Below are 271,043 nucleotides of genomic sequence, written 5' to 3' on the forward strand. Positions count from 1 at the left end.
AGAGGTGTAGAAGTTCCAATTGCTCTAGGGCAAATTTTAACTGTTTTCCCTTCCTTATTAGATTTCTCATTCATAAAAAAAAATTGTTAGCTGACTTAGCAGTCACCGTACCACAATGGGATTTTAGGTGCTCCTAACCATCTGTACATATTTTTCCATTTGTCCATTTCCATTTTTTTCCAATTAATTTGTCTAATTTTATCTCTGTCTAAATAATTATCTGGAACGTCGAGACAAATCTTTATCTCAGCACCACTATGGAGAGCCTATTTGCTTAGAAGCAGGGAATACAAGCTCCAGGCTCTCACAAAGTCCATTGCCACTCTCAGCTGGCAGTACTAATGGAAATCCTTGCTTGATCCTGACACTTTTTCCTAGGCTCAATCCCAAAGGTTTAATCCTTCCAAAAGGTGTCAGCAAAGTTTCCAGGCAGATTTGCTCTCTGAACACAACATATGCACATTCAAAGCAATAGCACTATGTTAATCAATATGAGCTCTACACTGACAATCTGCCAAGAATCTAAAGCCCATATATAAAGACTGTCCCCTGTAAGGCATCAAGTGCCCCAAATTTCCATAAATTCAATAGCTGTAGGATTAGAACGTGAACTTGTACAGAGTTGCACCTACCCATAACTTCAATATAGGAATGCAGTACTGGAAGGCTACATGACTAGGTCCGCAATTTCTCCATCCTACAGTCTTATCTCTTGGTGCCCAGCTAAGTCCTTTATCAATAGAAAACAGTTGTGAAGCTTCACACAGAAGTTATGATTCTGCAAGATTTAGAATATTATTTGCACGATAAACTGAGAAATTAGGTTTGAAGTCTCCTCTGTATTTAAGCTGAAAATGGAAAGCTCAGTAAGGTACAGAAATGGTAAGTTTGGTCTCTTTACACAACGTTAACAGTCCAGCTGGATCAATGCAGACTACTTTGCGCTGGCCTACAGAAGCTCTGTGGGTTCATCCCACAAAAAGCATGCAAAATGGCGGAATATGATATGGATTTATACCACCTTTCATTTTCAGTTCATATCCGAAAAAGCTTGATGACCAACAATGTCATTAATAATGTTTTATTTGAAACGTTCAGTCTAATCTACATGCATGTTCAGGAGTCACCTGCAATTTCCCCATATGAAATCTTTGTCATGCCTCCCTTCCCTATTTACTGTGCTAAGATCATTGACACTTCTGTTAGTTGAAAACAAAAATAAGTGGCATGGCTGACTGAAGAAACCTGAGAATCAAACACCTAATTCTTCCTCAGATTTGCAAGGCCATTTGCAGCAAGTCAATTCTCCCTTTCTCCTTCCCTAAAGTGGAAATGCACAATAGGACTTCTTTTGTTGGAGCTGTACATGGGGCCACATAAAGAGCTGTGTACTACAGGAGGAAACAGTCTACTGGATTATGTTTAGCACCAGAATCAGAAGGGCAGCTTTGTGGTGACCTACTGCGTGACCTACCTTAAGCACGTTTTTGCTCCATGTCTTTATTCCTTCTCATACCCACTATCAAAAGGAGCTGCCCATTTAAATTGCCTCTGTAAAGAGGATCTCTCCTCACTTGGCAGCAAAAGCAATGAGGTCCCTAGCAGGTCTGGCTCGAAAAAATTCAACAGAACTCTACTGTGCTGGAGCAGACAATTTCCACTGAAATTTACTTTACTTAATTTAGAAAGGAGTATAAATGCAGAGAGTGCCACCATTGTCAAAATAGTTTTAAAATATATTTTCAAAGTGAAACAAGACCATCTAATTCAAAATGTCCTAGTTTTAATCATGTCCTATTGTACACAATACAAAAGTCAAAGAACTCCAAAAGTTTTGAACAATTTTTTTAGTAGCTTTCTTTCACTTCAAGTTGGAATAAACTTGTGTTTCAAAATCCTTAAGCCAATTCAGCCTGTGAGCTACAGTTCTGACTAGTACCACCAGACAAATGTAAAATTATGTGTGGGGACAGAGTGCTTAGCTGGACTGGGTTCTTCAATAATTCTTTGTTTCGTATGAAGCCCACAAAGGGACTCTGCTTCAGCACACACATTCCTATGTTGAAATGCTACTTCACCTAGCTGAGCACACAGCTATGTAAGCAAAATGTGCCTTTGCATGTGTTTTTTCCTCTTCCAGCCTGACAGACATGCTACATATGAGACACGCTCAAAATAGATGAAATTCATTTCCTACACCGAACAGATACAAATCTACTGACGTCTATTCAAGCTGCACCTAATTACACAAGAAGCCAGTTTTGTCCACAGTAGCCTAAGAAATGCAAGTACAAATAGGTAGAGCCTATCCTCTGTTTGTCTTACAGTTTAAGCCTGCCATCACAGAATGGTTTGGGTTGGAAGGGACCTTAAAGATCATCTAACTCCAACCCCAAATCACTCCTTGAAATCAACCCACCGGCTCTGCTGTAACAAAGGAGGCCCAGTGAGCGCCTGCTGCCTTCTCTTCCTAGTCCAGCAAATTCTTTCAGCTAACCTGATAATCTGTCAGGTTGGCTCAACAACTTCGTGCAGATGCTTTGCCATTTTTGCCCATTGCTTTTCCTTACATCATTTATTAACAGGGCCCCTGAAATTCCTCTGGAGGTATGTCAGGCCACATGTCCTTTTCTCATTTCATTTTAGTTCTAGGAAAAGCAGGCAAGTAAAATTGCTTCTAAAAAAGATTCAGCTACTATTCCTGACTGTGTTTGCACAGCCATCTATCAATAACTGAGTAACTAGGTCTGCCTGCCTTGATCTCAGCGACGGGCTGAGATTGTTTGCTCTGGCCTCAGTCACCTGACTGAACAACTGTCCTGATCCTTACTAATGGATTCCATTGCTACATAGTTTAAGCAAACAGGAACACCACCAGTTTTTGCAACTTCAGAATGCTACTTGAAAGTACTTCACGTGCACTACACACACTTCCCCATACCTCCATGTTGCCCTCGTTTTCCAGTGCTATACATTGCAGCGTTGGCTTCCATGTGAAGTGCCCATGAAGCTGTCTAAACAAATACACGGGCAGAAAATCTGAAGCAGAGCCTTTCCACCTGTTGAATCTCTGCAAAACTGACACTGGTAATGATCATCACCTCCTAACGTGTGGAAGACAGTGCCAAGCAAACACTACAAGTGGAAATTAGAACACAACTCGGAAAGGCTCAGTGACAACTGCAGAGAAAAAGTTAAAGGCCAGTTAGGATCACTATTAGCATGCTAGGAGGAGAGGACAGGGAGGGAACTAGGACCAAATAAGCTGTGGTTTACTAGCAAGGGAGGTCATTTCTGAAAAAAGAACACGATCCCAGTGGGAAAAACAATACAGGAGATAAATCAGTAATAGGGCCAATCATTCATAGGGCCTGCAAATATTTCTTAGAAGAATGTAGTAGAAGGAGAGCTAAGGGGCAAAATTGCACTGGCATACTCGGAGTGCACGGTCTCTAGAAATGTAACAGTGGCTCAGGGCTGGTGGTGGTCAACTGATTCCAAGGGATTGCTGAACAGAATGCAAGGCAAACAATGGCACGCAGTTCACACGAAGTTATGCTTTGTGTTTATGTTCTCAGCAGCCGAGCACAGGAGGTTGATGCTCTCTAGCAAGTTGACGGTTGCCTGCGCTACCTTGTGAAAATCCCCCCAGATAACTGCACAGAGATCTGTGTTACTAAGCCTAAGATTGTCCTGTGGGATTGTTTCATAGCCTGTGGCCACAATACACGTCCACATCTTCAAGTTACCCACCTCTACAACAGAAAGGATGCATGCAAAATGCCTTGCAGGAAAGGGCTTTGCTCACAACAGCTCTTGAACTGTTTGGGAAAGCGTTAGTTGGCCCAGCTAAAAATGTGCAAGAGCTCTTTCAACAATATATAAATATACAGTGAAGTTCCAGAGCCCAGAAACCTTTCCTTAATCTATTAACTTGCCAACATACCTGCAGCCTGTGATTAGGAGTTGAACTCGATGACCCTTATGGGTCCCTTCCAACTTGGGATGTTCTACAATTCTGATTTCTTTCTTTACTGCTTGACGAAGTTTTAAGTTTGGAAGCCATTATGCATACTGACAGTTTCCTGTTGACACAAGTAGTCAGAAGAGGGGAAACATCTGTAGATGTTGCTGTAGCTTAAGGGCTATCACTACACAGCCTGGACAGGCAGAACTATTCCTCTAAGGGAAACCTTTGGTGCCAACCTGCTTGACGTGGCTTGGCTCGAAGCAGAGGACTGGGTCTTAAACCGTCACAGACATCTTACAGCATTCCACAAAACCTTTAAAGAAGTACTGGAAACAGGAAAAGTACCAATGTACTGGGAGAACAATGAAGTGGGTTCTGAGCATGGAAGGCAAGCTAGTGTATTTCCACTTCCAAGCACTGAGGTGATTTACCAGCTCAGCAAGGAAGCTCCTGGTAGAATACAATCTATAACCTCCATCTAAGAACTTCAGCAAATCCTCCAACAGGGTTTCACAGCACCTATAAAAGTTAAACTGTCCTGACAAACTGAGGCAAAAGAAAGAAACTAAGTAGTTCTACCAAAAGTATAGAAGGTCTGGATGGAAGCACAGATTTTCTGTGCTTTTAACCTGTCGAGAGCGCACTGCCTCATCAAGCCCACACATGAGATGGAAACCCATCAAGGAGTGTTGTGCAAGAAGGAAGATATGAGAATGGCAAGAAACATTCACCCAGCAACTCGCTTAAGCCACAACTCAGAACAGGAAGTTTCAGTCAAATTTTCAATTCCCACACCAGGTTAAATCAATCTAAATCAAATACACTTAAAAGAAAAAAGCCTTGAATGGAAAAAACAGTCTCTTTATGCCACCCACTACCAGCAAGTTTATTGTTCTTGCTCGAAAACTATTTCCCATTTAAAAGTTACGTGAATTTAGAAATCCAAGCAGTGGATTGTTTTCTCTTTTTGAATTTCAACACAGGAAAACAGAGTATTTTGTACAGTTAACTAACCTAAGAAAGGATTGAGATACCCAGTACTGGATTAAAATCAATTCATGGTGGTAGCATAATGCTCAAGAATCCCACACTTTTAAGCATTTTTAACATTTTCAAATGTCTTACATCAGGCTTTATATTCCTTTTTCTTTCTCTCTCAGAAATTCAGTTCTCTCTTCCACAATAACTTTGGGACCAGGCCTATGTGTCTTGACATCAAAGGTTTTTGCAGGTTTTTTCAGCACAGAAATGGATGGAGCGTACCACATATAGCATCCACTGTCCTGTTTCTGACGTTGGCCATGACTAGCTGCTTCATACAAAGGTTGAAGACACTTCTGGAGGTACTGATCCAACCTGCAAGTCCCTCCGTCACCAGCAAGAGTTAAAAAGGTTCCCTTGTTGCCTCTCAGATGTTGCTGCATTTTATTTTAAAGCGTTCCTATAACCAAGCTGGGTGTTCTTGCTAGCCATACAAACATTCCAGCCTTTTCTGAATCCTTCCACACTCTCAACTGTATACTCAGCAGTACAGAGTTTCATACATACATAAAAATAAAACTTTTAGATAGAGAGAGCACAAATATAGATTGATCTGAAAAAAAAAATAATTCATTACATATGTATTTGTGCTTTATATATTATCTATATAAAAAATGGTGGTTCGTGTTATAAGCTCAAGTCTGTGATTCCACACAGAAAGGGAGCTGGTATGGGATGGGTCCATTTCTCCATTCTCCTTTTCTGTGCACTTATTACCAATGAAGGATATCAGACATGACAGCCCTGGAGGTGGAAGCCCTTTGTCTACACAGCTGGTCCAGTTCTGTCAGTAAGAAAGCAGGACTTCACTTCAGCACTGTTTCAATCTACAATGCCTCAAGAAACTACCAAGAACCACCAGTAAAAATCAAGGGAATAAGAAATTAAGACTGACCAGTCAAAGTCCTTTATGAGAACACTTTCTGAGAGCTACCAAGGAAAACAATTAGGACCAATTGCATTCATTATTTAGGTGGAACACATCTGAGATTGTGGAACTGCTTATTTATGGGTTGCTTAAAAATAACCCTACAGAAAGCAACCATTAAATTGCCACTAATACACACTAGATTCAGAACAGCAATTAAAGTTTCTCATTTCATTTGCAAGGCACTGAGCACACCAGTCCTCACCAAAAGCAAGCTTACAAAAGCTCGGACAAGAAAAGAATTACTAACATATATATTAAAATGTCAACAAAGTATGTTGTGCACGCTGCACCCTAGAGTGATTTGATTTTAGTTTTTCCACTAGCAGGAATTCCACAAGTGTGTACGAGTCAGAAAAAGAAGTCAAATGGAAGTAGTTGTGAAACTGCTCCATCTACTTTTATTATCCACATGGAAAAATGCACAAAAAGAATAGTAGGCATACACTGTAAATATTAAGTCCTAAACTTGTCTGTTTTTCATAGTTTTTAAGGATGTGCACATTCAGAAGGTACTCCATTCTGTGGAAGTACTGTCTCTTTTAAAGTTGGAATGTGTTGGTTTTTTTTTTTTTTTTTTTTTTTTTAACCACAAGAAAAAGTACAGTTTCCCAGGTTTTTACTGGAAAAGTTTTCTTGGGAAAATATTCATTTCCAAAGCGTTGTTTTTACACTTTCGGTTCACTGGTCATATGACTCTTAAAATGCTTTAATAGTGTTTTTACTCCATGAATGTTTCCAATAATTTAATCCATTCTATTTCCTACAGTATCTCCTTTTAAGGACAAGTATATCAATAATGCTTCTGACTTTCTGTAATCCAAATAATTTCTTTTTTAGATTTTCTTCTCAGTTGGGACATTCAACACAAGACTAATTGTTTATTCCTTCATCTCAGAGTTTTCTGAAAATGGTGCTGCACAATAAAACCCAATCAATAACCCAGTAAACATTAGAGACACGGAGAATTTTGCACAACATTTTAAGTTCCTACAACTTTCTTTTCTAATGAGGTTAGTAATCATCTGCTACATTTTCCAAGACAAAAACCTTATACATATGTTTTGTGTACAACACCTGCCCTACAGAGATTTTTTTTGTATTTATTTTACTAAAATGGGAGTTCTGTGTTCTGTGACAGGTTGTAAAAGCATACCCATAATCAAATGTTATTACGTATGGCTCTCAATAAAGACCCTAAAAGTATCTATTTATAACAGTAAACTATTGAAAAACCTTAGCATTTTTAATAAGGTTGCAGAAATCTTTATCAAAAACTGCATGTGGTCTTCAATGCAGAGTAGATAAATTGTTCAGCTCAATTGTTCCAAAACTTCTGTGCTTTTTTGCTACAATCAGCCCTCTGTATTTTTCAACTACTATTGGAATTCAGGAGCTAATACACTTTATGGTTTTGCAGACTGCTTTGGGAACTACTAGTTCATCGCTTCAAAATTTAATTCCTCCTATCTACACAAAGACAAAAATCAGGCCTCCTTTGCTGTCTTTTCTGATGCTCCATTTATAGTATAAGCTACCAAAATAGCTTTAACATGTCTGTTGTACTTGGTCCTTATTTAGAACGTTCTGACTGTAAATTGTTGTCAATTGTTAAATTTAATAAGAGTGATATCTAGTCATGTCAAATAAGATCTGGTCTTTTTTGTGCAAGGTACAAGAGTGCCATTAAGCAGTCTTTCTGCTGATGAGTTCGCAAAGTGTGGGAGTGATGTAGAGATGCAGTGACTCATGTGATATCAGTCAAAAGGCCAGCTTCAGAACCAGCGACAAAAGCAAGTTTCTCGAAGCCAAGACCAGGCTCATTGTACTTTTCTGCTTCCACATCACATTGAAACACAACTGTAGTCTAACTAGAAACATCTGGCTTTAAAGCAGCATTTGCAATTATTGATACTTAAACTAAAGATACATTCTAAGATGGTCAAAGAAAATTTTGGTAGGCCTATCACCTATTGTCCTCACAAAGGTCCTTTGCTTAATACCGAGTGAGGGAAGTGGTGAAGCTGCTTCTTAGCTGTTTATAAAGGAAACCAGAAGATACTTTGATAAGATGCTATCTTCTTTCCTTCCTCTCACTGTATTCACTGTTCAACAGGGGAATTTTAGCTTTTGTTCCCTGTCCTATACAGTAGTCAAAGGCTCTAAAGGGGGGACCTCTCTAGCCCACAAGATGAGACCAACACTCCTTAATTCTCTTGTTCTTTGTAAGATTAGAGATACTTTAGTGACATATCCAATATCTATCTGATGAAAATTGTTACCAGAATGTTTCAATATCAATCTCCCTCTCTTTCTCTGTAAGTTACAGAAAGAAGCCAACTGACAGCACTTGACAACATGGAGCACTGTGCCAGAACACAAACCAATAAAGTTTCCTCTTGAATGTGACAAAACGCTTATTTTAAGCATACTGAGACAATGAAGTGCTGATTAATAAGTAGCATGTTCTTGTATGACACTTATGAGTGTGTAGTGTTCTGCTAAACATAGAAGATGCTGAAGGTATGCAATCGCAAGTACAAAACCTGCTCCACACAGCTGTACTGAAAGTTAGCTCTGAACACACATTAATTCCAGTAACAGTGTATCTTCAGCTATGTGCAGGATTGACCCACTGTCACTGACATATTCTTAAGAACTTATTAAGAATAAATACATGTGTAGGGTTTCTCAGACATACCTACATGGTCTGCAGTCATGTCTTTGACTGTTGCCTTATCTGGGTACAAATGAGTGTATTGATTATTCAGGGACTGCTGCTGAGTGATTACTTCAGATTTAGCTAGAAATTATGAGGCTCTATTAGCATCATATCACACGTAATTGCACGTTAATACAATGTTCTGTAGAAATTAACATGGAGAGAGCTGAAAATAATACTCACCCACAGAGTCTAAAAATAAGCAGCAAAACTTCCCCTCCTCGCTTCTTTCTGATGCTTGTTTCCCCTCAGGTGATAGCAAAATTCTCCTTTCCGGCTCTCCTGAAATGCATCATGTGCTCTGGGTCACAGACAGTTCTGAGAAACCTTGTTTATGCAGGCTTACACTTTTGGGATGTACTGTGTGATGCAAATTAAGGGTCTTTTTATTAGACCAAAATAACCAACAGAACACACCGCTGTAACATGACCTCCAAGAAACACATTTAAGTACACATAAATAAGAAGCATAGGCACAAGAGTGGTATGCACTAATTACAGTAAACGTGGTGTTTTCAGCTGCACTACCATGAAGAAATATACTACTTTAGAGTATTTTTGGTGTGACAGAGTCTGTTTAGTTCAGACCTACACCTCAGCCCATTTCAGACTTCTAAAAAAAAAAAAAAAAAAAACAATTAACGTACCAGAAGCTTATTGAATATTGATTGTTTCAGGCAATCCAATGTAATGATTTGTTTTATACAAACATAGTAATTTTGAGAGCAAAGGATTTTTAAAATCAGCAAAAAGGATACTCATTTTGGAGGAGCAGAAACTATTTGCAGTCCCTACTGAGTGGACAAGCTTTCCCACAGGATGACAAATGGAGAAGAGTCCAGATGAAAGTGTATGATGATGAGTAGTAAAAATCCTACAGAGTTTGGGGGTAATTGATACCTTTGTAGTATTGATATGTCCTCAGGCATATACTTTATGAACTACATTCTTCAAAAACACCTTATGAAGCAAATATAATGAGCTTCCATCCCACAAAAATAAAAAGTAGCGTCATAGGTGTAAGCACAGATGGAGCTGGTTCTAGAAGGGGGATGAAAAAGCTGAAGATCTGGGATCATGCTCCAGACTCGCTACTTCTGTGGTATTTAATTTAGAGCTTTTGCTGGAGGGAGGGGAGAAGAATCAATTTTTCATTACACATTATGCATATATGCATGCAGTCCCTGACATAAAGCTTTCCCAACCTGGTCTAAGACCTACCTCAGTGCACGCAGTAAAACTCCTCATGCCTACAGGACTGAAGCAGAACTCCATGGTGATGATTTTCTGCATGGAGGGCACACCGCACCCCATAGGAAGAATGTCACGCTGCCAGATGCATGCTCCATTACATTCTTCTAGTCCTGAAGGAAAAACACTTTACGTTCAGCATATATAATATTCCTGTTAATGTGAGACAGGAGACTGGCAATACGCCACTAACAGAGCCAAGAGATGGAAAAAACAGTGAGCTAGTAGAGCCTCCCAATCTGAAGCAGACAGACCTATTGTAAGTTGTCTCCATCCTAGGGGCTGGATGGTCCAGGCTGATTTATGAGCACAATATTTACAACTAACACACATGAAATACATTATGGGTAGAAATAAATCTCCTAACATGCAGAGAGAACAGTTAAGATAAAAGAATGCATATGGTAAACTAGGTGAATGTTTGTCATTAGAAGTGTGGTACTAAAGCCAGAGCACGTCTTTGGGGCAAAGGATACTGTACGTTTGCACTAATGTTTATCAATACTTGGGAAGACATGAGATGTTAGGCAGACTTCTCCTTTTTATTTTTTTTTTCCTGGTGAATTCAAAGCTGATGAAAGGCACTGTGTTGAAAGCCTCTAGGAGTAAAACGCTGCATTAAAGGAAGGTTAGCCTTCTGCCTAATCAAAGACCCAGAGAAAAACAGGCCAGAGTTCAGGTCCCAGGTCTTGTGTTATCTCAGGCAATATCCTTAATTTCTGTGCACCTGTTTTCCACCTCATAAACAGGTATAAGTACGAAAGAGGATAAGAATGGACTACTTTGAGACCAAAAGGGATCCCCGTAATTAAGTACTCTGGCTTACTGCATCACACTTGAGGCAGTAGAAATTCCTTGACTTAATTTCTAAATGAAATCATTATTGATGTGTAAGCTCGTCAGAAAAATGACCATCCCTTACTATATAATGCAACTATAAAATGGGGATGTCAATCCTAGTTTCATTATAACTATAAAAAAAAAAAAAAAACAACAACTCCCAAAAGAACTGATGACAATTTCCTGCTGATCTCTGCTGTCTTTTGAACCTTGTACAGCAGACTTCTTCAAGCAGGCTCCCTAAATCTTCCTTGGTTTTAGGAGGAATGTGAGACAGTTCTGTCACTTGAAGTCACCTATGTTTGGCATTTCTGCCTACAAAGCTCCATTTATGATAGATCTTACATCATCATGTCCAGCCAATCCAATTGGGCCCAAAGAGTTGCCTGTAATGCCCTGGATTCAGCTCTTTCTTTAACACTATGGCTTAACAGAGCCAAATTTTTTGCACCGCTTCATGATGTTGATTCTTGCCCAGTAGGGTTTCAGAGAAGCTAACCAGCTCACTTTATGCATGTTAGAGAACAGCCACAGAGAGCTGTGAAGCTGCTACTACTCTTCCTCACAATCAACCTTCAATGTTACCTTCTAATACAACAGCTAATTACAATACGGCAGGACTTATTAATGAAGAACAGGATAATAATGGAAGCACTTGTACAAAACAGTAGTTATTCTGCTAACTAAACACACCTCCTGTCCTAAAGCAGCATTGTGACCTGTTGTTGCACCTACTCCACATCCTCTTGCACAGAACTTTCCACTGATTAAAAAGAAGCTGTCAAATTTACACCAGATCAGCACAGATTAATTGAAGGAATGGCAAAGCAGATTTGGGGAGCAGGAGATGTCAGCTGGGGAAAATTCTCCAAAAGCAGCCTAACTCTAAGCTTACTCATGAAAGGAACAGTAGCATGAAGCTCTGGTTTGACAGCAACATTGCTTGGATGTGACAGGAATGCATCATCTTCTGCTGTTTTCTTTTTTCTTTTTTTACTGGAAGTAGTCTAAATGGTTTTGATTTACAGATGCTAGGAGCTGCAATGTGACAGCAAAGGCAAAAACCTACTTTAACATCTTTAACTAGGTGTCACAGTCCTGTTAGTACAAGATATAATCCAAGCAGAATGACCTTTCACATTGACAATGGCACAAGATAGTTTCAGTTCACTGGGCATAAAACAATGTAAATAACCCAAGCTCAGGTCAGCCTGAGTCTGATACAATTAAATAAGTGACATCTGGAAATGGGAAACTATAGCTCTACTGTATTGTCCTGTCAGGTCTTCTAAATGAGTCCCAGTTCGTATTTCTTTTATCGAGTCAAGCTCTAATGAAGGAGATGAGAACAAGTATGAAAAAGGACAGAATTTAGGAAGAGGAAGGGGGACATCCTATGTATTTCCAAGAGCTTTCTGTAATGCAGCATAATTACCACGACTCCAGATTGCAATCAAAGTACACTCTGCTCAGTGAGAATATTCATGGATTGCATTCTTGGTTTGGATTATACCTGCAGATTTAATAGATTCGCTTTCTAAAACACTACCTAGTACTTCAGAAAAAAAAAATAAATCACAGAACTAACTAAACCTATTATCCACATTTGTTTAAGCAAGAAATATTCTTCCGTTCAATTACACATTCTCTTTAAAGCTTATTTTATACACCATCCCAGTTATGGATACCAGCACACCACATTAACTAGCACTGGCATTTTTGCCCCACTGTTTTGTGGTTTCATGCCTGTAAAAGAAGACATGTGATCTTCTGTAATTACTACTGCTATTACTTATGGATTTTTTTTTTTGTGTGTGTGTGGAGCCCTTAAGTACATTGATTTCAGATGAAGGAATGATGCAGAGCAAACAGGAAGAATCCAAAGTGCTATAGGCTACAATACTGCGAGACACACTTAAAAAAGAAAGATAGAAATGCGAAGACCTCAAGCCATTTTTGATCCTAAATTCAGAGCCGAAGTCCTTTAAAGTGTGGGGTGATTATACAACTCCCTCAACAGAATTCGAGGCTGGGCCACAGAATCCAGGGCTTCATGCCATCAAACCTAATCTTTGTTTGAGATCTGAAACATTCTCTCCAACAGTTTTCAGTCACATTGCAAAATTGTAGAGGAAGATGAAAGGCAGATTCTCCCCGCCTCTCTTACACTAACCCCAGGGCCTAAAACATCAGGACTTGATTTAACCAGACACACACTGGGCCAGAAAAATGATGAGTGATACCAGGACATGACTGAGACACAGAAGACTTCATCTGATGCACAGTTTTCCAATACAGTCATTGGATCTTCTCAGAACCTTGGGCAGATTGTGCCCAAATTAGCCAGCCAAAAAGCATCCCCTCGCTGGCCAAAACAACAGCAGAGTCAGCAGTCTCCATCAGTCAAAAATATTTCTTCACAGGGGAGAAGCATGCTCGTTACTAAATAAACAGCAACTTCACAGCTTCAAAAGGGCAACAAACATCTCAAGAAGCTCAGCCCTCGTGGGCCTTCTCCCTCACCAAGCCACTATTGACAAAAAGGCCTCTGGGCTGCCAGCTCAGCAGCCAAACGCTCCCCAGAGTTTCTCCTCTACCAAATTTACTGTCCCACCGTGTACTGCATAAAAGCTGGGCCAGGTGAAGTCTGCTGGTTCCCAAACTGGCTTCTTAAACTTCTGTTGAACCAAGAGTAGGATAAATCTCCACAGGAAAATTAAGCGGGGAGATTATAACCCTTACAGCCTGACATCTGCCAACCATTCTCCATGAAGGAGGCATGCGTTCCAATGTCTGGAAATCAATACCTAATTAATTCTTTATCCAAGGTAGCACGGCACAGATTACAGCTGCTAGCTCCCTTGGTTTCTGTCTGCATAGGAAAAATAAGAGTTTTATTTCTGAGAAACAAGGAAGAGGATATAATGGTTTGTTCTAGTGACACCGTTCCTTTCCTGCTTTGTTCCTTCGTGTCAGTACGGCTCCTCAATAATTGGGTCTGATCTAAGGAAGAACTGAGTGTTTGAGCTATAGTCCAAGACATTTCTTCCCTGATCTCCCTCTGCTTCAATTCCCCAAACAAAAAATGAGGTCACCGAGTGACTTTTCCATATAAGCTGTGCAACCTGCCTTGTTCATAAACTCTTTGCATTCTACATGGTGTCTACATGTAAACTGCATTGCACTGAGGCAACAATCTCAGCCTGAGACACCCAATTTAATCTTAACACAAATTAAAGTGGTCATGTCACAGAATTATCTATTTGTTTACAACTGCAGTAGTGTAACAAGAGTGCCATTGTTACTTTGGGGGGTAGTTGTGCAAGCTTCTTGTCAATTTGGTTCAGGCTGTCTAAACCGAAGCCACACAACTCTTACCATCTTTAGCCGTGGACGGTAACGATGACTGCATGGACCATTTTCTGTATGTTTACTTTAGGCCATCAGCCAAGAGCAAAGCAGCCTTCCTTCAGCACACCTCCTGCAAAGAGGACACAGGAAGAAAAATGAACAAAGAAAAATAAAAGGGAAAAAAAACCCACAACATCATTTGCAACATCTTTTCGTGCAATAGTAACAGGCTTTTGGTGCCATCATCAGCCATGGCATTTCATTCACACAAAACACTTGTGGGCACATCACATATGCTTTTCCACTCAACGTATTTTTAAATGTTTCCCAGGCAACTGTTTCAATACAATATGCCTCCTTGGCAACCCGGTACCCACAAATGCCATGCCACTCTCCCTCTTTTTAGGTCTTCTCATCTTGGCATATAAAAATCCAGTGGCTCGATTTTCAATGTGCAGCCACGCAGCTACTGATCTGTCCTTACACGTGAAAAGGGAAGGCTGAATGGAAAAGATGAGCAGTGCTCTCGACTCTGGACATTATCATATGCAAGCCCTGGTAAGCTACCAGAGGAAGCGGGTTTCAAAGCTTCTAACTGAAAAGACTATGTCACCTACCACTAAAATTAGGGAGAGCTTACAAAACCATCTCCATTCATCTGACTTTCTCTGGAACACCACCGAGCCTTCTCAAAGTGAAACTGCGTGTCATCTTTGGTCTCCTGACCATGCCAGAGGAAGTATTACACAGCATTCGTAATTCTGTGGCTTGAATTGTAATATAACAATGAAAATAATCACATTTTCCCATTTCACTACAGCTAGAGAAATATGACTGAGTTACTCTTTCCAGTGCTACATTTGCTGCTGCTCAGCTGTATAGGATATAACCCTGGCAAGTCCTTTGGCTGCAGAAGCTTTCACCAATGCTCTACATACATACTTCAGTCTCCCTTATAATATCTTTAGGGACATTTTCATTTACAGCATTTGGCAGAATGGACACACTGATTCTTGAGTAAAGCCACAGAATATTTGACAAGAACAAAAAACTGCCAACATACACTCCTAAACCAAGCATGGGTTAGACATAGGAATCAGAACACAACAATGTTCAGTTTTCTAGCAAAGCACAATTTATCCTTAACATTCTCCTCTGATCCTGGAGCTATCACTACAGAACCAAAAATATTTTAGAAGGACCAAAACTATCTGATACCATCAGTCACTATAAAAAAGACTTTTAATAAAACTGCATATGCTTTAGCCTCAAAGTAGCACATTAAAAATACATATTTATATACATATATTTATATACAATTCACACATGCAATTACATCAGGCTCTGAGAGAAACCCAGCAGAAACTATGGCATCTCTTCTTCATTGATTACTCCATAACAACAGCTGAAAATTACAATTTTTCCAGGCTATAAAATGCCTAACACTCCAAATTCTACACCGGCAGCAAAAATCTCATCCCTGTCTGTGAGTTGTTGTATCTGTAATAGAGACCCTGCATTACCAGGCTTTCTAATTCTTCCCAAATGCAGGAGCTCTCATTCAATGTTGCAGCTGTTGGGTAGGAAATCAGAAATAGCAGAAGGCGGATTAGTTGATAATGTACCAGTTCTTCCCCAGCAAATGCTGCCACCTGCGTTTTACACTCTCCTCTTTCCCTCAACCCAGGAAAAGATCACTTGGTTTGTTTGGCAGGCAATTTATAGGCTTTAATGATTGTGGAATTGCAAAAGGATTAGAATTTGTTATAATAGCCCCTTCTTCCTGAGAGCAAAAGTTAAAACTGAGGCCCAATTTACAGCAAAAACCAGGGAACATGTAAGCAAAGATTAAGCGTGTGCAGCTTGATGAGACTCTACAGGGAGTAGATAACTACACATGCTGGCACTCCATTTACAAGGAAATCCCTAAAGATAATCTGCAGAAGCATTCTAGCCTCCAAAAGCTCAAATCCTTTGACCATTGGCTAAAATCCAGTCATGGCTGCTGATGATAAAGCCGACTCTTTGCATTTTTATGAGAAGTTTTTTCTAAGATTACAAAACATTAGCATTATTAAATTTAGCAATACCCAAAATCAAGTGAGAAGCAATAGGATTTCCATGTCAGCAGAGGAAACTATAGAAATGATCTTGTCCAACATGGCAGAACCAAGAACAGGTCCTATTCTACACTTCACCTTCCTGCTACAGTAAGTACATTTTTAATTCTGAAAAGATGCAGAGTAAAAATACTTAGTACAGATAATGGGTAGACATTTCTAGAATGCTAGTTTAAAATCTACAGTAGTTACATCAACAAACAGAACAAGAATGACAACGTTCACTAATGTGCTTGCCTTCAAAGGCTGCAATAGGTATGTATTAAACAGACAACAATTAAAAAATCTTACTGTACCACGGTTTTGATTAAATCCACCAATAATAAAAAACTACAAGCTACAGTTGCTACGGATGCAGGTTTGTTTTGTTTTGTTGGTGTTTTTTTTTTTGCTTTTGCTTTTACAGTCATGGGCTACAATAATAATTTTCACTGTTCTTTTTATGATATTCTTTCACTTGTGGCCCTTTTTGTACAATAACTGACTTTTTTAGTCTTTTCCATAATAGAGCTTTTGCAAATGTTATAATGCATGAGTCACAGTACTAACAGTAACACACTGCAACACCTTCAGCATGAAAAACAGACAACACTTCAGATGTCTCTTTTTGGAAAAGTCACATCTAACAGCACAAACCTGTTAGTACAACGTATGAGTTAGGAGCAGAGGCCATCAAACTAGCATGCACGGGGTCGTAAGATGTATAAAACACTAACACAAACATCTCAGGAGCAAAAGAAGAAACCCTGTGGCTTGAGCAATCCTTAACACAGATAAATACACCTAGAAATATGTACAAATGCCTGCACAAACTAGCTCAGTAAAAATAAATAAATAAATAAATAAAATTTAAAGCAAGGTTTCCATATTATTTGCTGCCGCCAAGTGGCGATTATCAGTGGTGTGACATAAATTACAACACAGTCACAAAGGCCAGCAAGTAAAAGCAAAACAAAACACTTCTTGTTTTGTCTTCTTCAATTAGCATCTGCTGTGGTGAAATCAGAGCTGAACTCTCCCTCTGGTATGGAAAAGGAACATGGCCTTATCTGGGCTTCAGAAGTTTTACAAAAAAAAGAGTGCTGTGTACCTGTTCCCCCCTACAAGGGCCTATTATCAGAGAAATTGGGATGTTTATTTCCTCATACAATTATTCTCATAACGATTATGAAGAATTTTATCAGCGGTTACTTTCTGACCCTTTTACCTGTTGGGGAATGGGGGAAGGCGCTGACAGACTACTCCCTGCCGGCTGCATTCCGAAAGGCTCCAGCCTGCTTAGTGCGTCTATCAGCTTCAAAAACTACCAGTTATGGCTCAGCTCTTACACGTGTTTTATTTCAAGTCATCCAGCGACATTCCTGCCAGGAAAGATAAGCAGCGTCACTTCTCCTGAGGGAACTAGACCAGAGACGCATTCCCAATCTACTTTACTTTTTGAATTAGCATATTTTGGCTTCAGCCACGTACCAACAGCTCTTTGGTGTCGGCACAACAATTATTTGCTGGTGAGGAGCACCGCCGATCCCACAGCCATTTTGTGGGGCTCGTCCCAAACCCCATTTTCCTCATCCCCGCCAGGCCTGAGCACGCTGCCTTCGCGGACTGGCCTCGTCCAGCACCCCCCATCTCCAAAACGCTACTCCCGTATAAAACTTAAGGACTAAACCCAACACTAAGGAGTCAGACAAGCACCTAGCAGCTACTAGGAGCCGAGCCGCCCGCTTGTCCCCTCAGGACGGGCCCCATGGCGGAGCGTGAGCGCTGCGAGGGGAGCGCTAAGGCGGTGCCTTCCCGCCCAGCACCGCCCCCTGACGGAGCGCGGAGGCCGGGCCGCGGCCATGGCTGAGGAAGGAGCCGCCAAACTGCGCCTGAAGCCCAGGAAGGCGCCGGCAGCCTGCAGCCGGGAGCCCAGCCCTGGCTTGGAGCCCCCCCGGCGGCGCCAGTGAGTCCGGGCGGGACGGGGAAAGGGCTCCTCAGGAGCGGGGGGGGCGGGGGGCGCGGAGCAGCGGGGCAGCGGGGCCGCCTCAGCCTCCCGTCCCCGGCCGAGGGTCGAGCACGGCCGCGCCCTCAGAGCACGCCGTGGTCGTGCCGCCAGCACGTTGCTGGGAGCGTAAAAAGTTACTTCGTAAAACGCCGTCCGAAGCGTCCTGAAGAAATTTAAGTCGATTGCACTTCGTTAAAGTGCGCTGGGGCCCTGCGCCTTCTGCACGTTTCTTGGCACCAAGCAGCACCCCCAAGTATGGAGCCTGCGAGGAATGCTTGCTTATAAAAAACAATTTATGTATTTTTTCTTCAGAATAAGACTCACAGGGACCAGAAATAAATTGTTTTATTTATTTATTTTCCAGCCCTCTAGTAACGGAGGGTTGAGAAAAGGAGTGAAGAGGTAGGGTTCAGGTCTTGTTCCAGCCTGTTAGGATGAGCAAGTGTTCAGTCAGCTTCACCCCTTCTAAAAACAGGCTTCAAAAGGCTGCTCTCTTCTCTCTTTGATGGCTTGTAATAATTGTCTGTGGTTTCTTCATTGTGCAGCATCATTCCTGGACTGTGACCCACGAAAATGCAGCGGTTGAAGTGAGAACACTGGAACTAGAATTCTCACATTGACAACCCATCCCTCTTTTCAGATTGGCTTTTATACAGCATTACTAACATAAAAACCCTTTTATTCTTGCTTTATAGTTAATCCTTTCTAATGCCTTCCTAGGAAGGATTAGATCAAGTTGTTTAGAAAGCTAATCAGTAATTTCAGAGTGCCACATGGGAATGACCAAGCACGCACAGGAACCGGCGCAGTTTCCTTCCTTACTGTGAACACTCCATGATTTCTGTGCTCAGCAGGTGTCAAGCTCAGTCTCTGAGAAGAAAACGCCATGCCTACGCTTAACTATTTCACTTGGAAGTAAAGACTAATAAATGCCTATATCTCCTTTGTTATAAGTAGAAAGCAAGATGTTCTTTTTAAAAACTGAGTGATTCTGAAAGCTGTAATGCTTATGTAAGTCATGGTAGACTATAAAATGAGTTGATGGGCTAAATTATTTGTGTTCTAGAAAAATCGTGCTGTAGGCTAGACAGAGGTTCCCTTGGTAAACAAATGGTATAATAAACAGCTTTTTTTTTCCTCTACAGGGAGCCTTGGCTCTCTTTTTGATTGAAAAGTCTGCATTTGTGCACTTACTCTTACTGACAAATACTTTTTATGCACCTCTTGGTGGTTTGACATGTTAAAGTTGTCAAATACAATACTCATTTTAGCACATATAGTGCTACTTGATCAAGAGAAAATAGGTAAGAATGGAAATGTGTTATGCAAATGGAAGAGTTACACCAATTTGCAGTCATAAAAACCCTAACATTGTGCTAAGCCATTAACAAAAGGGATCACCACACTTAGCCATTGAGTTGGGCTGGAACTGGTTAGTACACCAGCAGCTATTGGAAATGTAATTTTAAAACTTCTGCCTTGATAAAGCAATATTTAGGAATAGCTATATCTTAAGAAACCTCAGAGTTACTTGAGGGGTAAGTCAAAATAATTAAAAGGCAAACTAATAGCAATGAGAAGTATTTCCTTCTCTCTTTCTCACCCCCAAACTATTGGATTCTCACTCTTCACAGGGCATTGGCTGACAGAAGTTCCTGGTTTGAAAAAGATGATTTAAGTGAGTGTGAAAAAACATGGATTTTGCTTCTGAAGAACATAAGTCAAGATTTACAGTGCACAAGTTGGCAAGCAGTGTCCAGTTTTCCAGAGTTCTTTGGAAAGGCAGAGGTAGTGTGCTGTATCCTTCTTGTCCTCACTTCGTGTAGTGCTTAAAATGCCGGACAGTGAATGCTGTTAAGAGGGGAAACAACAACCTGAAATTGCCTTTAAATAGATGTTGGTTGACAGCTCTTTGGCCTCTACATATTGTAGTGTGACTGAGCCTTATGTGGCATGTAGCATAAGGACAACTTGCTGGGCTTTTTTTTTTTTTTTTTCCTACAGTATGGCAAAGTTTAGCACTTCAGAATGTTTTTCTGGAGAGGTTACCTGCGTAAGTATAAGCATTAGCACCTGCCTAAAGGAATGAAACTGGAAAAAGCAAACTGTAACAGAGAGGTTAATCATACCGTGATGACCTTTACAGTGCTCTGATATCGTTAGGCAGTATTATAACACAAAATACAGCCCTTCTGAAGTAGATTTTTTTTTCTCTGAACAACAGCAGGTGGTTGTTCTTGTTTTTTTTTTTTTTTTTAATATCCTTAGCCTCTGAAGGACATACTAAAAGTATGCTATTCATGTTTAATTGGTGGGAATAGTTCAGAAATGTTAAGGAAAGACACACATTGCATACATTTCAGAAAGTTAATTGTTTTGCAAGTGCTGAAGATGCATGTAAATAAGATGCTTATTGCTTCGATGTAGTTTAGCTTTCCCTGTAGTGTTTGTAATATGTCCAGCCTCGGTTTTAATCTATGGATTTAACTGCATTTGTTCTGAAGACATTCTGTTTATACATCACAGAGCTCTGAGCAAGAGAGTCTACAAAAAACAGAAGTCTTTAAAATTGGAATGAAAGACTTTGAATGGGTATCTTTTCCATCTTTTTGCAAAGAGGAATTTTTTAAAACCGGTCTTAGCTCCCCTCAGCTATCAGAAAGCCAAATTGACTGTTTACCTGATGAACGGGGCCAAGCAGATGAACTGAAAAGTCTACCTTCTACAGCTGAGAAAACAGGCTGTGTAACTGCTACAGATCAGGCCAAAAACACGGTTGGGGAGGACACACAAGGTACCTCAAAAATGGCTATAAATCTTAAATCAAGTAAAGTCACTCAGCATAATACTTCTGCGTGCCACTTGATGTTGTCGGAAAGCGCTGCAAAAGCTCTAAACTTTCAGCAGCACTGCAGAGGGAGTGTACAGAACAGCAAGGAAAACAGGAAACAGGATGAGAGACAGCATCAAGCACAAATGCATCAAAGCAGTATTTCATTTGGTAAGGCCAAGACTGTGCCCACAGAGAAGACGTCACCTCTTGTGAGCACACCTGGAACTGAAAGCTACAAGGAGAAGACTGCAAACCAGAGCGAAGGCTCTTTAACTCTCAGCAGCTGTCCAATGTGTCAGATTCAGTTTAGTGGAATGTAAGTCTGCTATTATTTTTGAGTAACTTAAGAGTATATGAAAAACAATGCTTTTGGTTGCATTCTCTCTATATAAAGTAATGAAAATAAAGTAGGTGAAACACTGAAATATTTTTGAATGGCAGAATTGCCTACTTCCAATTCAGTTTAGAAGTTCATGATTACTAAATTGTGTTGCTTCAAAAAGAAAGCTAAATTTGAGCTACACATTGCTAGTATATCTAAAATTAGGTATTTAAACTACTTAGTACAGAAAACCTTTTTTTGTGAAATTTGTATCCTAATCCATAAATTGTTCCAAAGCAGCATTCTTGTTACTTAAAAGTTGACTTCACAGCTAGATGGATTCACCTCTTCCAGGTAACAATCTCTTCAAGATCCAGGCTTCACTGTTACAGCTGCACTGGTACCTGTTCAGTAAGTACCTGGGTGCTTTTGGACGAGCAACTGTACTCTGAATTTTAGATGTAGCTTTCTAGGTCTGGGCAGGTTAGAAGAAATCTGATTTTCCTTATGGAAGCCCTGATTATTACAATGAAATGACTTCAGTCCTCCATTGCAGTCAGACTACCTCTGTTTAAAAAAATCCTCCCAGACATTGAACATGTATTCTATGATATGAATTACATTGTCTCTGGAAGTGATACCCCTTAGTAGTGTTTAGGTTGTCACAGTTGCTGAAAACTAACATGGTTTTTAAAAGAACCTTTAATACCGCTGAACAAGGAGACAATGATAGCTTCGTTAATATTTACAAAATTGTGATCATTGTGTCAAGAGATATAGGCAGAAAAGCTAAACTTAGTTCCTGTCTTCATATTGAGTTCTCTGCTACTGGCTACTCTGTACTGATCAGGATTACATTTTATACAATCCGCTTTACAAAAGGCTGTTGGCAGTGGGGCAGGTCACTTAGTCCCAAAAATAGCCCTCCAGAGGAAATAAGGCAGACAGGAGAAAGCATCCTGCCTCTTGCAGGAACCTCTGTTTGATGGCCTCGGGTTAGAAAATTAAGGACGGGTTTTCTCTCCTATATCAGTTGCCTAATGTTTTGTCTTAGATCATAAATGTCTACACCGACAACTGATACTGAGATCACCAAGAACAGGAAATTGCATGCAGATGCAACGATCCTTAAAATCAGTATGCACGTATAAGTCCCAGTGTACAGCACACCAAAAATAGACTTACTTGTCCCGAGCATAGCGTGCACGCATGGTCTTCTAGTAAATTCCATTAGCAAGCTATCTAGCAGCAGGTAATAGCAACTACAAGAGGCTGGGGCAGGCTGTAATGCTTCCAAGCATAGGAGTGATTTATCCACCAAGCTGGTAAAACGATGCTGTGACTACACAGGAAATGAGAGCAGAGGTGAGAAGTTGCATAAATAAAAGGATTTGACTTTGTGTCTCACTGCAGAAATCCTCTGTATCTGCAGGATGTCGCAACTGGACATTGACAGTCATCTCGCTAGATGCCTGTCTGAAAGTGCCGATGATATCATGTGGTAAAGCCAGAAGGATGAAGAGCAAATGCACAAGCTGAAGATGAACCGTTCTCAAAAGCAAAGGAAAAAAGTTTGTCAAGGAAACAGGTTCTTGTCTCAAACTTCTTGAAGGATCAGAAATTGGTAACTGAAAGGAAGGTCAAGTGCCACACAGCATGGGCCATGTATAGGGTGTGATTTTTTTCCTTTCTGGAGGAACACCACTAAATTTGTAACCTGACTTTGTAGGTTTCTAAGTCAGTATCCATGTGATTAACATAACTACAGCAGAGTAACCAGGCCCTACTAGTTTCATAGTAGTGAAATGCAGTTAGATTTTAACATACTCAGACAAGATGGCTGTTCCGGGAGGTCTCCCCCCACCTTATAACCTGTCATTGTTTCAGAATAAACAAGCTGAGAGTTTGTTAAGTCAAGAAGGTATCACAGAAGACTCATCCACTGTTTTGGTAACTTTCTCGTAGTAGCAGGTAAGCATTTTGTAAGCTTGAGAAGAAGTAACCTCTATGAAGGAGAATGACATTTAGTGACAGCTTCCTAACACCAAAGAGAAAAGGTTCCCGCAACTGAAGTTACCTGTTTACTGAACAGGGTAATTCATTAATTGTTCAGGCAGTATACCACAGCTCAAGTGACAGCCTTACAAGTTCAAATTAATTTCTTTTGACAAAGGGCTGTATGCAAGAATAGTACAGTTGTGCCTGTTTCAGAGATTTTGTTTACAACTTCATTCACAAAGTGAAGAAGAACACAACAAACTTCACTATTGAATGGGTTTTGTGTCTCAACAAATGCGAGTCTTGGACCTCAAAAGCCTGCGGTTCAGATGTAATCCAAATATGTAGAATAAACAGAATATAGTATCAACATACAGGAAGAATCCTAGAGCTGTTTTGTTTTTAATTTACAATAGGGTCTCATTAAAAAGTGAGAGTAGGACATAGCTCAGGTAGCTGATAAATAATAACAGTCTAGTAACTTTTCATTAAAGTCTTTAATAGATGTGCAATATAAATGATCTTAGCTGTTATGGATTAGAATACCATCTTCTGCACAAATAAAACTGGTCAGCAAAGATCCCAACTAATTAATCATACAAAACTACAAGAACATATTTACTGTTTTACAATCATTAAATTAGCTAGAATTTTCATTTACTATTTCAAATAAGACAACTATATATCATAACCAGATCCATTTGTAATATATTAGGATTTTTTTCAAACCACACATTTAATTACATCCTTCATTTTCTTTTATTTATAAAACAAGTACTTTATATAAAAAAATTTCCCCTTCATTATGAACAGAACATTATTCATACACTTGCACATGAGCAACCAAACTTGTATCCAGCAAACTATTTGGCAACACAGCAACATTGTAAATGCCTGTAAATTTTTAAATAAATCAAGTATTCTTTACAATGTTTGTTTAGCAAATGTGTCTGTTCTTCCTTCCCTCCCTACCAAAATGATCTGGCCAACTAGAAACAAGGTTTAAAAAAGAAAAATAAAAACAACCAAGCTGCATTTTTAATATTTCCATTTAAAGTTCTATGCTCCAGCACATCAAAGGACAGCTTAATCTGTCATATTTCCATTTATGAGCTGCCTGCAGTCACTCTAACTTCTTTTTTTTAATCAGTTGTATAATTAGGGGAGTTGAAACAAAGAAAAATTATTCAGGGTAAATAAAGCAGTTGCCATGGAGAAGGAGAAAATAATTTAAAAGTGTCAGATTACAATTAAAAGGTAAATATTGCCGTTTTTCTATTAATAAAGTATCTAAAGTTCAGGCATTTGAGGCAAGTTCTTCTCACTCGTAAATTATTTAATGCTGATTAAAGCACATCTTGCTTAATATAAAAAGCTACAGTCCAGTGGAGAGAAACCCACAACTTAGACCTGATGGGATTAATAAAACTAAATAACCACACTTCTGCATAACTGTGGCTAATGAGGGGATACAAAATGTAGATTGTTAATCAATGGTTAATTGAAAATTTTAAACAATGTTTTGGCAGTCTCGTCCTAGCACCTCATGACTTGGATGCGAATCCGAAAGATGTCATGTTCAGCACCTAATGCAATGCTGTACCCTGAGAAAACCATATGTTAATATAAAGAAAGTGAAAGTGTTGAAAGTGTTGCAACTTATCCTGCAAGTTACACCAAATTAGGTGAGATGACATGGCACAGGGTTTCTCATTTTTTGCTTTCCACATTTTTATCCTCTATCTACAACCCACAACATACAGGTAACCAAAAACCCAGCAAGAAGAAATACTGCCTCTGCTGTTACTACCTGCAGAGGCAGGTAAATCTTCACAAGCATCTGAAGTTTTAGATAGCAATGCGAACTTACTAGTCCTCAAATGTAGTGACATGAGTTTTTCCAAGCTGATAAATTAACCTTTTTGATGTAATGAACTCTTTATCCCTACCTCCCACACCCCACCACCCCTATGGTTTCCACAAGAAGGGGTTCGATAGTTATCTTTCACTTACCCAAGTTCTTAGGTATATACCTTTTTGTTCCATTAAAAAAGTTACTACTTTGATGCAAACCATTTTACCAAAACATCCCATTCTTTTATGTAGAATGATTAGTTATTAATATACACTGAGTAATTGTAAGCAGACAGTTTATCGTAAGTAGGAGGTGTGCTTTATCAGGAAATTGTATTTTTTATTATGGTTATTCTAGATTTACTATTTAACCTTTAAGGCTATGCTTCGTTATGCTTTTGCTCTATTTCTGAATATTTGTACTGTTGATAAAAACACTTTCCAAAAATCTAATATACAACCCAATATCACTGTAGGTGTAGGGACTGCTTTAAGTGTTTTCAGAAATCCTTTGTGTGCAAATGTAGTTTTCTTCAAATCCACACATTTTGGTAAATTTGGAGTTTCAAACAGATTGTGAAATTGATACTGGAAATTCTAAATTGGAATTAATATTGCTGAGTCACTGCGTTTCAAATTCTATAAAGAAGCAAAGGAACATTAGGTTGCAGCTGTGAACCGTATGTTTCATACGTAAATGGTTACTGGAATATTAACAAGCAGAACTTACCAGGTTTAAGAATGTTCCGAATATGTAACAATTCTTCAATGCAGTTTATCCATTTAGGCACTTAAATCTTGTACCCAAATTTACATTTTGATTGCTAATAAAACACAACTCCTTTTAAATACATCTGAGACGTTTAGACAGGTACCACTTGTGAAAAAAGGCATCAAAAATAAGCTTCAACACCACCGTAATATATTTTATTCTTCAGGATGTTACACTCTAATATTCTTCAATTGGTAGCTCATTGCATCAAATGTTTGTAGAAAGTTCGCAGTTCTCAAAGTTGTTCAGAATCTCCTCCCCAAGGGATGCAATGAATGTTTCAATCCTTCATGAAATAGGCACAAAATGCAAATTCCTTCATTAATGAAGCCAGTTGTGTCAGTGCCCAGAACATAAGAATAACTTAAGTGGCGGAAGACACCCACCAAAATCATTATTCTCTTCTTTGATTTTCAGCAGCAGTTTTTTTTTTAAATCATTGGTCTCCATCCAAAATCTTACAGTTCCCCAGCCTCGCATGCATATACTGTAGTTAAGGATAAAGTTAAAGGTCATTCATATTGTCTACAACGAAGATGGCATTCCTTCATACTGTTTCTTCTGTTGACAGCAACAATGGATTGATGTATTCAAACCCTTCAAATTCTGACTGATCTATTCGTTTTATTATATCTCTGAAAAACAAATAAAAATACCAATTTAGTTTAGTCTTGCTGCACCAATTTCAGAATCCTGAGGTCTTAGATTTCTAATAAATGCAAAATTTGCTTTAATTCATTTTACTTCTGTATCTAAATGGGCAGCAAAAAGTTTCATTGTACTTTTGACAGAATTGCACCACACACTAAATGCTTCACAGACAAATGACATCAACAAGAGTACTTTCTTTCTCAGTTTTCCCTGTACTGCACAGAGCTTTCCTTTGTTTTTCCAGCTCCAAACTTTCCAACCTTAAACACTTCAGTAACCCCCCAAAACTGTATGCAGTTATTCTACTGGAGTTGGAGTATATTCTACAGGGCAAGCGAAGTCTCCTGTCTAACTACCAAACCATAGTCTCTCATATTCCATCTGCTATCTGAAGCAACTTTCCTCCTGTGCACAGGAATGGCTCCTCAGCCTTCAAATTCCTTTAACAGAGCATACTTCTTCCTGGAAATTTTTTCCACACCACATTTCAACAGGACGTTTCTATAAGATTTTTCTGCTATCTCAGGTTCACTGAGACATGAGAAACTGTGTCAATTGTTTCTCTACTCAGGACAAATTTAAGCTGCCCAGGTTAGGAATCCAATTTTTGTGTCTTCATCCAGTGCCAAGCACACGCTCAACAAGAAATCAATACAGTGTTCTGATCACCTAATAGATTACGAGGCAGTCTAATATATAAAAAGTGTGGGAGGTTATGCAAGACACGTAGAATTCTTCAAGAATTTCGAAGTGAATTTGGTTCCTTTCACTTGACTGTGTTTCTAAATCTAGGTACGTATTTAGGAATTACAAAGAGGAAACTAATTTCATAACTTCTAAGTTCTTAATATACAATTGTATTTAGGGAAAAAAACATACTCATCATCTGGGGTTAGCTGCACAGGTTCGCTGGTAAACTGCGTATCAAAGTTGTCCAAACCATAATCATCTGTGATCTGAGGCTGAAATGGAGGGGTTGCTTGCTTCTTTTCCAGCTAAGAGAAAATATAATGAGGAAAGGAAAGAAAAATTTAAACGTTAAGCATTTAGTAGATCTAAAAACAGACATATACATTGGCACTAGAGTGCATGCACAGATAAGCCACTGAGGTTATTTTTAATATTGGTAGAAGATATAAACAAACTAGTAAGACTTAAGAGTAATAGATTTTGACACTATATGTTATATGCTTACCTGTTTACCCTATTGCTATATTTTAAATACAAAACAACCCTTGAAAAATAGTAAGAAATTAATAAAACTAAGACTACAGAAAAACTGTTTCCCAAGTCTTTCACCATATAAATTAAAAGAAGACATTGTTGCTACACAACTTCAGCTTCACACTTAAAATCAAAAATATATTCCAGAAGCTTTCCAGTCAAGCCAAGATGCCTTCCCAGAATATAATTAATTTTTCTCTTTTGTAAGCTCCTCTAAAGCTGCCTCTTGTAAAAGCAGCCTCTTAGATTAGAAGTTGCATTTAAATCAACCTGTCAAGTCAATATAACCAGGCCTAATGTTAGATGCAGCACTGAACAAAACCAGTAAGCAGAATTTACTAACATCACATCAACGGCTAGCCACGTGGCTAAGCAGTCATTAAAAGCAAGTCACACCAACCAACACAATAGCTTGAACAGCCCAGAGGCTTATTCTGCAATTAAAATATAACTATGAGGGTATTTACAGATAATATTTCCTGCTACAGGAACTAGAAACCAGTATTTATCTTCCATACCAGCAATAGTCAATTAAAAAAATGGTTCTGACTCAAATAATGCTGTTCTAATAATTAAGAACCTTTTCTCATTTGCTGTAACAGTAGCATGTTCAACAGTAGGTTTTTTTTGTTTGTTTGTTTTGTTTTGTTTTAGTAGTTTTCTAATTAAGGCAACCCCCTGCTATCCTCCACTTATCAGAATGCTCTTATCATGGGTTTGAGTGACACAGGAGCTGACGACAGTTTAAATGTCATTTGTTGAAATCTCGATACACAGCACTTCCAACAAAATAAATAAAAATGGAGGAAACAACTCCACCTGGTTTAGCTTTCTTTCAACCGGCCAGTGTTCCAGTGGAATACCACCACAGATTGGGGTTCTGACTTTGGGAAGCTGGCAGAAGCCCATGCAACTGATCCAGCTGAGATACTGATTCACAAAACCAGTCAGTAATCACATCCAGGATGTTGTATGACCAGATTCATTCTTGCCAGCTAAATCACGTTTTGCCTCAAATGCAAAGGAATACCACCATATTTTCTATGTTACTTCTATTGTATTGTAATATTTCAACTAGGAGACTTAGAGTATAAAGCATCTTGAATTACACTAAATAGCTTTTATAGGATTGCCTATGAATTATTCTAATAGATTTGTATACTTCTCAGGTTTTTCTTGAAGTTGTTACACAGCACTTACATTTGTGAGCAGAATTTTCTTCATCATGACTTGAAATTTCACACTGTGCTCTCTGAGCTACACTCTGAGCTTTATAGCTACATTCTTTGTGCTTTCAGAGTTGTTTGAAGTGATCCTATGAAACACTACAGGCTTCCCATGTACACCACAGTTAACAGTAGTTTTCCCATTTAATGTTACTGAATGAAATTTGAATTCTAAGAACAAGGGAAATCAATGGGTAAGTAAATTCAGGCTTCTGGTACTAACAGTTCTGTTTGCTGCTATTAAAAGGCTACCAGACTCGATCATTATTCTGATTTGCTAGGGCCTATGTGGTATATACACTTTGGGTTAGCTGGCCACTGGAGGTCACCGTTCCTCTAGTGAAATACCAGATAGAAAAAATCAACATTCGTAATTCCCTTTGGAAGAGACCTAATGACACTAATGGAAAATTGAAAAACCACAATTTGTTCTCATGCAACACATCCTCAGTGACAACAGTATTAAATGACAAAGTAAAAAGACTATCTTAATATATGGGTTTTTATGGAGATTGAAATTTAAGTTTGGTTTTCCTGTTTTCATGTATGTTTCACTAAACATACATTTAAAATTGGAATACTTCAGGCTATTAAGCCAACTAGGGCATGCCTTTTGTTGGAAAAGCAGCAGGTAGTCTTCCTTCCTATTTCACCATTTTTTTGAAATACTAAATGCTAGGAAGCATTTAGTAACAATTGCAACTCTTTCAATTGCAACTCTTTTTTTTTTTTTTTCCCCCAACAGCTTTTGGTGTCTGCTCATGCAAAAGCAATGCCCAACTTTCTGATATTAGTTACCGTGAATTTGCCAGAAAAATGGGATGGATGTTAAAGAAAGGGTGGGTCTGCAGTTTGTACTGTCTGCATGTGCCTGCACTGATTAAAGCTGAACTGCAGCTACACACTGAACATGCCTTTTTCTTCTGAGATTTGAAAAATTCAACACGCTTGAGTGTTCCATTCACTGTCTGGACTACAGCCAGTAATTTCCAGCCTTTTTCTACACTTGAGCCAAATATGGTAAAGTAAAGCAAAAACGTTCTTAAGTAAATGAGGAATTTCAACACAGACGTGGGTTAAAACTTCGTATTTGGATATCTGTGTCACTCAGTTACACTACTTGCTTCGGTATATCACAAGTACTGACTTTCTGCTGTGAGAAACATAATATTTTCATGGTGACATTTTCATCTTCTTTGGCCCCAGTAAGACAACACCACAACTCCACAAGTGACCTACAACAGTCTGTTCAGAGTACAGGAAATTCAGTAATGGATTTACAAGTCATGATGGTTGTTTGCTATCGTTGAGAATTAATAAGTTATGCAGCTAGATCAGTTGCTAGTTTCTGAGATGAGAAAGGAAATGTAGATACTATTTCCAAACAAGAAATACTTAAGTAAAGTAGAAGTCAGACAATGAACACCAATATAGTTGGTGCTCTGCATTTAAAAATAGAGGTCCATAAATAATTCAGCCATTTAAGCTTTCTTCTCTAGCTTAGTACAGTGTACTCAAGACTGAAATACTCCCACACAGATATTTAATGCTGCAGTACAAGGAGTTAGCACAATATATTTACTTTTCTTCCTGAGGAACAGCATTTGTGTGCAATTAGTAGGCTAATCTAACCAACCTAATATTGCTGATATCTCATAAATGAAAATGAGAATAGTAATTGGGTCCTTAAGACTTGCATCTTCTGCAACTCTGCAGAACATTAGACTAGAAATTTAAGACTAACAGGCAAAACTTGCGATTTAAAAATGTAAGTGTACAAGTATGGGAATGCTGTGGACTATATTGAGCAAGAAGGAAAACGTATGCCTGATGAAGTGCAACACATCTGCGAAGAGCAAATAATGAATTAACCTGGAAGTCTTACTATCTGAGCAGAGAATACATTTATCCTGTATTCAAATTTGTAGTAGCACAGATTTGAAACTAATTCTAAAATTTACATTCAATTAAAAAAAAAAAAAAAAAAAAAAAACACAAAAATCCAAAGCTATAATTTAACTTAAGAACAGATGAGCATGATGTAAGTGATAAGTAGATACCACTGACCAAAATAGGTCCTTATATTACTAACACGTTAGGAAGCACGGTTTTAGGCCAGGACATCTCATCATGCTTGGCACCAAATAAATAGCAAAAACGTGATCAAACAAAAATTCTAGCTCTTGTGTTTAAGACAACACTGGTGAGTACAAATGAGGATAGAAAAAAATTGTGAATCTATACCAGGCCATGAATCTCAGTACATTAGCATCCCATCCTGTATCAGGTCTTAGAAAGCATCATGAAACTAGTTTAAGACAGACAAAATCTGTTCCCTCCAAACAAGAATAGCAACATGAAAGAAAGAGCAAACTGATTTTCTAAAAATTGCTGTAAGGCATTAATACCGTCATTATGAGTCAGACGTAGGTACGTGTTAACATTTCAGCAGCAAGGCGCTCAACTAGATGTTAAACATCAAACTGTTTATTTGTTACACTTAGTAACCATGGCTTAGTAGTACTTTTTCCATTATGTAATCTATAAACAACATAAAAAAGGCACTAGGATAAGAACAGCCTGTGTACTGAAACAATCAGAAAGGTTGTTTTGGTGTTTCTCTGACTGCCATCAAGCCATCCTATACACAGAGTGAGTAATCTAAAATGTTCTTAGCTGTGTCACGTACATCTACATGACCAGCACCTAAAACAACATTTATGGTATATGGATTCACTTTACTATTCCTTATTTTTTTTCCGTGCAACTCAAGTTCCACTCAATTTTTTAAATCAATTTTAAGCTAATTTCCTTCTTCTTCACCTTATAAAGATACAAATAACTTTTAAAGTCAAGTCTTCTCTACTCATCATCTGCTTTTCAAAAAACAATTCTGATTTAAAATGTTATCCAAATATTTAGTTTTACCCTCAATACATTTCCCAACATTAGAAATTTAGCTTACGTTTTTTCTGACATTTTAGATCAACCTGAGCAACATTGTCATAATAATCTTGCAAAACAGTACAGACAACTACCTTTTTTTTTAGATACATACTTAATACCAAGGTTTTCTGCCAAAAAAAAGGTAAAAAAAAAAAAATCACAATTCAAGTTAAATTAGCATAAGTGTTGACCAAGCAGCAGTTTCAATTTAGAGGTTCTTACACAAATAAACAAAATAAAAATCCAAGTCTTCTATATTAAAAAAAAAAAACACCCTACAAAACAGAAACCCTGCAGCAGACGATGTTTATGCCTTACCACAAGCTATAGCAAGTTGCATTATACACCACTAGAAATAAAAATCAAGAGAAGTCTGATAGAATTAAAGACACCCTCATAAACATGGTAGAAATAGCTTTGGTTCCAAAAAATTCCAAAATTCCAAAAAAAAAAAGGCTCCTAATGTAGTGACTATCTTCTCTGAAGAGCGTTAACAATGAATGTCTGAACAGGCCTCAAAGTAAAAATGTAATCATGCAGTTCTCTCTCCTCTGAACTTCTTTCATGTTATTACAGGCACTGTTGCTTGCCTGTTTCTACATTTCCTGCAGACTTCCAAGGACCAGCAAACACCATACACATATATTTTCATTCTTCAGCTAGGTATTAAAAATGCAATGCTGGCAAGGAAGTATTCCTGGCTTGTTTTGCTTTGTTACTTTTATTGACATTTCAGCAATGTCATTTCCCTGGTGATTTTCTATGAAAACAGAAGTAGGCACAATTACAAAGAAACAGAAGTTTTTATAAAGCTAGTTTTAATATGTTTTTATGCCTGTAAAAGCACTGAAATGCACATCGTCTACTCCATCATAAGCTAAACACTTCTCTAACAACTGTACCAAAGAAAACCTGAAATTATCAGATAATCATTTTAAAGAGCCACAATGCTTTCAAACCACTTTTTTTTTTTTTTTTTAAATGTACATCAAGTAGGATACAAACGCTTTCCCTATGTGAAGTACCTCCTCTTCCACAGCTGCATACAGACTGGTTTCATGGCTCGGTTAAATACTATCCTTCCCTCCCTTCAAGGCTGTGGTTCCACCAATGCTTCAATGTTTTTTGAAGTATTCTCTAAAATTCATCATGTATTTTAAAAATGATACGAACAAGTTTTAACTATTCTTCAAGTTTGGAAAGAAGCCAAATCTCTAGTTGGGGAAAAAGAAAGCCAAAAAAAAAAAGCCAAAAAGCCTGTTTGCATTACCTTACATCACCTGAAGAAATGAAAATAGTTTTACATGTATCAATCTGAAATACTTCTTGATTAGTGCTTCTAATGGGGTTGCTACATATATAAAAAGAAACTACAGAAAGTGTTCCTTTTGAATATGTATAAGCAGAAGTAATTATTTTTACCAGATCCCAGTCTATGCTGCGGAAAAACGTATGAGACTTGATATCAGAAAATCCTGTTTGTGGCTGACAACCAAGCCTTTCTTTGGGATCCTGCAAAAACAAAAACAAAAACTAATGTTACATACTGAGTCAGTTACAGCCGTTTTTTTTTTGTCAAAAGCTCATCTACACAACTCAAGCATGTCCCAACAGTAAATAAAATAATGCAAGAAGACGCACATATTATGGCTACCAAGTAATTTCATTCTTTTTTCTTATTCTTTGATGATGTTTTATGACAGTTCATTTTAAACATGGTATTTTACAACTCAATATAACAAGATTTATTTAAGAATTCATAATTAATATCCTTCTCTCCTTTAAAATTATGCTTCTATGGATTTCAATCAATTTACTTAAATGAGTAATAAGCATTTCAGAGACAAGTTTATAAACATCTAGAACAGTTTTTAGCTAGGCGTGGGCTTTCAAAACAAGTCTATAATGTGAAATTTTTCAGTAATTTAGCAACTAAGATGTGGCATGTTGTTCTTTTAAACATACAGGATGCCAAGGTTTTATAGATTTTCTTAATAGTAAGCAGATTAACTTCTTAACCATATTCCTTTCAACAGGAAGCTCTGACTTCCAGATATTAGATGCTAAAAATAAGAGAATGTTATTTACCTTGTTTAAAAATCCTTTTAACACATGGGAGGCCTTGACAGAAAGAAACCTTGGAATCCGGATTGGCTTCTCAAGAATAACTGTTATAGATTTAAAAACAGCAATACTTTTTGTTTGTTTGTTTTATGATATTGACCATGATTTTAACACAAACATTATACTGTTTTAAAATGTTACCATTTGGAAAATGGGAAGATATCATAATTATTTAAAATAATGCAAAAAAAAGGAGCTACAATAACACAAGGACTATTGCACCAAAACTTCAAGATTTCCTAAAAGAAATGTTTTCTTATATTTTTTTCTGTTCTTTTTAGTACGAACAGGGAATAGAACATCTTTAGATTCACTAGCATATGACAAAGTATACTTCTAAACAATACTTCAGTTGATATTAAACTCATCAAGAAGACTGTAGTAGAGTGTTATGCAACTGCAACAGTAACTAGCTTAAAGAACAGTTCTGCATTTTAGGGGAATAGGCAACTCTACAGTTGTTAAGCTTTAGAAGTTTCAGTTGTAATAAGCATTACTAGTCTTGTTTAGAGAGCTTCATATCACTATTCCAGAAGGGTACAACTGATTAACAAACAGTTATACTAATTCCCTAAGAAGTAAAAGAAAAGTTATATGGATCCAAACTATAGCTTGGTAAGGTTCTTTCTCAAGAGATCCTCCTATCCTCTCACATAGCATTGAATTTTTATTCTTGGACTGTAGAGTGCCTTTGAACAAAGATGCCATTCCATGCAACTTCTGTTGGTTATTTCTACACTCTGAGCATTCTTTGTCTGCAGCAGGCTTCCTAATTCCAGGCTGCTTTATCTCAGTTCAACAAAATTAATTTCTGGAATGAAGAACTGAAAATATTGGAGCCCTTTACATATAGTAGGTCTGCAGGGAGCCATGACATAAGAGAAAAAGAAAACAAGACAGTTCTAAGTGTTTTACTGCAACTGATAACTTCCATTGTTCCTCCCCCAAGAGAATTCGTGGGGAAGGATAAAAGACTGTACCTTGGAAGAGGTAATCTTCAGTGTTCATGTCTGGATTGTCAGTAATGATATCAAATGGAGACCTTCCTGCCATCATTTCAAACATCAACACACCAAGAGCCCACCAATCCACACTGAACCCTGTAAATATTTAAAGAGAAGATTTTCAGCCAGGACTCCTTGAATTTCATTGTTCTCTCAATATGAAGATTAATGGCCTGTTTCTGCAGAGTACTGAAATTCTCTACTGTCACTGAAGCCACAGAAATACTGAACAGCATCACTGGATAAGACTTGACAGTTCTCAGAATTTGGACAGCAGAGGCAACCTGTATAGGATTTTGTAGGCATCTGCCAGAGAGCAGTCGTCCACTGTGTTTAAGCTGGAAATGTGTGTTTTATTTTTTTAAAGAAGGTTGAACATTCTCGAATTTTGTAACAGTACACAGCTCAACCTGCTGATTAGATCAGTTCACAACTAACACTGGTTAAAAGACTAGTTTTGATTCTGCATAAGCAATGAATTTTGACACAGCATTCTATAACTTCACCTGGGGGACAAGAGCAGCTGGGATGTAAACTACATCAAGGAATGGGCTTGGTTTTGATACAGTATCATTGAATTATTCTTTTCCAGGGAAAGTAGGATTAAAAGAAGCTGAAATGAATGACTACAGGAGAAAAAATACTTTTTCATTTCAAAAAAAATTAAACTGCGCAACATTCATATTTTCTCAAAATATACTAACAACAGTAGTATTTGAATCAACCTAGAACCAGAAATTAAATTTCTGCTCGATTATAACTCCAATGTCAAATTGTTCAGTCCTTGCTTACCATATTCTTCTCCTCTTAGGATCTCTGGTGCAATATAATTTGGTGTTCCACAGAAAGTGCTTGTAGTGTCACCAGGGCCCAATCCTTCCTACATACACAAAACAGTTAAAAAATAAATTAAAAGTTGACCTCTATTTGTCACATAGGAAACAAAATAGAAATTTAACTGAGCCAACAAGGTCAATTTATGTCCTCAAAAATGACCCACATAAAACATAAAAAGGAAAAATTACAAATGTGGTCCTATTATTCTTGTCATTTTTCAGAGTAAAGTTGCTATTGCACAACTAAATTCAGGCTTCAGTAACACTGGTGATAAGCAAAAGGTAATTTCTGCCAGTTTCTTTTAGTATCGTTGAGTACTGTATTGGACTTAGAAGCTTGAACAGAGATATACTGAATTACAGAGAGAGACGAGAAATGTAAGAAAAATCCTACCTTGCACATGCCATAATCTGTTAATTTGATATGACCCTCTGCATCCAGAAGAACATTGTCTAGTTTTAAGTCTCTGTAGATTATGCCTCTTTCGTGTAGAAAGTTCAGAGCAATACAAATTTCAGCAGCGTAAAACCTGAAGTTGAAAAGGAGAAAATCACATTAACAGAGATTGTACACACAGCAAGTGCAAAGAAAAAAAGATCTGCTCTTAAAACAAGAGCTTACAGCCAGCTTTTCTCTATGAACAGGATACTGAAAAGCAGCTACTTTTATTTGCAAGGCCATTGAACTCATTTAAAAATGTTCCTTACAATAAGGCAAATTATTTTAATTCTATTAATGAAGAAAATATTCTGTATCTCACATATTTTTCAGAAAAATCTGTAACGACACACAAGAACCATATTTTCAGCTTAAGACAAGACTTTACGCAGTGCATTATAGCAAGCCAGGTTTTTCTTCCTTCTATCACCAAATATATTAATTCAACATATGATCAAAAGAATTAAAATAGCTACATCATCTACCAACCTATCAAAGAAGTGTTAACTAGATATGAAGCAGTAAGCAAAAATAAATGGGAATAACTTGCTAATTATGAAATGCTTTCTTAACTTAAGAAGTATGTATCTTTTTTTTTTTTTTTTTTTTTTTAAAAAAAAAAAAAAGTTAACATTTCTCCCCATGGCACAACATTCTAAGCTTTAAAAACAACCTTTCATTCTTCCTTTGCTATTCATCCTCTTTTATAGAATAAAGTTTTGAAAGCATTTCATACAACATTAAACAACACAGGAAAACCACTACAGCTGGTTTAATAAAATACCTTGCATGTTCTTCAGGAAGTTTTCTTTGCCGTTGCATATGAAACATAAGATCTCCCCCATTTACATACTCTATGACAAGAAATAATCTGAAAGTATATAATACAGTTAATGGCTTCCAGTGAAATTCTCAATAGGAAAAAAAATATTTGTACTCTTCCAATTCAAGCCATTTTCAACTTCCACTCTTGAATTAGTCACTCATATTTCTCAGAAACTATTTAAGAAGGGAAAAATATTTATTTAATCCACGTTACGTAGGATCACATCCTTTATTTAAATGCAAATAAAAATGGTGAATTCAGACTAAATGGAAAGAGGCAGCTGCATTCAACAGTTTGGTGTTAACAGATATACACAAATTGTTCTCCTACTATAACTTGTTTTCTTTGGACCAACTAACACAATCTGACGTCGATGAGCTTATGCGCTTGAAAACAGTTTCTTGCTTCTCTGTTTCTTTAGTGTAGGACACGACAGCTATAACCAAACCAAATTCAAGACACTGCGAACCGATTCTGCCACCTTCCGTAGATTCGGGTATTATAAAACTCACATAGCAGCTGTTTTACCCATATATCAATGATCAAGGTTTATAAAACAAAATTTCATATCTTTCTTACCGACTTGTTGTTTGAAAGCATGAATGTAAACCAACTAGGAATGGGTTACTGGATGCCTGTTCAAACACATGTTTCTCTGTCTGTACCCAATCAATATCCTGAAATAGAATAATTGAACAATCAGAACTTCTGCTAGATAACCACTGTGGGTATTCCCAGAAATTGTGAACATCTATTCACCCTTATATAGTGTCAGTGCTATGATATTCTTAAGAAAGATAAAAATCCCTTGATCTGGAAGATAGGAAACAATTTAATTCAATTATATATTAAATTATATAAGTTCCTTAACCATTTAGAAAAGGCTCTGCACAAAATTCACCTAATTCCTGTCAAGAATAGTTTCACTGTAGTGAGATATTGTATGAAGGAAAGCAAAGTTCAACCACAGGACAAACAGCCTGGCTGAGCAACTGAAGTCTCAAAGGGAATCAAGAAGTGTCTCCATCAAAACCAGATCTAACTGGTTTTGTGCTGAGACACTCCTGAACATAGAGCACCGCAGAATGGTAAATACAAGTGCCAATATGAACCTCAAATTCAATTTTGAATAAAACAATGCGTCCACTTTGGTTTTAATGAATGAGCATCTCCTAAAGAGACTTCAAAGGAAACTCAGTTTTGTACATACGTGCAGTACACTAGTATGTGCTGCCTGCTCACTGCAGACCAGTTATCCCATCCCCTGCATATACCCACCATGGCATGTTCCAGGCCTATGGCACTGCAGGTGATTGAAGCCTTCCTTCTTTCTTTGCTGGGATTTGTTTATACCCATTCTATTCCACCCCCAACTGTTTTTGTTCTTTTTGTAACTTACGCATTTGAGTGTGCTGGTTTTTATAATCAACAGATTTTTGATGATAATCAAGATGTGCAGCACCGATTTGCATAGACTTGTTTTTTTTAAACAAGCCAGTTAAAACCTTACTGACCTTAAATGGTAGCAACATAACTTTTAAACCTACGGCAAAGAACACTCCAAAGTGCTGTGCACATACACACTGTAACTGTAAGAACAGTTTGAGCTCCCAGTCTGAAATACAAATACTTTGCACATAAATTATATAAATTTGTCTGCCTTTGAAAACATTTTTTTCATTCTAAATCAAGTGCCCGAATTCTACCCCATTCATCTCCTCTCACAGATTATCACACTCAAGTTGGCACATTCGTCATGTGCATTCTACTAAAATTAAGATTTTTTTTAATTAGAATAAGGGATATTTCTCTCAAATTTCATCCTGATGTTAGAGTTTATGCAGTTGATGATGCATTCAAAACCTACTAGAACTTCTATTGCACAAATGCCATCTAAAAACTTCAGCTTATTTTTTTTTTTAATAGTATTAAGCTTTTAAAATATGTAATGGAACACAATTAGCAGCCTTTTACCTCATCATCATGGACCAATTCTTTTTTCACTACTTTCATAGCATAAATTTGATCATTCTTTTTTAATCGAACTAAAAGAACTTTGGCATAGCTTCCGCGTCCAATAACTCTGATTAAATCAAAGTCCTGTAGTCCAAGCCCCTGAGAAATCTTAATTCCATCCATTCCATCAATGACTGGTTTGATATCCTGTATAAAAAAGGAAACAAATTGACGCTAGAAACAGATGCTTTTATAACAAGTAGCTATTACAGCAGAGGTCTTTAATCACTGGACAGAACACGCTAACTTCACATGCTGTTCTCACTGCCACACTGATTTTAATGGTCAATTATAACCGACTTATTTAGAAATGTTTTGTTGGTATTGCTTTTGCTCTTATTAGTAGCTACTGTGCTCTTCGAAGTTCTAATTTGTTCAATGAATTCTTCAAATATTCCCTACTGGAAAACAGAAGGCAATGCCTTTAGAAATGGGGTCTTAGTCATTCTTGATCTGTAAGCATGTAGAATTACACTTTCAACTGAGCAAAGAGCATCTTCCGTATTCTGACATGGATACTGCAGTACAAATTAATGAAAGCTAAAGAGAAGACATAAAACAGTAATTTGCTAAAGAATATACCCATCTTGGTTTCAGTTTAGAAAACTGTCTAAGATTTACTATGGTAATTTGAAAATTTTAAATAGGTGCCTGTGAACATACAGAAAGAAATACTAATTTCTCAAAAGTGAGGATTTGCAGAAAATATTCAATGATGAAGAACGTTGTTTTAAAATTCCTTATTGATTTTAAATGACAAATTTAATTCCAACAAATAGTTAAGATAATGTGAGCATGAGACTGAAAAGCAAGAAGTTCAATTAGACAAATACACTATGCATTTGCACTTTCCTTATTCTACCAGGGTATACAATGCTTTGACATACTTCTATGGCCTATTTTTATCTGACCTCAAACTACAGTACTTGTAGACAGATCAGCGTTCTGCTGAACTAAGGAAAGTATTTATATAAAGAATCTTGATCTAGGATTGACTGCTATTAGAAGAGATTGGTCTGAGCCTGAAGATTCCAGTCAACAAAGCTACCAGAATACCACATCCTCTTCGCAGGACACCTTAAATCATTTCAGCAAAGCTCAAAAGCAATATGTAAAAGTCAGAAGAGCATTCAGGTCAGCAGAATAAACAACACCTATCCATATTTAAACACTAACAGTATCTACCTGAGCGGAAGTCAGTAACTTCAGATAGCAATTAAAATTCTGATATATTTTAAATTTCTATCTGTCAATCCATGAATTTGAGACAAATCCTAAATGCACACGACTGAAAATAAGGCAGTCGCTTAACCAAGAGCAGGAACTATTCGAGTGTAAATTAATAATAGTGACAAGCATTGTATTGGAGGTAGAGACAAGGTGCAGGCTTGTTTAAGAGTAGGATAACTAAGTGCTAGCATTCTGCAGAATGCATTTATCTCAAATATGCCAGAAGCATTTTTAGAAGCAGCTTCTTGAAACCCTTTAGAATTTAAGTGTGTTGGAATCAAACTGCTCTAAAGGAATAATGCTCTTTGTATGCAGAGGTTGTGTCAGAACCTCTACAAAAGCTGAAAAACAGAGCTCAGGTCTGTTATTTTTCTTGTACTTCCAAAGGAGCTCTCCATAAATTATTAGAGACAGCTAGATAATTAAGGTACTATCAGATTGAACCAATTTTCATAATGTTAGCCTGCAGAAGTAGCCTTAGGGTGATAAGGGGTATACATCCATTAGAGAGGGCAGATAAGATGAAATGTCAATGCCACCATATGTTGCAAGAACCAATAAAGTCAAAAACCTGTTAAATCAATGTTGTTTCAGCATGAATGAAGAGAAAAAACATCTCTCACATTATGACTGAGATAAGAAGAGCTGTTTACAGAAAAAATCTGAAAATCCAAAAATACTTTAGAGATTATTTTCAGAAAAAAACAGGCCTCTCATGGTAGCAGAAAAAATAGGACAAATAACTAATTACTTCATAGAAGGTCTGTGACTAAGAGTGCGTAAAAGTGAATTACAAAAGTAATTTTAAAAACATACCTCAGAGTCATCTTTAATGCTGTCATGTTTCCTGTTTGAAGGAATGTAAGGAACTGCAAAATCAAACAAAAGTAGTGTAATTAAGGCCTTCATTAGAAGTCATTACAAAACTGTTAAATGGAAAGATGATTTAGTGGTTTGGGGTTAGCAGTTTGCTAGTCCAAAGTAAACTTTCAAAAAAAAATCAGGTAAATTGGAAACTGGGCCTCCTATACTAACTTTTTTGGTATAGGATCCAGTCCATCAGACCACACTTGCTAATAAAGAGAGCCCAGCCTAGATGAGAGTTTAACTCCTGCAATACTGAACATAAAAAAGGCAACTACAAACTCAAAGATCTCATCCTCTGAACTAATTACTTAAGGATGTCACAGGAGGCAAAGTTACCAACTTGATGAACTTGAATAGTGCTCCGATGTTGACAGATTTCTGGACTATGCTACCGTCACAGTACAAGTGAGGAAGCGCATGAATTCCATCTTTAAACATCCTTTTTACCAGGAAAATACTCACTTCCATCAGCTTCTTCTGAAGGGAGGTCAACTTCATCATTTTTATCATCTAACTGAGGTTCCTGGGAAGGCATGACCGAATCCTTGTAAAACATAAAGCATACAGGAAAAAATGTCAATTTACGCAGTCCCTTTTCAGTCATCACGTCTTATCACATAACTGCAATATAACAAGAACCTTACATTTGTAGCTTCTGAAAGCTGGATTTTGTAGGAAGTACTCCAGAATATTAACACTTTGTAACACATTATCAGACCCATCTACCAAAAAGCATAAATGTTATTTCAACTGTTCTTTGTAACTACTGGAGATGCTTAGCTGTCTTCTAAAAGTGAGATTAGTACATTTTATTGCAAACTTCAAACTTTAATTGTATTAAAGAATGTTTCATGGGGAACTGCAACAGAGTAAACATACTTCAATGATGTTACATACTCAATTTAGAGCACTAGCCACATTCCTTTCCTGTTTAAAAAAACAGGAATCGTTACTCATTGTGCAAAGGTATTGAATAACTTGGTAAATACAACAGTATCAAGCAATTTTATAATACGTTTGGATCCTGGTCTCATCCGCAACTCGTGATGAGTCATGTATGATTATTCCAGTAGGTGCAGCAACACGCATGAATTGTGAAGAATCCAGTAGTGTCAAGGCAAGTCATATATAAACCCAATTTTTTCTATACTGGTGTTAACTTCCAGTTAACAAAATGATGATGCAAGAATCAGTGAAATACTAGTTAAAGTCTGGGATGAGTACATAGAAGAGCTGAAGTTTAGGAACACAATTTAATATTTAAAATATGGGAAAGATACTGGAGTTGCTGCTATGACAGAGACGAAGAAAACAGGATTGGAGAAACAAATGGAAAAACATCAGAGGTGCAAAAACCACACGAGTGCCTTGGTGCTTAAAATACGGTAAAATAAGCTAAGAGAAGCAACCACTAAGATTGTCAATAACTCTTTATCTGTAAAATAAAATTTCCACTGGAGAAGTGAAGTCAAACTCAACCTTGCTCACAGTCATATCACAGGTTTTCTTCTCAGTTTGTCCATACTACTCACTAACTAAAGGCCTATACTTCACAGACACTTTGATAACTGAAAATCAAATACTGCCCAGCGTTATAAATCTTCAACTGTACAGGATATGTATCTGGAATAAGCAAAACAGAACACAACCAAACGTCTTAGTTTTAGACAGAAATCAAACTTACCATATGCCTCTTGCAGGTCAGTGGAACAAGTATATGACAACGTTTATGGACCAACAATTTGCAGTTGATACACTTGTAACCTTGCCTTCCGAGACCCCATATCCTTTCACTGCACTGGCCACAGTATGCTCTCTAAAAGCCAGAACACATATCATCAATTTCAGTTATCAATTCCCTTCTGTAGGCTGGTAGTTAGCTGGCAGAAAGAACCCACCCTACAACAATCCATCCTATTCACCCCCTAGAAATATTCAATAACAATTATTTTGGAATACCCAGGATTTCATAAATAACTGAAGATTACACCTCATGCTTAGAATTGAGCTAAATTACACTTTTTTTTTAACTGAATGTTAAGAAAACAAATGTCTCAAGCAGATGGAATACATCACAACCTAACATTTGCAAATCATTCTTAGACAATAAGTCTATTCTGAACTACAGATACTGACAGAGGTTACCCAAACAAAATCGACAGGAATTTGCACACGAGTACACAAAAAGCAGCCAAACTGACTACTTTCAAGAACACTAGCACAACACATGAGTCTCCGCAAATTAAATTATGAAGACTGTTCTACATATGCACCTATCCACTTTTGACAATGGTAGAACATCAGTAGAAACTTTGAAAAACATAAATTAAAAATCTTATCTATCAAGTCTGATTTAAAGCCTCTGCACACTGCATTATTTAATATCAGAAATATATGGCCCTTTTTCTTCGTGCAGGGAAATCGCATCTGAATAAATTAAACCAAAATGACGACAAAGGAAGAAGTCAGACATTCTGCTGTTGACTTTAACAAGGCACTTCTTGAAATCATTTTTCCAGTGTATGTGTGCTGTGGTCATTTTTTCTACGTTACCCAAACTGCCAAACAGATTCTTTTATGCCAAGAAGCCGCCTAGTCACAGTTCTCTTTCTACACACGGTGCACAGATTGCCAAAAGATGTGCTCAGTGTTCACTATCTGCAAATTTTCCCTGGTAGTTCTGACAGGCAAAGGAGGCTGCCTATCACTGCAAGCTGCACAAGCAGTCCTGCGCTCATCCCCCATGCCAGGCTTCAAGCTCTGCAACTGTCTGAAAGCCACAGAACAGTGAAAGTCTGTTCCTCCGAGCAAGCAGCAGTTAGTGTGGTTATTCAGATCCTCAGACTAATGAATCATACAGTGTCCTGCCCAAAAGTGTTCAACAGCTACGAATCCTTACTGGTAGTATTTTAAAAAATAATGCAAGATTGGACTTATTTTTTTGAAATGTTTTTTGTATTGCCTTTCTCATATTTTGATAGCTGTAGAAAACCAAACATAGCTACATTCCAGTCAGCTATACAGCTAGTTCTTGACAGGGAAAAATCCAAACTACGCTATCCAGGCCAAAACAAACATAAAAACCATACTGCGTACGAGAGAGCAAGCCTTGGGTATCTGTAGCCACTTCTTTCCATTTCAAAACTCCTGCTCCACAAGACTACCTTCAGTATTCTTACATACATTTGGCAGCAGTAACATGAAGGCTAAATAAAATGTTTAGGGCCTGGAGAAAGCATGCAAGACAATCTCATTTACTTCAGTCAAATGCAGGAAAGCAAGAAAAAAATGGACAAAGGGGCAGCGTTCAAATTCCATGAGTAATACAGGTACCCCTCGTGTCTCCCCAAAATGCATACAAACACAGAAGTAAGAGTTAACCCTTATGTTATGCTCAACAGGAATACACTGAACAATATCAAGGCTTAGATTCTTGAACGTGTTCATTTACCTGAATTAACCAAAGTGGTTTTAAAAAGTATTTTGAAAAAGGAACAAATCCATAATGTAATACTGCAGTCTTAAAAAAGTCAATGTGAAAATCTAGTGTCTAATTCAGTAATGCTTACATATATGACTAATTTATTATTAATCTATGCATTTTCATGTCGTGTCAGCTCATGTCAACTTTATTTCTAGCTTCAGTTGGATTTTGTTTGTATGGTTTTATGATTTCATTTCTACAGAGACAGTTACAAAGTCTTGTTTAGGGCTGTTAGCAAATAAGCATGCTAATGAGGTTTCAAAATCTTCACTTGTTTATTCACCATTAGCCTAATCCCCATAAAAACTTATTCATATTAATAACACTGGATTCTTAATGTGGCAGATATGTATTCACAATGCTTCAAGGAAATGTTTTATGAGCATCTTGAAGTATGGAATGTTTCATACAATAAATTAAAAAAATAGCCTGTACACCACATTACGTAACTGCTTGTTATAATTCAGATAAATAACTTGTTTTTCCACATATCCAGTGATACTGAAGGGGCTTTTCCTTCTTTTAAAATGCAGTTTTGGGATGGGGAGCATTAAAAAAAAATATATTCCATCCAGGCAGTAGTAAAGATTTCATAAAAGAAATGTTACTGCTGATTCAAAAAATTAACTCACCTCACTGTACTCAGTTTTGTACCGAATTCCCAAAAGTGTACATTACATTTGTATATGTGCTGCAATACTTTGACATAATGGGCTAAGCCAAGGAGGAGCCTCAGCCTTAAAGCTACATTCACTTGCTTATGTGGATTAAGTCAGATTCTTAATGCAGCTGTATTTTAGATCACACACAGGAAGTTTTTTCTTAATTAGATTACATAATACTTCAGATTCAAAACAGTTAAAGGCTACAGCTCTTAGCATTAATTTCAAGAATAAAAAAAGCACTGAAGGTAAAAGATTATGCTGCAATCAAGCAGCACGATCACAAAGGGTGGAGACGAGAAAAGCTGATCTAAGCACATCAGTTTAAAAATTCAAAAAAACAGTTATTAGAGACTTTAAATCTGATTAGCGGAAAATGTATTTAAAGACCAAGTTGTATGATTTTTATGACCCGAATAACACTGCACAGACCACAACTAACATTAATAACCATCCAGCTTTTCCTCTCTTTTCACCACTCAAACACAGAAGAGCACGGACTGAGAAAACAATTACCACAGAACACTACTGAAACCCAACATTTTATACAACAGTACTCACTCTGTTAAAACGTTTGGCTTGAAACAAATGCCCATTCACTCTGTACAGCTTCCTCCATCTTCTGGCTCCACGTCGGTAGATTGATTCTAAGAAAGAAATTAAAAAGGTATAAAGCAGCAGCATGGTTACACAGTGACAGCAGACACACTACATTAAGTAAGTTGTGACTAAAAACAATCTTGCTTTTCTAAATATCAACGCACAGCTAAAATCCCTGATTTATTTATTTTTTTTAATTTTTTTAAGGCAGCCTTAAATGAGAGCTCCTGCAGGATGTGCTTTCACCATTGCCTCTCCCTTTTCTCTATCCCTGTCTTTTTCCTCACATGATCGTAATCTTGTTAGTTTCTTGGCTGCTTGCTGTTCAAGCTCAGGTGAGAAGGACAGATAACAGATAGTTAAAGAAACAGCTTCCTCTGGTAAAATTAGTGTCAACACAAACACTAAGGGTGTTTGGTGCTAATTAGGCTTTAGCTATACAGTATTGAATATAATACTAATTTGGAGAGTTACATTACTTGACCTCAATTTCATCTTTGTTAGCAAACATTACCCCAAAATATTTCTTCTGTTATGGAAGCAGCACAAGTAGAAGACTGCAATTATTTCTAATATAGTCTAAACATGACAAGAAATCATTTAAGCTGTTGCAGACAGATTTTTCAGGAAGCCATGCAAGATGCATAGCATCTACTCCAAATGTATTTGTTGTCACTTTTCACATATATATGAGCAACATTTGAGTGGCTAATTAGAGAATTTGATATTAAATACTAAGTGTTGAAAAATTCATCATGCAGCACCAGTCCTGCATGCAGCTGTAATGGTGACACAGCCAGTCCCTGGCACACAACCAGCACCATGGCTTCCCATAGCAGGCAACCTCGGGGGTACTGGCTGCAGTGGGAACACGGGTAGGTAGAGGTGGGTGGTGAGCTAGGCAGAAGAGTCAGAAGTCATGTTAGAATGGGCAATACAGTCCTGCTACAAAAAATAGTAACAAAACTAAAGAAAAAAAGTCACATTCGGCATGATTTCCATTGCTGAATAATTAGTTCTAATGACACCTACTAAAGGATTCAAATTTATGAGCTTGAGGTTTACTGTAACACAAAGTTAAAAAGCTATTCTTGACAGTGGGACACTCACGACATCTTAAACATTTCCAAGAATATGCATCTCGCAGTGGTTTTACTGGTAATATCACATTGCTTGCAAAAGAAAAATGAAAAACTAGAATACTTCTTATTTAGCTATCATTATTTTCTCACTATCCTCAATAGCATGATGAGAAAGATTTTCCAACACAAAGGTTTAACTGTGTGCCTTTTAAAATGTGAATCATTTATACTAGTTATAATGCAACTTAAAACAGTTGGCAACTTGTACAAAATATATTTCATACACTTCATACAGAAAAATTAGGACGTAATACAGTTTCATAGGGAATGGAGAACTAAGCACCTTAGGAAGCATAACTCCCTCTGAGAAGGTAGCAGCAAAATGCACACTTTCATGACACCTTGTGAATGGCAACATACGTGCTGTATGTCCTACATAGGTCTGCTGGTTCTGCGGATGAAAACGATTCCGTTTCCTAATGTGGTTCTATTAGGATCATCTTACATTGACCTTATTTCTCCTGTCATCCTAACAAGGTCTATTAAATTGCCTTGTACTTCTCTTTAAGAAGTGTTGTAACTTCTCTGAAGGAATCTCCATCAGTTGAACAGTTTGTTTGTTTAACCTAGAGTCTAATACTTGTTCTTAAAGCTGTCCTTTAATCGGTCTCATACAAGTGAAACGATATTGAATACTCAACATGGCACATAGGGAAATATGCAATGTTAACTAAAATGCCCGACAATATAGCAAAGAACACGTAACAGGAAAGATTTGATAAGACCTCATTGGTAACACCTCAACACAGAGCAGCGTGTAAAGAATGAATTTATAACCCTCAGAAATTAACATAAAACCATCTTTAGCTCTCATGTGTTGTTTCTGCCTTTCAAGTTCTAAATACTTACATTTTAAATATTTTAACATTTGACTGTAAAAACTTAAGGGTAATGCAGGAGAAATTATTGATTAAAAGTTATTTTCACTTCATATTGAGCCAGCTACAGTCATAGGCTATGGACGTGCCATGTGTGAACATTGACTGTAACAGTGGTCAGAATTCAAATATTCCTTCATTGTCCTTCACAAGCAAGACACAGAAGTATGGAAGATTGTTATCCCCCAAATGTGGGAATGTTCATACATAACTATTCACATGTGCAAATGTTTACTTGGCAAGTTTGAAACAGACATTGCACTAATAAATTGATTGTTAACCATTTGAAAACAATGAGAAGATGAAAGGCTGCCTGACACAGCATTAGCAAACACATGGCTACTAGAATAGGGGTGTCTCGATTGATATGCTCATTTGACCCAGAAAGCTCTTCAGAATCTGCCAAATATAAACTTTCCTTAAAGCAAGCAAACATAACCCTGCTTTCACAAGTGCAACAAAAATTTAAGTGAGAGCCTTGCAACGCTATTGTGAAGTTTTTGCTTAAGCACATGCTTTGAAGAATAAACTCCACTCTCAGTAAAACAAAACAAACAAAAAAGCATAGGTGGAATTATTGCTAGCACATTTCAAACAAAACTTCGAAACTTTAGCTCCATTTATTCAGAAAAATCAAACCTAATTCAACAGTGCTTTGTGAAATACTACTTACTCTTCATATTTAATTACAAATCTTCCTGATTAAACTGTGAAATATGCCATACACAAACATCAATGAAAAACTGTTCCACCAGTTGTAGGATGACTTTTCACCAAAAGGTAGAAAACTTCAAAGATTTTTTTTCCCAAAATAGCTAATTGATTCATTAGACAAAGCACCATATGGAGACAACCTAATACATCTGTGTTCTGAACAGTAGCTTATCACTGACATGAGGAATACTAAGTGACTGGTAAGTTAACAAGCAGCTCACGCTGATGAAGTCTGTAAATAAAGGAGCAAGTCACCTCCTTAATTACTGCTAAATATTAAATCAAAGTCATGATTTTATAATATCCTTAGGAGGCAACAGTCTAACAGACGCTGAACTTAACACATCTTAGCTTTAAAAAGTAGGAACCAAAAAGGAGTGTTTCTTTACCGTACTTACATACTGAAGAGGACTACTTTTTTCATTTGTATTATATTATTGAATGCCTAAAACAATCAACCAGCTGCCTATATGTAAATACACAAAAATTGCAGATATAAATTGATGAGTGAATTAACAAGTCTATTGTTCAGACTTCAATGAAGACTAACTCATCTACGGAAGATACTCCCCTGTTCAAGAACAACCCCACCACAACTTACCAGAAAGGGTGTGAACCTTGCCTTTAAAAAATGGAACTTGGTAAAGAAGAGAAATAGAAGAGCAATTGTTTTTCAAGTGGCAATATACTTTCCCAGCACTGGAGAACAAAAAGAACTTAAAAGACGGGTCCAACCTCCCCCCAGGCCTGAAATATTATTTTTCCATCCAAAGAAGTTTGGCAAACCTTGTACTTTCCAGAATATGTGAGAATTCATCAGCTGTCTGAAAAGCGTGCTTTACAACAACGAATGGCAGTAAGACAACCACAAAAATTTTATTTCCTCTGCGTTTGGATTTTACAAATGCTTTCTGCAATTCCAGAGTCTGCTTTTATGTGAACAAACCATAATGAAATCTTTTACCATACTAAGCAAAGAGATAATTTGCTATTGCTGCAAATCACTTCTCAGAGATTAATGCAAGTTGTTTACAGGCCAATTACATTGCCTGCCAGCTGGACAGTATGAGAATGCCCAGTTTTTGTTTTGTTCTTTTAATGTTTTGCTGAGCAGACAAGTGAGCATTCTTTCAAAACCAACTCAGGAATTGCAACCAGGAAATGGATACTGGTATTTTGGAAGGTCTCTGAATTACATGAAAGGTTAACATACAGAGAAAATTACATATAAAGATAAGTACATTTTGGGAAAGCGAACTCTAGAGAACTTGGATAGTGCATTGCTCCAACATCTGTTACGTAGTATTTCCCAAGCAGTGGAACAAAACTGCTTTCTAAAGCACGTAACAGACATACATTGTAGGGTGTAGTAATAGGCCTTTCTTATTATTATGACTGAACTGCTACATACAATTGACATTCTTTTTCAGAAGCTAGAGAAGAAAATATCCATAACAATGCAAGCATCAACTGCTTTCACCTCTTGCAGTTATTAAAATGGTCAGAAGATGGCATTTTATTTATTTTATTTAAAACTGACTAGCATTTGGGAATCAACAGCATCCCCATTATACTTTTCAACAGACACAAAGATTAACCTTTATGGAGAGGAAAAAAACAAGCACAATTAGGACAGGAATAATGAGAAAGAAAAAAAGCAAGCGTGCTATGTGGAGCACGCTTCACAGAGCAGAGAACCAACGGGGGGGACCACAACCCACCTCAGACCTGCCATTTGTTGCAACACAGCCAGAACACTTTCTGAATACCCTACTCCCCACTGGCTTCAAAGAGGTCAGCCGACTCCCATTTCAGGATTGCTGGATGCAAAACCTGTCCTCCATACACACTGATTTGTCAGGCGTGAGCTCTTGGTTGCTCATATTCATACCCTTCTGTTAAAATGGCTCCGTGCCATCACAAGGTGATAAACCAGATTTAATAAGATATTGGCATCCAATAAAAGCAGAGCTAACATCTCATTTCTAAAAAGCTGCACTTCTGCTGTGTTCTCCTTTAGATCAATCACACCTGTTAATGCCTTATCCTCTTTCTTGGTCTAAGAAAAAGACCAACCTCATTTTAAAAGCTCATCTGAATGGTTATTAGAAAATCAGGATTGCCTCGTCACTAAAAAATACTGACTGTATTCAAAATATATGAGAAAATTAGGAATCTAAAAACTGTTTTCAAGAACACAGGTTTTCAATTTCAAACAAAAAAATAGAAATACCTTACATTCACAGAAATACCAGAAATAAAATGGTCATCGCATACAAAAGTTTCCCTTAAAAGGTCCCTTAACTTGTGACCGACAGAAGGACTGATCAACCAAAAATATCATGCCTGCGGCCTGAGACACACTTCAGAGGCACCCTGTATGGAAGGCAGTGACACATCCTGCCTGAAAAAGACAGCTGTCAAATGACCAGAAGACATCGAAGGAGTTGACTTGACTTTCTTTGCTCAAGAGATTCTATCAGCCTTCTAACTTGGGCACCTTATCTAATTTGGAGACATCTAAACATTCAGTAGAAAACAGTTTACAGCACGACTTCTTGAAAACTGTAACCCTACAACTATCACAGCCAACACGTATGTGAGATAGCTTGGCATGTTTCTGGAAATAGACAAAAATAAACTTTAAAATCCCATAGTCAGATATAACAAAAAAGACATTTTTAAATAGTCCAAACTGCCTTACCATCAAGTATAAGAACTGTAATTTTGGTTACGATGCTAAGTGCAATAAGAAGCATCACGGCTAAAGCAGCCTGGCTTAGGTATGATTTGGGCAATGCACAGAAACAGCTAATCACAGCTTGAACCTCATGCAAAACTCAACATCACCTTCAGCAAGGCACAACTGCACAATTTAGCATATCTACATAACATTCAAAAGTTTGATTCTTCTTATTAGAGACTGCTGGGCACTCAAGAGAATTCTTAAATACATCTGTAGTGTTACCAAAATGGATACATCTGGGATTAAAGAAGGATCAGAGTAGTATTCTCCTAATCACTGGCAGAGAAATTGTAGCAAGTTTGGGTGATCAACTTACTTCCACACTGAATTCTAGAACATCAACTGTGAAATCAATCACAGAACTTGCATACAGTTCTCTTTACTTGTGAGACTAACCATTTATTAACTAGTTGTTAAGAACTGTTACGAATCTAACTTGGTGGTTAACAGCCCAGTTTACTCATTAATATCTATTCAAAACAAAAATGTTTGACATTAACTTAAAAAAAAAAACTGGAAGAACACTGAACCAGTACTTAAATGATTTAATTTGCCTTAGTGTTGAATTACATCAAAATCCAGTTTGTTAAAGCGCAGCCAGCTAAGACTTGGTCAGATCAAACTTCCATCTAGTCTTCATTATCTTAAACAGCAAATTATAACATACCTATTGAAAGAGCTGAAGGGAAAAAACAAAGTTAACTGTTGATAAGCCTCCCAGACCACCTTTTACGAGATTTCATTTTTATAATCCTTACAGGTAATGGTTAATTGATTTCTCAGTGGAGTACCTGACTTTTAAATTACCTGTATTTCATTGGCTATCTTTTTCTAAGTTAATAGATGTTATTTCTTAAGTTTTCTTCTAATGTACATCAAATTACTCGATTTGACTTCAAGTGAGACATCCACACCTATTCAATTACATCATCAATGAAAAATGCAAGCCTACTCAAAAAACCCACCAGCTATTCAAAATGAATTTCACATTATTTCAAATCGATAAGGCTTGTATAAGGTAGCCTCCCCGATGCCCTTGAAGCCATTACTTGATTCCCACACTCAGTGTTAAGAAATACTTTGAGTTAGGCTGTTTTCCTTCACAGCATGATCCCATTACTTCAGCTTATGATCCATTCTAAACACAGCTCCATTTCCATTCCAAATGTTTACATTATTCCAGTATTAGCAGAATGGCAGCAGCTCAGTTTAGGTGTTACTTCATAAAGGTGTACTTTATCTCTTCTAATAAATCAGACTGAATGCATTTCTCTGGGCATAATATTAGCAGATTCAATTGGAAGGAATTCAGGAGCGTGCAGTATCTCAGTATGACAGGATACTATTACCTTGCAGCAGGATTAACATTCCATATCTATCACTTTCCAGCCCAATAGATACAACCCATCAGTATCTCAGAGCACCTCATTCTGCTTTGTGTTAGGAGGAAAGCTGAAATTAACAAGAATCCACATTTGTCCACTTATGTCATGAGTTCTGGAAGTTGTGCTCGATTCTTGTCATCCAACAGAAAAGTCTCACCTCAGAGATTCTCCCATCCATACTTGCGCTCCCCTTCTAAGCGTATTATTTAGTAACTAAATAAGAAAAACCTGAGTAATTTCAGAAGTTCAGCAGACCTGGTATACTCTAGATTAAATAATTATACACTAATAGCAAATTGAATCAGTCTACCAACATATTTTATGATGCAGAGAACTACCTTTTCCCAAGAAAGCAGCTATCCATCCCAGAGCTTCTCATAGTTACAGGGGAAAAAATGCAAATGATACCATCTTATGTACCTGTCCTCTCATCTGCTCTGTTAATGGAACGTTACAGCATTCTACATGTCAAAGAAAGCATGGTTAAATCTTTCAAGTTAATGATAGTATTTGTCTTTGAGCTTTCGGAAGGAGCCTTTCCATTCACCCCACAGAGGAAAGGAAGATAATTACACTAGATCTGCAAAGTTTACATGCTGCTTCCCACCTAAAACCCTTCTGATCTCTACTGTGTTCCCCATGATCTCTGTGTATACTATGAGAACTGCTGTGTAAAATCATTATAGTTATTTTTTCTAACAAGTTTGAAGTAACTTTGAGATAACCTGCAGTTCTATTGTTAAAATTGCACCTTGAAATTAATGGAGCAGGTCCAATGGTTCTATTCTGTAAGATCAGTTTTGGTTTCTGTAAGATCAGGTTTTTACTTCCGTAAGATCAGGTTTATCACTGCCTGGGTTTTCCCTTTCTTTGCAATCCCTATGGGTAAGAATGATTTTTATAAGAACCAAAAATCTAAAGTACAGGAAATCCTGTACCAGTCACGGGGTATCTGCACCTGCTTTACTTAAAGCAAGAGATGATAACCTGAATTACGGAGGAGTTGTATGACAGTATTATCATCATGTTATTGTAAAAGTACAGAACCATATTAAAATCAAGGTTTTGATTTCAAGTATTTTCTGGTTGACCTTTAAGTACATCCCCAGCTAATAAACAAAGGAAAGCACTTACAGGAGAATAAGTAGTGGAACTTCAGAACTACAGATCAGGTGCTTTCTGGTCACTATTGAGCATCCCAGTTTTTCCTTTTTCACTACCCAAGTCACTACCTTCCCCCTGTGGTTTAAGGACTGAACTGCACCGTCTGTTCAGCACTTAACTCTTGCACTGACAGCGATGATTAGGACTCTCTAATGTCTCTTCTGAAAACCACCCTTTCAGCAGGCCCTAAAGTAGTTGCTATCTCCTTATTTACTTCAGAAGACTTACACTCCACCTAGATTTGAACTGACAGCAAGTCTGCAGTGGTTAGCCAACCACTATCATTACTTATTCTTACAAAGCTTTACACCTGAAGTACTCTCCATTTCAAATCAGCAGGACCTGAAGTTTCCCCTCACAAAACCTTAGTTCTCACAAAACTCAAAATTCCAGAGAAATGCTGAAGAGCCCATTTATCTGCTGTGCAAGCCTCTGGGGCTATTTGTGGCTCAGTTAAAAAATGTTAAAAGACATAACTTGTATAGAGAATGTGATTTTAAAAAATATTAGAGAGCCCCAAGTAGAAAACCACCCTCCTAACCTTGAGCATATCCTGTAAGAAGGTTACACGTTAAATGGTTCTTTCACGCTACCAAAACAGAAGGGCCTAACAAAGGTTTAACAGTTTTGCCCATGTCCACTGATTGCAACAAGAAACACACAAAAACCCTTATCCCCTTTTCAATTTAGTTGCCCCAAATGCCTGTCCACCAAAAGCAGATTCTCCAGCTTATGAGAGAAGCATATAGATTGAGGTCTGAGAGGTAACCCTGGGGGCTGCAGCCAGACATCACATGTCAGGCAAGTTTTCTAAAAGCAAGTGACATCTCCCTTGTATGTCAACAACCTGAGAAACAGCTAATAGAGGAGGGGATGAAATAAATAAAAGGAATACAAGGTATTTGTTGCAACACCTTAAAGACTAGCTCACGTATTTGTTATTCTACTGTATAGTTTATGAAGTGGTATACAAACATCTGCTAAGGCGTCTGATATTTTCAAGTCAGGGAAGACATCAAAACCCACAAACTGATGCATGCTCTGTAATTTCTTACTTAAATTATCCAAAAGCAGGCCTATCTTTTTATTCATCATTGGACATTTCAGAACTGAGAAAGAGGTTGGAATTACTTTAGAATGAAAAATATTAAGTGATTCTAAACAATACAGATCATTAGCTACAACTCTGTATTCAGTGACTTACCCTGTCTCATGATCTGTACGTGTATTTTTCAAATACACCATATATGAAAAAAACAAGTGGCACACAGAGATGGAGGGAGAGATTTCAGGTATTCTTGAGAAACTATGACACAGCTATTTTCAATTCCTAGGCAATAATATAGCTTACATTAAAAATATTACAAAATTCTCCTCTGTCAGTTCAATTACTGAAAACCAGGAGGGGGTTACAAGCAGTTTCAAAATCGACTAATTACCCAGTGCAATCCAAGCTGTGTCTTCAGAATACTCTCTATGGTCGCTATAGTTCCTTTCTTCATTGGGGAATGAAATTGCTTCACGTGCTCTGAATAATCTAATCCCTGCTGCCAATACAGTAACAAATGAAGGGGAAAAACCTGCCTTATGAGCTAGAAAAATATTTACAGGCCACACTACTCTAGCAAGAAGCCTTTTGGAACTAGCTGTAGTGCTAGACAGAATATAAAGCAGAAAGCAAGTATCCATACTTAAAATAAAATAACTCAGGACAATAACTAGGTTAGTACAATACCTTTACTCAACCCTACAATGAAATTTTCAAGAAAGGTGGCATGGGAAAAACATGAAGTCCGAACACCTAATGCTAAAATATTATTCAGCTAAAGAGCATAAGAGACATTCACAACACAATGTAATCATTACAAAAAAGAAAGGCCAGCAAGATCAGCCAGGAGTATAAGATAACAACACTAGTCTACCGTCATACTAATGCTCTAAGTACTTGTACATTAAAACATTCGTTCTGTTTCATGAAATGATTTAAAGGTTCCGTACTCTGCATTCTTGTATTACATGAAAGCCACAACAAAACAATCATAACATTTAACACTAGCCACCCAAATCAAAGATATTTTCAGTATTAAATACCCACATTTTGTTCCAAAGTAAAAATACAGAGGTATACTAACACAGTATATTCTGGTTAAAATACTAGAGACTAAGTGAAGCCTTATTCAAAACAAGCATTTCACAATTAAAAAATCCACTAAATACAATTCAGCAAAAAGGCCTTAGCAAACGATGCTTCTAAAAGCATTCATCATTAGATCAGCAATCTTAAAATAAACAGGCCCTGAACACATACCATCAGGGTTTTTTGGATACATTTCTTTCATTAATCTCCCTTAGCAGCAGCAGCAGCAGCATCACTCACTCTTCTGTCCTTTTCCTCCCAAAATACACACCCCAGGAAGGAGGCTTTTCACTGCAATTTTATCAGCATTTCGGAGAGGTCTCGCCGCCACATCCCTACGCACAGGAGGCTGCAGGAATCTCTGCATTTGTAACATCTATGGCTGCAAAGGAGACTGGTAGGCAAAGCAACTATATCATACCCAAAACGCTGACTTCTATTATCTACCACACCACACGTACACACACACTGCATCAATGGCCTCAATTCACGACAACAATCACGATGATACACCAAATCTATGCACAAGGCATGCATTACTCACTGGGTTTTATTCTTCAGCTTCTTCAGCATGGAATTCTTTCTCCTCTACAATGCAGTAGGTATGAAATGAAACATTTTCCCTTTATTCCACTGATGCCGCTGTTTGAATACCATTAGATACCAAGGACAATAGGCAGGATCAGTTCGAACATTAAGCACAAATATTTAATGGAAGACTGGTTACCCTCGTCTCTCCCTTTCACATCTCTGCCTCATGTATCCAGGCACGGGTGGTACTGGCTCCCTTGGGAGGCTGTAGCTAGCAGCTGAGGCACAAACTAAAACATGGCATGGATGTCAAGGAGCTGATGTCACAAAAACAAGTATTTCTCTGATAAAATGGGCAATTCTGGCAGGGAAGTCTTACAAATCAATAGGAATTGTTCAGCTCAACATGCTTTGTTATACAACGCGCTGCAGCAGCGAGAGGAATACATCAGAGCAAGATCTGTCAGGGTAAATAAGCAGAGACAACAATAATTAACAAAACTGCCAATCAGGTATCACGCTTTGTATCAGGGTATCAGGAAGGCTCTCATTTAGGAGCACATACAAGAAACACAGAGACACTTCCCAACAGCCTTGTTTAATATTGATTCCAAATTAATTGCTCATCTACACTTAAAAAATAAAAATATTTTAATGCACTCAACTGGCCTAGAAGTCTCCCATCTTTATCAGGAAACATCGCGACAAAGTGCCTGAGGCTCCAAGCCAGCAGATGCAAGGCACACCTACAAGAGGTCAAATTCAGCATCTGGGAAGGAATGTGAGAGGTTTTGGAAAGCCTGCCACCTCACCCACACAGCAGGGCTGCCATGCCAGTTTGGGGTGTGTTAACTGCCCTGCTGAAGGTACAGGGACTGCTTCTCCAGCAGCAGCTGCACATCTATAGGAGGAGCTGAGTCTACAGGGGGAAAAGTGCAAAAATTCAGGAGCAGGAGGAATACAAAGATGATGTAAATCAGCCTGGAGAATCTGTGCAAGTTCGATTTTGCAGATGGCATTGCATTAATAAAAACTGAGCTTCTTCAAGTGCAAAAAGAACTTCTTACACCACATGACTAAAATTTAAATGCTATTTGCATTCCTTATTTTATTAATGATTCCGTGCATTTCTTTCAAGCTTCACTGGCTGGCACAATCTCAAAGCCACATCGGTTTCACAAAGTTCTTGGACAGATAGCAATTATATTATTAGATTTCAATATAAATGCAAAACACTCAGTACATATTTCTGCACTCTTACTCCAAAAGATTACTGTTCTGAAGACAGAGAGAAAAACCTTACAATTCCACAGAAATTCACCGCTAAATATTTCCAATTCAGAAGACTGCATGCAACTATAGTTACTCCATGACCTAATGTGAACAGGCCCGAGCAATATATTGCTAATTAAATAATTGAGCAGTTTGATAGTGCTGTTTAAAAATTTCATTTCAAACTGTCTGCAGTTCTGTAACAAACTGTAAGCCCATACTTACAGACTGCTAATTTAAGCAGAAGCCCGTTTGGGATAGAGTGACTAATTAACTGCTTAGTTGCCTCTGGAAGTAACTTGAGACCAACTTAGAAGCTCCTTGTATAGCAAAGGGAAGAAGCTCTAGAAAAGGATTTGTTATGAATGTAACTATAATGATAAAGCTGATAAAACAAGATTTAGAGAAATACTGGCGAATTTCTACACAAAGAACAGTATTTTAGTCCTGTTAACTTCATACTTTAGGCATACAACACAAACAATTAAGCTTCTGGGTATTTTTGGTGCACAAGAAGTTCTACTCAGTTAATCTGCTTGCCTTGCGTGTCCTTTAAGTAAGCAATATCCCCAATATCAGCAGCATCTCAATACAGTCTAAGTGTATGCATGCATGTGACAAGCAATAATGCTGAATGCATTAGTGTATGCTAAATTAGCACTGATGCAATTTAATAGCTCTGTTGTAAAGCAATTTGAAAATAGTAACAACCAGGCCACGGTACCAGATTTCCATCCAGGTTCCATGGATGCAAGCAGGCAATATGCACTGACTGAATTTATCTATTAAATGAAAAACCCAAATCACATATAGAGCACATCCTACTGAACAGGTGTTTTAAACAATCAAAGGATGAATCAACATGACCTGCAAAACCCTACAGACGGAACACTCAGGTCACCTGAACCACCTTCATCAATGTATTTCTGTGGTTCATCTGGTGGTTTGGGATAACTACAACATCTATAAAACAACATGAAAAACTTTTGTACTAGAATATCCACACCTGTAATGATACCATTAAATTGCAGAGAACTTCACATTGACACGATTTGCACAGATATCCCTTCAAGCAGCAGCTTTCCCCTTCCCACTCCTTTCCCTCCAGTTTGTATATTCTACCTGTCAGTATTTCACATGAGTTTTGTGTTTTTGCAAGTAATTCTACTTCGAACAAGCACCAGTCTAGAATGGTACAAGGTAAGTCTTTCCTCCTTCTGTCATTAACCAGCTGTAGTAACTGAAGCAGAGCTGGAATCAGCTGGTTCTTTCAGTTCTTATATTGGGAACATGGAATAGCATGGATGCCCACGAGCTCACTCCCTACTGTTTTCATCCAACAAAAGCAAATTAGAAAAATAAGACAAAATGAATGGGCTTAATACATTGGGAAACAGCCCTAAACACTGGGGTGATGTTGGTTTGTTCTATTCATAGCTGTGGAGTTTGGGTGGAAAAGGGGAAAGGACAGCACCCCAAAGTCAGAAATTTAAGTGAAATCAGCTCTTACATCTTCACTGAAAGGCAGCTGTTTCACAGAACACAGCATGGAGACTTACAATGGAATATTAATACTTGTCGTTACCTGTGGCATCAAAACCTGCCCAAGACCACAGGCATTCTAAGGCTACGTAATCTCTAAGTCTATTGCTTTGTTTTACTGTAACACTGACAGAAGTCAAAGGCACCCAAGGTATTGAATTACCCAAAGATCTGAAAACATCATTACCAAAATAGGATACAGGACAAGTAACAAAACACAGGGAGGGAAAACCTTACTACTGCTAACATTATCTTCTGTAGACAGAGCAGTTTGTTTTTTGCCTGCCTATGCAAATCTGTCACCTTTCCAGTCAAGACTGGGTTTATTCTGAGACCTGAAGGTGTGACAGTCTGAAGTAGTGCTCCTATTACAAAATTCACATCAAGAATGTATTTAAACCTACAGAGCTAAGACCGTACTTGACAGAATGATCATGAAGCTTAAGCCTGAAAATATTTCCCCATATTTTCAACCTGTTACTCTTAATTGGAAAGTGACAGCATGGTGAAACCTACACATTTTCAACATACAGTAAAATGTAACAAGTCCTCCTTTCAGTTTTAACTCATGAACCAACAAGTATTGAAATTAAGTTGTATTTGCCTGCTCACTCAGTAGAAATACATTATGTGATGTAACAAAGGGGACCAGTTACCAATTCTCTTGTTGAAACCTGAGCAAAATTAATAGAAAACCACTGAGCTACTATTTTGACAGGTACAAAAAAGTACACAAAAATATTAAACAATGCACTAACACCACAGATATATAGAAAACCATGTATTATAAACAGCTACACACATGCTTGGCAGGTTCACCCTAAAGACCGCTGGGAAGACCACAGATACCTTTTTTTCCTTCTGAAAAGAAATGAAATGTCTTTTAAAAAGTATTTCTTTAATATTTCTGACCAGTGTAAAAAAAGTCTATTTTCTCTGATTAGCTTAATAAGGATTCCAAATTTTGTATTGCACATTTACTCCTTTCTACCAGGTAAGACACCTATAATTATCTAGTCACAACTTGAAACTTTGATACATTAATAAGCCTTTTCTATAAAAGGCTGTAGTTCACTCTTCTTCAGTACATCACTTCCTTTTCCTGCAAGTAAAAAAAAAAAAATATATAGGCAAAAGCAAGGACCATATTCGAATCCTGACCTCTTTTCCTGCCAGTGTACCAGCAACCAGAAGCCATTATTAATCCTCAAGAATATTAAAATACTACAGTATTGATATACATCATTTCTCTATTGAGATACATATTAAATAATTGACTATTTTATATTCTACTGAAGCACAAAACTGATATACACGTACACAAAGCCAGTTTATGAAAATCTTTCAATGTATTTCTTTTCTATATGACTGCAAAAATGCAAGCTAGACATCGATAGCATTCTAGTACTCACTGTCTTCTCCTGGACAAGGCATGCCTGGTTTCTCCGGAATACTTGGGAAAACTAAAACAAAAAACACAATTCTTAATGAAAACTTAACAGTACTCAGTCATACTACCATTTCTTAGATTCTTGAATACATTTACTCAAAAACTGAAGTTTTCGGAAGCCATTAAATAATTCTGCTTGAGAAGAAGTAATCAAGACTAGTGCCCGCACTAACAAGATCTTATACTTGAGTACAGCATCAACAAGTCAGTGCAGTTTAGCACTGTATGCCCACTGCATTGTTTCAGCTTTGAACTCCACACCCAAAGTAACACTTCCATCTTACAACATCTAAGAACGGGGTACCAGCTACATACAGAAAAATGGGATTTGTCAGCCTAACAAGTCATTCCAAATTGACATTTACAAAACCATTAGTTTTATCAAGCAATGTACACAAGGTTCTCAAACTGGATAATACTTGCCATGAATTATCAGCCCTTCATCCCTGTTTTGACAATACAAACGGAAGGCTTCTTCCAGTTCCATCTGAGATGAGATAGTACATGGGTCACCTAAGGAAAAAAACAATCCATCAGTAAATTTATGACTGAAATATTGAGAATTTCAGTTAGTAAGACATGTATCAGCCTTCAAAGTTGTGGATGGGATACAGATATGCCAATGTTAATGTGGAAATAACAAAATTAATAGTCTCTAAACTTTTCATGGTTTGTGTGGACATTTTCAGGAAAATTGGTTTGTGGTTCTTAACTTGCATTTAGTAGAAAAGCTAATAGAAAAAAATCATGAGATCTGCTTAGCCACAACAAATCCTATCATCAAAAAAATACTTCATTTAAAGTAATATCTTCTTAGTGAGCTATGCAATTGAATGCATTTCATTATTTTTGAAAACTTTGGTATAATACTTTGTGAGCAAAGGTCTGGTTCTAAGCTTAGTTTATTTCAATTATTTCAATTGCTCTTATTTCAATTATTTCAACTGCTCTTAACGGCTGTCACAGCTGAAAAACCTCTAGGATCCATAGATCCAAGTGGAAGAAGTGCATAATTGGCTGCACTTACTAAATCATTCTTCAGTCCTATCCAGCACCTATGCAAAGGTTTTTGTTGAAGTTTCCATCTTCCCTGAAGTCAATCCTTGCGAACTTATCTGAAAGAGCTGCATTTTAAAATTCTTAACATATGTATTCAAAACCCACTGAAACTGTTTAGAGATTTTTAAACAGGTCAGAAAATTATGTTTACATGTACATAGGGAAAAGTGTAAACATTCGCAAATACCTGTTTTCAAAATATGCTCTCACTATCCCATAGTTTCTTCTGAAAAGCAGTCATAGGGATTAAGCATGGATATCTGTTTCTTTTCTTCCCCTCTTTTGAAATTATCTGGTAGGCATTGTCAGCACAGGAAAGCCCCACAGATTTGAAACATTTGTCTTTTTGTGGAAGAAAACATCTGTACTTCCATCCAACTGCATAGCAAACCTCCCATACTGCACCATTTGTTATAATACTTGCTTTTTCAAACCTCCAGCAATATCTTCTATGCATCTTCAGACAAAGGAATGCATGTTAGTTTGTCATCATAATGTTATGTATGCCAGCTATCTTTACCATGGCAAGAAGAACAAGTGTCTTCCCGACAGCGTATGGCTTTCTGACCAGCACTATTAAGTGAGAGCACTAGGTAGTGCATGTAAACTCATTTCAGATAGTCCTTTTGAAATTTTTTGATTTTTATTTTTTGGCTAACTTGTCATACCTGATTAGATACTCACTGCTTTTACGTCTTGAAGTGGCTGACAATGAGCTCATACTTTAGGAATAGGAGAAACATCAACACTGCCAGTTTGCTGGTGCTTACATCATTAACATCTTGTGATGCCTATTTTGATTAGAACTGGATGATAGAACTCGTAAATCCACTTAACCAGGCACACAAACCACAATATATCACATTGCACTGGAAGTGACCAAACAAATGAGGAGCACTACTGTGAACTCCAACACTGTGGAACACCCACTTCTCTCCTCAGCATACCTTGCCTACCCAAAGTGACACTGACCATCTGGCAAGCAAGGGCACCAGTGTTCATCTAGGTATTAAATACAAGTTAAGCTTATGTTTTTATCTTTAAGTATAAAAAGAAGTCCTATTATTTTCTTCCTGCATACCTATGGATCATACTAAACACCCCCAGGGTGTGTTCAGCCCACCCAGGAGACCACTGTACTTGGCAGTCTGAATACAGTAATAATGCAGGGTGACAGACAATAGAATGATTTGTGCTGCCAGTCAGCAATCCATATTCCTTACAAGTTTATGGGATATTATTATGGATGGCTTATTCCTAGTACAAACTTTTTTGATCTTGTCAAAAAAAAAAAAAAAAAAGTTCCTCACAAAACCAAAGATCCAAAAAAAAAAAAAAAAGAATTTAAGTTTTCTTTATCCATTAAGCCATCAGCAATTCTGTTTGCTTTAAGTTATTTCAAAGAGAACATCTGTTCCTGCAATCAGTCAAATGAATTTAAATTACACATGGCAGTAAGTATAAACACTCATTGATACACAAAAATAGGATTACTCTTAAAACCTGTGACAATTGAGGGCAGCCAAAACAGTAGATTGACTAAAACTTAACAGCCAAAATGAGAAGTTTGAGAGGGTTGCACAGGTACATATTTAACCAAGACTATAAGGAGATGATTACTGAACAGCAACTAAAAAAAGAAAATTTGTTGTTTTAATCTAAGTAAACCTCCAGAAGCAGACATTGAAACCAAGAAACAGTTACAGTAATCATGTCTCATTTCCCCAATTCAAGGCTTTAATTTTCTGTCCTACTTAAGTCTTCCTTTTATCATGCAGTTCAAATAGCTAATGCAATTTAATTACCAAGTGCATGCAATATAAGTACTCTGTGGGCACTTCTCAATCAGGTTACTTTTTATTAGACTACCATACACAGCAATGAAACAGTATTAGGAAACTGATAAGAATGGATGCCTCTTTATTGATGATTAGATGATGAAATTGAGAGTGAAGAACAAAATGAAAAATTTATACTTTTCCTTGGCATCTTAAAAGGACTGAATTTTCTTTGAGTACAGGCTTGCTGCTTCCTCATAATCATTATGAAATTCTGTTCACCCACCAGAATGCACTACTTAGCTAATAGCGCAGTATATGCTATTTTACTTCTGTTAATAAGAGTAATTTTAAAAAGCGTTAGCCAAATCAATTTAGTATTTTCTTTTTACCTTTCTTCACTCCAAGAGTTCTGCTGCAGACTGCAGCTTTGGTAAGTTGGAGCAGGAAAACAACCAAACACTAGCACACTTGTATAATTGTATGGTAAACGTTCACAACCCACAAATCAAAAGTTCTGCCCATCATGAATTACGGCTGAACCACACTTCTAGCAAACGATAAGCAGATAAGTCCTAAAGAAACTTATGAAGAAAGCAAAAAAAAAAAAGTAGCAAAGGCACACAATGTCAAGCATCTCCATGTCACTCCTACTCACAGCAACCAGAAGGCTCTAACTAACTTAAGGCTGTAGAGAAGTGCCACATTTTGCAGCAAGAAGAAATATTCAAAGTCATCATGATGACATTTCAGAGCCTACAGAAAGGTTAAAGAAAAAGTGTTTCTCACATACAGCTACTTGTGGAAGAAGACTAATGATAAACTGTGTTACACAGTAGGATAATTTGGAACAATAAGATCTGACATCAGCCTTTCCTTTCCTGCAGGAAGAGAGTAAGCAGCCAAGACTTACACAAATCATTTTTACAGGACTTTATGAACCCCCTGTTGCACAAAAATTCACTGTTTTTCCCCACACAAAATTCTCCCCCCAGTTTTCTTTTTCTGGACATGACTTACCTGAGATACACCAGACATTTTCTCCCCTCCACCAGTGGAAACAACTTGTTTCTGATAAATTCAAGTCCCTTTATTTCATGCTTAGTCATTGTGTTTAAATAAACAGGATATTAACAACCAATTGAATAGAACGCTCAACATCTATCTACTCTCTAATGCTCAAATAGGCTACATCAGACCATTAATATAATCAACACTACCATCAACACAACCCACAGAAAACGAAATCATGTCACCACTGGAATTCTTAACGCTTACCTTACCTCACACAAAATACAAAAATTCTGAGTATAAAACAGTCTCCTGATGTACCATCTGCAGTACTTCTCAAAAGCAACTTATTCTAGAGGCAAATCATAATTCAGAACGTACAAAAGCCTGTCATACTGAACGCTGACAGTTAAAGATACAAAAAAGTCAGCTTGCTGAACTGAGACTATTGAGGGGTACGAAGCCCATGAAATTCCAAATGAACACATACTGAATACATGCTGAATGCAATGTATGTACTAGTAAAATACTGAAGTTCTACAGAGCCTCCACTTTGTAGAGCTGAATTCAAATTGAATACAACCTTGATGTTTTGAGACTTTTATCCAAGATTCCTCCTTTATAAGACAGGGTTATGTCCCGTGGCATTTATAAATTAATTGACCACACAACAGGAATGGCTTTTAAGTTGTTTCAATGCCTCTCTGTACCATAACATTCAAAAAATGAGAATTATTAAAGATTTCAGTACAATACCTTCATCATCAATCCACTTCAGGGTGATTGGCTGCTCCTGTTGTAAATTACACATCTCATGCACTTCATCACAAAGTTCATCATAGCTGATCGATGCATCCAGGTTTGTTATCAGGATGTCCCTGCATGAGATGAAACCATAAGCTTCTGTCAGAAAAAGCCGCATACTTAATGTTCCATCTTTAATGCACGTTGACTTCAGCAAGTTCAGTTCCCTTATACTATAACTATCCACGTCTAAAGTATAGTAAGACACAGATTTCAAAAAAAAATAAAATTGATCTTGGCACTCATTCCATTCAGAAATAAAATTTCAATTACTGCAAATTTTTTTTAAAAATAAGTGAAACTCTGCAGCAAGACCCCACCACACCATCTACATTACAAACTTCAACTGAAGCTGAAATTATATTAATCAGCCTCAAACTATTAAGGTTGTGATAACAGAGAGCAGTCATTCTACATATAAATTAACAAACCCCAGATTGTACTAAGTAACAGCTAAAATATGCTAAACATCTATAGCTGATACGAATTACCAATGAGATTTATTCAAATGATTGATGATATCTGTGCATTCTTGAGACTGTTTAATCTTAATGCCTGTGTAGTCTCATGAGACAATCATGGCACAGATGAACAAAAATCATTCACTGTTTAGCTCTTAAAAAATCTCACAAGATGCTTTTGTTGTCAGGTAGCTGAAACTGGGCACTATAAAGTAACATGAAGAACTAATGACCAGCAAGCTGTATGTACAGGCAAGTTACATCAAGAGCATTCCTCATATTGTTTGATTGCACTACCATTTAGAACCAAGGTAATGCACATGAGATAGCACATGAGATACTGCGCTACTGCTGTTTAAATGAAGTGATTTCAAGTAAGTACAAACAAGCAAGACAAACCGAGTAACTGAAACAACACAGTGAGGAATACACAAGCTTACTTTCCTTTGCAATCTATTTATAGAGTAATTTATACTGTGCTGTGGTATGAAGTGCCACACCCAGAAACATGAATACCTGCAATCCTAGGACTCCACATGCCTTTTTTTTTTTTTTTTTTTTTTTTTTACAACTTCCTCATGCTTAGATTTTTAAGCTGGATTTCTAACTTACTACATACTGTCACTTACTAACAAGTCCTGTTTTACTTTTTGAAATGTGCCATTAACTCCTATTATAAATTCTTTTAGCAGCTACCAGAATAAACTTGTCCCCTATAACCTGAAATTGTCCAGCATCAGTGACATCTTGCAGTTTATCGAATTTGTTTCAAGATGTGCAGTATTTGAACAGAGATACTGTGACAACCAGTTTTACTGTGTGTTAACGCCAAAAACAGTGAGCTCTTACTGAGTCACAGACACTTGATCAATAGATTAAAGTCAACATTCAGTGGTTATGGAACCTTTGTTTTCTAGGTTCACAGAGTTACTCTGCCTCAAGAATAGCATTAAACAAGCAAACACCAGAGGGAGATGACTACAGTGACACCAAAAATGAATAAATAAATAAAAAGGAAACCACTGACTATAGTGGTTGCAGGAGGTACACTATTACAGTAGTTTATCCTAATAAACCTTGCAATTATTACACCTGAATTGCAATGAGACCAGTGTTATCACCTCCTCCATTTTTGAACAGACAAACTTTAAACAAACACCTTTCCCTTTATACAACCACTGTTTGTCACCAGCAAACTGTCTCAAATTGTTTATGCTAAGTTCTATTTATGTTTACAGTGCCTTCCCCTATAGAGCTAAGGCAACACTCCTCTTGTTGTTTCCCAGAAGCATGTATATCCATGCATCTCAGCAACATGTCACTTTTTAAAATGAAATTGCAAGTTTTTGCATTTTATTAAGACATGAGTTTTGACATGAATTCTCTCCACTAAAAGCTTACCTAATTTGTTTTTACTAAAAGATGACATGAAAATTCAACCTACACTTAAATGAATTGTAAATTAACAGACTGTTGGACTTTCAGTTTACTGGTGGCATACCAAAGACAAAAGTCAACTGACTAGACATAACGAAAGAACTTGTCAGTAGCACTGCCAGAAATTGAAGGCAGTGGAAATAATAAATGCATTATGCTTTTCCATACTACTATCATTATAGAACAAGTATTTACCAAGTGACTTGCATGTGTACATTGTTCCACTTTTGGCTTGACATAGAAGAGGCCAAAATCTATATTGAAAATTGCTATCGAATTCTAACCTCAGGACCCCACATTACTTGACACTGACCTGGTAAATTATTTTGTTTAATCAAGAAAGCACTTCGTTTTCAATGAAATTTGGTGGACTGACTTCCATAATTATATTTAATTATAGAGCTGTTTTCTATACCACAGCACTAAAAACCACAGTATCAACATTTGTTTAATAGGAAAGTATCAGAAAAGATTACTTAGGCTACTGCTATCATGTGCCAGTAATTTGAATCTAAATATTTCCAATCAAGTCTAAAGATTTTCTTAGGCCAAATATCTAACTCCTCAAATACCTTAAACTTTGGCTTTAGACTTAGACAGGCATCAAAGTAACATCAACTTAAAGTCCTCAGAGTGGCAGCAAATTAATTAGATAAAATTTGTCTTTCAGACATATTTAATGGTGAAATAATAAAAAAAAAGGCTTCCTGAGTCTGCCAGCAACTGACTGAAGTCATAAGAAGCAGGACTTATTTATTGCCTTAAATCAGAGTTGCCAAAATAAGCATTGTGAAGATAACGGAAGCAGATGTGTTAACATCTCACTGCCCTTCATGTAGCATTAGTCTAAACACTGCAAAGGAGGGGAAAACAGTTATTAAAAAAAAAAAAAAAGGAAGCCTAACAGAGTTCACAAGTTACAGATACAGGCTAACAGCTTACTTTGGGTATTTATTCATAGCAGAAAAGCAAAGGTTTTTTAATCTTTGGATTTTTAATTTATATTTTTTAATCACTTTTTATAACTGGAACTTCAAGCAGCTTGGATAGGTTCACCTGAATTTACTCAACATGAGATATAACAAGATTTCTTTAATTTCTCATTTACCTACATAATTCCAATAACCCTTCTTTTTAAAGTTTCTAAAGAAAAAAAAAGGAAAGATAAGCAAAATCAATAGCACCCACTTACTGTTTGAAGTATTACATCTTTACCCACAAAAAACCTCCTCTCATTTTCTAAGACAGGAACTGCTCTGAATTAAAAAAACATCTAGCAAACCCCACTGGAAAAGGAATCTGGTATTAAACACTCTACATTTTGACCCAAGGAGCTACTTTAGTCTCCACCGGCCTTCAGCAGTAAGCTGTAAATGTAGAAATTGTTACGTAACATGTATTACGTTCGATCACAGACAACTGCTCCACAATAAAGATAATAACTGCATCTGGATGCAAGAGATGGATACATCTGTGGCCACAAACATTGCAATGAAGCAGAAATCATTAACCTATCAGCCCACAATAACTGCATGCCATTCTTGCACATCTTCCCCCTTTTGAGACCGAAGAATAAACTACCAACCCTTTCCTAAGACAGTATGTTGCAGGAGTCCGAAGGATTTTTAGTGGTTGGGTTTACCTATCTGACATTAATTACAAATGCATCAACGCCCTGGTTACTTTACCACAAGATCAGACTATGGACTTGTCTCCTGTGTGTGTCAAAATCGGGCAGGACACAACACGCAGGCTTACCCACTGTAGTGCGTTTTCACTCTGATGAAGTCTTTGTTCAAATCAATTTTGGAGCCCATTTTGCTAGGCATGGTCTGTACCGAGCAGCCGAGGCGAAGTTAGGAGCGCAGAGAAGTGTAACTGCAATCCCGAAAAGCTTCAACACCAACTTCTCCCCCAGGTGATTCCCAGCCCAGCTGCAGGGGGAAGCAGGACACAAATGAGCACGCTCACCACCAAACCGGAGCACCGTGCCGAACTTTACAAACCCCAGCAGCTTTGGGTACAAAGCCAAAAAAGTAACATAAAACCCCACAAGACTCCCGATTTCCAGTTAAGTTCAACGAGACGAGTTAACAACGCAACGCGCGCTTAAGTTTTTAAGGAAACATCCCAAGCGTTTTAAACTTTTTTTTTTTTTTCCCTGAAGGATATTTTCAATCCAAGCATCCAACAGCTCGTGCCTGGTACGAGTCGCTCCCGTAAACCCCCAGGGTGCCCCCCTCAGCTCTGCCCCTTCCCCCTGCCTGCGCCGCCGGGGGTCCGTCCGTCTGTCCGTCTGTCTGTCGGTCTGTCTGTCCGTCCGTCCCTCCCCCTCCCCCCCCCCAAAAAAAAAAAAAAAAAAAAAAAAAGCTCCGGGGCTCCCCCAGGCCGAATCTGCTCCAAGTCCCGGCAGAAGTTCGGGCCGAGCTCCCTCCTCCCTCCCGCCCACCGTCCCCTCAGGATCGGGCCCCCCTCAGCCACGGCCCCGCCCCGCCGCCGCCACCGCTGGCAACGGCGCCCCCGCGCCGAACATGGCGGCATAGGCGGGCCGGTACACGCAGCCAATAAGAAACCTCCTGCTCCACCTGCCAGCCAATAGCAAGCCCCAACTCACGTGGAGCCAATCCCCGAAAGGATACAGTCTACCTGCGGCCAATCGCGGGCCGAGAGCCGTTACCTGGCGGAGCAGGAGCTTCCCGGCCAATCGAAAGCTAGAAAGGAAGCGGTAGGCAAACACCTGCAGCCAATCAGAGGAGCTAGCAGTAAGCGCACCCCTCCCGTGCGGGCGGCGGGCGAGCTGACAGGAGAGGCGGGAGGGCGGCTTTCGCTGTGCTCCGTTCCGCAGAGCTCCTCAGCGCTTCCGTTGACTCTCCTCACGGGGCAGCCCGACTCCTCTGGGACTCGCTCGACCCTTGCGGAGCTCTCCCGGGGGTTTCGTTCCCCGCCGGGCCTGTGGGAGGCTGGGCCGGCCCGGGGCGGTGCTGAGGAGAGGGGCGGCCGCGGGGAAGGACCGCCCAGGGGCGGCCGCAGCGCGCTGGAGCTCCGGGAACTGAAGTCTCTGAAATGGTTAATGTCCTCCCTAGCTCGGGTTTATGAAGTGTTTTTTTATTTTTATTTCTTAAACTATACCGCGTTGGTGTTCGAAGCCCAGCCGTCCCTCACATACAGCAGGAGATGGGACTGTTCAGGGGAAGACATGGGGGAGCTGAACCTGCAGAGTTCCCTCCTGGGCATGCTGATTGTGCCGGCGAAACAGTCGCTGTGTGCCTTAAAACAATCTTCCGAGCGATTATTTAAGGAAAAAGTTTGCTCTGGGGCCTTCGCTGGCCTATTTATACCTGTTACTGGGCAATAGTAACACACCAAACTTCCAAAATAAGACAAACTGAGGTGTCTGAATTTGTGTAACAGCTGTGAGACTTTTTGACCACCTTCAGTTGTGCAGTCATAATCTGGATTTTGAAAATACAAAATACAAACAACAACAACAAAAAAAAAACTGTTCTTAGTCTCCTGCCATTATTTTGTACTCACCTACATCAAGTTCCCTTTGAACACCACTTAGCACTTTCACAAGATATACGCGGGGTTTATGTGTGTGCATTTATATGAATGCTGCTTTCTGCTGTTGTTTCTACAGTCTTCCAAAATAAGCATAGTTCAGTGCTATTTTACTGCTTTAAGTAGCTGTAGAGTGGCAAAATTTATTCCCCTCAGTCTAGATGTATTCAGTGACACCAAGGAAATGCACCAGATGTCTTCATTTATCAATTTTTAACCTGAATGAATAGTGTATCCAGTGTTAATTTTAACTTAGTGGAAACTGTCAATGTGATTTCTTTTTTTCCTCTTTCTTGTTTCAGATTTCCTTTGCTTTAAATGGAAACTGATATGTACGATATGTCTACAAAGGTAATTTCAGAGCATGCTAGACTTTGATCTCCTTGTCATGTCAGTTTGATGACTTCAGCTTGTTGGACTGGGAGATAAAAGGTAGCAGAGTTCTTCAGAACTGCGATTTTGGCAGTTTGTGTGTTTTATTGTTTTTGTTTGTTTTTTTGTTTTTCTCTAGCACAGCTTACCCAGGTTAAAATACTAGGTGCATTTTCAGTGCTTAAAGAAAGTATTTACCATATTTTTTTACATCTTGCAGGGATTTTGTAGCTGATCAACCTAGTACTAATGTTAATTTAAAAATCTCTTCTAGTTGCAAGACTACTTAAACACTTCGATTTTTTAGTAGATGCTTTCCACTTCTGGGTAGATGGCATTTTTTGGAGAGGATATCAGCTTTCCTCTGTTCATTAGCTAACAAGGTTGTAACTGGTTTGAAAATGCAACCATTGTATGATCATTGTTTTAGGCATATTGCTTTTAAAACACCATCTTCAGTTGGCCTAGAACTGTAAATCCTGAACGTACTCCTGAGCTTGTTTGTTTGCTATTTCAGGTGGCAGATCATTGCATTTTTATCTCCTACTGAATCATCCTCTGCTTAATAAAAAGTCTTAGTGTTGCTGTCCACTACACCCGAACTTGAACACCTGGTGATATCCTTATTAACACCGCTATTTGAAGGGTCTTACAGGTAATTTCATTTTATTTTATATTTATTTTATTTTATATTCGTTATTTCATTGTGCCAGTATATCTGACAGTAAATTTGAAGCCTGTATTTAATTAAGCATGTATGTCTGGATATTTCCAGCAGATGGCAAGATATGCCCAGGCAACTTGTCTGGGAAACACAGTTGAATACACAGTGCTTATAAGTGGTAGTTCTTTATTTTAATGTTATAGACTTTTAAGAACTGTTCTTTTAAAAATTAGCTTAAGGTGAATACAAATTATTTGAAGTTAATTATAGCATTACTCTAAAGCACTGTTTCAGGCATAGATATTTGCATTAATGACTATAAATCTCGCTCCACTACAAGGTTTTCCTATCCGTATTCTCCTTTTTAAAGTTTTAAGAAACACTTGCTGTTTAATGGCTTTAGAAACTCTTAGGCTAGGCAGTACAGCTGTTTTAGTGCCTCTAACAAGAATGGAGTGAATTTCCTTATAATGATCCGTTTTTTTTTTTTTTTTTTACCTCAGTGTCTTGAAAGAAACAAGCTGCAGTTGCATAGGAAAGTTGTACAGCAGGGATATACACGTTCCTTTCTGTCTTGGGCCATTATTCAGAGAATATTTTGTCCTGCATATCTCTGCGTATATATATGCATAACTATATATGCAGATGTACATATATATATATATGTATATGTAATTCCCTTTATTTTTCTACTCATATACTTACAAAATGAAGCACGTATACACCTCACTGAATCCACAGAATTAAATTAATTTATTCCAGGGATCACATAAAGAAAGTAAGGCCTTTTAACCTTTCCTGTAAAAGTAATAATATTCTAAAATCTCTCAGAGCATTTTCTCTACATGCACCACTTAAAAGAAACAACTATTTGTCAAATAACATTTATATACACTATAACCAGGAGGAAATGAGAATATTTCTGGGTTTAAAAGTTAACTAGTTTAGTGAACTCTGTAAAAATAATTTAATCTCTCAGACTTTACCAGTATTCTGTCACAAATAGGTACAAAACCCGGAGGAAAAATTAAAAATCTGCTTTTTTGAATTGTTTTCAGCTCACAGAGAACTATTTTCTCATCAAGCTGGACTCTGCGTAACCAAGAGACAAACATGAGTTTTCTCATCTTCTTCATTCATCCTGCCTAAAATCTGTAAGTAACATGGTTTTAGAAGAAGTAATATGGTTTTGGAAGGTTGCTGTTGCATCTGAAATTTATTGCATATATTGAAAGTTATTGTTTTTTAGCTCTTGTGCTATTATTTCCACTGTGCATTTGTGTCTTCCTGATCTATCGATAGATGCATTTGTCTAATGAAAATGCAATTCAAGCTGTACAGATAGCTCCAACCTTTCTTCACAAATAATCTCAGCAGTCCTTTTTTCACATTTTGATGTATAGACCTGTTTGAGTGCTTGTACTTTGCATTAACCCCTTGTTATTCTGCCAGCTGTGGCTGCTGCAGAAAGAAAGGAAAAAAGGGAGCATCCTAGTGCCTACTCATTCATATTGTTTGCTTTCTCTTGTATAAGTTGGAATTGTGAACATAAGTACAGATCAAAAAAAAAAAAAAGTCTGTGAATCCAGACTACAACCAAAGGGGAAGAGATTTAAAGATGTTGGGTGTTCTGGCTGCATAAAAGAAAGTTTGGCCAATGTATAGCCATTAAAAGAATGTTTTTTCTTAGTAGAATGCATGCAGTAAGCCACGTTTCATAGTTCAGTAGGTGAAGGCTCATGCGGCTGGGCTAGTGAAGGAATACAGTGGCTTATTCTTGTGAGCACTACTTTTTGTCAACACAGGTAAAGAGATTTTCACGTTGAAATGATTTTTCTTCACTTTTAAGTCTTAACTATACATAAATTTAGAAAGTTTGTTTGATAACTGTTATCATTGTGTATCCCAGATCCTGAAGGGGAAAAAGCTCAGCTCTTGAACCCAGTGGGGACTCCTGAGTTGAATATTAAAGGAGAATTGCAGGTTTCTGAGAGAAACACTCCAGGTCTGCTGGATGCCTTGTGAGTGGGAGGCAAAGGCGCTGTTTAACTGGAAGCATAACATGAATTCATAATCCTGTGTTAGGAGGCTCTTGGTTTACTATTACTGCCAGTTGATCTACCTCATCTCCAGACCATTATCTCTGATTTACAGAAAGCTGCTTTTGAAAGAAATATATCAATTTAGAAATGAAGATCAAAGGATACATATTTGTTATGGTTCGTTTTATTTCACAGGTGATAAATTCAGGAGAGCCAAACACACTGTCTGTGTAGTTTGGGGGCTATTAGTGCTCTGTTGGTTTACATTTGCCATTTCTACTGGGTATAAGAAACAAGGAGAAGAAGCTGTCTGAGTTAATTCTGATAGTTAAATGAACACATAAAGTTGTGCAATTAATTAGCAAGTGACTCAGCTAGGTCCTTCAGTGCTTAAATGACTAAAACTATTGGGAATGATCCGACTATTAAATGTCCTTAAAGAATCATTGCTCTATGTGGACTCCTCATATATTAGACGATGTACAAAGTTCTTATAAATTTAGACAAAGACCCAGAGTTGTAGGGTTTTAAACCTGATGACTGGGTGGCAGGACTTGTGGCTTTTTCTACGTTAGCTTTGCTGAAATTAGTTTTTATTGTTTTTTGTTTGTTTTTTTTTTAATGGCTCCATCCACAAGTACTTGTATATTGCTCACAAGGTTGACAAAAAAAAATCCCTCTCCTTTTCTCTCCCATAAATATTTGAATGTAGACATAGTTATGATAAATAGTTCTTAAAGACAGTTATTGAAAAAAAGAATAGGCCAATTGATACGACTTTTACCTTAATAAAAGGAGAAGACAGTTGTCCCATTTTTACTTGAACTAGTGACTTAAGATCATCAGATATTTTAGGATCTGTCAGCTTTCCAAGGTTTTAAAGATTTATAGGGATTAGAACTGATGATTTCGGACTATGAACAAAACAACAGATAAAAGGAAAGGGAAAGCTATTATCTTCAAACATACGTGAAATGTGCGTAACCAGTTCTGTGTCACTCTAGAATGAAAATGCATCTCCACTGAATTTATTTGACAAATCAAACCAGCAGCATATGCAGACATGCGGATTTCTCTTCTGCCTACTTACTTTCTTTTTCCCAGGAAAGGGACAAGCTATTCTTTCTATTGAAATAATGGCATTGAAATCACTGAATCCACTGGGAGCAAGTATGGGCCAAATGCCTCTGAGTTTGGATTAAAAAATATATAAGGTGAATCATTAATATGTTTTAACATACTCTGGAGTAAAGAATATATCCTACATACCATCAGAAATCACCATGGTAGTTCCTTACTGATTTCCTTGCTGGGTTGCATATTAGTGGTTTTCTAGCCTATGCTAAAATAGAGAAAATGAATAATGTTTTAAGACTATTTTAAGACAACACATCCTTTATTTTTTATTTTTTTTTTTAATGGAAGATAGAAGCACCCAGAAGCTAATTTACTTTTGTTGGCACCACATTAGCCTGGAGGATAAAGGAGAATTCTATGGGTAGCCCAAGCTATGCACATTTAAAAACACAAAACTAAACCTCTATGCTTCTGTGTTTATTTTTCCAGGATATTTAAGCAACCTGTCCTGTGAAACCACATTTTTTTTCCCCATTTTCCTTTTGTGTATGTACATCAGCAGACAATACACTGGAAACCATAGAGAATCCTTTCTTCTTGCTGCATAACCTGATCCTAATCCTTTAGAAAGCAATGATTCCACTTCTGAAAGGTAACAGTGAAAGAAACTGGAGAAGAAAGGAAACAGATGTTTCTGCAACTGAAGACACATAACTGGCACTTCAGAGGATGGGAAAAAATGTGAAAATTTTAAACAAAAAAAGACAACCCCGGGGATCAAGTTTTCACCTTGGTTTCTCGAGTATCCTGATATTATTGCTTTCCCTGGACTGGACTTAATTACGCTTTTCTAAATTCTCATTATTCTCAGCTAGCATTGAGTTTGAATGAAACTCAGGCATTCTTAGTTCAAAATATTGCAAATCCTGAAAGCACCCGATGAGTCCTTCACTAAGCGTAAACAGAAACACCACTGGAGGCAATCTGAAAATACTCATAACCAACATATTAAATGTTTTTTTCTTTATAAATATAGGTTCCATTTTAAAATACTATGTGCACTGTAGTTTATAAACAATATGTAGAATCTTCCTGGCTTTTACATGTAGAATCTCATCTGTGTATGTATATTAGCTGCACACACACCCTGGAAAGATGAGGGTGGGATAACCCTAAATAGATGCCTATAAAAATGTGGTAAGTTTAAGAGGTACAGAAATAGATCTTTTGTGTTCAGCTAACTCTAAAAGAAATGTAACAATAAAGGAAGAGCAGCCTGGATGGAGTATGGTGCCAGATGTTTTACAGATTACTTTGTATTTCATCACTCAATCTTTATTTAATCTTAAAAGACTGTGGTAATTCTAATACTGGAACAGCCCAATGGCCTATATGTTGGCTTGCTATGCCTGTGTCTGTTCCACACATCTCCCCCTTAAAGCTGGTCACCTTTTTTTATAGTTTAAAGAAAAACATCCTCCTCGCCCCCATCTGGTAACCCAATGCATGAATATTAAGGGGTTTATGATATTTGTGGTAGCAAAGGTAATTCCCAGTGCTCTTGTTTTTTTTTCCAATTACTTATCCAGTAAGCAACTAACGCAAGCCTGTGATTGTTAGCAACTTACGTTACCCAGTGGCTATGTTAAAGGTGTTTGGGCCAAAATGATAATCTTTAGAAGAATTTATTTAGGAGCGTGGAGATTTTTTGAAGAATGCTGTAAACTGCCTTTTTGTCTTTATTGCATACACGTAGTTACCCAGTGTGCAGTGCAAGACAAAGAAATGGGAAGAGATTGTGTGTTTGCTTGGGAATGTGCTGGTCAATTTATGGAATTACTACAGTGTTGAATCTCTTTTATGTTATAATATTTGGATAATATTATTAGTCAGTCCCACACATTGGTTGATCCTAGATCTAGAATGATCAAAAGAGTTCTGAGATAGCTCAGTGATTAGGGCTATTTGGATGGCTTGCTTTGGACCAGTGTTTTGCTGAGCAGTGAACTCTGTTAACAGCTGATTAGTTCTCTTGGTGCTATATTTTCTGACAGACGGGGCTTGACTGTCTTCTCAGATTTGTTTTTACTGTGTATAAGTTAGTAGAAGGAATAACCACAATGTAAAGCTGGTGTAAGGAGAGAACAGATCCCTGATGCATTATGTAATGATGAGCTTAGGTCTTCAAATTAATTTTGTTTAAGACACTAGCTATACAGGCAGAAAGACAGTGTCATGCATTTCAGCTACGAAATCCATCCACATAGATACATTCATTGCCAAATTTTTATTCAGTCTTCATCAAGAGGAATTAGCTATATATGTTTGTAACATATATTGGACATGGAATTATTATTACATCAAACAAGCTTTCAACCACAGCAAGTGTTTTGAGCTACTGTAATAAAGAGGGCATGAGGGGAGTTCCTTGAGATTTTTTTTAAAAGGAAATAAGCTTTGTTATCTATTCCACCATGCAGAGAAATACGCAGGGGCTGCTGTTTTCCTCCTAATGGGGAAGTGCTTTCTTAGGTTAATGACTCTGAGTATTTAAAATCAGCAATCGTATTAAGTGTTTGGTTGTACCGACAGTAGAAGCCTCATTGAGTTAAATTGGTTTTGCTACATTATCTGTTGGATTAGCAAACCTGAGAAGAACTGATGTGAGAGCTTTAACTTGGATAAAAAGGCTTGCGTTTTTGCCCAGAAACAGGACAGACATATCTGTATATTGACCTTTTAATGGTGCTGTCACTGCAAACATTGCTTTCCAACAAATCAAGCAATGTCTTCTTCATCTTGTGCTTTCTGATTCTTTTCAACCTCTTGAGGCAGCAACAGCTATTTGTTGTAACATAAATACAGGAGTCTGCATAAGTGCCCCCCAGAAAGCACTCATGAATACAGAATGGTGCTTTCTTCTCTGTTGTCAAGGCCAAATTAGAGTTTTATGAACCCTTGGGCACTGAAAAGGCAAAGCTTCATTATGGGATGAAATCTCTGAGGTTATTTTGATTTTCCTTATAATGTCTTTTATCTTTCGGTTCAATAGTTGGAACATCTATTTTGTCTGCTTATAGAAGCTACAATTTCCTTATAATCTACACTTTATTAACACTTCACATTTAGAATGATCCCATTAATATGTACCCCACTTTCTTTGTCACAGACACACCAGTCCATAGAGCAGTACTCTAGTGTGCTGAAAGGAACACAAATGCTCTCAGGTACAGCACAGAAACAATTCCTTCTATGCACTGTTTTTTCCTCCTTGGCATTAGTACAACCTATGCAAAGCTTGGATAGCCTTCAGCAGATAGCAGATTTAATTTAAGTGTACCATAAAGTTAGAATTGATTAGGGTATTGGTTTTGGATGTTAACACTGCATTATGGTTTTTAAATAAAAACAAAAAAAGGTAAAACACTTCCAAAAGTACAGAAGCTTCAGGTTTGTGCAAAACTCCAATCATTACAGAATGCTCCTATACTGAAGTTCCTCCTTAGAAGAGTTTGTATGGCATCTGACTTTTATATCTCTGGGTTTGGAAACTCTTTTTAAAAAATGCCACTCTTCACAATGGAAGTGTTTTGTCTTGTGCTGCTCATGCAAGTACAGTAATGGGAGCTGAAACACCTGTTCTCCTCTCTGAGTCACCTCATTCCTGGAATGGACACAATTGCCATATGTGTGCTCACATTCTGGCTTCCTGAAATATTCTGAGGTGCATATATATATATATGTATATATTTAGGTGACAGCCTAGCATTCTAGCTTTGGTTTTGGGGTGGTTTTGTTGTTGTTGTTGCTGGTGGTGGTGGTGTTTTCTTTGAGGGAAGGATTGCTGCCACCTTTTACTTTGATCAGTCACAAGCGCACCTTGAAGATCTGCAATCAAACTGCAGAAAAATTCTTTGAATATATCTTTTGAAGAAGTCAGCAGGGCACGCAGCCTGTGACTGTCTCCCAGATGGAGAAGCAACTAATTTTGTCCAATAACCCCATGTGATTAACTCACTTGGTTTCAGGGTAAGGAGTGATGTCAGGTGCATGATTACAAACTATTACTGCTGAAATAATTAGATTAGACATTGCCTTTATAATATATGTGGCTGCCTTTTCACTAATTACTCTAAATAACCAGCCATTGTACACTAGAGGGACCGGGTCACTGTTTTTTCTCTGTTCTTCAATAACTTTAATCCCAAAATCATGGATTACTTTCTTATGATTTATGCTCCTTGGAAACTTGCTACAAGTATTTCCTCTGCTGGATTTAGTCAACAATTTCACTTGTAGCAGTAATTCCTGACCCCAAAAGGCAATGAATTAAGCTAATAGGTAGACAGACCAGCAGGATACAAAAAGGTCAGACTGCATTCACAGCAGTAGTTATCTACTGGTATTAAAAAAGGATTATTTCTGATTTATGCAAGTATAATAGACGAGTAAAGCACTATGACCTTTCTAAAACATGCTGTAGTGATATGGTTCAAAGTGCTGAGCAGAATGTTTCAGACATGCCCACTACATCGCCTTGCCTATGAAAGTGCACATTTAAGCTTCCTTTGCTTCAGAGACCAAACAAATAGGTCAGGTGTAAATTGAAACAGCTCAGTTCCAGTGGAAAGGAGGCATAGAAAGGGGAGGCAAGATAAGTCAAGGACTTGACCCAGGAACATGGAAAAAGCAACAGCTTAGTAAGGAGAAGCCATTATAAAGTCACACTTCTGCTGTTTGCATCCCACTCTACTTAATCATAAACCAGTAAGCGTGATTGAGAAGAGAACAGAAGGGGTTGCAGCTCCAGCTGTTGAACTTTCTTTGGAAGAAAGTGATCTTAACTAAGAATAAACTTAGAAAAAAAAAAATGGTGTGTTTCTGTAATTTAACATTTCAACACCCTGAACAGAAAAAATAAAAAAGAAGGATGATAAGCTGAGGGGAGAAGAGAACCCTGATTACCTTAATTCATTAAAGCTTTCTGGATAAGATGAAAATTGTGTGATACAACAAGTCAGTGGCAAGAGCTTGGAGCAGAATCCAGGTGGCTCAGACCAGGGCTAGGCTGGTAAGAACTTTGTGGAAGAATGATGGCTTGATGTCAGTTTGTGCCTCCCAGCACACAGTTGGCAGAAAGTTTTTCCATTATAGCAGAAACTAACGATCCTAACGGTGAACCTAAGCCTGACTTATGATGGGAGCATATTTTCTGTTACAGCTCAGTTCAGGATCATTAATTTTTTTTCAGAGCATTCTCTTTACTTCAGTGATGTTGAACAAATCTCGTTTTAAGTTATTAATCTGTGTTAAAATGCTCTTTCAGTTCTGGTCATGTGAAATCAGACCATGTGTCACAAATATATGTAAGGCAGGAGGAATGCGTGCAGTGCACTGTGATTAAATGCTTGTTTCCTCCTCAGTGCAATTGCAACTACCACTCAGCAACCACTGCATTCAAGATACCCATCTTCAAAGCCCAGCACAGCTCTTCTCATATCTACATCTTTTGTCTTGTTTAATCTTGCACCTTCCCATGCTCCCTTCTTTCAGTCACTGCCTTAGTCAGATGCAAAAAGGAGATTTTCAGAGGCACAGATGGCAAACTGTCCCTGGAAACTAACAGCAAATTCTCAAGTCCTTCCCGAAATCAGAGTCTGAGTTCTTTTGTTACCAAGCACCTTTGAAATTTTTCGCAATCCAACATAGAAAGCTTGCGTTTCTAAGCCACTTTTGTCTACTTTGGGGCATATTAAAGTAATAAACATTACTTTGCTTAAGTGTTTAAACTTTCATTAGTGTAGATCTGAAATGTAATGCAATCATTATCAACAATTGTGTAGAATTCCGTGTAGTATATTTTATTTCATGCTGTGACTAAGAGCATTTAAATGTTTTCAATACTTGTATCCAAGACAAATAATAATTCAAGAAGAATCCTCCACTCACCTCTATTCCCTTTTTACTTTGATCATGAGATTTTTATGATTAAAATCTCCAACTTTACCACTAGTGTTAAACCTGGACCATCTCCCAGAAAGCAAGATGCAGAAAATCACTTGTGAGGAAGTGAGGAATTAGCTGTTCCATTAAGAAAAAGGAAATGCTCTGAGTGTGAAAAGCTAAACCTTCATTACTTATCAACTCTTCAGGTGGAGGAAAATCATGGTAATTTAAGATTTAAACATTTGCTGCAAATATATACATATTAAAAACTGTCTCATGGCAAGTGAGGAAACAAAAGGAGCTGGGACTATTTGGCAGAGTACTGTTATTAATGTATCAAATCAGATCCGTAACAAATTGTTCCTCTTGCTGCTTTTAGTAGGAATTGATTGTAGGAGTTTCTTGACTAGAAGTGTCTCAAGCTCATCAGAAAATATTTTGAGAAGAGATGGAACAGTACAGTTTCAGCAAGGACTTTTCAGTGTGTAGGTATTGTTCAATTTGTAGCTCTTCATATAGTTTTTTTACATTGTGTAGGCAACCCAGTATATAACATTGACTGCTGCAAAGGCTGCTGGAAACACTGCTCTGGCATATATGTCAATGGTATCAGCATCAATGGGCTTAAAGAGGGACTTCAGACCACTCTTTCTATCCAGTTTCATTTCTGGCCGCAGTTTTGTCTCTCCAGTTTCTATTTCTATTGTGCCATATGATCCGGGCAAACTTCTGGGAATGCGGTGGTGCCTGTTGGAAATGGCCAGTTCCTGGTGCACACCAGCTATGGAAAGGGAAAACAGAACGATGGCATTCTTCACATTTACCTGCAAAGGAAAGAGGAGAACCTGTAACAGTAATTTATAAGGCAAAGGTATTTTGGCCAAGCTAGACATCGCTGAGACAGCACGTTGAGGCACTCCTGACTGCATATTGACTGTCTTCGAGATGAAAGTTATATCACTGTGTGGCCAAAGCTAGCAGGCAGTTTACAGGCTCTTGTCAAAGCCAAGAGAATGTGGAAGTGGGACAGAAAATGAATGCTGATCAGTCATATCTGCTACAGTTTCCTAAAACGAAGTAATAATAAGACTACAAGCCTACTTTTTTGTTTTTGCAATGGCTGTAGAAGACCTAAAAGAGCCTTAGCAGAAGAAACTACGAAATAATGTTTTGATAAAAGGCTTTTCTTCCCCATCTTTTATAATAATGTCATATTGATATTGCCCAACCCTAAAGGAGTAACTCTAGGTTACCTTAACTTACACCGAGGACTGGACAAATATCAAATGCTCTAAATATATTCTCCAAGTATAAGATGTAAAAATCTGGCTCAAGAAATACTTCGCATCTCCTCTTACTCATTCTCTCTTATTCTCCATTTCCTATCTGAAATACAGCAACAAATCATGTAAGAATATGTTGCATTTAGTGTAATGCTAACCATGCTGCATGGGAAAATTAACAGCTGCTTTTAGCTGCTTGTTATATTAACGTGACAGAAGTGTTAAGTAAGAAATCTTCCAAAGAAGACAAAAGTTGTAATGCAGAGCCATTGCTTTTGCAAATCTTTTCACAGTATTTAACTTACTGACCTCTCCACTCTGCCTTCTTGCCTTGAGCTTGTTCTTTTGCTTTTTCATGTAGTCAGCATTGAAATGTGCAAATGCATATTCTACAAGTGCAGCGAAGACAAACACGTAGCATATCCAGAAGTAAACATCAAGTGCCTTGATGGCAGATGCTCGTGGAAGTGAAGACCGGGCACTGACCATCAGTGTAGTCATAGTAAGAACAGTAGTTATACCTGCAGTGAGGTGTGAGAAAGTTCCTTTAGTATACCTGACTAAGCATATTTACTCATCTGAAACTGAGGAATACTTTTCACAGTAGGAGACCCTTAACGGTATGGTTTCTGATTTTCCAAACGGGATTTAAAGAGCTTGTAAAGACTGTGGATTTCTATGACTAACACAGCTTTGAACATCTTATCCTTGGTTTTGCTCTAGTTCTGGACAAACAAAGCCAGAAGATTTAACTTGTCTCAAAAACATTTGGATCTGGACTTGCAACCCTTACTCAGACAAACGGATTAACAAGCTCTAGGAACACTTCTGTCACGGTTCCAGTTCCTTCAAATCAATTATTTCATACAACTGCCTTATACTCACTACTGCTTTTAACCACCTTTAGATGTTCTTTATTGAGGCAGCTGCTCTGATAGCATGACAGAAATCAAAGCACGAAAGAAATATTTTAAAGGACACTCCCTTCTGCAAATTTTAACACAGCATTCATAAATGTACCTTCATAGAAAATGAGTTCTATTAGAAAGCATAATTGTATAATTACAATTTCAGCATAACCTTCCCTGTTAATTCCCCAAACTATCTGCTTTACCTAATGACACTCTGGCAGGCACCGCTGACTGGCTGATCCAGAAGGATACCCATGACATGGCCACTAGTAAGATAGAAGGAACATAAGACTGAATGATGTAAACTCCTCGATTTCGCCGAAGGTGGAAGTGGAGACTGAGCCTGGGAAACTGACCTGCTGATAAAAAGAGCAGACAAAGAAAGATTTTGTCTGTGTAAATTGCAGTTAAACTGGTATTTAAAATAACATTTCCTATAATGATGCAGAGTGACATTCTTAAACAAAATTATTTTGGCTAGGGATCACAAAAAGCTTCTATGCATCTTTTTCAATTAGTCCTCATAAACCCGGCACGAGGTAGTGCGGTTCTCATCAGCACAGTTAGCTAAGAATAGGTCAAATGATTTGTCTCAGGTCATATCAATGCCAGATCTGAAAATAAAATCATGAGTCTTCTCGAATAACAGTATTGCTTCAAAATGTGTACTGTCTTATCATCTGCTGTAGAAAGTCCTCCAGATACTAAATTTAGATTTTTTAAAAGGCCAAGTTAATTTCAAACTCAAAAAAGAGCTTAGAGGAGATGTGCAGCATAAATGAGGATCTGAATACATGAAAGAGGATGAAAAATCAGCAGGAAAGAAATGACTCCAATCTTTTACAAACATTGCAATAAAGCCAGTGATATGCATACACACCACTGACTTCTACTGGATAGAATTAGAATGATCTGACTGTACGTCATAAGCCTCATAACATCAGGCCTAATGGAAATTTTTCTTTATCCGAAGTTGCAAATTAGGTCAGGAAAATGTGAGCTATACCTCAAGTGTTTTTTGTCAAGTGCTGTCTGGCTATTCCATGCAGTATTTTATCAAGCACGTAGAGCTAAAGGACATAATATGCTACAGTGGCTACCTGAAAGTACAAGGTTAGAGTTTTTTACAAGTATGAGCTAAAAAAAAAATATCAGGAACCTGAAAGATTATTTAAATCAGTTACTGAAGAGGAAGGATTTTCTATTATACATATAGGAGGCTTCCCCATGCAGGAAAAGATCTGCTACTGTCCCTGAATCGAAGACTGATCCTGTTACCAGATTTGAAGTTCATCATTTCTGTTGTGAACTGGTAATTGGTGATTGTGAATTGAGCAAGCTGCAGCTTATCCAGCCCATGGATTTCATCTTGGTTTTCTGACCAGTGGTAGACAATGTCCTCTGAAGAATAGCCATCTGCCAAAAGAAAGCTGAATAAATACAAAGCTTGGGGAAGAAATTAAGAACCTGGGAGGCTCATTGTGGAAGTCTTGTAGTTCCTTTGCTACACTGATTTTCATTGGTCCCAATACAAACATACTGTGATTCAGTCTACATAATTCACTATCCTGGCAAAACCAGTGTTTCCAGGATCCCATCAAGAGTAGCTTTCCTACAGGGAGAATAATCCAAGTTGATTCACACTGACTAACACTATGTGGTATGGCACAGTGCACTTCAGTGTCATGAGAAATATTCCAACTCTCTCAAAAAGTTTCTTTGTGTACAAGATGCGAGATTCTTGCAAGTTTGGTAAGAAATGGTGTGTTGAGAACAAAAAATCAAATTAGTGCATCCAGTAAGAGAAAAGATTATAACACAGACCCATGTCCATTCTGAGATGCAGAAGCTAGGTTGACAATCACCATGTATATTGACCTATAATTGTTGCAGTTTGGCATGGGTGGCAGCTGGCAAATAACTGCTAGGGAGAGGTGCAGGGTACCAGGGACATGAGAGAAGGGTGGGATATGCAAGAGTGGATTTATATAACATGTAAATCCATGGGAAATCAGTCTCTGCTAGGTGTGATTTTTGTTAATGCACAACTTGCTACTAAACCATTCATTGGTTTAAAGAGGCTTTATTTCAACTTCTTTTGTTGCACTGAAATCAAAATCCTCAAATTCAATTAAAAAATTCAACCACCATCAAAATTCCCTGCCGAACTTGCTGGGAGAGAGAATTGATCACTGCTTCACTGTCTACTGCCTCTGCATTTGGTGATTACATAAGTGAAACTGTAGATTGCTATTTTTGACAGGATAAAATGGTATTGTGGTTAATCACCTAGCAAACAAAGTCCTTGTTAAAAAAGAAGAAAAACTTGCATCAAAGGCTCATGCTTCTGGTCAGAAATTGCTGTTCACAAATCTCTGGAACTTCCAGGACCTCTGAGCCCGGACCCAGAGGACTCCCAGTCTTGCAGACTCCTTCTAATATAAAAATCACAAAAAGCCAAATTCATTGCTAGTAATTGAGTGTCCCCTGCTTCTGTCAGTGAACTTCATTCAAAAGTATTAATGCTCATGGGAATGCCAATCATACATAAAATACAGTTTGGACAAAATATAAATTAATTCTTCACTCACCTTTCTGAGTATAAATAAATTTAAGCCAATCTCTGCAGTATACTGACTGATTTTGGTGTAACATGCAAGAATGCCTAGGCAAACTAAATGGCTATGCAAGAGTTAGTCACAATCTCATTCATTAAAAACAGAATTCTTTCTTTTTCCTATTTTCTCACAAAGGAAAAATAGCACACCAAATTTTGCCTGTGGGCTTCTTTACTTCTACTCACTGGATTTGGTGGAAACCTCAGTAATGCTACTAAAAAGACTGTCACAGTTCCTCTAGGTTTTACAAGCACTAAGTTCCAGACATCTGTCATCAGCAGGACTGTAGGTTGTTCATCTTCGCTGGATTAAATCCTACACTTTTGAATTGGAACAGAGCTGAACCATCATTGAAACGTCCACAATCTAATGCCCAACAGAGAATGAAGGCATTCATGTTTGTACCCTTTATTTGTAAATCCTAAGCACCCCTTACATTTCAGTGACTAAAGCAGAATCACTCCAGCGAGCGAAGTACCATATATGCAAGCTTTAAGCAACATGTAGGTTATACAAAACACTGTATTCAGCCCTTACAGCTCTCCAAATCCAACATGCATTCTTGCTCATCCATTGGGTACTTGGAAAGGTCCATGTCGCAGGCCACCGTTGAGGTAATCCTGTCCCAAGCAAAATGAACAGCAGTTAGCTGCGTGCAGATAGAGCTGTCGACTTCATTTTTTTCTCAGAACCCAAAGTCTAAATGGAAAACTGAAAACCTTAATAATACTAATACAACACACTCTTTCCAAAATTCTTAGGGCTATTGTCTTTGCTAAGAATGTGGGAAACCCAAAGATTGGGAGGGGACAAGGAGCTGAAAAGTCAAATGACTTGTCTAATGTCAGAGTCAAGTCTGCGTGCTGATAAATGGACTTTTCTGAGCCAAGTTTGGTCCCTTCCACTGTCTCTAAGATCATAACCAGTATCATAAGGATGGCTCTGGACCTTCTGCTTTTTCTGTTCATAAGATGCAGAAGCTGAACCTAAATCAGCCTCATGGTTCCCATGGAAAACATCAAGAAAGTGGAGAGCAGAATCTTTGCACTCAGCATCTCCCTACGTGGTGCCCAAATAGTTATGAGAAGCTTCTTTTTCATTTTGAAAAGTAATTAGTGGTTACTCAGTGGAAAATCTGGTAGTGTTGCTGAGGATACATTTTGGGCAGTGTAATCCTTGTAAAGCAAAGGGATCTTTCAATAGGAGTGAGCAACCAACTTGGTTTTGCTTTGAATTAGTAGTTATTTTATGAAATTATTGTGGGAAAAATGAAAGATTACTTTGAAGTCTGTTCAAAAAGTTAATACATGACCAATTACACTTGCACCCTCTCTTGCTCACCTTATGCTGTATAAAATGACCCCATCTGGCTGGAGCCTGATAAGTTTGTTTTCCACAGTCACATCATGGAACCAAGCAGACTTGGCATTGACTATGAAAGTGTCTGGCAGCCAGAGCTTGTCCACAAACCGGCTGTCTAAGCCCAGAGTTTCATTGGTGTGGTTGTAAGACAGACGCTCATCTCGCCAGCTCTGGTGCAGAAATACTGTCATGGTATATTCCTACGCAAAGAGAAATCCCAATTAACAAGTAATGCTAAACAAACACAATGACGCCTTGGGAGGTGGTCAAAAATCATTGGATTGGTTTAGAAATGTCCTAGCTGTTTCCTGTGCACATTTTATACTCAGCCCATTTTAATTTAAACAATCAATTACCTCTCTCTTTAGTTAGCCACCTTCACTTTCTGCCATTGCAGTACTTACGGTCACAACTTGGTGAGTTTAACTCATAACGTACCATGTTCACCTCTGAGATGTGGTCGATGCTGGCTACTTCAATTGCAAGAGCAACGTTAACAGGAGGACCTGAGAAAAAACATTTGAATAGCATGATGTACATCATCAGAGCAAGTTAAGTATGTAGATGACCAAGGACTGTTAATTCTTTCATACGGAGTGAATTCGTCAAAGTGTTTTCTATGGAAAATTGCACTTTCCAAATGAAATCCGCATTAAAGCAAGAGACTCCCATCTTCTGCAGACTGCATCCTCAGTTTTCAACAGAACACCTCCCTTCAGTGATAAGGGAAATGAAATACAAGCACAACTACTGAAACTTGTGGAATCTCTTCTGGAAACCACGTCCTCTGGCTTAATGACTTCAAGCAATTGCAGAAATTACTGTCACGATACAATCCAAAATGACTTCAACTTAGTTATCAGGCATCTAAGAACTATATTAGCGAGAAGACTGCATTGCTAATTATGTTGTACAGCAGAATGGGCAAATTGCTGATTGTTACTTTTTCCAGTATCCAAGTATAAGATAACTACAAATTTTTAATCATGTAGAAAATGAAGTTCTGATAAACATTAGAGGGTAGAAGAATTGCAAGAAATAAAAGACAATTCTCAGTGTCTCACCTCCAATCCCAGGCCTGAAATTCCGTGCATAACCTTTCATCAAATCATCTAGGTTGGGTAACCAGGATATTTCGATGTTGGAGCCTATGTAATCTCCAATGTCAGTCATAGCTCTAGGTAAAGAGAGTAAATATATTTTAAAACTTGCCTGTGTTTACAGACATAAAAATAACAGAAGACAACACCTCTTTTACTCCAGAGATCACTGACAGTGTAATCAGCTAAGCATGACTGGCAGTTGAGTGGAACAATACTGTATATAGATGGGAAGACCGTTTCAGATATTTCTGTTTATATCAAAACATTTCAGGCAAGAACACCGCCTCTTTCTGAGATAAAAGCACATACTTTTTTTTTCTTAAAAAAAATAAAGTTTTAGAAATGTAAAGAAAGCATAAGGAAAAGCAGGATACTTTGCATACTGCCTGAAATGCATGTGTGGATGCTGAAATGCAGCTACCTGGTAGCAGGACACAGCAGCTGTGACAGCTCCTAGCACCACTATGGAACAGTCGAGAACAAGAAGGGACGTGTGTCTTCAAATGTGATGTGCACAGTCTGCAGCAGTGAGCTGTCTGTCAAACCAACACATCTCTGTCCCACTCCACCTTCCCCCAGGGGCCCCAGAGCTCTGGGCACAGAGGGACGGTTCCATCATTCTGGGAGGCCCCCAGCTTCTGCTGTTCTCCTCTTGCCAGCATCAGGCAGCACAGGTGTTTGGCCTTATGTCCTCAGGTCAGGAATGTGGGATGCTGCAATGGACATGTCCTTCTGCAGTCACTCTTGGGACACAAGTGGTCCACCAGCAGTCAGTGGGCTTTCCTGGGGAGGTGATGTGCTGCTGCCACATCTGTGCAACATGCCACAGGCCCCCTCCCAGAAACAAGGCTCCTTCTCTTGGGTACAAGGAATACACTTCTTTCTGACCCAGTGACACTCACTGAAGATATTAGCATGTTTTTTTGTTGCCTTTCCAGCACCTGGCACATACCAGCCCCTCAACCCCCTGGTAGAAGGAGCTATTCCGTAATCTCTTAGAAGCAAAGGCAAACTCAAATTGTCTTCATTAACTGTTTAAACTGAGCTAGCAGACTTCCTTTGGAGCAGATCCGTGCCTGCTCACATAAATCCCTCTTGCCAGCACTGTGATTGACAGGACAGGAATAGATAAGGGAAGGACTGTGACAATGTCTACCACAACTATTTACAAAGAGGAATATTGCTAGTGGTTTGAAAGAGGCACGGATCTGAATGCAAGTACTACAGCGGAGCTGTCTGAGCACTGTTTTAGCAGTTTTTTCCACTGAGGCCAGCAATAAATGTGGCATTTGAGAGATATATGTCACTAGTAACAGAAGAGAAGCTTGTTAAACACTGACGGAAGACTGCAGAGTAATATACCATAAATATATTCTGCCTTGGTACTTACATAACTTTCTTATAGTGTTCATGTGACATTGACCCACATAAAGCACGTGTTTTTTCTCTCCAAAATATGCCAGTCCGGGCATTCAGCTTAGCCCCTGCAGTCACTGCTAGCACGGTAACAGAGTATCCTACAATAACCAACTCTTCTCACAGGGAACTGAAAGAAAAGTCTTTGATCACCCTGGTGATGAAATTCTTGCCCCATGTGTATGGAATCAATTATAAAAGGGAGGAGTTGTGGGATAACAATGTATAAATGTAAGTCCTGAGCAGCTGAGACACTTAAAATTTGCGTTAACAAAGTTGTTAATGCCTAAGTGACTTTAAATATAGGGACATGGCTCATGAGTGAAACTTCGTTAGCTCACTGCAAGATGTTGAAATTGGGGATATATATTAAACACATTTGTAACGCTGCCTTGCCATAAGCAGATTGCTGTTTGTTCACCTAAAATGACAGTCCCAGACATTTCTCACTTCCCCTTGTCTCTTCTGAGTACGGATCTTGGGAGACTCAGCCATATTCTCAACTATATACATTGGAATAACATAATTGATTTAAAGAAAAGCTTTGAAGATTTATAATAGGTGTCGATAAAGAATTTTCCTTCTTCATTGCATCCCACCAACTGTATCAAACACGTCTATCAGACTGCCATTTCCTATGCTCTGATCTTCCACATGTCAGTTGTAACTTAAAGAAAATCACTGTTTCATAATCCGTGACAAGGGCTAAGGTATGGCTTTCTTCTGCAAGACCCTCAACCGCTGCAGTTCAGAAATCCTTTAATTTATTTCCTTTTACATCCACCATCCTATTTCTGGAAATACTAAGGCTGTCAGTTAATGCAGAAAACAAAGAATTATTTAAATTAAGACCTTGGCAAATTAGAGAATGAGACCATCTTTAAAGTATTTTGTTTAGAAATGTACTCATTTATAAGATGTAAGTCTCAGCCATAGATTTAGTGGTATTACTAATCAGTAAAATATATAAACCTCTTTTATAGGCAGATACACCTGAATGAATATACACTATCTATCTGCCAAAAATCTATTTGTCTTTTCAGTTGAAGATGGTGCTTTTTGATGTATCTTTCTAAAACTGCAGCCAAGTTCCTCAGAGTGTTTTTAAAACGACACTTAAGTCAAAAGGTGGCTGCAGTACGGTGAGCTGTGAGGGTGGCAGAATGTAACTTATGCTTCCTCCATACACAGTGGCAGTGCTAGATACAAGTTGTAAAATTAGAATGCCATGAGTAATCAAGCTGACAAAAATAATAGAAAAAAAATCTGCTTCTCCCCTTCCACATTAGGTATCTCTACATGCGTGCATCAAGAAATCATTCCCAGATAAACGATTTACAATCAGTCACTTGCTGTAAGAGAAATAATGCCATAAGAACTGCCTCAAACCTCATCTTTTTTTGTTTGAAAGTGCATTTACAGTGTGCAGCAATTATCCTGTGCCAGTAGTCTATTGTAATGGCATTATGGAGAGCCACAGAGCTGAAAGCGAGTTCAGATGACAGAGCTGGGTTAAAAACTGTGGGCTAGAGCTTGCCATGTGTTTTAAGCAGATTACAATCTAGAGGGAGTTTTACTTAAATATCCATGACACAATTAAAAGAATCTTGTTTCTATTATTAATAAAGCCTTAGGGTCAGATCATCAGTGTAACAAATCTACTGAAGTTAATAGTGCTATATGCACTTAATACCAGTGGGGGTTGTTAAAAGTATTACAGCTGAAATAATTTTATGGGTAGATTAAACATTGTTTATGTTTATACTGCTGGTTCATTTTTAAATTTCTACAAATGGGCAGCAAAATTCCTCAGTTACTGCTGTTCTCACACACTGGCATGGTGTTGGCTGAATAGCTTCTAAATACTCAAAGAGAAGCTGGGAACCACAATCACCTACAGTTGCATTTACAGACAGCTATCAGTGAGTTAACAAAAGCTTTTGCTAACATTAGGCTTTTCCAGGAAGATGAATACGGGACTAGAGCACAGCAACAGACACAGGAGGGATGGATCCGGGGCTGTATGCTTGGGTGTGTGATTCAGACTGGTGGAAATGCGTCCAAGTCCTGCTTGTGTCAGCCTGAAGTGCGCTCCTCATGTCTAAAGTTATCCCGGGTCCTCTAGCATCGTAGAAATTTCCCATTCCCCTCTTTTTTTCCCTCAAGAATATTGAAGGGGAAGAAAAAGACCAAATTCAAAAATATTCTACATATAATCTGTTTTTGGTTTTTGTTTTTTGTTTTTTTAATCTGATCAGAAAGGGTGACTTGGAAAGCAGGCCTTCAGCTTCACGGCACTTTACAGACCAGTCTGGGGTAACTCCACTGAGCTAACGCTCTGTACATCACACCCAGTGCTTTAAAGTTACATGAAGGATGGTGGAAGAATGTCATTAATCCTTGATAAGCAGTAGGGATTATAATGGCCTAAAATACTGTTCATGTGTTTTACCTGAAAAAGCAAGACCAGCATATAAAATACTCATTGGAAGGGATTAACTTTTTGTAATGTAAGCAGTAAAAATTAAAAGAAAGGAAACTATTAGTGGAATTAGCAAGTTTGCTTCCTGATGTAGGCTGCTCTAGAGCTTGTTTTAGTAAGAAAAGGAATTTCTAAAATTAAGCTATTGATTTGTTAAGTTCAAGGGGCGTAACAGCTCATCAAAAGCTTACCTTTACTTTGCACCAGGCCAGAGCGGGGTGCCTAGGTGACCTAACCACAGCATATGCTGTTCACTAATATCTCTCTGGAAATCATTCCCAAATCTGAAGCTGAGAAGGATGTTTTTTTATCTACATTCTCACTCTGCACCCATCTCATTTCAAGCAGATATTTCAGAGAATGTATTTTCATCCATCCACATGTGGAGTTTCAGCATTTTGAGAACTTTAACAGAGCTGGTTGTTAACAGTAGAAAACTAATTTCTGCTGTTCAAACTCTGAAAAAAAAATAATTTTCTTGCATAGTAGACAAAGTAAAGAGGAAGCCGCCACTGATAATCCTGGGAAGGCTGTAAAGTTCTTCTTTGCCTAACAGAACTGTCCTTGACACAGGTTAGGAAAGCAACTCTAAGCAATGGATAGTGAATGACAGAGCAATGAAATCCATCTCCTTTAGAGCTCAGTATTGTCAGTTCTAGAATCAAAAGTAGGTATATCCTAGAATCATTTCTATTCAAGCTGACACCTTTCTCCCAGCTGCTGTGGCACCAAGGCATTCTGCTCATCTGGAATGCTCTGGAGGAGAAGCATTGATCAACTCGGACAGCACATCTCAAAGAGGCTTGTCATGCAAGTGAGATGTTAGCCTGTCTTCACTGTCTTCAAGAACACTGCTTGAAAATGGTTGCTGGATATTTATCAACATTACTGGAAAAAATCTGCTAAGTCTTTAAATTAAACCAATGAAAGAGGCAACCTATATATTCTGTGTGCACTACAGCAGCTGAGTAAGATACAACATTAGCAATATTATTTTTGCACAGCAGTGCCAAAAGCTCTAGCAGCAGTGCCAACAGCTCAACAGCATCTCTGAGTTAGTGGCCAATGAGATACCGATTTTAGGTCACACTTGTAGGGAGAGTGTGCTAACCTTTTGACAAATTTATACTGCAGTATGATGTGGAAAGCGACTTTTTGCATCTCTGTTGCTTCTTTAAATCTGCTAGCTTGGCTGATTCTGTTTGGGGAGGTGACATAGATGCTGTATGAATCTTTTAACCTGGAAGATGGAAATGCCAGTTCGACTGATGCTAAGGACTGGGATGGAGTACGATTCCTCTCCTTTGAGATAATCTCTTTTTGGGGGCAAAAGTCCCAGATGTCACTGCCACTCAAGAAAACCTTTTCTTGAGAAAAACACAAGGAATATCCAGCAAGGTCAGTGAACAATCTGGCCTCTGTCAAGCTCCAGGATTATCCAGGGTAGCGTGTGTATCCTTCCCATCTGCCATTCCAGACTCTTAAGTGAAGCTCACTGTAAATATGCTCTGTATTTTGAAATGTAATTGAAAAAGCATTAGGCTAAATTCACGGCAACCTTTTGAACATTAAAGCCCCATCAAAGCACTAAAATTCGGTGAGTTTTAAGCTACAGAAAATAGACCACTCTTTGCATATATTCACGTGTTAAAGCTCCTCCATTTCCATGACTAGAAGTAAAAGACTGAGGGAGACACAGTACAGGACAATTTTATGCGAATGTATAAAAGCCATTTAATATAGTACAGTCTTAAATAGAAATGATACACCTGTTTTTAATTAGAGAATCATTCTTCTGACATTTTTGTTATTGTGACACCCACAGCATATCAAACTGATAAAATGGTCTTTGCCCCAAAGAGCTCTCAATCATATAACTGCCAAATTTCTTGCCACTAATCACTGACAAAAGCAGACCAAAAAGTACTACTTTTATAGAACTGTTTACGTGAAAACAATATTGGCATAAGTAGACTGTGCTGACTTAGGTTGAATTTGGCTCATTCACTTCAGTCAAACAGCACAGGACAGAGAAATTGCATCATGTACAGCTCTTTTAAGCACCCTCAAAGGGTACTCAAAAATGCCATGAGGAAGCAGGCTGCATGTGTTCCTCACTTCTCTCCTCTGCCAGACCTTAGTGTTATTTTAATAGGTAGCTTTCCCTTTGGAACATCTTATGTCATACTACTGAGTTCAGAATTCTCTGAAATATTCGTCTTTTTTGATACGTTTTTGCTTACAGCTGTCAATATACAGGCTGTAGAACTCATGGTCAGAGAATTTTGTGGTTTTGGATTGCCTCTGTCATCATAACTATGAATGACGTTACATTTAGAAAGCAAAATCAGAGCAATACCAATGTAGCTATTGGTAGTTTTGCACATTATTCTAAAACCACAGTATTTTACTAATACTGCTCTTTGTAAAAGCACCTCTGACCAAAAATGTCATCTTATAGGACTCCAAGAAAAAAATAAGAGTTGATGTGCTTCTTGGGCTCTTAGAAGGGGAATTATTTCATAGGTCAAGAGTCATCTGTGTATGAGCAATTTTACTGATGCAAGGGCAAAGTTTTGTTTTAATTCCATATAATTAACTCATCAAAAGTACACATGCAAGCAAGCTGACTCAATTTTTACAGGATTAAACAATATTCTCCCATAGCCTTGCTAAATCCTGAATCTTCAGAAAGCTGTGTTGTACTAACCAGTGCAGCTTGCTTTGAGCACTGCATGTCTTACACTTTCGCATATTTGAAAAACTACTAAGAACCAGGCAGTTTGAATTTCACAAGATAGAATTTGCCTTTCCTTGCTTTCTGCCATGAGTATATATATTTCTAACAAACAACTCGTCACTATTGTGCAACTGGAGGAAGAAAGTCAAGTAACTAAGCAATTAATCCAGTGACAATTTACCTAAAAAATTGCAGGTTGCACATATCCTGGCAGTTTCTGTGCCTAGAAACAGAAGCTGAGAAGACTGATTGTTCCATAACACTCTTTTTAAATTTATGTTTTACTCCAACACTACTTTTTAACCAAAATAGTGAGTGCTAGCCCAAGTGCAGTTAGAGAAACAGGACCACTGAAATTAGGGGCAAGATATTTATGCCCTTTGGTTATAAGCAGTATCTTCTTCTCTGCCTTTAGAGTTCTGCCTTTAGATTGTTTCAGAGCATGAAGGTGGCAGGATCTAGCCCTGGTTAACAAATTCAAGGTCACAGGATAAGTCATTGTGCCAGTCCTGGATAAGAGCAGTTGACTTGACACTTCCTCTAATGCAAGATCTTTTTTCTTCCCAGTGAAAAAAAGAGCTCACGAATTAATTCCAAAGACTGCGACCGCAGTGTTGTGTCTTCCTACAGTAATCACTTTGCCTCTTCTACTTCTCTGAAGTTATTAGCAATGTCTATAAAGCAGAAGTAGGAAGACCCCTTTAACATCACAGCCACCTCTGCTCTGGATGATGTGGGCATGTTTTTCCATGCAGCAAGTCCTTTTTTACTCCCCCTTCTGTTTTCATTGCATAATCATGGCAAGCTTTCTCCACATCCAGCCTCCAGATCTGTACAGAATATATAGAGAACATAGCTGGTTGCCTAGCTAACACCTCCTGAATAAATGCGACTGAGGATCACAAACATTTATCTTTGAAATTGATTATAGAAAGAAATGGCTGGTGCTCTTCAAACTTCCTGTAAGATCTTTGCCAGGCCCATCCTCTCATCCCAGGTCCAGGAGCCATCCCGAGCCCATCACCAAGGGGATGTCAGTGTGGGGTATTGCCAGAGGGATGTCGGTTTGGGCTTTGTCGCTGGGGCAGCCCCAAGCAGGGCTGCTGGGGCAGTGCCCTGCTCCTGCTGGGCTCTGCGGGCTCAAGCGGGCACCCTCCGGGGCTGCTCCGGGCTGCGTGGAGCCACCGCACCCAGCGATCGCCCCCCGCTTCGGGTGGGTGCCTCAGGAGAAGTCCTCCAGCGGCGTCCCGCTGAGAACACCCCTTCCGTTCCCTCCGCTTGGCAGAGGAGCATCCTCACGCGGGGGAAGCAGGGGTCCCTTACCCGGGAGGACCACGGGTCCCCAGCCGGCAGGAGCCGGGGACACGGCACCGGAGCCCGCGGTGCCCTCTCCCCGCCGAGCGCGCTCCCCCTCGGGGCAGCCCTCGCCGCTAAGCCCGCGGAGCGGCTCTGCCTTACCTGATGCACCTGTGCTGCTGGGTGCACAGCAGGACCAAAGCGGGGAAAAGCCAGGTGAGAAATTCCATCTTAGCGCCGGTCGTTAGGCAGCGGAGCACGGCACCCAGCTCCCCCGGCTGTCCGTCGGCACCCCGCGGCTCTCCCGGCGGCTCGGCAGCCCGGGCAGCGCTGCCATCCTCCCTTAAGTTGCTGCCGGCTCCGTCCCGCCGGGGACAGCGAGGCTCTCCTCGCAGCCTGCTGCCCCAAAACGGCCCCCGAGCTCCCCGGGCTGGTCCCGAGGCGAAGTGGCCCCCCTGAGGCGTCCTGCGCGGCCGGGCGGGCGGCAGGAAAATGGAGGGAGGGCGGCAGCGCGGCCCCGCCACCTCAGCCACCTCAGCTCGCAGCCACCTCAGCTCGCAGCCACCTCAGGCGGCGGGCAGGGGGCTTGGCGCCGCCTTTTATCCCCTCACACGCGCCCCAACGCCGCCCCCGGGGGGCTCGGAGGGGCTCCCCGCTTCCTCCGAGCTCGCAAAGTTGTGCCCGGCCGTCTGCCGTCGCTGAGGGGCCCGAGGCAGGCAGCGGGAGCGGGCTCAGGGAAGTTGGGCGCCGGGGCAGGCTGGCTTTTCTCCTCCGTGTCCGCGCCTTCCTCTTCTCTCCTCCTCCTCCTCCTCCTCTGCCTTTTGCTGCCGCTCAATCCACAACGGCAATTTTAGAAGCAGCCCACGAAGGGAGCGCCGCGGAGGAGACATTTTAAAGAAATTGTAAAGGAAAAGTGGATGTGCAGATACTTAAAGGATATGCCTGGGGTAAAGTCCTTTATCTTTTCCTGTGCTCGATTTGATCCTTACTAATTAGTACCAATATTTTAAATGGCAACAAAGGGCTGATGGATGAGGGGAGTAAGAGAGTGCATTCAGGAGAATAAATGTACAGATTGAATGAAGGAGATTAAATGTACAGATCTGAACACAGGCTGTGTGCAGATGTAGTCAATACATGAACAAAAGTACATACACACATACAGAAGTATACGTCATAAATGTCTAAGACTGAAGTGGGCTTTCATTTTCTTTCTGATCTCTTCCTTTCTCTGCACATTCCAGTGGTCGTGCCTGCACCTAGTGCGTGCTAAGGAGGAAAAGACCTGAATTTAGTCATTGGGTTGTTAGATGAAAACTGGTGGTGGTGGAGGAGGGAAACCACAAGATCTTTAATGGAATTTACAGGATGATACAGAGAACAGAATGATTTTGCCTCTATAATAGAGCAGATTTACGCCTTTCAGGATATTTCCAGTTGACATTTTTCCAACTCAAGGATGGCTTTCCAATGAGCTTGTACCTACTCTGAGAATTCCTTGGTACTGCTTTTCAGCTGCCATCTCGTTCACTAGTAAAATATGAACACAGATTTCTATACCTTTAGGATACAATTGTTAAAATAGCAAAAAAATAAGTGAAGGCAATTTGAACATTTAGAATGAGCGTTGGTATATGTATGGTATGTAGCCAAGCGTGTGAATATGTGTATTTAAGACCATGGCAGCATATGCTCTAAGGGGATGGACCTTGCTAAGAATTTGACCATGGAAACAAGTGAAAATACAATGGGGATTCTCTAAACTGATCATTACCAAAATAATCATATTTCCACACCAAATACACTTTCCTTACTGGTTGACTTTGCTTCCATTAAAAAGTTCTCTGATGTCAGTGGTTCTGATATTGGGGGAAAAAAAAGAAGAATATCATGTACATATTTTCTCTGAAATAATTAAGCAAGGTCTTTTTCTTACTTCTTCACCTACCATTTTGCTCCTTTTTCAGCAGCTCCGTAGCCAAAACTGGTAAGTAACTGCCCACAAAATCTTCAATGGAATTGTGATAGGAATGTGTTTGTGTTCAGGAGTGTAATAACTTATGATAATCAAGGTATATTATCAGGGTTCTGATTATCCCAGGAAAAATTAACTATCCCATTCATATCACTGGGCATTGCATACGGATATTTATCCATTTTCTGTAATCATCTTGAATGATCAAGGTCCTATACTACAGATTTGGATTAATAATGACAGCATGAATGAGAGCAATATACATGGGGAGTCTTCCAGCATCACCATGATAGTGCCTGGGCTTAGCAGGATGCTGTGTTATTTTCACAAGACTGATTTAGCTGCCACTTTGTGTCCATATTTCAGAAAAAGAGATGTTCTAAGATTCATTCGCACAAAATCCTAAAATAAATGTGTAACTTCTCTCAAATAAGTAAACTACATTTGATGTAAATGGGCCTTAATTATATCATCTGTATTATATAGAAGAAGGACAAATGCTAGGTCACTCAGCCTTGGGTTTAATTGATTTTGCCTACAAATACATACTTAAGCAAAATATGCGATTTTCATATATATATGTATATATATATATATACAACCCACTCAAAATAAGTAATTCCTCTTCGCCAAAGGGAAGAGAGGGGATAAAATAATAATGATCAACAATATATTTAATTTCCTACAATTCTAGCAGAATATCCCAAACTCTTTACAGTCAATGACAGATTAAAATTGCTTGAGAGATTAAAAAACAATTAAAATTGCTATTAAAACATCAAAACAAAAACAAAATAAATAAGCTCCCCAAATCTTTCTCATCTAATCCTCTTGAACATAATTGAAGCTTTCCTTTAGCTACTGGCTTGTAACTGTCCAACAGTCTTAAAAAGATGGCCCACGATAGCACATTTTTCTTAAGCTTTTGTGTCATTCTGCTAAATTGCTAACTCTCCTCCATCCATATGGCTGCAGGCACTAACTTTTATTAAAGTATTTGTGTGGTCTGACCTTGCATATGGAGTTCAGACAGATAATAGGACTGCATGGTGGTCCAACAAAGCCAGGTTTTCACTTCAGAATCTGACAGTTTGGAGCTGCCTTCCACATTTGCTGTTGTACTCATGGAGAACCAGCAGAGCTGGCCAAGCAGTGTGGCAGTGACCAACATGATACCCAAGTCAGTGTTTCTATCCCATCGGACCATGTCAGTCTATGAAAAGTTGGTGGGCTCCTCCCATGTCTGCACAATTTTGCAAGTAAATATAATTTAAGCCACTATTATTTATTAAATGTTATTTTTGCTATGTTAATAATAAACATTTTTACAGTATTTACATTTTCTCAAGTAGTAAGCAAAGATCACAACTTTGAAATAATATTTTGCTATAATTGAAATTAGAAGCCCATGTTTCAAAAGCTGTCAAGTTTGTTTTTTTTTTGTTCCTGAACATGTAATGTGTGCGACTCCTTCCTGACTATAGTGCTCAATTCTTTTGTAACTGCTGCTGTAAAGTAATTTATTGGAGAGCATAATTTGGTGGGATTCAGAAGAAATATGCTCAGTGCTAAATAACAAGTTTTCATAGTCCTTTATTACCTCACAATTTCGGGAGCATATCAAAAGAACATTATTTAAATTAATTTTACAGTTGCACTGCATTACCTGATATTCTTAATAGATCATTTTCTAAAAGGGACAGGTGGTTTTGCAGCCAGCAAAGTAAAGATGTCATATTGCCATATATAATTTTTAGAGGCAAAAAAATGTACCACATGGATAATTAGTTTCATTCTCCCACGATTCCACATAAACAGCTCGTGAAAGACTGTTGTGGCAACGTCGCCAAATGTCTCTAGATATATAAATTACACACATATGCCTATTTTTATAAATGAGATTTGGAAATAACGGTAGCAATCATATGGTGGAAATATTTAGCTTATTTCAGAGGTTGTACAAAAATGATTCTTGGTGCTGTATCAATGTCCCATGGCCCCAGCACAACTGTGTCTGTATTTAAATATAAGTATAACCACAATATTATCGTTCCTTTCACCTAAAGCCCAGGATCAGAAACGGAGTTTTTAACTGCTTCCAAATGTTCTGCAGAACATCCAGTTCCTTCCCAAATCTGTTTTTTTTTTTTTTAACACTCATGAAGTGCAGTGTGGCCACTTGGCCCTCCTCTTCTCTCCTCTGTGCAGAAGACCTGGGACAACATTCCCCACTCTCCCCCAAGCCAGGGTTAGCTCCAGGACTGGAGATGGTTCCCTCACTGCAGCTGTGCTGCTCGCAGTGCTGCGCTCTCATCCGGTGGCATCTGGCTGTCCTGCTGTGGGGTGCACTGACAGCTGTGCCCCACTCAGTCTTCCTCGTAACATTTGTAGCAATGACTCATTGGTAAGGTGCTTGTCAATGTTTTGGCATTGTTTACACTCAAATGTTGATCTGTATCATAGAATATGGGCAGAGAAATTGGTTTATGTAATCTGATGAGAGCCACACTGCAAAAATTAAGATGCCATTATTGGCATGTCTTCATGCCTAAATGCTAGAAATCTCCATATATGAGCTGCTGTCACCTTGGAAACGTTCAGAAAAGAAATACCAACTGCCTGAAGAAGCACAGTATGTAGCCATATAGCAAACCGAACTGTCCAGTTCTACCATTTCAAATTGATCATGAGTTGCTACTAAAGTAACTTCACTGAAATGCCTCTAAATTTAATTTCACAGGGAGAGAACAGCAGGATCTTCATTTATACGTGCTCACTTTTGTACCCAAATTCTCAGAGGTGTATCACTGGTGGTCAGTGCCTACAGGATCTAGAACAGCAGCATCACTGATGCCTTTTTTTGTAAATCTCCAGGAGCTGAAAGCTGGAACAGATTCACTGATTTCAAGTTGATAAACTGTGATTTGGGAGATACGAGCTTGTCTGGGGAGGCATCATTTAGCACCTTCAGAGGAAGTGCAGATATCTCCTCTCTTCTCGCATCTATGTGTGAGAGGAAAATCTAGACTACCTTGCCCTGGTGACAATTATTCACCCGACATAAAATCACAACTGGCAGCGTGGCTAGGAGATGGTGCAGTCAGATATAACGGGTAGCGTGCCCTGAAATGACCGGTGCTGATGGGAAGGGGGCTGTTGTAAAACTTAATAATAATCTTTCACATACTAATTATGAGAGTGTGAGAACAGGTGGGCTTAGAGTTAACAACAGAATCTATTCTAGATCTGCAGAGACATCTATACAGTTAATCACTGAATATTTTTAGCCTATATCTTGTAGCTTTAATCCTGCAAATTTCTGGAGGTAACTTGTTTCATGTAATAGGAATAGATGCCATAAAATCAGCAGTTCATTGTATTTTGTGTAAAGAGGTAAGAATGTCCACACATTGCTAAAGAATGAGGACCTATAGCACAATTGTAGGAAAGGAATTGGTGGCTGTGATATGTACTGTACATGTTAAATATGTAAATTAAATACTTAAGATTAGCAGCATGTGCTTTCATGTTTAATATAAAAAAAAATGACCTTCTCTTAGCAAGTATAGGAAAACAAATAAATATTGCCTACAATGGAGTAACATTTTCAATATACCCTAAGTAAATTTGGGAATGCCTCATGTACACAGCAGTGTTTATTCCAACATAGAGCATTGCTCAAGGAACGATGTCCCAGTGTTTCAATAATTTAATCACTCTGAAACTTTGATCAGCTGCACTTCCATAGCATGCCTAGTGCCAAGAGTAATGGGACAAGATTCTGCTTTTCTGTGAATTTAATGGCATAATTCTTTGACTTTGTCCAGATAATATGTGGAATAGAATAGGAAGGAAAGTTAACTAGTTAACACTCGAAAACTAAAATCTGGCAACTGAGTGCCTGGTAGCAAGAACGCAGGTTCAGATGGTTCCTCTGAGGGAGTATTCCAACTGGGGCACATTTTATGAATAGCGGCATTTAGCTTTACTATGCAAATTACTCAAATATCATCTAAACACTTTTCCACTGTGTGTTTTTGTGCATTCGTGTAACGGTTATTGAGGTGTTGCAAGTGTCCTCCAGGTCGGCAGTTTCTGCTGAAGCGAGGGGAAGCGTTGAGAGTGGGAGATTATGATGGGCTGAACGATCACTACGCGTGATTTTTGCTGTAATAACCTTTAATTAGAACTAACGGTGAAACCCTATTGTCCGACTAGGACACGCTTATTCCCGAAAAGACCGAAAACTCGGACTCCGAGGACCCGCCGCCTTCCAGGACCCAACTCCCTCAGGCGCCGTCCCTCCCAGCTGCCACCACCCGCCCAGGCACGCACCACTCCGCGGGTTTGGGGGGGGTCACGGGGCGAGCACCGCCGGACGGCTCCAGCGGCTGCAGGGGGGGCTTCACGGGGACGCCCCCGCGACGCGCCCCCGCTGTGGTTTGCTCCGTTGCCGGGGCAACGCATCCAACGGGCGCGCAGAGCGGCGGCTCTGAGGGGACGCCCTGAGTGGATGTGGCGGGGCTGTGAGGGGAGGCGAGGACCCGGGACCAAGAAAGTGTTCAAGGACGCTCAGGATAGCTGTTTTTTTGAGCCATTCCTTATGAATTTTAGGTCAACTGGTTGCCTAAGTGGAGAAAGTGTGTTTGGAAGGTGTGTTTTATTACTCAACTGCTTGTTATATAGATATATATAAATGCTTTGGCAGTGTGCTCTATAAGTGATTTGTTGAAGTTAATACCCAAAATGTGTGTTTAGTAGAAAGCCGTGTGATGGTTTCCAGTTATTTTGTGTGAATTAAGTACTTACTAAATGCTATTAATTCATCTGGAAACATAGTCATCACTATTGTGAGTTCTTGGAGATATTTGTGTATGTAAATATGGACTCTTGTCTTTGTTAGCCTGTTTTTTAAAGAACCATGAATATTGAAGATAGCAAGTTCAGTGATAATAATGAAGAGGACCAAAAAACTCCTTTACCATTTCTGGAAGAGGAAGAAGACCAGGCTGGTCAGTGCTCTGATGTGAAAGAATGCTGGAGAGGTGAAAATGAGTAATCATATTGATAATATACAAAAAGCCTCAGTTCTAGGAGTGACACGATATTCTAAATAAACGCAATTGTTCCAGTAGTCTTTTTTTTTTTTTCTTCTAGTATTACACTGCATCAGGTGTAACTAGTTCAAATCTAACCTTTTTTTTTTTTTTTTTTTTTTTTTTCTGTAGTATTAAATTTTCACCTTAACTCTGAAAGGCATTTTTTGTTCAGAGTAATTGATGGTGAAAATCAGTATTTATATGGGTTTGATTCAGCCACGAATATATTAGGATCTAGAGCCACTTGGGGTGCTCTAGACATCTAGCATAGTGGTGGCATAGGTCTCCCACTGATCCTGATCCAACTCTGTGAAGTGGCCGGGTGGATTCAGATATCTAAGCTGACAACAGCTGCCTGTCAATAGGCAACTGATTTCTCTAATTGTGTCCAAAAGTATGTTTATGGATGTTATATCAAGCAAAGTATCTACCATTTTATGGGTTATCATGTGTGGTATAGAGCTGGATACAGATTTTTATGTTAAGAAAGTGTTCTTAGGCTGTTCTTTTTTTCCCCTGTCCTTTTCTTGACTACATAAATATTTAACAGTATATAAATAATACTTATTAAATAAAGCTTAATAAATACTTCTATCTTCAATGCAGATCAGAATAATGAGACGTGGAGCAGGGTGTTAATGTAAGATAAACATAGTAGACTTGGCATTCTCTTGCTTTGGTTTCGAGGTGTACAGTAGCAGTCCTGTGTGGTTGTTTTGTGTTTTCTTTTTTTTTTTTTTTTGACATATACTACAGTAATGCTATAATACATCATCCCTGGACCTCTACATATTTTGACTTGGCAGCAAATAGACGAGAGCTTTGCATTTTGAAGCTCAAAGTCTCTTTATTAAACTGTTGTTTTGTTTTCTAGTAGAATACCAGCTTGAAGAAGAGTTGGCTGATGGTGGTAAGATGTGGAACAAGGTCACTTCTGAAGGAGCTGAAGACAAGTCTGAATCTAGCATGTAAATAATTCATTGTTTTGTTAGCATCTCTAACAACAGCTTCTTTATAGTGGTAATTTACCTTTTCCAGAGAAGGTTTGGTTAATTCAGCTGTATTTTTTTGTCAAATTAGTCATAGGCAATATGCATTTATCTAACACAGTGGTTGCACTACGTTCATGTGGCTTAATCATCTGCCCTTAAAGGAGCAGTTATTAGCCTGGGTGGTTTTATACCAAGCAATTTACGCTTGTAAAACCCAGCCAGTTCTCTGTAATAATATGCTATGTTCGTATCCCTATAGAACATTAGGAGTTGTTAGAAAAAGAGGATTTTGTCTTATGAAGAATATCAGTGTTGGATTGTAAGTTTCTGAATACATACGGAGTTTTGCACCACTGTGTAAAGTGGATTAGCATAGAACTGGTGAGATGATAGGTTGGTTTTAAAGAAAGTGATAGAGCAGTTTTATTCCTGGTGAAATAAATTTACATGTAACAAAGGTCACGTATGAAAAATAATTCAGTGATTTGAATGTGGCCTTAAGTAGCTGCTGCTTTCTTGACAAAGAAAGATCAAAGCACAGTTTGGCCTACTTTGACAAGACTCTTGATCTCTGCCCTGGAGTGACCTGGCACAGGGTTACAGAGCATGATGAAAAACTGAAATAATGTTTATTAATATATGTATGTGGGAAGTTGCATAGCACATATGCCTACTGCCAGTACATGTTGACAGTGTTGCTGTACTCAACAGAGGAAGTCAAAATATGCCATGATTTTTAAAAATAAACAAACATCAACAAAACAAATAAACAACAACAAAAACCCACTACCTTCAGCCCTTTTCTTTCTGGATGTTTAAGTAGACCAAAATGGTAAGATTACCTCACTTGCAGACTGAAGCATTCTGTACGATGTTCTGAACTAATTTAGAATGTTCCCTTTAAAGTTTAAAACTACCGTTCAGGAAAACTGGAATTTGAAAACCTTAGGTATAATCAAGAGGAACTACAGGCATTTAAAAACAAAGACGTGCAATTAATGCATTAAATGTGCGAGTAAACATTCAACATTAGATACTTAAGTCTGGAAAATCTTGGCTTAAGTGCATGTACTCAAGCTTTTTGTACTGATTACCTTCATTTTTTTTCTTATTATATTAATTATATTTGTATCAGTTTGCTAGAATGAGTAAAACTGAAATAAAGAACCCATGAATGCATAAATGGATGATGCACAAACTTTGCATACCTTTTAAACTTGTCATGTTTTCATTATTCATCATGTCTTTCAATTCAAAGAGAACACTGTTGGAGTGACGTTAATGATATTGGGGCTATGAAGTATGCAGATAGAATTTCCATAGTAGCCTTATACAGGAACCTAAAACAGCTCAACAATGTAGCCAAAGAAAAGGAACTTGTGGTCACAAAAATCAGGTTAGTGTTGAAGCAAACATAAGGCATCAGCATAAATGTGCCATCAAATGCTGGGTTACTTTACCTGTTTTGCATATGGTTATAGTAATAATAATTTACACTTTTCAAAAAAATAAAACATTAATATTGATATTAAAGAAGAGGGGTTTGATCTGGAAGAATTACATGTTAATTCCTCTGCTATGTTTGCACAATTCTGTGGGTTCAACAGTCAGAAACAATAAATGGAAAAATCATTGTAAACATTTTCTTAACTGTGATGGTAATGTTACATTGGAATTGGTGAAGTTACTCACCTACTTTAAAATAAGCACCTGCTATGAGTGTTTTGCGGTGTAAAGGTCAAAAAACTTTCATTGGCAGCAAATGTATCTGAAGAAGGCTAGTGTAAAAGTGCTGTTTATGCTGTTGTCTTTTTTGGTAATATAGATGAAGTTAGACTAAACTCTTGTTACTCTTCTGGATTTTTAGAGAAAATAATTGAAATTAACAGGGGCTTCTAAAGAACCTCATAAGATGTAAACGTGGGATGGTAGTGGGGAGTTGGGGGGCTTGAAGGAATCCCAGCTGTGATTCTTGACCTTCAAAGAGTTTAATGGGACAGAGCAGAGAACTTGGAAAATGTAAACAATCTGTTTATTTGTTTCAGAGACGAGCTGACTACCTGCCAGCTGCGGATCAAAATGCTAGGAAAGCAGCTGGAGTACATAGACGTTGAAATACAAAAAGAGAAGGAGGCTGGCAATGTGTAGGTAGAGAATATTTCTGGATGCCAAAGACATCCATATAAAATCCAAAATAAAGACATCCGCTGTCTTTATCGGTGTGTAATTGATGAGCTAGTTTCCTTTTTTCACCGTGTCATGTTGTTGAAAACCTGATAGAATATTTAAGCATGTACAATTGAGATATTGATTGGTCAGTGACAAACCCCCAAAGTGTTGCATCTTGTGCTGAGAATGGCAATAGCTTGGAAGGCTGTTGTGATACAAGCTCTGTTGTGTGTGTGTTCAGCCAGCCAGCAGAGCAGTGCGTTCACTCCCAGCTTGGTGAATGCTAATACTGCAGTCACCTTCCAGGTGAGTTGGTGTTTTCAGCAATAGCTCCTCCTTCTGAAATAAATAGTGGTGCATTAGTTGGGAATCATCAGTCTCTTTGCTTTCAGCTCTAGAGGTAATATTTGGTTAGTTAAATCAGAGTGCCATAAGAGGTGGGGATTTACAAATGGATAGGGAAGAGGTATGTGTTTTGAAGTGGAATCTAGCAACAACTGGTTATTAGATCAGCCTCATTCATTAATCTCAGTTACGTTTATCAGTCTCTCAATCAATTCTGTTCAGTATAGTCAACCAATACCAGTGTGCTATGTCACTTTGAGAGGTCATGGTTTTCCTTCTGATAGCTATTCCAACCATGGTTTATATGTATGCTATTTTAAAAATTGTTTTATGTTGTGAAATGCACGAATGCCTTTCAGGAGTGGTTCTGCATGCAGGAGTTGTTCTAAAACACTTTTGCTAGGAAGTAGGAGGCAATTTACTGTACTCCTCACATTTGGTTTAAATAGAAAGAAGTGGGTGGCTTGTGTACCGGGAGCCAGTGTATTGTGAACAAACTTTGCAGCTGCATTTTCTGACCTGTGTTATTCTTAAAGTTAGTGTATCAATGAATGACAGAATAAATAAAGGTAGGTTAATTGCCAAAATGGAATGGAACAAAAATAATGAGTTGAGTGCTAATGAGACTTCTGTGGTGGGTGCTAGTACTCCCCGTTCAGGGTCTCTCAGACACTCTTAATAAGGAAGACCAACAAGAAAGACTGAAAAGTATTGTATGAGGTTTCTATACTTATGACAGGTCAAATTGTGAGGACTAGATATGCAGGAAAATACCACTTTTTGCATTCTATTATATTTACCAAATTAATAGTGAAGAAAGAAGACCTTGTAAGTTTCTGGCTTCTGAAGCTCAAATGCATCCTCTTTTAATGCTAATGAAAAATACTAGCTGCCATTAGCATTACTGACACCTAGTACAAAAGTGTGAAGTTAGAGTAGTAACTACAGGTGGAAGATCCATTTCCAGTTTTTATTTTTGGGATGGAGTTTGTTAATATAGTCAGCTCAGTGCCTGTGGATGCTGTACTATCTGTGCACTAATTTTCCTGTGTAGAAAAGTCCAAGGGAGATAAGTGTGTTGCTATACTGCAATTGTAGCCAAAGTATAGGGAGGATTATATTGCCATTTTAAAGGTGAAAGCAGTCATGGTTCTCTAGGTTTGCCTAAACTTAATAATGGTACTTCTTTTATTAGTTTAAGAAATCAGTTAAGAATTAGTTTAGTTGCTTCAAACTACTAGTCGGTGCTTTTTAAAGAAATACTTTTCTGTAAATTTCAACTGATGTGTAATAGTTTAAAGAAAGCTATGCCTTTGAAGGAACAATGGACACTTATACAAAGTCTCTTACTTTGCTTTCTAAATTAGTGGAATTCTAATACATAAATGTCAACTTCAAGCCATTATTTATTGTTGCTGATTTCATTGGGGGAGGGGGGGGTTCTTTCTTTAATATTCATTAGTTCCATTTTCTTTCTCATTGTTTCTTTTTTTAATGTACCAGTGCAGCCCTGTTCCGCCTACGGGCAGTGCACAGGCGACTGTGCACTGAACTGGAGGATGAGAAGGATTTTGAGTTGAAAATTGCTTTGATGCTGAAAGAAAACATGTAAGTGAGGGAATGAGAAAACAGTGTGATGGGAGTCCATCTTTATTATGCTCTTCATATGGTGTTTAGAGAGAAACTCATGAATCCATTAGAAATTGTTTGTAAATACTAACTTATGTGATTTGAGGTCATGAGGTTCACTGCAAAGCCTTTTAGCTTAAACTGTTTCATTGCTTAGGAAATGGATTCCGTGGCCCATGTCCTGAGTTTGTTTTTCACACATAAAGTATTTATTTATTTATTCACAAATTGTGGCTCTAAACAAGTCCCAGTTTAACTGGAAAATAAAATGGATTAAAGGAGACCAACTTCTGAGGAAGCATAAATACTTCTAATCTATGCTTCTTACTGGTTCTCAAAGAACGTAAAGGAAAAGGTAGAAATTGAGAATGATGGAAATGATGTAATAGTACTTTGTATCTTTATGCTAAGTTGATATTGCCACTTGCAACTGATTGCTCATACATGCTACGTTATTCATTTATATGAGACTTAGTAAAACTGTCTTCCACAGAAGGTAACAGGCAAATGTGTTTGTATTTTTGTACTAGAGGTACAACTACTGATGCAACTACATTGGAGAAGATCATAAGCATGAGCTTATAGGCACATTTAACCAAGTGATTAACAAGACTACAGTACATTCTGCTGCGATGTTGCATAATAGGTTTAAAATGCTTGACTATTTATTGTGAGATTAGTGATAACTATATTAATCTGTTTATATGTATGTGTCATATAAATTCCTGCAAAGCATGGAAGAATAAAAACTTACAACTTGTCCTTGAAGCTATTTCCTCTTGAAAAGGGTGGCGGAGAGAGAGGAGGGGAGCTGTTTCTCTGGTTTTTCTTTTTTCTTTTTTTTTTTTTTTTTTTTTTAATATGTTTTCTGGGTAAATGTGAATGTAAAAGACAGAAGAAGCTTGAACTTTTTTTTTTTTTTTTTTTTGGACCAATGTTTTTGATGTCTTTAAAACTAGATATGCTGTTACATGTGAGCCTTAGTCTGAAAGGTACAATTCCCAGGTAAGTAACAGTATGGTTTAAAACATAAAAAATGGATAGATTGTCATGGTCACCATAGAGCCTTAGCTACTCAGTAACCTCAAGTAAGTGAAAGAATGCCAATATTTTGATGCAAACAGATCACACTTTGTTTTAAAGGCTTGAGATGTGGCGGATAGAAACTGAGCAGGGAAAATATGAAGCCCTCCATAAACAACTTCAAAAAGATGAGGAGGAGCTAGAGACTCAATACCAAGAAAAAGCAGAAGCACGGATTCATAAGGAAAAAATAGCAGCACTGCAAGCAGAAGAAAATCAGCTGTCAAGAAAAAAGTAAGCGCCTACCAGTCAGACTCTGCTTCCTTTCTCTCTTTTACTTTTAGCTAGTTTGTTATTTTTAGGAGTTGAAAAGATTAGTTAATGGAAGTAATAGTGGTATTGTGTTTCTGAGCCAGGTGTTGGCTCTGAAATATTGTTATGAGCAGAAAGAATTAACATAAGAATTGCTCACGGTCTTATAGTTACACAGGTAAAGATTTCTGACATAACTTACTAAAGAAAAAAAAGAATGACTTTTGACTAAGGAAACCAAATTTATTAGACCAGACTAACTGCATATGTCTGCATTATTGTTGGATGCTGGGACCTTCTACATTTGGGATCAAGTTCATTGAAGCCTGGAGAGAAAATGGACAGCAGTTTAGCAATTTGTATGGTTTCTGAAAATGAGACTGTACAGAGGGCAGAAAACAGGCTGACCCCATTTAAGTACATATTGATAGACTCTTCAACATTAAATATCATGATGATGGGATAAAGGTTTCCTTAATCCTGTTTGTTTGCCTGTCTTTTGTAGAAAAGAAGAAGAAGCCCAGAAAGAATGTGAAGAAAGGCATAAAAAAATGCTTGAAGTAGCCAAAAAGAACCGTGAAAAAGCAGTCTCTTTCCTGAGAAAAAGCATGGCAAGGTAATCATTAACTCCTCCTCTCCCCCCCCCTCCATCATTGTTCTTTCTCTGATGTACAACTGTCTACCCTGTAGTCTTTGAGAAGTCAAAATTTTTCTGCTAGACGTGTCCTCTATGTTACGCTTGGGAAGTTTCTTCCCAGCACTGGCACAGTGGCAGCCCTCAAATCTTACATGGCACAAAAGGACGTTTTTGATGAGATGCAGGGGCTTCTGACCACGTGTAGGCATTACAAATTATTTGAAAAACTTTTATATGTGTGTGGGTTATTAACTGTAACAGAATCCCAGGTTTGAAACTTTGCCAGGTGTGAAAGCATTCTGCCTTTCTATTATTACCTCTGAAATGTGGTAACATAGCTGTCTTGCTGTCTGGCAAAATAGATTCATATGGCATTTCTCTGTGTTCCTGTTCTCTTATGGAGGATGGCAAATTAAATGTTTCCTTCATAGGTTTTTGTTTATATAATTACTATGATATTAAATTATTTTGCATCTAAATAAACTGTAAGCATTTGTTACTTTAACTTGTATATTAGGACTTAATTGAAAAAGTGATTGAAATAATTGTGCTGTTTTTATGGTAGTTTATTTTTCTTTAAATGACATGTACAAACTCACAGTAATTAAGATAAACAAACTGAACCAAATCAGCTGATCTTTTTTTGCTGAATAATGTATCAAATATATACGTTAGTAATTATTTTCTAGTTTACCATTAAATTAACTTGACTTGATTCATGCTAACATATTTCTAGGTCTTACAGTTTCTAGGGTTTATTTTTAGCGTGGCTACAAATGGTTGGCTTGTATAAAGTTCAATATGTAATTGTTTAGATGTCGATTATATGAGCAACACCTGTTTTCTAGACATATATCATAATGTGAAACGCATTCTTCGTATTCAAAATTTGAGTTGTTGAGCAAAATGGTTGAAAGCCTGTTGGCACTTTTAATTTGAGTGATACTGTATATAGAAGATTCAACTGTTCCACTTTACCCACACCCAGTATCATAGTAAACACAGAGACTTACAGAGAGTATGTTTGGTGGTGATATACACAATTACTATCTGTCAGGTTAAACATTCTAATACTAAAATCTTCCCAGGATTTGAGCCTGAAAGATTTTACTCTGCTTACAGAATTCATGAGGAGAATGCAAAGGAAGAAGTGAAAACTCAGGAGCATATGGAGAGAAGGATACAAGCTGTGCTCTCCCTGAAAAACAGCATAACTTCCAATAGGGTACTGCTGCTGTGGCTTAGATGGGGAATGAGGAAATTAACTTGTTAGACTGTGAGGTTTTAGTGAAAGTAATTCAGTTTTCACTGCAGAGTTGTTATGTGATGATGCCATATTGTAGACCAAATCTCTTTTTAAACAGGAGAATTTAACTATGGGAGTAATGATGTTAGTATGGGCAGTATTAGTATTTTGACACTTCTACTTACAGAGTTTATTCTGTGAACAATCTAGCTGCTGTGGTAGGGTAACTTTTTTGAAAATAATGCATACTACAGATCATTCTCTAAACTTGGCCAGAAGTGTGCCCAGTTATTTAGATCCCCAAAGAAATACTTCATATGGAGACAACAAATGGAAGAAAAACAGTTACTTAAGAATTTAAATAATGTAAATTAAGAATTTTAGAGCTAAGCTACCTCCCTCACATGTTCGTGTTCTGTAGAATCTGAGGGAGTGATCTTAATTTAATGCTGATCTGACAGGAGCTGTAAGGGTAAAAATGTAGCCCTGACCTAGTCAGAGCTTTCTGCATCTCCAGCATATGCGCACTACTGACAGCTTACTTGACTATTGTGTAGATCAAAAAGGAGTAAGTTCTATTTCAGAGAAAGCTATCACAAATTTCTACTTGGAAAAAGGGACCAAATTCTGTTTGATTTTCTTCAATATGTGAATCAAATATGTAACTGTGGTTTATTTGGCTTCATAGGAAAAACTTCAAGCACTCCAGCCTTGGAACAAAGCAATGGCCCTTGAGGCTAAGAAAGAGGAGTTGAAAATGAAGGAGGCCACCTTAGCAGAAGGAGGCAATGTTGCCAAGGAAATTTTTCTCCATAAACGACTGTTACAGCATGAAAGAGAGAAACAGTAAGTATTCATTCTGATACCGCTCTCCCAGTTGCTTACTGATGCTCATGCAGAAACACATTGGATCTCTTAATCAGATTCTGAAAACATGACACACATAGTACTGTCTCAAGAGAGAACTCATTCTTGTACTCTGCATGTGTGATATATGTGTAGCCTGTTTTAAGCAACTTGAAATTTGAGCTTATGTATTATTCAGAGAACCAAAGTTTGGAGCCTGTGTTCTGATTACTGCAAAGGAGATAAACTACCCCAGGAGGGCAATTCAGTGAATCTAAACTGGATGCTTGAAATAACTGTACTTCTGTGTTTCCTGAACACTGTCCATATAAACACTGAGTGGCTTTCTTAGGCTTTTACAGACCAGCTTTGGAAGATTGCACTGTAGTAAGGTCAGAAACGATGTACTCTCCTTCCTGCTTTTTTTGGTCAAAATCGCTCTTCTGCCTTTTAGCACAATTGACAGGAATGTGCTTGTATCTCCTCTGCTCTAGTGCAAAGCTTAATAATTTCATTAACTCCATATGAAGATGAATTTGAGCTAAGGTACTAAACAGAGACTAAATAAGGCTTCAGTTTTGATAGCAAAAGTGGTATTATATGCATTCTAAAAATCCTTTTCATAAAACAAGTGGATCAGTTTGTACAGATCTGCAGGAAATATTTAACTCTTCTTAACTTTAATTTTTTGTTTCTTTTCACTTTGCTTGGTTTTTCGCTTTTACTGTTTCCCTTTGCAGGCACAGGGGAGACAAGGTTGCTAGTCTTAATGTTAGCTGTGTTATATGAAGAGGTGAAAGTCTGTATTAGAAGGGATCTTTAGCCTCCATAATATCTGTTGCAGAAAATGGTGTGTTAAGCTGCTGGTATTAAAACAGATTAAATGATCTGCCAAGTGTGTCACGGAAGTATAGTCATACACAGCATTGAATTTCTGTCTTCCAAGCTCAGTATGTATGGCCTTACCTTTTACCCTTCTTTCTCTCTTTATTAAATCCACTGGATTTCAGATAGGCAATTTTCTTTAAACTGCTAATTAAGTTTGGAAAACTTTTTTTTTTTCAGTAATGATGACTGATATGTTTGAGAACTCCTCAACTTTTAAAATGTTCTAATTTAATGTTATTAGTAAATAACCATGGTTGGTTTAATGTTTCTTAAAATATTTTATTACAGAGCATTTAGAGAACAGCAAAAGTCAAGAAAAATTGAGATTGTATCTCGAATTTTACAAGAAAAAGCATCTATTTGTAAGCAAAAAAATCGTCAGTCATGTACTAAGGCAAGTAAGAGTGGTGGTAAACTTACGGATTCTTTACTGTGGAGAAGGAAGACGTGGCACTATATTGAGAAGACCTGCGGACATCCAGCTGGAGCAATATCACAGGTAAGCAAAGGTCTAAGAATAACCATCTTTTTAGTGTTTTTTTTTTTTTTTTCCTCTTGTTTTTGTTTTTGTTTTGGTCTGAAAGATAGGAAAGTGAGGTTTTCTTCTGCCTCTGAATAGCACAGGCTACAACCAAATACCAGACAGTAAAGTGCAAGTGGAGGGTAATTTCTCCCATTAGATCTCTTGATGGTTGCTAATCTCTCTTTTCTAGTATTTTTATGAGATAAGCTTCCTGTTTGTTTTTTGCTTTTGTTCTAATTGATTTGTACAATATTAGAGGGAGTACTGGCCTGGAAAGAAACAGTGGTATGAATTGAATCCCCTAATGAAACTAGTGGTCTTCAGGTGTGTTTTAAAAAGGGGGAGAGGGGAGTAGTTGGTGGTGGAAATAGCAAAAAAAAATTGCACAGCTGTTATTCTTGTGCCTGAGGTCTAGTTTCTAGCCTCCTATAGATGTTTGCTACTATAAGATTTTGTTTGAGTTGTGTGCTTTAGGAAGGGATTGACTTAAGTTGTCCTCTTCAGCCCTGAAGGTTTATAGACCAGTCACTTTGTATTAAAAGATGCCATAGGAGGCTGTTAAAGTAATTGTCCTCTAATAATTTTTAATGATATCTTCAAAATTTATTTTCTCTCACAAAAGTTAAGGTGCTCACCAGCTGAGGAACAAGCTTATGGAGAGAGAACTGCTTTTGTAGGAGATGATGTGCTCTGTGAAAGTGTTGAAGATGAGAAAGAGAAGGACAAGACCTTAGTAGAACCAGAGTTCCCTGGACTTTGGAGTCAGGAATATGACTTGCACAAGGTAAAAGTTGTGATATCTTCCCTTAAAAATCAGAAATAAATAGATGTGGATATAGTTAATAGATGTGGATAAGTTAAAGTCTATAAAACTTAGAAATTATTTTTAAAAACATGTTAATGGATTAGAAAACTCTCATTTCCCTCTCTAGTAGTTATACATATCTGAAGTAATGATACTGGTAGCTGCTGTTTTATGAACCTTGCTTAAAAATAATTAACCGTTCTTGCAGTTAAAATGCAGTCTTTATTACTTAAATACAGAAATTCGGACGTGAGAATGTTATTAGGATACTTGCTGTTTGACGCTATCTTTGTAGTTTTCTCTTAAGGAGAAAACAACACTTCAATTTTAGTTCAGAGATACGTGAAGACATACATCACATCATATTCACTTGTTTAAGTTTTAAAACAAAAGAAAACTGGACATGACTTTCTGTCGAATTGGCAACACAGATTACTTTATGTGGAAACAATCTTTTCTATCCCAAACCAGACAAAGAAAAGTATATTTTCTCCAAACCAACAGTATTCTGTGCTTTAAACAAAGTAAATAATAAACAGGTAGAGTGGAATTTTGTAGTTACAATCTTAAATGTTATTCCAAGGTATCCTTCCGTATACTGCTTTTTTGAGATGTTGATCTTTAAGAGCAGACTTCAGAATCCATCAGAAAGTAGCAATGTCAGTATGTATCCATGTGCTTCAAATGAAAGAAGCACTGTACCATAACTGAAATGTTCCAGGGAAGTTAGCTGATTCTCTCTGAATGTTTGTTCAGGAAGTGGAGAAAATAACCCATTTGCTGCCATTAAAAACAGAATGTTCTGGTGCTGGATGAATATAATACAAAACAATTGAAAATAAATTAACTTCTTCATATACAAGTTGGGAAGCTGAGTTTGATCTGGAGAGTAGCAAAGGCTGGCCAGGTACTTAAAGATTCTAATCACAGGAATTTCTACCTTGATCTACCGATTCTATGATCACAGTTACTTCCTTAGGTCACAGTGGTTTTTATTGATGCTCCTTATTAGGTATCCAACAAAGACATGGATACAAAGCAGGTGGCTCTGAGTGCAATGAAAAACGAGAATTGTGAGAAAAAAATGGAGGAATTCCAAACTACAGTTTTTCACAAGCAAATAGTGTCTGGTCATGAACCTAAGGGACGTACTTTCTATAGAAAACCAAGCTACGTTCATTTCAAGGTTAGTGGCCATTCTGCACAGTGTCTAACCCTGCCTACCAGGGATAACTTGGGTAGACAGCTAAGCACCACACAACCACTTGCTCGCTCTGCCCTCCCCCAAGTGAAATAGGGGAAGAGGAAAACTTGTGGATTGAAATAAAAACTGTTTAAGTGAAGTGGAAGAAGAGAAAGAAAATAAGCAATCCCAAGGCAAATGCTCAGTACTCCCCATGTGTAGACTGATGCCCAGCCAGTTCCCAAGTGAAAGGTGGCTAGGCATCTATTGCTGAGCACGATTATATGGTGTGGAACGTCTCTTTGGTTAGTTTGGGTCACCTGTTATGTCCTTTCCCAGCTTCTTGTATTCCCCCCAGTCTATTCACTGCAGGGGCAGGGTGAGAAACAGGAGGCCATGACTCTGTGTCATGTATTGTTGGGCTGTAGCTGAAACGTGAGTGTATTATCAGCATGGTTTTGGTCACAAGTTTAAAACACAGCACCATACCACTTGCTATGAAGAAAAACAAGTCCATCACTGCCAAACCCAGTGCATTGAATTGAACATATGTTTAGTCAAACCTGAAACAGTGCTTGCCTTTTTCTCTAGCAATCTGTCGGGGAAGTTATATAGTCAGATTAACTAAGATACTTAGTTTTAAATACAAAATAGTTCCTTTATTAAGGAAATTTAAATAATGTTGGAAAGATGAGCAAATGAATGGAGCACGGTCTAATGAGATGTTTCATCCTTTTAAAAGGCAGTACAACTGTTACCTATGTATTGTTTGTAGATGCGTTATTAATATAAGATAATCAAGAAGGCCATGACTTCCACTATGAAGTGAAGGTTACAGTTAGCAAGTGATCGTAATACTACAACGGTCAGGAAGAATCTGAGTTTATCAGTTTATTCCTGTATTATAAACTGCAAGCATAAGAAAGTACAGTGTTCTGCCTGGTTTTTCTTCGCACTCAAAAAGGCTGCCAGTGCAGCCAATCAGGCAGTAATTGGAACTGTCAGAGACACGTGCTGCTGGGCAGACAGCCTGCAAGGCTCTGCTTGTCTTGTGGTAGTGAATACCCAGTTACACAACTTTCATGGCAGGAAAATACAGACCAGCTTGGCACATTAGCTGTGCATACACCAAGATAATGTTGCCATGTCTATGAAGTATGAGTTACCAGCTCTATAGGTTGCATCTTTGAATTGGATTTGTTTGGAGCAGGGCAGTGCTTTCTGGGTTCATACAATACTTTGCACTATAAGCGTGACTGTGGTAAAACTAGTTGCCTTGGTCATTACATGTGTACGTGCTACTCACTGTAATTCACACCTTGTGTGTTATTCCTTTATAATGTGTTATTCCTTTATATAACATACCTTGTGTTTGATATTTCGAGGATTTTGATGTTGGTAAAATCTACAAAAAGAAGATAGTTTTGACAAATGCATCCTACAGTGTTAACTTTTGCAGACTGGTGGGAATCAGTGAATGTCTGAAGGACTTCATCAGCATTCAGTAAGTAAAACTGATTATAAACAAGTTGCTTCTTTTACCTTTGTATCACAACAGGAGATATAACCAAGTTCCGTAGCAAATTAAGATAGATAGATCTTCATTAGATACACCTAAATTCCATCCTTGTGTGATGTGGAAAAGAACTGTGTCTCAGAGCTGAGAAGAGACTTACAGTCTGAGCTGTATGTCATTGGCTCCTGTAGTGGTGAGAGGGTGCAATCCCTAATCTGTGGGAGGCAACGTACACCCATGGATACTGCTAGCCCTGAGCAAGTAGAAAGCTTTCTTCAGAAATGTCAGACCTATTGGAAAAAAAAAAGAAAAGGATCTACTTGTAGGTACAAAGAGGTAAAATACTTCTGCCAGGTACCTAGCAACAAATAACCTACGCATATTTTGAAAATATCCGATATATCTAAGCTTTCATGGTGTCAGCTCTTTATATCTCTTGCACAGTTACAGACATAACATTTGAGAACTTATTTCAGTTGACAGATGCTCTGTTTTCCAATGTAGCAGTAATATTCTAATGCTTAAAGAGCATTATTACATCTCAGTGCAATGGCAATCTATAGCAATTTGTTCTTAGTGTCGTGTGTCTATGTGTGTTTGTATATGTAACCCATGGTGTTTGGCAGCACATACTCTAAATCAAACTTTTATTTTATCAAGGTAACATTTGAAATAGAAGGGGCTATTCCTTCAGGTCTTTCTCGGGAGAAAATGTTAAGTGACCTGTTCTGAAGCTCAGCATACAGTAGCTTATTTGCCTGTCTGCTTAGATTTTACATTTCTGTATTGTGAAAAGTATTCCATTTCTGTTTGAAAACATTTTCTCTTGGTTTTGTTGTTTTTTAGTTCTGTTTTAACACAACTGTGATTAACATATATATTGTGTTTCAGTGTGGCCCAGTTTGCTCAGGTATTCCCATGGCTAGCAACATCCAGTTACCTGTTTTCTCTAGCCTGTTTTCATCAGGCAGAATAGGGCTCTAGTTGTGCCTTAGTAATTTCATTTAGAGAGCAGCTGTGAGACTTCTTGTCTTCTGATGGGCATTTTGTTTGCATCCCAGAGACCATGAAATGAGGCATTGAAGTGACTGGCGGTTGCTATTCAAGATAATTTTGATGCTGCTTGCAGCAGGCAGCACGTTCTCTGATTATCTGCAGCAACCTGCTTTTTTCCTCTTCATTTCCTTTTTGGATAGTCGGGATGTTAGAGTAGTCCAAATTGATAATGGAAGACTGCTTCCTAGCTGTTTGAATAAGCGATTGCTCCACAGTATTAGTAATAACATTACTGAGCTACAGCTTCACCAGTTGCCTTGTTTGTAAAGTGACTGCAATAATTCTTTCCTTTTAAAAGCTTTATAAGACTTTCTGAGTAAAACCTCAAAGAATCAGCCTTTGTTGTTTTACGGTTACACTAGAGTTCTGTGGTTTTTCATTAATCTGTCCCTCGTGATGAGACTTTCTGGAGTAATAAATTAATCCAAGTGGAAAAGTATTATATAAATATTCTTTGTCATGTTTCATACGTAGGTTCAGTTTGGAATTTTATGTTGCTTATCTCCATAGGTTTGAGCCACCTGGCAAAATGTCTCCTGGAATGTCCTGTGAAGTAGGAGTAACCTTTAAGCCAGCGGTAAGCGCACCTAAGTGATGATTACACTAGGATTCTCATCACTGTGTAACTCACTAGCCTGATTAACAGTTTAAGAAAAATATTTTTATCAGGAAAACAAACTACAATTCTAGAACTGTGTGCATGTTCAAGCGCTGTTGCATTGTAATATGACGTTTTCTAAGGGTGCATTTTAGAAAAATGCTTATCAAAAGATATTGTCCAGCTCAAATTAGCCAGGCAGTTAACAAAAACTGTCTTGGAGTGCAAATGTAGAATCTGTAGACATGTATTTCAATATGTTAAAGAATGAGTAAAAATATTTTTCATCAGACTTGATCAAATAGACTGAATCTTGCAAATTATTTGGCTGTGGTTTTTGTTTTTGTGTTTTAGATAGATGAAAATCTGGAAGGAGAAGTCATGTTTATGGCCCAGACAGGTTCTTTTTCTGTTCCATTGAAATGTACAGCCAAGACATGCATTGTAAGTGACTGCTTAAATATTTTCAAGTCAGCGTAACTGCAGAAAACTTAAGATAACATAAACATTATTTAAAATATTTAGTAAGAGGTATTTATATTTCTTTTTTTTCCTGTTAAATGGATAGTCTCTTCACAGAAAACAATTTCTTAGCTTCCAGTAAGACCTTCCCAGTATTGGGAGCAGGATACTACTAGCAAGTTAACCAAGTTGTCTGTCTGTTTGGTGCTTGAGCTTGAATCGTATGCCTTTTGTTATCACATACCCAGTAACAACACAGTTGGTGAAAACTGGGCATGAAGTAGCATATTACTCTTTATACTGGTTGTAAACCATGAAAGCTCAGAGAAACAAGATAGGCATGGTAAAAACTGATATGTAGTCACTGTATGACATTGAATGCTTGCTTGGCAGCCTGATGCTAGTAAGACCATCTTACTGTAGTACAAGAGTAAAAATGTTGAACTGTTCTGTAAATGTTATCTACCTCCAGAGTAGCTACCTGAAGAATGAAGAAAGCTGCTACTATGAACAAAACTTAACCTGTTGTTCCCACTCTCATATAGTGGACTGAAATGCAAGTGGCTCAGTTTAACGATACATTTTTCAAATTAGTTGGCTTCTACAAAAGGACAGAGTGCCCATAGTTTGTCATTATTTGATACTGTCTTTGAAATGATAACAAGAACTTTGAAGTCCTATTCTTGAAAAGGTGGATGCTTATTTAATTGACATGGCTGACTATCTAGGATAGTAGTAATGAATAGTTTATCTTCCTACAGCTGGCACTAGATAAAGTGCTCATTGACTTTGGCACTCATGTGGTGGGAGAGACAATTTTACGGACCATCAACCTGACAAACAATGGCGCTTTGGGAACAAGATTCAAAGTTCAGGCGTCAGCAGGTGACAGTAGTACACGCAGAGCAACAGCAAAATCTTCTCCTGGAAATACTGTTCTTAAAACCAAGTTTGAGCTATCAGGTGAATCTGCATTTCTAGGCATAACAAAGTCCAATACATACATTATCCTCGTGAAGCATTGTTATCCTGCAATGGGAGGCTTGGTGCCTAATATGGACTTCTGGACTAGAATGAAGTTGTATGGCTAAATAGAAGTTTCTTTCTAGACATTTCCATTTTCCCTCCTGTGGGCTATGTTCTTAGGTTTGCGGTATTGACCAAAATCAATGTATTTGTGCTGTTTGATGTTTAGTAAATAGATGCACAATTCCCATATTTTTTATTTTTTCAGAACAACTTACTCAAGGTGCATCAAGTTTCAGATCAGACCTAGACACAGATAATGCACATAATTTAATGGAACCTTCTGAAGAAACACCGCATGAAATTATGCTGGGAAAGGTAGCAAATATCCTGAGTTACAAGATTTTCGGTAATCTAAGCCTCCATCAAAGGGAATTGTCTTGGCTCTAGTGTGAACTGCTTAAGTACACAGTCTATTTCAAGCCCAGTATTACAGTTAGTTGTTAAAATGAAATAGCATTACATATTAGTCCTTTATTTTGATTTATAAAAAATATTTGAGCTGAAGGAGTTTCCATATACATTTACATTTCCTATAATTTAACTTTTTTTGTAGTCAAACTGATTTTTCTGCACTGTCAGTTCATTGTTATATGAAGTCACAAACTTGAGCCATATTGAAGAATGTGGGTATAAGAGTTCAGATACTAGCTCTTATTAGCATTTATAGCTTCTTCCTATCCATAAAAAAGCGGGAGCACTTTACACTGCAATCAGCAGCCCTAGGCAGATTCTTTATGTATCAGGTACATAATCACCAATATGATGGAAACACTTCGGTTAACTACATAATCTACCTGTCATACAGAGTTTTGCAGTAAAAAGGAGCTCAATAAGATTCTGACCATGCCTGGCTGTGAAAACATGTCATCCCAAGCTTTTCCCCCAACAACAAACCTTGTAAGGAGTTACGGTACATTTTTCCCTTGGGCAGTTTATTCCATCTAGTTACAAATGAGGTGTAGTTGTGTGTTTGTATAGTAAGAGCATAAACTCCTTATTTATTTCATTACAATGTAGAGCTAATGACAGTAAGAGAATTTGACTTTTATTAAAAATGTGTTACTTCCTGTTTAGGTTACTGAAGGGGAAATCGGACCCTTCAGCTCAGTCAAACTTCAGATTATATTTATCCCAGCTATCCCTGGGGCAGTATGGGCAGAGTTTGTGATCGTGTTTGACAACTCAGACTGCAAACCAGTAAGTGAATTTGTGTAAGACTTGCTTCAAAACACTGCTGAAATCTTACTTCTGCTTCCAGTAAGAATTACAAGAGCTCAGCTTCTATATTAGAACCAGGAGAAGCAGGTAGAGGACAGATACGTTTATAGATGTAAGAAATAACAATGAGGGCGTTTAGAATTACAGTTCTGTCAGAGCTGATGGTAGGTAACTATAAATCATGTCCCCATTTTTTCTGATGTGCTGTGGTTGTCAAACCTGTTGAGTCTCTCAAATTTCTATGCAAGTCATCCCAATATTCCCATTTCATTAGGCATCTGGAAAATATCTAGTGTCCTGGATATAGAACTGAATGTATTTTCCTTTATTCCCAACCCACACAGTTTATTTTCTTTCTGATACATCAGCATTGGAATTATCTAGCATGCAGTAGTGAAACTGATGTGTGAAGGCTGGGACAGATGACAACTTTAGTTACCGCTTTAGCATATTTTAATTCTGCATTTTAGTGAAAGCCAAATTCTGCCTGGGAACAGTTCACAGAAGCTTGCCAAAAAAAAAAACCCACCACCTTCCAAGAAGCTCAGTAGGCCAGTCTTGGCTCTCCCCGTGGTCTACAGATGGAGTAGTCTACAAAAGGAGCTGCAGAGGCATACTGCAGCTTCCTGTGGGTACCCTTTCTTTCAGCCCTGGCAGGGAAGGGTCGTTTTTCTCCATGTTTGAGTTATGTGGTTGCTGAGGTTTGTGGTGATTCTGCTTGAGTGAGCAGCCGAGCTCCACCACAACCGCTCTCTCACTCCCCCTCCTCAAAGAGGAATGGGGAGAAAATATGATGAAAAGGGCTCAAAGGTTGAGATAAGGACAAGAAGATCACGCAGTAATTATTGTAACGGGCAAAACAGACTCTGCATAGGGAGATAGTAAGATTTATTGCTTATTACTAACAAGCTAGAGAAGTGAGAAACGAAAGAAACCAAAAGCACCTTACCCCCCCATCCACCCTCTTCCACCTCCTCCCCCCAAGCGGCATGGGGGAATGGGGGTTATGGTCAGTCTACAGTGCTTCTTCTCTGCCGCTCCTTCTCGGTCACTCTCGTCCCCTGTGCTGTGGGGTCCCACCCACGGGATGCAGTCCTTGCTGAACTGATCCGGCGTGGGCTTCCCACAGGCAGCAGCTCTTCAAGAACTGCTCCAGATACGGGTCCGTACCACGGGGTCCATCCCTCAGGAGAAAACTGCTCCAGCCTGGGTCCTCCATGGGCAGCAGCTCCTGCCAGGTCACCTGCTCCTGCGTGGTCTCTTCTTCATGGGCTACAGGTCCGGCCTGGAATCTGCTCCGGCAGGGGTCTTCCACAGGTGGCAGCCTCTGTTGGTGCAGGGCCACCTGCTCCACTGTGGTTTCCTCCACGAGCTGCAGCATGGAACCCTGCTCCACCGTGGTACTCCATGGGCTGCAGGGGGACAGCCTGCTTCACCATGGGCCTCACCACAGGCCACAGGGGACTTCTGCTTTGGCACCTGGAGCACCTCTCCCCCTCCTTCTTCACTGACCTTGGTACCTGCAAGGCTCTTCCTCCCTCCTCTCACTCTCCCAGCTGCTGTGTGGTGCAGCGTTTTTTTTCCCTGTCTTAAATATGCTCTCACAGAGGCGCAAAACAACATCGCTTATTGGCTTGGCTCTGGTCAGCAGTGGGGACCTTACCAAACATGGGGCAGCTTCTAGATCCTTCTCACAGAAACCACCCCTATGGCCTCCTGCTACCAAAACCTTGCCATGTAAACCCACTACAAGGTTAAACTTAAGATCTTTATAGGAAACATAGTACTACAGCCATTATTGTATTTCTTTGCTGGATAAAATAGCAGCAGTCTCTTGAATTTCTGAATTGTAGTGCATTCACTTAACACTTTAAATATTTCTTCTCAATATCTTGGGCAGCATGTTCTTCCTTTACATTTTCTGGCAAAGAATCCAAATGGAAGTGTAATTAATTGTTGTTCTGTGGCACAGTGATACCTAGGTTTTATTTTGTGAATTATTTCCATCAGTTTGTCTAATTAATGTACCTTTAATACATATTTTAGTCAGGTGTAGTTTATAGCAAAAATTCTTGCTCTATCTAGATCAGTAACAAATGGAGACTGATAAAAATAAATACACTCTTGATTTGTGTATTAACAGTTGTGCTTTAGTGCCATTGGAGTTTCTATTGATGTGCCAGTTTGGGTGCCCAATCCCAACATTGATTTTAAGATCTGTATGTATGACCGACTTTACCAGGACTGCGTTGTCATTCAAAGCAGGTAAGCTGCCTTCTCCAGCTAATGAATGACATCTTACATCACTAGGTGATGCACTGGGCTTCCACTGTGTCAGACACATCTGGTTCTCACAGGAGGCTGATGAGCAGGTTTGTTTGTGGTTTTTTGTTTTGTTTTGTTTTGTTTTTCTTGGCCTTTCAGGAGGACATCCTGACTACAAGCCCTCTGAATTCTACACTGCTGGGGAAGTTGAAATTGTGTAACCTGTGTTAGATCCCCAGGATCAGCAGTAGCTGTGAAGTACCTGGGTTAATTCATGCCTTCCCACTCCTGTAAGGTCCCCTGTGCTGTGCCTGGTCTGTGATGTAATCATTAAGTCCCTAGGGAATAGCAACCCCGCTGAGTTTCATCATGTGCAGTTGCACATGAAATATGCAATAAAGATAAATGTGTCTAAAGTTAAGTGCACAGTGGGTATAATTGATTCAGCCAATGAATTTTATGAAGAATTTTTATTGTTCTTATTTTTTTAATTTCTCACTTATTCTATGTTTAATTAACATCCATGGGAGATTTAAGAACTAGAAGGCAACCTTCTGTCAACTGTTGCTTATTGAGAAGTTCAATCACCAGTCTTTCCAGACTTGGGATATGATGCTGGATAAATCATGCCAGTCCTTTTGCATTTCCTATAAGATAGGAAAGGTGCAACTTTTCCTAACCCATACAGGTATTAAGGACTTATTATATGTATTTCCATAGCTTGGATCAGTAACGTCTGAAGACTCCTTCTGTTTGCACGGTAACAGAAGGATAATGTTTCAGCTCATCGTCTCCCAGGCATTTCTTGCTGTAATGCTCTGTTATGTGAACTCTTACTCTGTTAATTGTCTTCAGGTGCTGGGTGTCTTCACTCTAACTAATGCAGTCACTATACTGTTCCTGTTTTACCAATCTGCATATTTTAGGCTCTTTTTAAACAAGGTTGGGGTGGGTTTGTGGGAGGGTGGGGGAGAGGTTGGTTCTGTAGAAGGCATCCATTCTAAACCTCTTACCAGAATTGCAGACTGCAGAGATTCTTCACAGTTGGAAAGAAATGAGTAAAGCTGTTATCTCAGAAATTCAGCCTACAGATATGAGAAGCACAAGTTATGTAAGGGATTTTACTTGGTCTAGATAACCCAGGGATAAAACTTAAAAGTATAGAAGCAAAATAACTATCCTAATGAAAACATAAGATTTCAAAGGGGTCCCAAAGATAGAAGCTGTCAAAATGATGATTAGGTCAAAATTTCTTAACTGAAAGAAAAATCAGCCTACTGATCCTCTCTTAACTTGTGATAAATTAAGAGCACTTAATAGGTAACATGCTGCCCTTAGTACCTTGGCAAATCAAGTCTTTGATTTATCCCACTCTTCTCTCTAACTAGATGGGGAGAGAAACAAACCTAAAAGAGAGATGTTTTTTAGCTTTTAGGGTAAAATCTGACCCAGACTTGAGGGAGATGATGTGTTAGAACATCCTTTTATTCACCACCAGTACACAGAAACATCTAACAGAAGCAGAACAGAAGGAACTTCTGTACCTGGCTGTATCATAGCACTGCTGCTGCAATTTATGATACTGTAGTCTGTAGCGTAGGTAGAAGATCAGGTTTTCAAGGTAGGTAAATAGCTTTGGTACTTGAAGTAGTCCAGCAAGCTCTGTAGAATTACAAAACTTTTTTTTTTTTTTTTTCTTTCTGGTCTCATAGAGTACAGTAATCGGGAAGCATTATGCAGCATAAAGGGTGTCTCACCTGAATGCTCTCCAATATAAATCACTTTGAAAAGTAATTTAATTGGAGGTTATAACATGCACTGATGTAAAGAACTAGCATATAGCTCTCTTAGACTGTCAGCAGCCAGAAATCATTCCAGGCTCCCAGTACCTCACGCTGTGGTTGTTGATTTAGAGCAGGCCATCTGGACTGACAGCTTGTAAACCAGTCCAAGAGAAGGAAAACGAGAAGTGAAATATTTGTAAATTGCTTGGCAATTCTGCACATAGGCATAAAATTCCAAAGCAGGGTATGGTTTGTGGCTGTCACCCTATTGTAGTATGGCCAGAATTCAGTAAACTGGGAGATGCTTCCTAAGCTTCCAATATGCCATTCGTAGGGCAGATTGATCACAAGTAGTGTACCAGAGGAACTGGTAGCAGCAATTTAGCCACAACAGGACTTCTAGCCCTATAGAATCTGCTTCTGGAGGTAGAGGAGACGTTATAAGAGATCTGTGAATTCACACCTATTAAGAAGTCACCACAGTTTTGGGGAGAAAAACACAGCAGTTCTGTCGGTACGTCTCCTGACATAAGAAACACCCCTTAGGACAGCTGAACTTGTGTAATTTTCCCTACCTGTACAGACTTAATTATCTATGGTGAAAGTTTTGAGATGATGTGGATGAATGGAATTCACAAACTGGGTCCTTGTTGATGGTTTAGGTATATCATGGCCTTTCAGGTTCATTCTTTTGATTCTTTTGACTGTGTAGTGGGACGTTGGTCAGTGTTGGTTAGCAGCTTACGCAGCATTTAGTCGTTTTTGTCCCCACATAGCGGTTGCTGGTCTTCATTTTTCTGTTTCTCAGAGTATCATTGCTTGAAATACAGCTGGGTTTACTTACAGTAATTCCAAAATCTTGTTTGCTATACTTAACATAAAAGACGACAAGTGTGTGATTTTGCTGTAGCAGTTTTACACGCCCTTCATTTTCAAAGGAAGCTTGGAATAGTTATAATTGTAATGTAGAGCAGAGATGCAAGAGGGGGAGAGGGAACCAAGCTCCAGCATTGCCAAGATAGCAGTACCAGTAGCTTCGAAGCCACCTGAGCATGTCTGATCTGCTTGCAGAGCAAAAGCTACACTGCGTCTGAAGTTTGAAGTCTGCAAAGAATTGAGTAAGCATATGGAACTGCTTCCGAAAACAGGTTACATTCAGGCTCAGTCATCCTTCACTGTGCAACTGAAGTTTTTGCCCAGGTAACCTAAAAACTTTGGTGTTTTTGGCCTTTAAGATAATGTCTGTAGGAGGCTGTCTGTGCAAAATCTGAGCAAATAAAGTATTTTTCCTTCCTTCACATCTAATGACTGTAGCAGGCTGGACTTCACACTGCTGGTGTCAATGCTCTCTTTAAAAAAGATGCCAGATGCTCATGGAGGAAATTAACTTGGATCACTTACCTGTGAGGAAATGCTTTTCCTGTGGCGATGACAGCAGTGTGAAAATCTAGCAGTTGCGTTCCTGGTAGAATGTTTCCATTTCTGTGGCGAAGCTAATCTTACACAAAAGAGAAGTTTTCAAGGCAGGTGGCTACTTCACGGATCAGTGATTAAATCATTTCTGGATAAGCACTCCTGCCTTGCTAGGTAGAGTAGGAATGGTTGGACTTACGTCACCTCTGTATATTTTCTCTAAAATAGGAATGTATTGATCTTGAATTTCATTTGGCAATTTATATAACATCTTCAAAGATGCTAAAAGCATTTTCTCAGCAAGTTTTTCTTTTCTGTTTCACAAAACATCTACATATACAAACATAACTCAGTTATAGAAACAATGAATTCCAGTTCTAAAAATGTAAATACAATATCTCTTATTCACCATTGTCAATTATATTTACCGTTCCATTGTCATCCTAAAGAATTTAGCAGGACATTTCTCTACAAATATAAATTAAATGATAAATATTCTGGTGTACAGCCAAAATACTTCAGTGGCTTCTGCAGTGATTGCTGCTGCTAACCTTGCTGCTTTTTTCATAGAGGTTATTACTGGTGTGTGTTTGGATTTTCACTGATGTGCTCAGCATCTCTGGAAATCAGGCCCAATTGTAAACTGAGAGTCTAAGCACAGACATCAAAGTTCTCAGCCAGGTTAGCATTCAAGGAACTAGAAGTATTTACAATTCTTTCAACATATCAAATCCTATCAGATTACAACAGTAACCATTACGACGACATTCTTCTGTTCCTACGCTTCAGAAGCTGTAAAGCACAGCTATACTTACTGAGTGGATAGAAGCATAGCTTAGATTTAGAATATTAATCTGCCTTTTGAAAAATGAGGAAGTTTCAGAAGGGAGATTTGAAGAGATTAAGGCCACAAAATAAGTATCTGACTGTTTCACTATATAGATCATTTTAAAAGGCCTAACACACCAGAGAGTATGCGTATGGCAGAGAAAGATGAGCTTGCTCCAAGCTGATGTAAAGTACTGAGCTAGTGACACGTTTCTGCAAATGCCTTCTCATTGACTTAAGCTCCGTTTTCTCAGAAGAAAGAGCAATTGTATTAAAAGCAACACAAAAGTAAGAAGTACTTATTCAGCAAGCCCAAGAGAACAGACAGATGACTGAAGGCCCAGGAAGCTCTCCCAAGTATTCTGTGATGCTGAAATGCTTGGTCAGATGTTACAATACTAATATAACTATCTGGGTGCTTGAAGCAAAGACATATTTTCTGCTTATTTGAAGGCAAGTTCTCTAATCTGCTGACTTTCAGCATTCCCAAATACTGCATCTTTTACTTTTTCTGTATTTGGAAGTAGTCCTGCAGATGCTGACAGTCTAAATCTGATTGGTCTCTTATGCTTTTCTTTAATTGCTTTAAAGCATGAAGATGCCATTTTCAGTGAGCTATCTGAAGGATTTCAGTACCTCTTCCCTAAGGCGTAGCAGCTAATTTAGAACCCATTGCTGTGTATGTACAGTTACAATTATATTTTTCCCTCTGGAATATTTCATTACACGTGAATTTCTTCTGCTATTCTGATGTCCTGTGACAAAAGGAAGCTGATACTTTATTCCTACTTTATATTTAATTCCGTTTTTTTATTTTCACACAAGTTAGCAATCCATTTGAGGATTACCTTCTAAAGTCACATTTCAGACTTGCAAAACAAAAGCCAGCAAGATCTCAGATCAGCATGATGATTGTGAGTGGGTGGTGCTATTTATTCCTTAACATTTCTTTAATAATATATTAAAAAACCTGCACACAATTCCAATAGTAGTAGTAGGAATATTATCTCTGTGGAGACCTAAAAACAGGAAGCAATTCACTCTGATTCTGTAAGACACCAGAAATAGACCAGCAGAGCTAAAAATGCTGGAGCTTTTGTATTGTCCTGGCTTGAAGCTCTGAAATTGAGCTTATGATAGCAAGATGCTTCAGCAAAAGAGAACTCGCATATTTCTTATAAATGACTAATCTGGTATATAATCAGACCCTATTAGTCTCCAAGTTTGTTTCACTTTATTTATGTCGCGGTGCTTTGTGATCCAACCGGTACTGCCTCAATTGGCTGGTAATTAACTAACGTTAGTGTCAGAAGGAAACAATTGCCTAGGTCGGGTTGGTTATGTGCTGTGACTGCAGCAAAGATGCAGAAGGCTAATGCTCTGCTTGTGAAGTAAGCTTTAATTTTTTCAGAATTTTAAATGACTGTTTGGATTATGTTTTTAGAAGAGCATAAATGGGTGCAGTCTTTTGTGACTTGCAGTGACTCCCTTAAAATCCTGTGCTTCCAAAATTCCATCTTTTAAAAAAAATTACACCATTGATATATAACTTCATCGCTAGATACCCTTGTAATCCATGCACACCTGCTCAGAGCAGATTGTCTGGATGTATGCCATTCTATAGGAAATCTGTGACAAGTCCATAATATTTCTGATATGACTGTGTTTCTTTTCTTTTTTTGGGGGGAAGACAGAAGATAGAACTTCATAGGTCACTTTAAGGTCTTGATCGGAATTTTCTTTTACCATTTTCCCTAATACTTGTTTGTGTAGGGCATACAAACTTTTAGCTAGTCTTGACATTATTGAAGCATCAGAGTTGGTACTTAACCAGAAGAAGAAAACTTGTAGACCTTAAGTAACAAAGTTTTTTTTCAGTTGGTTCAGAAATGCACCCATCAAGAGTTTATTATTCCCCTTAGCTAGAAAATAGTCCAAATACTTTTGAGATGTTTTTTTTGTTTGTTTACTTCAGGCACTCTCTTCCTCAAGATGCAGGGAGCTATTTTAATGAAGAGACGAGTGTTCTGGAAGTTCCAGTGACAATTCTGATTGCAGATAAGGTTAGGAATTTCATTTCTTATGCCGGTTATTCAACTAACAATAGATGTAAATCTGTTATTGTAGTTAATGTTCACTTAATGATACCTAATCTTACTTTACTAATTGAAGTCCTATGATGATAGTAAAAGGTGCTTGCAATGATAATACAGATCTGATGATATTTTTTTCTTGTCAGCATGTTTAGAATACAGAAAGCTTAATCTTTTCTAGCTAGCAATCATTTATTCCCTAGTACTTTCTTCTGTAACGGAGAACTCTCAGATACCACAGCACAATTTCTTTATTCCTTTCTGTACTGCAGATGTAGCATATTCTTTGAGTTTGTTTCCTGGAGATGCAGGTGTGATTCCATCCTAACATACAGAATTTCAGTATGAACTACTACCGCATGGTGGTTATTTTTGTTTGTTTGTTTTTGCAAATTGATTATTTTTGAAGAACAATGAGGCTGAAGTTCAAGATAGATATGTTACATTTGTAACTGTCAAGGAATATAGTAGAACAGCTTTTTTGTAGTACCTTTTTCAATGATGTTTCAATTAAATCCTGTTCTCGCAATGCTACAGATATTTATTCATTGCTCTTCCATTTGTCTCAGACTAAACAAGTCAATTTTACTGTCCATGCAATTGTTACTACTTCTGAATTGGAAATTAGTCCAGCAGAAATCGATTTTGGATACTGCACAATCTATGAAGCTGTGCAGACAAATGTCACACTAACAAACAAGTCCATCTTGCCACAGGAGTTTGGATTTGTGGGACTTCCAGAGGTAGGCGGTTATCCCAAACACACCTCTTCTTGTATTAAAATATAGTTAATTATTATGAAATGTTTCAGTGAAAGTGTAAATAAATCAAGACTGGTTCTGATAAACTAGTGGAAATATTTCTGCTAGTGGTGCTGGGGAAACATGCAGATAAGTTCTGTTACTGATATATGGAAATTTGGCTTTGATATACCATAAACATTTTCCAAGCAGTATAAATTTCTTCAACAAGACTTTACTAGCCTTACTTACATAAGATTAATAATTTTATCCTGTTAGAATGCCCTTTTCTTCCACCAAGAAATTTACTAATAGAGTATCTGGTGTCTTTTTTGCACAGTTTATGTCCAAATGTCTAAACTCTTTGCCCTCAAAGCAGAATGGCTGTGTCCAAACTGCTTATTAGGAATCATCCCATGAACCATGCTTAAGCATTTCCCAAGTGACTGTAAGTTGATGAGAAAGCTAAATTAACCACAGGAGCTGCTAGTTTCCTGAGGGCTTGGTCTACTGGATTATTATTATTATTATTATTATCATCATTATCATTATTAGAAAAAAATAAGAGTTGTTCAAGCTTCATAATGGCATGACAACCACAGTACAAAATAGTTTGATATGCTGGAATTAGAGCTAGAAGGAGCCTGACATTTAATTATGCGTTCTCCCTTTCTCTGCTATTTTAGGGATTAAAATCAAGTAGTTAAGTGAATGAAGTTTGAATCTTTGAAAAGCTTTAAAAAGTAAAGCATTAAAGCTTTATTTTGAAGGATGTGTTTTCATGATTAAACTGTAATGGTAAGACATTCCTGAATCATTACCACCTAATATAAACACAGAACAATGTACATTTGTAGATATTATACTGGTACTTGTCACCATGGTATCTGCACATCATACAAGCATCAGCTCTTCAAAGATACAGGGGAGCAGTTGAGATCTTTATCATATTTCGTTCAGTTCTCTATGAATAGTAAGTAAACACCATTAGAGAAAGGTGATTACCATAGACAGTAGGAAGCCAGCGAAGAGATTCTAGTGAAGTATGAGTTAATAGATTTAAATTTCAGCCTTTCAAGTTACTCTGAGATTAGAAATTGGCAAATAATAGTCACTAACTCCCATGAAAGCTTCTCACTAGTAGAGTTCTGTTTTCCTGACATTTGTACATTTAATAACAAAGTTTTCTTATCTTGACTATATTTTCTTGTTAGTCTTATTTTATTAGTACGTTTAATTTAATCAAATTAATTCAATTTAATATTATAATGTTATTTGATAATTTATTATTCTAATAACAGTAATTTCATATTTTGCCATTTTGAAGTTTGTTGAAATTCAACCAAATGACGGCTTCGGTGTTCTTCTTCCCCTTGAAAGCCTGACACTGGAAGTAATCTTTAAAGCCAACAAGGCAAAAGAGTATGGCTTTGAGCTGACCTGCAAGTCAGAGAGTAATAGGTATGTGAAGAAACTGGTCAAGTAATAGGTAATGTAGAAGCCTAAATCACGCTTAATTTCTACTGTTAAGATAAGTCTGTCCAGAAGTGAAATCTCTGCCTGCTAAGAAAAGGTAAGGCTAAGATAAAGCTATGAGGCAGGTGCAAATTCTTCAGTTGGTAAGAGTTGCTCATTTTAATGTTATTTTTTATCTGTTAATTTTATTCTTCATTTGTCTTCTGCAAGCTTGCCCCGAGCTTTCTAAACCTGCAATGTTCTGCTTGCTTTGTTTCAGCAGAACTCCCAACGAATTTTGTTTGAAATTACTTGTGTGTATGTGTGAGAGAGAGGGAAAATGCTTCATACATAAAGCTCATGCTACTAAAATAATGATGACAAAAACTTAATGATTTGACCGGGTGTATTTCTAGAAGTTCATAGAGGAAGAATTCAAGTAAGGACTAGCCAATTGAGTATTAAAAATAGTATTATTGTTCATCTTTAGGCAAAATTCCCATTGCAGGCTTGAGAAATTCAGCTTAAATAGGGACTACAGGATCAGTTCCCTATTTTCTGGGCTGATGAAGAGACTATTTTATGCTGAGACAATTTATCATGTGTTTATTTTTAGACGATTCAAGCTGTCATGCAGAGCAGTTGGAGTCCACCCACCTCTTGAATTGTCTCATTCCTTAGTTCAGTTTGCTGCAACAGCTCTAAATGATGTGTCTACAGCAACACTGTATGTGATGAATTCCCATGTGAGTGTCAACCACTTTACTCATGCTGTCCCAAGAATTGGCAGTGGGGAAATTGCCCATGTTGGACCCACTTCGTTTGAATTCTATGTGCCAGAAGACTGTCCTGTGACAGTCACGCCTTCTGTTGGAACTGTATTGCCTGGGAAGGTAAATTCACTTTAAATGTCAAGTGTTCAAACAAGTCTTTTGATCATTCACATCTCTACAAGTTCTGTCACTTGTATATGAAGCTGAAAACAGAAATTATTATTAGCATAGCTGGAAGACTTTGTATTGCTTGAAATAATTTTAAATTGGACTTGAGTGGTTAACCATCAAATGTAGTTAATGATCGATGCGAGCTGTCACTCTGAATGTTCTTTCCCCAGTATTATCATGATTTATTTGAAGAAATTTCAGATATCAAAAAATACTGGTCATGTAAAACAAGCCCACTGTAACGTAGTGGACTTGCGGAAAAAAAAAAGAAAAAAAAAGCTGTAAGTGAACGTTGTCTTTAGGTTCATTTAACTGGGGAAAAAAATACTAATTTTTGCTGTCACATATATGCTCCTATTGAGCTTTGTAGGTATAATACATGTGTGAGGGATGAATTCTGCCTATCATTCTTGTGCATGCTCTCACACTCCCAGAAAAGCTTGATTCAAGTGTCCTTCAGACCAACATTGTCAGATCAGCTAATCAGAGAAGAGGCAGCTCGGAGGCTTGGCAGAGCAGCTGCAACAGGGGCAGAAATACAAGTAAGGAATGCTAAGAACTAGCACGTGCTCTTGGTCTATTACTTCCAGATATTTCTCTAGATGTATTTTTATCATTAAACTATTTGCATATTAAATGAAGCCCAAACTTATCATTGATGTAAGACCTGTCTATACAAGAGTGTGTGTGTGCTACTGCTCTTACTGCTTGGTGAACAGACCACACGTCAATTTTATTTCATTATAACATTTTCAAAAGCATTTGCAGAGGATTTTTTTTTTTTAAATGTTAAGTGCAAGTATTCCTCTAAAAATAAAAAAAAATTTACTCCACTTCTTACAGATTGATTGCATACATGGACTTCATATGTAATGCTGTGGGTCAGTTAATTTATGTGAGTGCCTATGGTTTTATTTATGTGGTTAAATAGGTAAAATTCCAGTGAGCTGTACAGTATTTTTACTTTTCTGCTCCAATAGGGGAACTCTTTTTCAAGATGGGGTAAAATAGGTCCATTTTAACGTAACATTATAGAGCTGTTTGTGATAACTACTGTGTCTATGGCTTGTTACTGTTATCCATACACCGTACCGTGTTGCCTCTTTAGTTCTGTATCCTTGGGCCATGGACTGAGTATTTGTAAACAGATGTCCATTGCGTTATCCGTGATCAGTCTCAGTGTATAATTTTAGTGTATATTTGCAGAAAAAGAAGAAAGATGAAAAGAGAGGGGGAAAGAAATTAAACGTTCCCATTACCAGACAGCATTCTTCCAGACAGTTTCTAAGGGACGGAAGCAGCAAATACCCGAGTTCTTCAAGTAGTTCTGAGCAACCAGAATCCAAAGAGATAAAGCCTGAGTAAGTCAGCAAAAGCATCTTCTACTAATTAGACAACATTCTTTTTATGAATGCTTAATAAATCTACTAAAACCTATAGGTAGACAAGAAACCAAACTGTAGTGAAGAAATAACTTCAGCTATATTGCAAAGGCTGTTTCCAAAATTAGTACTGCTTATAAGCCATGCAGCTGTAACCTCTCATGTAAGGCAACGAATCCCTTTGTATGCATCAGAGAAACTGAAGACTTCAAAGAATATATCAGAAAGCATGAGCATGGCTGCACTGGTAAATTTGGCTGAACCAACAGGAGTATTATTTTAAGGAGCAACTAGAGAGCTGAACTTCATTACCAAAAGAAACTACGACACAATATACCTTTTCTGAATAAGTGGAACAGGGCTGAATAAATTCAGCCCAGATGGAAACTATCTGATGGTCTGTATCCGTGGGTATGGGTTAGTTTGTTTTTTTTGAGAGCTTAAATAGTCCATCATACTAGTCGTGGCCGTCTTCAATCTTAGAAATCTTACAATGCCACAGTATGTATGTTTTTGAATAGTCATTTTTTAATATGTGTCTCTCACTGAGAATTGACATTGACGCGTGCTTGCTAGCAATTTGGATACTTGGATACAAAATCTGCTATTTGAGGTCCCTTGTTTAGCATATAATTCAACTTTTTAGAACCACATTTCTGCTCGCCAAATCCTGAGGAATTTATAAATAAATGTTTGGAAGTAAATACGTGCTTAGACACGTTGTGCTGCACCAGGTGTTAGATTTTTCACTAAAATTCCAGGTCCATTGTGAACCATTGATTAGAATTTTTATATACTTTCAGTACAGGTCATAAAAATACAATTTATATTTGAAAGCTTCCATTTAAAAGTATTGGTAGGCATGCTGTGTTAGAGAAATGTGATGCATGTGTGCATGTAATTGAAACGATGTGCAAGTACTGAAAGGCACGGCAGTACTTACATATTCAACATAAGGGAATTGTATTGAGGATTTTGGAGCCTTTAGTAGGGCATCTATAATGTGGGTTGATAATTTTATTTTTGACCAGAAAACCAAACCATTTAGTAGGGTGAATCCATTGCTGTGCATCAAGACAGTCATTTTGTATCACTGCTCTGTTGCATTTTGAATGTAAGACAAAGTAAACACAAATAGCTCAGTATAGGAGTTTTGATTTTTTTTATACTTGCTAAGCATAAACTCATACTCACTTGCTATGTAAAGCATGAAGTATAAAATTTACATGTATACTCACTTGCAAAGATGATTTATATTATTCCTGCATTTTCTAGTTCAGAAGCTTATATGGAAGCCCAGGCTTTCCTGATGAGGAATTTCAGAGGGAGGCTTGAAAAATACATCATACCATGCTTTGTTGCAAGTGGAGATATTGATGAAAAGAAAGACTCAGAAAGTCTCACCTGCAGGTATTCTAAACACAAATGACTTGAAACAATATTTGGAACAATGCACAGTATTTGCAATTTATGATACTTCAGAAATTTCATAGGGAAGTGGTAGTGATGTTAATTTATTCATCTGAGGAGAAAAATTGTTTTCTTGTCTTAATTATTTCAGTAGTCAGTGGTAGAAAGGTATGCTTACGCCCCACTAGTAGGATAAGAATCTAAGACGTGATTATCAAAGCAGCTTGAAAAACAATTGTATGAAAAATGTAATAGCTAGATGTAGTCCATCTTTCTGCATAGGCAATACACGAAAAAAGCAGCCACTAAGAATTGTTTTCTTTTGTAATAGCATTTTAATGAAACCCTGTCATGTGAACAGAATAGGAACAGATTTCTGACAATAGCTTTTTTTCTGTGTGATGTATGAGCAAATATTCTTTTACTGTCTCCTCAGCCCCTATAACACCTTGTATTTGGAGTTGCACTGTCCAGCTGTAGCACCATCTGTTGTGGTCACTTCAGATAATGGAAAAAACACAGTAAATTTTGGTGATGTTGCAGTAGGTATGAAATTTGAATTCAAGCTTTGAGTTTTTTCTGTCTGATCTTAATTTATTCAAGGTTGTGCATTTTATTTTTACATTCAGTGGATTTTTTAAAAGTCAGTATAGAAATTAGCCCTGTAAAAGGTGTTCAGGAGGAAAATTAGGAGTCTATCTGGACAGCTGGAGCATGTAAAAAGCTGACCTAATCCTGAAACATAGAATCAGGAGCTCAATAATTGACTGTCCAAATTTGAAAAAGTTTGATGAGTTCTACTGTATATTAGCCATAGAAACAGAACAAATGTTTGGTGCAAATAGGAGCAGGAGTTAAAAGAAGTGGTAGTGTAGAGTGAGCTTCATCGTGTTTTTGAATTTTGTTTTCATTCCTACCAGGCCACACAATGATTAAGCAAGTTACAATACAAAATATCTCCCCAGAAAAGCTGGAAGTATCCTTATTTGGAATATGTGAGTTAATCTGCCATTCAGTTACAGTTTAATTTGAGTCTTCATCTGTAGGAACTGTTTGACACTAAAGTAAGGAGGAGGTAGCAGATTTCAGACTTAATTATTATCTTTCAGAGTGAGACAGGAGGTGACGTGAAGCTTATTTTCCTGAGGATATATAACCAATATATTCTTCTTCTCTCTTAGTTACTGATCTCTGGAAGTGCTTATGAATGGTTGATTTACAATTTTTTTGGTCTGAACAATACTTAGAATCTCTTTTTTTGTTTGTTTGTTTTGTTTTATTTTATTTCCAGTTTCTGTATTAACTTTTTTCCTTGAGTTGCACTGTTCTAGCTAGGATTCTCAGTTCTGAATCCCAGTGGTCCCTTCCTGTTGGTCAGACCAGTTAGAATACTTGAGCCAGGTGAAAATAAAGCCCTCATCATCTCTTTCTCTCCAAATGAGAATAAATTGGTGAGTAAGAGATACAGCAGTAATGGGGAAAAGAGAGACAAAGAGGGAAATAAGGGGCGGTGTAAGAAACACGTATTAAATACTGGGATGTGTCTGTAGAAAAACTTTGGTGCCTGTGCCTAGTGCCTCTCAGCATTTACATTGCTGTCCGTGCACTGTGTCCAGGAGTTTTGCAGTAATGGCCCACGGGAGCTGGGGGAGTAGGGGCAGAGTGGGGAGTGGCCGGAGGGGAGGGTGATTTGGAGCCGGTGCTGCTTTTGTGGGCGGGTGCGGGGTGGGGTGGGGGGGTTCATTAAGCAAATGAGCTAGCGCCAGCTTCTTCTTGGCAGTTTTTTGAAGCGCTAGACATCCGGACAGCACAAAAGAACTTAACCCTAAGTATCACGGGGTGTGGGGTGATGCCATCAATTGTTTGCTCTGTGGAGGAAGTACTGGATATGGGATATGTCCTTGCCAGAGAGAAGACAACTTTCACGTTTGAGGTAAAGCCCTCTATGCTGATCCAGAAGGCACGTCAGCAGTTGTTGTAGGTTGGAAGAGGAGCTCTGTAGTTTCCAGTCTGGCAGAACGTGAGGCTGAATAGCAAGCTGTAGACAAAAGAACAGCTTTAAAAGCAGCACGTCTGGCAGAGTAATCTGAGGCTGAGACAGTTTTGGGCTAAAGGTAACGTGCTGTGCAGGGAGGATCTTGTTTGCTAGAACTGTGCTGCCTGCAGGATTCTGCCTGTGCAAATAACAGGGATGCAGAACCTTCTATACAAGAAGAGAAAGGGTCTGTGTGATCTCTCTCATAGATCTAGCTGATATGTAGACATCTGTGAAGCCAGAAACAGCTTTGCTTTCAGCAGTGTTAGAAATATTTGCCCTCTTTCTTTATTCTGTCCATTACTCCCCTCACAGTTAAGGTTGCTCTGTGTCCACAGGGACAGAGATACATTGACAGATACATTGGTGAAATGCAAAATTGTCCTACAAAGAGCACATGGAGGTCTGCCATGGTACAGTGTAGGGAACAGTTTAACTGATCACTCGTTCATATATTGCAGATTTCCACAAATTCAGAAACAGGACAAGATTTAGGCAGAAATTTTCTCCTCTAAGTACATCAATAATCAAAATACATTACTTGCTGCAAGACTTAAAAGGAGGCTGGTCCCTATTGCTGAGGGGTAGGAGCAGATGTTGCACGTGGATGGCAGTAACGCATGCTGTGTGTGGCATCTGGGTACGCAACTGTGGAGTAATGCAGCAAACTAAATTCATCCAGTTTACAAAGTATGGATCCTACAGGCCTGAAAATCTTCTTAATGAAAGTGCTGTCGTGTAAATTCGTGTTATCAGATACAGAACACTTCTACACTGACCCTGCAATACTCCATCCAACTGGATTCACTTTCTCCAACAAGGAACAAAGATCAGCAGAGACTTCCATCCTTTCTTACGTCCTCTTTGCAAAGAACAGAGATTGTTGGTAATTTTTTTTTATTTTTATTTTTTATTTTTTTTTAACAAAAAAGGACTCATGAAATATCTAGTAGCAGCAATACTTTGTCCTGGTAGATCTATTCAAGGTTATGCAGCCTGAGCAGATATCCACAAGTAAGGAGACACAAGCGTTTGAATCTGAATATGCCCCTACTGCCTTTTATATAGTATTTATATTAAAGAGTATATTTGGGGATATCCATCTCTGTAAAAATATGCTGGAGAGTATAGGGAAAGGCTGGTGATGCCTCTTCAGCTTCATTAGAGATGAATGCATTAAACTAAAAAATAAATAAATCTAAATGAAATTTAGACAAAACAAAAATGAAATGAGTTTAAAAAAAAATGAAGAAGTAAAACAGAACTGTTCTTCTGTACTCATATCATTATTTCTGTTTACCAGGAACAGAGAACTATAGTGGTTTAAGCGTGTTCAGCATCTTTCCGACACAAGGAGAAATTGCTGCTGGGAAGAGCCAGGATTTTGTTGTTACTTTCAGTCCTGATCATGAAAGCCTGTACTATTTGGACTGTCTCAAGGTTGTGCTCTTTGGCAAGGTGGGGCAATCAAGATACCTGATAATGAAATGGAACTCTAAATATGACCTACAGTTATTTTTAGCAGCATGGGTCTTAGTAGGAGTTTCACATAATTATATCCAGTGGACGGGATTTGTAGGCAGAAATATTATCTATATTAAATTGATGGGGGTAGGAAGTGAGAGTTTTGGGGCTCACTGGCTTTTTTCAGGCTTTAAATTCTCAGTTCCTAATTCATACCAATTGTGACTTGGGATTCAGTCCTGTCTTCTACCCAGCTGTCCACACTGTGTACACGGGAGGTGATGGGAGCCAGCTTGCTGCTGCACTGCTGAGCACAGTTCCAACCGGGTTCTCTGCAAGCAACATTTAATTGTAGCGGAGAGTGGAAATAAGACTGCAGAGTGCAAACTGGCAGGTGCGCTGAGTACCAGGAAGCTGCTTCTGCAGTCACTCAGCGTGAGGGAGGAGGTTTCCATCTGTAGAGCAGCAGTTGAGCTTAGACAGAGCCCAAATCAGGATACACAGGCTGGCAGCATTGCAGGTAGCTTTGTGCCATGTTCCAAAAGAGATGGCCCAAAAGTTAATGAAGAGTGCCAACTAATGACTGTAAGCAGGCACTGCGAACAGTAGAAACTGGTAGTGAACAAGTAAGTACTGCTGCTCTCCTTGCAAGTTTTGTATCGCCAGGTTATCTTTGGATCTGCAAGTAAGAATGAAAACCAGAGTAAGATGAATAAAAACTGTCCTAAATTCACAAACTTGAAGCTCTCTTTGGCAACAGATAAATTTTGCCCATTTTAGTAGCTTTAGTATAGTTTGTCCAGTCTCTTCCTTTGGCACACTGCCCAAGAATGAAAGGCTGTAGAAAAGAAAATTCCTTAGTGACACCCAAAAGACAAAGGTAAGATGCAGGATCCTTGTGATAGTGTGGGGCACCTCTTGGCGTTAATATAGGCAGATGTAATTTTTAAGAAGCTGAAGCTGTTGTATCAGTATTGCAGTTACACTTCTACTTAAGCTGTAACCTGCATCTAAAGCGTTCTTGTCCTGTATAGAAAATAGCCCATGTAATCCAGCTAAAGGGTGCAGCAAGAGAACATCCAATGTTTGTGGAAGGTGGAATTCCACTTGATGTGCCCATCGAGTCCTTGGCTGTAATGTTACCTGTGTCATCGCAGGAAGCACTCAAGGAAGGTAATGTGCTGCCACGTTATTACAAAATAAAGATAACCTTTCAGTATCCAGAATGAATAAGCATTATGGTGTAGCCTATATTCGTAACACACACACACACACAAAAAAAAAAAAAAGAAACCTTCCCTTAAGAAAGGCTTTTATCTGAATTCTAACGCAATGGTGTCTTAATATAATCTATCTGTGTACCTTACCTTGCAAAAAGCTATTGTAATTATTACTAAGACAACAGAGAATTAGGGTGTACTTGCTTTCTGCTACTTCTCCTACTTGCATTAAATATTTATAAAATTATTTCCCATCTAATAAAAAAGCCTGGACTCTCCTGACTGTACTGTTAAGAAGTTGACATGCTTTCAGGGGTATGAATTTATCCTCCCTTAATTTCCTTGGACAGGATTTCTGTTCAGAGATGGTATGTAAGCACCTTCTAGCTCCTGAGCTATAAATAAACACAAGCACTTACCATACACAAGTAGGACTATAGTACACACAATGTATATGCCATGGGGCTAGAAAACAAACATGAATTAGAAGTGATGGTGGTGTAGTTTAACCCTGGCAGACAGCTCAGCACCATGCAGCTACTTGCTTGCTCTCCCCCCAGTGGGATGGGGAACAGAATCAGAAAGGTAAAAGTGTGAGAATTTGGGCTGACATAAGGACAGTTTAGTAGGCAGAGCCAAAGCTGCATACACAAGCAAAGCAAAATAAGGAATTAATTCATTATTTCCTGTCAACAGGCTGGTGTTCAGCCACTTCCAGGAAAGCAGGGCTCATTGTGCCCAACAGCTGTTTGGGAAGTCAAATGCCATCATTCCACAAGTGCCCCAGCTTGTCCTGCTAAGCAGGGCACCTCGTGGTGGGGACATCCCCTTGGGCAGCCTGCACCCGCTGTCCTGGCCCCCAGCTTCATCGCTGGCAGGCAGCAGAAGTAGAAAAGGCTTTGATTCTGCAAAAGCACTGCTCTGCAACAACTCAACAGTAGTGTGTTATTGCCACTATTTTCATCAAAATCCAAAACACAGCATGATACGTGCTACTGTGAAGAGAATTTACTCCATCTCAGCCAAAAGCAGGACAAATAGAAAACTTGGTTTTGCTTGATTCTTCACTAACTCTGTAAGAGGGATCTCCTTATCTATGCCAACTCATGAATGTGCCACATCACTTTGTTTTGAGCCATCTTGGCATAATTTATTTCTGCTCTAAACTGATAATCCTTCAGTTTTGACGGTCTCAAAATCTACCTGATTCATATCTGTTTAGAGCTACAAGAACCAGTGAAATCCATTCTCCTGGTACTGGAGCACATCGAGGGAGAGAATTCTCTGGTGCCAGCAAAGACAGAACTGAGAGTTGGAGCTATACGGACAGCTCAGTTTGCAACTAAGAAGGTGAAGAAAATAAGAAATTTATGTCAGATGCTGCAAAAATACTGATAGAGTACAAATGGTTACTAGTTCCTTCTGTCAAAAATTTGCTCTTTAAATTAAAAATACAATTCTCAGGGTCTTTAACAAACTTTACATTATAAAAGAATCAGCATATGAAAGCAAAAGGTGTTTTTTTTTGTTTGGTTGGTTTTGTTTGGTTGGTTTTGTTAGGTTGGTTGTTTTTGTTTGTTTGTTTTCAGGGTTTAATGAGAGGAATTAGCATTATGGTATTAAAAGTAAACAGAATTCAATTACCAGTTTCCTTCCCTGATACTAAAATACAGAAATTTGAGCACAGAACTGAATGGCAGTTCTGATCCTCTCATTTTTTATACCATATTTTATGACAACGTGTGACAGCAAACAGGATGGATGTTTGCAACTTCAAATGGCAGAAGTAGTTTGGCAAACAAGGGTCATATATAGCATCTGTGCGATGTAAACTTTAAGAAACAGTGACTGTGTGTGAAGATGTTGAACTGGCTGTAACGAAGATGCATTGTGTGTCTCTTGTAGAACGTGGAGTTCAGTTTTGATAACCTGTCACTCCTGCAGAAGAAGGGATTCACTGTTGAATTTGTCAAGGGAACCGTTGATTGTGGTCAAGTAAAATGCATCAGCGTTTCTTGGGTGCCACCTGCTGACTTGGATGTAAGTAACAGTTGCACACTGCTTCCCAGACTGCAATACAAAGGCTGATGATCTTTGAGATGTCAGCGTACCAGGCAGCTTGGGCACATTAGGATGATGGAACACTTCACCTAAGAGAGTTTAGGTTGGTATAAACACTGGTATGGGAACAAAGTCCAGGAATGGACTTTAGGTAAGTATACTTTTAGGTATACTATAGGTATGATTTTGAGCCTTGCTATCTTGTCTTAGACTTCAAATCATGTGTGATGGGAAGAGCAAGCATCATTCACTTGCACGTTATAGGACATAAAATAACTTTTTACAGGCCACCGCATTATATATATATAGTGCCAAAATACTGCTGCTGTTCACTAAAAGACACTGCTTTGGTGACAGTGATGAAGTGAGCTTCTTAATATCCCCCTTTGCAAGGAAATTTGCAGTCCTACTGACAGAGAACTGTTTCCATGGATCATTCTGCTCTGGGGTCCACACTTCTGGCTGTGAGTGCCTCTTTTTTGGAATATTCCTGGAGGTCAGTGAGACCTGTTTGATTTCCCACCTCATGAACCTTGCTTCTGCCTTTTTGTTTTGCAGTCTTGGTGAGAGTTTGAAACATCCCTACAGGGCTGTAATTGCCCTTCCTGATTCATCTTCATGGGATGGAAAGAATTCACTCTGCTGCTTTTTGTTGTCAGCAGTGTGTGGGATGGCAGAATGAGTGCTCTGATGCAAAATTACAAGGATGCTGTCGTCATGTGTGGAAGGAAGGAAGGCACTAGAGTTCCTGGCATGACACATGAGGTTGACATAGTGGTTTTTGGTAACCACGGGGTGTTACACAAGATTTAACGCTAGCTCATGGCTAACAGGACCCATCTCTTCCCTAACCCTCACTGCAGCACACTCGTGTCGCTTGCCTTGCCCAGTTGTGGTGGTAATGTGGTGACAGTATCGGCAGCACTCTGCACGTAGAGCACTTAGTCATTGCTGCTTTGCTTACTGCAGTGTGAGTGTTGCGTGAAAACATGAAAAAGCCAACCAAGTAGGAAGAGAGGTAACCAACAGCTTTAACAGGCACCTCTTACAACTGAAACATACACTGCTTTAGACCTTGATCAACTAACCTGCTCTGTGTGCGAAAGAAATAGGTTGGTTTTGTGTGTGCATTTTTTGTAGACCACTGGCCCTGTGATGGAGACAGCCCTCCTGACCTTAAAGGGTGACGTTAAGGAATCTTACCGAATCATCTGCATGGCGAAAGTTATATCAGCGTGTGCTCCCAGTAACTGACGGAACCAAGCTAAATGGGAAGGAAAATGGAGGCTTATATTTTTGGGGAGGTCTTTGGATCTCAGCTGGAACATGAAAAGATTTTGAGATTGTTGCAGATATGTAAGGGGAGGTAGGAGAGAGAAAGGAAGGTAACTTGTACATTTTCTGCCTCTTTTTTTTCTTTACAAAATTCTGTATAAACTCTGTTTCCAATAGTTTTATTCTCAGACTGACTGTGACAATAACCTTGTAGTAGAAGGAAGAATTAATATGAGGGGCCACTTGGATGCATCTGCTGTTAATCCCAGTGTTTTCCAAAGGTGGGAACTCCCTCAGGCATATTTTTGTTGAATTTCTAAATGTGTGAGTTTCAAGCAATGTATCTTTTTCTGGCCTCATTTTCACATATGTAGAAAGTCCCTGATATTTTTTTTCCTGTTAAGACTACAATAAAGCTTTTATTTTTAAGTCTCCTCCAATTCTCTTGGGTAGTTATTTTCACAATACAGTGTGCAATCATCCTCATGACACATGGTCAAGGCTACAGTGACCACACTGTGTACTGAATCACTGAACGTGCTTAGGCATTTGATCTAGATCATGCCTATCCAGGAACTTTGTACATCTGTTTTTCTCTGAATTTTCTCACTGAGAATAGATTTGTGCCAGCTGCTGGGGAAGCTAGAGTGTCCTTCCTCAAGAAGCAGTATCCAGTTCAGGGAAGAGCACAGAGCAAGTATAATATAGAGAATAATGTGTCAGTCAGACCGCAGGAAAAAGCAGTAAAGCACTTGTCCCCAGAAATGTTTTAACTATTTTTCCACTTTGTGTAGGAAACACTTGTGTAACTGATGAAAAAGAGGAGAAAAACGGATGAGATTCCTGCAACTTGTTTCAAGCCACATGAATGCTGAGCTGTTCAGCTGGTCCTTGGGCTGTTGATGTTTATAATGCATACAATACAGAAACAGCAGCTAGAATCAAATGTGGATTCTCCCTTTCTGATTCTGGCTCTGCTGTGTCAGGCACCAGTCAAAGACAACACAAGTAGCTTTTAACATCATCTATTTTTCCTGTACCAGGCTGAGCTCTGTGAACTACGTTTTGTCTGTGTACTCCTTAATACAAAGGATCCTGATTATAGTTCCAAGCTGTGGCTTGTGATGCATATTGTAGTAATATTCTGGAAACGTAAATGTTCCCAAAATACGCATAACATCTGTTAGTTATTTCTGGGAATGCTTTCAAAATGAGCACAGGATTATTCTACATTAATGTTTTTTAAAAACACTGTGAGCAATGGGCCCACTCTAAAACCTGGGTTCTCCCACTACAGACAGCTGCAGATCTCCAATTCTTCACCAACACCAGAACGGTTCATGATATGGCCTAACGTCAATGATTGGAAAGAAGGAAAAAAGAGGCAGTGGGAAGCCAAGACAGATTTGCTCCCAAGCACAATTTGAAGAGGGAAGTGCCACAACTGAGCAAATTGATCTTCACAATACAAAATTGCAGTTACCTGAAAAGCACACCATAAGGCTACTGAAAAGTTAGGAATTATATGTGGATGCTCCTACCTAAACAATTGTTTTATATAATGGATATGAAAATACAGGAAATGGAAAATTGACTGACACGAGTGACTATAGGAAACAATTCTGCTGCCAATTTAGACACATCAAGCTGAACTAAAAATTGCGGGTTTGTGGGTAATTCCTTGAGGACATCAGGTGAAGACAGCTGAGAGCCCTATTGCATTACATTTGCATGGCTTCATGCCAAGCTCACAACTACCAGAAGCTCAACACAGCAGCTTAAGCCTTCATGCAAGTTTTCTCTTGAAGAAACAAAAAATCCTGTTCAGTGCTGGCCAGCAACAATCATAGTGCAGTTGGTATCAAAAGTGCCAGGAGAAACTCAGTGTGATCTGATGTTCCTGTTTCCATGTTGTAAGACTCCAGGAAGGATGGAGCCAGTGACTTCAGAGATTGTTTCACACTTATAAACGGAGCTTTTCCTAAGTGACCAATGATCCCATGACCCTGGGTGGTCCTGTAGGAAAGTAGTCCAGTCACCAACACGTGACATTACTGATCCTCAGAGCACTGGGCTTCAGCCCTATCAGCTGGAGAAGGAACCACTGAACCCAGTAACTTCCAAGCTACTGGGTCTGGCGTTGTTCCCAGTGTTTTGGCACCAATCCATGGCTCTTGCAGAAGAAACCTCTGTCAACCCAAGTCCAAATACATTTCCTCCTGTTGCATTAAAATCTCAGGGAAAAATAAGTAAATATAACTTGTGCTTTGTCACACTAATTACTGGAGGAGATTTTATACAAGCAGCCAAATACAAACCACTGAGGCACCTGAATACCAGCAAAATGCTCTTTTATTAGTTGATCTTCCCCTTTGTTCTCCAACTAAAACCTTTCATAATCCATTAATTAGTTCCCTGCTTTTTAGCTCTAGTTGTCTTTTTTTGTTGCTAACCAGCCACATAGCACGGCCACTGTGACTGATCATCTTTCACATGGGCTGGCAGGAGGGGTTTTGGCATGTAACTGACCTCTGCTGTATCGGTGCTGGCAAGGTGTCTGACCTTTAAGTCACCTACTCTGAAGCAGAAATAAGCCGTGTTCATTCATACACAGTGGATGTGGGTGACCTTTGATGGATGTTTTGCTCTTCCCTGATGAGGGCAGGACTGCTGTAACCAGCCAGGGGAGTGTTTTGATGCGATGGGCTGCGTGCAGGGCTTCACCATGACGGGAACTGCAGAAAAGCTGTCATTTAGAAGGGGAAAAGCTGCTGTAATAATTGCTATAGTTGAAGTAATGAAATAGTTTCTGGAAAGTTTCTACCAAATAGTATCAACACTATTGCAAGGCAGACATAACAACATGAAGGTCCTTAATTTATACATTTGAAATGTTGAGCACGGTTAAATTATTTTGGAGCAAGGCCATTTCCAGGGAGTAGATGATGCCTTTTCATTCATCTGTGCGTTTTAAAAAGGCTTTCTACAAAGGGAAACACTCTGCTTTCCCAAACCTTTTTTAATTATTTATTTTTAGTATTTTCGATCCTTTTCCACGACTCCTCCACCATCTCTCGCACGCTGCACACGCAGAAGAGTGTCCAGCACACGAAGCCGCCGCCGGCCTCCCGCGAAAAGCGCCGAGCCGCAGCCCCGCGGCCGCCCAGCCGGAGCCGGGAGCGTTGCGCACCCCTCGGGGCCGGCGCCCCCGGAGCTGCTCCCGCAGCAGCTCGGTCCCGGCCCCGCCTCGGCGGCTCCTCCCCCGGCGCTGCCGCCTCCGGGCCCCGCTCGCCCTTGAGGCGGTCCACGGCCCCGCTCCTCTCCTCTCTGCTCCTCTCCTCCTTTCGGTGACATCGCTCCGGGCCCCTGCCCGCGGCTGGAGGCGCTCCCACCGGTGAGTACCCAACGCCGGGCGAATCTGCGCCCACCCCGCTCCGGTGACCTTAGCGGAGCAGAGGGGGACTCGCTCCTGGCCGCCCAGTGCTGCTTTTTTTATCCCCCAGACCCGCACCGGCTCGCAGACGTGGCCCGGCTGGCCTTGCTGCGCCTCCCCAGGGTCTTCTGCAAAGGCAGCCCCCTGCCACCTGCAGCTCTGCTGGGACGCTGCACTCTGAAACGTGTCAGAAGCTGTCCCCTTTTCTTTGTACGTAGGTAGCTCTGAATAAAACATTCCCGGAGCTACGGAGTACACGGAGCTGTGAAGCACTGAAGCTTTCATAGCACTGGAGCTATGAAAAAGTAATTTAAAAGTATCTGGGAGAAGTAGGAAGTTAGGCTGGGTTAAGGAGCTGGACTCAAAGATCCTTGTGGGTCCCTTCCAACTCAGGATATACTGAGACTCTGTGAGCGTTTGCTGTGGCACTTCACCCTTGTTAAGGTGAAATAACTGCCTCATAGTTCTGAGAATCCAGCACGTGTAGTTCTCTCTCCTAAGCAACAGAAAAGTTCCACTTTGAAAACAGTTCTTCACCTAGGACCCCGCTTACACAGTGGGATTTGTGTGCTCACAGCTGGAGTAATGTTACAACCACGAGGAACAGTCCTCTGAAACTAAATCAGGGGTGTTTTTGTTCCGTATCCCAGATGATTGCTTTTCCTTTTTCAACTCAAAAATGTGTTCCCTGACATGTATTCCCTGCTTGAGTGCAGATACTTAAACCAGTGAATTATCCACCTTCCTTCGCAGATGCCCTCAGAACATGTCTAACTGGACAAGTCTGTGGTATGTCTGGTAAGTCGATTGTTAATCTTACTAACCTCGGAGTAATTTGACATATATTATGAGCAGTAATTGCAGTAAAGCAATGGGAATGCTCCTTTCAAGACACGATGTGGGAAAGGGTTTCTCCTGTTTTATGAAAGCCACCAGTGGAATGACCGCATCGCAGAAGAGATACGGTGTCAGGCGGGACGGAGCATTCATCTAGGGATATGTCATCTTTCCATTCTGAGTACGCTCAAGTTCAGCCATAGCGCTTGTTTGTTCTTCCTAAATAAACAACTTTGAGCACAATGGCAGCTGCCCAGAACGGGCTCGTTAGGGCTTGGCACTGCGCTGCCTCCCATGCAGTCCCCAGCTCGCTCCCTTTTATGGGACACAGCACTGTTAGCTTGTGGCGCGGGTTTGTCATTCTGAACTTGGGATGATTTTACAAACCTGTTCCCTGGCTGCTTGACTGAAAGGGGAAAAATAATGGTGAGTATAAGGCAAAGGGCTTGCCACAAGTGGGTTGGTCTCTGGCCTAGGCCGTGCATTGTACGTACCCTAACATTGGAGTTTGCATTCTGTCACATACCATTAATTTTGATGACATACAGAATGAGTTGGTTACTTTTCATTGTCATTCTTTGCTTTCTTAGAATGTGTTGATATAGAGCCGTTTAAAAATACATATTATACAATGTATTTTAAGGCTTCTGCAATTAGGCAGCATTGAAATCGTGAAAGCTAATGAGCCAGTGCTGAGACTGATAGCACTGCGATACCTTTCCATAGGTGATTTCTGCCTCCATCAGAAGGCAGTGTGTGAGGGCTCACAATCCTTTATTTCATGGCACAATAGAGGGCAGCTCCTGGGTGTGAGGACTTAAGGATTAGCTAGTGCTGAGGTAACGCTCCTCGCGCTACAGGGATGTTTCATTGCAAAGTTCTAGTAGGGCAGCATGCACTTCTGGCATGTGGTTTTAAATTCCCTGAAAGCATTTTTCTAAAACAGTAATTTGCATGAAAATGCATGAAATTTTTGGAAGTTTGAGGCCCTCAAATCTAAACTTTGAGTGTAGTCTGTGTGTGCATCTGACTCATGCTAAAGAGAAACATTCTCTCTTTAAAACCAAATAAAACAGTTATTAAAGGAATGTTTTGTTTGGAAACATGATTCTTACGGACAAGTACTACCTTTGGTTTGGAAAAAAGAACAGAATGCTACTGAGGCCTTTTCTACAAACCCTTGCCATTGAAAGTGGAGCCGTTCTCACTGCACGTAACCCAAGGTAATTAACATTACAGCATCTGTGAGCCAGAAAGAATTGTACCAACAGTCAGTAGCACTTCGATTTGTGATTGTTTGTGATCCAGTACCCATTCAGAACCGCGCCTGAGAAGGTTTGGAAGGTTTGGCCTGTCTTTCACCCATTTAGAACAAAATTATATTCAGCTCTAGAAGAAGCAAAACGTAAGCACTGACTTTACGATGTTGTTCTCCATCTGCTTTCAAGGTTAATCTTGCTGACTATGTTCATGCTCCTGCTCTGTGGGATCACAGCCAGCTGCATCAAGTTCTGCTGCCGGAAGAAGAGGCCTCCAGTTCAGCCCTTCCCTCGGCACCCCTACGATCTGACTGGTGTTGCTATTGACAGCGACAGCACAGCCCACAGCACAGTGACCTGTAAGTACCCATGGGACTCAGCTACTCAGCTGTGCTTTGTGGTAGAGCGTGTGTCCAGAGTGCTGTGCTCTGTTCTTGCAACAACAGGAACTTTCTGAGCTCTTCTCAGAACATCTTCCAAAACCACAGGGAGGGCATGGGAAAACTGAGTGTCATCAGGGCCACGCAGTAAGTAAATGCAGATGGCAAGTAGGATTTAATGGTGCAGAAGTTAGAATAAAGTCTGTGGGGGGTTAAACTCTCGCGTGTCCCCTCTCACATCTGCTCTAATTCTCACTGCTCCATTTGTTTTAGCTCTTTCTGCCCACCTCACTGCCCAACTATTTCAGACCACGTTATCTCAAACCCTAAGATGTTGTTCCCAGCTGTTGGTGTAGGAACCCAGCTGGAACTGCCTCTGTTACAGCATACACCTACAGTGTCAGGTGTTCTTCAGTAACAGCTGGATGGCAATATGCACAGACATTTTCTCTTCTGACAGCTCTTTTTTTGGACAGTGTACAGATTACATAAAGTAACTCTGTAGTGGTAGCTTTTAGTTTACAGTGCATACGTTCTGCAAACAAAAATTGAGTCCATAATTTATTGGAGAAGAATGGGATTAGTCTTTTCTATATCAGGGTTCCATGCAACTGTTTAATTTTTTTTTTCATTCCTTTTCTTCACAGCATACAGCTCATTCCAGTACCCTCTGAGTGTCCCTATTCCTTCATTATTTGTGGGCATGGACAGGAGCACTGTGTCCCCTCCAGCTTACAGTCCCTACACAATGGAGTTGCCACCTTCTTATGATGAAGCTGTCCAAATGGGTAAACAATACATTGAAGTAGCACTGGTCAGCCAGAAGCTCAGTGACATCCCTGAACAGGTGACGCCAGGCGGGCTGAATTGCACCCAGTGTTCACCTGATAGAACCAACAGAGATCCGGCAACACAGCCCAGCTCAGAAAATTCAGAAGATGTACCACAAGAACAGCCTCAGCTCTAGCTCATTTCACATTTGGAGTAAAGGAATGCAAGGCGTGAAGAATTTGGTTTTATAAGACAAGTTTCGATGAAAAGATGTTTCCTCCCATGCAGTTGTAATGATCTGTCAGAAGAAATGTTTTCTGCTGTAATTTCCTGGTTAAGCTTCTTCAGGGATATGAAGGGAAGTAAAAGGGCAGCAGTTTAAAAATACCTGTACAAGTGGAACAGGGATGCTTGTTCATCATCTCCTGATTAAGAAAAATGATTCCCTGTGCCCAGCATATGGCAACAAAAAAAAGGTCAGGGCGATTTTGACATCTTGGAAAGAACGAGCAAGTTGTTCAAGAACAGAACCTTCCCAAACTGGAGTTGAAAGCAGAATCCTACGAACTTGTTCTGAAGAGTCTGTGATGCTCAGATGCTCTGTAGTTTCATTTATTTTGGGAACTTTAACTGTCCAGCAAACTGCTGAGGTGCTAAACTTGTTGCTACACAATGGCACATGTTCCTACACTGAAGGAAGATGGCAGGAATGTATTTGAAGGAAATGTATGATCTTGTGTTTCCCAACTAGAATCATTAGTTATGAGACTTGACGGTGTTTGATTGTTGTTGTTGTTTTTAATCTTTAAACTTCTATTTTTAAGATGCTTTGGCTTGTGTGGGATCCTTTTACAGAATCACAGAATCACAGAATTTCTAGGTTGGAAGAGACCTCAAGATCATTGAGTCCAACCTCTGACCTAACGCTAACAGTCCCCACTAAACCATATCCCTAAGCTCTACATCTAAACATCTTTTGCTACATATTTTGCCAGTTAAAGTACAAATTAGTTTTGGAGGAATTTCTGCACATCGTTAAGTATTACTAATGTTTCAAATATTCAATTTCTTTGATGATTAAGCCTGGTGGATTTGAAAAACACCACAAATTGGAAAACGTCAATTGTTTCAGATAGCCAAATATATATTTTCTGTATTTCACAAGAATATGATACTGCCATCATCAGAATTTACCTTAATTATCCCTCCAAGTGAGATTTTGTAATGTGAACTTGACAAACACTTAAACCTCAGGGGAAAAAAAGGCTGAAATAAATAGCAAGATAACCCACATGGCATCAGTTTAAAGGTTTATGAAAAACTATTAGCTATTCAGTTGAATTATATTACCTGCCAGTGTCAGCAGCAAGTTCATAATGATTTTCTGCAGTGTGAATTTCTCCCAAATAAAACATTTATTTCTGTATTGATAATGTTTGTTTGCATTAAACAGGAAAATCCATAGTGGGGGAATTAAGGATGAAAGTAACATGTACCGGGGCAACTAAAAGAATAGTTAGTTAGGTGCTAAGCAAATGTTTGCATATAGGTTTGTCCAAACCACATGGAAGTTCTCAGGGCAGCAACAAACTTTATGTATTTGGAGAAGCAAGATGAGAGCTAATGGATCATACAGAACAACAACAAATACCAAGAACAATAAAATGAGATCTTAATGATTTAGACAGAGGGTGAAAGTTACTTTTCTGACTGCTTGTGGGTTTGCATCTGTACATATAGTCACCAGCACCTGAATAATACATTGTTAGCCATTAGCTCTAGTGTAGCTCTATCTATGTTTCAAAAATACTAAGCTATGCAAGACTTCAGTATTAGTAGCGTTTATCAATGAAAATGTATTTCCTGCTCACCTCAGATATCCAAGCAGATAAGAAGCAAGTGTTATTTTTAAGTGAAACTAGATTAAATGAAAAACTAAGATCATGAGATACCCATAATTTCTGTATAATGTCTACTCAAGAATAGGATGGCACTTTGATTTCCTCAAGTAAACATGCTTTTATTGCCATCTACTGAAGGATCAGCTGAACTGTGTTGCATTAAACTGCTGTGTAGTGACCACCACTCCCTTAACGCTGATCAAAATCATCAAATAGCATGCTGAATTGCCTTCAGGTGCATGGTTTAGAAACAGGCTTTGCTATAAAGACGAGTGTTACAGAAACTAAGCATCACTTACATTGTTGTAGAGAAACTGGAAAGTACCCTGAAACATGATCACAGAGTTCACTTTCTAGTCCTCTTGCTACAAAAATAACTTGCTACTTGATTGGAGAAGTTGGTGTCAGCTGAAATCATATGTAATGCCCTACCTTATGTAGCCACCAGAGCTGTCTACTTACTGGCTTTCTGCATCCAGCTCATCAGAAGTAATGTCCTCTTAAGATTTTTGCAGACAAAGACCATCCCCACTTAGCACTTCTGCACATTTTGCCTAACTGGCAGTTAGCCAACATGGTATCTCTGTACGTTTTGTCTTCTGTCTTGTCTAAGTGATAACTATATGTCTGTATTACTCAGAATTTCCAATTTTGTTTCTTACCACAGCAATTAATGGGCTAAAACACTGAATTCTCCAAAACTGTTGAAGGGAAAAGGCAGAGTGCTCACTCACTAATAAAGACAGGAATATAACATCAGGCAAATGAAAAGAACAGTGACTGACACAAGAGGGCACTCCTTCACTTCTCAGTGTGTTGTTACATCGCCACTTGTAGCAGCTTCGTGAAGGATATCTCGGTGTTGCCAAGAGGCGAGAGCGGTTCTTAGGCTGGGTTTTGCTCAGGTCTGCAGAGCTCACCCTGCAGTGCAAGGACTGAGCTTGCTTGAGGAGTACAGGAATAAAATCACAACGGTTTGACTTCCCTGCATGCTTTTGCTTTTACAACACTTCTGTCCTGTGAGCTGCCAGTAGTACCTGGCCGACTACCTACCAAACCGTGAGGAGATCTCTTTCCATTTGGTTATGGGGAATGATAGTTCTGTTAGACCCAACATCAAAACACGAAATGCTACACACTCACAAATGAGATCTGACTCTTACAAATTCCATGTAAATACCTGCAGCAAACAGAGCTCTCTTCTTACTTTGGGGATAGCTGTATTTGTGTGGAAAGTCCAGGCCATCAATTAGAATCACTCCTGCACGTGGGAACACAGTGAGAGAAAATAATCACTTAATTATCTATGTTGGAAAAAGAATTAAAATGGAGATAGCCTCAATCCTGCTCTACAGATGTAACAGCTTGAAAACGATGTTCCCATATGCTTTGCATTACCCCAAATAGCAGGAAGTAGAATGGAAAAAGAGTGTCCATTGATCACCTGGGTCTCATCTGATTAATCGGGCAAGGCAGAGAAAGGCAAAAATTTCTTGTTAACGTGTATAAAATTAGGTTCAGGAACCAGCTCCTGTTTAACCTGTATTTTTGTAACAGGAATAGAGGAGAATATTACAGGTTCTTAACCCTCCTATGTGGTAAGTTAAAATTAATTTATTTATTTCAATTAACATTTTAAAACTCATCTAGAAAATATGAAAATGTGGAATGGAAATTAGTATTGTTTTCACTTCTATTGCCGCTTTTCACAAATGTTTCTTTTCTGATTTTTGCTTTGTGTTCTTGCTAGCTCTGTTTATCTCTGTGGGGGATCTGACTTTGTGATTCTAGAAAACCTTGTTGTATTGTCAGTGCCTCTTAGTGAGGCTCAAGCAGGAACAAAGATGCTTTCAGAAACTCCCAACCTAGACAGACATGGTGTTCCTTTATTTCCCCTACTGAGCCCATGAAGGGGAATGGAGAATAATGGATTCTTCTTATGTTTCAATTGTTCTCATGTATGATGAGTCTCTGGTTTCATCAGTGAAAGCATTTGGAATGTAGATAACTAGTTTTCTTCTAGAATTGGATTCTGTACTAGTAGAGGACATACAGTAAGCATCAACTGCAGAAAAAGAGCCTAGCTTACATTCAGTTTTGCTCCTGTTTCCAGTTAGGTATAACATCTTGATTTTTGGTCAGGAATCTTACACAGTGCTTCCTTTGGCTCTTTGCGAGCCATCAGAGAGCAACTGGAAGCAGATGCATATCAATGAGAATTAAATTGATGTCTATCTATGTATTATTTACAGCCAGTTCTTAAAAGTATTCTGAAGCTTCAAAACAAGACGCTATAATGGATACTATTTATTAGTGCTATGGTGGTCTTAAACTGTGAATTTCTAAAACAAAAGCCTTTCATGAGAAATGCGCTATCCCTGGTGGTAATATAAAAGAGCCTTTCAGGAAGATCCAGGATCAGCATATTTCCACTTGTAAAGAATTAATCTGTACATTTGCCCTCTCTAAAAATGCTTTAATTAAACACTTTAGAAAAAAAAACCCAGAGCAGAGAAGTGAAGTTGAATGGACACATTAAAGGTTTCAGTAACTTTTTAATCAAGCAGTCAGTCAAGCATATCTACATAATCTTAGACGAGGCACTTAGTCAAACAGGAGTTCACTCACTGTTAGCTCTGCTCAGGGTTGGTCTGAAATCACTTGTCACTGACAGGTCTACGTTACAATACATTGTTCACACAATGTGTGATAGACGTTTCCCTTCATTTGACCTTTTGGGTAATAAATAAATCTGCTGCTGATACTGATTATCGCCTGATATTCCACTGAGCTGGTATCAGAAATACCTTTACCACTGGCAGGGGTAAGAACAGGGCTTGTACCAAAGACCAAGATTAGTCTGGTTTATGCAGGAGAAGTCTGTGAATCCTGCTCAGGATTGCTTACGCTAATTCAGCTCTATGGTACTGGCAGTATTGGGAGCCATGATCTAGACAGCTGATGACCATGATTAACTCAGTGATGTTAAATACAGCATCGTTTGCTAGAGCTATGTTGACAGCATTGGTGCAAGTGGTTGTGTCTTACTGTTAGTATATCAGGCTGCTCTCACCTGTTGTAGGAATGCACTGAGAAGTGTGGAGTCCTGTCAAAAACACTGGTGTTGAGTAATTCGCCTTCATAACGCTGAAGTTTGCTATTCCCTGCCTAAGGAAATCTGCTTGCAGCTGCCTGTGGGTGTGCTATTGTCATGTTGTGTATAGAAGTCTGTTCAGTGACCTTCACAAAGCTGCTTCCTCTCTTATGTCCCTGTTTCTTTTCCCGTCCTGTTGGTTCCGTGTTTAAGGTGTGTGTCCTTTGACATGAGAAACTCTCCCACAGTGCCTACCATAGTGGGAATCGGTTCTTAGAGGGGAAAACTTATATAAAAAGTAATTAAAAAAACCAAACGCATCTGAGTTCTTTGAGTAGCAGAGCAAATAGAGCTTGGTTTTCTATATATTGTGAGAAATTCTTAACACTTAATGGTATGTAAACTGCTGTAGAAGCTTTTCTTATAGTTAGGACATGTGTAAGATCTTTCTTGTGTGCGTCCTCCAGTGCCAAACAAAGGTGAGCTCATGCTGCAGTCTTTACTGCAGTAAGAGTATTAAAAGATCCCTCTTCTCTGCCCAGCTCCTGTTTTTGTGAATCTTGCAGGATCTTTATGTCTTTGAGACCTCCAGTTCTCCATCAAACTTGGTAGAAATTGGTCAGTGGATTCTGAATTATTAGCTGGGTGTGGGGAATGGGAAGAGGGAAGGTGGGACAGAGTGAGTGTGATTACAAAACCTCACTGTCTTAGGAAACCAGGCTCAAACGGAACACTGAGCAGGAGACTTTGGTCACACAGCAGGCTGTAAGCTTAGCTGGAGGGAGGATCTAAGAACTCTGATTTGTCAGTCCAGCATTTTCACCATCGCTAGATCTGCTGAAGTCTGGCTATATCCACACAAGTTTTGTGACATCTCTAAGGCAAAAGCTCCTCTCTGTAATAACCTAAAGTGCATTTTTTGTTATGAATTGGATCTGGTGCTCATTTGGCACTGTTGAACATGCAATTCCTCCCCTGTTTGTCCAAAATAGCAGAAAATAACTACCAAAACAATTATTTGCTGGCTGTGTGCAAGAGCTTACAATGGGGAGATATCCTGCTGGAGCAACTCAGCGTTTCTATCACTGTCAGCAGTTTGCAGTCCTGTCGCTCCTCTCTCTCACACATGTGCTCACCGTGAGCACTTGTGCTCAGAAGGAAAATGCAGGCTTGGAAGTAAATTGCCTCAATAATTCATGGGCTTTATAGCCCAGAGCAAATTATACCTTGGCTCTGCCATGAAATTCAGGTTGCAAATCCCTTTATAGCCAAGCTCATTAACAATGTAAGTACAGTGGTACATCTATAATGGCTTTTATGATCAATGCATTATAATCTTTGGAGAGTAATAAGTGGTAAACTTGCAACATCAAGAGTGAACCATCAATAGGGTCTGGATGTAGTAAGAGTTGGAGAAAAGCCATTTCTTCTTCTGCCTTGCATTTGCCTTTGTCTGCCTCGCTGCCCCAAATACCATTTATTCACCGTGTAGTATGTGCTGTACTACCAATCAATAAAATAGATCTTACTGGCCTGAGGGCTGGTTTGCTGCATTAAGCAGCAAGTTTGAAATATGTAGACGGTCAGGAATTCCTGCAGGTGCAGGGATCTTTGTTACCTCTTCCAATAGTGTCTGTGACTTGGTCCTAGGTGTTACAATATTAATTAAAAAGGGGGAGGTGGGGGGTGTGTCAGCCTGAGGGAGGAGATTGCACTTAAATGGTTTAATCTATGGGAGTTTTTTTTGCAATTGCTTTTAAAACCTAACTCATGTTAGTTTTATATTAAAAAATCATTTGTCATTCTTCACTGAAGATGAGGTATGCCCTGGTGAAATGGATTCAATCTTGGTTTTGACTGCCACATGTTGAACCTATGACACCACCTTTGTCAGAGCATGTATCACAGAACAGGGGGTTGCTGGCTTCCAGCACAAATGGCTGTATACTAGGAGTAGATGACCTCAGTGTACATGCATGTAATCCAGAAAAAATAATAGTTTTTACTTTGTTACAGTCCTAATACTAGAATAGGTCTTCAGCAGAAATAAACCAGCACTGTATTACTGAAGCCCCTTATTATCTGGTCCATCAACTGGTAACTCCAGGTGAATAAACATTTGCACAAAATAACTGAAGAAAGACTAAATGTTTGCTGGCAAATAATAATTCTCCCATTTCTTACAAAACAGAAATTAAAAACTGATTTAAAAGAGTAAGATCTGGCTTCTATGCTATCTGTGAGTCTTGAATTCAAACTGTTGGCTAGTTTTCAGGACACATGTTAGTCACATCAATGTTTGAGTTTTGCTTGGCGGGACCTGACTACTGGCTCAAGTTTCTAATTAAAACTTTGGTTTTGAAAGTTAGAGTTCAGAAAGTTATAAGTTGGAAAGAAAACTTTCAATTTTTCTAACTCTTTCTGTAATTTCTGCATAAACCTGTTTCTACAATAATTATGTTTTTTTTTTATTACCCTTTTTACTACAAGATTTACAGACGTAAATGAAAAAGGGGCCCTGATCTAGGCAAACTAAGTGTTATGATCTGTCATGGGTTTTGTACTTCAAAGGCTGCATATGCCTCATATCAGTGCTGGGATTTTCGTTTTGTCTGTACCGCTTCAGAAGAGGGTCTTCTGGTATTAGAATTGCTAAGTAACCTGCAGCAAACATGGCCAGCTATAAAGATCTGGCACGTATGCTTTCTGAGAACCGCTACCAGAAAGTTTTATGTTTGTGGAGCGTTAGCTGCTGCATCTGCACCATACTACAGCTTTCTATGTGAAAACACTGTTACCTTAACAGAAACAAAGCTAGACGTGTTGGTTCAACAGAAAGGTTTCACTCTATACACATGTATCCCAGTCCCTAGTTTTGCAGTTTGCTTAACAGGGGGCTAAAAGAGCATAGAAACTGTAAAGTTAGTAATCACTTGAATACTAGAAGGAATAAATGGCTGGTCCAAGATGTAAAGGTGAGAATTCTGCGGCATCATTTCCAGTTCTTTCCCTACCTTTTCAAAGCAGTTGGGAAATATCTAACTGCAAATTCAAACAACGGGAAAAGAAACAGACCATGCAGTGTAAGCAAAGCACAGCCTTTGAGATTCGCACACTGGGAAAGTGCAATACCCAGCACAGCTGTACCTACTGGAAAAGCTGCTTATGAAAATATCCTCCTGATCATCTTCCCTTTGTTACCCATTTTCTTTCTAGAATATGTAAGTACTAAGCAAGTAGCTATGGACATGTCAGGTAGATGCTAGTCGCAAGGGAAGGAGCCTTTAAAGCCAGTTTTAAATAAAGGAGTAACTTAGAGAAATCTTACTTAAATTACTGTCAGGGGAAATAGACTACGTGATATTGAAAGTTCCCTTTGGGTGTCTTGGATAGAAGACATAACTTTTTTCAAAATGTACAAATGCCTGAATCCGCACTGAAGCACTTGGTTCTTACCACACTCTCCTCTTCCTTGCTTTCCTAAGTAGCTCAAATCAAGTAGTAGGATCAAATGTCCTGCAAGATGCTACCTTAGATATAAACACTAAAGAATACTACTCCTTTGACAGTTTGTACACTCACTTTTTATAATTTTGCTCATTTCTATCTTGTTGAAACTCAGTCTTTACTCTTTAGTCTATACATAATCTTCAGTCAAATTCAGTCTAGGTCTCTGGAGTCCGCTTTCAGCCCCACACTGTATCAGGTCAGACCAGGCAAGAAGCTTTGCGCAGCTCTGAGGGGCAAGAAATGCTGTCACTTACCCCCTGGACAATGCCTCCCAAATGGATGCATATCTTGTCAAAAGGCAGTTTGTCAGAGACACCCATGTCCTGTGAAGGAGGTAAAAGGAAGCTGTTCTGCACTGCACATAAGGTCACTTCAGCTCTTTTTAAAGCATGAGGTGGCAATACCATTGTGACTAGCTAGCTAACCAGAAGGCCATCAAAATAAATATACCATGCGTATCTGGAGAGCTGGCCCTCCAAGCCCGTTAATCCACCTAAGCTGCTTTTTTTTTCCACGAGATGGCACCAGTGAGCCTCAGAGACCCCGGTGAACGTTGCTTTTTCAGATTAGGTGCTGGAAAGTAACATTTAACTTTCTCATGAAATTTAATTAACTTTGTTTGGAGGTAAAAAGAAATATGCTTTTTACTGCTTACTTTAAAATAGCACATAGTGAGATCAAAAAGCCTACTAGATACAATGTCCTCCATACCTGCTGTGAAAGCCTGAAGTTCAAGTGACCATAGGGAGAATAAAGAAGTATATACTCCGTTATTTTCACTATAATATTCAAGAAACATTCTGTGCTAATAGGAAAGGCCATCTTTCAATCTAGAAACATCCTGGAATGTGACAGATTCCAGCTCTACCGCAGATATTCTGGGCATCTATACACACACCACTTTAAATGGCTTTTCCCCTACTTCCCCTTGGCTAAATACAGAAGTTACAGAAACATTGAACAGTTGAGGTTGGAAGAAACCTGGATGTCACCCAGCCAAACCCTCCTGCATGCAGCAGGGTCAGCTAGAGTGGCTTGCTCTGGAGCTAATCTCCCTTTGAAGAATTCAAAGTCAGATTCCATCTTTCTGAGCAACCTGCTCTAGTGCCTGACCACCCTTACAGTAAAAGTAGCTTTTTTTGAACATTTGAGTGGATTTTTTTTTTCCCATTTCAGTTTGCTGCTGCTGCTTCTTGCCCTGTCAGTGGGTCACTGAGGAAATTCCTCCTCTTCCTTCTTTATGCTTTCCCATCAGGTGTTGTATACCACCATTGGCATAATCTCACCTGAGCCTTGAGGCTAAAGAAACCCAGCTTGCTTGTCTTCTCATCATATGTCAGATGCTTCAATCCCGTAATTATCAAAATCTAATGACATCTTCTTTCCAAATTGCCTAGATCCTATCATTTAGGAATTTCACCTGAATTCAACTGTGACATTAAATTTATTTCTACCAAATGTAGGCCTAGAATAAATAGCTGCATAAAGCAAACCATGGGAAATATCAGGTGAGCTGGATACCTAATAATCCTGTTTACCTCTTCACACTGTGCCGGCAGGCTGTATGCTTTGATGCTACCTATGCAATGCTTTTTTATTGCGCTACTTAGAGTGGCATTGCATCATCTCATACGGTGAGAGTTCAGCACAGGCTTGTGATTACAGCGGTCAGCTCAGTGTGCTGCTGATTTGAGTCCCAGTGGTGAGAAAACTGGAACAACTAAATCAGATGGAGCAGAGGAGATGCTTCTACAGGACCTTTTTAATTAATGGTGAGCTGCTTGAAAGCACAAAAAATAAATGCAATCTACCTACTGCTTTGCATGGTGCTTTTGGGTGGAAGATGCTATGCAAGTACCCCCTCCTGTGGGAGATGTTTAGACGTACAGGAAATCATCTGGATTAAAAAAAGAACATGAGGAATAATGCTGTTGCAGCTCAGAAAAGAAAGAGATCTTCCTTTTCTCCAGTTTCTCTCATTGTCATCAACAAGAAAGCTGTATTTCATCAGTGTATGTGCTTGTTCCCATAGGTTTCAATCAAAATCATCAGCTATTTGGAAAAAAAAATGTTTTCTTAAGGGAATTGTAGCTAGTAATGCTGTAAAACAATTGTTTAGTGCTATGCTATAATAACAAAAAAAAATCTAAGTTTCATATTGATTCCTACCTCTTTTCAAACATATCTCACTATTGTAGGTCTGAAATTTATAATCCCAAATCTCTAAGCTTTAATCAGTGTGTGAGATGCTAAGTAACACTAATATAACTAAATAACAGGAATCCAAATCAGGATATGGATAACTTGGTAATTTATAGGATTCGTTTGGTGATATCTTCATTTATAATTATAAAATATAAAGCTGCAAGTGTTAGTTAGCTGAGAGTTCTATTTTCCACAGTCCCTCTTACTTTTTACCTCCCCTGATTGTCTGCTTAGACCTGGTCCTGTAAGATGGCCATTTGGTGCCCATTTTTGTTTTATCTCAGCTTGTGCAGTCATTTATCCATGTGCCCATGATTAATCCAGATGCCCAAATTAGCTACTTCATAAATCTGAAACAACATTCAGAGAAACGAAACTACAAAGAGGGAGTTTCTTCTCACTCTGGAGATGGGGTGGGGGAAGAAAAAGGCAACTGCTAGGTCTACAAATGAGTCAGATTGTTTCTGTTATGGATTTACAAAAAACACATGAATCCCTAATCACAGTTGTGGGGTCTTCCTGGCAGACAATCAAATCCTGCATGTCTGCAGTTCTAGTGATTCATATTTTAAGTTGTTGCTGCATTGTTTTGAATTCAGGGAAGGCTCTAGTATAAAAACTCTGGCACAGGAAGTTCAGCTTCCTCTCCAGATTTCCTTCCTCCACCTCCTTATATGCAGAACAGCAGGGAATATATTTAAGCCTTGCCTGTGCTGTGTGGAAACTCAGCTGACTGTAGAACAGTTAGCTTTTACACCCAGTACCTTCAGCTGCAGCGTACAGGACAGGCAGCACAACAGACCAAGTGGTTCTTAATGACAAGACTTAATCCCCAAAATATTCTTAACACTTGAGTTGCATTTTCTAGCTGTCTACAAAGCTGAACCTAGTCCCTAAAGCAAGCATCACCAAAGTGTGTGTCGAAGGTGACTGTTTTCACCATTCAGTCCTACTTCTACAGCAAACCAGGCAAAACCTTTACTGATGACAGTCGGTACTTTGCCATAATATAAACGTGCCACAACTACAGAGTAAGAACTACAGGAAACCAGACCTGGATCAAGTTGTCATCTAAGGTAAAACTAATTTTAACAGGCTAATCTCAATTGCTTGATTTTTATCTAGGTTTTGGTGTCCTTTAAAAACAACTTGCTAGTTTCTGGGCTGATGGCCAGTCTGCTTTAAGCCTCAGATTGAAATAGATATGGGAAAAAAAAGTACTACAACAACAAAAATAAAAACAAACAAACAATGTGTTATAACTAAGTTCTGGCAGCACGTCGTTAGGTGTGCTAGGAGAACAACAATGCAGAAAGTGTGACACAACATTAAAGACCTCTGAGCTAGGGCTGTACAAACTGGCACTACCTCGTGGCATTTGTGTACGTGCCAAGGTCCTCGCCAGGATGGCAGAGGTGGCACAGCTGTGGTATGGAAGCGCTGTACAGCTGGGCTAAATCCAGGTGTGGCAATACACAAAGGCAGCTTCTGATGCTTTCAGTTCTGAAACCTGCCTGTAGAGCTATCTCTAGGGTGTATGGCTGTGCTACTAGAGCTTCACTACATGGTGAACGTGTTCCCTACAAGAATGCTTTCTGGGTATAACAAAACCAGCATGAAGCATTTGCAGAGCGGTTATGACTAAGCTCGACAGGCATAGTTTATTCTATCACCGACCTACCTCCAGAACAGAACATGCTATGCTGGGGAGAGGAACAGCAGCAACACCTGCTTCAGTACCTTTTGCTAGCACAGCCAGAAGAGACAGCAGTACAGCAGCAACATGAGCAGGGGGGGAGAGGCCTGAGCGGCTAATTGCTCGTCATGTGTTGCAGGATGCAGACTCTTCCCACTAGTTACAATAGGAGGAGGAGGAGGACAGGAAGAGCTACAGCTCTCTTACCACCACCCCCTGCTCCAATTGAATCTATCCATTCCTGAGACCTCCCCTCGATTTTGTTATCACCATACCTGTGGGCAGAAGTACACGGGGCTGATTTAGCTGCAGCCCAGGTTAAGCAAGTGTGGTGTTGGAAATAAAATAGTGCAGTCCACGCATAGCAGAACACTGCCCTTGGATCAAATCTGACAGCCTTGTGTTACTAACGTGCAGCTTACTACCAGGCTGGCACAAAGCATGAAAGCATGAAACTGGGACTCACCTCAGTGCCAAATGCAATCGCTTGCTTTGGAGAGTGGCGAGTGTTTAAAACCCCTACCACATCACCCACTTGCTCATGCATATGTACGAGGAAAAAGGACTCACAGAGCTTTGGCCACGTTCAGATGCTCACAGTAGCAGATTAATACATAATAAATGGCAGTACAGTCAATAACAAATGCCCAAGGGTGATAGTCTATCTAGATGTAGACCTGCTGACTAGTGCATATTAATAAACCACATAATGCTTTTAGCTGAGACTCCAACATTAATTTTGATAGCGGAAAAAGATTTTATTAAAAATGCTGAAAATGTCATTCCTGGTTATTTGTATTACATTTCTTATGAGGATTTAACACACACATGCCCCTAGTAAAGAAATATAGGAGATGCAAAAACTGCAATTGACTAATCTGATAAAAAAAAAAAAAACAAATGCAAAAAAAAGCAAACACATTTTAAATTGTGAGAAGTACATTCGCTTCTTGAGTGTCTAATACTATAGGATGTTATGGATAGGAACTGTTTTTTGGGGTGTCTTTTATTTTTTTTTTCTCCTCTGACATATTCTTTAAAACATCTTCAGGCATATTATCATGGTAGTCCATAATCCATATGTCCAAAAATTTAAGTAAAAGGTATTAACATGGAAAAATGAAACCACTTGATCACTTGTTTTCTTTCCTTTGAATTTAGTATTTTAAAATGATTCTTAAAAACACTGCCCAGCAATCTAAGCTGTTCAAATAGTGCAGTAAGTTCACTTATTTGAAATTGTCACCATATATGTTGTGTTTTTAATTAAGTGATGAATAGCATATTGCTGTGTCTGTCTTTCATGGTGTTGTTTTTTTTCTAGTTCTAAACCTTTCAGGAGTCACTGAAGTTAGTGGGGAATTTTACTGACTTGTAGGCCTGGATCCATAACCTCAAAAAGGAAACTTCAACAATTCTCTAAATTGTTCTGCTGCTGTTATATTACCAATGCAAATCCCTACTGGTACCACTGTGGTAGAAGATACAAAAGATACAATAGTCTTTATGTTTTATTGCATTAGCATAATACACATCAGTAATATAACAGCATAACTCAGCCTAAACACACACAGGAAATATTATAGCTCTGTTGCTGAGCTTTCTTACGTAAAAAAAATTGTTACCATGTTGTTCACAGTATAATATAAAACCTGGTTTCCAGCTGTTACAGTTTACAAGTAAAAAATGTCTTCAATCAAGCATCAAAATTTGGCACATAATAATCACCTAAGAATAGAATTTATCCAAAACTATTTTGTTCAGCTAACTGAAAGCTACAGCTTCTGGAGAAATAACTAATCACATTGCTTGTTTGTGCGTTCTCTTCCTAGTTTTGTGCATGTTCATGGAGACCTGTTATCAGTGGGAAAAGCCTGTGGTTTATGTTACTTCGGCTATCTAGTTTGTGAATGCTTGCCTTAACCCTTTAAAACACTAGTCCAAATCTGTGTTCTAAGGTTTTCAAAATATTTTCCACCAAAATTGTTTTCAATAGTTTTAAGCAAATGTATACATGTAGAAGGGCTTAATTTATTCCATGATGTGTAATTTGTACAAGAAACTAGTTTTGCCTGCTGTTTATTTGCTCACACATTAATTCTTCCCGAAGAGAGACTTCCTGCTGGCTCAAGCACATATTTCCACATGTGAATCCCACCAAAAAAACCATAGTAACTTGTCCCATATCCCTGCCAATGGATTTCAAATCCTATTTCTAGAACTGACAAACAGAACTCAGTAACAGCAGCAACAATAGCTACAATTTCTTCCTTTCTTCCAACCTCCAAAATCTCGAAATATATTGGAAATGTTACTGTTTTAAGTTTGCAATACCATTGTGCATGATTATGTCCATTCCTCACTGCTGCGCATAAAACGAACTAAACAATTCATCCAAAATCAGACTCCATACCTAAGCCAAGAATAAAACTGAAAAGATCAGTCTCCAACTCCAGAATTTCAAGTCCTGTGACGTTATGGCTCTGTTAAGACAAGGGTAAAACTCCTGCATGTCATGTAACTTAAAATCTCCCCTGAACTCTTGGAATAGTACTGCTCGGCCTCAGAAAATCAGACTTTACTAATGAGGCCACTGCCTCTGTCAGTTCCCCTGACAGTGATGTTTTACTTTGTTTTGCTTTGTTGCTTGGAAACATGAATTTTATAAGCACATCTTTTTTGAACAGGTGCTCACAAGAAAGGGTCTTGCAGAATTAGGATCTCTGACAACTGGTTTGAGATTTGGGATGTTTACTGTACCCGAGTCTCAGAGGTCACAAGAAAGTTCTCTGTTTTTTTTTTTACTAAATTAGAGGACTTGCTCTCATGTTGAAAAGATATGAATTTTTAGAGAGCTAAGGAAGTAGATTTGTTTCAAGTCTTTTTTCTTATCAGCAACTGAACAGCAACATAGATTAGAGTCCTGCTTGCTAACATCTCAATTCTTTTTAGCATTTTTAGGAGAAATTGTCATGGTCTACAAATATCCTCTACGAATCTTCTATAACATAACAGATTTTTTTTCTTCTGAAACAGTAAGATTGGTGTATTTTATTTTTTTTTTCTCTTCACTGAGTTCTCTTCCACTGCATTAACAGAGTGGTTGGGCTGAATTCAGTTGCCAATTTTGCTTGACATGGATACTGGAAGTTGCCTATTTTTCAGACCATTTTGCTCAGTTCCAGTATATTTTCTGAAATAAATGCTTACTTTTGCAATACATAAAGTAACCATTATTGAATCTGCTCATTTTATTATCTCTTGCAATTAAATGAATAACTACTGAATTTTCTAAGCATGCCTCATCCTTTTCCTTTACCACAAACAGGCTTTGTTTGGCTAAACATAGATTCTCCAAAGAGAGTGATATGAGTCCCCTACTCCAAATACTTTTGCCTTATGAATGCAGTTTTTGTTTTCTGGAATCTGCAGCAGTACTGAAGCTTTACTGCAACTGCAGCAATGAAATAAATATAACTCTTTTTGAAAGTACAGCACCCTGCTCAGTAATTCAACATTTGGTAGCTATTTCACTGTGACACCTGTGCCCACTTTCTGAACTGTTATGTCACGGATTGAAGAATCTTCTACAGGAATCTGACATGTAGCTAGATAAGCAGATTCTTTTTTGTACTTGAAGGTATTTCCTGCAGACAAACTTCACCACAGGTCTGATGCATCTGACATCATGGAAAGTTTAGTAACTAGGCTGAAATCTCAATGTGGATTCTAAATTCTCAGCATCTCCAGGGTACCAGTTGTTTTCCTGTTAGTTGCCCAATGAGACAATTACACCCTTGAGGAAAGTCCCTTTAAATGGAAAAATAATAGGCTTTAGGCTTTTACTCAAATCGCTTCTTCTGCATTCATGCAACTGAAAAGATCAGTTACTTAAAAGTCTGTGTACAGTTGGTGTGTATGCATGTGTATTTACAAATAGATATATCCATATATGTACAGACCCTGTAGAATCTTATTTCTAAGACTGTAACAATGCCCTTTTGTTACTATTATAGCTGCAGGATGGGTGTCCATACAAGAAATATGTCCATTTACTTGCTCATTAATACCTGTTCACTTACTGCTTTGGATCCATCTCACCTCCAAACAACCTATGCTGGGTGTGTGGTAAGAAGTTTTTAAGAAGATGCTATTTTATATTCTATATATTTTAAATTCTATATTCTCCCCTGTTTTGTTTGCTGTGATTCAAACCAGTGCAACGTTTGTTTCATGCCACTAAGGGATTTCATCATGTTGCAAAACATCATTTGCCCAGAAAGGGCAGCTTTCCAGTCTCTTTGTCATGTTCCAGCACCAGAGGACTTTTAAGAAGTTGATTTATGGCTTGCTGAGCTTCAAGATATAGGGAAAAAATAAACAAGTAAACAACACACATTTGAATATGAAAGAAAAACAGAACAAGATCTCCTACAATCACAAGGACATGGAAAAGATTTCTGATACAGTTCTGGTTGTAGGAAAAAAAAGCACAAAAAATATTCTTCTGGCTCGCTTCAAAAAAAGGAAAAAAAAAAAAAGCAGTTAAGTGTGCAAACAGGCTTGGACCAACCTTGAGACACTCATTTATGCTTCAAGGTTGTAAGCTGAACATATAGGAAAATTCAGAACAGAGCTTACTCCCAGCAGATGAGCTCTGTTAGTTTGTAGAACAAGTATAAATATAGATTGCAAAATTATATATTTGGATCACTCTGTATGACTGTATCACAGTATAAAATTAGTATTCCTTGTAGTCAGTGCCATAGATCCAGGTTCAAGCAGCACTAACCTTTCTTTTCACTTCTTTCCATAAACTGCTAGGTGGTAGCGGCTAAATAATTTCACATGGTTATCCATCAGTTTTCTATGTCTAAGACAAAAGTAGTGATATATTTTGGCTTTAGGAAATGCTTCAAGATCTGCTAAATATAACAATCCCAATTAGGCAATGATTTTTTATGACTGCTGAAGTCAGAGATGCGTAGCGTTGATCTTAATTGGGTCACAAGGCGACAGGAACTGAATACGTTTTTTCTCTAGAAATAAAACTTTCTCAACCAGAATTTATGACAAAACAAAAATATGCATAATTCCTTTTTGGACATATGCTTGTCAGTGTGTACTGTCCCCGTGTAGCTTATTCTGCTTTTAAGAATGAGATTTACTGTCATATAATTGATATGCTTATTACATTCACAATAACACACGCATATGCAGTGGAATTAAATCTATAGGATAGTGTGGTCCTTCAGGACTGCTCTGCTTGGCTTAACACGTAGATTTTTTTTTTTCCAAAAGATTTTAGAGCAATTTTCCAAGTCTCTCAACAATTCTGAATTAAGTATTCTTGAATCAATTTCATAGATGAACCACAATAATCCATACCATAAGTTCAATATCATCTTCCAAGACTGTACTAGTTAAGAAACTTCCTGCCTTTTTGTGCTAAATTACATGACGACTTGCAAAGCTAGTTTATGCTACTTTAAAATCATGTCAATTATATTATATTCTCTTCTGACTAAAAATGTTTTGTTAATTTCATGTTTTGTTCTCAGAATTCATTTTAAAATAACTTTTTAGTTCCATTGTAATAGGCAAGCTGAAAGAAACTGTGAGACTGCAGAATGTAGCTAAGGAGACTCAGTTACTCCTACTTTTTCCTCTGCCTGGACTCACTGAGTGTTTCTATTCGGAAAGCTTTTATTTATTTCCTTTAACGAATCATCTTGATATTCTGCTACGTAGGTCCTTCCTAGGAAAGTAGCAGCATGATTTTAACTTAATTGTTAAAGAACTGGCAAAGAACAACAGGTTGAACAGTTACAAATCGGTTTAAGAAATAAATCAGAGTTCCTGATCCTCAGAATAAACTTGGGAATGATGCGTAGCTGAGCTGAAATGCACTGTATCGTTTAATTTTGGTGGAAAAATAGGACCAAATAGGTGAGAACTTGAAGCAAAATCAAAATAAGTGAATATTCTATGAATCTCTGCAGTTTTTGTAGAACGTACGCTATTCTGCCTACTAGAAATCAAGGAATACAAAGGCAGACAAAATACACTGCAATGGAAAATCGTGTTGGTGTGATGATACCAGAATACAAGGTGCTTTCCTGAGTTATTATTTTGGGTAAATTCATTAGAAACACTCACCTGGGATGTCACAAATGGAGAAGTAGGCAAAATAAATAATTTTCTATTTCTCAAGTATTTTTATACCATCTCGGGTGCTACACAGTTTTGGTAAGTGCTGGGTTTTGCCCTTTACAGTGTAATTTATACCTGTTTGGTGACAATTACTCTTTCAAAGTCCAGGATCATCTGAAGTTACCGTAAGAATCATGCAGTATATTTACTCAGACAAGAATATGTAAATTTTGATTACAAAAATGCAATAACAATGCTATTCGTATGCAAAAATGAATTGGATTCTAAGCAATTACAAAAATACTGACAAAACATTCAATAAAACATGAATGTAATATGTTTCTAAGCAGTATACAAGGCAATTTCACTTGCAAATAAAACTTGTACTCATTAATACTTTTGGGACCAAGTTACATCCTTGCTCTTCTTGTTTAACAAGAACACCTTCTCTCAGGACTATGTAATATCCGTTCTTCTATCTTTCTGCTTTTGAACAAGATTTCCTACTCCTGCAGTCTAAGACAAGCAACAGTTGTCTTTTTAACTGTTATATTGATCAAGATCCAGCATGGATTCCTCCAAAAACACTGTTCTATACATAACAGCATCACTGAATGAGAAATTTAACTGTTTCTAAACAGTTTCCACAGCTTTCAAAGGCCATCCCATGACATGGTTACTTGTCGTATGAGCTTCTGGACTCAGAAACTCAACTGCACCTTCCAGCTCTGTATTTCTAATTGCCTTAGTGGTAAAGATACAGCCATACGTTTGACAAAAGGTACAGTTGGGATGCCTGAAGCAGTTCATTAACGCAATCTGTCTCATCCACACATTCAATGAAGGTTATTACCTCTGCAGCGGAGATATCTGAGTAGGATGCCTGTGGCCATCTGAGCCCCCAAGTTGCATGGTGTGGTGTCCTGCAAATGTAAAACAGAATTTTACAGGTCTGATGACTATGATACAGATGTGAAAAGACCAGAAAGTAAAAAACATTCTGGGATTTTCCCTCCTAGGCAGTACTCCACCCTTATTTTCTAATTGCAAAACCATCTTAGATCAGGGAAGAAAAGTGGCATTTTTTTGGTCATCAAGATTCTTAAGTCTATTTCACAGGTGTTTTAAAGACTCTTAGTAACCTTTGTTTTTATCAGTGATGGCAGACACACACATATAAGAGGGAAAGCAGATCCTGGGGGCTGGAACCAAAAAGCAATTTTATATGTGTATGCAGTAACTGGCTCTCTTTAAGCAGATGTCCTATAAATCAGGAATTGATAAAAAATATAAATTTGTGTGGCATAATCGTTTCCTGTTTGGAAAAGTTTCATAGTATATATACAGTATTTACTGAGGTGGCCATTTTAACAACCACCTCTTTTGTGTTCAGTGAATAACTTGAAACAATGATATTCCATAGCTTCACCAGTGTGCTATGGTGCGCTGTAACATGCAGGTTTTGAATGACAGAGCAGCCTGCAAAAACAGGTGTTCTAGCAGCACACCAAATACTATAGACTTGGGCTAGTTTTGTCTTCATGTTTGAAACAATTGAAGAGACACATAAACCAGTGAATCTATCTAAAGATTTATCTAATTTGGCATGCTCTATAAAAGGGTTAATACAAGACGATTGAGAAAAAGGTGCAAGAGATTTTGCAACTGAGAATTATGGAGCAACCTGTTTACGGGAGGTTTTCTTCAGATCTAAATCAAGCTTCTTGAGGAAAAAAATCTCTTTTTGCTTCAGTTGACCTACTCCTAGCATGCATGGAAGCCCCTGGCATGAGAATTCTCACTCTTTTGTGAAATTAACGTGAGTTACATTTCCTATTTATTTCAGGTCTATTGAGCTACCTCAAACTGTACTCTTTAAAAAAATAATAATAAAAAAAAATCGTTAATTATGTGTATTAGGTCTTCAGGTATTAGCAGCTAATTTCAGCTAAAATTTTAGTTACCAACTTTTTTTAAAAAAATCTAAAATGGTAATGTGACACAGAAACAGATAAACTCATACATGGATTAAGTCCAGTTATTTCTGGTGACTGTTGCACACTTGCGCCAAATACAGTCTAGGATGGGTTTTGTATGTATCTATACGCACATACAAAAAAAAAAAGGTTAAAAATGAAAAAAAGTATTAAAAATAATGTACATACAGTAGCTTCCAGGATGGGACTATGTGAAGACACCAGAATGAAACATTCTGTGCATTGTGTTGCACGCAGTTATGTGCGATTCTTCAGGAAGATTTAAAAATGCAGCACGACTGACTTGTCCAAACAGATTTACTAAGAAAACCCCAATACAATCAAACCAGAAAAAAAACCACACCACCTCAAACAACCCTCCACCCTGTCAACAACAATTTCCAGTCTTCATAATCTCTTTTCATGCTAGTAGTATAGCTATATATCAATCAAATTTTTCACTGGAGATGAGACTTAATTAAGACACCGGATCAGAAACAGGAACTACTGCACAGTTGCGTTTTTACAAAAGAATAGGTGTGGTGAAAGAATTAGTTGTCACTCAGCAGATAATCTCTATTTGTCCTGTCCTATTTCCTTAACCAAACTCCACGGATTTTAAGAGTTGGTGTAGCACAGACCTCAAGACAGGACATTACCTTTAGCTCTCATAAATCAGAGAATGCATAGAAAATTAGAATGAAAATTAAATTACATATTCCTGGAACAGGATAAAATTATGTATATTTTGCTTTAAAAAAAAAGTTTAGGTACTATAATTTTATTATGATATAGACAATTCATACAATGAATCTTCCAGTTCAGTAACAAAATCTCAATACCAGAGCTCTTAGAGAAATAAAATGTTATTTACTGTTTGTTATGAACTTCAGAAATCTATGTTTGTTTGTTATACATATTTCTTCCAGATCATTCAGTGTTACCTAAAATTTCCGCAGTCAAAAACAACCCATGGACACAAAAAACTTGCACTTCCAATTTTGACTATTGGACTTAAATATTGTAGCAGCATGTACAACTGCTTTTTAGATCTCTAAAATACTTTGTATGTATCTAATAAGCTTGTTGTGTTGTTTCTTCAGTAGTTCAATTTAATCTGTATTTTGCTGATTGGAATGCAAGACAAATCTCTACCTCCATTCTCAAGCATATTTACATACATCTCCAAGTGCCTCCACAGATTTTAAGAGGGCAATTCCTGTTCATGATGAACACACATGCCTATTTCTTGGAGGGGATGGAAAAGAAATTATTTCCCTATGGCTGCCAAACAAAATAGAAGCAATTTGCGACTATAGGTAATGAATGTTTTATTCTAATTTCAGTAAATTTCCTATTTTGCTACTTGGAAATCTCAGGGCAAAGAACTAAAGCCTTAACAGAGCACATAAGTTATTTAAAAACAAACATTTGATTATTATAAAACAAAGGTTTAACCACACCAGGTTATAGCAGTTGTTTTTAACAGACAACCTGAATAATTGCTAACCCACTTTCCTACAGTTTAATTGACAAACCTATGCTTTCTCTTACTAATTACAGGTAACCAAACCTACCTTTCTCAGAAAGCATGATGGCAAGTAGCAGTTTTTTTGTTTTAAATTCTGCTAGGCTGGAACTTTGCAGAGAAAAAAAGTGGACTCTTTAACCTTTTTTAAATTAAATTCAATTTTATTAGAACATAATCTTTCCAGATAGGCTTTTAAGTATCTCTTCAATTTTTTTTTTTATTCCTTTCTAACTTTTTATTTTAGCTTTTTCCTGTTGTATGAACAAATAGTGGGAAAACAGATATATGTTGATAGGAAAAAAAATGATGCAATACTATGTACTTACTTTCTATTAATAAGTAATGAAGTTTTAGTGTATGAGCACTTAAGTGAAATGAATCCATATTGGTAACATCTGTCCTGCCTGGGTTACGTGAGGTCCAGTCTGTAAAACAGAAATTATTATTTTTTTTCCACATTCTGTTATTTTTTGATTTACTCTTTTCTACAATGCCTTCCAGAGGAGAAATGGATGCTTATCCTGGAAGTAGAATATGAAAATAAGTCCCTGGAAACTTTGGCCCTGCAAGTTCTCTTGAAAGTGATACCACAAAAAATAATTATGAAGGTGCAAACCTACAGAGCTGCCATAATCTTTAAGTCCCTGACAGAAATATGGCGATACAAAAGGGATTTAGTACTTGCTAGCAGCTTTTTAAGGCCTCAACCCCCCACCTCCGCCATTATTTGTGCGTAAAGCCCCACAATTCTTATGTTTAATATCCTCACACGCCAGTGAAAAAGGTTTCTCTGCTCTCCCTCCACGCTCTTTTTAACCGTTTAGCGCCACTTTCGGGGCTTTTTTTTTTTTTTTTTTTTTCCTTCTTCTTCTTCTTCTTGTTTACGCCGGGCTTTTCACCGCCGAGCTGGCGTCGGGCCTGGGCGCCCCGTGAGGGCGGGAAGCGAAACCCGGGCAGCCCGCGCCCTTTGTCCGCGCTGAGGAGGCAGCGCCCGAGGACGGGGCGGGGGAAAGCGACTCCTCCAGCGCCCTTCTCGACAGCAAACCCCCTTTTTTTGCAGCCTCCACACGCTTCAGAGGGGCTAAGGGAGCAGGGCGCTGCCTTAGGGGAACGAAGGAAGCCTTGGGCGCCGCCGGGTTGGGTAGCGGGGCGGCGCCGTGCCGGGGGCTGGCTGTGAGGAGGAGCCGAGCCGAGCCGGGGTTTCCCGGCCGAGCAGCACGGGCGGGGCGGCTGGGGGGGGAGGTTAACCGCGCCCAGGCTGCTCGCTTCCCGATGGCTGCGGGGAGCTAAGCGGGGACCGAGCGTGCGAGGAGGAGCCGAGAGCCAGCGACACCCCTTTGCCCCCCCCCCCCCCCCACTGCTCTCCGCTTCCGACTCTACGGCCCGAGCTGCTCGCTGCCTCGGCGGGATCGGCCAGACCCAGCGCGGACGGCTGCCTGCCTCCTCACCATCCTCCTCCTCCTCCTCCCTTCCCCTCCCTAGGCCGGCGGGGACGCGGGCAGGAGCCGCGGGCGGCCGAAGCGGCCCCGTTAATGAGCAGGTAACCGGCCGCGGGGCGGGTTGGGGCGGGTCAGACCCCAATAAAGCCTTGCCGGCTTTCTTCAGCCCCCTTCGCCCCCACACAGGGCTCACCGAGTCCTTCGTCCCCGCCGCAGCCCCACCCTGAGGCCATCTTCCCGCCGCCCCCCCCTTTCCTTCAGCTCTCCCCCTCCATCCCCGGTTCCTTCTTCCTCTGCGTGGCTGCGCCCTTCCACCCCGCTCCCCTCCCCCGTTCTTCCCCATCGCTGCCGCACTTCTCTTTTCCCTCCTTCCTCCCCTTCCTCTGCTTCTCTCAGCTTGCCCTGGTGCCCCCATTTTTCGCCCTCCCCCCAAAAAAAAAAAAAAAAAAAAAAAAAAAAAAAAAAAATTCAGCCCCCCTTCTCGCCTCAGCGGGCGGGAAGGGTGGCTCATGGCGGGGCCGCCTCAGCATGGCGGGGGCGCCGGGCTCCCCTTCCCCACCTCGCCCCTGCTCCTGCCTCCCCTAAAAAAGAAGTGTGGTTGTGGCTGGAGGAGGAGGAGAGAAAAAGGTGGGGGTGGGACCCTTTCTCTCTTGGAGGCTTTAAGGCGAAAAGGGAGGGGACGCTGGGTTTTGCGGGGATCCATTTTTAATTGGAATTACGCCGCGGTGGTCTGCGTTAAGGGGGGGGGGGGGGGGAGGTGGAGTGTTTTGTTAAAATACAAAAGGTGGGTTTCCAGAGAAATCAAGCCGATAGAAGGAATGCTTGGAGAAAACACTCGAGAGAAAGCTATGGTGGGGCTGCTGTAATGGTGGAAAGCTGACTGAGAGGAGAGAGGGGCGAGACCGACAGGGTAAGGCTGCCTTCAGCACCCCCTGCCCGGCGGGGGGCCCGGGGGTGTTTTCTTCTCCTTAAGATCACAGATGAAGATGCATTTTGCTTCACATTTATCGTTCGCCCATCTGTTAGGGTGCTGCATATTTTTGTGCGCCTGTAGCAGCGGTAATGGAGGGTGTACAATAGGAAAAAGGAGTTTCCTCCTTGGAAATGTTAAAAATAATATTTTGGTTCCCGTTTAACTACCAAAAAGGCTTCAGTATTAATTTAAATGTATATATATTATATGTTTTACCTGCTGAACGGATACCTAAGAGGTAGGATTTTTAATTCCTACACCTTTGTATGAAATGAAAAGATAGAAAATCTTGCATGTAAAAGAGATATTTTATTTAAAAAAAAAAAAAACTAGTCCAGAAGAAAATCAGAATGATATAGAAGTTATTCTAAGATGTCAATTTATCATTCTTGAAGCTGAGGTGAAATTTTAACGAATGTGATACTTCATTATTCCCTAACAAAGTCATAGGTGGGACTCATTTGAAATTAGGCATCCTTTTTAGGATGCCAAGTGCCACGTTATTATGTATTGTCCCCACAGTAGAAAATGGGAGGAAAGGACTGTGAATACAAGGTTTTAGTGGTTATTGAAACAGCTTTTGAGAATTGTTGGCTGAAGTTGGAGGGGGCGATTGAAAATCAGAGAATTAAACGTTTCACTGCTGTAAAATATCTGTCCCTAATCATGAAAGTTATCCCATATTTTAAGCTGATCTGCTCAGCACAAGGATGTGAATAGAGACAAAATGCTGTCGGCGCGTGTGAAATGCATGCAAAAAAACAGGGAGATTATGTTAAGCTCTAAATTTATTCTACATATAAAGTATCAGATTTTTTTTCCCCTTGTGTGCTTTAGGAGAGGAGAAAGAGAAGGGCTGATAATCGTGTAGTTGTTTTGGTGGCTGCAGATTAGCCAGGGTGTGTGTTTGATTTTCTTTTTGCTGTGAATGAATGGATCTCTCTGTGCCTGGGCCCAATAGCTGCAACAAGATGGCGTTTGCAGCAAGGCAGCTCTCATTTTTCAACTCCTCCTCACCACAGCTTTGCCAAACTAGATCTTATTTCGTAATTGTATTTAGATTTACTTTCTCGTTTGGTTTGCTTGCTTCTTTTTTTTGGGTTGGGGTAGGAGGAGCGTTGGAGAGATTATTGAGAGAGGTCGGTGGGTTTTTCTTCATTTTTGTGAGCTCCTCCAGATAGGAACTGGTGGGAGGAGTAACTACTTGTATTGAAATGTTCACATCGGCTGTCACTGGATAAAGGGGTGACATGATTTTTTTTTATACCTCACAGTGACGGCTTAGTACCAACAAAATGCTCTTTGTTTTTCTGAAGCCTGCTGCTGAAAAACGGCATTTTAAACCTGGAAGGCAGGTATTGGGAGGCTCTGCGAGGACTGTACACGGCTGCAGGCTCTCTGCTAGTCAGGTAGTAGGCCCCGTGCAGGCAGGTGCCTTCCTGGGGCACAGAGGAGTCACCTGGCTGCTGCCCAGTGCTCGCCACGTCTGGCAGCTCTTTAAGCTGCTTCTGACCTGAAATTATTGTCATGCTTCATGTAATTGTTCTTATGGGGAAGAGCGAGGAAGGGTTTGGGGATATTAAAAAGGTTCTGCCTCTGCGAGGTATTGTATTTTAAAGTAACAATGGAAAATTCTAAAACAATTTATATATATTTTTATATATATTTTTAAATGGACTTTCCCTTGGTAACTTTTATGATCTTTCACTATAGTGCCAAGCTTCTTAACTTTGGTAGCCTAAATAAAATAGCTTGGTCAATATTTGGTATACTGGACTTTGGCTTAAAATAATATAGTACCCAGTAGGAACAATGAAGAAATGGTTGTTATGTCTCCTCTATTCAAATGACCTCGAAACCCTTGGTAATATCAAGCTTTTTAGTAGTGTTTATGCATGACTTTATGTATAATCAGGTGTTTGTTACTTTACTGTAATAGCCTAGCTATAGTGCGTAAAGAAGGAAGGAGGCCCAATTTGCAGTTGAAAGTTGTGTGTGTTTTTTTTTAATTTTCATTGGGGGTGGGGGAAATCTGAGACTAGCCAAATGTGTTTTGGTCTATACAGATCCTGTCAAGGATATAGATTTGATCCTGTCAAGATCAAATTATTAAACAAGAATACTTGTCCAATAAATGGTTAGTTCAATCTAGTAGCGCTATTAATGTTCTGTTAAACTTGAAATGAACTGTACATTTAAAAAAAAAAAAAAGATACTATATATTTGGCCTTTCAGTATAGGATCAGAAAGGAGTAGGATGAAGTGGGATCCTGTAGTGAGTAGGAGAAATTACATTTATCCTTGTTTAGTCCTTGTAGCTGTTAGGTCATTTAAATCTTTGTCAAAATGTAAAATTAGAATTCCACAATAAATCCTAGCAAGAGCAGTTTTTGGATTTTCCGTAATTCATGGAAATCTGAAAACGTGTTTAGACATAGAATTTCTGTGTGTAAGTAATCAATAAAATGAGTGTAATTAGGTAGTATGTAGAACTTTGTGTAGCTTTGTTCTTAATATCATTCAAGAACGAATTTTCCACAGCTATTAAAACTTGAAACCAGAGCAATTAACACTAATCTACTTAGAATGAGAAAATTTTCCAATTAATGCAATTACTTTTGGGATCCTTTAATTATAGCAGAAATATATATCTGTTGTATTTTTTAGGGTGCCTTTTCTTGAAATTAAACCAGATGACGTTGGCTGCTGTATGTAATAACTTCCTGGTGCTTTTGAGCCTTTGGTTTGGTCATGTGGGAAACAATTCTGCTTCTTCTTAGGAGTTGTGATTTCTCAATCACAGTGCAAAATGAGCTACCAGTTCATGTGGAAGTAGTGTTGTTGCTCTTGCAGATGCTTAGTAGGCCTTTTGCTGTAGTTAGGAATATTAAGAAAGCTTTGAATTTACTTAGTTTTGTAGTCACCATGATAGGAGATTGGAGTTCCTTGCTTTCTGTGCAAGCGGCAGTAGATTTGTCTTCTGTATGTCAGGCCTGGCTCATGTTTAGTATCTGAATTGGATTAAATTCTTACTGTCCGTGGATTTTGGCTCTCAGCATTAGTGGATTGGTAATTGATATTCTCAATTTTAATATCCAGTTTTAGCCATATGGCATACCGTATTGTTTCAAGAATTCCACTTAGCGCTAGTTTGCTGCTGGGAAGTCGAAATGAGAAATCACGCGTTCATGTGGTTGAAATACGCTTAGGTGAATCTTCTTTGGAGCCTCTAATGCCTATGTTCATGCCAGCATTCAGGGTATTTATTTTATACTATTTTACTGCTGATGTTGGAAAAAAACTATAATCTTGACAGTAACTACCTTGTGTTGGCGAAATGTTAAACATTTGATTGAAGATAAAATGGACTATTTTTTAAGGGAGTCTCTCGAATGATCAAAACGAAAAGAATACATACTACATTCAAAATGTTTTTTTTCTCCTCACTGATAATGTTGGAACTTGTATTAGCCAAGGTCGAGATAAAAAACAAAAATACCCCCCAAGCCTCTAAGTTTCTATTTAACATGGAATCTCAATTTATTATTTCTTCACAGGGTGTCTAGTATGCTAGGGATTTGTGTGTGTGGATTTGTTTTTCACCAAACAGAAATGTATGCAGAATCCATAGGTACTTGAGCCAACTGGTAGTTCAGCAGAATGTTAAGAGGTTTTTAAGAGCATTGAGCTGGCTACTAACAGTACCTTTGCTTTAGATGCCAGAATAATCAATGTAAATTACTGTGGAAAGCTTCCTAGTACAAGAATGTTGATGCTCCAGAATAGGTTTTCTAGCAGAATATTGTGTTTTTTATTAAGCAGTAGAAGACTTAAGTAGCAAGGATATGGTTTGGCCTTTGAATAAAATTACACATTCAAATTTGGTGGGGAGGTTGACATACAGATATTTTATTGGTCTGCTTTTAACAGCTGTCCTTTTAAAATGTGTTCTTCACAATTAATATCTTGTAAAACAATGTGTATTAAATGTTTGTGTTAGTAGATTTGCTAGCGGCATAGCATGTTATGATAAGTCAGTCTCTGCTTATCTGTGAGACTGCAGCTGGAACCCTGAGTGTACTAGGTGGAGGGGGAAATGTTTGCCCTTCCCTGTGTATTCGTGGGTGCCCAGGGCTAGTTCGTCTTGAACCCAGCTAGAGAGAAATGACACAACAGCATCCATGCCTGCTGTCTGGGAGCAGCTGAGACCTCGTGTGGCTACAGATGTCTTACAGCATCCCCAGTAACACTGAGCATAATTGGATGTCTACAAGACAGCTTGTAAGTGTAAGCCAAAATATATTTTGGGGACATCACGGGGGGCTTGGAAATAGCTCTAAATTCTGCCCAGCGTTTTTATTGCTGACCTGAACGCTCAGTTGTTTAGGTTTTATAAATTTTCAAGTTGCAGGAAAAAAGGATACCACAAAAAATGTTCCACATTGCTCTGGTTTCTGAAATTACAGTTCATTGGTGGGGGAAATCAGTGACACACACAGCACAGGAGTAAGTGTGGGCTTGGGAAAGCAGTTAGGAAGCAAATGCTTCAGTTATTTAGATCTTGCCAGATTAAAGTCCTGTTGAAAACCAGTGCAAGTAACTGTAGCAGGTTTACAGTAGCGGTGCTTCACATGTTGCAGGTGTCATTGGAAGACCTGGTTTTGGATTAATGAATAGGTTAGCCTTGTCAGCTGATCCGTGGTAATTATCTGTGTCTGCACTCTTAAGGTAAATACAAGGTTATTAAAGTAAGTATAGCCCTTATTTTATGGAGGTCCAAATTAATCCCAATATCTCCAACTCAGCGTAGACCTAAAGCATGCATGTAGGTGACTCTTGCAGGGCAGCTGGCATCGGGAACTTGCTCATGAGCCTGGGTCTGTTTGGTTTGTGGGCAGACAGAATCCATGTAGGATTGCTGGGATTTCTTACTGACTTGAAAATTCAGGTAATCTTATTCTAAAAATATTTTTCTAAATATTTTTAGCTTAAGAATTGTTGAAACAAAATGTTTTTGCCTATTGTCACAGGATTAAGAAGAGAAGAACTACAGTTATTTTTGATTTGGTGGCATTGAAGAGCTAAAACTTGATTTGTCTGCCGAGTCAGTTTTGGAATCCTAATGTATAAATGAAAACAAGTCTGAAGAATTAAAGAAGGTGATCTGAGGGAGCTTAAAGGAGGTGATGGGTAAGGTGGCTTTGTAACCAATGGTGGTAAAGACAGGCTAAATCTTCAAATTATTTTCATAGGTAGTAATTAGAACTTGAATACAAAAAAATGAGGAATCAAAGGGAAAGAATTATTAAAAATCTATTTGCTGTTACAATAAGAAATGCTGTTTGTTGCTATAAGTGGTTAGTGTGAAATTGCTTCATTAAAAATGTTTTTGATTAATTAATATTTCAGCCTACCAAATCAGCACAATTTCTAAAGGTTCTCTGTAGAAAAGAAATACCCTTCATAAATTACAAGGATTAATTGAATTTTAGATAGCTAAATACATTTTTTTTTTCTTACATGTTCCTGCAGTGGTCTGAGAAACAGGAAGGCTTGCTTCAAACTTCTCACCAGTTATGTTTATCATGATGAGAATATCATTGAGCTGTCTTGAAGACTGCAGTAATGCCTGCCAGCTCTCGCAAAAAAAGAAAATATTAATTATCCATAATTAGATGGATTAGATAATTTTTGTAGCTTTATGTAATGCAGAACTATATTAAAAACTATGTGAAGATTTTTGTCACTATTTACAGCTTTTTTTTTACCCTTGCAAAGGGAAAAAAGAAAAAAACACTTGGGTCTGGGAACTCCAGCATACAGTCTTTCAGACTAGTTGTGAATATTTTACCAATTCAGGTCTCAGTGATGATTTTGCTCATCCTTACTCCAAAACCAAACTGTAGTGACTGTAGAAAACAAAATAAGATGTTCTGCAAGGCTCTCTATATGACTTTCAGAAAGGCAAATGCCCACAACATTGACATTGCTGACAGGAAAGCAATGCCTTGCTTCTGTGGCTTGCTTTTTCTTTTGTTGCATTAGGCTTAATTAAACAGCTGGTACCGTTTATTGTCTTTGTACAGAAAGAACAAGAATTTCTCCTTAAATGATTTCAGGTGAGCTGCTAACTATGCATTTTTATTGTAATCATCCTTTTCTGTCCTTTTTGGCTTATCTTGGGCAAGCTGTAAGGAACCATCTTAGAAGTCTGTTCATTACCACGTGCTTTGCGTTCACCCTGATGTTTTAGGAAATCAGTCAATAAGTGGAGGTTATCTAGAATTATTTGCAAGACCCTGATGTTATGTGATGAGCCGGATGGGTTTTGTTTTATTTTTGTGACATGTTGAATCAGATTTCCAGTTCTATCCTGAGAGAAGAATTTATAATTGTTCACTTCAAAATTGCAGTTTAACTTTAGAGGAAGCTGAAATATAAGCACCTAGTACTAACAGTGTGCGCTTTACCTTAAGGACTTTCTCATTCTTACTGGAACATGTGTGGTAACACAGTATGGCTTACTAGACTTCCTTTGCTGAGGGTTACTGAACAGGCTGTTAAGCCTACAAATGTTTTTGGAGAGATGTAGTCTGCTTGTATCTGTCCAGGTGTCAGGCATTGCAAACTACTACCTGAGGCGCTGAAATCCTTTTGTAATGGGTGGGGGAGATTTGGCTTTCCTTGGAAATTGGAGGAATTGAACTGCCCTGCTACCTTCTGTTTTAAAATCAGAATACTCTGTATTTAGTCCACCCTTTTGGGCAATTTCATTTAACAGTGTTTTACAGAAACGAGCAAGGGATGGATGGCAGGTCGGAGCTCCAAGATTGAAAAAGGACAGAAGATATCCACGTGCATTTTTTGTTATTTCTGCTACCTTAAAAGTTGATGCATAGTTATCTTCAGTAGCGAAATACCAATATTTTCTAGTAAGATCTTTTGGTTAAAACTAGTGCGGCGAGTCTCTTTCTGCCATAAATGTAATTAGTTCTGTTCCACTTAAGTTTAATTGCTGAGCTGATATGTCTTGGTTAATGCCAAATGATTTGAGGTATATGTTAGATAGCAAACATAGTAACGCTTTAATCTGAAAAATAAAGAAATAAGTAAACTTAACTTCCAGTGCATAAAACATCATGACTTACAGCTGCATAATATGAAACTTAGCGTTATGTCTTCAGTAAATACACACGTGGTCTGTTGAGTACCATTAGTTGGTGTGCTTCAAGGTGCTGAGAAGAAAGGTGATTATTATCCTATGGGATTTCTCCTGTTTTGTTCCCAGCGTTGTTTTCTGCAGCTAGCCTAACAAATGTGTTTGGGGGGCGGTGGCAATTTTTTCTGTTTGTCTAGAAAAACAAAGTAGATGTGATAGTCTGCTGAAACCTTTGGTACTCAAAATAAGATCGTGCTGTACTAATTAAAGAACTCTCTTTGTTGGAGCATATGTTTGATATTCCTGTTGCATGTTCTTTGTGAAGTGGTAAAATGCCGAAGATTTCAGCGGATATGCTGCTGTCTAGCAAAGGTGTTGTCTGTACGAAGATCAAGAACAGTTCGCTTGGTGCTTAAAGTAATTTAATTGTGCTTTGGGTTATGAAGTCCTAGATTTTGCTACAAGTTGCCAGATCCTATCTGGCCAGTGATTTGTAGATCTGTTGAGCCTGAAAACTTGTAGTTAGAATTGCTCTTCTTGCTTCTCAAAACCCAGTAATAACTAGTCTGATTTTGTGGGTGAATGGTGCATAAATACATCATTTTAAGTTATACATTCCGTGAACTAATTTTTAAATAGTACATGTTGAAGCCATAGTCTTTGTGAATTTAAAAAAGTTAGAAATGATATTTAAAAAAAAATCCTCAACTGTAACAGTCATTGACTTCTGCTGTGATTGTCTAGAGTAAAGAAAAATTGTCTTCTAGGTATTTGAAATCAAATGGCTGAAATGCCTGTTTCCTCCTAAAATGGGTACTTCAAGGTTGCTCTGCAGTCTTGGTGAATTTCTTTGTCTTTCTGTGTAGGTTTGACAGTTAACAGATGAACTTCTTGCACGAAGCACAGGTTGGCCTTTCACTACTGCACATAAATGCGAATGGTATAGAAAAGCAAGGTGCCATTGGCCAATGGCTTTGTCATGAGCTCTCTCACTTAGTAGGACAAGAAATGAACTATTTTGTTATTGAAATGGGATTTCTTTGTAGATGGTTCTGATATGAGAGAAGCTTTTTTCCCATGAAAGCTTGGTGTTTGAAAGAACTGTACAGGAATACAGAGCAAGGATATAAAATAGTACCAGCAATGCTGTACTAAGATCAAGCGATGTTTATAAAACCTGTGAATTTCATCCTGTGCCGTGCACAGGCATGCTCCTTGCTAGATGAGTGTGTGTGGGGGGAATAATGGCACATCTCTGCTTTCAGAGTATAAGCAGGGTAGCAAAACTAACTCACTATTAAGGTATTTTGCTTAAGAAATACATCACCTTTATTGATATTTATCTATTGCATTAATACTTTTGGCTTCTGTTTGTGCAGCTGTTAAGTAGTTTCCTACATATACAGGTTCTTACCCTAGAAAAATTGGTGGTGGCTTTTAAAACTACCTGCAGTTGATTGCCCTTGTTGCAGACCTTACTGTAGAACTTAATATGCAATGTTACGCAGTTAAAAGACTGTGTGATGCTTCAGGTGAAATAATGTAGAACAGGAACACTTAAAAACCTTTGGCTTTGGAAATTATACTTTTTGTTTACTGCTCTGGGAATTGAGCATAATGCATTAAGCTGTATCAGCAGTGACTACCTGTTTTCTGGATATGCACTATGGAGAATTCATTCACTTGGTTCTGATTTCTCAGTCTAATTTATCCTGTAATAGTTTTGTTGTTGTTACTTTTCCTTATCCTTGCAGTTGAGTTAAACTCCAAAGGGCTCGCTCTGGGGAAGCCAGTTATTGCTGCCCTCTGTTGCAGATGGTGGCACAGACATCTGCTGTTCATCTGCCTCACTTCACGATCTAGGCTGTTAAAGAAACCCGGATGGCAAATAGTTCTCGGCCGTGCACTGTGCTGTAAAACTGATAGTTCAGCTTCTAGTTAATGAGCAGCCCAGCTCTTGCAGAAGATGACGGAACTTAGAAGCAAACAGGGGGAAGCTGGAGCTGAGTACAACTGCAATCATGTTGTTCACAACTCAGTTGTTAATATTCTGTGTGAGGCTACAAACATCCCTGCTTCTATTTGTAAAGGACCGTGATGATTGGTGCATTGTCTGCTACAGTTGGTGTGTTTTCTTTTTTAAAAACAAGCTCAAAAACACCTTTTCCCTCACCTTCCTCCCCACAAAAAAACAAACAAACAAAAAACCACACAGTTCTGCACAACAGTAGTGTTCAGTGACTCCAAATAAGCATGAAACAGCCATTATGTAAAGTGTGTGTGCAGAGGATCAGGAAATAGGTGCAAAAACGTGAAGGGTACAGGTCTTTGTTAAACAGGCTTTACTTTCCTCACCTGGCACATATTTTTGTCTTCTGATATGTCCGGTTTTCTTTGTCTTAGTTAATTCCCACCCTGGCCTGTAATCCCAGCAGTCCTTTACCTATTAATTTTTTTATTACTGTGTTTTCCTTTTTATTTTGATCACTTACCCTGATTCATTCTATCTAGAGGAATACGACTGCAACCTAACCTGATGCCAGTTTTAAGAGGGTTAATGCAGTACTGTGGAACAAGGAATGTCCAAGGGTGAAAGCAAGTATTTCCTGTTGTACCTTTGTGCTTTCTCTGGCGGTGCTGTCCCTGGGTTGTACTTGAAGTTTACGTTCCATATCGGCATTAAGCATTGTTGCATTGTCTGTTCCTAAAAACCCCTTTCAGTCGTACTGGCTTTAAAGTCTCCTGTGTTACCCTACTTTTCAGTCCATCAGCCTTGTTTTCCTTATTGCTGTTCTCCTGTACCTGAACTGGTTTTATATCAACGGTACACATCAAAATACAGCAATTGCTGGGAGAAATCAATGAGCTACTAGGAGGTATAAATCATTGTTATCAAAACTAATGGAACTGCTTGCACATTGACTAAAGATGGATTATGTTGATTGCAGAGCTAGAGAACAAAGTATTACTCAATCTATTTTGGGTAAAAAGATTATGGAAGTCATGCTATATTTTAATCTCTACTTGAGTATTACCTCATGCATATAGCAGATACAAGATTTTTTTATTGGTTTTAAGTATAAATACTCTTTTTTATCTTCAGACTGGTGCTGGGAAGTGGTTATTTTTGTAGTATGCATAAGTTCTTTCTAATAATGCTTTGTTAATCGAGATCAGTGCAGTTCAATCATCTAAATTTTTATTTCAGTGAAATAAATGTACTTAGTAATTAGAAGCTTGGTAAGTCTCTAACATAGTTGTAAAGAAGAAATATTTTTCTTATGGTTATGATCTCTGAGGCCATGTAGTCTGGGTAGCAAAGGCACAAAGAGAGCAGACAGTTTGTTCAAATGTCCTAACTACCTTTTTTTTTTTTGTTGTTGTTGAAGCAGCATGTGATAATAGTTATGGTAGTTGTTAGTAGTTATTAAATCTTAACCAGCCTATTCAATAACTATCTACAAGATGGGGGTACCTTTTGCTTTTTTTGTATTTCTCATTAAGATCTTAATAGGGTAAAGCTTGTTTATTTTCTCAGAGTTGATCTTGATGAGAGTACAAGGAAGATTCGTGTTACTGAAGTACTTTTCCAGGACTGGACCCTAACAATTAAAACCATTTTGGGGGGGATACTCTTTGGACTGTATGATAAAACACAATTCTGATGTAATAGGTTTTAAATTAACTTTCTGCTTCTAAAAACAATTGTTTTTCATTACTGTTCTGAGGACCTCACTGTCCCATAAGACAGGTAAACTTGTGAATATCTTGACTGAAATTGGTGACTACATGCTTGGAAGAAAGGAGAATGCTTTCAGAAGCAAAACTGACTGTCCATAAAAGTCTGCCATATGTCTGTAAATGACTTGCTTAGCTCAAGGATAATAACTTGCTAATTAGATTGGATCTTGCTACTTATTTTAAATTGTTTGACTTTTAAGGATGTAAAAAGTAATATTGCTAAATGTAGCATCCTGAAAGTTGGTTGGTTACATTCTTTAAAGGGTGAAAATAGGAAGCAGCTCATTCTCCTTTGACTGAGTTGACTCTTTACTAGCTGGCATTTGTAGGATAAAATGAATGATTTGGCTTCTGTTGATTAAAATAGTTAAGCTGAAGTTCATGGAAATAAAGAATGCAACAATAGGAAGTTCTCATTTTTGGTGCTCGTACTTGTAGAGTCTTACTGATTTCATTTTATTTTCACTAGTATTCATTCTTTAGGTTGTTCTTTATTGTAAATAAGTGATCACATGGCCCGTTCCCTCCTCTAATAAAATAAATATTGTAGAGAAGATCCTAATGTACCTCCTGATGTCTCTGTAATGGTAATTCACGTGTTGTTTCACACATTTTAGTAGCGTTGAGAAGATAAATTGGAAGATCATGCCAACCTATCCCGATAGAAATGTGCTGGCAGCAGAGTTGAGAGCAATATTGTTTAGGCCTTCGGAAAATCTGTGCTCTTGTCTTACACTGTAACTGTCAGTGAATGTCAGTTTATCCACTTGATGGATTTTATTGTAATCTTAAGGATTTTTGGTAAGAGGAGATGATGTAATTGCCTACCTCTGTACCGGTTTTTGCATCTAGCCATTCATATGCCTGTTTGACATTACCTAGTTGCATGCTGTGCTCTCCTGAGCACCTGCTATGGAATTGCTGGGGGAGAATTTGAAGAAATGATCATGATAAATACGTCAGTCTTTGTGAGGATTCATTGAACGCACTTGAAGTCACAGAAAATGAATTGAAAACCTGCTGGAAAATTGATATCTCGAAAAGACTTGTGCTAGTTGTGTGTTAGGGAGATGGTGTTTGGATCCAGTAATACTTGGTTAGATATTGACCCCTTTAGAGCTGCTGCCCTGTTCGTGGCAATAATTCTGACTAGCAAGAAAATCTGTGAGTGTCAGTGGTGCTACTGTTGGTGTAGGATGGAGATGGCTGTATTGCACATGCTCTGCTGTGCTCAGGTACACTCCGGTCAGTTTACAAATGAATTGAAAATGCTCCCCAAAAACCTGGAGGTTAGTGGTGAGAGTCAAAGGAAACAATGAAAGGTGATGATTGAAGTTAGAACCAACTGTTTGGGTTCTGTAAGGCTCTGCAGATAAAAGCCTATAGTAATAAATGCGTAGTCATCTCTGTGTTGGTTAATTAACAGTAATATATTCTTCATCAGTGCTGACTTGGATTTCTTTTTCAGTGTGAAAGAGAGATGACGGGTAATACATGGCTAAAAAAAAAAAAGTGCTTCCTTTTGGATAAGGAGATATTTTATTACATGGTGGTTTTCAGAAACATTTTTTTCTGATACAGCTAGAAATTTATGTGCAAACAGGTTCTAAGTTTTCTTGACTACTGTCTTTCTTAATTGTAAGGTCAGGAAAGAGGAGAGGTAAAAGTTCCCTGACCAGTTTGATGAAGTTGATGCAGTTTATTGATAGATGTGTTGCTCTTCAGAAGTAATTGCATATAGATAACTTTGAGGGGGGAAAAAATAAAACTGGAGTGTTTTGGCTTTTGGCATTCTCAATTTAAAAATGTTTGTTGAAAACTGGTACTACGCATCAGTAATTTTTGTTCTTAAAACAAGTTAGGTTCCTATGGCAGCCACTTAAAATACTTTTAAATGTGAATTTCCTCCAGAACAATGCAGAAAGGATGTACTTAGAAAGCCTTTTAACTTGGATTGCTAAAGCTACAATAGTTATTGATATCAAACTACTTTAAAGATCTCATAAGAACCCTTTTTGGAAAATTATGTTTGCAATAGTTCTTCTATTTGTTTATGTAAATTCAGTGTTGTACCTAGAATTAAGATTTTTAATAACGTACCTAGCTTGCAGATGAATTTAGAAAGGATTAATGAAATGACCTGTTACAGGCCAGATTTTTATGTTTAAATATTGCATCAGTATGATTTTTTTAAATGTAGGTCATGGGATTAGCATCTGGAAATGTGAGTATTTTGGCAGTAGGGCTCTTGTCTTCCGTGAAGGCAGCTTGAGTTCGTTCACTGTTGGTGGCAGGAGCCAGGCTGCTGTGCTGCCGGGCTGTGTTACGCTGTTTTCTGCCCATCAATGTTACGTTTTAAGAGAATGGCAAACTACCCTCAAGGCGTATTTTCAAATACTGCTTAAATATAAGGAATGATGACTCCTCGGGTCTTAGAAAATCTGGGCTCGCAAGCAAAAGCTGGTGGATTATGCAAAGCAGATAGAGGTGGAGTTGGGTGATCATTTGGTAGATGTGCTGTGCTGCTGTACAGTGTGGAAATAGCCTGTGACACATGGAGTATTTTGCGTGTAGAAGTTAATTTTCTTATGAATCAGTTTGTAACACAGTCGGAGGAGACAAAGATAACATTTTCTGAGACGATTTTAATTTGGGACTTTGAATGTAAAACTGTGGTAATGAATGTGGGCTTTGCAAGGCATTACAAGGTTTCCATACTAGTTACCAGCTGGTTTCTACCATGAATTTTCTGAACTAAAAGCGGAATTATTTTTTGCTGAGCACTAGAAGCTATGTATGATGGTTTTTTAACAACTATTATTGTTACATACTGTGTGTTAAAACTGCTGCCCTCACAGCTTATTTGAAGGCAGACTGATCGAAGGCCATGTTGGCTGGTCACAAACTGTTTTGTGTAGACCCCTTCTGTCTGGGTTTTCCTGTTTCATGTGCTGAAAAGCAAAGCTCCAAGATGAAGGAATGTAGCCAGAACTGCAGTGAGGCCCTAGAACCTAGAGGTTGCTCTGTTCCCTACCCAGTGATCTTCCAGTGTTACATGCTGCTTTGAGTAAAAATTTTTTTTCCTAATGCAATGTCAGTAATGGAGGAAAAGTGCACAGATCTCTCCAGGAGGAAAGTGTTTCCAGATTTCTGGAAACAGGTAAGGAAAAAAAGGAAATGTCACTTGAAATGTTAAAGTTACAGCTGGCTCTTGGAGCAGCAACATCCGTGCAGATATTGACATCCTTCCAAGCTTTTTGCTGTCTGATAAAGCTGCTTTTATGATGAAAGTTAGGACCAGTCCATCAAACTGAGGGTAGTTTTGTGCGTACAGAATAGCACTGAAACATAGCTTTACATTTCTGACTTGTAGATTCTGTTTCCTGGTGGCATAGCTGGGATTTTACATTGTTGGCAGTGATTGGGAAAGGTCATGTAATCTCTTGGGTTTTAAGATACTGTTCTGTGATAGTAATCAGCTGTGTAGTGTGTAAGAAATAATTTTAATAAAAAAGCCTCCCATTGCTAGTGTTACTGCTGTTATCTCTGTCATGTAGCTTGATACATTAGTGTGGTGGTAAGTGTCGGGTGCCTGGCACGAAGCATCCTAAAGCAGTGAACGTCTGCCCAGGTCCAGCCCTCCTTGCTGGGCGTCCCCCTTCACATGGGTGGGTGTTGCTAAGGGAGATGAATTAGATCAGCAAAGTGACTTCACTTGAAGTTTTTTTCTACCTTAATAGTAACACTGATGGTTGCTAGCAGTCTTCTATTAGTTTAGATTTGTTTTTTTCCTCTAATGGAATTGTCGCTGGCTGAGTACCTTGGCTCACCCAACCTTATGTGCCAGTCTTGTAGGAAGATGGTTTATGTAATAATTTAAGATGGAAGTGGCATGATGGTTGTGGAAACTCGATTTTTACTAGTATTGACGGAGATCTAATTTAAATTATGTTGATAAAACCCCTCATCAGCCGCCTTCAGGCTGAGCAGCTCTCAGCACCTCCTCATCTGAGCAGTGCTTCAATCCCTTCTTCATCTTCATGGCTTTTGGCCGGAGGCTCTCCAGTAATGTGGTGGGTGTTGGGGTTGAGAGAGTTTGAGGCGAAGTTTTCACCTCCGTGTAACTACTTCAATACATTTAAATTAAAAACCATGAGAATTGACAGCAGTTAGTGAGTACCTGCAGGGAAGCTTTACCCAGAAGTTATGGTGCTTTTGTCCTCTGAGAGTTGCTGCAATCTTTTCCTTTTAGTCCAGCCTGCTGTGCAGAAGGCTGTGGGCAAGCGGACCCTGGTTGTTTCCCCAGTCGTCTGTGGGGCTGGCTGACCTCCAGGTGCATTGGTGTAATGGCGTAACCACTTGAACCATGCCTGAAGCATTCCGCGGTACTTTGTTCTCTCCTGTTTTAGAAACCCCAGTTCCTGATGCTGAGAACCTCAAGCTGTCAGCTAAGCAGGGCTATAAGGGCTGATTAAGGCACTGTACGAAGTACAAGAATTTCTTTTTATTTTTTTGCTGAGCCAGTACTGTGGTGTGATGAATGAAGTAGCCTGTAATTTACATGTTGCTTTTACCAGGCTACATTTTATCTAAAAATGGAAAGCTGTGGCAATTCAAATCTTTCTCTTAAGTGGTTTGTCTACTTTTGTTCTTAACTGAGTTCCATCTGTAATGTAGAATTGAAGATATCTGAGTGCCGGGCTTGCATTCTGCAGGCATCAAAGGATGCTTTCAGCATACCTAGGTGAAAATCTAACCTGATTTAAACAAAATAAACTGAATTTGGAAAAGTTTGCTTTACAATTCCTTACTCTTCTTGCAGGCTGCTTAAAGTAGCATTTTTTGTTTGTTTCAGAAAGCATATGAAATCTGCAACACTTATACATTAATGAGGGTGCAACACAGGACAATAATGGTGTGTGTTTTGGCCTTTGCTCTTGTGTATTCTATGTGCTGTTCCAGTGTAATTTTACTTGTTGATCTTTCAGGTAATTCTCTTGGAATTCCACTAGATTTCATGATGTTTGCAGTGTGGGTAAACTACCCTGTGAACTTTTGGAAGATGAGTTGTGGATCTTTTTTTCAGATGTTAAAACAGCCATGTCAGACATGTTTGTTTCCTTAGGGATGCAGGGAGGGGGAAGAAATTTGGCCTCCAAGCGTGAGTTACTGTTTTATGTCTGGAAGTGTGGTGTTCTGGCAGTAACAAGCAAAACTGCTTATGCTGGGAGTTTCATAATCGCAGTACTAACCTGTTCATCTATAAATGGGCTTGGATGAGGATGACCCATATCCTAAGTAGCTTAACCTCCATACCGAGCACTGAAGTAGGTGGTAATTTTTTCAGCTAATAGTGAACTGTAAAAAGCAGAAACTTGCGTTGCATGTAAATGGTTCAGCGTAAAGTATGTCAGGTTGTAGACTGGCCTTCTGATTTAAGATTACTTTGATTCATTATTCTTGCTTTATGCTTAAAATCATCTTTTGCTGTCCTGATGCAGTGGGTTTGAAGATGTACACTCAGGTTTCCATTGACGTGACTCAGGGCCCTTGTCTTGCTCTGTGATAGGAGAGATCCCAGCTCTTTCCAATGTATGCGTAGTTGCGAACAGTCCAAATCATGGGGTGAATGATAATCATTACTTTGTGCTGCCAAAGGAAGAAGTTGGAAATTTCTTGAAATCTTCTCAATTTGCTGTGAAGCCAATTTGTATGTTGTGTTATTACCGTCTTTCAGAGTGCTTGTTAGTTATTTAATATGTCCATTTTCACTCTTTCATATACTCTGTGGTTAGAAGTTGTTGCTCTTCTGGAGGGAAGTGTGTTGTGCTCTCACTTGAGCACATTAGTAGGAGGTTTATGTAACTTCTTTTGATAAAATAGATATCTTGATATTTAACTGTGCTTAGAAAGCAAGCATACCTCAGGAACAGTATTGAGCAGAAATCCTTTCAGTGCTTTGAAAATGTAGATTTTGCAGGGTGCTTTGTACAGCAGAGAAAAACTCCAGTGCTGTATGAGTGAGACCGTGTTCTGTCATAACCCTAAACACTGTAACAGTAGAGAATTCTGTATTCCTAGCAGAGGGAAGAACTAGTGATCTGACGATTGCAAGAGTTTTATTTAAAAAAGAACATTAAAAACTTCTTGAGCAAGTCTTTTGGTTATGTTAATATTACTGAAGCAGTAACCTCTTCTTCATGAACATAAGCCAGCTGTTCACATTAAGTAACAAAAAATATCTCTGCCTTGATAGTATTTGAATTTCTGCTAAATTTGTTAGGAAATTGATGCAATTTCTTAATCATTGGACTCATTCTGATGTTTTTCTTTTCAGAATTTACATGTTTGACAGCAGAAGTTGGCTTTCTACTGTAGTAAGAGAAAATGTAAGTAGAAGAATAAGGTAGTTCCTTTTTTTCTAGTGCTTGAGAAACTTGTACTATTTTTAAAAAGTGGCTAACCAGTTTTTTTAGCTATTTCTTAGTCTGTGCAAGTCTACCTATTTTCTACTGTAGTATGCGTGCTCTTATGTCAACAGGAAGGATTTTAAAATGGCCAGGAAACTTGCTAAATAATAGATGTTAGTGCCTGCCTGCCTTCAGAAATGGAACTGGCAAAGCAGAGGGAGACCACAGATGAAACTGTTTCATCTCAGTGGGGCAGGGAACTGTAATAAATAAGATGATTAGAACAGTTATTCTCTCATGAATGAAAAATTACTTATCAGCCATGTTTGACAAAACAAGGCCAAATTTCTTGTTAGTGAAGTGGTTCTTTGTGATTCTTTTTAGTCTTTCTGTATTAAAGCAGAACCAAGAAGTTTCAGAGTTTATATTCTGTGTAATTGCTACTAATATTCTTGGAAAAGTGGAAGTTTCATTACCTTCCAGACTATTAACTAAAAACGTTTCTGCATCTTGCGAAGCCCTTTAGTCTATGGTGAGCATTACTGGTTAGTTGTGTGTTGAATAGAAAGGAGTTTTTCAGTTAGATTTTTTTTTTTTCCATTACTGGATACTCCGCTATTTTTCAGCAAGGGAGCAGCAAGCTAACCCATCTCCTGAGGTGTTCTCTAATTACGTACGTTGGTCAACCCTAGACATCTTCTGTGTTCTTTTTTGGAGGTCTGGAAGCTGAAACTGAACTCAGTGTTCCAGGTGTGGACAAACTGTTGCTTTACATGATGCCATTATGATATTGCCAGTATTTTCTGTCCTATTTTCTGTGTAAGCTTTTGTTCTGTTTTGACCAGCATGCTGTACTAAGCCAGTGTCTATGAGCTATCCAGCACATGCTTTTTTCCTTCAAATAAAGCTTCTATCCCAGAAGCTTGTGATCCTATCCCTTTCTTATATCTGGAGATGTGTACTTGGGTCAGAAGGCACCTCTAAATGTTTGTCTTCTATTTGGAACATGCAAATGGTAGAGTGAACACCACAAATTTGTCCCACAAGCGATTCTGATCTTATTTATTGTGTTTTCTGTGGAGTAAGAGTCAAACAGAAATCAACATGTACTTGGTTTAAATAACAAAAATAAAAACCTACAGCTTTTCAAAGTCAATATGATGCCAAAACACTGGAACTATCAGTGGATTGCATATGATTCCTTTGTCATTGTGAAAATGTACAAGCTGCTGTGCATGTTACTAATAGGATTTATGGTATCAGATAGATTAGCACAGCTTCTTTTAATCAGATGACCTGCTATGAGACTGTTGGGTAGGCATAATGTGAAGTCACTGTTAAAGCTGTGAAGTTTTGGCTCTGTTTTCACAAGTGATACATGTTTTGTGTTTTGTTTTTTTTTTTGTTTTTTTTTGGCTGTTTCATACATACTGGAGTGATGTGTATTATCAGGAAGGGTGTTGAGGGAACAGATACCAGACAGCGTATTCATGTGTGAGAAAGTTGATTTAGCTACCCTTATGAAATGACTATACTTGGGTAATGCTTCAATGATATAAATTTCCTTTGTGTTACCAGACTTCACTTCAACAATGTCATGATGGTTTTACTTGTTAGGTAGTACTCAAGGGGTAGACCTTTCTAAATATTTGACTTAGCTGTGACTTGAGAAATCAGTGGTCTCTTAATCTGTGGAGGTTGTTCATAGGACAGGACATTTAGGAGAGGACTGAATGTTCCATCTTTTCTATAGGAATGGTGTGGGAAAGGAAAATTAAAATGAACTATGTTGTAAGGTTTGCTTCATTGCTCTTATCAGGTAGTTTTAGAGAAAAATCCCACTCATCTAACTCAAGGATATGTGTTTGGGTGAGCTCTTTGGAACTCATTGAACTCAGTACTTTGGATGAGTAGAGGTAAGCATTAGCCTACATACAGAAATTATGGTATTAATGATATCTCAGTTCCAGTAACTTGGCTTCATTGTATAAACAGCTTGAGATCTGGAAAGGATATTAAAGCTGTAGCAATGAAATGAGTGGGTTTGAGCTCTTCCTTAGCCCTTTAATTGTTGTACTGTCACTGTTTTCTGAGGGTTGACCTTTATCTTTAAATGAGAGTTGTTACACTGGTATCCTAAGCATATCTCTGTTTGCAGGAAATATTTGTAAGTTTTGTAGATTTCATAAAGTTTTTTATTTTTTCAAAGATTCTGTGCAGAATATTGTATTGTTCAATATATAATTGACTGCCTGTCTTGTGTGGCATAGAGAAAAGTGAAAATTTAAATTTGAGATGAGTGATGTGATAAATTCTTTTGACGTAACTGAGTTGCAAAGTTTATAATGTATGAAGAGTAACAAGTTAGCTGTAGACAATGCTTGGTTTTCCTAGGTGGGATACAGGGAAAGTGACTCTTCTGCAGGTAACTTGTAAGAAGAGATTAGAGACTTGTTATTTGGAGTGGTGAGGAGTAGTAAACTGCCTTGCAAGTACGCATATGATTGTCCCTAGCAAGAAGAGAATTATCTACAAGGTACACTTGTCAACAAGATTAGGGGGAATTATTAGGCTTAGAGCAGAGACACTTAAGCACTTCAGCCTGTGGAAAGGTCTTGAGTGAGTTCAGCAAAGTGAACGTGTTATTCTTGAGAAGCCTGCCTTCAAGAACACAGTAACATATTCAAAGGAAAGTGAGGTAAGCGTGAGTTTGACTGTTACCTATTTCTTCACATCTGTGGTGATAATTTAGAAAAGAGGATTGTGGAACTTAAGTAGTGACTTCTGGCACGAGGCTGGCTTGACTTGGAAATTAAGTAACTTCCTTCAAAACACTAGAAATAGAAGCATCGTCCTTATCAAACAGTTTCTCTTGGAAACCTTATTTTAGAATGTAGTTAAATGCTGTTAGAACATGCTAAGGAGCAAAAGTGTATTATTCCGTGATGCTAAATTGTGCATGTTTCAGGTGAGCCTCAATCCTTTATCGAAGTTCCTGCTGTTTCGGTCTGTAATATGAATAAATCTGTATAAATGTTTCCTTTGTATCAAGAGTGTCAATAGATTAAAATATTTTCCCATACAGTTAACTGACCTTACCTGTTCCTGCTCTTTTAAAGGTTGTAATTTCTTTCTCTTTTTTAATGCTGGGTACTAGTAATCTCTGCTGATTTACTCTACAGCTAGTCCAGAAATTCTGATGAGGATGAAAACCACGGGTCTTGTATTTTTGGCATAAATTTAATTGCATAAAATTTAGTGTAAAAGAAGTGGGGAAATGGCCAAGTTGATTGGCTGGTTGACCCATAAATTTTACGGTCTGCTTCAGAACACTCCTATATTTTGATGCCCTTGGCTTCATTAGGATTTTCATTTCCTTACTGTGAGTGAGTCCAGGCAAGTTGGCAGGAATTAGGACTTCCTGTTGATGTTCAAGCAACAAAGACTACAAAGAGAATGTGGAAATTGGGTCTAAACAATTCCTATTGATGCCGTGTCAGAAATGCAGTTCAGAGTTTGGAGCTGCTCGGAATGCTGAAATGTTAACTTAGAACATCAGATGTGGAAGTGTATTTAACTTCGCTTTGCATACTTTTCTGTGGATACATGGTATTACAGGTCTGGAAAACTTCCAGGGTTATAGGCAGTTAGCTACAGATCGTCATCCAGCAAATACTGATGTATGAGTCCTAGCAAGTGACTGGAAGTTGAGATCCATGTACGTATGTCTGGCTAAAGGCGCTTGTTGGTTGGGTTCTGTTTGTTTTTATTCTTAGGGGTTTTGAAGGGGTTTGGGCTGTTCTGTTCTTCCATTAAGTGCAAAGGAAATGGAGGCAGAGTCCTGGTGCAGAGTGCTGTCTTGAATTGGATGTGAGAGGTGGGAATGGAGGCTCCTTTCAGTTACTGGCATTGCAAGATGTAATGCAAGGTTTATTTGTGTGAAGAAAGGCATGCATCTGCCCACGTTATTGTGCCATCCTATCAACTGCAGGTTGTGCCTGATTTCCTTTCGGTTTCTTACATGTCTGTATCAGCGTCGCTGCTTCAGTGCTACCACTGGTCAGAAAACACCCAATACGACTGGGCTGCTTCCTCTGGCTTTGCCGCTTGTAGTGCCCATCTGTGCATGCAGTATTAAGCAATGAGGCACAAGCATGAAATAAGCTTCTCTGACATGGTTTGAACTCCTGTGTGTATGCAAATGACCCGCAATGAAACTACAAGGTTCGGTTTCTGTCAAGTGAACTTTCTCAATGTTTTTTTTTTTGTTTGTTTGTTTTTTTACTAGGGTTAGCGTTCATCTCCTTAGCCTTCTTTCTGTTACATACAAAGATGGTTTTTGTTTGTTTGTTTTTTTACTTAACTGTGAGAGGATTTTATTGCATAGCGCACAAGTTCTGGTAAAAATAAATTGGCATTGTTTTAAGCTTTCTGTTACATGCAGGAGGACATAACTGCTTTGACTGACATTAGATTATTCACCCTATTATATTTTTAAGTAAAGCTGCCTGTAAATCTTCAGTGTAATTACCTGCAACTCTGCAGCTGGAATTCTGTGTCCTAAATCTTTATCTTAATCCTGTCATTGAGTTGTTCTGACCTTGAGCAGAACATTTAAGTTTTGGATTGGAACTTCCTTCCCTGTAATAGGGGTGATGCCATCTTTAAAGTCTTGGTACTCTGCCTGGAGAGGTTGGTATTTGTTTAGTGGGAATGGGGCTATTTATTAACTTAGGGTATGGCAGAAATAAGATATTAAAAAGCTGAAAGATCTGGGAATTAGTTGCAATTTCTTTTTTTAAAATAGTTTAATTCCTTTGACAGAAGTAGTTCATACTAGTCCATAGTAGGGCTGGACTACATAGGAGCTGTAGACTGTCATGAGCCTGTGCTTAGAAACTGCAGGCAGACCCAACTGTAGGGTGTTTTGTCTTAAATTTACGAGGAACAAAACATCTTGAGAAACAGATAAACATTCAAAATAAAGGTGGTTAGGGGATAATAAAACACTCTTGACAGGTTTTGTCTTAACTGGATTTTGGACTAAGCTGAGCAAGCAATCTTAACAGGGCTTAAAGATGACCCTGGAAGCAGAAGAGAGAAGGAGACCTAGTTTCACAATAAAGTGAAGGGCTTTGAAGTTGAACGAATGGAGGCTTTGAGACAAACTAACTGAAATTGCTTCTCTAAAATATTTGGGGTTTCAGCCAAGAGTGTAAATTTGTAAATGATTATATGACAAGATAAGGCTTGTAAATTCCTAAAGGTCCTCAGTTCAGTATACTAGCAAAGAGAGCTTGGAGTTGTATCTGGTTGTGTGGGATAGCACTATTTAGGGAATGCCAAAGCTTTAGCTCTTGAAACTGTTTTCTTAGATAGTGATGTTTGCTCTACTGCTTTAACTTGCCTTCACAGTATGTTCTCTCCTACTCTGATTAGGTAAAAATTTGGAAGTTATCCTCGTCTTTCCCCTTGGGAAGGACTGCTAAGAGCTTTAAACAAAAACAAAAACAAAAAAAAAAAAACACAAAAAAAACCCTCATGCTTGCAAAGATAAATAAGCTGATTAGATCTTTACAGAATAATATGTAAAACTGCTAGCAAAGCATTTTCATTATTTAATAGTAAAGGGTCAGTTCTAATGTTCTCAAATAACTACCGGCAGCATATTTTTATAAACTTTAGGTACTCTGTGTAGTATTTGAAAATGGATCCAATACCTTGTTTCACAGTAAAATGTGAACTTTATTAGCATGCTGCTTCTTCAGCTTTTTGTATTGATGTCAAGCAGAGCTTTTTAAATAAAAAAGTTTAGGTACTGATTAGTTTTATTATAGAACACTAGTGAGAATGCCAACATTTTGACAGTGTGAAAATGCCAGCATCTTTTTTGGAACATACTGGGTGATACCTGTATGGGAAAATGGTCCAATTATTGAGGAACTATATATGGAATATTTGGGAGGGGTCAGTGATGATTGCTTTATTGAGCCTTCATGTTTTTGGCTGCAGAGTACAGTGACAGAGCGATACGTTAGTGAGTAATCCGGGACATACCAATGCTAGGAAAATCGGGTATTGGTGGGAAGAGGTGGCTGTTGGCAGTAATTGTTCAAACTCCTATCACCCTAACATTCAAAAAAAAAAAAAAAATCTGACAAAACGTTAATGTCAGAATTCTGTCTGGGAACTTTCAGGGTGATGTTTTAGTAATTTACAAGTACAAACTTGGACAACATTAATGAACTACCTCCTTCTATACAGATGTCAGAACAGCATTTCTTATAACTGCCATGTTTCAGACAGAGTTCAAAAAAGGCCTTTTTACAGCCTTTTGCAATTGCTTCTGTCAGTCTCTAAATACTTCCAATTCTTATTCTTTGATAGTGGGATTCCTTACTCTATTAAGTCCTACAGAGATACCTGAATTTTGTGTTTAACCTTTGTATTATCTGCTGGTAAAACTGAGTTCAAGCAAAGTTAAAACATAAAAATATGAATGAAAGAAAAGATGCCAAAAAGAGCAGCCTGGAAGAAAAAGGATAAGTCCAAATTGTATTTTATTTATTGTGTCTGGAAAACTAAGCATGCTCTGTGCTAACACCGTATTGTGAAGAGTTTTCAGGGAAAATCACTTGTATTTCAATGCTGATAAACCAATCACTGCCCTTTTAAAGCACTATTTGAGATAAATGAAAGGACTGTCTGCTTTCATAATTTTAAGTTGTGACTTCTACTAATTCTCATTCCTGTCACCTGTCTTTCAGATTTCCGGTTGTCTCAGAGGTGGCAGCGAAGCACACCTTTAGCACAGGAAAATGAGTGAGCTTGACCAGTTACGCCAGGAGGCTGAGCAACTGAAAAACCAAATCAGAGTATGTATTGTTACACAAATCATCGTTCATCTGTACTGTGAATCTTGAGGATGGCAGAGATGGAAAGAAATGATGTATTAAGCTGATGTGCTTGATGTTTTCACAGTGTTCAAGTTAGTCATGGATATTTAGAAAGTGCAAGCACATAGAACTACTTTAATTTTTGGTTCTTGATATTGCTCAGGAAATGATAGCTACACAAATCCACAGAATGTATTAGATTAAAATGAACAGTTACTGAAAATTTTCTGAGCCAGATCGTAACAGTTCTTTCCCTTCCATTGGGATGTTTATTTCACGTTCTCTTTTCAAGTGTTTTCAAAGAACAAATTTGGGGCAGTAAGTAGGTTCCAGATATTGACCTTGCGCTAAATAGTTAAATGGTAATTCAAAAACATATGCCTTGTTAAACTTCCAGTAACCCTGTGAGAAAACAAGCTGAAGAATGAAGATGATGAAAACTTCCTGAGCATGGTTAAAGGTTTACATAAACTGTATCTGTGGACTGTCTTGTGAAATAGCAGTATTTAGATGAAGATTATAGCAATGTAGTACATCTTTCTGAATAGATGGTGTCTGCTCATTTTCTGTTACTGAATAAAAGAAGTAGAGGGAAAACAGTCTATTTATTTAAAAGGACTATGTAGTCCAAATGACATTTGTTTTAGTTTTAATTTGAAAAATGTATTATGGAATGTAACATGAACTGGTATGTTGTCAGTATTGTAATTAGTTGTGAAGGGGAGCATGACGTATGCAGACCAAAGTTAGATCCATTTTTCAAAATTAATTCAATGATAGTAAATGATTTTAGTACAGACCAATTTTAAATGTTCACTGATGCTGAGATTCACAGAGACTTTGCTTGAGGTCTCATGCTTCTGTAGGAGGGACGTCAAAGACTGAACAGCTGAAACTGCCTATCAGTTATTTCTTATTCCATGTGATTTCTCTGTATATAACTAATATGTCCTTCTGTGAAATTCTTTAGGAACTTGTTCTTTGAAGTAGGTTGATGGTAACAATGCTCTTACATATTGAAAGGAAAAAATCCTGTACAAAAAAACTATTGGTTGTTTTTGTGCATCATAGGTTGAGATGTTCAAGACAAGCTCTGAAATACAGGCTGTGACAGAGGATTTTAATTAGTAGACTGGCTAGACTCTGGCTAAGGTTATGTCTGGTACACTTTCCTGTCCCCTCTTGCATCTTCCTTCCATCAGTCTGAAGCATCTGTTCTCTGAATAGCCAGTCGTATCTGGTAGTGATCTGTTGCATAGATCTGGGAAGATACAGTACAACAATAGAAACAAATAAAATTTCTTTCTGCTGTTGTGTTTGTTCTGAAGTCCTAGTCTTTAATCTAGGAGTTGTCAAAACTAAGTAGAATTATTGTCTGCCTCAGGCTGAGTTTGTAGTACATGCCTTCATTGTTCCCTTTCTGTCTCAAGCCTTTCTCAAAACTTGTAGTGTATGGGAGGTATCTTTTTTATTGCTTTCTGGCTAGCCAGCCAACAGGAAGCGTCTAAACTGACTGCAAAGCTCAGATTTGTCACTGGTACCAAATGCTACCAGTCTCTTACTCCACAGAATGAAATCTGTGTGCTGCAGTACCATGCTTACAAGTCTGAGTATTTGTTCTCATGGCAGTGGAGTAAGTAGGGACAGAACTCACACGCAATGTGCGTAGTCCAAGACATGAACTCCCTGTTCTCTGACAAGTTTCTTCACACCCTTCCACTTTTTCCCTGCCTGTTTCTCCTTGCTTGGGGAAAAAAAAAAAAAAAAAAAGGTTCCTTAGATGGTAAGAATTGTCTAAAGCTAGCTGTGTTGGTTCAGATTTTGCCAAAAGTTCTTCAGTTATTTGTCCATGGCAAGATCATAAGGTACTTGCTTAGCGTATGTCAGTGTAGTTGTTCAAAGTGTATTTGCATGTTCACCACGTGAATACAATTTAAAACTGAAGTGTATCCTTGCCAAAATTCATGAGGCTTTGATTTGAACTTAACTTAGAACAGGTGTAAAGCCATCTCACCCAGACACTGGCTCTTTTCTGGTGGTTACTATTTCCCCCAAGAGTGAAAACAAGGCATCCTTTCTTTTCCTGTAACATTCTATGGGGAGAATGTGATACTCAGGCACTTCTACGGCTTCTTGTCCTCTAAAAGCACGAGTTTCCATGTTCCAAGAAAAATTATAATGTTAAAACCTAAGGCTATGATTTCTGAAGTCCCATTTCCACTGAGAATGCAAACTTCAGTGAGGCGCACAGTAAAGGACTGGAGACTAGTCTGCAGTCTAGGACTGGAGACTAGTCTAATGGGTTTATGTACTGGCTTTTTTCTACAACTATATTTATTATCCCAGCCCCTTCAGACGTGAAAGCTGTATAGAAAAAGAGAATATAGTGTATTACTGCATGAAAACAAGCAAGAGCGCTCTTATTACGGAGTAGCATTCAACCTGAAATGAGCATAAATCAGTTTATTAGTATGACAGTTTGTTTCGCTGCTTTTAGTTTTTGTTTAATGCTTCTTTCAAGCAACTATGCATATTGCTGGTTACAGCTTAAACTGAGTCCTGGTACAAGGATTTGCATATTCACAGATGCGCATGTGGGTGCACACATGCACACAGAGAGAGGATGTTTGCATGTGCTTCTCGAGCAGAGTTCAGGCAGGTGCTGATAACTACAAAACCATGTGCACTTCACAGAATATCTGCACAAGCCTCTTCAATTTATTTTCCCCACTGCTAGCCTGGAATAATTCTCTGAAGTGTGTGTTCCTAAGCAGAAAACAAATCCACTAAGTCTGAACAAAAAGCCCCAAAGCATTTCCTCTGGAAAACTATTCTATTACCCAGTAGTTCTTACAGCAAATTTGAAGTTACTTAGCTTGTTTTCTTTTTCTTAGATGTGTTTTCTACTTCCTTCTATGGTTCAGGAACTTTTCTCTCAGATTTTCATGCTTTCAGATAGCAGTTTTGTTGTTTTCCCCGTTTTTCTCCCTTGCAGTTGCATATACTTGTCTCATCTGTATCAGTCCACATTGAGTATTTGTCAGATTCTTCCTGATTTATCAGTTTTTCTGGTAAAGAGAGATTCAAACGGCTAGAAAGCAAATGGGATTGCATCAGATCCACGTTAGGAAAAGGAAATTCAATATTGCTGAGCAGAAGATCCAAATTTTTTGTTTTTCCCTTTAATAGTTTTTCTACTATTCGTCTGAAAAAAAAAAATCCAGTTGTACACTTAGTGTCGTTAACTCTTCTGTACTGCTTTTAGGTTGTAATGGAAAGGCTTTGTTTCTCTTTAGTATCTGCTTAAAATGATTATGGTTATTTAGAGTTGAAATTGAAAAATCTCACATAACTAAAATAGATGACCCCTCTGAGCTGATTCTGTTCAAGCGAGGTGCTGTTGTCTGACAGTTTGCTAACAAAAGGGTAATTTGTGTAGCTAACTAGTTTGAGAAATGGATGCATCTCCTGTATTCTGTATTCATTATTTATTTATGGAACATAGTGAGTGCTGCATTTCATTATGTCTGGAATCTTTTGTTGGGTAATAGGTTTCATGACAAGGAAGTTTCAAATGCTCAGCATATTTTGACAGCAGTCTGTCATGTTATGTTCATGCTGGGGTTAGGATGGGTCCTCTCTGGATAACAAGCCAAAATGTTCTCTGAACCCTATTTTGTGAGGACTTGATTAACTTTACAAAACAGAAGTTGAGTACAAATAAATGTGTAGAACTTCCTCTGATTTCTTTCTTCTGTTGTAGGATGCTAGAAAAGCATGTGCAGATGCCACCTTGGCTCAGGTAAGCATTTATTTAAGAGTTTAAATGAGAATCGGTCTCCTTAATGAAAAGGAAATACAGCGGAAAAAGATAAGTGAAGTAAAGCTTGAAATCTGGGGAGAATTTAGACTGCTGCAGATGTCTTTGGCAGAGGTGGCTAGTATTGGCTTATTTTTCTACATATATCACGTTTCAGTTTATTCTTCCTGCCTACTTCAGTCTGTTTACTTGAGAGTTTGTTAATAATCCATGTGTCTGATTTAAATGTGTTGATACAGAAATGATTGGCAGTTCATTTGTTTAAAATGTCACCAGAATACCAAGTAAAAAAGAGTAATACCAACATAATGTGAATGTATATCTTAGTTTGTGAGGTACAGTGTTCCAGGTTGAACACACAATTTTCCAGGGTGAAAGTATGCAGGAAAAAGTCCAACAAACTGGAAAAACAAACAAACAAACAAAAAAAAAACTCCCACCAACCTCAGTATTACTAATAGGGGAGGTCCATCACGAGGAGTTCTGTAAGGGAAATGCTTTTACCCGTTCATTTAAGATCTGAACTGTTCTGATGGCCTTTGAAAAGAAGCAGAGACCCTTGCTCAAATGCTCTTGCTAAATAATTCTGCAACACGGAGACACAAGAAGTATGCAAACTTTATCCATAAAACAAATTTGTAAACTCTTGGATTTGTTGTGGTGTGTACTCGTTACATATTACTGGAAATGTGTGCTGTTTTAACTGGTATTTTTCTCCAGGCTGGAGAACTTATTTATGTTAAACTTAACAGCCAAAGGATGGCTAAACTAATTACTTCCTCACTTTGCTGTCCGCTTATTCCAGATCTTGCTTTTATCTTCCAAAAGTTAAAATAAAACAGGAGTACTCTGAATTTAATATTCCAATATTTGGAAGGAAAGGTTGTCTGGCTCTGAAAGCAAGTTATTCATCCAACAAAAGTAGAGGCATGTTTAAAGCCCAACGTATTCCACTGCCATGTAGAAAAAAAATATCCAAAAGGAGAAACACCCTCCATCACAGATCTGAAGTTTTAGAGGTCTAAGAAGATACCACCAAAAGAAAGTAGTTTCGGATAGTTTCTATACATGCGATAGGCTACATCTAGAGCAGATCTTTTTGCTTGATAAATAAGCAAGTACTTCATAAAATGAAGTAACTACTAGGCATTAAAAATCAGTCAATATTCAAAATGTAGCACTGCCTGATTTACATTGCAATGCTCATTTAAATGTGATTATTTACGATGTGTTACTTGGAACTGTGTAGTCAAGAACTGAGGGTATGACACAATTCTAATTACAGATCACAGCCAATATTGACCCAGTGGGGAGAATTCAAATGCGCACTAGAAGAACACTCCGGGGACACCTGGCTAAAATTTATGCAATGCACTGGGGGACTGATTCCAGGTGGGTGTTAGTGTTACAGAACTGGATCATTGGGCTTCACTGTGCTTTGGAAAGTTGAGTGCACAGAACTGTTATTTACCTGTTCTACCACTAGGAACCACTAGTTCCAAGAGAATTTAGGCAACCAAGAGAAAGAATTCAGAAGCTATTAATATCACTTTTTTCCTCCTGACTTGCATGTTCTTTTCATGAGAATAAACTTGTTGCCAGAATGCCAGTTATGTTTGCTTGCCCAAAAAATGTAGTTGTGGTACCCTGTGAATTCTGAGGAAATGTGGAGATACAGCAGGTCTTATCATTTCCTCTTTTTTTTTTTTCCTTAAATTCTTCTTGCTAACTGCTAATACTCAGTCCAGAGAGACGCTAAATGATGCCAGTATGAGCTACTTTCATTTTCTTTTTTTTTACAAGAAAAGATCAAAAAAAAAAAAAAAAAAAAGGCAAAGCCACTGGAGCACTTCAGTGATTGCACTGCACTTTTCAGCTGGAAATGGTCAGAGAGGAAGAGGTGTGGAACAAATTTGAATATTGTACTGGACTATTGTATCTGAATTTACTTAGAAAAGACCAAGACTGAGCAGATGTTTCATGCCAGTATTCCTATTTATCTTTAAACATAGTACAAGCACGTAAGAGAGTTCTGAACAATTAACTAGTACCTTGTGTCAAACAGTTGCTGAGTGTGGAGCGAGGTGTTGATTTAAAAAATAAACTAAAAAAAAAATCTTCCTAATGGTACCCCTTCCATTAGTGATATCTTCACTGCATTTCATTTTTACTTCCTTTGTATTTCAGTGCTGACATTGATTCAGGTTTTTTGGACAGCTTAGAACAGGAGTTAAAATTCTACAAACAGGAAAAGGGAAAACAAGTTGACAGTACGGATTCCCAAACTCAGTGAATCTGAAGCCTGTGTCTAGAACACACAAGCATCAATTCCATGTGACTTTTCTGCCTTGGTTTTCATGATTGAGATGCTTGTTATGTGGCTACTGTCTTTCTGAAATCTGAGCATGTGGACATGTTGGTGTCCCATCACATATTTTCACAATATTCATCACTTAAAATTGATGACATCCAAAATAATCTTTCTGGTGCTAATAACTAGAATTGAGTAATGACATGCTGTACTTAAATGGTTTCAAGTACCTTAGTTCTGATAGTGGAGACAAATGCCATCAAAATATGTTCCTCTTTGTCTTCCTGCAATGATTGTGTTTACCTTCTGTTTCCTCTCTAGGCTTCTAGTTAGTGCCTCCCAGGATGGCAAACTTATAATTTGGGACAGCTATACTACAAACAAGGTAAGACTAACTGGTATGTTGCTATATAATTCAGTTGTTAATAGGAAGGCAGGAAGTATCATCTGTCATGATTTTGGCTGCATTATTTCTGTAGTCAGAAGCCTAAATTTTGACTTTTCTAAACCACTAAAGAGTATAGCAGTGTCCTAAGTGTGTTGTGTATGAAAATGTGCACCACAAACAGAAAACAACAAAATAGTCCAAGGAAATGCTTTGATTTATTTTGATGCCACAGAATCGCTGATCAACAAAGAGCAAGAAGTAATCAGGATGTTGCACAAAAATAGAGGTTTAAGAATAGCCATGCTAATTTGTTGTCTGCAGTGAAGGATTGAAAGACCTGAAATATGTGAGTCGTTATTTCCTGGCTGCAGTCATATGATGCAGATGAGAATTACTTTTACTTTCACATGACAGTGGTTGGTATTTAGTGGTTATGTTTACAGTTAAAAGGGCTAGCAACAGTTTACATGCCGCCCCTCTGTTGGGAGCGATACTTAAGTCTCTGGGACACAGGAGCATGGAATTGACTTTTTCGAACAAATTCTCCTGACTTAGTTCATATCAGAGCCTTATAAGCAATTTTGCCAATGTGCATAAGCAAATGGCATGCTACACAGGGGAAGCAGAAACAAGCACTTCCAGTAGTAACTCCTAAAGCTGGGATGACTAGAATCTGTCAATTATTGAATCTATGGCCTTACTAATACTGTTTGCAAAATAAAAGTTTCCATTTTTTGCTTTCATGCTTTATTTTTTGACCCTAACCCGAGGGTAAATATATTCTAAATGACTGTAACACAACTGAAAGATGCTAAAATAATCACTGTGCACCATTATTTCTGTATTAGTATCTCCTACTTTGATACAAATGTTAATTAATGCATGGCATCACCAAGAGGCAGAGAGCAGCTGTCTTATCTAGATGGAATGGAATCAGAATTTGGTACCAGACAGATATTTTTTTTTACTAGAATCAGAGATGGAACTCCTCAGCTGCTGGAAACATCTCCTCCATAACTGTTGGCAAGATTGGTTCAGTGAAGTAGTGACTGAGTTGTGTGGGTTTTGTTGTTCTTGCTCTGTTTTTAAACAACCAAACAAAAAAACACCTGGAATTACAGCTAACAAATAGCTTGGTGTTAAAACAGTATTAAATTTGTCTGGGTAGCACCTGGAAATAGTTGATGCAAAACATTTGAACGATAGCCTGCAGATGTTTTTTGGCCATTGCAGCACAGAGTGGAAGTAACACAGCTGTCATAAAAAGATCTTTTCCGCATGATAAGTGACTCAAGGTAAATATTCTAGGTAGTTCCTTGTTAGAAAACTTCTGCAAACGATCTGGTCATGTTGTTAGCACAGTGTTCTCTAACCGTTGATCGCTGCTGCATCACCACTAACTGTAGCGGTGGAGGAACAGACCCTAGTTTTTGCTATTTACTTCAGAAATGTGAGAAGATTGTGAATATTGCATGGGAGCTTCACGATATACATAAGGATATGATCCCTTTCTCAGAGATGTTACAAACAAATTTGAAGGATGAATGCAATAAATTAACAAGATAGAAAATGTTTGGTTTCAATATTTTTTATAAAGTTTTGTTGAGCACAGAATGACAAGGAAACATGGGGAGTTATTTAAATACAAAGTCTGATTGCTTGCAATGGATTTCCAAAGGATTTAAATGGCAGCGAGAGTAGCATTTTCCTTACTTGTTCATTCATAGCATAGCATAGAACCTGTTACAAACCAATGGTAATCAGAGCACTGAAATGAAATCATTTAGTTTTTACCAAAATTGCTGATTAAACTGAATTCAGGAAAGGCAAATCCAAGGTTTTAATGACATCATTACTCGGTCTTACAAGCTATTTATTTTTTTCTTGTGCTTTTGACCAAAAGATGTGTGGCTTGAGAGAAAGGGAGATGAAAACCTCCTGATAGGGAAGTACTGAATAAGTTGTTTTGCAGTTGAAGGATTTAATGTATCTGTTTCAGGTGCATGCTATTCCCCTGCGTTCATCTTGGGTCATGACTTGTGCGTATGCTCCTTCTGGAAATTATGTGGCTTGTGGTGGTCTTGATAACATCTGTTCCATCTATAACTTGAAAACTCGTGAAGGGAATGTACGTGTCAGCCGTGAACTAGCTGGTCACACAGGTGAGTGCCTACTCAGTGATCTAAGTTACCTAAGTACATGGTGCAGATTTTCTTTTTGTAATCTATTCAAGTTTCATTGAAATGTTATTTTAGTGCCTGGTGTAGCATGACTTAGTTAATAAGTTGTTCAAACTCTTCCGTGTATTAATCCCTCTGCCGTGTTTATGGAATTCATCAAGAAGGGAGATGTAATTACAAAACATGCTTTCTAAATAACTTTCTAAATAATTTTCTCTTGCTTCCAGCTTTACTAGCTGTCATGCTGGTGCTTTTAAAAGTACCTTGAATTACTTGTTTGGTCCTTAGCCACTGGTAGTCATAAGCCTTATACACTGTCTCAGTTTTAACTGTTTGGATGACAACTGATTTTTTTCTCCTTTTTGCCTAAAATACAGTACCCTAATTTTTACCTTAAGTTTCTGTTTCTAAGGTGGACTGCCTTGTGAGTGAGGCAAGAAGGGTAGCCGTGTAGGCTTTGCCAGTTTAATTAGGCTGTAAACAGCAGCTGCAAGGTTCTGTTAGTGACAGATGAAGCAGAATTCATCTAGCTAGGTAAGAAGGACTAGAGAAACACAGCAGTTGCAAAGGTTTTTGATTTTTTTGTGTTTTTGTTTTTAGCTTAGGGGATGAGTTGAAATTTTTTCTTTCTGATCCAAGAAGCTTATTGTCACAAACTATCTTTTAAAAGCAAAATTGCTGACTGAAGATACTCTCTGCTTCCTAAACAATGCAGTTAAGGGAGATGAGCACCTGCCAAGTGTGAACTGCTTTTGTATGTTGTCTGATAATGGACATCTTGCTTTTATTCCCATGCTTTTTTTTTTTTTTTTTTTTGTGAATGGGATTGGAAATTTTTCAGAGGAAGAGTAGGAGGTGGGTGGGTGTTTCTTGAACTCCACTGGAAATGAAAATGCTGGCTATATGTGTGTTCTTGTATCTTATAGAGTTCTAGTAAAATACTGAGCCTACAAAACACATCAGTAGTTTGCTTTTTCTGTGGAATCAGTAATTCCTCCAGCAATCTGAGAAAAGGATTCATCTCTAAGGCTGCAGTTGAGAAGCTGCGCATCATTTTTCTTGTCCCTTTGTTTCTACAAAAAGCATAATCCAAAATGCAGCAGAAGAAACAGACACGGATTACTCTAGAGGTTGCCAGCTTGGCTCTGGAGAAAACCTTTAATGGTTCCTTTGGAGAAAGTATCAGGTGGATTCTGTGTCTGGCTGTTTTTTCTGTCTCATCAAACCTCTAGTTACAGGGTAAAGAAAATTGTATGAAGACTACTCTTTGAAGGAAACTAAAGTTACCCAGAAACAAATAGTTGTACATTAATGAATTTTTATACAGAAAAAGTTGACTGTATGTTAAAGTGGGCTTACTGCTATTTAATTTTCTTTCAGTGGGTTTTCTTCTGTGGTATGATTCATGTAATTTAGAAGAATCGTGTAATTTAGAAGAATTCTGTACCCTTGGGGTGGGGTTGAGGGTGTGGGAAAGCATGTTGATTGGACCTCCAGATAATAGTAGTGGTTGTGATGTGACCACTTAAGGTGATTTATTAGGAGGTCCTCTCCCCACCACACAAACCCCTTTCAGGGCGCAAGGAGAATTGGAATGATCTTTGGACACAGGGAGCTTTGGCTTTCAGTGTGTGGCCTTGTGTATGTATATAAAAGGCTTTAACGATAAAAAGAGCATTATTTCTGTGGTATTCCAGCAATTTAATGTTTTTTTTAAGGTTATACACTGTATTTATAGCTGGTAAGACATGGATTTTTGCATAACACTATGCAGAATGTCACTGTAAGGCAAGGGAAATCGAGAGAATACATTTGAGACCTGACCGATTCATGTGCAGTCTTCTCAAAGGAGCAGTTTTAATGAGCTGCTTTTCTTTTGGTGAATTGCACAATGCCTATAGCTGGAAGCTGATGTTTACAAATTTTCCTAGTTTGCCATAGCTTAAATTTTCAGAAAATTGATTGTGCTTTAGAAAACACACTGACATAGAGATGGCTGGGACAGGCTGATCTTGTAACCAGAGTTACTATGTTGATAGCTTGGCATCTGGTCCTTCAGTAGAAAGAAAGTTCACAACATTCAGATAATTCTTTGCTTCTTTGTACTTCCAAGAATGTAGTTCATTTATTTTTTTCAATAGTTGTATGATCCAGTCCATGTCTCAATCATTTGTTCCTCCTGGATGTTGTAAAGATCCACTTTCTTAGGTTCAGTGTACAGTGCCAGATAACCTGTACTTCCGTCCAGGTTGGCCAGTGGATTTCAGAGGTTTGCATCACTATTGCATCTCTTTCTCTCTCCCCTTCTCCTCCTCTGCCCACTTTGTACCAAAAGAAAAAAAAAAAAATATTTTCAAACCCCCTACTTCAGTAATTCTCTTCTGTGTTTGTTTAGATCAATTTGCTGATACTAGTGTATTACTGTGCTTGTGTAATGGTTGAATTGGGCATGGCCTGTAGAGAGCCTAAATATATTTTGTCTCAAACTTCTGAGGTTCCCATGTAAAAATTGTCCGTGGTGTATTTTACATATAGTAGCAGTATCTTACAGCACCTCCAGGGGAGGAAGAAAAGAAACATTTAAGTCAATATGCAGTGTAAAGAGTAGTCTCTGATTTTATTGATCAACATCTTTTGCTTTCAGGATACTTGTCATGCTGTCGTTTCTTGGATGATAATCAAATAGTTACCAGCTCTGGCGACACCACTTGGTAAGCAGTAAAATTGTGACATGATTGCTAGTAAAGACTTTTCTTCAATAACAGAGTTTAAATGTGAAAACCTAATTCTTCATAAAGCTGATAGTCATCCAGAAGATTCAACATGATTACTGCTCGTATGCCATGTTTTTACTAATAATGGAAAACTTGGTCTTTCAAGTGTTTTAGCTTTGGCTGTTCAGTTATGCCCATGTTCTGAAGAGCCTGACCTAGTTCTTTGTGAGAAGATGGTATGTGGTAATTTTTAATATAACTATTTGGCTTTCAGAAATGAATATACTAGACTCTTCTCCAAGTACTTCAGTATTCAGTTTTCATTACTTTTTCTTGAAAGTCATACTTGAATGTTTTTAATACAAAATGCTACTATTCAGAAGAGCTCCTAGAAAATATTCTACAGTGACAGCAGATGGGTTTTTTTGAGGAGAATGTAGGTGTTTGTCTTAATAAATACTAGCTTCGGAACGAAAAAGGCCTCAATCTTCTTTTCATCAATTTTTCTATTATATCTGCTGCCTGGGAGAGCTGCATTGCTTTTAAGAAGCAGATTTTACAGCAAAGGTTGTCTAATATATACCTCTCCTACACAGTGTCAGTCTCTTTGAATACCCATCTATTAGTCCACTGATTTTGAGTAGCTATTGAATATAGACATTTGTTTTTATATTTAGGCTATATTATATTCAGTATAATTTTCATTAAAAAAACAAACTAGCAAAAAAAAAAAAAAAAAAAAAAAAACAGGATCTGTTAAAATAAGGCTCTTTTAAAAGATTATACAACTGCTTCAGGTGTTATCATAGTAACTTGATGGTCGTCTGGATAAATTTGTCCTTGATAGCACCTCAGATCAGCCAGGCTCGAAGTACCATGATCTTTCATTTGTAAATCTGTTGCTGATGGATTTGGCTTGCTGAGAAATTAGGCAAATTGAAAGAATAGTTGCATTGTTTCACTCCTACGTACTCTTTGATCAGAGTAGTAGTGATTTTGCTGTCTTGGGGAAAATGATGTGGCTTTAAGACAACAAACGTAATTCACAAAGTTATACATTCACAGCGATATTTTAAAAAGGAGGCTGACTCAACTACTGCTGTAGCCATACAGCCGCTACTTTATCCACTGGACAGTGAAGTCATTACCATGGCTCAGGAGCTCTGTTTTTAATCAGCCATGAACATTAGTCTTTTTTTCCCCTTGTTCTGCATTTTAAAAACACCAATATCTTAAAAATTGAAGATGACTTTTAACATCCGCTATGTACGATTATTGTGTAACATAGCTAAGTAGTTCAGCAAAGAATGTCTGTTTTTCTACTCTCAATATATTTTTTTTATTAATACTTCATGGACATTCGCTTTTTAGAAGAGAAATTAACAGGTTTAGATGAAATCTGCTGTATAGACTTTCTAATGGAGCACAAAAGATAACATGAACGTGTTGATTTTTGCCTTTTTAATTATTTTTTTCAAGCGCTCTCTGGGACATAGAAACTGGTCAGCAGACAACTACATTTACTGGGCACACTGGAGATGTCATGAGTTTGTCTCTTGCTCCTGATGCCCGGTGTTTTGTTTCTGGTGCCTGTGATGCCTCTGCCAAACTGTGGGATGTTAGAGAAGGAATGTGTCGGCAAACCTTCACTGGCCATGAGTCGGATATCAACGCCATCTGTGTAAGTATCAGCTTGAACAGAGGACATGGGATCTAAATCTGGTTTTGTATTGCTTTCATCTCAGCTATGAAGCATGTACTATAAGGTGTAGTTCTCCACAGGTACATATCCGTTGTGGTAAGTGGAAACGGTGACTAAGGTAGTGTTTCTTCACTTGTTACTTCACTGTTTTTGCCTATATGCCAGTAGCGGAGAGGGGAACATTCTTTATTGCTGCTTTCCTTTCCTACTTGGTCTGTACAAAATAATATAGTCAAAAAGGCAGACATCAAGTCCGACCTGGGAGCTAGGGTAAAGTTCTATTCAAAATGCACAGCTGTGGAGTACTTTGGAGGTGATGGGCTCTATGCTTGAATGCCAGATGAAAAGCTCTTTGTTAATTTTGTAACTTCTGTGTCTTCCAGATATAATGTATGTGGCAGCTTTTGATTAATTTGTCCGTTTTGTCAGCTACTTTGAAATTAATTTGCAATCTTTTGTCTTTTTTTATTCCTATACCCTCATTGAAGTTCTTCCCCAATGGCAATGCATTTGCCACAGGCTCTGATGATGCTACATGCAGGCTTTTTGATCTTCGGGCTGATCAGGAACTTATGGTTTATTCACATGATAACATCATCTGTGGCATCACCTCTGTAGCATTTTCCAAGAGTGGACGTCTCCTCCTAGCTGGTTATGACGACTTTAACTGCAATGTGTGGGATACACTGAAAGCTGATAGAGCAGGTAAACAGTTGGTTTTAAATATTAGAAACAGTGACATACTGAATGTGTGAGTTGTGACATGTGCAGGCTTGTTAACAGTCCCAGTCTCAAGTTCAAAATTCAGTGATAGCCTGTTTTAAGATGACCAACAGTGTAAATATGGCTTAATGATGGTAACAAATCGATTGGAATACTCCTGAATGATAAAAGGGAACAATGGATGGTTGAGAACAGGAAGACTGCCATTAAAAACAAGGTTTTGGAGATGGGGGGCTATATGTATTTTTATTTTATTTAGCCCATGGCAATGTCTTACATATGAGTTGTTCAAAGCAATTCTACATAGCGTCTGCCATCTCCTCTACGGAGGTCTTACTGTTGCCTGACCTCAGCAATTGACAGAGCAGCTTACAGAAATACTACAAGTTGAAAGTTGGTAAGCTATCAAATCCCATCAAATATTTCATATTGCAATGAACAGTTGCATTGATTTTATGGTATTGTAATTGTCAAGCAGCAGTTTAGGTTCATTGATTTTCATTATTTCCAAAATTATTTGTACACTAAACACTTCTGCCAGAAAGGTTTTACTGAAATATACTCATTAGTTATTTTGTGTTAGTTTTTAAAGTAGAAACAAACTGGCTATTTAGCATGGACTAATAAAAGGATCGTTGAAGATGTTGCCACATCAAGCAATCTACCTCTTTTGTAAGAATTTTGCTACTCATCAATGTGGCTACTTAAGTAAACATGAGATTTTTTTGTAGCAGTAACTGTAGGGACAGCGGAATAAAAAGATTGTGCAGATTCACTTTTGAGGAAGTGAATAGGAATTATATGCCCAAAAGTTCAGGTAATTTAACTGGAGTTCTTTAAAATCAAAGCTTCTATTAGAAAAAAGGAGAAAAAGTACACGTTATGTCATGAATGTGTTGCTTTTTGCATCAGAACTGGGGATGATGATGGGAGCCTACTCCGTTATTGAAGTGTTCTTGGGCTTTTAAAATTATGTAGGTCTGCTTTAAAAGCAAACAAAAACCACCAACCAAGCAGAATATCCCTTTGTGTAGAGTTGGAAGGGTTAGTTCCAAGTACATTATTTGGTGCAGATTGTCTTACTGCTTTGAGAGGATTGTGTACTAAAGGTAGAAAATATGTAAGTATGTAACCCTGGACTATACTGAAGTAATTTCCATTTGATTTCTTAATTACGTTATCAGCTTTCTCTTAGCGCTCAGATTTTACTTCTTCTTCCAGAATTTATGACAGTTTTCTACTAGTGCTGAGAAATTGGAGCTGTGGGCACAGTAGCAGCATTTGGTTCTATTTGCAAGTTAATGATGCCAAACGCAATTACAGAAATACTGAAATGCATTTGTAGAAATCAACCTCACCCGTGTGAGATTTGTAGTTCAAGATTTTTGTACTTTAATTATTGAGACCATAAATGTGTATGTAGGCCTGTATGTATCTAAAACTTGGCAATGAATTGAGAAATTGCTCTCCATTAATGTTCAGATTAGTTTACAATTAGTTGTAATTAAGTACTGTGAAAATAAAATATTTAATGCTTTATTAAATCAAATTAGCAGGTAAGTCCTTTTACGCAACTAGCAGCTAGATTTAGGTTCACAAATGGTGTTTCACATGCTCTGGAAATATCATATATGTGATGGTATATGACAAAGTACTGAGGGAGATGACCAGGGAAGAGAATTTTGTCACTTACTGAATTGTTTTGTCCTGTATTCCTTCTTTGAAATTACCTTATGAAGACAAAGAATGGGAGGGGAGGGAATGATCTTGCTGACTTGTAGAAATGAGGAAAAAAATTTATACTAATCTGGATTATACAGTCCATGTACTCATGAAATGCAGTTTTTTTTACTGCCAAATCTTAAACAGATTTAAACAACTGCTTTAAATTTTCTGCTTATTGAAATGTTCAGAGACTTAGATTGCTGAGCAGAATTTACACTTCTCTAGTGCCTGATTCTATATTAAACACCTTTGTAGCTGATGTGTTCAGAACAAATTGTGTAAGCTTTTCTTGGCTCTCTCTCTCTCTCTGGTTTATCAAATTGCAGCACTTACTGATGGTGGTGGCAGACTGTCAGTTCTAATGCATTAATGCTATTTCCCAGCAAATTCTAGGTAACTCCTAGGCACTTGCGTCAGCTCTGGCAGCTGGCTTCTGTATCATGCTGAATTTTTGAAGATTGTATCATCCACTTCAACACTTAAAATTTGGTTTCTGCTGCAGAAGTGCAGAATTCTGTGCTGAGCTTTAGACTAGTATACAGATTTAATAGGCTCTGGAGATTAAGGGTATTACAGTCTTACATTTCTGATATACTTGATAAAAGCAGTTACATTTTTCAAACATCAAGAATCCTTGTGTAGGAAGTAGCGATTTTTACACTGAAGTAAGAGTTAAAACAAACAAACAAACAAAAAAACAAAAAAAACACTAATTCTTTAAATGTACTAGCTTGTATGTGAACTAAAACTTCCTTCATAGTAAATGAAGGGGAAAACCCCCCAAAATATGAAGGAGGTAAGTCCTGTGTGCAGTGTAATTTGATGTAGAAAGATTAATCAGTCTGTTATGCAATCTATCAAGTATATCTTAGCTCAGTGCAGTGGGCTGTGTAGAGCTCGAACATAAGCAGGTTTGGTTTTTACCTCTTTGAAACAGTTAAAGGGAATAGAGGTAAATGTTGGCTCCCTTTTTGCTGTTTAGTTTAGTGTCTTGGTTGTTTTATTTTTAATGGTACTATAATTGATTTGCAGCAGAACTCCGTATTGGCAAAAACCATGTAGGTGTTGAAGTTTTGTAAGTGCCTATAAACATAGTAAGATAAAAATAGATGGAAAATGCTTCAGTGTTCAGAACATAATCCAGCTTCTTGTTTAGTGCATTAAGAATTTTGCAAAATCTAATTGATCTTAACCACTGCGTTAACATGACACTGTTGGCAGGATTTTCAAGGCAATGATTTCACAACTCACAAGAAAGCAGTAAGGTCATAATGCGGGGTATATGCAAAATCTTGGAGTCAGGCATTTTCTGTGTTACTGTCTTGCAAACCTACCCAGTTATTTCTAAGTTTGTGCCTGAAAAAGCAGAAGCATTTACAAACCTAAACCACTAGTTCAGAATTTTTGGATGTATAGGGTGACTAATCCAAACATGGCTGCCTCAGAGTTACTTGAACAGAAATAAGAAATCATCAGAGCAATGTAATAGGTTTGTTGCATGTTCTTATTTATAGGTGTCCTTGCTGGTCATGATAACCGTGTCAGTTGCTTAGGTGTGACTGATGATGGTATGGCAGTGGCAACAGGATCATGGGACAGCTTCCTCAAGATCTGGAACTGAAGTAAGTACACAGCAAATTAATTAAGACTGTCCTTTTTTTGGTGTTCAGATGCTTTTTTCCAGGTCCAAGCAGTGCTTTTTTTTTAATTATTTTTTATTTTTGCTGATGCTGTAAGCTTATAGTTCAAGTTAAGAAAGTCATGGGGGGAAAAAAACTGTAGCGTTTTGTTTTGTTTGCTTTTAGAAGGCTGTTTGTTTAATGTACGCAATGACGTTTTTGTGGTCAGCTATTTATGGCAGATTTTATTTTCCTGGTATGGATGACTCTATGGTCTTTTGAGTCTGGGTTGGTAAATAAATGGTGTTCTTGAAAATGGGGAGATAATGGCAGAATGCATCAGTGGGTAGCAAGAGCAAAACTTGAAACCTGACTAGAATTTATCAAAGTGCAACTCTTAATACATTTTTCTGTGTGTCAGAAGTGCGGCGGACTCCGTGACTGGAAGAAGTTTCCAACGATTGAAAATTAAAAACGATAGCATATCCAATCCAACCATACTAACTTGGACCCCCATCCTCCCCAACTTCAAAGGGCAAGATCTTTTCCGTCTCCTGTTGCTGAAATGAAGAGCACAATTACCTTTCCAAGAAGAATTTCTGTGTTGTAAGCAAAATGAAATTGTGCATTCCTTTTGGGACCATTTTTTTTGTCTTGAGAATTTAAAAATCAAACACTATCATAAAAGCATGACCAGAAAATATACTTGAGCATAATTGTGAAACAGTTAGCTTTCACTGTAGTTTCCAAGTCAAAGTTAAGGACTTTATCTCACTCACTTACAAATTTTAAAGTCATGTTTGTAGCAGGATTTTTTTCAAGTTTCCTTTTTAAATACATTTGTTTATGTATTTAATTGAGCAAAACAAGGGAGTCCTAGCCCAGAGCATCTGGGGGTTATTAACGCTGTAAATTTAGTCCCTATTTTTTTTTTTATTTTATTTTCTAGTATCACAAATAATTGTTGCACAAAACTTGGCATATATAGGGTAATGTTAAGCAGTAAGGTAACCAAGCACATGCTGTACAAGGTAATGAATGCTTGTTTAAAGAATCCTTTCACCTTTTATGGATAACAAATGCAATCCTTGGTCCCTCCTACCCCCTCTTCTCACCACACTGATTTTTTTAATCTGTTTTGGTTTTGTCCACTTGAAAGGGCAATTTATATATCCTAACACTATCCTGTAGTCTCAACAACCAGGAATCTCTGTTTTCAAAAGAGACCTATCCTACACTTGGGTATTGAGTCAATTCTTTGTGTATGAAATGATGTACAAATCAATGTTTTGAAAATAATGATCTTGAACTTTCTAAGTTAAACAAAAGAACCTTTTTTGATTGTTTGCCATATTGGGTGGGTTTACTCTTAGAATCGCATGCTGTAGAAATGCTAAAAAGTGCATATTGGACTAAGTCCTCTAGATGTTTTTTCTTTGAAGAAATAACCTGTTTAAAAACTGTAACCATTGTCGCTGTATTCATTTATTGTTGCTACTCTGTGCATAAATCTATAAAGAACTCAAGTACAAAGCTATGCACGTTTTGGAGTAGCGTGATAAGTCACTTTTTTTTTATTTTAAAGAAATGGCCTGTTCAAACAATCGCTGTCAAAGATTCTGGGGTGTGGGAGGAGGGAACCTAAACCATCTTCTTTATAAATCAGTTCCTCGCAGCCAGTTCCTCTTGTAGGATGAGTCCTTTGCATCTGATTAGAGTCATTTTTGTAATGAGCAGGTTTTCCTGGCTTTCTTTTCAAATAAAATGTTAAAAGCAGCAGTGTTTGGACAGCGGATTGTTCTGTTAAACTTTCCTATCTTCTCACTGTACCCAGAAATGCTCCTTCCTAGCAGCAGTAGTAGCTTTTCTCCATTTTGTTTTTTCTGCAACATTCTGTACAAAAATGTGCTGTAATTGTGCGTTAGGCCTGGATTTGGCATAAAAGATGAATTCCTTCTTTCTCTCTTTCATGAAACTACTCTGTAGAGCTTTTTCCACACCCTGTATCCCTCTTCACCTTTTGTATTTAATTTTAAAGTCAGTGTACTTCAAGAAAGCTGGATGCAAGATAGATACTATATTAAAATGTAATGTTATTTAAGATGTAATAAAGCAGTTTGACATGAGTTTTGACTGATCTGTTTTGCAGCTTATTGTTCTACCCACAAAACTACTTCTGGCAGAATTTGAGTTACGGAACAAATACGAGAGAGATGTATACAGCCCGAGAACAAGTCTTTAATTGTTCAATATTTTAATTGGGCAGTGTATGCGTTGTTTGAGAAGGTTTCAGCTCAGTGTGTGACGAGATGCGGGTTTAGGTTTGTGGGGTTTTTGTTTTGTTTTTGAAACTAAAACCAGTTGCAAGATGAACTGAAGCCCTCATGGGTTTTGTTGTAAAATGTTTAAAAGTTACCATCAGTATTTGAAAATGTATGTGTAAATGTGAGATACATGCTAATGCAAAATTTAGTAGAGATGTGACATGTACGTGGAGTGTAGTGGCTGCAGGCATTTTTCCTTCTCCATTCTTAATTAAGATGGATATTTATTGGTTTGATTGCTAGGGCTTCTCAAGAGCTTAATCAAAAACAGCTCGTAGAGCTCTCTTAGCTCAAACTACAAATGAAAATAGCTGGTGTGATTCATGTGGTATACATCCCAAAAATTCTTTATGGAATGTGTGAAAGTAGAACACCTGAAATAGGAAATCTCAGTAAAATGTTCAGTAACTTTTTAAACTTTTGTGTCCTTTAATAGGAAAACAGTTGAGTTGAATATCTTATGTTCTTGCCATTTGAGGATCTGGCCAAATAAATTGTTATTAGCTGTCCTTTACTGTAGGTATTGAGAAGGGTAAGTAGTTGGCATTTTAATGCTCAATAAGAAAAAAATCTCCACGAGGCAGTATTATATCTAGAAAATAAAAATTTTTTTGTACCTACAGGAGCAAATTTCTCAAGTATTTAGAGGTGTTGAAATGCAGTTGATTTAACAACTTGGTATTCGTCTGTTTGAGGGCATTTCATTTTTTTTAGTGGGTATAATCTCTTTTTGTAACCTGACTTGAGTGGATTTTCCTTCATTTCGCATCAACCAAGAAAAATTCCATTGTGAAGGCTTGTTTTCATACCAAACTTGGAAATTTTCAGCCTCCATAGAGAAGGTTTTAAAGGCTGAGTATGGAAAATATGATGGTGGCATTACTGAACTAGTAGTCGTAACTGTGAGCTTTGGGTTTTTGGACTGCAGAGCACTGGTAAGTAGCTTGTGGCTGGAAATGCTTAAAATTTTGGAATTCATATTTAGTCTTTTTGCAGTTCCAAATGGTACAGCTGTTTTTCCACTCTTGGTACATCTTCATTACAATGGATGTTTCGTATGTGACTGTCTAGGCAATAATAAAATCAATACAGACGTGGTCTATATTACTTCCCTTAATTTCTATCTATATGTTCAATTAATGCTTCCTGTCCGTGCTGAGAGTGTCTTTGCTGGCAGTAAAATACCAAGGTATTTTTTGTGTCAAGAGGTTAACATGTAGGGTGAGTAATTTGAAATGCTAACAGTTGTCATTTTCTTCATTACGGACAGTGCTTGTGTTAAACACAAAGCTTTAAACTCAATTACTTAGATATCTGTATTTTCACATGCTTCGTAATTCAGAGCTGTTACTTGAGACAAATGGGTGTCCAAAGTGAGAAGCACTGAGCTATTGCATTTGTGACACGGCCAAGTCTCTAAGTCTTGAATGCTTTTAATTTTAAGTGGGCTTGGATCTGTAGCTGAATCAAAATGGCTTATGTAATCTTGAGTCTAGCAATCATAGTGGCATCGTAGCTCCTCTGATAGGCTTTGAAACTATTTAACTTAAAGATAATACTGGAATGTGGTTCCAAAAGAGCAGCTTCACACTAAAGTGGTGGCATATTTCTAGAGCAAGGTTTCTTAAGCTGCGATCAGTGATGTTTGTGAATGGTCTGTCACTGCTTAGCCTCAGTGACAGCCTCTGCAGCTCCGTATTTGTTGTGGGCTCCTGAGTATGTGTTAAATATATGAAGGGGTGAGGAGTGGTGGCTTTGCAGAGAAGAATGGAGTAAAACTCACAAAATGTGAAGCTTGTTAGATGACAGGAGTGGACAAGACCAAGGGATCTGAGGTATATGGATAATGTTTGGGTGTGGGAAAAGAAGTTAGTTATCTGGACCTGATTTGGAAAGGGTTTTGTGGTAATAGCATGGACATCTGTGGGTTTGGAAATGTTATTTGGAGCAGGGGAAGCAGGCATGTGAAAGAAGAGATACCAGGTTTTGCTATCTCAGTACCTAGTGATGAGTTTTGTTTTCTATGTCCCTACCAGGCCTTTAATTTTTTAGTAAATTGACTGTATTTTAAAAGGTCTGAGGAACTACTGCTAGTAAAAAAGCGGATCTGAGCTGTTCATTTTAAGTGTTGGCCATTGAGAAGTGCCCAGAGTGTATGTTTTAAATCAGCTGCGAAGCACACTTAAAATTGCTGATTGAATCATGCTCTGTCAAGAGCTGAAAATAGAATGATCTAGTTTCTGGGAAGTGGAAGAGTAAATAAAGAATAATAAAACTTGTCACCCTGGCTGAGTTCTGTGCAACTTGGTCTGAAACAAATGAGGATTGTGTGTTATTATGATTAATGCTGCTTTTAGTGTAGGTGTAATACTGAATTTGAATTAGAGGGGAAGGAATTAAAAAAAGAAGGTAATGAAGGGGTTCAAAGAGCAGTAAGTGATTTCTGTGTAGTGATGCTCATTTTTCTTTCCCTTCATATAACCTTCAGAAAGTCAGTGGTCCTAAGTTGCAGTGGTCATTTTGTGTCCATATTAGGTTCCAAGGTGTAGTAGTTCTGAAATGTGATGGGTTGAGGTTTCTTTCTGTTTAAGAGTTGAAGAATAAAGTTCGGGAAGAACAAACAATAGTTCACTGCCATTGTTTCAAAACAGGGAATACTTAGCCTATTCCCATGTCAGTTGTGCTCTGACTGGCCATCTCACATGGAAGTCCCCCGTATGCTTGGTGATGGAATCACATCTTGTACCCTGAAGGGCAGCTGCTTGTATCCGATCAGATGCAGTGTTTTTCTGGCAGTGTTACTTGCTCATTTCCATACTTTAGTTCCATGTTCCAGGCAAATAAGAGAATATTTTCTGGCTCATCCTCTTCCAATCTTCTCTTAAGCATTACTGGATGCTGTCTCTTTACTTTCTTATTGTTCTTGTGAAACCCAATCCTCTTCCCCCAGTAAATTAAAATCCTTGGGCATGCTATGTACATCACTTGGACTGAGAAAGAGGCACAGATTCTGATTTGGCTGGATGTTGTTCCAGGCTTTACTGCTTGTGTTGACCCGTCTCTCCAGGAAACACTGTTCAGACAATCTGCTGCTCCAGTTTCCTGGCAGGAGATGGTACATGACAGGCAAATTTCTGGCCATCTAACTTCCAGACCTCAGGATTGGATCTATACTTAGCTGCCTGCTGCTTTGTTACCTGGGCATTTAGGAATGTTGAATCATAGGCCAGAGAGTTGTCCTTACCGTGGCACTGTCCAAACTACATTCAACAGGCATATTGAATATCTCTGAAACTTTTTCTTCAGATGTCAATGATAAAAGTGTACACATAGAGTATTTGTAAAATTACTCAGTATGTATTTGTACATGGAGAAAACATCAACAACCATTTAGAAACATGAATAAAAGCTGGATGAGTTTCTAGTTTGTTAGACAGCTGGCTGCTAAAAACCCACTCTTTGGAAGCACCCTGCAAAATACTTGAGTAATTGCAGGTTTACACCAAGTCAAGTTTGTTATAAATTACAACAAGGAGTCTTTTCTTTCTTTAATTACCCACAAGCAATTTGCTCTAGATGAGTGCAGTGAGATGTGGTTGGCCCTGAGAGGTAATCACCTATCCATGTGGAAGTGGAGAATGAAAAAGGTATTTGATGTAACAGATCTTTTTTTTTTTTTTTTTTTTTTTTTTTAAGGCAAAATAGATAAGGTAGTCTATTGAAACTGTTAAAAGGCATGAACTACACAGGATGGTAAAATGCTGAGTTCTCACTGAAGTTGTTTATAAATATACAAATGGTACAACTCCATCTGGAGGTATAAATCATAAGTTGGGTGGTCAAGGTAGACAAAACATAACCCCTCCTTTCTTCTACCTTAAGAGATCACTGAAGATGTTCCGATTTTCTCAAGAAGGAAAAGCTTGTCTTGTTTGAAAGCATTATGGTTATTTTTATATGGACTCTAATTTTTTACATGAAAGCTTGAGGTGGTAGAGGTGGAGAGGTTAAAATCAGGCAGTATTGACTGGAGCAGAATCTCTTAGTCAACTCTGATTTAGAAGATAATGGCTGGAGGGTACCTCAGTAATTCTGTTTCCCTCCTCCTTCCCTCATACACTTCTCAACTCCCTCTCAACCTTTTTGACACCTTGTCACAAATCTACTTCCAAGTGCTAGCTCTTCAGCTTTCCTCCTCTGCTTTAAGTAGGAATTGGGATCTGGAGTTTCTAATGAAGATGTATTGATTGACAAGATATTTCTGCTAAGATCAGACTAAGGTGATGCCTGCTTCTAGCAGTGTAGAAAAGTACCTTCCTGCAGCGGAAAGGGCTATGATATGTACTGTTTGTGTATCTGTTGTAAGTTTTAAGTCCATTTAAAAAAAAAAAAAAAAAAAAAAAAACAGAACTACGTAACTAATATTAAACTTCTTGTTTCTTTTACAAGCAAGGATTCATGTTGAGCAAAGAGCAAGTAGGCAGCAGCAGATCCTTTTCTACAGTGGCTGGTACTTGACAGTGAGTCATGCTGTAATAATATGTGACTATTATACATTTATTTAAACTTTCACTGATTTTGACCATAGTTCCTTATTTTTTTAGACAGATTTACTTTCTGTGATACTGTAAAGAAAATGGAAACAAGGACCAACAGGAATAATCATGTTCGATATAACAACTCCCCGAAGTTGGTGATTTTACTTTATGCCATCAAATAATGCAGTAAGAAGAACAAGACAGGATTTACAGTGAGTGATAGACAATAGATAACACTTAAAATTACTCAAGTTTTATAACTGAAAGGTTTTTACACTGTTCTCTCTCATACACTAAAGGTGCTCAAAAGCATGCTAGTACCCAGAGGACACTAGTGGGATAGTGGATGAAGTGGTGTTAGATACGATTTACAGTTCACTCCATGAAAGGTTATTTCAGCCTTGTCTTCACATCAAACAATCGGTTTCTGTGCTTAGTTTTTATTTAAGTGCAATCTGTAGTTTGGGACTACAAATCTTGAATGCACTCACGTTACTTGGAGAAAGCTTGGGAATGAAAACCTCTTCAACGTGTTTCTTTCACATCGCGTTCTTCAGAAGGGATTAGGAAGACAAAATTCACCTTCTGGCAACAGGAGAATGAAAGCGCCAAGTTGATGGTATTTGCAGGATCTGAAAGCTGAACATTTTCAATTGTCCATCTGTCAATGCAAATTCAAGCCTATTCTGATTGGTATTTTATTTTTAAGTATTTAGTATTTTTCACGTTTGTTTCTTACACGAGGGGAGAAGTCATAAGTTAAGACTTTGAGCCCCCTTAAGAGCACCAGTTTCACCCTCCTTTGCTTCTCCTCCAACTGTTCTTGCAGACTATAGGAGCTATTTAACTATTAAACAGCTGCTGTTCTTTGCCTGGTGGGGACCTGAGCTCTTCAATGAACAATAAGTATTGAAGCAATGACAGCTCTGGGAGTGATGGACACTAGTTTGCACTAATAGAGATCTGGGAGCTTTTCCAAGAACAACTGCATTATGTAATTGAACAATTCTATATCTGCTGCTTGCATCAGATGTGTGGTTAACCTACTGCATTCTGAAGAGCTTTGCGGATCTTCTCCCAGGTTCCTTCTGTCAAGTAACATGACAAGTTGTCCAGGTTGAGATATTACTGAATTGGAAGGCCAAAGAGCTAAGAAAATTGTGTGGAGGCTAGGTTTGATGTCAGTGGTAATTCTAAAAAGTGATGTTGGAATTTGAAAAATAAAACTGTCTTCCTCTTCCCATGGCTTTTTCCAATCAAGTGACAGCATCAGACATGGTGACAGGAAATGGAGCAGAAGTCAGCAATTACAGATGGACTTCAAGGAACAGTTTTATTGGAATTGAAGGTTAAACTTCAGTAAGCAGAAGGATCATTCTTGTTCTTGTCAGCTTGTCACAAAAAGTAACTTAACCAGAAATACCAGAGAGGAGCCAGCCAGTCTTTTGACCTCAGTTCTTATCCTGGTAAAAGTGAAAGTTCCTCACCAAGTTGCATAGCTTAAATTAACAGGGCTAGTTTCTCTCTCTCTCTCTCTCTCTCTCTCTCAGCCCATTTTGTGGTGTGATAGTTGTATCCCTTTTGTCTTTGGATTCCAAATTACTCTGTTCAGCACTGTAAGCATCTCCAATTAATGTGCTACATACTGGACAGAACATGTGCAATGAGGGCTAGTAGCTGTACAAATGTTATAAACTTCCTTTCTCTCCCCGTGATGGTTCTGAGTAGTTTAACTTGTAGCCTATGTTTAATGCTTTACTCTTTTGCTAATATTTTGAATGGCAAGGCAGTTTAGCTTTCTTTTACAGCTATATTGCAGTAGCATGATGTTTGCAAAGAAGCCTCTATCAGAAACAGTTTCTACTTTTTTAATTAAAAAAAAAAAAAAAAAAGAAATTAAAGAAATCCCTTCCCAAACCTCCATGTGCCCTTTTGTATTACTTTTGTCAACTTGATAATGTGATGCCTGCATGTCTCACTCCAACTAATGAGGCAAAAACCTCCCAGTGGAATTAATTATGCTCCTGGGAAAGTTGCCTCCATTTCGTATGCTGGGAGTCAGGAATGGAGATGCTTGCAATTTACCCTTCCTGTGTAATGGCTGAGCTGGAACATGAACTGGCTCCCTGACCTGCAGGTCTGTGTTGAGCGAGAAGAGTATTCCTTTGCATTTGCTCTTCCTGCCTGACATCTGCTCGCTCAGGCTGACAAGTCTTGACAGTTGCCATCATTTTCCGCCATGCAGACTGGCATGCGTACTGGCACTTCAGCGCACACAACTGCGGCTCGTGCTGCCACCTGGTGTTCGTACCAGCTTCTCCTGGGATCATATCACACCGATCCATAATGCTTTGCAAGAGAAAGGGGCTTTCTCAAGGTCAGGGTGTACCCCAAGGGCAAGTAAGATCGCAAAAGATAGGATGGCAGCAGCTGTTGCCTTGTTATGGCTGGCTGCACTACCCTACTGGGGACATACCAGCTCTGGATGCTTTATAATACCACAATGTGGTCTTTTTTTGCTGTATTACCACATGAGAACATGCATATCTTTTCATGATGCACCTTCACAACAAGGTAAACTCATGAAATGTTTCATCTGTCCTAGCCCTGTTGTGGTAAGCACCTTGTAAATGCATGTAATACAGCACTGAAGAGCATGCACTGTAGCTATCGGGGATTTTTGTATTTTTATTTTTTGCACTGTGTTACTATGGTTTGTTCCTGGAGAAAGCCTATTTTTTTCTGCTCCACTTTACAGATTATAAGAACGTTGTTAAAAGGGGATATGACGTGGTGTTCTTGAAACCTATTCTTCAGACCTGTCAATCAGAGAAGGAAGCTTTACAAGAAATTTTCTGAAACATGAGGCTGCTTCTATTCATCCAGTATGATAAAGCTGCTGGAAAGACCAGCTTTTAATTTCTTGAGCTCTTTCTGAACTCATTAATGTCATTGGAACCTCATGCACTGCTCTTTCTGAATTCTAACCATAAGCCCTGACTTTGTCAGCCTTTTCCCTCTTATTTTTCCTGACAGGGTCTGATTTACATAAACCCGGGAGAGAGAGAGAGACTTTTTTTTCCACAACAGTTTCTGCCCACCAATTCTAAGAATCACAGGGGCTGACAACTTCCATGAGGACCCCACAAAAATATTGCAAACTTGACAAGCTACTAGTATGCAAGAAGGTAAACAGATTTGTATTCAAGCTTAGTATACCATTAAGGCTTCTCATGTAACCCAAGCTCTTCTGTTGATATAGTGTATTTTTTATTATATTACCTCATTAGGTCATTTTTGATTACAGAAATAAGCAAACTAAACAAAGTCATAGACCTGTTAGACAGTTTTTTACTCCAAAATAGGAGCGCCAGCAATTATACAGAACCTACTAAGAATGTGCTGTTTATTAGTGACTTCATAGTGTGTGTAGTAGGGTAAAATGCATGGTGATTTGCCTCTTAGCTGAAAGATGGCAAGAAAATGCTCAGGCCATCTTAATTTTTCCAAGACAAGACTTGCCCCAGGAAGTGTGTCCAATGGCATGTTTTTGTGTTTCATAATGGTTTGTAGATATATATCCCCTATTAGGGAATACTGAAGCAGACGATACTCTTTTTTTCTAAAACTTGAAGAAAAAAAAAAAAAAGCTATTGCTTCTGTCTCACTAGATACTATGGCAAAACATGCTGTATTTCTGGATCTTCTAGAGATGAAGAGTGATGAGGCGATACTATTTCTTCTGCACCCTCAGTCTTTGCCACCAGTGTGTAACAATACCACAAAGCCAACCTTCTGGGTGTTCCAAACTGGGCTAGCCTAAAGTTACTTGCAGGAAACTGTCTGGGGAAGAACACACAAGTGAGTTTGTTCTGGCTGATGGCCAGTCTGCTGTCACAGGGGTTGCGTAAGCAGCACTACTGAGCTTAGTTTAAAAGTTCCCCTTTTGTGCTTGAAACTGTTGAACTTTTTGAGCTTAATTTAGAAGTTCAGTTAAGACCTTTGCTTCATCTCATAAAGGCTAGAGGGCGCTGCCTCTATAGTGTTTTAATTGCAAGATCGAATAACTCTTATTGCATTTTCCTTCCTGGTAACTAGAACTGAGTGGTTAGTACTCCCTGTGCATTGCTGTGATGGTGTCTTGCAAAAGGGGGATGGGGGGAGGGGGGTGCGATAGGAGCAGCAGCACTTGCATTTTTTGCCACTGCCTGCGTCACCTCCCAGTTCCAGGCAGACCCAGTTCTGGGTACCCCTGCCCTGAGGGCAGAGTTGCACCTCCTGTTTTTGTACTGAAGCAACAGGGTTCCTCATTGCACAGCACATTGTGTTGCTTCAGCCTGTGACATATTTGCTGAGCTCTAAAGCAACTGGGACTCTAGGAATTCCAACACTAGATTCCCCGGGGAAATTCCAGGGCAAGTAAAGAATGAGAATCGGTACCGAGCAAATGCATGCAGGGTTACATTTATGATTACAGCTTGCTGTATTCACTCACATGTACAAGCTCAGTGTAAGTGGAAGCAATTACAACCATATTAATAAGCTGGCAGCATTGCATTTTGTCTGCTGATGTGTACACATTAATAAGGTTGTTGTTACTGATGCTGGTTTTGCACCCAAGAAAACTCTCTGTGGCAAGTCGAGATCAGTTAAAAACTGTTGCTCAAAGTGTTTGAAAGGAGGATCATTGATTCTAAAACTTCTCACGTATTTCAAATACCTTCATGTTTTGTCTTAACAAGTAAATGTCTTCAAAAATCAATTGCATTAAAAACAAACTTGCAAAAGATGTGAGGAAAATCTTTATTACTTAGTCAACTTTGAGTAGATGATATGAGATTGAAGGGGACTATAAATATGCTGGAGCATGCTGAAATCTGTAATGATTAGGGTGCTTAGAGAAATAGTCCAGAAAAATTAGATGAACATTGGTGGAAGAAATGATCCTACACTTGGGAAGAAATAGTAAAATGCAAAAATACAAGCTTGAGAAGACAAATGTAATTAACGGTGCTTCAGACAAGATCACAGAATTAAAACGGTCCCAGTTAAATATGAGTTGACAACATCATGCTATTACAGAAAAGACTAGCATTATCCTTGGTTGTACAGATGGAATTATTGAAAGCCTTATAAAGTAACTTTCTTTTCCAGTGCAGTGGTAGTTCCTTAGGCAGTTTAATGGTTGCAATTTCATGTGCTAATCTGCAGGGAAAAATAATGGGAATTTAAGTTGCATCAAGAAAGACTTTCATTAGAAAATGTTATTAATGCAACAGTTCCAAATAACACTGAAATATATTACATTCTTTATTCCCTGAGGTCGCTGTAGTGTTGCTACCATCAGAGATCCTTAAGAACAATTTTTGTAGATTTTTTTCGGTAGATGTGTGCTGGACATGACATGGATAATATCGATCTTGCCTTGGGCTAGAGGAATCTTGAGGTCTCGCTAACTATTATTTTCCTATGATTAGGGGCTGTTCTGTAATAGACTTCTAAATGCAACATCGTTGACCTGATTACTGAAATATTTTCTGAGTGACTAACCTGCTGTCTCACAACAGGTGAATATTGCGAGACAAAACAGGAAGTGAAAGCATGATTCAATGTCAGCCATGCTTACTGGAAATCTGAGTGTTGATGGAGGACAATGCTCAAACTGGAAAGCCTGGAAAGTTTGTTCCTCCAGAAGCTGAAGAAATGATCAGGCAACACAGGAAAATAAAATTTATCTTTTAGGCCTAAAAAGAAACACCTGTCTTTCAGGAGTAGATGACAGTCTGGGAGACTGAGATGGAGACATAGACCTAGTGGGAGATGGCAGTATTTGTGGATATTTTTGGATGATATTTGAATTTTAAAATAGATGTCTCACCACTGAATTAACAAAATCGCCTCTAATTGAAGGGGACGTAAATTGGTGCCTAGGTTTAGCTAGTTAGGACTGATTTGTTCTCATTATTACTATAAGAACAGACATGTGCTTCCTTTTGGTACTTTTTCTAGTGCAAACATCTTACAGAAAGGTAGGCTTCACTGGGGTCCATAGTTAATCTAATCCTTCTGTATGAGGTAGTAGGACCAGAAATCCTATCCAAGCTATTGTAAATGCAGGTGCAGACCTCTTGAGTGTGTCAGTCTTTTATCTGAAAAATTACCTCGCCCTTTGCTATGAAGAAGAGGTTCATTTAACTGTAGAGCAGGCTGGTTTTTGGGTTTTGTTAATATGGAGTGTTTGGTAGGTACATTTTCTTTTGTGCAAAGGAAGAGGATACCTTCACCTTTCTGTGGCTTTCTCAGAACTGGAATAAAGGTTTTGAATGGGAAGGTTTTCAAATACATCTGTGATCTGAGCATCTTCAAAATACAACAGAGCTGAAAACATAAAAAGAAGAACATTAATAATGCTGGGGTGTCAAGAATTCTAATGCAAATGAACCAGTAGTTGGCAGAGACTAATCTGTTCTCATTTCTGTTCTTGACAGAAGAATGCAATGTAAGGCTTTTATCCAGAATTAATCCCTATCTTAGATCGAAGCATTTGGATACCAAAATGGTTTTCTCTGCATTTCTGTTGCATTGATCATATCAACTGTTTTATATGCTTCTGTTTCCAGAATGGCATTTAAGTTTTGCCTTTGCACAGGTTTTCCAGTGGTTATTTCTGTCTCTGCTCCATGTTGCATTGATATCGGCCTTAGTTTGGCTTACCTCTTGGTAAAAAGAATACTGGTTCCCTATGACCCATACCAGCAAATCAGGATCTGGACACCATAAAGACTAGGTTTAAGGGGAAGAAGTGTGGGGGGGAAGTCACAAGATTACCAAGGCACTGGATGGAATTCTTTCTTGTGCTATTAAGTAACTAAAAGGACAGTTCAAACCTAGAGGTCAAGGGAACAAAGAACTTCAGTTACAAGAAAAAAAAATGAGGAAGAGTAATCTTTTTAAATCAAGAAACCATTTAAAGGAGAAAAGAGGCAGTATTTACTACAAGAATGCCCTTTGTAAGTGCTATGATAAGCCAGCCACTACAAAGCAGTGCTTACTTTCAAGGATTTTAGAGCCATATAGTAAGATATCCATGACTTTGTTGCCTGTGGACTTAACAACAAAGCTCTTGGCGTTAGAATTGCAGTGTCCCTGGGCTGCAAGAAACTGTTTCTTAATGGCCAAGCTGCAAATTGGGTCTGTAGTGACTTTCAAAGCAGAAATTTGAGTTTTAAATCATACGGAGTTGAAAAGCAACAGCTGCATTGCAGTAATGAATGTCCATGTTTGCAGTGCATCGTGTGAATACTTTATCTCATACCAGCTCACTACAGTAAGTACCAGATTTTGTTGAAGTTACTTAAACCTAAGTAAGAATGTTTCAGTTACATTCTCTTTAGAAAAATAACAGAATTTCATGTATGTACAGCACCTAGACAACAGCCTGCAATGGTAATGCTTTCACTTGTTGACCCTTGATAGTGACAAGAACAGGGTTTGGCCATTTTAGTTTCCATGTCATTTGTAACTCATGCCTCTTGCTATATCCACAGTTGCATAATGGTCTCCAGATGTCACCGTGACTGATAACACATGACAACAAAGAGGAACTGAACACAGAGGAACCCTCTTATTCTGTTTTTCTGCTACTGCTTCTCAGACTGTTTTCGAAGTTTGGGCATTATGAAAGCTTGTGAACCAACTTCCTCCACTATTACAATAAGGTGTTTATCTTATCTGTTTGACTTGGATAGTTCCTGACAAGTAAAGGACCAAGAACAATGTGCATACTTGACTCTCAGAAGCCTGCTAGTAGCTGAAATTGGACTTCTAATATTTCAGCTTGTCTTTTCCAGGTCTCCTATGAACAGTAAAGTATGGTGTAACAAATAGACCTGTTTTTTTAATTCATATTTGTATTAGGGTAGCAACTGCAAATCTTTAAAATACTGACTGTGCACTCCTCAGGCATGTGCAAAGAGGTAGTTCCTGCATCATTGAGACAACAGTCTTGAGAAGATTGAAAAAGAGGGAAGTAGTTGGTTTTATCTCTACTTTGGAGGCAGAAACACAGACTGCATGAGTCACACAGGCAGAGACAGGAGCACCTCCCAAAACACCCCAAGCTGTAGCCCAAGTCCTTCTCCATAGTTCTCTCCTGTATCCTGCTGTGAGATAGGGGGTAAGTCCCAGGTGTCTATTTTCATAAAGAATAAGATATATTTGCATAATTGTTTACATTTATTTTCATATAGAGAACAATATGGAGGTGGGAGAGATCTTTGCTTGGGATAGTTCTTACTAGTGATAAGACAAAATAAGTACTTTGCACTTGCTGAAACTTCCTCAGGGTTGATGACTTCCAGCTGAGGCATAATTCAGATGCCAAGTATAGTTCAAGCCAAATCATTGCTCATCAAGATAGAACAGTCATCTTTACTGATCAGACTTAGTAGAAATCCTCAGTTGTGGATGTTGCTCAATACTGTGACAGCTCAATACTGGTTAGAAATTTTGGGGGCAGCCCAAAGCCATGGATTGAATCAAACAGCTGCGAACATGTGTTTCCAAAAAAGAAACTGCCTTTAGTTACAGACTTACTCAGTTTAGCTGCCCTCTTCCATAATCATTGTACTCTTTGGGACAGGAGAACTTTTTGAAGCTGAATCCTCTGTGTTTTCATTCCAACACTGAAGCCTGTCAGCAGTGAAACTGAAAAACAGGCAGACATGCTCAGAATTTGCTTAGGGACTCTCAACTGAGCCTGCATCAGCTGATACAGTTCACACAGTAAAACTTATACAGGAGAAAACAGGTTATTTTGGAGCTTCCCAGGAGAGTATATAGTAGTAGAGTTGTTGTTTCCAATAGCTGAGCTATTCATACTGCCTTAGGGAAAGATTCAGGTGTCCTCTTAATTTCAGGTGCTCCTCCAGGGTCCCTTTTTACCTGGCATCCACTTGTTTCCTTCAGACAAGAAAGCTTTGACTACAGCTATCGGATTCCAAAGGAAGATGCGGAAGTGTAAGTGGCTGTTGGTCTTGTACACTAACTAGCAGGAGCAGGTCAGTGGTACAAACCCATTTTCGTCCCATAATCTAGCGTGAATCTAGATTGTATTAAGTATAGGATATTAACTTCAATTGGATGACCTTGAGATTTATGTTTAGCCACCTGTTTTGTCCAAAAACTGAAAATGTGGTCACTTCGGTCTCATCCCTGTTGAATAATCAAGTCCAACAAGGTAATCAGGCTATCCAATGCAGTGCTGCTTTTTGCAAGTCTTATCCCTAAGTTGTGTCACATGGCTAGCAGGCCATCTGAAATGTGGCTTTATATTACTTTTATTCAGCCATTAAAATTTCTCCTTAAACTCTTCTAAGAATATTTTGTAGTGAATAAGGTTGTCTAAAAATTGCTAAAATGTATTCAGAGACTATGAAATCTGTAGTCTTTGTTAACTGGAGCCAATGCACTTAGAACAATCTGGTATGTTTTTTCTAGCTAGCTGTTTTGTATAACAGGGCTAAATTTTTGGCCTTTCACTCACTCAAAGAATTTGCACGTTTCCACTTTACAATATTCTTTGCATGTTAGATTTCTCCTGCTTCTCTCCACTCTCTGATACCTACACGTAAGTTTTCTTTACTGTCTGCCAGCAGCCCTCAATCCTATCCTTGCGTTATCAAAGATGGTTTATATTGTCAAGTGGATTGAGCATGGAGCTACATGCCAACATTCCTGATTGCTTATCTCAGCTATGGCACAGATTTGTGAACCCTTCTGCAAGTCAATTAATCTAATTTCCAGTCTTTAAAGTGGGGATAAAGACATTTACGTAACTATTGGAGCTATTTGTAATCAGCCTGAATAATGAATGCAGTGCTGTGGCATGCATTACTCTGTCCTTATGTCAGTAGATCTGTAGTTTGGCACATTAATAATAGCTTATTTGTCACACTCATGACACTGTTTTCATCAGAATTTAAATTTCTTGGTACATTTTTTTTTTCTCGTGATTCCTCAGGAATTTTGAATCATCAGAGGCAGTTTGAAATGAGGTTCAAGAGGTAAGAACTATGTTCTTCAACCCTCTTAGGTGTCACTGAAGAAAATGTGTTATTTTTTTCCTGTTCAGTGGAAACACCTTTTGCTGAAAGTAGGTTTGAGTTGTAGATGGAGACAGAGCAGAGCATCTTCATACCTAGCACCTTCTGTGCAATGAATTGGGCAAGCAATAGCATTTTTGTTAACTTACCTCTTTTGTTAATCTAAGGCCAGTCAAATGTATTTCACAGAACTGAAAACCCGGTGGGGGGGGGATTAAGAACGATGTTGTTATGCTTATTTCTCAGTCTTACTGTGGATGTTTCTTTAATTCAGTTTCTCTTGATTCAGTCTTCCCTAGTGTTTTCTCTGGGAGAAAAGAAGCACAACCTGGATAATGAGCTATGCTGTTCTGATTACGTTCCTTACTGAGAACGTGCTCAAAAGTGATGTAAGACTTCTATTTCTCATGGCACATCAATCTGTATAGAAGGGAAGAGGGGTTACCAGTCTGTTACATGCATCCAGACCAGCAAGTAGAGCTGCCAAGATCATTGCTGAACCTGGGCAGCTCAGTGCTGCTATTGTAACTGTAGCCCTTTTATAAATAGGATAGGCTCAGCTGATTACACTCTTGTCTGATCTCTATCAGTTAATGAGGATAAGTGTTCATCAAGTCCAGAGTTCATGCATCTTGCAAAATGTTGCGTACCTGTATGATGTAACTGTGCTTAGAAAAAAACTACCACTTGGAAATGTTTTATAACCGCCAATATGTATTCTTATGGGAAACAGGTCTAGTGGTACTTTTATCTTTCATCTTTATGGATTTGGAAAAATCCCCCCCCATAGCCAACTCAAATGAAAATTTGCTCTTTTGTTAGCTTTTGTAGATGGTATTTGGGTATGGTCAGGCATAGTTAACAAAGGCACTACATCCAAGCGTGTCTCCTGCTGGAACATGTTTTACTGCAGCTTTTGAGATAAATGCCTTGATTTTGTGCAACTTAGTGCTATATTCATTCCTGATGCCATGTTCTGTTGTCCCTTTGCAGTTTGAACATCCCTTTTAAGTACCTGAAAGACGCGCGTCTCCAAGCTATCATTTTCATAGAACTGTGTATTGTCTCATTAACTCCTTGTAGACTGGGTCGTTAGTACAGCCTAGAAGGAGGAATAAAGCAAAAGTTTGACTCAGAACACTGGGTTTACTTAAAAAATTAAAAATAAATTAAAAAAAAATTAAAATGATATAACATTGGCTACACTATTTCCCCGTATGAGGCAACTACTTCCCCCTTTCCAAGTTTGCTTCTTCGTTTACTATCACTTCTTTGCAACTCCACACCTATATTTATGCATCAAGGAAGAGGAAAAAATCTAACATTAACACATTCTCAAATTGTGTAACTTGGAAACACTGGAGGTTTGCCCTGATATACAATCTACTGTACGACCTCTTGAAAATTGTATTGGTAGAAAATGCCATCTAGACATTAGAAAACCTGCTTCTTTAGCAACCCTGAAGGATCGCTAAAAAATTAGTCAAGGACAGAATGGAAAATAGTTTTCTGTATTTTAAGAGCTTCTGTCTCTTGTTGAGATAAGTTACCTAAGGAAAGATGAATGTCCAAATCCAAAACTGCTGTCATACAGCAGGTGTGTGTGAGCACAACGTGTGCAGGTCATGCAGGAGTGCGAGGTGTGGCATGAAGTGACCAGGGCCAGCTGGGTGCATAAGTCTGTGCCTGTCCTCGGGCCAGCCCAGGGAACAAGGAGGTGTGTTACAGATCCGAGGGCTGTGTGTGTGCATTTAGCTTGGAGCTGCCTGCTAAGGCTGCACGTCAGGCAGCCACAGCTGTGTAAAGCTTCATTTGCTGGTGTCCTCTGAGGGCACCGAACCCGTAGCTGTTCCACAGTTCCTGTCTGTGTGTCATGACGTGTGGGGTGGGCTCTTTTTTTTCTGCCTTTCCTAGCCTTTAGCTGGGGACTAACTCTAATTACAGCTAATCTCTAATTGCAAACAACAAGCAGGCGCTCTATAGCTCAGTGAAAACAACTTGTGCACGGGCCTTTCTCCACACAAACCAACAGCTACCACGCTGGCTGGCACAACACCCTCAGCTGGGCTGCGGAGCTGCAGGCAGGGCCCGCCCGGCCTGGCTCCACCTTAATTAAATTGACTCCGGTTAATTACACTTGCCCCCGGGCCGCACCGCCCATGCGCAGCCGTGGTCGGGCCGGCGCAGGCGCTGGGCGGGGAAGGGACGATGGAGGTGCGCTGGGGCCGCCGGCCCCGCTCCCTGCCTTGGCACCGGCACAGCCACCACAGGCAGAACCAGCGCCATAACCACCGCCACAGCCACCGCGGCCGGCCGGCCGGCCTCTGAGGGAGCCGCGGTGAGCGGGGGAGCAGGGAAGGGAGCGCTGAGGGGCGGCTGGGCCGGCGGGAGGGCGAGCGGTACCGGGACGCGGCTGCCCGGGGACTGAGGGGAGCTGAGGGGGCCGCCACCTCCCGGCGGGGACATCGAGCTTCGCCGCTGTCAGGGGGAGGCTATGTGCTGGGGTTTCTGGAGGGGAAGGGTTAAAGAATAGGCTTGTTTTCCCCGGGTATTTAACACGTGATGGTCATGCTATCTGTGGTGTGGTGCGTTTTTTTTGTTTTGTTTTGTTCTGTTTTGCTTTTTGTAGAATGTAATAAAAAAGATGCCACTGAATTTCAACTGCTTCCAGGCAGCTGGATCTCAGTACGGAATATTATTTATGTTTTTCTTCAGACAGAGGGTAGTGTCCAGGATACGAAGATCTTTCTTCACAGAGGGTAGTGTCTGGATATGAAGGTTTTTCCTCACATGCAGGATAGCGTCTAGGATATGAAGTTCTAAACTTAAAGAAAAAAGCCTCAAATATGTCATGCAGATGTTCCTTCTTTTTCTAGTTTTCTAGGTGAGAAGAGGTTTAGTGCCATGGGGATGGAGTCATGTGCATGTGAGCTCTATTGGAGTGATTTGTTCAGTAAAATGTAATAATAATACAAACTGCTACAGAATTAAGTGATTAAGTATAGAGGGGTCCGTAGCAGCAGGGCAGCTGATACCAGTTTTTGGATACAACATCCTTCTGTCTGCAGTGATAGAAGAGCTGATAACATGTTACAGAACGAAGAGTTTCTGTGGGCTTATGCAGTTTCCAAGAAATTAGGGGAATTGCTACAGTCTCAAAAGGCATGTTAAAAGTAGTGTATTTGGTTGGGGTGGACCCTGCAGTAATCCTCTCATTGTGAGGATTTAGGGTAATGCATTTCACAGAGGAAAACTTTGTTACAAAATAGTAGCCAACAAGCAAGCTCATGCAAAGAATGGTTTAAATTTCTGGATGATTTGCAGCCTTCTGTGCATCAAAAGTGCATGGTTTTCATGCTATGTTCGGTGTGATCTAACAGTGGTGAATGTTGCATTGTAAGATGAGTGCATATGATTCTTTCCAGGCTACCAGGACGTGGTTTACATATGTATGAAGGCTTAGTGAAATTGTTTCAAGCTTCTTTTATAGCTAGAATTCTTAGTGTAGGCCTGGATTCCTTAATAACAGTTTAACTTGTGGAATGTTATGGTAGCACTTCCTTCCATCTAAAGGTGGTTTGACAAAACCTGTGTCGAGTTCTGGTTCATGGGAGTGTTCATTTGTAATGATGGAGAAGTTGAAGATGGGATAGGCTGCAATAATATATTTATTTATTTATTTAGGACCAAGGTGACTCAACTTGCTACTTCCTGTCATCGTAACAGGATTTTTATTGTTCAAGTGTTAAATCTCTGTCAGTTGTCCTTCGTTCTGTAATGCTATGCTTCTAAATCTTTTCTTTTTCTGTTTTTCTTAATTTTGGATGTGACTTAGACCAGAGCAGCCTTTTCACTCGTTTGTTGATTTGTGCTTCAAGTTTTTGGATCCAATCCTGGGAGCTGTTCAGTGATAGTTTTGTCCTTATGTCAGGTCTGCTTATTTAATAAAGGTCTTGTGAGGGGATGTTAATTAAACAGTACATGGTGTAAGCTGTAGTTTAAAACATCCTGAATTGGAAAACATTACATGGGAGGAATATCAAGTTCTTAGGCTGTATTTAGTAGTAGATCTGCGCAATGTCTTTATTCCAGTTTTGTGCTAATCTAATTCTCTTCTCTGACAGCATCTGTCAGATCAAGTTTTCTCAAAGTCACTAGGAAGCACACCTAATTTATTACTTTTTATATAAATTATTTTTCTCTGCACCTCTTAGTTAATGATGATACTGTGGAATAGGATGGGTTCCACCTCCTGGGCTGTCAAATTTTTGTATGTCTATCTTTAGTGCAGATTTTTAAGAAATAATTAAAAATTGTGACTTTTGAGCATGTATGTGCAGGGGATATATATATATATATAAGGAATATATGAATATCTTTGAGGAATGCCCCTCTGAGAATAAGTAGCGGATGATGAGGGACTGCTCACTGCTGTTGGCTTGAGAAGCCTGTTCAGACCCCACTACACAGATGCATTCAACGCAAGAGTAATCTACTTGTTATGATTTCTGGTTATAAAGAATGATCCTTAGATTTAAAAATATAAAGTATTGTGCTTTTTTTTTTTTAATAGTCCAGAAATTATAAGTATGTGGTATGTTTGAATATCTACAAACAGATGGTAAATTAGTGTCAAGTTTTCTAACTTCCATTATGGCTTTTTCATAAACCTGATGAATAAAGTGCTCTTTGTTAAAATTCAGAACTCAAAATTTTTTATTCTTCCTCTATTTGATGGGGAAAACCATTCAGAATCCAGTTAGCCTGTAGGGGGAAAAATATAAATAAAACACGCATTCAAGACTTTATTTCAGAGGTTACAGACAGTGAACTAGTTTGAGATTATGATTTCAAGAACAAACATTGTAAGAACTTTCCTCATGTGCACACAGATGCTGAAAGACCCTTTCCAGACAGATACTGAGTATCTGATAAAGTCACTTCTTTTCTGAAACTTAGATATCTAAGCAACCTGTTTTCTGTACCTGGTTCAGAAACAACAGCCAAGGATGTATTCCTGAAACTTGATGAGGCTGTGATTACACATAATACAAATTAAAATCTAATAAAAATAACTTCTGTTAAGTCAGATTTTACAATATTTTACATACGTGCTTGCATGATTGGAGAGAATTATTCACATGAATCAACTGGTCAAAGATAATGGAGCTACATTCTTCTAATTTCAGCTGTCAAAAATATGTTGAAACAAGTATTTCCTGAGTCATGGTCACAGGTAATACTAAGCAATGAGTAACCAACAACTAAGCATTGATATCTTTACAAGCACAGGATCTTATCAATTATTAATGGTTGGCTCTAATTGTACCTCCTTGTAGTCATGTTTTTTTAGCGCAGGCATGAGGTGTAAGAGCAAAATAGATTCTAATGTGGTTACGTGGTGGTTCTGTCTAATTGAGTAATGAGCCAGTATTCCTTACAAATTACTACATTTTGTTGAGGCCTTTGTTATCTAAAAGTTGAGATGCTGTGGAGCATAGTACTTGTAAAATTATTCAGATGTTATCCTCTTAACTGTACAGCCAAATACCATTATTCCATGAGTATTTTCCAGAGCCCAAGTCCATTTTAACAGTTACAATAATGTCCTGATCCATTCTGTACAGGATACAGTAAGAAGCCCATCCAATGTGCTAAAAGCTGTTTTAGAAACATCTGCAAAAATTTAATGAGCCAACATTTTTTCCTGTGTTGAAATCGTTGGAGGAATGTACTGTTCCTCTAGACTTCATTATTTCAGATAATGCTTGTGTACAGTTTAGTGTTTCTTTACACACTGAAAGTTGCTTTCTAGTTTTGTGACAAGGCTTCTTCTATTCAGTTCAAATAATGATGGAAATTTAGATGTGTTTTATTTTTGGGAAGAATAGATATTTAAATTATTTCTCTTTTACTCCTGCAAAATTTCTTTCTACCCAGCTGCTCATTATCTTATGTTTGTGCTGATTATTAGTGGAAGTGAAATAATTCACATTTGTCCTTATTTCATCTTGTTTGGTTTGGACCATCTCTTCAGTTTGTCACAAATGATTTGGGAATTTCAGTTCAGTCAGAATTCTGACTTGTTTTTTCTCTCTTCTCAGCTTGGTTTTAATCTCATTTTAGTTGAAAACTGAGGTTTATTAAGATTGTCACTATTTTTTAATTTTTTTTTTCACTTTCACATTTTTTCTATTGTAGCTTATCCTAGTTTTGTTTGATGTATGTATCAGTTGGTAGGTGACTTTATAGATACCCCCACGTTCTTGATTCCTGGCAAATAGCTAAAGCTCTTTTTCCTCTTCAGTCTGTAAAATAAATTTATTTTTGCTGGATTTAACTGGAGACGCTCTGGTCTTGAACTAAGTGTTCAACAGCTTCATATGGAAACTGCTGTAAATCTGGGAACATATGAGTTCTAATTCTGATCTTTTTTTCTTTCCAGCATCTTCTGATGATTTTGAAGAACTTCTCAATTGCCTAGATGCTTTTGAGAAGTGTCTACCAAATTGTGTCAACTCAGTGTCTGATACTTGCTCTATTAGCTTGCTAATACTGAGATTTTTCTTCTCTCCCTTCTCTGTCCCTTTTCCCCTCATATTTTTCCACAGGAATTAAATTTGTCCCTCTCTGAGGTTCTTCCACTTCCAGTATGGAGGTGAATCGAGAAAAACTGTGCACCGGTAAGGCTGATGTGAATGCAGATTCTGCATATCACTGCTCAACGTGTCACGATGATGAGGAGTGGAGCAGTACTAGCAGGGGACGAGCTAAGTCACGAAGCCTGTCTGCTTCTCCAGCCCTAGGAAGCACCAAAGAATTCAGGTATGGCTCTTGTTTCTCCCTGCTGTACTATTTAAATAAATAAATAAAAATTTAAAAATGTATATAGGTTTTAGTTTTTGCTCCTCTTTTTATATAACCATAGTCTTACAGCTGTGTTACCTGATAATGAATAGAAAGAACAATATGCTTTTGTGGTAGCAAATGGGGAGAGAGACGATTAGAGAGCCATCCTGTTGTGGTCCATGCTGGATTTCTGAAGTGGCCGTGTATGTGGTCATCTCTAAATTGGTGTTCGTGTGACTAAGTTCTGACTGGTTCTCACAACTTGCTTGTGATTCAGTATTTCTTGGTAGATATTAAACTGCTTTTTTTGTAGATGTGTTTCAGCAACATTCTGCATGTGCATGTATGACTTCTTAAAGCAAATGGCTAATGTGTTGTCTTAAAGCTTTCAATTTGATTGATGTCTGAAATCAGTACGTCAGTCTGGATTCAAGGAAGTGTTTGTGTTTTAAAATGGATAAGGGAAACATAAGAAATCCTTGTTTTGAAGACAGACTGCACATGAAACTGCTATCTGTAGTGTTATGTGTTGAAAGTCTCTCTTAGTAGAGAAACTTAGTTAACAAACTATAGGTACATTTCCAAGTGAAGGAAGTTTTTAAAATACGGGAGTATATTAATACTTGACTTCCAGTGTCTTGGGATAGGCTTGAACTTTGAATACTTAAGTACATCATATTTCGACCCAGCTTCAGAAGCTTTAAGTACCTTCCAGAAATAAAATGCAAATGCATCTTTACTGGGTGATGTTAATTTATAGCCTGATAGTTGCTCAAGTCACAGCAAAGGAACAGTTTTGTTTGTAGTTCCTGATCTTTGACTGGTTGGCAGAGTTTTGCCTCTTGCTCAACCGCTTGCTTTTTTTTTTTTAAGGGAACTTTAAAATGCACTTTAAAGGGTTGTTAGCCTAAAACGAAATGAGAAATTTAAAAGTGGGGACTAAACTAGGAACAGACCTGTGATCAAAATGGCAAGGCTGTCAAAGCAGGTATCTGCAGTGTTTGTAGTGTCAGAAATAATCCGTGAACATTAGAGTGACTTCTGTGAGCTTTTATAACTGCCCTAGCTGGAGCTGTTGTGTGCTGTGCATCAAAAACCTGTATGAGAATTATGATTAAGGTAAGGTGACACAGCACAAAATAGGTTGGTGCTTGCAGATGGCATCACGACAGTGAGAAATGTCCAGTTTTTCTTGGAGCCAAGTTCCTAATCTAGACTCAAGGCTCTTGTCATGTGGACAACTTGGACAGATCTTTCACTTTTGTGATCTTTGGACCCATTGTAAATATCAAATGGCATGCTGTGGTAGCTGTGTGTCTAGACCTTGTGGGAAGTGTAGCAGAACTTCCTTATCTTGTGATCCTACGTAAGGCTGAGGCATGGACAGAATCACAGAGGCATTGCTCAACAGGTGAAATTCTCCAGAGTTACAACTTTGCTGGCAGAATTGCTGTTGCAAAGCAGAGCATATGTGGGTGAGACCTGAAGATCCCAGGGGAAGCTTTATGGTGAAGGGAGGTATAATAAAAGGCTTTCATCTCAAGAGGCTAATACTTGGAAATACTTGTTTTGCATACATAGTTCAGTCTGTATACTTTAATGTTTTTGGAAAATGTTCGCAAAGGACTGTGCTCTGACTGTGCTGCTCTAGCTGCTATGCTCTGTACAATAGTCAACAGGTAAGTCTTTACACTGAAAGCCTGCTGTGAAACTAGTGTGGTTTTCTTTCTCCACTTAATCTTTAGAACTGAGAAGTTAGGGTTATTGTTTACAGCGTTTTTTCATTAAGATGCTCTACATTAACTGTCTGTCTTCAAATTAGTGTAAAATTGTCACGAGGCATTTTGTAGAATGTCAGACAAAAAGTGATCTCAGGTTTGCTGTGCAGCATTCAAATTGAAGTAGAATCTGCTTTGAATGGGCAAGTACATCTTTCTGAAAGATGTGTAACTTCCAGTGCATTGCTGCTCATTCTTAGCAAAGGCCATGTTGAAAAAAACAAGCAAAATCTTAACTAAATCTATCCAAATTATTAATTGGAACTTTTTGTACACACATCAATAATAATAATATGAATTCTTGCTCATTTTTCTCCTTGAATGTAAGTAAGAAACTTTATAACACATATAACTGATCCAGACAGATAAGAATATTACCATATCCAGATTTATAAATGGAAAAAAATATTCGAATAACAGCTAGGTACCACCTCTATGTATGTGCTGTAGGAGACAAATTTTAATTATCAGTATTCAAATCTTGCAGAAGAATATTTTCTTGGACATGGAACAAATGAGATGTTGCTGCTATTTCTTAAATTTATTATAATTTTTTTTAACCTGTCATCTGTTTTTGATTTTTAGTAGATGTCTGTGGTTTGTTGTGGTGTTTTTTTTGTGTGTTATGACTGAGTCATCTGGCTGGTCTGAGCTACTTTACAATATACACAATAAAAGGCAGTGTGATGATGATTTATTACTTGCAAAGAATAGGTTAGTTACCAGTTCCTGTGTTAATTGAATTAAGCACAAGAAAGGTATATTTCCCACTTGTTTTTATTTAAATAATTCTAACAGCTTTTATGTAACATTTCAACAGTTACGTGATGCAAGCTAGTTTTACTCTCTAGCATACACAGATTTGCTGGGGGGGGGGGGGAGGGGGTAAGGCAGAACAGTTCTGACTTGCTCCAGATAATCTCATCCTAGGGCTAAGGGTAATCCTGTGGTTTGGGCGGGATTTAAGTTTGAGGATAAACGACTCTTCAGATCTCATCTCTTGGAAGACAAAGTCTGTATTAACTGTAATTGGATAAATGAAAAATTAGCAATTTTTCTACCTAATCCAAAAATACTTATTTTGAAGATTGGAGGCAATGATTTTTGTCTACATATCTTTTAGGTTTATGTAGGAGTAAGCAAAGAAATTTAAAGATTTATATCATCTTTCCTCTTCAGAATTTATTTTGAGATTTTTTAGTAATGAAATCCTGTTAGTGTCCTGGTAATTCTGATTTACTTCACAAATGTTAGGTATTAGCAGTATTAAGACTGTCATAGCTCATGAAAACTACTAGAAAAACAGGCTTCTTTACATCTATCAGCTAGTGAAGTGGAAATCTTACTATTGAAACCTTACTATTCCTTCCTTCTCTCCCTGATTGCTGGAGTTTCTAATTCAGGGTCAGTGCTTAAGGAAGTTGTAAAATATTTAGAGTGCTGGAAAACCATGCCCTTTTACAGTCCTGTGTGATTGGCCAAGGTACACTCCTGACTGCAGTAGTACTGTTAGCAAGTCTGCTATGTACTGGAAGAGGTGAAGTTACCAAGCAACCTAAAAGTAGTTTTGTGAAAGTGAGGTGTGGAGGGTCTATTCTATTATCAGTGTTTCCACTTGCCTTGGAAGTGGCAAGATGTATGCTCTGTGAGATTGCAGTGTGATCTGTTTCTTTATGTGGTGGAATTCATTCATGTCACTAAACGGTAGAAGGCAAAACTGCCCGAATAATGCTTCATTGCTTGTTCTCTTAAGAATTTTTTTTTTTTTTTTTTAAAGTGTTAGTCTCAGGCCAGGATGTTTTCCATTTATCTTTCAAGGGATTAAATTAGCCTTACAAGCACTCCTCTGTTAAATAACCTATTTTAGAAAAGTCAAAAGCCTTGTGTTCTCTGAGGGAGGTGGAAAGAATTGGAAGCTGTTTTTAACATGATCAATAAAAAGGAATATTTTTTTTAAATCAGGTAATCTAACCTATTACCTAATAAAATGTACTGAATTCTGATGTAGCAGATACATATCTCTGTATGCCTTAAAAATTTAAAGACCCATGTTTGTTAATTTATTAATCACAGAATCACAGAATTTTCTAGGTTGGAAGAGACCTCAAGATCATCAAGTCCAACCTCTGACCTAACGCTAACAGTCCCCACTAAACCATATCCCTAAGCTCTACATCTAAACGTCTTTTAAAGACTTCCAGGGATGGTGACTCCACCACTTCCCTGGGCAGCCTGTTCAGTGTCTAACAACCCTTTCAGTAAAGAAGTTCTTCCTAACATCTAACCTAAAACTCCCCTGGTGCAACTTTAGCCCATTCCCCCTCGTCCTGTCACCAGGCACGTGGGAGAACAGGCCAACCCCCACCTCACTACAGCCTCCTTTAAGGTATCTGTAGAGAGCAATAAGGTCACCCCTGAGCCTCCTTTTCTCCAGGCTGAACAAGCCCAGCTCCCTCAGCCACTCCTCGTAGGACTTGTTCTCCAGGCCCCTCACCAGCTTCGTCGCCCTTAAGTACAAAGATACAAACTAAAAAGCAAGCTTATGCAGTTGGGACGTTGTTACTATGATAGACACACACAAAAAGAGTAACAGCAACAAGAAAACCTGAAGGTCTTGTCCTGGTATTGTGAGATTTTTTTTTTTTTAACTGCTTGTCAAGACTTACACTTTTTCCTTAAAAAAGGAAAAACCTTAAAAAGCTGTGTTATGTGTCTTTATGCTGGATTTAATCATTCTGCATTTCCTGTTCTAAAACTGTATGCTCCTAGATAAGTTGTAGTTCTTCAGGAAATGCAGAGAAGACAAAACTGAGGAGTCAAAAAAGTGAAAAATGTGTTCTTCAGTTATTTAAATTCTTTTTTACTCTAACTTTGGAAAAAATACATATTTTAAAAAGATATATTACATGTCTAATTCTGAAACAGGAATTATTTGTACTTGATTCCATAAATGTAGGATTTTTCCTTTTCACAGTAATGAGACCTTGAAAATGGTTATGTTTTTATAATTTGAGATTTCTCTACTTTTTTTGTATCCCTGAGAGACCAATGTACAGTTTCTGTTTTGTACTGCCAAGGAGAGTTGTGACTAAATAGAAACTTTGCAGGCTTGCAATGAGTTCACAGAACCAGCTTGAGGAAAATTTGGCCATCTCTTATTAGAGGCTGTGGTGCTTCCTCTATGCACAGTGAAGTTTAAATGAATGCAAGAATATGTGCCTAGTACTGCCACTTAGGCTAGCATTTAGTCATGTCAGGAGGGCATAAACTGAGAGTGAGGTTTCAATTAAAATCACTGTCAAGGAAGTAGGTACAGGAGTTAAAATTTAGCTTTGAAATGTGTGAGCTAATATGTGTAAAATTATATTGGCTACCCAACCACAAATGTAGGTTTAAGAAATGGACTTTGTCCTTCATTGCCTAACGTGACTCTTTCAAAGATGTGGTTTTGGTGGTTGGGGAACTAATAATACCTAGTTTGACATAATGTTTCTTTTACTACTTAACTTTTTATGTCCAGGAGAACACGCTCCTTGCATGGACCATGCCCAGTGACCACATTTGGACCAAAGGCCTGTATGCTGCAAAATCCTAAAGCAATTATGTAAGTACTTGTCAAATGAATGCTTTCGTGCTTATTCTATGTGAAATAAGTTTAATTTTCTACTATTTATCCCCAAATCAGCTTTGTTTGTATTTTACCTGATGTTCAGAGACTTCTACCTTGCTTGATTGCCAAGCTCTAGGGCGTGCATTGCAAAAATTGGCATGCCATTTATATCACATGGTGATCCTTTGAAGAGTCTGAGAAGAGAACGTACAGCACTGCTGAACTGGATTCTCAAGTAAAACCAATTAAACGTGTGTTACCTTGATCTGCATATTAAAAAGTATATATATGAATGTCACTGGTTTTGTTTTGTTTTCTCTGTGTTATAATAGGATAAAATCAGTATTTGTCTGTATGGACTTCTAGTAATCTTGCCAGTTGGAATATTTCCCTCAGGATAACAGACATAAAACGGAATTAATTTTACTTTTACCTTAGTAATTCACGTGATGTTCTGAGGCCCGCAATCCACTATCTAAACTAATGGAGTTTACTCTTAACCCAATGTATATATTTTGAAAAGAAAATGAACCATTTCACATTAAAAAAAAATAGGACAGGGCATGCAAATAGTATTAAATACTGAAGTTTTGTTTAGACATGTTTTGCATAATCTTCAATCCTTAGTTTGTGGTCAACAGTGGCAACAGTAATAAAGCCTTTCCAACAGAACCAGTAAACTCCATGTGTATCAACCACCCATACAGCAATCTAATTATGGTACAGAGAAGCAATGGGTAGCATTTTACTTAGTCCACAAAGAAAAGTGTTTCTTTGTGAGAGAAAAGCAAATTTTTTTACGGACAGCACAAGGCAGAGGAATTGCTCTGTGTACTGTGAAATCTCAGCTGAGGAAAACCTTCTTCCTCTTGGTATCGGGCATTTGAGCCAGTGGTTTGATCTGTGGCACTTTCTGTCTGAGTGTCATCAAGGCAAGTTTTTGTTTTGTTTAGCCTGCTGATAAATTTAGTGTGAAAGTAAGGGTTCATTTGTACTCCGCAGGCATGCAAACATATTTTCTCCTTTTTAAAAGTTCTGTTTTATTGTTTGGACTTTACACTTAACATATTTGAATTAAATATTTATTTCCTTAAATCTATACCTAAAATAACAGTGGTCTTCCTCTAAGCAGGTTGGTGGTATCTTAACTTCTCCTACACAGGTGTGGCGGAAATCTTGCAGTATGTGGGAAGTCTGAACTTCCTTATTCTTTCCACCTCTTCTAACGTTTGTGGCTTGCTATACTGCCCTGCATGTTTACCCACCTGATCCTGATGAATATGCTCCTCCCTGTGGGCTGAGTCAGCACTGGGCAATATAATAATAGTGTCAAGATCAGTTGAGTACAGAGGCGGTAGGCAATCCTAAATGCACGCTACTTGCCAGGGAAAAGCCTGCTTATGCAGCGTTCAGAATAGCTGGGGAGATAAGGGCATGCTCGGGTCATCAAAGAATAGGGCTATTTGACAATCAAATTGCAAATTACTATTCTTACTACTTGTAAGATTTTTTCTGTGACTTCTTGTGGCTTCTAAAAACAAGCATATCCTTTTTGCTTGTGTTTTTTCTTCTCTACTGTCACTAGTAATGTGAAACTCTCTTCACTGGAGAGGATATAACAGAAAATCCTAGTTTTTATCTTTGGGCTTCAGTTAGTCAAGGGCTTGGTGTCTATTTAAATGTTAGCGTTGAAAAAAACTACTTTCTGAAGGCTGTATTTTTATTTTTATTTTTTTTTTTTTAAGTATATTTTCTGAACATACTATATATAAGGGAATTTGCTGTAAAGCCTCACAACGTTTTATTGGGACTGGCTGAAATATTTAGCTGAGGGGAAAAGAAAAACCTTCAAGGAAAAATGTTTTCTTTTGAAGTAGCAGTTTCTTAGGAATGTATTAATGCCTCAGCCTTTTTTTGGAACTGTTGCATTTGCCTGACTTCAGGAAAAAAAATGAAGATATTAAAGCATGTTATGAATAATTTTTCATTTAGAACTACGTGGAATTGGTGAGTATGACTGAAGTGGGCAGACTGTCTTTTTGGTTTGAATAAAGACTGTGTTAGTTCTAGGTTTATTAAGTGAAAAGCGATGCTGCAATCTTTAGTTCTCTGCCAGCTTTACAAGGTAGCCTGGTCATGTTGAAATATTGTTGGGGGTGGTTTCTCTACGGCTGACTTTTGCCTTTTAACGGTATTTAGATTTGAGGAATTATTTAAAATAACTCTTTTCTGTACTCAAGTTTATTTCTTTAGTCACAGTTTGAACTGGAAATAGCATATAAATCTTTGATTTGTTTGCAGCTGTTTGAAAGGGCTAAACAAAGTTGCATTAATCAGTGTTTTATTTTAGTTTTTTATTTTTATTTTTAGCTATTGTCAAGTCAGAAGAAGCCTTATCTGAGATTCAGGGTGATATTTTCGACCAAGTATAGTATTTTTCAAAACTCCCCAGCCCTGCGTCAGGGGCTAGACTCCAATTAGTTGATTGAGGAACCCTTCTAACTTTCCCTCTGTTCTGTGGTCTTTTGACTGTAAAATACAATGAGTTGAAGTATAAATTTGCTGTTGAAAGCCTCTACGCGATCCTGAGTATTTGTACTCTTCTGTGTTATGTAATATTTAGAGAGAGTGTTGGCAGTGTTTGTGAGTAAAGGCTGTTGGTATTAGACTATTAGTCTATAGTTTCTGCTGTATTTATATAGAATATAAGCATCTTACTTTTTTCTTGAAAGTAAAAGGAGCAGGTTATGCCACTTCCAGCATCAGTGTCTGTTTTATTTTAACCCCTGAAATGCCAAATCCAAATCTTTGTAAATTTGGCTTGTTCAGCATATATACACTAATCCGCTTTGCTTTACGGATTATATCTGCACCATATGGAAAAGGATGGGATGTCTGTAATGCACAAACTACAACTGTGAAATCATGTAGCTGAGAAGTAAATCCAAACGAAGAAAGACGTTACATCTGGGTATTCCTACATCAACTAAATGTGTTACCGAACAACAAGTACTAAACTCATTTTTACCCCTAGAAAAACACAAAAACAGTTGTGTACATATATTTAGTTCTTGAGATTCTCAAGTCTTTGAATAGTCTTGATAATAAGACTTGTCTTGGTTTTGTGCAGGGAAAAAAAGCATCATAATTCCAAACTACTGTATCCTTCTTTCTGTTGTTCCAGTAAGGCATGTGATAGGACATATTCTTAACTAGCCAGAATGTTGTCAAGGCAAAATGTAGTAATGATTTTGAAAATCTGTGGGCATTGCAGTGTCTCTCTGCTGTTTCTTGCAGTTACTCAATGCTTTTAGTCACCCATTTGTTTCTTTTATAATGACCTTTTCTGATAATAAGATGTTTTAAATCTAACTGTCCTAAATATTTATGTTACATTGTGCTTTTTCTATTCTTTAGGCACATTCAGGATCCAGCAAGCCAGCGGTTGACATGGAACAAACCTCCCAAGAGTGTCCTTGTTATTAAAAAGATACGTGATGCCAGTCTGCTACAGCCTTTTAAAGAGCTCTGTGTGTATCTTACTGAGGTAACAAAAAGTCCATTCTTTTTAAACTGTTACAAGAAACTTTACATCTAACCTGTTTTCAGCTACCGATTTGGTTAAATGTGGAATGTGTAGGACTGTATAATGCAGATGGAGATTTTAACTAGTGTTCATACATTTTAAACCAATGCAGATTATAGGCAGAGGCAAGTACTTTAAGAGATTATTAACTAGCTCATTTTACCTTTTTTAGGTGAACAATATGATAGTGTACGTAGAAAAAAAAGTTTTGGAAGACCCTGCTATAGCTAATGATGATAATTTTGGACCAGTGAAGAAGAAATTTTGTACCTTTAGGGAAGGTATGGTAATGACTTCTTAAAAGTAAAATTGGGGCATGGTACTTATTTGTCTTAACGTTTTCTTCGTCATTGAATTAAGTTTGTGATGTTAAGATGTCTCTTGCAAACAGTTGTTAACACATCCTAGTTTTTTTTTTTTTTTATGTTTATGAGTTAATGTTGGCATGCTGCACATAATCTATGTTAGGAATTTAAGACCTTTGAAAAATGGTAAATCAAAATTTGTATCTCAATGTTGCTTCTAGATTACGATGATATCTCCAATCAGATAGACTTTATCATATGCCTGGGAGGAGATGGGACCTTACTTTATGCTTCTTCGCTTTTCCAGGTTGGTCTTTATTGGAAATAGACTTAAAGGCCTCTTTTTTTTTTTTTTTTTTTTTGAAGTATTTTAAGATTTTCTTCTTTGTAATCAAGGACTGTGTTTGTTCTTTGTTGTTTGTTCTTTTTTGTCAAGCCTGTTTTACCTGATACCTTCTGAAAATAATGCATATATGAGCTGCTTAGTTTAATTGTAGCTTTGTTTTTTTATTATGAATAGTTGAAGTTGCATCAATAGTCAAAATATTTACAGGCAATTAGTTGAAGTATTAATTGCTTTTATTCAGTAGCTTTTAAATTCTTTTCTTTATTGATAGGGTAGTGTACCTCCAGTTATGGCTTTTCATCTGGGATCCCTTGGATTTCTTACTCCATTTAATTTTGAGAATTTTCAGTCCCAAGTCACTCAGGTTATAGAAGGTAAATTTAAGGAGACAAGGTGTGGTGTTTCTTTTTGTTACATTTTCTGTAGCTTTTTCCAAGACTGGTTAACCTATTAACCAACTCATTTAGGTAGTCCCATAAGACTGAGTCACAAGAAATATATACTAAACTAAAGTATTACATTATATTGACACATTCAGTGCTGCTTTCTATACTGTTGTGTAAAGGAAAATGGCTAAGAAATATCTTCGTCTGGTGTGGAGTAAGCAAGTAGAGGAAGATGCAAAACATACATTAAAGGACAGCTAAACTAATGAATAGAGTATAGCTGTGAAGTCTATGGTAGTTTGTTCCTCTAAGAAGTGTGGTGATTAAATAATGAAAGGTCAGGCATATGAAATAATTGAGGAAGGAAATAACCTGTTCCTTCAGTAGGAGGTAATTCGAGTTGCATCCGAAGTAGATTTCTGAAAAGATGTATAAAATTCTCACATTGCTAGAAGGCTTTTTTAATAGGTGTTTCTAATGCAGTAATTTTCTTCAAGCTAAGCTTTTGTCTCAGTGTAGATCACTTGAGCCTAACATTGTTTTCTAATCTTGATCATATCCATATAGAGCTTAAATATACTTTTTACTTTATAAAGAAAGGGAGGAAAGATAGGGTTCAAATTTGATTTTATTTTTGCTCATTACTACTAAAAATCAGCTTGGAACTTTAATCAAATGTAGACAATTCTCTTGTGAATGAAACTGGGAACATCGCACGGGAAATAGATGAATGATATTTCATTCAGGTTGCTAGTCATTGCAGTTTTCTTTAATACACTAGCATAACTTTCTTGTACTTTCTCCTATATTTTGCTTCTAGGCAATGCAGCACTTGTTCTGCGAAGCAGGCTGAAAGTGAAAGTAGTAAAAGAGCACAGAGAGAAGATGACAGTACAAAATGGTATAGAAGAAAATGGAGTGGCACCTACAAATATAGAGAAAGAAGTGGGCAAGCAAATTATGCAATATCAGGTTGGACTGCAAAATAATCAAATGAACTAATATGTGCCTTGTAATTTGCTTTATACGTTTTATTATTACGTTCCCATTTTTGTTAATTTACTACATTGTCCCAGTAGTGTGGGACAGATCCATATTGACATAGGGCGCAATGTGTGCACTAAATAACGAGGAAGTGTTGCACCTCATTTCTTTCTGTAACCATAAGTGCTAATATTGTACTTTCCTGTACTAATATTTTCCATCTCTTTTGAAAATGAGTAGCTCTAAAATGGGATTTCCCAAAGACCTTATAAGTGAAAAGCCTTGCACATTGCTAGTGACCGTCTTCTGCAAATAACTCTTAATTCTTAACATCCTGTAAGTAAATAAATGAAAACTCTTCAACTGGCACTTAAGGAAACAAAATTGTAAAGAGAATCTATTTTGACAGGTACCAAATCAGTATAATTTTTCAAAGATCTGGAAAATATGTTTCTGCTTGTCATTTAATCCATTGCCAAACCAGCAATAGCAGACTGGTGATACTTGATGTCATGGCAGGTCCTAAATGAAGTCGTTGTGGATCGTGGTCCTTCTTCTTACCTTTCCAATGTAGATGTCTTTCTAGATGGACACCTGATAACAACAGTGCAAGGAGATGGTGAGTCTTTTTCTTGAGCTAAATCACTTGTCAGTTCATGTGTAGACTGTTGCTGTTGTACTGGACAATGCTTTTTCTTACATGGAAACAAAACCTCAAGCTCCTGTTCTCTGTCCTGGTGACAGAAAACATAAGGCTGTAAAGAACAGGCCAGATTTTTAATTGTGGAATCCATAAATTATCAAGGAAGCCTTAAACGTAAGGTTTTTTTTGTTTGTTTGTTTATGGGCTTGTGGAGGCATGTGACAGCTTCTTTGTGTATGATATTTTAGAGCAAAGGGCAAGAAGTACCTCAAAAACTTGCTTGAATATCTGGAATTTGCTGAAGGGCTCAAATATAACTGATGAAATACAGAAGCTCTTAATTCTCGTAATTCTTAAGCTTTAGAGACAAATTAACATCTCTGTTCTAAATCCCAGGTTACACATATTTCTAAGTTTACACCATTTATGTGAGCCTATAGGAAAAACATGTCGTACCAGGATCAGAAGAGTTTCTGACTTCTTGTGTTTCACAGAAGAGTTGTAATATAATAAGTCAATGTATTGATATATTCTCTGTTATATTTTCATTAGCAGTCCTAATTCTTAGTCTTCTTCCTAAATAACAGCACTGATTCTAATATTAAAGGAAGTGAAATTTTTGTGCTTCCTCAGGAGTCATCGTCTCCACACCAACTGGTAGTACTGCGTATGCAGCTGCTGCAGGAGCTTCTATGATTCATCCGAATGTTCCTGCAATAATGATCACCCCAATCTGCCCTCACTCATTGTCTTTCAGACCTATTGTTGTTCCTGCTGGAGTGGAACTCAAGGTTAGCTTATATTATTTCTCTTTCCAAATTAAAAACTTTCTCAATAACCATGTGAACCTGACCAAAACAGAAGAGGTCAGGAATTACTGTGTGTATCCTGCATTCTTTCATTTGTAGGAGGACCAGATCAAGTCTGGTCGAAGAATGTATCTTTGTTTAAAATAATATGCCCAGTAGGAGAACACTTTACACTGCTTTCTGCTGGATTGCAGTTGTGTAAACTTCTGCAAAATGGCAGTACATACGTTTACATTCAGGCAAAGAAAATTTTAAATCATTTCTGCTAAAGCACATGTAAACCAGTAGAGTTTAAGGGAATGAAAAATTCTACTTTCATGGCTAAACAACAAATGTTCTAGATCTAGAGTATGTTAGTGGTAATACTATCTGTAAATCCCTGATCAATTTTGTTTATGTTGTTGTGCAGAAAAAAAGGGCATATAAAACCTGAATATAAAATTGACTTAATGGGTATTTTTAACAAATGCCCATGGGTAAGGAAGAAACCCTTCCAGCTTTCAATCTTCTGTAATGATAAGATAATGTTCTTAAGGGCTATAAGGGCTCTCCGAAGTATCTTGAAAGATTAGGATTAACAAGTGTACGCTGGGGTTTATGTTCTTGTTTTATGAAATAAATTGAATATTTTATTTGAATTTCACTTATTTCCTCTTAATAGGAATGCATGTTAAATATGAGCAAAACTTCCTAACTCTGACAGATTTAGATCCATTACCTATTAGAAATGTGTATTTCTGGATTAATTTAATATACTTTCTCAAAATTGATGCTAAGTCAACACATGTAACTGGGTTAAGACATGCACTGGCTGTAGCTGGAAGGTCTTTCTGTTTTTATAGCCTTGGTATACAGAGGGGTTTTTATTGCATATAAAAAAAAATATGTATATATCCCAAACATTAAATGAATGTTTGGAACTTGTGTGATATGCTACTGCATTGCTGTAAAGGACAGCTTACAAATTTTTGTACAGCAGTAAAATTTGAGGTGTAAATTCTTTACTACTAGGGAGGATGGAGAAGGTGTTCCCTGCTCCTTGAAAAATGAGGTTTGGGACCTGAAGGTTAGTTTTTCTCTCTTTCAGATAATGCTCTCCCCAGATGCCAGGAATACAGCATGGGTTTCATTTGATGGAAGGAAGAGGCAGGAAATATGCCATGGAGACAGGTGAAATATTTTTTTTGATTGTAGTACTTCTTTAAAAGTGTAGAAAATACTGACCCCTGCACTTTTTTTGACAGTCTGAGCAGAACAAGAAGGGTTGCAGGCAGTGAAGTAAAAAAGCTTTTATAAAGCCTAACATCTCTTTAAGCACTTTTAGCACAGTTTGTGCTTTATGTATTCATATGAGTCTTTTAGATCTTACTATGAAAGCAAATGAAGTATTAAGACAAAAGCATGTAACATTGCATGCTTAGAAAGGAAGATGGACATGTCTTGACACTCTGTCATGAACTGTCTGTTCCAGACACTCTGTCTTGAACTGTTTTATTTCCTCTTAGGTTGAAAAGTACATAGGTCAGATCAGGAGACTAGTAGGGAGTCAAGCATCACATTTGGCATTTGATCCTTTGTTATACACTAGACTCCTTAGTGATGTCACTTATTGCTAAAACTTAAAATTTCAAGGCCAAGGTAGTAGCTTGAATTTTCCTTTGTCCCAGCGTTGAGTTCATGATGACCAGCAAAAGAATGTGGTGCTAGGCTGCGTAGTGATTAGAAGATTTAAAAAGTAAATTGCTGTTTATTGCCCTTGACTGACCTGGGATATTCCTGTGTTGTTGCAGTATTAGCATCACTACCTCTTGCTATCCCCTTCCTTCGATATGTTTCCAAGATCCTGTGAGTGACTGGTTTGAAAGCTTGGCCGAGTGTTTACACTGGAATGTTCGGAAGAAGCAGAATAACTTTGTTGAAGAAGAATTTTGAGAGTCTACATCTAATGAATCATGGGAATGGAAAGTGGCAGTATCCCTTTTATATGCTTTTAAAGTTTTTGCTAACGTGTGTGGTCACCATCTCAGACACATATATAGTGATATACTTTATATCTGTCTGATCTGCTGAAGGCTGGAAATATTGTGCTGCTTCCTGTTCAGCAGGAAAAGAAATTGAAGAAATGAGGCGGATTGTTATAATCCACTTTGATGAATTTCCTTTAAACGAGCAGTCAGAAAATGGGTTACTTCAGATTGGTATTGACAACCACATCTGTAGGTTTGATTGTAACACAACTTACCAATAACGTGGTAGGGTGTATGTAGATAGATAATAGAAAAGTGGCAGTAGAAAAGAGGCATGAAAATAGTCTGTTCAATTTGTTATAGATGTAATTCCATTTGTTAAGACTTATATGCATATGAAAGCTCTAAAAAAAATTTACTTCAAAAAAACAAAGCACTTCTTTTTCTTTTTTTTTTAGCTTAAATACACCTCCCCCAGAACAACTCCCTATCAAGACAACTTAAAATACTTTCTTCTTACTTGCAAATGTGACAAAACCTGTGAAGGAACACAGCTGTTTTTATGAATAGATAAAAACAGTGTTAAAAAAGTATATGTATCTCCATAAGATATATAGTGCTCATGAAGAATGTTTTTTTTGTGAATAGATGGAATTAGTGAAAAACAAGTAACACATGCACAAACACGCACACACAGTGCCCATTTGTTTGAACAGTGTTTGACCCTTGGCTGTGATCACTGTGTAAATATCCTCCGCTAGCATGGACGAGCATTTGCTTGTGCTGCGTTGGTTATTTCAGTGATCTTCATTTTTGCAGCTGAGCTAGTTTGTAGCTCTGCAGTTCCTGTTAGTGGGAATCATCAGCATGTTGATTTTATTTTTGTTAATTTGCTAGAACAAATGGTAGTGTTAGGGACAATATAGTAAAAAGTAAATGAAGTAAAATCTCCAGGTATTCAGGAAGAATCTGGACTTCGCTTACTACTATATTGCGTAGTGCTACTATTTTCTTGAAGGCAATAGTGTCCTGAATGCCCTTAACTTCCACAGGTATCTTCCAACTCTGGGTGCTGAGTAATACAGAAAGGGATACTGCATTGGTAGGCTGATAAATGAGAGGACACATTCCCAGTAGAGTAGCAATGGTGCCTTCAGCACATTAAAGATATTCTAAGTCTCATATGTACTTTTTTTAAGATGCTTTCAGATGTTTCTAACTTCTCTGTACATATTTTATTGTATGTGCTTTTATGACAAAAAATAGTTTGGGAAAAAGAAAAGGGTTTGTACTGTAATTTAACTGAAAAAATCAAACCCAAGAATAATGTTTACATTTATGTTCTCTGTGGTGCAGTCTCATGGTCATACTACCCAAACTTCAGCATTTTCACAGTGTTGCTGTGTTGGCCTTTGAAGGAGTGGACATTATCAGTTAAATTTAAGGGTATGTCATAAAACTGCGGAAGAGATATTTTCTTACTGAAGAAGGTGGGATTTCCTCAAAAGTGGAGTGAGAAGCTGTGTTAACTTTTCATGATTGTCTTATGTTGTTTATGTGGTCCAAAGCAGTAACGGGAAATGTATTAATTTCTGAACTCTGCCTAACGTTCTGTGCTCTAATGGTTTAAATAATGTCTCTACATTTTGGATGCTGCCCTAATCTGTCTAATTGTATTAAATCAAGATGAGAGCACTTTTCCGTAAAAGAGGAGCAAACTCTTAGTTAATGATTTAAAAAAAACACAATGAAATGGTGTTAATATAAATGAATATTCATTTTGTAAATTTTGTAGAATAGAATATTGGTTTACTTTGGTCTAAACAAAAAACTTTCGTGATATCTTGAGAATGTCAAGATAGCTTTTGAGATTTATCTTTCACTTGAATCTGCATTAATTATTTTATCACTGTTTTGAAGCTGCTTACGGGTTTTCTAAGATGGGGGTATTCAGTTATTAAATAGCTGTTTACTTTTTGAGCTATGAAAAAAAGCATCAAACTTCTTGCTTTGAAACTATTATTTTATTTAAACATGCAATAATTGAGAAGAGGAACAGGGTATAGTGGCTAAATAAATATATTGTTTAGTGAAAAATAAGCAGAATACCAGGCACACTAGAAGGTGGAAATCATTTCGTGGAGGTGAGGTGAAATTAATGAGCCTTATCTATCTAGTATTTTTGTAAAGATAAAACTATATTCAGCACTTTTTATTTATGCTTTTATAATAGTAAAACTATCATTTAATAAATTGTAGAAGTTTAATTTGCAGAGTGCATAGTTCATGAAATGTAAACAAAACTTACCTATTTCTTCTAAATTAGATCTGCTGGAGTTGTCTTTAAATTTATCACGTACTGCAGTTGAATTACTGCCTTTGAGGCTTCTGCAGTTTTGCTTGTACAACTTTTCCTGCTTGATAACAATATTGTTTGGATCACTGCTCAGCCTAGTAGAGAACTACAATCACTGACCACAGGAAAGTAAGTCATATGATGGCTTTAGTCCTTTGCTTTTTCTTCAGAAAAGCTCCTTTGATTATAATTGTACCAGCTGCTTTGTATCAAAATGCAACACAAATTACTTGTGTTAATACATTACGAATTGATTGAATTGTACAAAGTCTCTTTTCAAGGCCTTTCATCTGCAAACCAGTAATTTGCAAGCAGGCTAGTGAAGTTTGATCAGCACTCAAGTTTTCTTCATATTTAACTGCTTGAAGTGTGGGTAATGCGTTCAAACTACATCTGAATGATAAAAGCTCTAATGCAGACTGGGTTATATTGGAGGTAAAAGCTTATTTTGTTGATGTAGCTTAATCAAAGTAGTTTGAACTGTATTAGTAAAACAGAGTTTTGCTGATTTATTTTTATTTTTTAATATGGTGGTTGGAAGTATTACTGTACCTGTAAACACTTTCCAGTCTACATAGGGCCAAAATGGAAGCTTGGAAATCGGTTTAAAAAAACCAGTCTCTACTAGAGAGTTCAAGTTATTAAAAACTGATGTGGTGTGGTATAAAGCAGAGTGTACTAAATTTTTGAAAGAGGAAAAATCTTGTTACATATTGTTAATGCTTTGAAAACTTGTTTTAAATACTGTTGAAATCAAATATTTTTCAATCCTTTCAATAAAATCTTTTTTGTAAAGTTGCATTTGTTTAGCAGCATTTGACTGAGACTATACAATTAGGTATACACAATTGCTTACTTGGAAGATGAATATCCAGTGTGGACGTTATCTCATGGATGGTAGTTTCTGTTTTTTAGAAATATATGTAAGGCTATTGTGATTGTGTATGTCTGATACAAGTCTTTTCTCAAAAGTTTCGAAATAAAAGTTTCTGGATTTAATGTGTACATTGAAACAAATCTTCCCTTCAGCTAACTGGGCTACATTAACTAGTTTTTTGAAGGTACAAAAGTGGAAATATAGCTGCTTTTAAATTTCATTTAAAAAAGGAGTTCATTTGCTTCTTTGGGTGCTTTAGAAAGAGTTTTCCATCTTCTGTTGCCTGCATAGCTAAAAACTCTTGCTGTCCATAGCCAAAATGATAACCCAGCATGTCTGTGACAATGGCACTCAGTGGCCTATGCAAGAAGCAGGGAAACAGTGACACCGAAGACTGGACCCTCACTTTTACAAGTAAGATGATTCTTTTGAGATGATTTATTTGCAGTCTGCTAGTCCTGAGTTGGCCAAAATGGGCGTTTCTTACTATCCACATGAACTAGTTCTAGCAGAGGGCTGCAATGCCAGGGTTTGTTTAATCAGTGAAAAGTACTCTCCACCTCCCAGCACTCTGGTCTTTCCCTGGTTTTTCGCAGCTGAGGAAAGTACTTACACAAGCATTAACTTCACTGACGAAACTGGGATGTAAGAGAACTTGTCCTCGTCTGATACCTACATGGACTTCATTGAATAGTTTAAGAAAAAAAAAAAAAAAAACAATTGCACTCTTGGCAGTGCAGTGTGTATCTACATAGAACTTGCTGATTAGCATGCTAGCTAAGTATAGTACTACTTCAGTATTTGTAAAGACCTTGTGAAGAAAGAACACATGGATTTCCAGAGGAACTTAACAAGACCTTTGTCAGGAATAAGAACGTTTTTCTGTGAAAGTATGAAGCTTAATTCCCCAAGGCACATTAACACAGTGCTGTTTTTGGGGAGATAAATGTTTGAATGTGATAACATCTTTTTTTTCCCCTTCCAATGATACAATTATTTCTGCCATCCCCTTGCTATGAAGACAAAAGGAGCATAGCACAAGCCTGCTTTCTTCAGATAATTTTGGCCAAGTACATGCTTCTTCCAGATTGCAGTCTTCCCTTATTGTTTCTGCTCTAGGCGAGACCTGCTGCATGTTTGCTTATTTTAGAAAAGCATTGAATATGCTTAATTGTTTTCCTCCATTTCAGCAACAATACATAGTCACATTTTGACTTGTGAAATGAAGTCACAGTCATCAGCTGGTACTCTCGTACTTTCTCTTGATACTGCCAGCTGTATGCGGCCTGACCATAGACATTTAACCTCTTCATGCCTCTATAAAATATATTTGTTTCATGTTGGAAAGATTAGGATGAGAAAAATACTTATACAAATCTTGAGATCTCTGTAAATTTCCCTACTAAGCTACAACAAACTATTTTGACTACATTTTGCAGTATGTGGGTACCTGTCACTTAATGATGTAGCTGAAGAGGAATATGATAGCAATGTTTACAGTATATGTAAATTGCAATTCCACTCCTACCCAGGGTAGTGTGAGAAAGCAGGTACTACAGAGCTCTTGGGACCTCCAGTCAACACCACCAATGAGAATGAAGGTAGGGCAATCCACTTCTAGCCTCAGTAAGAAAAGTCTGACAAGCAAATTATCTTTGTTATGCTGGTGTATTAATAACACCAGCATTTATATTAACCATGTGCCCCTCTCACATGCATGTCATGAACCTTCCAAAGCAAAATCGGGAAAAGGAGTGAAAGCTGTGTTGTCCTGTCAGCAAACCCCCCCTGAATGAGAGGATTACTCTTGATTTCCTGAGCACACTTTGTTTTATAAACTCTTACCAGCTGTTCTGCTCTAGTTCCATAGCACAAAACTAAGAAATATAAAGACACTTCTCTGAACAACTTCTTCTACCTCTGTGAAGCTGAACCCTTATCTTATATTCTGAGTGCAAGTACTCAATCAGACCTTTCCCAGTTATGATTTCACACTGTAAGAGCTGCAGTTGGAATACAAAGGGGATATTCAGGAGTTGATCCTTCCATAGGAAGAAAACATTGTGGGAAGAAAGGAAGAGGCAGATCAGTCAGCACCAATGCCTATCAGTGTGCATCCTCCTTTTAAAAGGTTTGGGTAGTTTAAGATCAGTAGTTCTCTAGGTCTATTTATTCTATCTCTTAGGTACTAGACATTAGACATTTTTACAGAATGATAAAGAAGAATTACCTGCATTTTGTATAGAGGAGACCTTCTACACAAGTCTATTTCTCTGGACAGCAGCAATTCCTGTATGGGTTTGACATACCAGTTTTCTTCAGGAAGATCTCATGCATGTTCCAACAAAGCTGTTGAACTTTCTCAGGCCAGTAAATTCCAAGACTGCAATACTGCCTGATGTCCTTAGGGATCTGCCTTTTATTGTGATCATCCCTAGCTGTTTTCACGGCTTGGCAAGTTCTCTACTTAATTGTGATCATGAAACAATAGGCTACAACCTTCTTAGTTAACTTTCTTTAGTACTTGCTTCTTTCTCTCAGCCCCTGCCCAGAGCTGCAGTAGACGTGAATCAACACCCAAAACAAAACAGATTTACTTGCAACAGAAATGCAAGAGCCAATGATGAAAGCAGCTTCCAGAGTAAGAATTCCCCTTGCCCTGCTCTTTTATCACCTGTGGGGAAAAAGGAGACACATGGCGATCAACACCTAGTGCCCCAAATCCTGGAAGCCATAAAATGCAATCAATCACTGAATTTCTGGATGAAGCCACATGATGGTAATTGAGAGGGAAAAAAATGGGTCACTTTTAAACTTTCTTTCCTGCTTACATGATTCTCTGGCTGCATACCAACTCTAGCAAAACTGCATTATACTTTCTGATCACTGTTGTGTTCAGATTGAAAAAAATAATTATAATAATTAGAAACAACACTTATTTGTTTGTATGGTTCTATCAGTTTTCCTGTTTGTACTACAGAGGGCTGTTAAGTAGCTGCAAGATAGACTCAATCTACCATTTTTTCAGAGCTGAAGTTATTAACGGTAAGTGCAGATTACTTTTTTTTTTTTTTTTTTTAATCTTTTAGGTAGTCAGATAAAAGGTGCTAAAAATGATTGGTTTGGAGAAGTGACTGTATTAGATTTCTCTGGTAGAGAGGAGTATTGCCTTGCATGACAATGCCCTCATTTGCTAGGCACTCCTATATTTTCCTTATTGGTATGCAAAAGAATAAGGAGATTTAGCTATTTTCAAGTTGCTACATTGCTCTTGCCTGTATTGCTACATTGCTCTTGCCTGTATTTTTCTTCCTAACTGCAATACAAGTAAAGTATAGCCACCAAAGTCAGTGTGGTCCTTTTGTGCTTTGCCAAAGCAAAGAGACCTGTGAACAATTGGAAGAGCCTGATTTGGCTGCACGATTTCATAAATAAAACCACGAGGACTTGGATGACTGCAGCCACTGAACTTTTATCAGTTTCAGAGAATATTTACGTGAAGTAAGAGAAACACTGGCTGCTATCAGCGGTTGGGCCCTTCCCATGATGAATAATCTTTGCCCTTCTTCCTCACCCCCTTTCACATGTGTTGTGGGAGCTGCTTGGGTGCCCCAGTGATAAATGCTTTATCACTATTACAATGCTAAAAATGCTAAACACTGGGCTTTGCTGGGCTTCCACACTCTTGTTTTGCCTACGTCAAGATCAACAGCTGGGAGTGCTACCTAGGAAAAGTCCTTAAAACATGACTTTAGACTCTGCAGCTGGTCAAACTGCCTGGTACCACTTGGAGATTTCTTGTGAAGAAGAGGAGGCATAACTAATTTGTGCTGGAAGAATTTGTTTTATTTTTTCCTAATCATTCTGGGTACGGTGCCAGCTGCAGAAAGCTCCCTCTAACTAATCAGTTCAAGAGCAATTTGACATAGCTCTTGTGTGGGAAGTTGATCCCAAAAGATGTAGGATGTGCCTGCTGCTCTCATTGATTCTAAAAGGAGCTACACTGAAGGTGTATGCTCAGGAACAAGGCACCATGTTTTGGGCCTAAGGATCCAGCAGCAAGGTGCAAGCCTCCAGCTTTAGTGTTTTCCACTAAGCTGGGACAGGAGTGATGCTGGCGAAATCAGAACTGGTCATTTTATGGGCACATCATGATAGCTGCGTGTGGTTTGAGCTATCTGTGCATCCTTTTGAGCCCTGCCTTCTAATGCTTCTAGTACAACTCCCAACTAGCTTAAATGGAGAAGCAGCTCTCTTCTAGAACAGTTGCATCTGAGCTGATATACTTTCTCTTTGGGTACACTCAATTTTTTTTCTAGCAAATTAATGTTTTCACAGCTGACAGACTAAACATGCTCTGTGACTTCTTCCCCCAGCTTTCTTTCTTCTACAGGGAAATAAAGTCAGTGAGAACTAAAATGTAGGAAAAACAAGAGGACTTAACTATCAGAAAAACTGAACCTTAGGGCTTGGGAAAGAAGGAATGATGGGCTGCTTTACAGCAGGCAGCAGCTTTCAGCAATCCTTAACAGGAAGGGCAGGTCTTAACAAACCAAAGAAAAACAGCTGAGTCACGATGAATGAAAGAAATGACTGGGCCAATACTACGATAGGATTTGATGCATCTGATTGAACACAGATTCCCCCAGAACCAAGACCTTCTGCAATTGTCAGTACATGAACCTCTACAAAATCATTAAGAGAACTCTCCTTTCCTTAAGGGAGCTTGTCTTTGCTCTGCCACCTGTACTACTGTCTCTGTTTTCTGCAATATTGCTTAGTGCTCCTCTTAGGATAAGACCAGAAGGAGAACACAGGCTGAGAAATAATGGGGTATAGGCAACCTAGGAAACTGGAGGGGTGAAAGAGAGAATTAGAACTTAACAGGAGAAAAGATAGGAAATATTATGAATCCTAAAATAAATAATGCAGTTATGAAAAATAATTCCACTGAAGGAAATGGGAAGGCATGTACAAGAATGAAAGAAAAATAGTGAATGACGTGAAGTGGCTTTGTGAAATGGCATATGGCATCAACCCAGAAATGAGGGACCTTGAGGTGAAGCTGTGCTTCCAGGTGCTGCAGGTATGGGAAAAGACTATGTATGAGGCGCTCCCAAGCTTTCCCTTCTGTTACGCTTATTTCCTTCTATGCTATATATTCTGGGGGATTTTATATGTCTACACACCTTTATTACACAACACTTCAATGGCAGGTGCAGTTTCTGAGAAGACTGATACATGTTGTAGTACATGTAGGTACAGTAGCATACCTTGACTGGATAAAATGTAGCTTTTGAGTACTTCTGATGCAGGCAGTCTTGAACAAACAGCAATAACATGTATTTACCCTCGGACATTTGCTATTACTAGTTGAACTATTAAGAAACATGTTTGCTGTTGCTGAAAGCATGAGGAATATCAGGTGTATTACGACATGAGGCCATCTAACTGAAGCGTCGCTTTCTTTACCTAAAAGAAACACTGCCTCTTTTAATGCCTATGGGAGAGTCAAGAACAAGCAAAGAACTCAAATCTGTGAAAGAGAGTTTGTCAGATCAACTTGGTTTCTGATGGCGGGGGGAAATAGTGGAAGGTTTCTATGTTTAATCCTCATAGGATGACAGAAAGTTCTGAGTGCTCCCTTCTTTCCACACCTGAAACAGTTTAACTGAAAGCAAAGATCCAGTGCCTTGAAAGGGTATGTGAGGAGCTCCTACAAGGAAACTAAGCTATAAGATCCCTATCTGCATGGCTGAGTGTCCACAGTTTGTCCTGTCTCCTTTTTTCACTACAGGATCAATAGTAGTGGCTACAAGACTCCAAAGTCCAGGAAAAAGATGAATCTGCAACTTTTCACCTGAACTTTTTTTAATGTTGAAAGCCCAGTACTTGGTGCTGGCTCCATTTTTAGCATGGAAAGCAAACAAATGTTCAGAAAGCTCTATTTCAGCTGTCAGGAATTTGGCTAAAGCAAACAACCAATGAACCTTAAAACAATAAAAGTAATAATAATAATAAAAATTCCCCTAGCTCTTTCCTGGTAACAGGATACTCATATCTGATGTGCTTTGGCACTGGTTCTGCAGTCCTTCTTAATTCTTGAGATTTCAGAGGGAGTTCATTCTGACTGACAAGAAGCACAAGTCCACAATTTCAAGTCCCACAAATCTTTATATTAACCTGAAAACTATCACTCACCTTTAAAGCTGCCCCAATAAAGGACCACTCATCTTTCTGGTGTGATTTCCTAAGGATATAAGGCCTGCATAATCTCACTGTGTCTGTATATCCATCTTCACAATAATTAGGAGGGCTGTTGCCAATTTCACCTGACTTTGTCAGAGAGGTAGAAGTACTAAAAATATTGTGATCCTGTGTGTTTCATGAATGTAATTTTTTCTTGTTTAATATTTAAACAGAAGGCTGGGATGCATACAACAAATTAATCTGCATCTCTGATGCCTGTTCCTTATTGACCCAGTTTGCTGTAGATATTTAACTAAATGTATCATTAATATGTAAGTTGAATAGGCAAATTCTGCTTTACTGTAATCTTCCTAGCTTGGCTGGCCTCTCTTCACTCCAAAAATAATGTTTGGATGACTTCAAGGAACAAGGAACCTCCTTCTCACATTTGTGATAAGAATGCAACCATAAAAGGGAAAGACTTCTAAGCAGCACAGCAGGGGGAAGTTAAACTACAAAGCTTAGTAAGATGCAGAATACAGTCCTTGTGTTACATTTTATGGTTGTGAAATACAAACAAGATAATCTGGAATGGCAGTACCTCCCTTAGCACACCGTATCCTTTTGTTTCCTTGCAGCAGGGTATCACAACTCTCTTAAAAACACAATGCTGCACTTACGGATGTTATGAGAGTGGCTAACGGCTGTGTCATTGCATCCAGACTTGAGATTGCCATTCCACTCATGGGTTAGATTTATGTGACTTTGGGACAGTTGTTTTATGGATGGAAATTTGATGTAGAGTAGGTAAAGTGAAGGTAGTAATAGTAATTCTGTAGTAATCCTATGCAAGTAAAATTATTTTTTATTTATGATACTTTCAGATAGTGTCATAAAGAAACCCACAGAATCACAGGAACACATTTGTCATTGTGAAGATGCAAGTTTTGTTATTTGATGATAGGAATAATTTTGCCTGATTTTTCTCATATCAGAGATGTCTTTCTAAGATTTTCACATCCAAGATTTGGAGGAAAGCAAAGTTAATTAAAGTCAGGAGACTAACCAGGAGTTTTGGGTTTTGCTCAGCAGAGAGAACTGTGAAGCTGATGATGGATTGGAACATTGCTAACAATAAGCAAAGACCAAAGACAATGAGCTCCTGCCCATTCTCCTGCAGGATTCCTCTGGTCACACAGTATACACAGAACACTGGGAAGGAGAAGAGAAAGGTCAGTTACAGGTGAACACTGATTGCACATGGTGCTATTTTTCAATATACTTGATCTAGGTGGCAAAATGGAAGTATCAAGACTGGGCAATATTTAGTCTAGAGCATATTTTCATTCTTACCAAGAAGCCTGGATCTGATACTTCAAGTCAGATGCTGTAAGTACTCTTCCCTGTGTTTAGCATACAAAGAATGAATTATATCATTGGACTTTTAAATTACTTGTGAAGTAACACTTCAAATATAACAACATATTAGCTATCCAAACTAATTAACAGCTGTGGTATATTTTATTACATGAATACTATACTGTTGAAGAATATATTTAGGTTAAATGAAGCAAAAATATTTTTATTTTTTTAAAGAATTGAAATGACATAATTTTTCCAGTGAGTAATTCAAGTGACTAGCAAGGACTGTACTACACATATACATACAGTATTGTTTGTGTGGCTTTGACAGCTACGTGTGTTGAAATTTACTTAGACTGGATTCATAACAGTTCATTTATGTTGGGGAAATTTTGAAACACACCACCCACCAAACTGCAGTCCAGAAAGACACTGGTTCAGGAAAGTTCTGAGGTAATGTTTTGTGAAATACATCAAAAACCACCACACAGTACCACAGTCAGCTGTCACTGTTGAACTCTACAAAGTTTAAAGTCTTTCCTTTTATAAAAACAGGAATCGGTGCTTTGTTCCTATGTGGGATGCTCCTGCAAACACTAGCTCATTCTTACCATAGACAAAGTAACAATATATGTATTTTTTTTCCCCAGAATTTTACTTCCTGTATTCTGCACATGAAGTAATCTAGTTTTTCTAGCCTGGGACAAAGGGTCATAAAAGTTTTCAAAATAACATAATAACTTCAGCTGCTCTAAACAAATTTTAAGGTGAATGAACTTCCTTTTTCTCTTTCATTAATTACGAGAACTGAAAATGATTAGCAAACTGAAAGTGAATTGTGAATTTTTTGCATGTTATGACCTCAGGAAGACCTGAAGGATGCAGGACGGTATTTCCATGTTTTGCAATTCATTTGCTAAAACAGAAGTCCGTACAAATAACTTGGAAACAAACTTTTCCCAGAGAGTTGTTTGCAGAGATAGCATATGCACGTTTCTGAGATAAAAGACATCCCCTTGCTTTTTGGAAAGTGAAGTCTACAACAAATTAAATTCAAAACTGCCTTTGAAGTAACTTTCTAGTGGTAAGACCAAATGATTGTTACAACTGGGGCATCCATTTTTCTTTAAAGGACTAATATCAATTTTTGTCAGTCTTTGTCTAGCCTACAGAAAATGCGGGTTTGGCATGTTTATGTTTAGCTTACACATCTTTAAAATCACAAGGCAAGCCAATTATAGTTTTAACCTGTTCCATGAACGTTATCATGACCAACTAATGTGTTAAAACAATAACTTTTGTTATTTTTGTTATATTTATTAATTAAAACTTGAGATCTGAAGTAATGTCTTAAAAATATATTGTTTCTCCTGACCTAAACCAGAGGTTTGTGAGAGGCGTGAATTTCTTCCTGTGTTTGCTGCAGTACAGAATGCTAATTATCAACAGGAGGTAGGAGGGAAAAAGAGATTAGAAAGCATGTTTTTGCCTTCCTGATATACAATATCATGATTCATTTGGTTTCTTATGAAGGTTCTTCATTTTTCTCTCTGAAGCACAAAACATCATTTGCTAACAAAACCAGTGTGGCAGATTGGAGGCACCAGTGTTTTAAGATTGCATTTTTTTGTTGGTATGCAGATCTGGTATGAAAAGCTGCTAATCCAACCAGCATTTTAGAATAAATGTGTTGTTTGTATGTGCCTAATTATAGAGTCTGGAGCAAAGCTATTGTCTTTGTTCCCTTTGGGTGGAAAACGTAAAGCTGGACAGCAATGACTGCTTATGATCAATGTGAAGGCCAGCTGCCCTGCATGTACACCAGGTGTTACACCCCTGAGCATTTTGGCCAGCTAGCTAACAGCCAAAACTTGCTAAAACCACTGACGAGGACTTCCTGGAATACCTATGGTTGCATTGATTTTCAAGTTTCATTTTTATTTAATATAAATGGACCCAGGAATATGAATATACAGTTTCTGCTGAAGCTACATGTATATTAGGACATATCCAAGAAAGTCTGGATTTTGCTTCTAGTAGGACATAAATTATTAAACAAAAAGAAGGCTTTAAGAAAACTGAGGTCCATATTTTTCTTCATTGAAATATTTCAGGTGAAGCAACATCCTTGCAGGAACTTAACAAAGAGAGAAAACTTAGCATTTTCTTATGTTTCAGATCAAATTGCATATACTTGGTTTCTTGCAAAGTAAGAAGGTTCCTTGAAACCAGCTACCACTCAGAAATAAGGACGGCCTATCTCAGGAGATGTGCATTGTGTGGCAAGCCTTGGAATGTGGACACCCATGAATTCCCTAACAGATAACAGCACAGACTGAAATGGGAAATGGGAATTTTTTTTTTCTGGCACTGATGAACATTCAGTAATCTTTCAGAAAATTAAAGGCTGTCATTGCTACATCTGCATAATTAAATACCATGAAGAAAGTACAACCTGAATGTTTTTTCACACTGTTCACACATAAAGGTGTTTTGGATGACAGCATATCTCTTGCTGATCCCCTCCCTAAAATACTACTGGCAAAAACAGCAATGGCAAAAGTATCTTACTCCTTAGCAGAAGATTCTATGTGTAATATATCATGCCAGATGGAGAGAAATAAGAAACTTCAATCGCTCCTTAATTACTACTTTGGTAAAAAAAATGTATGTTTGGAAATACACTTTGTTTCTTACCAACTCTAACTAACTGTGTAAGAAAAATGGTGAAATCTTCCTCAGTTTGTGGAACAAGTGTCTCTATGGTTAGCCCTGTTACACTTTACAGAGACAAAACAGTCACAGAAATAGATCTTCCTAGGAAATGATAGCTCTGAACAGGGCTTTATCTGCAAAGGAATAATATTTTTAATCTCATATCACAGCATGAACTGTTTGCTCTTCCTAAGAAACGCATTAAAGCAAATAGGTAATTGACACAAGTGCAGGGTTTTCCTGGGAAAAAGAATAAAAAATGTTTTACAGTGGAATCGAAACTTCAAAACTGCTGAGGAAGGGAGAACTCTGTTGGTAAGTGATCTCAGCCTAGATTTTTCTGCTTTATCCCGAAAACCCGCATCCTGCTTTTCCATCACAGCACACGTGGTCGGCACGTAGCTTTCTCCCAGTAACTCTTCCCGAGATTTTTAGAAAACGGGAAAGAAAGGGGCACGTTTCTGTGCGATGCACGAAGGATTCGTGCCTTTTTTTCCGAAGGATTTGAGGTGGGTTTTTTTCTGTTTACTTTTTGTTTTCTTCCGGGGGCGGCGGGGACGTCACTTCCCCGCCCGTTACCGGCAGCTCCCGGCGGCGGGGCCCTGGCTCTTTGCACTGGATCGACTTATTTATTCTCTTTTTACCCTAAAACCGCCTTGATTTACTGACTAAGCCCTATCCTGGGCTGCGGGACCGGTCCCGAGGTACAAGGTGGGCAGGATGGGGCCACCGGCCGTGCAGATGGGCTACAAGGAGGGCTTGGGCGACCTCAGCTGGTTTGGGCATCCCTTTGTGCAGGAGGCATCAGTGCTTCTAGATTGTGTTCGTGGTCTGCCTTTAGAAACGTCTTGGGTGCTGTGATTGTCATTTAGCAAATCACTTAATATTTACTGCTTCCTGGGAAGGAGGAATTGCATGGCAGTTGCTGCAGGCAGCGTGTGGGTGCTTTGTGTGCTGTGGCTGTAGGCTCCGACACGCACACTGACCTCTGCTCATTTTTTTTTTTTTTTGCAGTCAGGTTAGCCCTGCTTTCTCAAATACTTGCAACTTTTTTTGATGTTTTCTGTGTGGGATATAGGACTGACCTTGCAGAGGTCTTTCTGGATATTCTCAAAAGGTATCCGTGTATTAACAAGGGGTCAGAAGAATCATAGCAATGACTTTTTATCTTCCCTGTCAGATGGTGATCATTCCAAAGTCCAGAGCTCTTCCAGTCATGGACGAATGAGTGTGATAAGGAACCAGCGGTGTCACGAGCAATGGTGATAGTCAGAAACTGCTTAGCTGTATAAGACACAATGAGAGCCTCTGACTAAAAGGTATCTGCTTCAAGGTCAGCTCTATGAAAAGCACAATTTTATACTAAATCTGTAACTGTGCTAAGCTAGAGTTGCAAGAGTTAGTTAAAAAGCACAGAATCTGTAGTGCTGGAAATGTTATTTTTTATTTCAGCAGTGTCTAGGCACAATACATATAACTTTTAAAAGACACCATATTTCCTCTTTCACCTGCCTAATTTGTTTCTTATCACTGTATGTGTTAATCTTTAAACAATTTTAGCCTTTCAGTTCTAAGGTAAGACTTTGGCTATACTGAACACTTGTGTTATTGCTTTTTTTATTTTTGACAGTTTCTTAAAACTGCATTGTCTCATGAAAAGAAACCTAAGTGAATACTATTATGAGGATTTTTCGAGCATGCCTGATTATCTCATTGAAACAATTAATATCCGAGTTGTTTTTTTTTTTTCCTCTTGCCTTTTGGTTTTTATAAAACATGGCTGAACATGTTTTCAAACAAGATGAGTGGGGGTTGTTAGAATTGGGTGAAGGCAGCCCAGCTGACTGCCCTTCCCTAATCTGCAGCTCTGGTAAAAGCTCAGCAAAGGCCAGCTGCAGAATGTTTCAGGGTTTTGTTATGTTGCTTAGCACTTGCAATGGGGTTTTCACCAGCTGCCTTGCACTTGTGGCTTTGCAGTTGTTCTTTGTTTGTTTTTTTTTTTTTTTTTTTTTTTTTTTGTGGGGTGATGTGATACAAACCTGCTCTTCACCAGAAAAGGAAAACTTATTTTGCTTGCTTGTAAATTGTGTTAGACAATTTTACTGCTGTAAAACTTTACATGGGGTTTATTTCTTGTTTGTTCTCTTACCTACTTCAGTGTGGAGTGTTATAGTTGCATTTAAAAACATTTTTATGAAAACTAATGCAAAAATGCAATGTGCACGTTCTTGTTAATTTGTGTTGCCTCTGCATTTTATTTTCTGCAAAACATGAGGTGTCTTTCTGTAGTAAACTATTCATGTAGGCTTCATACTGCTGTCACAATGATGTGGTTAAACTGC

The 271,043-nt window shown here is 38.3% G+C and overlaps 7 protein-coding genes and 1 long non-coding RNA gene across 14 annotated transcripts; 5 read left to right on the forward strand and 3 right to left on the reverse strand.

The window, feature by feature from the left end:
* Positions 1 to 18,045: 18,045 nt before the first annotated feature.
* Positions 18,046 to 24,297, forward strand: FAAP20 (FA core complex associated protein 20). Its single transcript, XM_084300338.1, has 4 exons — positions 18,046 to 18,168; positions 19,845 to 19,998; positions 20,737 to 21,359; positions 22,798 to 24,297. Exons 1-4 carry the CDS (start codon positions 18,065 to 18,067, stop codon positions 22,868 to 22,870), a joined length of 954 nt encoding a protein of 317 aa, XP_084156464.1. The 5' UTR covers positions 18,046 to 18,064; the 3' UTR covers positions 22,871 to 24,297.
* Positions 24,298 to 24,435: 138 nt separating this feature from the next.
* On the reverse strand, positions 24,436 to 70,424 carry PRKCZ (protein kinase C zeta). Of its 3 annotated transcripts, XR_014619081.1 has the most exons (20): positions 70,313 to 70,424; positions 69,394 to 69,569; positions 65,690 to 65,811; positions 61,509 to 61,598; positions 61,048 to 61,098; positions 46,086 to 46,171; positions 43,063 to 43,194; positions 41,841 to 41,922; positions 41,328 to 41,380; positions 39,240 to 39,428; positions 37,845 to 37,942; positions 37,224 to 37,310; positions 36,395 to 36,530; positions 35,957 to 36,044; positions 35,141 to 35,260; positions 34,125 to 34,204; positions 33,459 to 33,548; positions 27,520 to 27,635; positions 25,948 to 26,624; positions 24,436 to 25,856 (listed from the first exon to the last, which is right to left on the reverse strand). XR_014619081.1 is itself a non-coding variant. In XM_084300336.1 (19 exons), the coding sequence occupies exons 2-19, from the start codon at positions 69,462 to 69,464 to the stop codon at positions 26,537 to 26,539; spliced, it is 1,779 nt and encodes a 592-aa protein (XP_084156462.1). In that variant the 5' UTR covers positions 69,465 to 69,569; positions 70,313 to 70,424; the 3' UTR covers positions 24,436 to 26,536. The 3 variants fall into 3 exon arrangements, 2 of the variants coding, with proteins under 2 accessions (XP_084156462.1, XP_084156463.1); XM_084300336.1 differs by having other exon boundaries at positions 24,436 to 26,624; XM_084300337.1 differs by lacking the exons at positions 69,394 to 69,569; positions 70,313 to 70,424 and adding an exon at positions 64,581 to 64,678 and having other exon boundaries at positions 24,436 to 26,624; positions 65,690 to 65,727.
* An 11,397-nt stretch (positions 70,425 to 81,821) lies between these two features.
* GABRD (gamma-aminobutyric acid type A receptor subunit delta) lies at positions 81,822 to 96,738 on the reverse strand (the record flags this gene model as incomplete). The annotated part of the gene is made up of 9 exons (XM_084300402.1): positions 81,822 to 82,121; positions 82,890 to 83,101; positions 83,695 to 83,850; positions 84,770 to 84,907; positions 86,647 to 86,729; positions 87,451 to 87,671; positions 87,910 to 87,977; positions 88,536 to 88,648; positions 96,671 to 96,738. The coding sequence occupies 9 exons, from the start codon at positions 96,736 to 96,738 to the stop codon at positions 81,822 to 81,824; spliced, it is 1,359 nt and encodes a 452-aa protein (XP_084156528.1).
* Positions 96,739 to 103,404: 6,666 nt separating this feature from the next.
* Positions 103,405 to 144,407, forward strand: CFAP74 (cilia and flagella associated protein 74; the record flags this gene model as incomplete). The annotated part of the gene is made up of 37 exons (XM_084300247.1): positions 103,405 to 103,495; positions 104,457 to 104,550; positions 105,833 to 105,970; positions 106,620 to 106,718; positions 108,592 to 108,696; positions 109,861 to 110,034; positions 110,558 to 110,668; positions 111,812 to 111,914; positions 112,624 to 112,781; positions 113,958 to 114,168; positions 114,815 to 114,976; positions 116,010 to 116,183; positions 117,566 to 117,684; positions 119,263 to 119,329; positions 119,705 to 119,794; positions 120,574 to 120,775; positions 121,047 to 121,156; positions 121,916 to 122,038; positions 124,203 to 124,324; positions 127,180 to 127,308; positions 130,325 to 130,412; positions 131,012 to 131,185; positions 132,510 to 132,643; positions 133,254 to 133,530; positions 134,016 to 134,123; positions 134,788 to 134,942; positions 136,239 to 136,373; positions 136,810 to 136,919; positions 137,294 to 137,349; positions 137,705 to 137,824; positions 138,154 to 138,306; positions 139,165 to 139,294; positions 139,712 to 139,866; positions 140,907 to 141,045; positions 142,315 to 142,442; positions 142,998 to 143,132; positions 144,294 to 144,407. The coding sequence occupies 37 exons, from the start codon at positions 103,405 to 103,407 to the stop codon at positions 144,405 to 144,407; spliced, it is 4,893 nt and encodes a 1,630-aa protein (XP_084156373.1).
* Positions 144,408 to 146,847: 2,440 nt separating this feature from the next.
* Positions 146,848 to 174,302, reverse strand: LOC311217803. The gene is made up of 5 exons (XR_014619064.1): positions 173,944 to 174,302; positions 173,501 to 173,599; positions 170,521 to 170,590; positions 154,190 to 154,270; positions 146,848 to 147,174 (listed from the first exon to the last, which is right to left on the reverse strand). It is a non-coding gene; the product is annotated as an uncharacterized lncRNA (long non-coding RNA).
* TMEM52 (transmembrane protein 52) lies at positions 147,707 to 152,534 on the forward strand. The gene is made up of 4 exons (XM_084300072.1): positions 147,707 to 147,822; positions 148,615 to 148,659; positions 150,147 to 150,316; positions 150,985 to 152,534. Exons 2-4 carry the CDS (start codon positions 148,628 to 148,630, stop codon positions 151,302 to 151,304), a joined length of 522 nt encoding a protein of 173 aa, XP_084156198.1. The 5' UTR covers positions 147,707 to 147,822; positions 148,615 to 148,627; the 3' UTR covers positions 151,305 to 152,534.
* A 103-nt stretch (positions 174,303 to 174,405) lies between the features above and the next one.
* GNB1 (G protein subunit beta 1) lies at positions 174,406 to 219,100 on the forward strand. Of its 4 annotated transcripts, none has more exons than XM_084300052.1 (12): positions 174,406 to 174,714; positions 192,824 to 192,875; positions 199,664 to 199,771; positions 203,556 to 203,594; positions 204,898 to 205,004; positions 206,245 to 206,308; positions 208,311 to 208,473; positions 211,136 to 211,202; positions 212,685 to 212,886; positions 213,396 to 213,612; positions 216,870 to 216,977; positions 217,396 to 219,100. In XM_084300052.1, the coding sequence occupies exons 3-11, from the start codon at positions 199,715 to 199,717 to the stop codon at positions 216,974 to 216,976; spliced, it is 1,023 nt and encodes a 340-aa protein (XP_084156178.1). In that variant the 5' UTR covers positions 174,406 to 174,714; positions 192,824 to 192,875; positions 199,664 to 199,714; the 3' UTR covers position 216,977; positions 217,396 to 219,100. The 4 variants fall into 4 exon arrangements, with proteins under 4 accessions (XP_084156178.1, XP_084156181.1, XP_084156180.1 ...); XM_084300055.1 differs by having other exon boundaries at positions 217,399 to 219,100; XM_084300053.1 differs by lacking the exon at positions 174,406 to 174,714 and adding an exon at positions 175,409 to 175,523.
* A 12,792-nt stretch (positions 219,101 to 231,892) lies between these two features.
* NADK (NAD kinase) lies at positions 231,893 to 258,563 on the forward strand. 2 transcript variants are annotated; one of them, XM_084300289.1, is made up of 13 exons: positions 231,893 to 232,012; positions 232,755 to 232,854; positions 240,551 to 240,764; positions 246,087 to 246,170; positions 249,594 to 249,723; positions 249,935 to 250,043; positions 250,289 to 250,374; positions 250,685 to 250,787; positions 251,620 to 251,771; positions 252,303 to 252,402; positions 253,060 to 253,217; positions 254,323 to 254,405; positions 255,026 to 258,563. In XM_084300289.1, the coding sequence occupies exons 3-13, from the start codon at positions 240,592 to 240,594 to the stop codon at positions 255,165 to 255,167; spliced, it is 1,320 nt and encodes a 439-aa protein (XP_084156415.1). In that variant the 5' UTR covers positions 231,893 to 232,012; positions 232,755 to 232,854; positions 240,551 to 240,591; the 3' UTR covers positions 255,168 to 258,563. The 2 variants fall into 2 exon arrangements, with proteins under 2 accessions (XP_084156415.1, XP_084156414.1); XM_084300288.1 differs by lacking the exons at positions 231,893 to 232,012; positions 232,755 to 232,854 and adding an exon at positions 236,133 to 236,277.
* The last annotated feature ends 12,480 nt before the right edge of the window (positions 258,564 to 271,043 follow it).

The sequence above is a fragment of the Netta rufina genome (assembly GCF_964035555.1).
Source record: "Netta rufina genome assembly, chromosome: 22".
NCBI lineage: Eukaryota > Metazoa > Chordata > Aves > Anseriformes > Anatidae > Netta > Netta rufina.

Coding starts and splice junctions, on each gene's coding strand:
- FAAP20 (XM_084300338.1), top strand. CDS start 18,065: ATGGCTGAGGAAGGAGCCGCCAAACTGCGCCTGAAGCCCAGGAAGGCG. Junction 19,999..20,736: donor AGTTCTTTGGAAAGGCAGAG/GTAGTGTGCTGT, acceptor TATACATCACAG/AGCTCTGAGCAAGAGAGTCT. Junction 21,360..22,797: donor CAGATTCAGTTTAGTGGAAT/GTAAGTCTGCTA, acceptor CTGTATCTGCAG/GATGTCGCAACTGGACATTG.
- PRKCZ (XM_084300336.1), bottom strand. CDS start 69,464: ATGCCTAGCAAAATGGGCTCCAAAATTGATTTGAACAAAGACTTCATC. Junction 43,195..46,085: donor AAGCCAAACGTTTTAACAGA/GTGAGTACTGTT, acceptor TCTGGCTTTTAG/AGAGCATACTGTGGCCAGTG. Junction 34,205..35,140: donor TGAAGATTACCTCTTCCAAG/GTACAGTCTTTT, acceptor AATCTATAACAG/TTATTCTTGAGAAGCCAATC.
- TMEM52 (XM_084300072.1), top strand. CDS start 148,628: ATGTCTAACTGGACAAGTCTGTGGTATGTCTG. Junction 148,660..150,146: donor ACAAGTCTGTGGTATGTCTG/GTAAGTCGATTG, acceptor TCTGCTTTCAAG/GTTAATCTTGCTGACTATGT. Junction 150,317..150,984: donor AGCCCACAGCACAGTGACCT/GTAAGTACCCAT, acceptor TTTTCTTCACAG/CATACAGCTCATTCCAGTAC.
- GNB1 (XM_084300052.1), top strand. CDS start 199,715: ATGAGTGAGCTTGACCAGTTACGCCAGGAGGCTGAGCAACTGAAAAAC. Junction 212,887..213,395: donor CGGATATCAACGCCATCTGT/GTAAGTATCAGC, acceptor CCCTCATTGAAG/TTCTTCCCCAATGGCAATGC. Junction 213,613..216,869: donor ACTGAAAGCTGATAGAGCAG/GTAAACAGTTGG, acceptor TCTTATTTATAG/GTGTCCTTGCTGGTCATGAT.
- NADK (XM_084300289.1), top strand. CDS start 240,592: ATGGAGGTGAATCGAGAAAAACTGTGCACCGGTAAGGCTGATGTGAAT. Junction 240,765..246,086: donor GGAAGCACCAAAGAATTCAG/GTATGGCTCTTG, acceptor TTTTATGTCCAG/GAGAACACGCTCCTTGCATG. Junction 250,044..250,288: donor ATTTTGTACCTTTAGGGAAG/GTATGGTAATGA, acceptor TGTTGCTTCTAG/ATTACGATGATATCTCCAAT.